This window comes from Ornithodoros turicata, unplaced genomic scaffold, assembly GCF_037126465.1.
Source record: "Ornithodoros turicata isolate Travis unplaced genomic scaffold, ASM3712646v1 Chromosome52, whole genome shotgun sequence".
NCBI lineage: Eukaryota > Metazoa > Arthropoda > Arachnida > Ixodida > Argasidae > Ornithodoros > Ornithodoros turicata.
Genome location: NW_026999380.1, coordinates 54,804 through 343,161, shown reverse-complemented (window position 1 = coordinate 343,161; position 288,358 = coordinate 54,804). Strand labels below are relative to the sequence as shown.

The 288,358-nt window shown below is 46.1% G+C and overlaps 8 protein-coding genes, 3 long non-coding RNA genes and 1 pseudogene across 19 annotated transcripts; 4 read left to right on the top strand and 8 right to left on the bottom strand.

Annotated features, from left to right (window-relative positions):
- Positions 1-10,157: 10,157 nt before the first annotated feature.
- Positions 10,158-11,381, bottom strand: LOC135374264 (uncharacterized). Its single transcript, XM_064607257.1, has one exon. It carries the CDS (start codon positions 11,379-11,381, stop codon positions 10,158-10,160), a length of 1,224 nt encoding a protein of 407 aa, XP_064463327.1.
- Positions 11,382-35,001: 23,620 nt separating this feature from the next.
- LOC135374258 (ceramide synthase 6-like) lies at positions 35,002-66,468 on the bottom strand. The gene is made up of 10 exons (XM_064607250.1): positions 66,240-66,468; positions 59,661-59,781; positions 58,690-58,802; positions 52,321-52,378; positions 49,784-49,834; positions 49,465-49,557; positions 48,096-48,224; positions 44,319-44,425; positions 42,274-42,430; positions 35,002-36,806 (listed from the first exon to the last, which is right to left on the bottom strand). Exons 1-10 carry the CDS (start codon positions 66,422-66,424, stop codon positions 36,696-36,698), a joined length of 1,125 nt encoding a protein of 374 aa, XP_064463320.1. The 5' UTR covers positions 66,425-66,468; the 3' UTR covers positions 35,002-36,695.
- LOC135374290 (tigger transposable element-derived protein 6-like) lies at positions 38,530-40,070 on the top strand (annotated as a pseudogene).
- On the top strand, positions 66,420-71,097 carry LOC135374259 (large ribosomal subunit protein eL27-like). Of its 2 annotated transcripts, none has more exons than XM_064607252.1 (4): positions 66,420-66,528; positions 66,871-66,954; positions 67,061-67,230; positions 70,903-71,097. In XM_064607252.1, the coding sequence occupies exons 2-4, from the start codon at positions 66,874-66,876 to the stop codon at positions 71,060-71,062; spliced, it is 411 nt and encodes a 136-aa protein (XP_064463322.1). In that variant the 5' UTR covers positions 66,420-66,528; positions 66,871-66,873; the 3' UTR covers positions 71,063-71,097. The 2 variants fall into 2 exon arrangements, with proteins under 2 accessions (XP_064463322.1, XP_064463323.1); XM_064607253.1 differs by lacking the exon at positions 66,420-66,528 and adding an exon at positions 66,601-66,683.
- Positions 71,098-76,245: 5,148 nt separating this feature from the next.
- On the bottom strand, positions 76,246-118,457 carry LOC135374283 (dynactin subunit 2-like). Its single transcript, XM_064607269.1, has 13 exons — positions 118,235-118,457; positions 118,081-118,155; positions 113,949-114,039; positions 109,514-109,581; positions 108,300-108,392; positions 103,346-103,509; positions 101,562-101,724; positions 93,528-93,593; positions 89,527-89,565; positions 88,593-88,742; positions 84,840-84,942; positions 79,959-80,050; positions 76,246-76,413 (listed from the first exon to the last, which is right to left on the bottom strand). The coding sequence occupies exons 1-13, from the start codon at positions 118,268-118,270 to the stop codon at positions 76,327-76,329; spliced, it is 1,227 nt and encodes a 408-aa protein (XP_064463339.1). The 5' UTR covers positions 118,271-118,457; the 3' UTR covers positions 76,246-76,326.
- LOC135374282 (uncharacterized) lies at positions 93,681-98,359 on the bottom strand. Its single transcript, XM_064607268.1, has 2 exons — positions 98,261-98,359; positions 93,681-97,919 (listed from the first exon to the last, which is right to left on the bottom strand). Exons 1-2 carry the CDS (start codon positions 98,317-98,319, stop codon positions 95,669-95,671), a joined length of 2,310 nt encoding a protein of 769 aa, XP_064463338.1. The 5' UTR covers positions 98,320-98,359; the 3' UTR covers positions 93,681-95,668.
- A 17,683-nt stretch (positions 118,458-136,140) lies between the features above and the next one.
- LOC135374271 (uncharacterized) lies at positions 136,141-137,990 on the bottom strand. The gene is made up of 3 exons (XR_010416817.1): positions 137,917-137,990; positions 137,481-137,559; positions 136,141-137,388 (listed from the first exon to the last, which is right to left on the bottom strand). It is a non-coding gene; the product is annotated as an uncharacterized LOC135374271 (long non-coding RNA).
- Positions 137,991-146,887: 8,897 nt separating this feature from the next.
- LOC135374272 (uncharacterized) lies at positions 146,888-148,216 on the bottom strand. 2 transcript variants are annotated; one of them, XR_010416819.1, is made up of 4 exons: positions 148,131-148,216; positions 147,891-148,038; positions 147,748-147,829; positions 146,888-147,673 (listed from the first exon to the last, which is right to left on the bottom strand). It is a non-coding gene; the product is annotated as an uncharacterized LOC135374272 (long non-coding RNA). The 2 variants fall into 2 exon arrangements; XR_010416818.1 differs by having other exon boundaries at positions 147,748-147,811.
- A 5,792-nt stretch (positions 148,217-154,008) lies between these two features.
- LOC135374287 (uncharacterized) lies at positions 154,009-164,914 on the top strand. Of its 5 annotated transcripts, none has more exons than XR_010416831.1 (7): positions 154,009-154,240; positions 154,373-154,408; positions 154,466-154,556; positions 154,762-154,852; positions 154,923-154,991; positions 155,068-155,167; positions 164,734-164,914. XR_010416831.1 is itself a non-coding variant. In XM_064607271.1 (7 exons), the coding sequence occupies exons 1-5, from the start codon at positions 154,357-154,359 to the stop codon at positions 154,961-154,963; spliced, it is 339 nt and encodes a 112-aa protein (XP_064463341.1). In that variant the 5' UTR covers positions 154,255-154,356; the 3' UTR covers positions 154,964-154,991; positions 155,068-155,167; positions 164,734-164,914. The 5 variants fall into 5 exon arrangements, 1 of the variants encoding a protein (XP_064463341.1); XR_010416832.1 differs by adding an exon at positions 154,617-154,680 and having other exon boundaries at positions 154,762-154,991; XR_010416829.1 differs by having other exon boundaries at positions 154,617-154,852.
- Positions 164,915-174,037: 9,123 nt separating this feature from the next.
- LOC135374292 (uncharacterized) lies at positions 174,038-257,868 on the bottom strand. 2 transcript variants are annotated; one of them, XM_064607278.1, is made up of 8 exons: positions 257,713-257,868; positions 257,582-257,635; positions 227,635-227,732; positions 212,254-212,449; positions 206,521-206,682; positions 194,372-194,454; positions 185,218-185,434; positions 174,038-174,292 (listed from the first exon to the last, which is right to left on the bottom strand). In XM_064607278.1, the coding sequence occupies exons 1-8, from the start codon at positions 257,803-257,805 to the stop codon at positions 174,269-174,271; spliced, it is 927 nt and encodes a 308-aa protein (XP_064463348.1). In that variant the 5' UTR covers positions 257,806-257,868; the 3' UTR covers positions 174,038-174,268. The 2 variants fall into 2 exon arrangements, with proteins under 2 accessions (XP_064463348.1, XP_064463349.1); XM_064607279.1 differs by lacking the exon at positions 257,582-257,635.
- On the top strand, positions 202,592-235,109 carry LOC135374293 (uncharacterized). The gene is made up of 3 exons (XR_010416836.1): positions 202,592-202,609; positions 204,400-204,525; positions 234,789-235,109. It is a non-coding gene; the product is annotated as an uncharacterized LOC135374293 (long non-coding RNA).
- Positions 257,869-268,595: 10,727 nt separating the features above from the next.
- LOC135374277 (sulfotransferase ssu-1-like) lies at positions 268,596-279,336 on the bottom strand. Of its 2 annotated transcripts, none has more exons than XM_064607265.1 (2): positions 279,234-279,336; positions 268,596-270,134 (listed from the first exon to the last, which is right to left on the bottom strand). In XM_064607265.1, exon 2 carries the CDS (start codon positions 270,124-270,126, stop codon positions 269,221-269,223), a length of 906 nt encoding a protein of 301 aa, XP_064463335.1. In that variant the 5' UTR covers positions 270,127-270,134; positions 279,234-279,336; the 3' UTR covers positions 268,596-269,220. The 2 variants fall into 2 exon arrangements, with proteins under 2 accessions (XP_064463335.1, XP_064463336.1); XM_064607266.1 differs by lacking the exon at positions 279,234-279,336 and adding an exon at positions 278,485-278,575.
- Positions 279,337-288,358: the final 9,022 nt, after the last annotated feature.

Genomic DNA, 288,358 nt, shown 5'->3' with positions numbered 1-288,358 from the left:
GAAAGAGTAAATAAATAAATAAATATCTGTACGCCGCTCATAGCCGCAGTTGCTTCGCGGCGCTAACACAGATTCAAAAAATTGAATAGCATCTCTGCAATGCTCGCAAAAGGTTTCTCTTTTTTTTTCCGCCGAAATATCTTTTGCATAAGCAACGTTCGTAATGTGTAAGTCCAGATAAAAATTGCCGCGATAGAACAGAGGTCGACTGTATTGTACTAGAGAACTGGGTAACTACGTGCTATTTGAAATGTGTAGGAATATATTGTTTTGCTCGACAAACTGTTGGCACTTTAGGAACTGTAGCCATTATAGGCACGTTCCGTATTAGGTTTCATATTGAACCGCGCCACACTCAGACAAAAAGTGAGTCAGGGAAGTGATTTGCGCTTTCGACTTTCTTTTCGCCTCCGTCTCCCTCGTCCTGTCCTCCTCACCTGTGTCCCTCTATCACCTATGTACGTATTTGACACTATTGTCGCCCGTTTGGAGGAGCAACAGCGCACTGGGAGGAACGTGCGCAGAAGGGTTTTTTTTGTTCTTTCTTATTGCAAACTTTGTAGACGATGCACCATAGTGGGTGCCCACCCTTTCCCTTCAGTCGTTAAACCTACACTCTAAATCTTTTCACACCTTTAAAGGTGTAATAACGAGCATGGCGCACGCTTTTTTAGGTGTAATTTTGGTAACATCATAATGGAGCATGGTTTCGCACAAATTTTCTTTACTCGAGTGTTGTTTGGCCTCCAAAAATTCAGTCTTCCAACATCTCAACATTGTTCAACAGTATTGTAGACACTTGCGCGTGCTCGATTATCGATAGCGATGCATATATGCATTAGCTCGTACCTACGATATCCAAGACATAATGAAAGCAAGATTTGCACTGACACTTGCTCTTTAGTAATGCTTTCCGAATTTTGTAAAATATCATCCTGGAGATGCAATGTTACGCAACCAGGCTGAATGTGCATAACGCACACCTTTAAGGGTGTGAAAAAGTTTACAGTGTATAGGGTCACAAAATGGGGAGCAGAATAGCGACAGCGAAATAATGGTACCGTGTTGTTACACGTAAAGTTTGTCTGCGCAGTGTGGCGACATGTTGCACGTGCCACAGCGTAGGACTGCGGATAATTTGGACCACCTGGGGTTCTTTTGACGTGCGAGCGAAAAGAGGCTGACACTGAGCCACGCCGGCGAGGGAGACCGTCATCTTGGGTCCGGCGCAGCTGCGTCGCCTAGCAATGGGACGCCAATCTCGCTCTTCTCCGCCGGAGAACAGCGGACAGTCGAGCCAGCTCGTAACCCAGGAGACCGGTTTTGGATGGAGTGGACTCAACATGGACGGCGCGTTCTATGAAGGAGAAATCATGTGACTCGATCGGCCCAATCGCGGACAGCGAACGGCAGCTCCGGCGCGCATAGACGAATGCGATACTCTGTACCCCTATTTGGTGACTCTAGTTACCACCTAAGATATTTCCCGCTCCTTACTGAGCTCCTTAGCCTACCACTCCTATTGTCTCTCTCTCCCATCCTTTGCCTCCTCGCACGCGTATACGTGTGGGGAACCACCGCAACACCGCATGCGCCGTTGCACGCCGCGCCTGATAGTACTTTTGGTAGCTAGACTTGGGAAATACTGTCAACCCTCGATATATGAACACCCTCGGTTTCCTGAAAAATTGTTCATAAATCGAGGGATTCATAAATCGAGGGATTCATAAATCGAAAATTCCGTTAGGTGAGTACTATCGAGCAGTATTTGAGAGTTGAGATTGCGTTTATAATGCAACATATAGTTCGCACAATAGCTGACATGGACGGGGACCACGTCACTAGTATCCTCTGAAGTGCTTCTGACCTGCGGCCACCTTATTCATAAATTGAGGTCAGGAACACTTGGTCCCCCTAATGCGTCCCTGGAAAACCCGTTTGTTGTCCGGATTTCCAGGGTTTAAAAACCGAGGGTGCAATACCTGGAAAAAGTTTCGTCCGTTCCACCGCCATTCGTAAGATCATGGAATAATCGGTTTCTGTTGACCTTGGAACGATCCGTTCATAAATTGAGAGGAAAAACGCTGGGCAACTCCTATAGTTCGTTCCCAGAAATTCCATTCATTATTCGGATATCGAGGTTCATAAAACGAGGGAAAAACGAATGTAAACAGTTCGGTTCCTCGCGCTCCTGTTCCTAAAACGAGGGAATTCATAAATCGAAGGTTCATAAATCGAGGGTTGACTGTATAGCTCATAGTCGTGTTCAAGCCAAGAACGGCATTGCCGGTGCCCCTTTTCCCTATATTTAACGACCAGAAGGCAACACAGTGTTTGAAACAATGAACGTAGAATTTCTTCGCGTCCTATTTATCTTTGACGAGTGTTATTTTAACATGAACTGTAACAGAAATACGCTACAAAGTTCTATTTCAGCGCTGAATACGCCTTTCTTAGGTTGCGTTGAACACGACAGTAGTAGCAAAGGCAAGTTATTCTTTTCCAAGGAGCAACACTTAAACTCCGGACACTCCGGACAACAACACTCCGGACTCGGAAAACAGCGTTTATTTTATTTAGTCCATGAAAAGAAGGTGCCTCAAGGAGTCTATACATGAAATTTCAATCCTGTTTACGGACGCTGTGCATTTCTGTCAATTTTTGAAGATCTGCTGAGCCTCCACAAGTTTCTATGACGCGGGAAGCGGGTGACGTAATCATAAGCCCACAAATTGCAATGATGTTGTGGCGGCATTGCCAGCGCCATCACATCAAGGCGCGAATAATAAATAGCCTTGCCTCGCTCAGCCCGAGCTCTCGCTCTGACCTGGCAATTCCACCGCCATGTTGTTGTCTGGTCTCGTTAGTCTTCAGTAGCACTACAGTGGTGACCCGGACAATACCTTGGACAATACCTGGCGGACCTGGACATGGCAGTCGTCAATTCCTCCGGCTTCTCGGAACTGCCCGCTCCGCCTGTGTCCCAGGTCAGCTTCGAAAGCTCCGCCCACGCCTTGTCTCAGCAGGTTCGTCACCTTACCCAGCTGGTCGCAAACCTTTTATGCCGACCAAGATCATCAACTTCCTGCCGCGCTGACCATCGCGCAGACTCCCCATCGGTTTCTGCGCGTTCCTGCTCCCGAACCTCCAGCAGACTTTGTCACTACCACCACCGTTTCGGCGCCGATGCACGACGCTGCCTCCTACCTTGCTCGTAGTCGCGACAGCCGAAAACCTTTTCCACGACAAGAGCGCCCGAGTCCACCAGCAGCCGCCTTTTCCACATCATTGACCGTACCACCGGGATGCGCTTCCTCGTTGATACGGGCGCGGAAGTAAGCGTCATACCCGCCGACAAATTTTCACGCCGACCCCGACAGCAGTGCTTCAGCCTAAGAGCCGCCAACGCCTCTACCATACCCGTTTACGGCCAACGGTCTCTAACCCTCAACATCGGGCTCCGAAGAGATTTTAGGTGGCTTTTTCTTGTCGCCGACGTCACCCAAGCAATTCTCGGAGCAGATTTTCTCAACAGTTTCAAGCTGCTCGTTGACGTCAACGGCAGGCGCCTCATTGATCGCTCAACGTCCCTGTCAGTCTGCGGCCTTAACCTCCCTGCACCACCATCCCGCGTACTATCTTGCACTGCGCCGGACGTCCCCTTCGCCTCTATCCTGAAGGATTTCCCTGCGTTGACTCAACCACCCGACTGGACGAAACCCCTACAACACGACGTTGTTCACCACGTTTCCACCCGTGGCCCACCAGTTCACTTCCGCCCGCGGCGCCTCGCACCCGAAAAGTTCCGCGTGGCAAAGGCAGAATTTGACCACATGCTTGAACTTGGTATCATCAGGCCATCATCCAGTACGTGGGCTTCGCCGCTGCACATGGTGCCAAAGAAGACCGGGGACTGGCGCCCGTGCGGCGACTATCGCGCATTGAACAAAGCAACCATCCCCGACCGCTATCCCATCCCGCACATCTTGGACTTCTCAGCTCATCTGGAAGGCGCCACCACGTTCTCGAAAATAGATCTCGTCCGCGCTTACCATCAGATTCCTATGGCAGAGGAGGATATACCAAAAACCGCCATTACGACCCCATTTGGCCTGTTTGAGTTCCTTCGGATGCCCTTTGGCTTGCGGAACGCTGCCCAGACTTTTCAGAGGTTCATCGACAACATCATTCGCGGATTACCATTTGTCTACGCGTACATGGATGACCTCCTCGTCGCAAGCCGCTCCCCAACAGAGCACGAACATCATCTTCGGGCACTCTTTACCCGCTTACAACAGAGCGGCATCATTATCAACGCCGCTAAGAGCGAATTCGGAGTCGGAGAACTCGACTTCCTTGGCCACCATGTCAACAGCCAGGGCATCATGCCTTTACCATCCCGAGTCGCTGCCATTCAAGACTTCCCGCAGCCCGTTTCCGTGACCAAACTACGACAATTCTTGGGGCTGGTGAATTTTTATAGGCGCTTTGTGCCATCATGCGCAGCCAAACTGAGTCCCCTCGAGGCTCTGCTCTGCACCAAGCGCTCGAAACACTCTGTGCTGGTTTGGACCCCTGAAGCGACAGCTGCCTTCCAGGCAATCAAACAGGCAATCGCTTCGTCGTCCCTTCTATTCCATCCTCAACACGACGCCCCAACGTCCATCATGGTCGATGCATCCAGCACAGCTGTCGGCGCCGTCCTCCAACAACGTATCTCTGGCGCTTGGCGCCCTCTAGCATTCTTTTCACGCAAGATGAAGCCCCAGGAGACTCGCTACAGTGCCTTCGGTCGCGAGCTCCTGGCCATATATCCCACCGTCAAGCACTTTCGCCATTTCTTGGAGGGCCGACAATTCACTGTATTCACCGATCATAAGCCCCTCGTCTACGCATTTGCTTCATGCAGCACAAGCTACACCTCTCGTGAGACCCGCCACCTCGCATTCATCTCGGAGTTCACCACAGACGTTCAGCACATCAGTGGTGCAGATAATGTGGTGGCGGACGCTCTCAGTCGCGTCAACTTCATTGGGACAACCTGTCAGTCTTCGCTCCTCGACGCACTGGCTCAGGCCCAATCATCCGATCAAGAACTCGCATCTTTCAGAAGTGACCCTTCGTCTTCCTTAACCATAGACGATGTCGACCTGCCAGGCGCTACACAGCCTGTCGCGTGCGACACGTCACAAGGTCGACCCCGCCCATTTGTTCCGGCGGCACTTCGACGAGAAGTCTTCTCGACCTATCATTCATTGTCCCATCCTGGCATACGCGCAACTCAAGAACTCATTTCTCGGCGCTACGTCTGGCCCTTCATGAACAAGGACATCAAGCGCTGGGAGTTAACTCGGAGAAGTCGAGAGAGGGTGCTGTACATAGGTCGGCGAATTCACTCATGATGTCCATCACCGACATCATTCACCATCACATCACTCAGAATGATGTGATGTTGAGTGATGGGCAATGATGTTATGTGATGTTGAGTTTGATGTTGAATGATGGGCAATGATGTGATGTGATGTTGAGTTTGATGTTGAATGATTCAATGATGTGATGTGATGTTGAGTTTGATGTTGAATGATGGGCAATGATGTGATGTGATGTTGAGTTTGATGTTGAATGATGGGCAATGATGTGATGTGATGTTGAGTTTGATGTTGAATGATGGGTAATGATGTGATGTGAATTTGAATTTTATGTTGAATTATGAGCAATGATGTGATGGTGACAGTAATGTTGAGTGACTGGCAATGATTTGATGCTGAGTTTGATGTTGACTTATGTGCGAAGATGAGATATTGAAGACCCTGCGATGGGTTTTTCAAGTTGAAATCTGCGGTTTAGGGTGTAGGGTTGACATTAGTCGTGGGCGGTTGGATGGGTGCATACAACTGCCCATCGAAGCAAGCATTGCAAGTAAGCATGACTAGACATGAATATGGTACCCCATTTTCAGCGTACCTGTTCTCGTGCCCTGTGATAATCTGAGCTTAACGGAAGTGGCGGGAAGGTTTCAGTTGTATGTGTGACCTTGCTGCTGGTGGGTGGGAGGGAGGGGGAGTTTGCAGTTCACCGTTATGTTCAGGCTTTGGAGTCGGGGTCTCGGTCGTTTGGGCGGAGCTGCACTTGGAAGAATAACAAAGAGCAGGGGAGGTGGGCTGACCTTGGCGCGCTCGCGCTCTTAGTTTTGCGTCGCCTCAGAGCAGGTGTGGTGTTGTGGGGATGGCTCCAGCATTAAGAGCGGCGGGTTGTTATATCTGATGTGTCATATGTGGGAGGGGAAGGGCTTGCCGTTCAGCATTGTATTTAGAATTGGGGACTTTGTGGTGCTGCACTTGGACGTCATCCGTAAGGGACAGAAAATGAGGGTTGACCTTGGCGTTCTCGCGTTGTTTGGTTTGCATCGCTTCAGAGCAGGTGCGTTGTGGAGGTTGGTTCCAGAGCATAAAGAAGCGGCGCGCTCGGGCTTATAAATCGGTTATGAAAACCAGTCTCTCGGCACTCCTTCCTTTTCTTTTTATTACTGCTGGCAATGAAACATTCCTGGTGTCTGGGCGAATGAGCGGGTACATGGAAAAACGGGACGGGTATTGTGCAGTATGAACTCTGGGAAAATCACTGTCACGTGAACAAAATGACAGCATCAATTGTCTGACATTGTTTTGGGCGACCAGAGCATACCACGCTTCCGTCTTCTGATTTCTTTCGCAATTTTTTTGCAAAGGCAGAATGCAAGCATCAATGAAAGATTGTCCAGGGGAATGTGGCATGAAACTGGGTTGCACAATTTTGGCGCGTACTCTGCACACGTACAGCCGACAACCCAGTATATTATGCTAAACAGCTTCGGGACGCAGCCCCAATGTTTCATTGCACACAATTTTGTTTTTCGTTTCGTTTTTGGTTTCGTTATCCGAACTTGTCTTTTGTTTCTGAGTACGATGGTCAAAATAGTTTTCTGTCAGGAACAGCCTAACAGGATTAGTACAGAATAGGAAACAAAGTGACGACTGTGATGGTCCGCAGGTATAGTCGGTGACTGAATTCGACACGTCAATGAAGTCACTGCAAGAGATACGACTGACATAAAAGAAAATACCTGTGGAACGATTCGGCCTCACGTACAGTGTGCTCTCACGCCTGGACATTTATACACTTCGTGGCAATGAAATCGGTATATAGACACTTCGAACTGCCGAAACCGTTGTCCGGCCTGACCTTTCGAGCGCCGTCGAGTTTTTGATACACTCCGGTTCTGGAATAGGATCACAGATCACTACGACGATCCCAAAGGAACTGCGCATGGGTGCGCGCGTTTCTTCCAGGTTTAGCATAGAGCGTGACTCACACGATATTCACGTTGTTCGGCCCACGTCGTATAGACGATATCAAACCAAACCAACCGTGCTTCAAGCCGAGAAAGCCCTTTGGTAGCAGAGCTCAGAGGGAAAGCAGGCCCGCGTACCGCCGAACTAGCGGATGCACGAAACATGCCGCCAAAGAGGGTTCGCGCCGGTTGAAGCCGACTGTGAGCGGTTGAATGCAGAACCCAGTGCAGTGCTGCGTGGATGGGAAGCGGAGTGTCGGCCGTTTCAGCAATCACGACTGCCCATGGGCGTTCCCAGGATTTTTTTCCAGGGGGAGGGGGAAAGTGCCAGGGGAGGCAAGCGTGCTATCGCCTACCACCTCTTTTTCTGGAGACGGACGTTGCGGACTGTGCGGGTGCTCAGAGGTTCTTATTATGATATCTGAAAATAATCATTACGACTTATGTCTAAAGTAGAAAGTAAAAAATGGGCACGTATGTGCAGTGGTGCGACCAGTTGTTCCAGGACGCTTGACGTGTGAAAGCAATGAATGATTTAGAAGGTTATTTCAGCACGTGTGTCCTTGAGGTAGTTCGCCAGTGCACACAGCGCAGCGAAAATCCACAAGACAAGGCCTATTCCATTACCTGTTGCAAAAGGATGCCACCCTGTTCACACATTCATCTGGGAGATTCAGTGATACATGAACAGCGACCCATCAGTAATCAAAAAAGGAGTGCTCATAGATATGCACTGAAAACTCCGCAGAAGTATGCATGCAACTATGCACCTCAAAATATGCATTAAAAATTGTTAATGTAAGTATTGTTTTTCGTCGTTTTTGGTGTGAAGGTATACAACAAAGAAGGCATGCACCACAGACATCGTCTGCTTTTTGCACCGTACCACAGTGCATATTGAATAATAATATAATTGGGAGTAAATTTACGCGCATCGTAGGTTAGCCCATTTGTGTGAAGAGATGCTGCACGTACAGCATGGTAGGGCTACTGATAATTTCGACCACCCGGGTTACTTTAGACGTGCCAAAGCAATCTTTAACACACCGGTGCTGAAGCAATGTTTATCTCTCCCACATTGCTACCATTCTCGGCCAGGATTGAACCCACGATCATGAGCTCAGCAAGTGAACACGTTACCAACAGAGCAACTGAGGCCGGCAGTGCAGATTGAAATGCGAACGCGGTAATTTTCCTAACTGTATACAGAAAGCGAAGAAGCAGAGTACGGCCCACCAGACTCAGACGCCATGCTGCTTACACCAGTGCATCTAGAAATACAGCAAGACATACACACACGCACGCACACACATCCACACACACGCGCGCGCGCGCACACACGGAGGCAATTGGAGCAGATGGCAATATCCCAAAATACGCGCTGTGCGAGTATTTTCCGTATATGCCGTAACGTACGAAACATTCATTTATACGCACTATAGAATCCACTAATCGGCTCCAAACCATGACCAAACGTGCTTCTATCGTAGATATACGACACTATATCGAGAGAGAGAAAGCGAGAAAACAAAGATTCATTTGCCTGAAAATCCGCCGTTTTACTGCTAGATATTTGCAATGCACCCCCAGTTGAAACAGCCCAGTTTAAAAGTCCCAGTTGAAACAGCAGCGCGACGAAACCTCTCGACTGGGGAAAAAAAAAAGGAAATCTCAACGCACGCAGAAAAACAGGGGCGAAGTCACGATACTCCCCTGCACCCTGTATTGGCACACACCTCCTTCCCATCATGAGATCCCGGTCATTCCCCGATGCAGCGTAACCGACTACCGAACACCGACGAGCAGTTTCATCACCCCTCCCGCCTCTCTCCACACAACCGCAACACCTTCCACATACGTAGCAGAAGACGGAAATATGCCAGCTTTATGAACAGCCGTGCAGCGCCAAGAAAAGGCCAAGACCTGCCATGCCTTTTCTAATGTAACAATATCAGCAGTCGATCGGCGCGTTGCGCAACATCCCGCAAACTAGGAGGACAGCGGCATACCAGGTGCCACGCCACTCTCGCCAATCCTCACCCTACGCACCTGGTATTTGCATTCACGCTTTCAGTACAACCCTATCGCCACCCCGTCCCGTCAAGGCTCGCTCCGGGAAATGGGCGGGCGCCCCGCCAAGCCCCGCCCACCATTGCGACACCATAAATAACACGACACCTGTTTAATTTACGAACGTCACTGTAAACGGCCGCCACCCAAAAGATGACATCTGCCCAGGAACCGGGACGCACGGTCACCGAAGCCCTGAAGCCTAGTCGTCGCCGAAGCGCATGCATGCGCAGTATACAAGGCCCTCAGTCTCATAACCGGTCCCTGCAGTTCAGATTCCAGTCCATCATACACAACGAAGTTGAACTCAGAACGAGTTCTGAAGTTGAATTCTGACCTATGATATGATGGGCTATGATGTCAAGTGATAAGTAATGATGTGATGGGCTGTGATGTCGAATGATGGGTAATGATGTGATGGGCTGTGATGTTGAATGATGGGCTATGATGTGATGGGCTGTGATGTTGAATGATGGGTAATGATTTGATGAGTTGTGATGTTGATGTTGAATGATGGGTAATGATGTGATGAGTTGTGATGTTGATGTTGAATGATGGGTAATGATGTGATGAGCAGTGATGTTGATGTTGAATGATGGGTAATGATGTGATGAGCTGTGATGTTGATGTTGAATGATGGGTTATGATGTGATGAGCTGTGATGGTGATGTTGAGTGATGGGTTATGATGTGATGGGCTGTGATGGTGATGTCGGATGATGGGTTATGATGTGATGGGCTGTGATGGTGATGTGATGTTATGGGCTGTGGGCTAGGCCGGACATGATGTGATGTTGAATGAATATTTCGAAAAATGCCGACCTATGGCTGTAAGCTGAGAGGTCCATCCAGTTCTGCGTAGCCGACACTGGATGAACGACCACTTCGGTATTGGGAGCTTCCGGTGCAGCGCTCACCGTCGTGCAGGTGTCGTTGACATTTGGGTCTGGAATTGTAGGAGGGCCGATATCGCCTGCGGACAGCCAGGGAGGACCACTCCACCACAGCGGGCTGTTCCGTAGGCACCTGGCGGAGATGCCGCGGGTCACTAGGTCTGCGGGGTTGTCGCGTCCGTTGCAGTGCCACCATTGTTCCGGTCGTGAAGACGATAAAATTTTTGCCACCATCGACTTGACAAAGGAGGGGCGAGTGTTCGTGTCGCACTGAATCCATTGGAGCGCGATGCTTGAATCCGTCCAGAAGTGAACGGGGGCAGCCTTTAAGGCTTCTACCGTCGAGATATGGCGATAAAGACGCGTGGACAGCAGGCATGCCAGCAGTTCGAGACGCGGCAACGAGAGTTCTTTCAATGGAGCTAGACGGGCTCTCGCTAAAAGCAACCGCGTAGAAGTCGTGCCGTTATTGGGGCGGCTGCGAACGTATACTGTTGTGCCGTAGGCCTTGGGACTAGCGTCGGCGAAGCAATGCACATCAAGCAGGGCCTTGCTCTGCGGAAAGACGCTACGCGACAGGTGCAACGCATCGATGCCTGACAGTTCAGCCTTCCATTTCTCCCAGACCACAAGATCTTCCGTTGCAAACTCAGCGTCCCATGGCAACGACTTGCGCCATAAATTTTGAAACAGGAGCTTGACGGTTACGATGAAGGGTGCGAGATAGCCGAGCGGGTCATAGATGAGGGAGAATGTCTTGAGCACCGTACGTTTCGTAGGAGGATGGGACGCAGACAACGTGAGTGCTCGTTTGACCGAAAAGGTGAGACTATCTGTGTCCCGGTCCCACAACAAGCCCAGCACCTTGATTGTTGCGTTGCCATCGGATGCGTTGTCGTAGGAAACCTCGTCCGACAGAAACCGCTCGCGAAGTGCGGATGAATTTGAAGTCCATTTCCGTATATCCATACCGGCTTCCTGGAGTATGTCAATGGTGTCGCCATACACTTGAAGGGCGTCGGGTTCTGACGTGCATCCCACAACCAAATCGTCGACATAGAACCCTGTACAAAGCCGTGACACAGTCATCGGGTATCGAGAGGCCACGGAAGCGAGATGATGCTGTAACGTTGCCGCCAGCAAGAAAGGGCTGGATGTGGCGTGCAACCGCCCTACACAGGCCCTCACCTCGTGCTGCGCGCCGTTCACCCAACTTTTACACCATTCAGCTGAACGGCCGCGAGGACACTGTTGCCTTAGAACGGCTTAAGCCGGCATACGTCGACGCTGTACCACCGTTGCCGCCCTCCTTCTCCGTGGAGCTACTCTACGACTCACCCTCCACGGCAAGCTGTCCGCTCACTACTCCAACTACTCTTCCCCCACCGTCGCCTCCTCGGCTGTCTACCCGACTCAGACCGCCCCGACAAGTCACTTGGGCTCCCAAGCTCGTTTCTGTTCGCCAGCTTCCAGCGCTTGGCTAGGGGGGAGGCCCTGTGGCGGCATTGCCAGCGCCATCACATCAAGGCGCGAATAATAAATAGCCTTGCCTCGCTCAGCCCGAGCTCTCGCTCTGACCTGGCAATTCCACCGCCATGTTGTTGTCTGGTCTCGTTAGTCTTCAGTAGCACTACAATGTCATGTTCTGGAGAGGGCACGCGTCTCCTAGCAACGACGCCGGCGTCCGGAAGGAACACGTGGTGGAGAAGTCACGTGACGCTGATCGAAAGAGAGGAAAATGGGAGAGATGTCTTCTCCCTCCTTGTGTTTTCTCGAAGGTCGGAGCAGTCCGTTGGGTATATCACGTGAAGTGAGCCCTCCCTGGAAGATGCCAAGGGTAACAACGTTGCCAGATGAAAGCCGGGCGCTCCGTCGGAGCCTAACATGACGTCACAGTTCTCAAAAATAAAAATTTATTTACTCTAGCTTACGTAGAGCCAAGCTATTTTGCAGGAATGTCAAGTGAGACAAGCTGATTTCAGTAACATAACTTTGGAGGGATTCCGAAGACTCGAGATTTAGTCCGTGGTGCCACTTTAACTGAGATAGGTACTTGCTTCAGTTACATGTAACAGGAAGTAACTGGGTTCCCTTCGAACCGCATGTCTTTACTATAAGTATACTACACTCGAAGGAAAAAAAACAGAGTAATAAAAGTAAATGGAGTGTAACTATGACTTTTATACTCTTTTCTGCGCATCTTTACTTTGATCTCCTCGCCTTACTCTTCCAATATTCTCTTTACCCCGGTATGAGGACTATGACGTTGCTGTACCACGCTGAATACACAGGTTCTCGTCCGTGGACTATACTTGCATTCTGAAATCGCTTCTCGTGAGCGATATCGCCAGACTATGCGCCTGTTAGTGAGCCATCCTCTGTCATGACAAGTCTTAACGTCTGTACGCCCGTCCATATAACTCCTCTCACTGTGTATACGCCCCGGGGCGACGTCAGCCACAGAGCTTGAACATTAAAAGGGGCACTCTTCGTCGGTATACAAAAAGCAGTAACAAAGTGACGTCAGTAAAGGACATCGCAGACATATAATTTTACCCTGCATCCACGTAGAGTAATTTTTACTCGCTTGCAGGGTTAAGTTAACACTCATGGGCGACAGTTATACCAGAGTTCGAGGTAACTCGTTACAAGTAACTCGTTACTGTAACTAAGTTCCTTTTTTTTGGTAGCTTGTAACTTAACTCGGTGCTTTTGCGCTGCTTTCAGAGGAACTCGTTCCTTTTTCCGGTAACTTTGCCAAAGTAAGTTAAGTTCTAAGTTACTTTTCATTCGCTTTTCACTCACGTGCGCATATTTTCTTGCTTTCTCTCCGGTTCCTTCATGGCATTTTTTGCTATAAAACGTGATATTCAGTGAATGACAGTATTTTATTCAGGAAGTAAGAACCGCTGCCATTGAAATGAAGTTGAACCATTGTGCGCCCACAGGGAGTAAGATGCAAAGCGTTTGAATAGACCTCTACCAGAGAAACGCTATCATGACGTTGGTAGACACACTGGAACCGGAACAAATCGGAAGGAGAGGGCTGGGTTTCACGAACGGGCACTTGTTCGCTGCCTCCTATTGAAAGAAAAGTAGGACAGAAGGTCATGTCCGTTCCAGGGACCAAGACCGTGCGCGACCTTGTTCACCTCTTGCTTCGAGCGTAGTTCAACCACGGTCTGTGGTTCAACTCTACCAAATTTGTGGCGCTGTCGAGCCCCATGACACAATTTGTTTATAAACAGGGAGAGGTCTATTGTTGGATATAAGCGAAGAAGATCTAGGCGTGTTGCTTCCTCCGCAGGTAACTCAAGGTCTAACTCAACTGCTCACACGCGCTGCACCTGCGTAATGCTATTTTGTGTCCACAGTAACTTGGAGCTAACTCGTTCTTTTTTTAGGTAACTCAGTAACTGCGAGTTACATTTCAGGCTGAAGAACTTCGTTATTAACTTATTTATTAATTAGTTATTATTATTATTATTATTATTATTATAGTTATTATTAATTAGTTACATTTGTCACACGGTAACTTAACTTGTAACGAGTTCTTTCTGATGGGTATCTTCTCAATCTACGAGTTATACCACGCAAACAGTGATTCTAGTGAGAGATTTTACACTGCATAACAGCTGGATATACTCTTGTTTTTCTCAGAGCGTAATATACTCTACTAACCATTACACTACTAACTATACTCTGCTAACTACAGTCAACCCTCGATTTATGAGCCTTCGATTTATGAATTCTCCCGTTTTATGAACAAGAGCACGAGGAACCAAACTTTTTACATGCATTCTTCCCTCGTTTTATGAACCTCGATATCCGAATAATGAATGGAATTTCTGGGAACCAACTAGGAGTTGCCCAGCGTTTTTGCCCGCAATTTATGAACGGATCGTTCCGAGGTCAACAGAAACCTTCAAAGAGATTATTCCGTGGTCTTATGAATGACGCCTGAATGGACAAAACGTTTTCCAGGTATTGCACCCTCGGTTCTTATTTCCTCGAAATCCGAACAAGAAACGGGTTTTCCGTAGTCGCGTTTCCCATCTCATCATCGTATCTCTATTTGTGTGTGTGTGTGTCCGTGGTCGCACAAGGGTCGATCAAGTGTTCCCGACGTCAATTGATGAATAAGGTGGCCGCTGTCACCCGGAGATTAATACGCAAACGGATGTTAAAAATCACAGAAGAAATTCGCGACCAGTCGAGTGCGAATGTGCTGACATCTCTTCTTCACAAGATTGACACAGCGGAAGGTCCAAAGCAAAATTAAACAATTTAGTATTGCATAATAAACATAGTGTGAATGTGCTAACGTCTGTTCTTTGTGAGATTGATACAGCAGAAGGCGTGGTCGTAAGCAAAATTACACGATATATTACATTATAAACACAATCCCAACTCGGAAATACTGTTCCATTTGCTCGATAGTACTCACTTCACGGATTTTTCGATTTATGAATCCCTCGATTTATGAACGATTTTTCAGGGAACCGAGGGTGTTCATAAATCGAGGGTTGACTGTATACTATATATGCTCATATGCTGCTTTAACGTCACCTTTTCTTCTAGCATATACTCCTTATGATTTCTATGGCAAGGGACGAGGTAGCCATTATGACGCGGGCACGAGTCGCCGAGACCCCGCGCATCAGCATTCACCAACTTGCAGCGCAAACAGGAGGAAAATATTCCGCAACGAAAGTTGCTACCCACCAGTCTACACCAAGAGTTGTGTGCTCGAGTTTTTGAGCATGGCTTGTAGTTAGTTTTGTCTTAGGCTTTCAACAGTTTTTAAACATAGAGGGCGAGATTCTGAACTTTTCCTACGAGGTTGTGGTCAGACGAAGCACATTTACGAATGATCCGTCCGTCCACACGAAACCCACCCACTCACCCAAGTCCAACAACACCCATCAAAGTATCGGACAGAAATGCCGAAGACGCCGCGAAAGCGGCGGATCGCGTGAAAATGGCAGCAGTGTGTTTATCAGCCTGGTTCTCCGGTAGCACCCCGATTCGTCCAAATGTTTATTTCGTCCAAGTATTCACAACGTCCAAGTACTCAGCACGTCCGAAAAAAATTGGACATAGTGGGCATTGGACGAACTGAACCAAAGGGGGGAAAACTTGACCAACCCGTCCAAATAACCGTACCGTCCAAACGCTTGTTTCGTCCGAAAAGGGAGGGGGATCTCCGAATGCGAGTGAACAATTGCTTCATTTGCGATTGAAGGTAGGATTTAAACATTCACACCGAAAGATGCCATGCCATACACCAAGTAAAACGAAAAACAAGTGCTCAGCCTGCTCTGTTTATTTATTTTTCTTTCTTTCTTTTTTTTTTTTTCATTCCAACAACTGACTTATTAGTTGAAGGTAAGATTTAAACATTCCCACTGAAAGATGTTATACACCGAGTAAAACGAGAAACAAATGCTCAGCCTGCTCCGTTTAGTTGTTCTTTTTCTTCTTCTTTTTTTCATTTAAACAACTAACTTATTATTTAGCATGGCCCAGCAAGTGGGACATGCGCTGCAGGTATGCCTTGATGACATGAGCAAACTGCTCTGTTACGTCTGTGAAGTTTGCTTCGTTTCCCAGCATCATTTCCCCTGAGCTGTATTTTCCGTACGCCCATGAGAAGGAAGAGCGAGCCTCTTGTATCGTCTCCTGCTTGGCGAAGCCCCGTTCAACAGCAGCCGAATGCGTACCTGCAAATGGCGGTAAGAAGCATGAATACAAAGAGAGCAAGCGAGGAAGTATATATGCTATATTCTATTAATTATCATGATGATGTTCCCTGATTATGCGAATTTGTTTCTTACCTGGTTGTGCTTACATTGTGTATGGTTGACTCAAATTCGACGAGGAACTTCGAAAACGTCATGTGGGGTTGGCTCTTGAATTTCATGCGCAGCGAATTATGCCACCCTTCGACGTGATCGTTTGTGCGGAGATCGTCCTCATCCGCAAACTAATTCCAGAGATGAACGTTGGTAAGCCACTTCCGCTCGAAGTAGTCTACGTAAAGGCAAAGGGACGCAAGTTTCCTTTCAGATCCCTAGATGTCTCCAAGAAAGATCACTGACATTGGGAAACGCGGTACGTAGCGAGAACACAGTTATAGAAAACAATACATCGTTAACTGGACGGTCACTGTAGGTCAGCCGTCCTGTGAACGGGTTTGTGTTTTCTGTGATTCCCCGTTTGATCGATAACCCATTTGCTTTCATGAATACAGTCACCTGCCATTCACCCAATGTCAAAATGGCCTGTGCTTTCATGAATGTAGCCAGGCAGTCGCCTGCCGAAAGGAGCAGATCCTTTGGGAATTCCCCCATTTGAACGAAACGGGCTATTGGACGCGCTGGGCAAGTTTCTCCTCGCCTGTTCATTTCGTCCAAGTGTTCAGGACGTCCGATTTTTTTCGGACGAATTAAATATTTGGACGTTGTGAGCACTTGGACGAAATAAACGTTAGGACGAAATGGGGCGTAACCGGTTCTCCAAGCATACAATCTCAAGAGTCCGCCTGAAAACATTAGTGTCACTGTGGAGAGCACGTCAGTTGTTGAGGTAAGCCGGCTTATCTTGACGTTCTCTGCAGTGCCGCAGATGAACGAGTAACAATTTTGTTGTGCCGCATCTGTTCACGCGATGCAGAACGTGCGGAAGCCATACGCACGTTATTGCTACGTTATTGTGGATATACAAGTAAGTAAATGTGTGGTCCCTGCCTGACCTAGACAGTAAAGTCACAGACCACTTTTATGCGCTTCCTTATATTCCAAGGGCTACCTTTGTCCTTGCACACTGTTTTTCCAAATTCAAGTGCTGCAACCTTGCTTGCTTCGAGATGCTTTAATATATATTTTTTTCTTGCAGGATAGGCATCAACAATGTTGATGGACTCTCCTCTATGGATGTGGAACAAGGGTCGGGCAAAAGGTGCAATACTAATACAGTCAACCCTCGATTTATGAACACCCTCGGTTCCCCGAAAAATCCTTCATAAATCGAGGGATTCATAAATCGAAAATACAGTTAACTGAGTACTATCGAGCAAATGCAACAGTATTTCCGAGTTGGGATTGTGTTTATAATGCCATATATTGTGTAATTTTGCTTTTGACCATGCCTTCTGCTGTATCAATCTCACAAAAACAGACGTTAGCGCATTCACACTCTGTTTATTATGTAATACAAAATTGTTTAATTTTGCTTTGGACCATGCCTTCCGCTGTGTCAATCTTGGAAATAAGAGATGTCACAACATTCGCACTGGACTGGTCTCGGATTTCCTCCGGGATTTTTGACCTCCGTTTATTAATCTCCGGGTGACAGCGACCACCTTATTCATCAACTGAGGTCAGGAACACTTGGTCGCACCTTGTGCGACCCCGGAAACCCGTTTGTTGTTCGGATTTCGAGGGGTTAAGAACCGAGGGTGGCAATACCTGGAAAACGTTTTGTCCGTTCAGGCGTCATTCATAAGACCACGGAATTATCCATTTGAAAGTTTCTGTTGACCTCGGAACGATGCGTTCATAAATTGAGGGCAAAAACGCTGGGCAACTCCTAGTTGGTTCCTAGAAATTCCGTTCATTATTCGAATATCGAGGTTCATAAAACGAAGGAAAAATGAATGGAAAAAGTTTGGTTCCCGGTGCTCGTGTTCACAAAACGAGGGAATTCATACATCGAGGGTTGACTGTATTATTAAACCGGAAAAGGCTCGCGCAATATCAAACAAGCTTCGGCATTTGAACTCGACAACGATCAACTTGAAGAGATACAACATGATTTCGTCATTCTCCGTGCTCCGCTCAATATAGCTTTGCACATGAAAAGATGCTTTAATCCAAACATGCATCAGCTCACCCAAGCCCACCAACGCTCTGGCCACAAAGCTCTCTTCACCTTTCTGGATACCGCAGGACTTAGATCCTTATTGTGAAGGGGTTCATTATTTCATTCCCCGCATCACCTCCAGCAACGGGGTAGAGTATCGCCCCTTGCGATGAAACTCCCCACCCATCATCCCGAAATAAAGTTGTTGTTGTTCCATCGGCTAACCTGAAGCCCACCCACAGGAATAATATGTACTGACGTTGCAAATAGTGAAGCCTTCGTCAAGAACATATTATCTGACTTTGTTTCTAGTGTTGTAAATGAACAGTTTTCTATCAGGTAGCATTTTACGACACTGGTCATTTTAAAATTTATAAATGTTCACTACAGGAGGCAGCAACCTCTGCAATCCCCTCTGCACTAGCTGTGGCGTGGTGGATGATATTTCCCACTGCATCCAACACTGCCGGCAACCCCTTCTGCACCGTGACGCCCTCTGTCGTCGTCTATCCCAACTTGGCTACGGCACTATCAAGGTGTATTTAAACAGGTAGCGCAACTCCCATAGGCCCCTGTGTCTTCAGAATGACGCCATGATAGAGACGGTCAGCGCCATCCATGCGTTGCTCGGACTACTACGATTGTAAATAAATGACGTCAGAGACGACGTCACTAGTATGAATAATAAGTAGCGCATAATTAGCCATGCACGTTTATATTGGCCCACTTCGCTTGCCTTGTATTCCCATTTCCGCGCCCAGTCAACAATACCAAACGAGAACACAGAAAAATAAAGCATTTCAGATTTAATGAATCATATCAATTCCAAATACGTACAGTTACCACAGATTTTGACAACTCCAATAGAAAGGCGTCGTGATGACCACAAAGAAATTACAAAGGCTCACATAAGGCCCATTTCTTACCTAGAGCTATACGTACACCTAGTGATTAGACATTTGCATTTATCCAATGAGTGGCCGTTATAGGTCCATTGCAACAAAACACAACATCGTTGGTGCACAGTTGGTTCCTGCTAACACTCACACCATCATGGCCGCTCGTCCCATGACGAAATGTTTTTTTATTCGCGGGCCCAGCAACAGGGGATGCATTGTATTCATCTGTTCACACCTGTTAGTCTTGGTCTACAGCACGGAGGTGTGAAGGTCACTTCCTGTTTAACCCAAAGAGTGTACGAACTCCGTATTACAATGCACGGACACACGGTACGGATACAGACACACGGATACCCCCCCCCCCCCACACACACACACCACCACCACCACCACGACTGTGTCACATGCGCAAAGGAGCAGGATACGGAAATGTACTGGAGTGGTAGATGATCTCGTATATGTACACGAGCGGGGCAACAGAAAGCATTTTCTACATTGAAATTAAGAATAACCTATTAGTACACACACGAGCCAGACCCAAGTTTTTCTGTTTACAACCGTACTTCTACTGTCAACACCCAGGATCGCTCGCGCCTCTTGCTGGTGGCTTTGCCGATGGGTCTGATTTGGTATTTTCGCTAGTTTTCGATACCACTTTAGATATACCTTGGCACTATGACACTGGCTACCTTACTGGGTCGCGTTCGTCAGTCGACCCAGTGGGCCGTCACCACCTGCGCTCCTCCCCTTTCTCCTTTCTAGGCTTGTGATTGTTTTAGTTTTGTGTTCTTCCTTTTCCTTCCTTCGTTGTCCTCCTTCTCTTTTCCTTTTCCATTTCTTTTCTTTCCTTCTTTTCATTTGCTTTTCTTGCCTCATTCTTTTCTTCTTTTTCTTCTCCGTTTCTTCTTTTCCTGCTTATCTTTTCCTTTTCGTTTCTTCCCCCTTTTTTTTGAATAGCAAGCCGACCTCTGCCTGGCTGGCCTTAACTTTTTTCTTAATAAACATATCCCCTCTCTGTCTATTACTTATGAGAGTAACGTTGTCATCCCCCTGCGACCTCTCCCTGCGTGGACGTCACCTCTTGTTCATTAAACTTATGTACCCCCCCCCCATTCCCCAGAATCTGCAGCAGAAGAGGGGATGAATCAATGAAAGTGTGCGCGCGCCATTAGCATTCGACCTTTCAGGAGAAAGGGGGGTTAACGTAACAGAAGATCACAGGTTGTACTTATCTGTACCATTTAAGGGTAATGGTGCTACCCGCTATGGCAACAAAAGTGAAGCTTACGAAGCTATTGGCTGTTCATAGCTTAATTAACCAAGGTACACGAATTAACTTTTGTAATTAAAAAGAAAAGGTTACTAGTCGCACTTGCGGAAATAAAGCACGCTGTATATGGGAAAGCCGTTTATGGTTCAACCAGAGCGTCCTTTAGAAAAGCCGTCGAGTGCAAGAAAAGCTAATGATTTAAACATTATCCTTTTCGGTGTCGTGTAACCATGATTTTGAATATCCTATGCCTATTTAATTGTCTTTTTTATTGAAGGTTCAGCTTGTTTGTATTTGTAGAGGACGACGGTCTTCCTCTACATGAGTCCTGGCCGGCGATGATAGAATGTCCCAGTGGGCAGGTGATCGTGCCCTCACGCTAGGACGGTGCCGGTAGAACTGACGAGCCAGGGCAGCAGCGCGTGGCAGCAGGGACACATCGGTATTATCATCGGAAGCCACCACATATTAATTAAAAAGTCCATAGTTTTCGTTAGTTGACAGGCGTCTCTATTTTTGGCGCAAAACGTTTTTCTCCTCAACCACACGTCCGTGAGGCGGAGTTGAGCACGTCCTCATCCTCATTTACCCTCTCGAGGATGCCTACCTCTGGTCAAGATTGCATCCCATAGACGTCTCCCTGTTTGTAAACATATGACGTCATAGTGTTCGACAGCGCCACCAATTTCGTAGAGTTGAGCTACGCTGGACGCTAGGGGTCGAACAAGGTCGCGCCAGAAAGCCACAGTCTTGAAGGGATTACGATGCTCCCTGAAAGGGACGCGACGTTTTGTCCTACTTTTCTTTCAATAGGAGGCAGCGAAAAAGTGCCCATTCGTGGAACCCAGCCCTCTCCTTTCGATTTGTTCCGGTTCCAGTGTGTCTACCAACGTCGTGATAGCGCTTCTCTGGTAGAGGTCTATTCAAACGCTTTGCATCTTACTCCCTGTGGGCGCACAATGGTTCAGCTTCATTCCAATGGCAGCGGTTCTTACTGTCCTACTGTCATTAACTGAATATCACGTTTTATAGCAAAAAATGCCATGAAGGAACCGGAGAGAGAGCAAGAAAATATGCGCACGTGAGTGAAAAGCGAAAGAAAAGTAACTTAGAACTTAACTTACTTTGGCAAAGTTACCGGAAAAAGGAACGAGTTCCTCTGAAAGTTACCACGGCGCAAAAGTACCGAGTTAAGTTACAATTTACCAAAAAAAGGAACTTAGTTACAGTAACGAGTTACCTCGAACTCTGGTATAACTGTCGCCCATGAGGGTTAACTTAACCCTGCAAGCGAGTAAAAATTACCCATGCCCATTACCCGTGCCCATTCGTGGAACCCAGCCCTCCCCTTCCGATTTGTTTCGGTTTCAGTCTGTCTACTAACGTCCTGATGACCTTGTAGAGGTTCATTGCGGGCAGCCCTGTCCCGCGACGAGGAATGGCGACTTCCTTGATGCAAATGCGCTTTGTAACTACATGCTGGACTCATCGAATAGGGTACTCAATTTCGTCACTCTACTCAACATGAGGGCATTTTTCTGGTCTACCTAGGAAAACTGGTTCGACGCCTACGGTTTTCCTTTCCCTTTTTCTGAGGGAACTATGCTTCCCCCTGTTCATTCTCCTCGTGGACGACATAAAAAATTGTCTTCATGTGAAGACAAGTACTTGTTGCAATGCAAACAAGCGCTCGTATACTTACATGACTTATGTTAGCTGAGATTCTTTTTTATCTTTCTAAGGTTGGACGCTTCCCGCAAACGTCGAATTCTTACATCCACAATTAAAACCGAGAGATTGAGGGATGCAAATACGACGCAGTCGCAACACGAGGTGTCGTTTATGTCAGTCTGTTAGTTTTAATTATGGATGTCGGTCATCGCCAGCCGCCTACTTCGTTGTCATTTTGCGAATTCTTGACCTTTTTCGTGGAAAAGGAAACCCTACTTCGTGCTGCTGCACGGTGTTCATTTTCATCACCGAAATGCGGTTTTAGAAGCGAATGCATCTCCCACGGCTTCTGTGTGTCTTGGAAGATCCCGTCGGTGCAGGTAGTCCTGACAAAGACGCTTCAGGCGTCCGTGCAAGTGGACGACCTCTCACCTCACCCTCTTCGCTCGTGGATTTATATAGATCTTTTGAAGCAGCGTACGCTGCTTCAAATGCGAACGTTCAAGAAGGTCGTTCCTGCAACAGCTTGGTCGTCCTTACAGGCACTTTAAGAACTCGACGTTTGCGGGAAGCGTTAAACCTTAGAAAGCTAGTAAAAGAAGTTTAGCTAACATAAAAAAAAGTAAAAGTGAAACAGTATGTGAGCGCGATAAACGCGAACTAAAATCGCATAACCTAAAAACACGAAATGGAATCCCGATAAAAGTGTGGTGAAAGAGGCGGTGAGTAACAGACGACTTCAGAAAATCCCAGAGAGCATACAGCCGCTTTGAGCTATGGGAACTTGCTCGAGACAAAGGAGGAGAAGGTCTCCGAGGTGGTGGTGGTGGTGGTGGTGATAGGGCTTGCCGTTGTCGGCCTGACGTATGTGGGCAACGTCACGACTCACGCCCTGGGGGAATGTGCGTCCTGGGCCGACTTCTAAGGGAACTGTGCCGACATATGTCTGAAAGCGTCTGAGGAAAACCCAGGAAAAACCCCAGACAGCACAGCCGGTCTCCGAGCTGTTTCGGTTCCTCCTCTCTCGGCCAATCGTCTACGAGGAGCCAAGGTACACGAAAAGGAAACGTGAAGGACAGTTCACCCTTTGTTATTCCAGTGCTCTCCAAGGATGCAACGCGAGCGCAAGGAGAACTGGGATCTTCAGAAATCGTCTATTGTCTGGCTTCAGCGGTCTTGTGGTCCACTGGACCTTTTTCACAGCGCTTCTGTGCATGGTCTGTGACCCCGACGGCGCCAATGAGAGTTCCCTAGATATTCAAGAGATGGCACCGGCTGCCTTTCGGCGCGCGTCGAACGTGTTTATTTGGACATCCGCTAGGATAGGACGCGAGTGTAAAAAAGGTCTATTGTCCGGCCTCAGCAGTTTTTTGGTGAGCAATAGACCTCTTCCCGACAAACGTCATCATGACGTTGATAAACATACTGAAACCGAAACAAATCGGAAGGGGAGGGCTGGGTTCCACGAATGGGCACTTGTTCGCTGCCTCTTATTGAAAGAAAAATAGGACTGAAGTAGGAATGAGTCCCCCTTTTCAAGGAGCATCGTATTCCCGTCAAGTCCTTGGCGTTCGGGTGTGGCCATGTTCGTTCCTAGCTTCGAGCATAGTTCAGCTCTACCTGGTGGCCCTGTCGAACACTACGACGTCGTTTGTTTACAACCGAGAGAGGTCTATTATTCGCGCCCCTCTAGCCACGACCTACTTTACAGAGGGTGAAGAAACCGATTTTCCGTGGAGTGCGCCAAGGAAGACGAGGGGCTAGTCAATCGCCAACCCGTGCTTTGATGTCCCAGCACATGTCGGCACAGTTCCCTTAGAAGTCGGCCCAGGACGCACTTTCCCGCAGGACGTCAGTGGTGACGTTGCCCACCCCGATGAGCCCGACAACGGCGAGCCCTTTCATCACCACCGATGTCCCCGCCGTTTTCACTGTTATTCGATGGAACACATGACAGCAGTAGACGCTGGATGATGAGAGTACGCCGGAATTCCCTGTCTAGGGGCGCAAGCGTCCACCTCTATAATAAGCTGTGAACGCGCTAGTATCTAACAATCTCAAACGCGTGGTAACTGGCCCAACACAGAAGGTGCTGCTGTCAAGCTTATATGTACGATGTACAGCACATAGCGCGCGAGTTTTACAGAGTTACGTGCCACCTTACGCGCGTTGCTCGAAGTCTCCGGGAAGCTCCTCCGGCGAAGAACCCCCTGCGATCTCTGTCTCTCTCGATTTCCAAGCCCGAGAAGGAAGTTGCATACGAATTTTGCAAGACCATAGCAGCGAGCTCCGAGGCGGCGAAATGTTCAGGCTTTCAGGAACATGTTGTGCAGCTACAGCGCGCTATTAGCCAAGCTCCTCTATCATCGGACCCCGACATGGATGCAGACTTCACGGTTGCAGAACTCAAGGCGGCCCTGGCGTTTTCTCGGAAAAAGTCGGCACCTGGTCCGGACTTGGTCACCTATGCTGCGCTCCGTAACCTGAATGACACCTGCCTTCTGGTCCTCTTAGAGATCTACAATAAATCATGGAGGGATGGACAAGTCCCTGCTCAGTGGAAGGAGGCCCTAGTGGTTCCCATACTGAAACCTGGAAAACATCCCTTGGACCTGGCGTCTTTTCGGCCTGTCAGCCTTACCAGCTGCCTAGGCAAAGTTCTGGAGCGCATGGTGCTGCACAGGCTCGAGTGGTGGCTTGAGAGGAGATGTGTTTTCCCCCAGGAAATGTCAGGCTTCCGTAGGCATCGTAGTTCAATGGATTCGGTGATGGATTTGGTCTCTACTGTTGAGGAAGCGAAAGCCCGGAGGCAAATCGTGATGGCTGTCTTCCTGGACGTCAAGCGGGCGTATGACACCGTAAGTCTCCCCGGTGTTCTGCATGCGTTACTTCGGTCGCAAGTGCCTGGGAAAGCGCTTGCATGGCTTTCCGACTTCCTGAGCCAAAGGCAAATTTTGGTCAGAACAGGCGAGGGTGACACAGAAAAGACTGCTGTTCCGCAGGGTGTCCCGCAAGGAAGTGTCCTAAGCCCGTTACTATTCAATATCGTCATGGTTGATCTCAAGGAATGTCTACCGAGGAGAGTAAATCTCTCCGTATATGCGGACGATGTGTGTATCTGGACTGTTGGAAAGTCCCGGCCGGCAATTCAACATCGGTTGCAAAGGGCACTGGATGCCATCAACAACTTCTTCTTGAACGCGGGGATGGATTTCTCCACCGAAAAAAGCGCTGTCCTTCCGTTTACTCGAAGAGAGATGCGGAGGTTCCAACTGCGGATTGGGGATTGCCCCCTCATACAAGTCAAGTTTCACAGGTTCCTGGGTGTTATCCTGGACCGCAACCCGTCGTGGCGAAGGCACATTGACTTCATCATCTCAAAGGCTCAGCGCTGGGGGAATGTGATTCGCCACTTTGCCGGCGTGCGCTGGGGCTGCACTGAGCGGGATCTTCTTGTGCTCCACAAAACTCTGGTTCGCGGCTCCCTGCTATACAGCTTGCCCGTATTGCACGGTATATCAGCCACGTCTGAGCACAAGCTTCGGTGTACACTGGCACGCAGCCTGCGGACGTGCCTTGGTGTCCCGCGCAGCGCTGAGACACGGATGGTGATCGCCGACGCCAGGAAAATACCCATCGATGTCCTCCGCCGAAGAGAAACCATCCGACACTACCTACGGTAGCTCGCTCACCACCGGCGTCATCCTCTGGTTCAAAAGCTACGTAGGCGGAAAAACAGTAAACTCTCGCTATGTGTTACACCAACATCTGGAAACATCCCTGACTTCACTGTTGCCCCGACCGCCCCTTCAGTGGCACCATGGACACTGCCGAGCCCATCCCTCTCGACACACATCCCTGGCCTCCTGGGGCCGAAGAGCCAGATCCCCGTTTCGGTTCTCAAGCAGTCTACTTTGGAAATTATGGATACAAACTACAGAGGCCGCACGGCTGTGTTCACAGATGGTTCGTCTACGTCGGATGGCTCCTCCGCTGCCTTTGTCATACCAGAGGAGTCACTATCATGTGGGTTCCGCCTGTCACATCGCACTTCGTCGACCTCTGCGGAGCTGTATGCCATCTTGTTATCTCTAAAGTCTGTCTCAAAGTACCCTCCCCGTTCCTGGGTGATATACACCGACTCAAAATCAGCCCTGCAATGTGTAGGAACCATGGGCATCCGCGGCTCGTTGGCCCCGGTGGTTGTTAGTATCCTGACGGCGCTCAGGGTTCTCGGCGAACAGGGACACCGGGTGACCCTACAGTGGGTCCCGGCCACACCGGCATTCAGGGCAACGAAGAGGCAGAGTTGGCGGCTGCTGCGGCCCACCGTATCTCCAGAGCCCTGCCCATTATCCTCTCCAACGGGGATAGGCGCTCCTACTTGTCTGCGTTGGTGTCACCCTTGGCCCGCCAGCAATGGCTGCATGACATCACTCAATGGTCGCTCCTTCATGCAGTGGACCCGTCATTATCATTTAGGATGCCAGGTGGCTTCCCTCGCAGCTTTACGACACTCCTGCGGCGTCTACGACTCAACGTCGCCTTCACCCCTGCGTTCCGTGCTAAGCTGGGTTACAGTAACACGGCGCTGTGCCTAGCTTGCCGCACCCCAGCTACGATCCCCCATATCATCGAGGACTGTGAGCGGTACACGTGTGAACGCCGGGTACTTCGACGCCAACTTGAACTCCTCGACCATAGACTATTCAGCTTGTCCAAAGTACTTGGCCCATGGAGCTCTCCTGAACATCAGTGCCGGGTTCTTCGCTCCCTTTTTGTTTTCATGCAGGCCACTGGACTCCTTGAAGAGCTCTGAACAGAACTCCGACCTGTCGTTGCTTCATTCTCACCATAATTCATCCTCTCATATTAACCACTGTGAAATGGGGTAGTGTCCTGTGGCTACCACGGGGAAACATCCCATGTCATCATCACTTCTTCATTTATCGTTGTTGTTGTTGTACGCTTCAGAGCACAGCCCATTTCTGAGTATTTAGTTCCATAACTCTTAGACCTACATGTACGGAGAACCTGCGACAATACACAAACATGTACGCACGAAGAATTAACCACAAGGACAACTCATATTGCACACAACTGAGCTACGACAGGCGCTATTCAGGGTACTGCAAGTGGCTCCCCTTGCAAGCGCTCAGCAGAGCCGTTTATAGGGAGAGTTTGGACATTTTCTGATCTTTTGCCGCTTCATGGGTGGAGCCTATTTTGACGTCAGAGTCGTCGTTGCATGCCAACCCAAGCAGCACAATGTACTGGAAGTCGAGTGCAATAGGGGTGGACGGTATGTGTCTTATCAATGTTCTTTAGTTTCACCAGTCTGTTCAAGGCCTTCCACCTACCCGTCCACCCCTACTGCACTCGATTTTCAGTACATTGTGCTGGTTGGGAAAAGGCATGAAACCAAGCAGAATCCGCTTATCAACCATCTGGTGCGCGCCATTTTGATGCTGTCCTCCAGTTGGTCGGCAGCTTTGTTGTCGCACTGAATGATATCTACAGGAATAACCGACTTATAACCCACAGTCACCTGTGATAAGGGGGGGGGGGCTTTGTTGTCAAACTGAAAGGGTTCAAGGACGAAGGGCTTTCGAAGGACGATGTACGCACGTGTCTTCCCTTCTTGCATCGTAAACGATCAGCATCAATAATATGGCGTCGGCGACCGGCTGACGACAGGGCAACAACAGAGCACGGCGAGGGAGGTCGCTTAGACGTCACGTCGCATGACGCGCTTCAAGTTAGACTCCTTCTAATGGCCAAACTATCCCTATAAACGGCTCTTGCGCTCCGCGCGTAAATACGTCACTTCCGCTTCTCGAGCCGCGGACGGAAGTCCCATAGCGAACGGGCGAGTGTTATGGTCATGTATTATAGAGGCGGTCGTGACAGCACCACTCATAGCACGACTCTGAGAAAAGGAATGCCGCGGCCATGCAGGCCGTCTCGACGGCACCTTTCTTCTCTCACTCCTCCGTTTAGGGAGTGACGTCACGCCGCTGGATCCTCTGCAACTGTGAAAGCGGCGCTCATCTTTAAAAGTCGTCGATTTAATATCTAAGCACTTTCCGGACGAAAAAATTAGCCAAGGAGATTTTCGGCCGATGCGGAATACGGGATGTTTATTTTTATCCTTCGCATAATTTTTATAAAACGAAACTATGAGACCAGCACAGATGTCGTTTTTGGATTTGAGTTATGCGGCAATGGGAACGGGCCCTCTGGAAGATAGTTTGTAACTACCAAGGTGACCAATTACGTAAAATCCATTAATTAGTTCTCAAGTAGGGAATTTTGAGAAAAAGCGAAATAACAAAACGGAGGACAGTCCTTGTTGAAAACGATTCCGTCTTTTAAAAATCCAGGAAAGAGCGAGTGCCGTGAAATACGCATCGCTGAGTTTTGATGTTGTCCGAATGAGCCGATAAGCAAACGAGCCGGAACCGAAAAAGCACGCATCAAGAGCGCATTATGAGATTATCTACGCAGACGGTGGCTTATCTGGCCAGCAGGTCGGCACCTGCTCCAATCACCTCCATCGCTCCAGATCACGTGACCTTCTGACGTGGATTGAGCGCTGTGCCAACGCCACCTAGAGACAGAAGGCCTCCTCTCTCTCTTCCGCTACGTGGACATATAAAGACAGAATTCGTTTGCTACTGCGATTCGCCGATCCGCAAATTCAAGAACACGCAAATGATTGCACCTAACATAGAACCTGTAGACTTGAATCTGCAGACAAAAACTGCAACACGCTTTCCACAAAGTCATTCCTGAGCAAGACATGGGACCATTTTGCGCTTTATTTTAAAGTTATCCCATTTAGAACGCGGGGATGTTCAAGTATGCACGTGTCTTCCCTTGTTCATCGTAAACCGTAGACAAGGCTCCGCATCAAAATTGGCGTCGGCAGCCTAGCAGACGACGGGGCAACAACAGAACCCGGCAGGGGAGGTCGCTCAGATGTGACGTCCCATGAAGTTGGGCTCCCCCGAATGGCCAAACTCTCTCTATAAACGGCTCTGCTAATCACGACTGCGGTGTCATCTATCTTGTCGCTGCGAACTTCAGCTTTAGCAGTGGAGTGTGGATCGCCCTGAACGCGTGCGCGCAAGCGCGCAAGTGCCAACCCCAACCCTGCCAAGAAGGAACGAGGAGCGGTGAATGGAATGACCGACCGAATGACATGCTTGCGACATCGCTCACTCGTTCAGTGAATGAGATGCACCAAACCACTCGCTCTGAACGGATCGCTCGCTTCGAATAATTCTCTCTCGCTCTCGTTGAGCAGTTAGCGTCGGCTCCGTCAAGGGCTGTGGGCGCCGTTGTCTCCGTGCTGCCTGATCGCTTGTGTGTGAGGTCGAGGAGGAGAACGAACTGAACGGAGTGATCGACTGAATGACCTGCTTATGCTAGATCGTTCATAAACGAGATGCTCAAAAACGTTCGCACTGAGCGGTTGGTTCGCCTATATCATTCATTCGTTCATGGACGAGATGCTTCAAACCGCTCGCTCTGAACGGTTAGTTCGCCTCGAATGGCTGTCTCGCGCAGCAGTACTGAATGCAACGTCGGTTCCGCCAGTTCAGTGGAAGATTCGCTCACCTCGAGAAGCAGTCATGGGGGAAGGCGACGACTCCGTCTAGACTTTCTGGTAGTACTGTACTTCTTGGGTTGGAGGCGTTCTGTGAGCACCTCTCACAAGGCTTTTTGCATTTCAATTGTTGTTTTATTTTTCGACTTTATTATTACAACGAGGCATCACACAGGGGCGGATTTAAGGGTCTGTCATGGGGGGGGGGGGGGCGTGCTTTGCGGCGCAGCATCGTCCAGGAGATAGGGTTTGTACATAGGGAACATGACCGTATGGGTGGGCGGTCGCCCCTTGCCCCCCCCTTAAATCCGCCCCTGGCATCACAGTGTAATGACGGCAATGGCTTAATGACAAGATAAACACGGCGCGTCCACCGTTTTTGTCGTCGTTACATGCTCAACTGTCTGTCAGCTCGAATGATCCGCAGTTGGGTTGTTGGCATTGTTTTGCACATTTATGTCATTTTTCTAGGGAAATGGCGCGTTGATGTACGCTGTATGTTGTCGCCAATGTAATAAACATAGAGGAAGGCGTTCTAGCGCGTGTCTGCATGCGGGCTTGCGTTCAATCGTATTTCTGATATCTGATTTCGTATTTCAATCGTATTTCTCTTTCGTTATTCTGACCCGCCTGGTTGATCTCAAATTTCTTATCGCATCTGTTGCTCTCAATAATTGGTTTAAATATGCGGTGTCAGCTATAGCTTACTTTTGTTTATTAAAACCGTACCTATGTTCCGTGAACCGCAGAAGCTGAACTTGTTACATCATTCCTTCTTCGGCAAAAGCCGCTCAATTCAACTTCTCTCCACGTTTATTTTCCTCTCACCGGACAGATATCACGTGACTTTCGCAGCTCAGCTCAAACCATGCCTCAGACGATGTATCCAAGGGGATGAAACTCGCGAGTTCCTTTGCGGACTAAAGTGAGGCGCTGCGAGCCTTTCGCGTCATCAAACGTCATGAAACGTCAAAATTTTTACGTCGAAGCGCGAGTTCTCTACCGAGAGCATCCCATTGGCTCCTGCGGCCGCTCCCCTGGTATGCGAGCGCTCATTGGTCGGTTTGAAATTATAACCTTTTCGTGGCGCGGGGAAAACGGGCACCGCCGTGTCTGGGGTGCCGGAGCAGTTCGCCGTAAAGTTTCGAAATATGGTGCAGCAAGGACGCACGCAAAGCATCTTTGCCGGTACCGCTGTGGATGGCTTTTAGTGCCCCTGGATACCGACTCTGCAAAACTCGAATCCTCTTGGATACTTCTGCAAGTAAATTCAGGGATAGATAAGTGGAAGGCGCAGGTCTGCTTCGCTTGCTTGGCGCGACAACGATTCAAGAAGGATCAATACTGTGTTTTTCCACTCGATGGCAGGTAAGTCAGTTCCTATTCCATTCTGCCGCTTAGCGTAGCATAGCATAGCACCGCACCTGTGGCATATACTCAGCATTTCGGCCGTTTAGAATTTTTAGTTTTCACGTTTTCTGATCCCTGTTCTGGTCTTTCTTGCTCAGGTATCAACTAGGTACTGCTCAACTCATATCTGCTTCAGAAAAGCATCGGCATGGACGCAATAGAATGGATATGCCACTCTGAGTGGTTGGAACACCATCTTTTGGCTTAGCAGCTGCACAGGTCCCTTTGTGACGGGTCAGCCTTGACATGTGACACTATACAAGCAGCAAAGGGATATGGACATGTTTCCTGTCATGCTGGATTTGTGAATGTGTGTGCCTGTGCAGTGAATTTACTGATCTACTGTGAAGTCTTCGACTTGAGACACCAGCTAACAGTGAATGTGAAGTTGCTTCGGCATATTACTCGAACTTCAGAAACAATGTTCATGTCAGTGTCATGTCGTGTTTGGCGCAGATACAGAAGACTGCATATGTGTGATTTGGAAATACCAATCCCGAAAAATAAAGCACCTTGTGCAACAGAAAGAGCCAACGCTTCCGCGTTTTATTTATTTCACTGGATGCGAACAAAATCCAGAACCGCCAAAGCGGGGAGAGAACAGAGGGGAAAGGGAAAGAGAACCCCTCGGCAGCGTCGCTTTACGTCACCCGTCACTCAGGGAGACAAAATAAAACAAAGCAAAAAACTACTCTACCGAGGCCCAACGATTGGCCCTACGTCTGAGGTCACGTGAGTTTTTCCCGACAATAGAAATATACTACACGTTCATTCCCCTGATGTATCACTCACGTGGTGGTATGACTTCACGAAGAGGTGAATGAATGAACGACTTTTTTGAACGAATGAACGAGTTTACCAGCTCCGGTGGCGCAGCGGTAACGCGTGCGCTTGGAGACTGGGAGGTCCGCGGTTCGAATCCGCGGGCCGGCTGTGCCGTCTGGGGTTTTTCCTGGGTTTCCCTCAGATGTGTAATAGGCGTATGCCGGCACAGTTCCCCTGAAGTCGGCCCATGGACGCAGCTATCCTCCCCCAGAGCGGTCTTCCACTTCACCCTTTCCTCTCCTCCTCTCCACCACCTTTCCCTTCCCGAGAAACATGCCGCCTAATCAGGCAGGCAGACCTCTCGGGTTCCTCCCAACGACACTCCTCCTCCTCCTCCAATGAACGAGTTCATCAAATTGAACTGTTTTTCCCATTACTCGGTCTGGAAAAACGAGAAAACGTCATTCTGTAAGTGGCCAATGACGGCACGGCTTTCAGAAAAAGGAATGCCGCGGCCGCCCAGGCAGTTGGGCTGCGTCTACTAAAGCAGCGCCGCTGCCTGCGCTGTCAGCGGGTGGCAAGTTTCCGTCTACTAGGGCAGCGCGCTCGTTTGGCAGCGCAGCTGCCACTGCTGCCGCTGCTCCCGCTGGCCAGCGCAGGCAGCAGGTCGGGAGCCGCTGAGCGCGCTGCTGCTGGCTGTGTGACGTCACGACAGCAGACGACATCGCCCGCCGCGTAGTTTGAACATGGCGTCCACATCGACTGCTGGGCTCATCGCTGTCACAGTGGCTACCCAACGCTAACATGCAGCCTATACGGGTCGTGGATACATGAACTAACCTCAAACGATGTTGGTGACATTCTAAAATCGGTCTGGAAGTGGTACGGGTTGAACAGAGATACGCTTTCGGCGAGACTAACCTGAAGGCGGCTCTCGTGCATGGCCTCGGATTCTTAGTCTATTTGCCTTTTTGTAGTAAGGACGGAAAGCGCGCCAGTTATACACAGCTCTTCATCTGTCTCGGAGGCTTCGGAAATAAGAACATCCTGTAATCGACTGCGCGGTACCATCGGGGATCTCGTCGTCTGCTCGTTGACCGCCATTTTCAGCAAAACCAGCGAGCTTGTCTACTAAACCAGCGCCTGCTGTCGCTAACGCTGCCCCCTACCGGTGCTGTCGGCGCTTTTTTAGTAGACGCAGCCTTGGTGTCTGGAGGGACGGCGCCTTTCTTCCTCTGCGCGCCCTCCTCTCACTCCTTCGCTTCTGGAGTGACGTCAAGCCGCCAGAGCTTCTGCGGCTGCAGCGCTGAACTTTAAAATTCGTTTATTTAGTATCTAAGCGCTTTTCGGACGAAAAAATTAGCCGGGTAGATCGTCTGCAGATGCCAAACATTATAGTATCTGTTTCATAGATGCGACAGTCCCTTTAACCGCCTCATCAGCATGTGGTTTCCGGAAGGCAAATCGAAAGCCACCTGACTCCTGCGCATCACCTATAGAGGCGGACAGAGAACAACTGAAAGAAGACCTCAAAGGAAAATTTGGAATGTTGTCAACTGCAAATTGCAAGTCCGTACACAGAAGGCAATGAACGAACTTCACATTTTTTTATATACTCTCCATTTTATAGACCGCCCTGCTTTGCGTACCAGATTAGCAGCACTTCTTCTTTTTCGGGTTGTACCTGGGAGTCACAGCCCTTTGGACCGACAGAGACACATTGCAAGTAGTACTGCGTGCTCGCCTGCAGATGGGTTCAGGGAAGCCATACCCCAAGCAAACAATGGCCGATGGCTGGCAAAAAGTCGGATGACAGCTGGCCGACGACTCCTTCGGCCAGCCAACATTGGCGCAATGTTACGTAGTGATAGGCAGAGCAAGGTTTGGCAAGCCGTCGGCCTGTGGGACAGATCCGTACCAAGAAACGAGCTCGTTGGCCACGCACTTGCCAAGCACGGCTATGCTGGCAGGCCAAGCTCTTGCCAAGCTTGGTCCAATCTCGGTATGTCGCCTTGGGGAGAGGGTAACGCGGAATGGTGTAGCCGTGCATAAGATCGACTTTCGATGGACCAAGTGAATGTCTCAAACCAAAAGCAGTAAGAAACAGGGACGTTATCTTCATGGCGAGTTAATACGACAAGCAATTCATCATTTCAGTGCGACCTGTTTCAGCAAACAGGACTCTTTCTGGAAGCTCTCGAGACAACCTATGAATAGTACCTGCTCTTCCTCAGGAAAGGTATGCAATTGCTTTTCTTTGTGAGCTGTTTGGTCCTAGTGGTCTCGGGGCATCTTGCAAGCTTTTATGATACTCCCTCTCAGTTTTTTGCACTTCGAATCGCCCACGGGGTATTCGAACCCACCTCACCTACCACTCTCGGCATGGAAAGCGGTCATCCTAACCACTAACTACGCCGCAGGAGCTGGTTAATAGAACTTGATGAAATCCTTCTTGGTGGGTATAGCCATGTCAGCCAACCATAACAGGGTGTCTACTAAGGCGCAGCCTTCAAATACCCCGACTTTTCGAGGTTTTCACCGACTATTTCAAACGCATTCCCTGACCAAAATGAAAGGGAACTTGGGTGTCTGCTGCTACATTTTGATATATCCAGATCCTTCATAAAACAGATCATTTATTGAGAAATTAGTAAGACTGCCTTATTTTTCTGCCCCTGAGCTTGTCCTCGCGATTCAATGCGCATCGTGACAGCACTTGTCTGGGATTTTCCCTGACTTCAGCTGCTTTTTGGCAAATTCCCCGACTTTTCCAGGTTGGTAGACACACTGCATACGCCAAGGACCAACATGGGATTGTCCCTGCTTTGACTGCTGCACGTGCCTTGCACTATAATCTTGTCTTTTGAGGCTCTCGAGAGTGAACGAGAAGAAAAAAAAAAAAACTGCGGACATTATGAAAGAGATTCATTCAGCGAAACGGGTTGCATCCCAAATCAACTAGCAGTTCAAGTTCAAACGGAATCAAGCAGTTCAAAAAGTCATTCCGAGTGCATTACAAATTACTTGCAAAAGATTACATAATACTGAATGTAATTCTAGAAGTAATCACAGGTCTGGATCTGGAACATAGATTTCATTCTTTCACATTATTTTCTGTTAGGACGTGAAGAGGCAGCCATTCCCTGTGCTTGCTGAAACCTCTACCACAGTGTTTCAGGGTGCAACAAACAAACAAATTTACCTGCATTCAACTGATAGTTGAGCTTTGGAACTAAGATGGTTTCTTTATTCCAAAAGAGGTAGACAAAAGTATGGGGGGCAGCTACTGCTCTGAAAGCAGAGCATTTACAAAATAATCAGAGGTCTCAACCTAACCAATTGCCTCTGGAATGCTTGGACATCAAAAGCAACGTTTTCCCCCTCAAGAGTCAAGGCAGTTTTCCCCCACCTCTGCCTGCAACAGCTGTCCGTACAGGCCACCCCTCACACAAGTTTTTCTTCCGTTGGCACGCAGAAAAAAAAAAAAAAGGTACACTGCCCCTTTAACGTTACATTCTCTCCTCGTCGCCTACCAGCGAATTCCACTCTGACATTACTGGTCTGCGAAGAGCACTAAAGAGGCCTGGAATCCTTACAATTCAAAATATGTAAGAGATGCAACTGCGCATGAAACATCTCGTGTCCCGGGCAGAAAGAGTAGAACCACGTTCCGTAACCCACCCCTCCCCCACATGAGAAGACAGCAATGTGCAATCCAGACACTCCAGTCTTGTGCTCTGTGTACTGGAGGGTTCTTGTTTGTGCTTACGTAAGACTCTTTGGTTGGCAGCTCGTAATGCTTTAGTAGAGCTAGAAATTATGCACATCAAAACTCACTCACTCTCTCTTGCTAAACTCCCGCATCACAACGGTTTGCTCCTCCAATGTCAAGTACCTCCCGTGACATAAGAGCAGTGCCAATAAAATGTGAAGAAAATGACGCTTTGGTCCACAGATATATCAGCACAATGAATGAATGAAAAAAAAAAAAGAAAGAAAGAAAACTTGTTGATGCTAGCTGCAGGGAGTGCACAGCCAATAAGTAGGCTAACACGCAATAAACGGTGCTTGGTGGACAGACTGCCCCCTGAGTACACCTTTAAAAAAAAATCTTGCATTCAACAAAAATGTGCTACATCACGTCTCTGTTGCTTTCACAGCACACTCTCTCGCAGTTTCACGAAGTATTCCACATGTTCTGCGCAGCAGGTTCTTTACAAACAGTTTCAATGACAAGCCCTTGGGCATCAATTGCAAACAGTTTGAAAATGCGGCCGTAGGTACTGTGCAGAACGTAATGTGCTCTCCAAGACGTGTCGCAACCACACATGCCTCACCACCCTGCCTTGACCCTATTATGAACCTTAGGTACTTCTCAGTTTTCATTTAATCTCTCCCACCCGCAGTAAAAAAACACGACCGCTGCAGGTACCCACGAGACCAACATAGCCTAGAAAGTTCACAGAAGCAACATACATCAAACTCAAATCATGCAGTACAAAAATAAATTATACAACACCTGCACAGACTCCATATGCACAGAAAAAAAAAAGAAAAGAAAAGAAAAATTGTGCACAATTTGCAGCTAAGAGTCCAAACAAACACCAAATGACGCGGTGACCAGTAAATTTCTCAGAATTCGCACCAAAAATTGATTTCCTGTGCGGAACCTCAAGCGACACCCAACTCGAGAAAAACGTACTTGGTACATGCATATAAGAGACGCCGTTGCCAGATGAACCTCAGAAATACACGCGATATACACTGTCACAGTTACGTCATTCCTGGACATATCTGCAGAGTTGCTCGTCCTCCTTTTTAAGTGTCCCAGTTGTCCGTATTAGAAAAAGAAAGCTGCAAAAACCATCCTGTTCCACCAGAGTGTTGCTGAACGATTGCGGGGGGAGCGACTTTTAGTCTGCTTTACGGCTTTTGCTTTTCCTGAAATCTCCCGATGCTTGGTTGTTGGCGGACGACACTTCCACTTCGCTACTAGAGTCATCATCACTACGAAGGTCTTTCACCTGCAACAATCAGGAATGCTCAGACTAAGTAAACACCTAATGCCGGCCGAGAAAAAATAACATTCAAGATAAAGGAGGTGAGCCAAGTGAAGTCGCTGCACCTGCTTTACAGGAATAGAATGATGCCGGCATTTGTAAAGATATAACAAATGTTTTTCCTGTATATTTCTGCTTTAAAAATGCCGGTACCTCGTGAAATACATAAATATTATTACTTGGCTGTTGGATATTGCCCCACATATGCATTCGTATACAGGGTGTTTCACCTAAAGGGACAATAAATTCCGATTGGTGACATACTCCCGGGAGGATTGCGGGACTTTCGGCAATTACCTTCTCGAAACTTTTGCCACCATTGAGGAAGGCTTCGGGCAATTTTTAATTGTGAGAAATTAATTTTTGTCAATTGAACTTTGAAAATTGACAAGCGAACCTCACTTTTGTTTTACAGGAATATGAAGTCCTTCACGGATAACCGCAGACCCAACAAAAACTATGCGCAGCATCGCGACAGAAAATGTCGGAAAAAAAATTTGCAAGAATTACACTTTAGCCCTGCCTGCCCGATTTTCGCAAAGAAGCGCGCGCGAAATGCGAGTCTAGAGGAGGAAGTGTCCCCGTCTTCATTTGTTTTGCCTTCTTTGTGACAAGACGGTTGTTTTGTTTCCTTTGTGACAAGACTGTTGTCACCAGCACCAAAATTAAAGTGGGGGGAAAGAAAGGTGAAACAAGAGGCAGCAAAGTTTTCCTCAATTAAAAACTGTCCAAAGCCTCCCTAAATGGGGGCAAAAGTTTTCAGAAGGTAGTAATTGCCGAAAGTTCCACAATCCCCCCGGCTAGTACGTCGGCAGTTAGAATTTTTTATAACTCTAGGTGAAACACCCCGTATACAGGGTGTTCCACCTAAAGTGATACAAAATTATAAAAATTTACCCTTCGGAGATTTTTCATAAAAATACAGAGCTACAGCGATGTCGTTTTTGTAGTTGAGCTATACGGTCGGGTGGACATCCTCTCAAAACGAGTATGCAACTACAAGATGGCTACTTACCTAAAATGCATTAAGTAACTCTTTACAGTCGAGCCCACTTATAAAGGTCACACCTGCAACGAATGCTCGCTTATTACGAACTACGATGACGCGACCGTCAAAATATGCATTAAGCCTACGGTATTTTTTCTCAGATACAGCGTACAATCACGTGCCCGCAGCTCGCTTACAGCGAACTGACACGTGCAATAAACTTTTATGAAAAGCCGCGGAAAGTGCTCCCCGTTGCCCTTTTCCCCTCTTCTCTGCGCCCTTTCCTCCTCCAGAACGCACTTCTTCTCCACCTCTTCCTGAGGCGCGCCTCCAATCCTGCGCGTCAGGCGCCGCACGGGCTTTGGTCACGTGCTGGCCTCTTTTGCCCTTCAGGCCGCCGGGCCAAGGGGATGAAACTCGCGAGTTCACTTGCGGACTTAAAAGTGAGGCGCCGAGAGCTTTTCACGTCATGAAACGTCAGAATTTTTACGTCGAAGCGCGAATTCTCAACCGTCACGAGCCCATTGGCTCCTGGGAGAGGGAAGAGAACAGATGAGAGAGTGAAAGGGGAAAGGCACCGCCGCCATGTCTCCAAGTTTCAGTTTCTTTCAGTTCAGTTCAGTATCCTTCCTCCGAAGCTTCCTCAGTCCCACAACTGTGCAGCACAACGGCGAAAGAGTAGGAGGTTGGAGACACACCATGGCGTCAACGTGCAGGGCTGAACGCAAAGCCGTGGACATTGCAACAAAGGTTGCAATCGTTACTGACCTGGCGAGGGGCGAGAAGAACTCGGATTTGGCTAGGAAGTATGGCTTGCCCAGGTCCACGATCTCGACAATCGCAAAGGACAAAGAGAAGTTTTTGCACGCCACCATCAACGCCAACCCGACGACACGGAAGCGGATTCGCAAGGCGACCTACGCAGATGTCGAAGATGCCCTCTTGAAATGGTTCGTGGACGCCCGGTCTCGGAACATACCGATCAGTGGGCCATTGATGCTATCAAGGGCAGAAGACGTGGCATTCCTTTTGGACTTTCCTTATTTTAGCCCAGGGAATGGATGGCTCCATCGGTTTAAGGTTCGCCATGGGATAGTCTTCAAGGGTGTCGCCGGAGAAGCCGCTTCTGTCAATATGGAGGATGTCAACAAGTGGCTCGACGAAAACATTGCTACGATCGTAAGCTATGTGTGTACGATGTAAGCTATCGCAGGATGTGTACAATGCCGACGAAACTGCATTATTTTATCAAATGCTTCATGCAAAAACGCATGCACAGAAGGAGGACAAGTGTAGTGGTGGCAAGAACAGAAAGCTTCGCATAACTGTGCGCTTGTGTACGAACATGGACGGCAGCGACCGGCGCCTGCCGTTCGTAATCGGGAAGCGCCAGAAGCCGCGATGCTTCGGCCACTACGTGCCAGTGCGCTATCGCCACAACAAAAAAGCTTGGATGACCCGCGACTTGTTTGCAGAGTGGCTTGCAGAGTTCAACCTCAACATGGCACGTCAAAAGAGGAAGGTCCTGCTTGTGCTGGACAACTGTGCTGCGCACCACGTGAAGCCTTCTCTGGCGGCGGTCACAGTGTTGTTTTTGCCGCCGAACGCCACGTCGAAGATTCAGCCGCTGGACTTAGGCATCATCCGTGCATTTAAAGTGTGCTATAGGCAGCGTTTGGTGCAGCGGCTCCTGATTGCCATCGACCGTCCAACTGTTGACATCCCGCTCCGCATCTCCTTGTTTGGTGCCGTGGAAATGATCAAGGCATCTTGGATGGAAATCAGCAGACAGTGCATTCTCCATTGCTTTCGCAAGGCGGGATTCATGGATGCTGTCAACGAAGACGATGCGGTTGTGGGTGCTTGTCAACAAGATGGGCTCCACGAGGAGTTGTGGAAGCGCGTCGTGGATGCGGATCTGGCTGATCCCAGCATTGGTTGGGACGACTTTGTTGGCGCAGACGACGGCACTGACATCGCAGAGCCGTTCACCGATGAAGGCATCGTGAGTGAGGTCAGGGCAGAATGTGACCCACAGGATTCTGACAAGAATGACGACCCCTCCCCCGGCGACAGTAAGTTCGTCGGCAGCGATTGAGTACATTGCTTCCCTGAAGCGGCTTGTGTGCAGCAAAGTTCTGGGCGATGATCATTTGGCCGCGCTGAATAAGCTCGAGAGCGCCGTGATAAGCTCGGCTTTCGGCGCGCAGGCCTGTATCACCGACTTTTTCTCAAAATAAACTCGCATAGTTGTGAATTCTGACGTTTCCTCGCTTCACTGTGGATGGTTCACTTAGTACGAATGCTCGGATATAACGAATAAACACCGCGCGACAGTGAAGCTCGTTATAAGTGGGCTCGACTGTAATTAGGAGTTTTCGGGTAAAAATGAGCTAGCAGAATGGGAGACAGTCCTCGCTGAAAGCCATTCCATTTTTAAAGAATCCTCAAATGTACAACGTGGCGCCGAATTCTGCTATGCAAATGAGCTGAAACCAAAACCGTGGTGAATGGGAATGCAGGGAGCACTAGAGCACTGCACAGGCCTAATTTTCAGGCCCGGGTCCAGCCCGTACCCGACTGTTTCCATGCTCAGGCCTGGTCCCAACCCGCCTACGCTCTACGTGTTCTCGAGGCCCGGAGGCGTGTTTAGATTTACTAAAGAGCACAGCGCAGCGAGGGAAAGGACGCAGGTAATTGGTGGAGAGTGAGGAAGTACACTCGAACGGAGCGGCTGCGTTTCTTTGCCGGCAAGCCGCTCCATGCTTGGTGCTTGCTTACTTGGGAAGGCAGCGAACAGAGGCGCGTGGGCGATATGTATGTACCTTGCGGTTCAAGAGAGACTCATCTCCAGTGTATCGCGCATTCACCGGTGTTAGTTCTCCTTTCTCGAACTCGTACGCGAACGAAATATGTCAGAACACCTAACCTAACTGACCCTCATGCCGGACTCTCAGCGCGGCAATCGCTCCCACCAATCGCTCCCAGATGTGTGCGAGTGCACGTGTGAAATCCAGACCCATTGGAGCAATGGGTCCAGGGTGGAGCTTCGGAGTGGGTGCTGATCTGCTGATCCAGGTCCACCGCTTCGCGACCCAGATATGCCTTTGCCAAAATTCAGCATTGAATATTTCAGATTTTTTTAAAGGCGTTAAATAATGAATTCTGGGTAATTAGACACCTTGTAGTTACATACTCTCTTCGAGGGGATGTATGCCTTGCCGTCGTAACTGCGAAAACAACAACTTTGCTGCTCCCATAGTTTTTTTATAAAAAGATCCATGAAGGATGGGTAGAGCGTGAAGTTTTCGGGAAATCTTTTTTTCTCAATTTGGAGGGTAAAAATCGGGTAAATTAACGTGTAGTCTTCATTCATGCGAATTCGGGTGGGAAAAACTTACAGTATGCTGTATTCTGGGAGGAGTCGGGCTCAGTTACTCAAACTGAAAGTACCGATTTGATACAAATGGTGATGTAACTGCATTTTCTGCCAAACAAGTTAGTGTGCATTCCTACAGAAGTCTCAGTGAGGGCAATTTGCCGGGTAAAAAATCAGGTTTCACCCTAAAGAGGCAACCAACTTCAATTCGGGGTGCAAATTCGGGGGAAAATCCGGTTAAACCCTAAAACTTCGGGCTCTAAGGATGGGCAATAATGGTACAAGTTGTACTGGGGTTGCATTGAACTTATACCACTACCGCCTGTAAGTCTTCAATTCAAGACTGGCTTACTTAAGACCCATTGAACTTCTTCAAAACCGTATAATTCGTACAATATTGAATGCACATCCTAGGCAATCATGTCTACCTTTGTATGAGACACTGCACATTCTGCCATTTAACACATTGTGTTTTGAAAGGACTGTACTGATGATAAGGAAATGTATTATTACTGAAGGGCTAGTTCTAGGTCTTCATTTTTCCTCGGTAACTTGCACCAGCCGCTCCGTGTTAGGGCATCATCTCTTGGTACAACATCAATCGAATGAGAGTGGGACGCGCACTTTACAATACCAAGGCGTAATTAAGTGGAATTCCTTACCACTATCTGTAATTTCATCTAGGAACTTTAAATTGGCATTACATAGGCACTTACTTAACAGTACTGGTCATGAATCAACATACATAACATTGTTTAGGATTTTTGTGACTTGCATATTTTTAGTGTAGTAGTATTGTGGTTCAGTGTATACTGCTGTCATATATTTGACATGTTTCTACGGATCGCACTAGCTTCGGCTATGATCCGGATGGCCTTTCAGCCTTAATGTATCACTTTTATGTTGTTACTGAAAAAAAAAAAAGCCATCATATGCTCATGTTGTATCCCAGCAGTGCAAATACGAATTAGCACATCATCTAAACACTGTCGCTATCTCTATTCCTCGACCCCATCCCCAAGTGGGCCAGGTTATCAGAGGTTACACAGATAAAGCATACTCACCCCATTGGTGGATATTGCTTGCAGTGCTATCCGCGCTATCATCCACGTCCAGACAATGTGCAGCACTTGCAGTGCAGTTAGGAGAGAGTTGAAGATGTAGTAGGCTGCAAACATTTCTATCACCTTCACCGCTTCAAACAATGTGCTGTAGATGACCCTACAAGAAGCAGTTCGCCCATCAGCCATCACAGTAAACCACCTCTCAGAATGCAGAAAAAAAAAAAAGAAAGGAAAAAAGAGGACAAAACCAAATCACAGTGATACATGAAGCAATACCACCAAAAATATAACAGCCAAATTCAAGAAAACCTAGGTATAAGCCACCTGGAACAAACACCGATGATGATTCCGTATTTTATGGCCCATGGGTGATCGAATATCGGACACTAAAGATTGAATCAGCGAAGGTTTGTGTTTTGAATTGGCGAAACCAATTAAAGCAACGGATAAATTCAAATTTACAGCATTCTTATCTACATTTTAAAGGAACTGCAAAAAGATCTTCTGAAACCACTTTATAAGTAGAGCTTGACGTTTTAGGGTTAAACCCGTTTCTTCCCCAAATTTGCACCCCGAATTGTAGGTGGCCTCTTTAGGGTGAAATCCAATTTTTACCCAGCAAATTGCCCTCATCGAAACATCTGTAGGAATGCGCACGAGATTGTTTGGCAGCAAACGCAATTACATCGCTGGTTGTACCAAACCTGTACAGTTCGTTTGAGTAGTAGAGCCAGATTTCTCCACGATTTTAGCATACTGGAAGTTTTCCCACCCGAATTTGCATTAATTTAGAATACATGTTGATTTTTACCCCCCTCCCGAAATGTGAAAGAAAATTTCCCGAAAACTTCAGGCTCTAGTTATGAGACAGGAGGCCTTTGTCTCCGAAATATGCTTATGAAGGCCCAATGCAAAGCCAATGACACTGCGAGAGATTTCTGCGACTGTACTATCTCCTAACAGAAATATTATGCAGGGAAAGGTAACAGAAACAAACAGATGTATCACACTCGGAACGCTTGAAACAGAAACGGAATCGAAAATGAACTAATAATTTGGGTACTGCAGGACCCAACATATTATAATTCTTTATAGTATCATTTAGATAAATTAATGAAATAAACCCGAACGAAGCGAACTAAAGTTAGCTGAGGAACAACCAGCATATAAGTAAATGACATCGACACTGTCTGAGACAAAATCTGATAGTCTGAAAACTTCAGACAATGACACAGACATTCGGGTGCAGGGTTCAACACAATGAACATTTCTGTCTACTTGACTCCACGGACTACTGGCATACTTGCGGGAGAGGCATTTTGGATGGGAACGCCAATCAACTACAGTCGCCGACCGATTTTTCGGACATGCTCGGTTATTCGGACTCGTTCGCGGAACGGCCGCGGGTCCCATAGAGTTGATGTATAAGAGCGTCCAACATTTCGGGCGCCGTGCAGCTCCGTCACTCGATATTTCTGACTCTGTTTGCCCAACCCGCGAATTTCTCTCTTGGGGTGACGGAAAATATTGGTATCGTCCGAAATTCGTATCGAAAGAAATCAACCAACTAAAATATTGAGGCAAAATAATAGGCAGTGATGATTGTTCATTTTGCATTCCTCTGTGTAGAAGAGGTCTGTCGCGGCGTCTTTGCGTCTTCGATTTGGCCACCGGCCCAGCAAGTGCTCTCCACCCGCGAGTCGCGCGACAGCGCTGTAAAGCGGGCTTCACCTAAAGCACGCATGCGTTAGGCGAAGCAGACTTGCGGACTTGATGACGGCGGTGCCTCTGACAGTGTACATTGACGAAATGTCGCTTCGGGAAGTAGAAGCTGACGTTATCAGGCAGAGCTGTAAGCGTGTTAGGAAAGCACAAAATTTTCTAGCCTACTAAGGCTTAGTAAAGTTTATTTTGAAGCGAAATTCGTTTTTTCGGACCGCTCGATTATTCGGACTTTTGCGCGATCCCCGCCGAGTCCGAAAAATCGGACGGCGACTGTAGAACTAAATTGCAGGAAAAGGGAGCGATTCTGAACTCTCACTTACCTATAGGGGTAAAGCCCCAGCCTAGAGATGATCCAGCATATGGTGAAAATTGCAAAAGTAACATCGGCCAAGCGCTGTCTCTTCACATACTTTGCCATCTTGGCTGCCTGGAATATAGAACAGAAATCATTACCTCACACTCGGTAGCGTGGATCTTTCAGGGCTTGCCCTAAAAGTCCCACTTGCAATATTGCGTTTAAAAAGGAAACTTGCACAAAAATTCCTTCCTTCCTCGCACAAATTATGAATGCACTAAAATCAACAAATGAACGCAATATCCTTGCAGCTAGTTTCAGGAAGTAAGCTACGAGGATACCCTTACATATCCTTGCTTTTTGGAATGTGCTGCGCATTCCTCTAGGCAGACACGTCAGCCTTTATTCACTGCTACGGCAGACTAATGTCTGGAACAGCCTCCTCATACCCAGAACGATGAATCAGTGTGTAACAGAGGAACAGCGGGTAAACATAATCACAGAGCTTCAAAGCAGTCAGAAAGACCGCACAGAACAAATATGTGCAGTCACAAAGAAACAACTCAACAAAAAGTTTATGACGTCTCACCTTGTATTCTGGAGTGCTTAATGAATGACAACCTTATTTAACAGTATTTTTCCTTTAAATAGAGCTACTTAGCAGAAATTTTAGCGAACTAAAAATAACAACAACAACAAAAAGGACTCCTAATAGATGCCTCTGAGAAGAGCAATTACACCTTAATTAGACCTTTATTTTTTCTCGTGTTCACCAACAGCATAGGACACAGCAGGTCTATTGTGTGGCAGTGACACTCAGCGGACAAGAATGTGAGCCCGAAAAGATACAGTGGACTCTCGTTAATTCGAACTCGAGGTGGCCGGGGTATTTGTTCGAATAACCCGGAGTTCGAACTAACAGGAGACGCTCTACTGGAAGGGGGCTTGGGCGCAGGGAGCGCATGCAGATGTGTCTCGACGCAGTTAGAGTAGTGTTTTACGTTTGCGGTACCGGTGTCACTTCAAGACGCGTTTATATTGGCATAATTCGAAACGTTACTGCTGCCGAGCTCCGCCGCTACCGTTGTTACATTCCCGATGCCGATCCGATGTTGCAGCGGAGAAAGCTCCCAGAGCGTCGCGGCCGTTACGACTTTGAAGGAAATACAGGACTTATATGTTCACAAGAATTCACTTACAGAAACTATGAAGAAAGTTAGGGTTGAAAGCAGTCAGTATTTTGCTCTTGCAACTAAATTCCTTTAGCGGGAATGTTACCAGCATCGCTTTTGATCCGGACACAAGTTCAAGCGTGGCATCCGCATTTTTCTCTGAAGAAAAATGGACTGTTCTCTAGAGAACTGGCCTAGGATTTTCCCTCTCCCTCACGCGCCCCGCCCACCCGGAGCGCGCCAATGGGAGGACGCGTGGGCGGAGTCGACTTTCATTGCGATCTGGGGGCAGAGGTTCGAACGGAGACGGAGACGTGCTTTTCACGATGCTATGTCCACTGGGTCGTTCCATTCACCGTGGCCCTGAGTTGGCCCGTGTTCCAGAGATGGCGCTGCTCGATCTGTGAACCTAGGGACACGCGTTCCTTGGGACCACGAAAATGGCACTGGTGCACTGTCATATCCAGCGCTGATGCTACATCAGATGCACTTGGTAAAGGCACTGGTTCGCGAGACAGGTTCGCAGCTTGGGTCGTCTGAATCTTTGTCGCTACACTCCGCAACGGTCCTCTGGTCTAGTTTGGCTGGCGCACGCGGCGTTGACGATGTCCGCGTCAGTTAAGAGCCCAGTCTCCACGCTGTCGTCTCTGCTGACATGTTGCAAGTCAGGGAAATAAACGATGGCAGTGAACGGGTTGTAGAACGATATGGACGGTCGCGAAGTCATAAAAATGAGTAACGGCACGCTTACACACCTCCTCCACCCTTGACGGCCTCAAGAGGGAGAGAGAGAAAGAGGAGAGGGACAAAGGAAGAATGCAAGACGTTCGCGTAAACTCCTTGCTGTCGTGAAGAGGAGAGAGCGTCCTTGAACAGCGCAAAATGCAGAAAGAGGACAGGAAGCGTACAAAAGGTCCCAAGTAACCAGGGAGATATGGGGCGCTGTGACCCGTACCTGTCTGATGCGCGAGCGCTGTTGGTTCGAATTATGCGGTGTATACGCTCGTCTGTTTGAATTACTGGGAGTGTCTCCCCATTGAAATACATGTGGTTTGGATGGGACCCGGACGAGAGTTTGAATTATCCGGAGGTTCGGTATTAAGCGATTTCGAATTAAAGAGATTCTACTGTACCAGAAATATTTTTTAGATCTCCATAGATAACTGTACTTGCTCATGAATTTCTCCTGAATTATATACGAGGGTGGTTTCATAAGTTTCTGGCCCGACCAACTTTTAATAGTCATAGAGACGAAACAAGTGTATCACTTTTCGACATAGTCACCCTTAACTTCGATGCACTTTTGACACCTTTCAACCAGCATTCTTATACCCTTGAAAAAATAGTCTGATGTTTTGTCCGCAAGATGCTGGAAAACTGCCTCTTGCACCTCACTATCGTTTTGAAATCTCCGTCCTCTGAGATCCCTCTTCAAGTTTGAGAACAGGAAGTAGTCACTCGGTGCCAAGTCTGGACTGTAGGGTGGGTGGTGGATTTCTTCGAAGCCGCACTCCTTCAGTGCAGCCTTGGCAACAGAAGCCGTGTCGACAGGGGCATTGTCCTGGAGCAACCGCCGCGCCTCTTTTCCTTGATGACGTCTCTCAGTCGGTGCAGGAGTGAAGCATAATAAGTCGCATTCACTGTGCTGTTCCCCTCTTTGAAGTCGATGAGGAGGATCCCGTGACAACCCCAAAATATTGTTGCCATGATCTTCTTTGTGGATTGTGTGACCTTGGCTTTTCTTGGGGGTGCTTCTCCTGGTTTGCGCCATTCCATAGACTCCTTTTTCGAAAGGGGATCACAGTAGAGCCCCATAGTCTCATCCCCTGTGGCAACTGACTTCAATATTTCTTCTTCGTTCTCTTGACAGAGCTCCAAAAACTCTTTGGCACAGACGACGCGCTGTTGCTTCTGAACTGACGAGAGAAGTCGTGGCACCCATCTCGCACTGACCTTTTTCATGTGAAGGCCCTCGCCGATGATGTGAAAAACGGTTGTTTTGGAAAGCCCCAGCCTTTCTGAGATTTTCACCTTCAGACGCCTGTCGCTCAGCATTTCCTCCTCGACAAGAGACAAATTTTCTTGTGTCACCACTTCCACTGGAGGATCATCGCGTGGATCATCTTCAATGGACTCTCGCCCCAGTCGAAACTGCTTAGCCCAGTCTTTTACCGTTGTGTACAACGGAGAGGCTTCCCTGTACACGTTGTCCAGTCGTGCTTTGATTTCTTTAGGCGAAAGTCCCTCTTTTGTCAAGAATTTTATCACAGCACGGTACTCGATTTTTTCCATTTTAACTGAAGAGTGCACCCTGGCTGTTTGAAATGCCGCTCTCCAACCGACAAAAGCATGGAGAGGGTTGAGGGTGCTCCGGCCCTCCAACAGATGGCACCACGCGTCCTTAATCGCACTTTCAAATTCGCGCGCATTTTCTACCTAGGGCCGGAAACTTATGGAACTACCCTCGTATATTTTGTGCTTGACGTGCGCTAAGTTAACCACAATTTCAAAAAAGGCTGCCCTTAAAAAATGGCCACTCCCAGATTCTGGACCATTCTTGTTTTCGTTTAAAGACTGGTCATTCGTAGCAAACACATGTGAGTTATAAGATCAGTGTTTACTGTACTTACCTCCAGGGGTACGTCTGCAAAGTCATGAACGATGAGTACTAAGGAGCCAATACGATGCAAGTTGCACGCCCAAGAGAAGGAAAGGAGTAAAATTGTCAAAATGTGGTGTACAAACATTTGCCAGAAGTCCTGCAAGAGACAAACCATTTACTCACTGCTCACAACGGCACTGCTTTACGCATGAAGCCCCAGCTATCCGTAGAATTGCTATCCACGCTATCCGCGGCCATGTCTCTTGTGGAACATGCATCGCGTGGAAGAGCATGACTGGCGCAATACGGGGGAACGACATCAGTCGACTCGTTCGTATAATCCAGTAATACTTAGGGCCTGACTTTTTCGGGTTTTATTTTTGGCCAAATTCGGGGGGTAAATATCGGGTGATATTTTTCATTTGAAAATTTGGGTGTATTCGGGTTAAATCCCGTTACGGCATATTCTGTCGTCAGGAATTCGGGTGTATTCGGGTGATTTTTTTTTTGTTTAATAAATATTTGTCTTAACATGGAACTAATGTTTACCAATGTTATCAAACTTTATCTTAATGCACGCTTACGAGCGTGCCACGCGACCCGGATGTTTTCGGGTAGATTCGGGTTAAACCCGAATTTTACAGATTTCGTTCGGGGGTAAATATCGGGCGGATACGGGTTTAACCCTAAAAAGTCAGGCCCTAGTAATACTACGTACGTGGAAAGAATAGGCATTCCGGCTGGCACCGTAAAAGAATTTGTACGACTGCAAATTTTGTATCATCCACGATCGTTCCATAGAAATTCTACTGCATTACAGAATTATATAAGGAATTCAATCAATATGCAACTTTTTCGTGGGTTAAACCCAATCAGTCGCGACTGCAATGCACGACGGGACTAATACTGTTGGCACTCGCACGGCTGAATGTCCAGCGTCAAAAGAAAGTTTATTTAAATTACAAATTTCGGTGATTTATTGTGTACATGTTGTTATCTTATCTTTTTTCAAATGTATATTTATTTGCCGGACTGTGTTGTGCGCTTCTCCTTTAAAAAACAAAACAAAAAACTTATCATGAATTAAATCTATCTTGAATCTTATTGCCAGGAACACCTGGAGAGAAATTGTCAGACGGTTCTAATTTTCTTTGCGCACTGAAAAGTTACGAAAGGCCGGGAAAGGACGCGGGATGACTCTGCGAGCGATCTTGGGAGAATGCCTCAGTTTTTTTTTCTTTCTTTGCTCGTTTTGTTTTAACCACAGAATTCCACCGATTTGTAAATCCCACTTTGCGGAGACGTTAAAATTTTTCACCGCAGAGAGCTGAGGCTTTACACACACAATAGGTGCCCCTTAATAAAAAAAAAAAAAGAAAAAAAAAACTTGCATTCACCTTTCGTTTTGTGTCCAGAAACTGTGAGAAGGTCAGCGACCAGTAAAAGCCAAGCTCAATCATGTAATACCACCAAATGTCGTTAGTAACGCTCTGGAACAAGGAGATTCAAAAGTCAAAACCATACTGTACAGCTATGTGCGAACAACATATATAACACACAAGTCAGAAGAATCTGGCAAAGAATACTAAGTATGGTGCTGTTGTCTGCAACCTACAAACAAGCCAATTGGCTTAAGCAGGCATTACTGCCTCGTAAACTTGTGTTGGAAAAATAAAGTATTATTAAAAATACATTATTATTATTATACACACTTACATGGTGGGGGTAGTCGTACCAGCAGTGCATGGTATCCCACAACCAGGGTTTCTGAAAGAAGATGTTTCAAACCGATGCTGCATAAACGGATGACGCAAGCTATACCCAACACAGCAGTCCACACTGCCACAGTTGATACCAGTTTTATAAAGCCATATGAGCCACGATTAAAATTACCTCGCACATCTACATGTTTCCAACGAGTCACGCGGAACAATAACTCGGCGGGAACAACTTCAACAACTTAGGCATTAAGGCTTCAGGCCTTGCACCTAAAGGGGTGTCAAGACTGAATGGAAACCTTCAATTTGGACATGTGGTGATAACCATTTATAGTATTGCTCCTAAATGTGCACCATTAAAGTGGAAGTGTCTCCGTTAAAGGAACTGTAAAGTGAATGGCAAACCTGTAGAAACTGAAGGATAGAGAGGTAGCAAGCAAGCTGGTGGTACAGATAAACAACTTAGCCCCCCCCCCGAGACTGGGGGACAAAAAATGACAACACAGACAAGGTCCTTGTCCGTGTTGTCGTTTTTTGTCTCCCAGTCTCAGGGTTCTTAAGTTATGGATCTGTAGAAACTGTATGCCTTTCTGAAGGCTTGTAACTTGGACGCTTCAGATATGTAGAGCCTGACTTTTTTGGGGTTATACCAGATATTTACCTCCCCGACTGAAATCAGAAGAAGAAAAAAAAAAAAAGAATTTAACGAGATATTTCCCAGAAAACTGCTGGACCAGGGGAATCCAAACTCATGACACCTTGCTCAGAACTTTGGAAACTGTGCTTTAAATGCATGAATATGCTCATACAAACTGTCAAAACAGAGACCCTGCTGCATCTTAGATGCATGGACTAAATATTGATGCTCTGTGTCTACTCGTGTGCCATGTAGTATGCAGAGAACACCAAAGATCAAATCCGATTCAATCAGAATAATTTGGGTGAATTGGTCTCAGTTCAACCTGATTAAACCCTGAATTATTGAAGCAAAATAAAACTCAATATTTACCCCCCCCCCCCCCTCCCCCCCGGAAAATATAACCCGAAGCAAAATATATTTTGCTGGAAAATATAACCCCAAAAAGTCAGGCCTACAGATATGCAATAGCTCTACCGTATATTGAGCATTTTTTTTCAGCAATCGAATTTCGAAGATTGCTGCGCAAAGCAAAGCAACAGAAACCAAAGCAAGGCATGCAGACTCCAGAAGGGTGCCAACCGTGATGCGAGATTGTGAGTTTCTCACAAGAGGCAGTACACATTTCGTTGTCGAAGGTGCAAGGTTTGTGTATCCCGCAACAAAACAACGCAAGCCACACATTAGTGTAAGTCGCCTGGATGCGAGGGTTTGCAAGCAACAGCGATACAGCAAGCAGAAGACACAGAAGCCCGGAGAGAGAGAAAGCACAACAGATGGCTCAGGTCGTAGAGATATTTCTCCACGGGCACGGAACGCACACGTTTCAACCGTTAACAGTATATACCAAACTTTTGAAGAGTTGCTGTTTTTTTAAGGCAAAATTGTAATTAGCAATTTCCCTTGTTTCATTAGTGATTAGTAAGCTGTCACAAGTAAGCTACGTTGTTTTTCAATACCATGCAATGTCTGTCTGCCAATCCGACAGCCAAGTTCTACATGGTGGTCCCCTGAAACATTGCGGTTTTACATATTTCACTTTACAGTTCCTTTAAGCCTAGCGTGACACTAATTTAATTTCTAAAACCAGCAATTACATGAAGCAGCGAAATTTGGTAAGGGATATGCAACGAATGGATAACTTTGACTAAACTCCCCTTCATCTACGAGTCAGACCAATTCAGAAGAACTGATGTACACCACATTAAATATTCACCCAGAAGAAAGAAATACGAAACAGGAACAGCAATCTCCACAGGTATTCTTTTGTTGTAAAAGGCATATTGTTTAAATATCCTGAGAGAGTGATCCATGCACCCCTGCTCAAATCTGTGGACATAGGCTAAATTGCTCCAGTGCCGTAGTTATATACTGGGGATCCTGGTCTAATCTCAATTCGTTATCAAGAATTAGAATCTTAATACAGAAGTACCAAACAACAATGCAAATTTTTCTTGAAACACACAAACTTGTAAAGATTGGATTATAATCTAAGCGCAAAAGTATACCTGGTTGACATTTTTATGACCCAAAAACCTTGCTTTCAAAATGCCAACTGAACATACTTTTGCATTGAGAATATAATTGATTTTTTAACCAGTTTTTTTAACCAAATTTTTACGAGTATGTGTGTTTCAAGAGAATTTTCATTGTTGATCTGTACTTCCGTATTAAGATTTGTGACGTCTGAAGCAAAACTGGCCCCAGGAGTCCCGGAGCAGAAGAATTCTGAGAACACGAAATGAACACTGCGGCCTTGTGACCCCGATACATTAGCATGGCTCATCAAAATGGCGTCTTAGCAGCTCGATTTGACGACAAATCAACGTTTCAGATGATTGTCTTAAGCACGGTGACAAATACAAAGTATGGGAATCAAAGCAGCAAGAAAGACCTACATCCGAGAGGGCGTACAAGCCATAGCAGAAGACACAGAAGTAGAAAGTGAACCTCCACCTGAAAATACAGAGGGCCAGGTTAGACACAGGATCAAATAACCAGAGAAGAAGAATTGAACTTGCAGAAACTTGCAGTTAGTAAAATTAGTAGTCTGTCACACAAAGACAATTTTTGTTTAGGTAGCAGTTTGCATTAGCCAGAGGAAAAACATTTGTGACTCCACACTGGGTGACATTTTGGAGTCGGGCCATTAGGAAGAACCTAAAAAAGAGGCTCGACCTCTCAATCAAACTTTAGCGCATCTCATTGGTTGCCGTTTCTCCATGAAGGCTGTCATGACAAAAAATTCTCCAAAATGGGAGGATGATGCTTGTAAAAGCGAAACGAAGGCTTTGTGACAAAAAAAATTAATAAAAGATTCACAGAGTACTTTAATATCATACTAGGAGTATATATTATCATGTATGCATCTGCAAAATCAGCTTTAACCTTTGCTCCACCATCATTATTTACACAAAAATGAGATGTTTCGTCGCTAACGTTAGGCCTAGTTAAGATCGTGATACCAAGAAAATAGCAAGAAACATGCCCTCATACGCAAGATTTTACAACATATCATCGAATTTCATTTCTACATACATCTTCGCTGATTCTTTATTCCATCTACTTGCGTTACGTGATGTAAAATCTCATGCAGGCAGCAGTCTGCTACGAGGAAGCGGTTGTACCACTCTCCTGGCCAATCACTTCTGCTAGCAACCATTTCTGCAATTCTGAGCCTTCCCAACATGCCTCTCTCCATGGAAACAGTGTTGATAAAGCTGGGTGCGAAATCCGTCGTTCTGGTCTGTCACCAGTGATATCCGTTCCAACCCAGATCCGCCCAGTTTCTCCAAAATTGTGGCACCGAGTAAATAAGGGTGAAGTGTAAGTAGTGGGCAGACGTAATAATAGAGAACTGTATTTCGACCAGTGATTGACAAGAGAGCTCCACAAGTGGGTGGAGCTCCAGGTATAGGCACGTCCCATTAAAGACCAGACAAACTTTTAACACACGGCACTGGCTTCGACTGACAGTCAGCTCCTCACCAGTGGATGCAAATAAATATCCAGGTTCAAAGAGCAGTGGCACACTGCTGAACATAATGAGGTGTTTTGAATCGTTATGAAATTTGCCACTCTTAATTTCGTGTCACCTTCCCTAACTGTAGCGTGCATCAACTCTTGCAAAGAGCCACTTCGGGGTCAAAATGCGCAGCATCACGCAATAACATATTTTTGTAGAAAATGCCCTTGTACTGCAACGGAGAGCTTAAAATGCGACAGCAAATACGAACCAACTAAAGGGGATGGCTCAAAACAAACACTGTAAAAACATTTTTATTCATGATGTAATCCTTTTCTAAAACTTATCGAAAAAATGTTCATCGCGAACACAGCCTCACATTTATCCTGCGAAAGGAAACAGCCCTGGGATCATGAAATTGAATGCTCGCGAATAATTTCTGAAATGACTGAGTGAGAGATTCGCGAAAATTAATACACTGCGAATAACAATATGTTTACAGTATATGCTTTATGTCTATACACAGAAGAAAAAAAAATAATAATAATAATACAAGTTACGGTTAGGCAATTCTAAATTGATCTTTTTAGCTTCAGCTGTGTGTGTGCGTCAATGCCTAATGGTTCTTGTAATATAATGGTCGAAATGATTCATCATCAACATCCGATGTTTAAGGGGCAATGCGGTCAGTGTTGCAACATCAGCGATTTTGTCGCAAAATTTAGCGACTCGTTCCAGCGGATCGTGAGATTTTTAGTGACAGCGAAAATGTGAAGACATCGGTAAAAAATTGGTTCGCAGTATATAGAAGACTCCATGGCATCAGCCTGAGAGAACGTGGAAACAAGCAACGACTGAAATTGAAGGCTTCTGCTTGGTATGCTACTTGAAGCCGCTAAAGCCAGCAAAATTGCTGCACTCCTCCTCCAAGAAGCAAGGTACCCGTGAGGTCTACCAATGAGTACACTATACAACAAGTAACGGCGTGTCTGCCATTGATAGACAGGACAGTGCCATCAGCGCACCCTCTGCCTGTCGCTACACATGGTGGCGACTGTAGAGGCGCGACATAACAGGGCGATTTCATTCAGATTCAGGCAGGGCCCTAACCTTTGGGTCTCCGATTTTTTCCGTTATTTTTTATGGGATAGCCTCACCACCTGTGGCATGAACACTGGCGTTGGTCCCAGGTTCCGAGACGACGTGGTAGGCGAGATATAAAATCAAGAGCGTCAGGGGTGAAAACAACGGCTGTGCTCCGAAGCGATTTCTGCCCACTTTGAAGCGATCTAATCCGGCGTCTGTAACTAACACAGCCTCCAGTCTTCCGCAACCTATTCACCATGTCATTGGCTCAGGGGCTGATTAATAATTATTGTCTCCGACGAGCGAAACCTTTTGTAAAAAATCCTAGAAAAGCCATCCCTACCGAATTTTACGCATTTTTTGTACCCATATGTCTGCGTTCGTGATTTTAGCAAAACAATGAGCTACAAGTTAAACGAAAGCCTAATTTTCGCTCTGTTCAACGATGTGCAGCACAATTCTCTATCCTGTTTCGTTTCGATAAAATTTGCGCCGCAGGTGTCAGACGTACAAAAATTTTGTCAAAGTTCGCGAGGCGCGTGCGTAAAAAGGCCATGATGGATTTGTAAACAAAAAATTCTGGTTCACGACGAATGCCTTAGCTTTCTTTTCACATACAATTCATGATTGCTAAAAGCTTCGTGACTGAGTTACAGCGCTCACAAACTGCCATACTTCGCCACGCCCGACGGACCGGCGTACTTCGCCGTCACTTGCTGTTTTCAAGCATGTGCACTCACCACAAGTTTATAAATGCTGGTGCATGAGCCACAATACATGTACCAGTTCATAACGAATATATATTCGCTTCAGAAGCATTCCACTTTGCAGAAAAATGAAGGAAAACCGGTAAAGAGAGGAACAAGGAATGGCAGTGAGATCAACAGGTGGTTAATTTTCCATATTTTATTCAAAGAGAACAGTGCCTTAAAGATGCATTAAAGCGTGGTCGTCACTTCACGCCTTGCTCTCCCAAGGGAAACATCCTCGTGTGCACTTCTGTCAGCTTTGTACCAAACGTGACACGAACGAAGGCCGGGTACTAGCCGCACCGACGACCATTCGGTCAGTTTCGATTCCCTGAATGCTGCCACTTCATCTGAAGGCAGGTGCAAGATATGCGTTGCGTGCCCTTGTTCTGTCAGCACCGAAATGAAGTCCTGAGCCGACCGAATTACGTCCGTTGCTTGAGACCGCATGTTGTACACACTTGCTGCGTGTTTAAGCGAGCCCCCTACTCCATCACAGGCATTCTTCCCATGTCCACTCGCTGAAAATATCCAGTGTGTCAGCAGAGTGTTACGGTGCATCTCGTGTAACTGATACCTGTTTTTGAAATGCGCTGCTGCACCGTCCGACACATAGACGACGTGTGAGAACACCGGCAGTATATCATCAAGGGTGTCCAATATTGTCTTCAACGCAAAAAGCGCGTGCGCTGTATCATGGCGCAGGTCATCGCTTACCGTTGCCAGGCTAACGGTGTAAGATTTTGCCGTTGCAACGCACGTGAAGAGCAATACTTGGCTTCTCTGCCAATAGTGGCTCTGGACTTCATAAGGCAAATTAATCGTCCAGTTCCCCGCAAAATCGAAGTGAAGGACAGTGTGTCGGAGCCTCGGGAAAGATTTCTCATTCCAAATGGCCTTGCTCTGAATGTTGCGAATGTGGTCGTGCTTTATGGAGAGTGCAACCCCCTTGCGGAGCTCCTTGACGAATGCGCAACCGCCCATCGTTTTTCTTATGAGGTCGCCGGACTCCCACAACGCGAGAACAACTGCACTGATCTTCCGCACTTATTTGTAAAGTCTTCACTGTTAACTTTTTAGCTCCGGCGCATGCTTGGCACTCCTGGGACAGGCATGCTTCACTTGGTGGGTCACATAAACACATTAGTTTAATGCTGTCTTTACACAGATGACGTGCAGAGATTGTGTTCACGGCAATAACGACAAGTTCGAAGTTGGCACAGTACGTGCAAACACACTGAAACTGATGGGGTGTCACTCGACCCGATTTCGGCCGAAGTGTGTAAAACTTTGTCAATCCTAGCTTTATGATGAAAGATGAAAGTCGCTGAAAAGGTTAGCCAGCTGTAGGGATCGAATCCACATCTTCTGGATTACCATTGATTTCTTAGGCATTTGAGGCTTTGTTTGTATCTGTCCCTTCTATGTTGTTCCAGCCTCAGAACATCAGTTTCTCCCTAGCTTTATATCCGGGTGGTTGTATTTGAACATGTGGTACGTTTCTCTTATGGATCTCGTCATGAATCGCTTCACAACTGCTTGCTTTTCCCCGTCCTGCCGTATGTGAATGACATCTTTCTTATTCGGGCTTCCTTAAAGGTTGTGCTGCGTGCATCCCAAGACAAAAAAATAAAAAAAAATATCAGACACTACGAGCCCGCATACGTGCTCGTATTCACCCCATTCGACTTGTTCGTTTCTTTCCCTCCTTTCTTTATTTTTTGTTTGCAAAGTGGAACGCTTCTGAAGTGAATATATATTCGTTATGAACTGGTAGGTGTATTGTGGCTCATGCACCAGCTTTTATAAACTTGTGGTGAATGCACATGCTTGAAAACTGCAAGTGACTGCGAAGTACGCCGGTTCGTCGTACGTGGTGAAGTATGGCAGTTTATGAGCGCTGTAACTCAGTCACCAAGCTTTTAGCAACCATGAATTGTATGTCGAAAGAAAGCTAAGGCATTCGTCGTGAACCAGAATTTTTTTTTTACAAATCCATCATGGCCTTTACACGCACGCGCCTCGCGAACTTTGACAAAATTTTCGTACCTCTGACAGCTGCGGCGGAAATTTTATCGAAACGAAACAGGATAGAGAATTGTGCTGCACATCGTTGAACAGAGCAAAAATTAGGCTTTCATTGAACTTGTAGCTCATTGTTTTGCTAAAATCACGAACGCAGACATATGGGTACAAAAAGTGCGTAAAATTCGGTAGGGATGGCTTTTCTAGGATTTTTTACAAAAGGTTTCGCTCGTCGGAGACAAGAATTATTAATCAGCCCCAGAGCCTATGACATGGTGAATAGGTTGCGGAAGACTGGAGGCTGTGGTCGTTACAGACGCCGGATTAGATCGCTTCAAAGTGGGCAGAAATCGCTTCGGAGCACAGCCGTTGTTTTCACCCCTGACGCTCTTGATTTTATATCTCGCCTACCACGTCGTCTCGGAACCTGGGACCAACGCCAGTGTTCATGCCACAGGTGGGGCTATCCCATAAAAAATGACGGAAAAAATCGGAGACCCAAAGGTTAGGGCTCTGCCTGAATCTGAATGAAATCGCCCAACAACTAATAGTCAGCAAATCAGGATCAGGAGCACGGAACAAATCGCCGTTGAAGCAAATCTTGAGGCTTCAAGGGCATCGCGACTTCCTGTTGACTACGTAGCCAAGAGAGAGGCGGCAACCTGATATTACCTCTACGGTAGGAGCAGTGCTGCCCTCTACGGTTAGCACTACGGCGGCAAATTCAAAAAAGCCACTTTGGATTGGTAATTTGAATCCCAGGCAAGACAGCTCTAAAAAGTTAAAAACCGTGCCACCAGGTGACGCCACAATGGCGGCGAACGCGAGCGGGCACCGACACTTGAGAGTCTGGACGCTACTCGAGTTTCCGTTTGGGCGCGCTGTCACTGTTCACCAGCCTCGACGCTTTGTCACCATCGTACAAAATGTGTATGACAAACATGTGACCCTCGCAGCACCACATGTGACAGGGCACAATTACGGACTTCTTTAGTCCAGTTGAGGAAAAATAAAGCGCGATTTAGTGATCGTCGGACTTTCCGGACTGCCGTATTATTCGGACTATTTTCCCGTCGTCACCAACTCCAGGAAAGCTGAAGCCGGCAGAAACCCACTTATGTCACTTTTCGAAGCGAGTTTCTCGCCATTTTCCTCTCAGTTAGTCGAGGGGAGTCCACTGTCTGACAAAAGATGCCCAACCAACCGGATAAAAAGCTCTTTGTGACCACAGGGGTCCATCTAAAAGCTTTCACCAAAACTTATTGTCGCTTTAAAACGTCGTACCCATCCCCTTGTCATTCTGTCAGTCGATTGCAGTGTTGAAGAAACAAACAAAAGGCACACATGCCAATAACAAACTTGTTTGGAAAACAATGCTCTAGAAGAGGGTCCATGCAGGAATACAATGAAACAAAGACACTGAAGCAACCAAGGTTACCTACGTGCTTTCTGTAAATTTTGTCAGCGTCGAAGGCCGTTCCTGCAGTACCCGCTGCCGGATCCAGCGCTGCACCTTCCGTTCCGTCCACTCCAACTGTTTAGCCAAGCCCTGAACCTAAAGGAGGGATGCAAAGACACGGAAGAGTTAAGAGCACCCCTTTCAGTGTTCCCAAAAACTCAGTCATGGTCAAGGAGGTCACTTTTAACAGAGGCAACAGGATTAAATAGGTCAGAATTATAACAATAAGCATCCTCAGCATGTATAGTCCATTTTCCCTACTTTCCCACTTTTTTCCCCTTTTGGGTACACTAGCCCCGTTTTTTTTACTCTTGTGGATTAAATATGTTCCAGCCTGGTTGGAGAGAAATAATCTCTTGGTTGGGAGGTGCAAATATTTTTCATGGGGAGCTGTCTCTGTTGAAATTATCCACCAACCAAGCTTTGCAATCCACCTGCTGTCAAACCACTCAGCTGGATTTCCCCTACCAATCCAAGGAACCGTCCTCACTGTGAGGACAACAACTTTATTGCGAGATGATAAATGGGGAGTTTCGTCGCCAGGGGGCGATACTCTACCCGATTGCAGGTGGTGATGTGAGTAATGAAATAACGAGCTCCTTCACAATAAGGATCCAAGTCCTACGGTTTCCAGGAAGGACCTTCCACGTATCCTTTGAGGGGACTCGTTATTCCGTCACCACAGCAATCATCATCATCAAATAACGTTGTTGCTGTCCCATTCTAATTAACAGGAACTGAGAAGGAACAATTATTTTCATACTAATGCAGACTAAGAGTGATATTAAACGGTAGGAGCAACTTATTTATTTACGCATGGTAACGAGACTGCACTTCTTCAGGTTACCTGAAAAAGTGTGTGTGGGGGGGGGGGGGATAACCGGGCGGAATAGGGTTTAACCCGAAAAAGTCCCTCCCTATGTATAACCAACAGGGCGAGCTTGGTCGTCGTACCTGTTTGTATCCCATCTTTCCATTGGACAGGAAGGCTTTCTCGAGCACATGGTTGTCGGGGGCCCTCTTTGCGCCACGGACCCTTAAGCCGAGGTATGCACCCAGGGGGCAGAACAACAACCTGAAAGACAAGAACAATCTATAAAGCAGGTGCGGATAGCGCTGTATATAAAGTAGAGATGGGATGAATCCAGGATATCTCGAATCCAAGTAAGGTTCCGAGATTCCACGAATCTTTATAAAACATTATTCGAAAAGAGTTTAAAATGGCAGGGAAAAAAACTTCTACTGAAAAGTGTTTTGGAGAAGAATTTGATATATTTGTTTAATAAAAAACAACAACAACAAATTTCTGGAGAAGACATATCCATCATATTCTTCTTCCTAAGTGTAACTTATGTAATATGTTGTTCATGGCTACAGAAGATACATAAATTCCCTCCATAAAACTTAGAAAGAATCAAAGCAAAACAGTGTTACTTTGAAACTTCTATTATGGGAGTTTTATGTTCTGGTTTTGGCGTGCCCCGGCCAAGCAGGCCTGGAGGCGCAGATTTTTAAAAGAGACGAACAAACGTGGTTGGTAGATTCGATTCACTCTTTTGGGCAATGGGATTCGGATTCACTAATCCCTGCCCAGGATTAGAGGTCTCGTGGATTTGGTTGGCACATCCCTAACATAAAGCAAAGAATAAATGTGAGGTACGTTAGCCTGCATTTTATAATACACCATCAGGCACATACTACCAGATGTGGACAAAGAGACAGTGTGTTGTCAAACAGGCAGACAATTCATTATAACCGGAATGGTCTGTGTAACACTTATACAGAACGACACGATGGGTCGCTTCCGGTTGCTATTCCACAAATGCAGCGTCTCTATTGAAATCTTTTTTTAAATGTCGACACGGTATTCAGGGACCACCCTTTTCCCAACGCTGCTAGATAATGGAGTTCTTCATACCAACACCCTAACAGAGCTTTGAGCAATAAAATGCCAACTGAAAATTATGCAGTAATGCATTGGCGTCCATTAGAAGCGGAACACCAAAGAGGTGGTCTGAATGAGTAACAGGTGGAGGAAAAAGATGATACACCCGCAAAAGCTCCGCCCACGAACGGTCTCCTGAGTAACTGCAAGCTACCACAAGTACAGAAGAAAAGAAAAATGAATTAAAACGTCTGAAAACTTGCGAAGCAAAACAAAAGGGTCACAAACCAGACTTGCAAAGCAAGCAGATCTCAAACACACAAAAAAGAAGAGATAATTCAATTAAGCAGGAATATTTGAAAGCTTGTTAAGGAAACAAGGGCTAGTAATTTGGAATTGAAAAGCAAAGAAGCGACAAACTATTTGAAGATCCAAATATGTACACACACGTTACGCAATATAAGTAGGGATGTGCCAACCAAACCCGCGTACCCTCGAATCCGAGGCAGGGATTCGAGATTCTGGAATCCGAATCCCAGTTTCCAAAATGGCGAATCGAGTCTTTCGAATCCACCAACCACGTTTGTTTGTTTCTTCTTAAAACTGGCGCCTCCAGAGCTCGCTGAAAGCCTCATTGGTTGACGTGTATTTTCTTGTTTGATTGTTGTTTACATTGTTGTTTACATTGTTCTCATATGGGGAGGTTCCCCATTCATCATCATCAACTTATCCGTTGTTGTTCTGCACAGGAAGAGTTCAGACAGGAACTTTTTCGTTAAAATTTTTAAAAGTAACATGGTTTTGCCCCCCCTTTTGATTTGTGAAAACAATTATCGCTCGAGGATTATGAACTTCCAGTAGTTGGTGAACAACATGTTAAATAAATTACACTTAACAAGAAGTATACGGTATATCTTGTCCTAAAAATGAACTATTATTGAATATGATTTTTATTAATCAAATACAGCATATTTTGCTCTTTTTAAGGAAGGATTTGAAAGATTCGTGGATTTGCAGAACCTTCCTTAGATTCGGAAAATTATGGATTCGTCCCATCTCCAAATACAAGCAAACAGCAAAGATACCACGTGGCGTAGAGAGCACGGACATAGCACAGCGTGGCAGAAAACGAAAATCCACGTCCATCTTCAGATAGTCATTGCTTGAAGCACAATGCAAACACGCGCGGTCACTTTTTCCTCGTAACCACTGTTAGATCTAATCTGCATTGGCAAACTGATGAGGAGAGCACTACTTGAAAAAACAATGAAAAAGAAAAAGTAACAAGACAAGAGAGAGTCCATTTAGGTGCTCTCTGCTTCAGTGAGTATCTTTACTCGCTTCGAGTGAGCACTCACGAAAGGCTACATGTGCCTGGGAAGAGATTGGGGGCATTCCAGACTCACACTTCTGGAATGCACTTTTCTGTTGCAGCTGGGATTTTTAATGCGTTAGCATTAGGAATGTCAACGTGGAAAAAGCTGTATGTATGTATGTGTGTGTGCATCGCATCCGTGTGCAAGATGGTGAAGCCTCACAGAGACAGCAGTATAAGTGGACATGCAAAGGGGATATAAGAGGGTAAATGTAAATGGAGGGAAATGATCTGAGATTGAAGTAGTCGAAGGTAGTTAAGAGTAAGAGGTAAGCGTAATTGAAGGAAATTGGAGGTAATTAAAGGCAGTTAAAACGAGAAAGTTGAGTTTAAAGGTAATGAATGTAAGATATATGTAATTAAGAGAAAGATTAAATGAAATTAAAGAATACCGAAGGTAACCGCAGGCAATTAAATGCCATTAAAGGTAACTGATGTCAATTAAAGGGGAATTGACAGTTATTAAGGCAAGTAAACGTAATTAAAGGTAATTAAGGGAATTCGGGATTACCTCATGTAATCAGCGGTTACCTAAGGTAATTAAGGGGCAATTGAAATTAATTGAGAGTAAATACAGGTTAATTAAATGGACTTCCACATCATAGTAACTGAAAGCGTCAAACTGGAAGCAGACAACCAAAAGTTGGGTTTTACCGGAAGTGGATACCAGTAAGTCAAGCATGGACCAGAAAAGGCGGTTAATGGTAACACATGTAATGGTAATGGTTAATGGTAACACATTTCTCTCCCATTTACCACTAAATCGCCAGCGAATCAGTGATTAAGGATCAACAAAACCTGACAACGTACAGCAAGACAATACCCTGGAATATTGATCCTTCTCCCGCGTGACTTTCTTTGGCTTCAAATATGTACGGTCGCTCGGACGACAGCGGGCCATCATTTACTGAGCTTTAAAGAAGCCCTAAAATTTCGTCAAAGGCACACAGAAATGCTCTGTGATGTCAAAGGGTGAGTTCTGAAGCCCCGAGAGAGCCTGTGCCCTACAAGGACACACCACCCCAGCAAAGACTGCCTTTTTTTTCAGGGTGTGGGACACAAAAACTCGGGGGAAAAAAGGAGACAACAACTTTGGAGCAGAACAGATCAGCTGGGAGGTTTCCATGTTACTGCTAACAACCTGAAATGATTTGCGTAAAATACGTGGGCACTTGTTTCTCGGAAAGTCACTCGGCAAACGTTTCCCCAATTTAGTTCCCCCAAATCCCAAATTCCCAGTCAGTTCCCGAAACCCCCTTACAATTGATCGATCAATTGCAACTGCGTCGGGATACGTTACAAAGCGCGAGAGATTAAAATATGGGAGGCTCCTGATCATAGATTTTAGAGATGGGACCAATACAGAATTTGCCGAATCCAAGGAAGACTCTGCGAATCCTTCCTAAAAAAAAAAAACCTTAAAAAGCAAGGGGAAAAACACTACTATTGAAAAGTGTTTCATGGCAGAATTTGATATCTTTTTTTAAACAAAAAACAAATTAAATAATAGTTTACTTTCTTGAGGAAGCACACGCATATAAACTTCTTAAATGTAACTTATATAACATGTTGTCCATCGACTGCAGGAATTAACTGAACTCCCGAGTCTGAATTATTTCCATACCATGTCGGAGCTTTATGCTGAGATTTTGGTGCAGATTTCGGAGGTGCCAATTTTAAAAAACAAACAAACAAACAAACGTGGTTGGTGGATTTGAAAGATTCGATTCCCTGTTTTAGGCACTAGGAATCGACGATTCGGTTGGCCCATCCCTAATAAATTTCAACAGGACCATGGGGGGTCAACTCACAAATCCCCAACATCTAAGCGCAATACTAGGGTACAACGTTGTGTCAGAACGATAAAAAGGACTGCAGGGTACACAAAACACGAGAGTAAAAGCTGGGACTAGTGTACTTAAAAGGGGGAAATAAGTAGAAGGACGACAATAATCATTATGGTCCTCCCACTTATTTCCCCCTTTTTTAGGTACACTAGTCCCGGTTTTTACTCCAGGGTACAACATTTATTGTTTGTATTAATACTTTCAAGCAACAGCTAAGAAAAAAGAAAGAAAGGTACTCCAAAAAATGGACCTCATGGTTTGCACAGTTCCAATAAATATATTGGTATATTTAGTCGTACGCTTTTCCTAGCAAACACAGACTTTCCCCAATACTAGATTGACACGTCTGAAAGAGGACTTAGCCAGTCCATGGTTGCATAGGGAAAACTCTTGGATTACCTACGGCAGGCTAACAGCTGTGAGGCATGTTGCAACTTTCTTCACTGAACTACCTCTAGCATCATAGTAGTAGACGATGCAGTTAAACATGGAAGGAACACAACAAGCAGCGTACATATTCACTGAAATAAAGCGATGCTGTTGACAAGGTTGTACTGGTGTAAGTATGCAGGGCTTTCATAGACAAAGTACAAGGTTCAAACTGTAACAAAAATGAATTACCATTACTTTTGGGGTGCCAGGCGAAGAACGTTTAATGTACACTAACTCATAAAAAGTAGCTCCCGTGCCTCTTGTATGTGCAGGTTGCGTAGTCTCAACAAAGAAAGCTCCGTTGCTGTATTTATTGTGCCCCATGTTAAAAATTTGGAGCACAATGTGCACTTCCGTTGTTTTACTTCTAGTATGCCGGTCCAATACGCCTGGACAAAACCTATCCTATGAAGGTAAAATTTTCAGTTGCTTGCTTCAGTGTCTTTGCTTCCACATCAAACAGTTCGGGGTAAATTGTTTCAGGTTTTGTCATCCAATTTTGGTAACTTCGCACGCAAATTTTCGTAATTTTCCAACAGAAAACTAACAGAACACGTCATTGCTCACTTCACTAGGTTTAAATGCCTTTCACAAATTTGTGGGCATATCACAGTTCGGGGTAATCGCCTCTGGTACTTTTGCGTTTGAACGCTATCAGATAAGAGTTCGCAACGTGTCAGACCACTTATAACTTATACATGCCCACATTGACAACTTCACATCTGGAACTTGTACCGTGTACTGCAACAGTAACTGGTTTTCAATAGAAAAGGCATATTTGTATGATTTTATGTGGGGTTGACCCAATCAGCCATGCCTGAAACAACCACACCCTGGATATAAACCACTTGCAAATGTTGTCCTTCCTCATGAATGTTGTTCACAAAAGATGAGATGATAGCAATTACTGATTATGTGAATGGGTTGCAGGGAAAGCTCATTTACCATCATAAAAATTGCGTAATTAGTGCTCATGACGTGTACCTCTTTGTATGGCGCTTCATTTTGCACAAGTTAGCCCTTCGCACCAGTTGGAGTAGTGCCCGTTATTCCTCTAACACAACCAGCCAGCTTGGAAACTAGCCCCTCAAGGATGCATAACCGACTGGACAAAACCAAAATGAAATAAACTGCTATCAATCTTATTGAACTATTCTTGCCATTTCGGTTTTTCTGAGCTACAAAATCGGCTGGGAATGCCCAGTCACACTAACTTAAAATGAGATTGTCTGTCTCTGGTTGCAGATGGGTTGTGACACACTTGTCTACGCCCACCGGAAAATTGAGCAAAATAAAAAATGAAATAAAATAAAATATGGCCTTCCAAACGGCAATGCTGCGCTCGAATCGGGCAGCTGGAATGTCGCGAAGGAATGGACTTCGTTTGTATTTATCTTTCGATAACGCCCGCGGAATGTTCCGAGAGACAGCACCAACAGCACGATGAAAAGGGTGGTGACCTCACCCACGAGGAGCTGTTGCGGAAGTGAACGCACCATCCGTCGGACGAAGCAGACGCTTTTCACTAATCACTGTTACTATCACAAAAATTAAACATCTCACGCAAACAGGCAAATCGACGGTAGTTTACAGAAGCAGGTGTGTGTGTGTGTTGGGGAAGTGATCATGTCATGATGAGCAATCCTCGCGGGAGGGTCGACGGAGTATCTGGTACAGATTCTTTCTAAAATTTGGGGCTAGTAAATACCCGCTTCGGAGATTACATGCGATGGGCTCACGTGTAATGAAAGCATCAAATGAGATTCGCACAGAAACTTATCCATCACACTCAGCCGGCCGGTACTTCGATACTTTTTCTCTCTGCGACTGGTAACACGCTGTAACACTTTCCCGCCAGGATAAAAACGATTATGAGGAAAGCCAGATTAGGCCAATCGTATGTGAGGAAATGTAAAGCAACCGATCTCACAGAGATGATGCAGGACTAGAAACATGCACATTTGGCGACACGGCTTGTCCCCCTTAGGCCTTACCTTTCAAGTGTATACCGGATGACGAGAAGCACCAATGCCACAACGAAGCCATAATATAGGTCGTCAAATTGAGCATACTTCACTTTATCTGTCTTCTTAATATCGGCCCAAGTTGTGTTTGGAGGTAACCAAACATCTTCGTTCCAGAACCACTTCCCAAAGCTGTGCATTACGCCCCCCGCCATTTTTAAGCAAAGAGGCAACTCACGCGCAGTCTCGTTCGCAGGACGTGATCGGCGCGGTGTCTTTTCGTCCACTGATCTCCGACAGGGGAGGCAGCCAAATATAAGTACGCCGAGTTTTATCTAAAATAATCGTTCGATTTTTTTACGTGCATGTCGAAAATTTCGTTGGAAACGAGGCCGCTTTTGTCATTTGCATTGCGTATCACACATATTTTGTCCAGAGATTCTTGATGCGTATTTATTGACGTCGTCAGAAAGTGTATGTCAGCTATAAGCCTTGTGTTCATACAGTATTTGCACGTTTCTTACACGCAAATGTTTCGTGTATGAGCAGACAACTGTATCGTCGTTTTATTTAACTGACGTCAGGCGTTGCGTGCAAGTGTGAAACGTTAGTATCTTGCTGCTTTTGCGCGTGTAGTAAAAATTTCATTGCCTCGTTACAGAAAATGGGGAAGATTATGAAACCGCAGAAGGTGGTGCTTATCCTAAGCGGAAAGTACGCGGGCAGAAAAGCAGTGATCATCAAGGTGAGGCATGTTTCATATTACTGGGTTGGCAAAAGAACACCTCAGAGTGCAAAGCGCAGCGAATGAAAATCCATGTGCTAACAGATAACGGTGTCTGTGTTGTCAGAATAACGACGATGGCACGCCCGACAAGCAGTACGGACACGCTCTGGTCGCCGGCATCGAGCGCTACCCGAGGAAGGTTACGAGGAGTATGAGTAAGAAGCGGATCGCAAAATACAACAAAATCAAGCCATTCCTCAAAGTTTACAACTACAATCACCTGATGCCCACAAGGTAATCATCTCGGGTAAAACTTCACAGTACACAATACGATACAGGGGCAAGTGGTCAAACCCAACTTGTTCCAAGTTATCTTTGCACATTTTTACTCTAGTGCCATTGCACCTCGCACTGCCGGCGAGGTCCCGACAAAAGTTCACAGCACTTTCTGTGTTTTGTGGACACGCGTACGTCAGGGCCTGGGCTATGGCACTACAAAATACGAAGGAGATCGAAGATGGGGCTTTTGAGAAACGAGAGACCAAAAAACCCAATTTTTGAGAGCATAGCTGTACTCTAAACTGCCCTGCCAAAAGGGGGCAAGGCATAGACATGCAAATTTGACGCATATTTAAAGAGCACGCTTTTACCTACACGGCTGTACCTCATATATCTTGATGGTGTGTATAGGAGGAGCATAGCGCAAAGACAAGTATGGGCAAAATCTGAATTTTGTTGCAACTTTGGCGATTTTTAATTGAACATCGAAATCGCACTGACCTGTGCTGTTTACGCACGTTGAATGCCATTGTACCCGATGTATTGCACAAAAAAATCTAGAGCTCGGGAGCGTCCGCTGGCGAGGAATAACATGTCAAAGTCGCTCAGTCAGAAAGCTCCGCCGCCAAGTCAATTTCATTCAGATTTTTCTTTTTCCTTACAGACAACAACAAACATCGAGCTAAAATATTTATTGCTCTTGTGCGCATAGATGCTGTGGCACAACATATATTTTTTTGAAGGAAATTGGTGGGGGTGTCCGGTACAGCCACTTGTGACATCATGTTTCTTGTTCCTTTCGTCGTTTTGGTGCATCACTGCACACGTAGCTTCATCACTGAGATCGACATATACAAATAAACACGCGTGATCATAACATATTGTTTAATGTATATATTGTTTGAAATTGCGCTGCAATTTTTGCAATATCTTCAGAAACAATAATGCTAAAGAGATCCTCACTGATAAAATTGAGTGTTACCTCAGCTTCTGCTGTGGGCTTGCGGCACGACTGTTGTAAAATGGTCGCTGCATAAACACTAAACTCCTTGGGCAACGTAGAACTTCCCGTTCTCACTGTGAAACTCGTCTGCCAGATTACCGGGAGCAATACGGGCTCTCGTGATGAAACACCCCAATCATTATCTGTCCAAATAAAGTTGCCATTTGCTAGGTACATTGCACAGTGATACGGTATCTCCTGTGGCATTTCAGCGTCACGAAAGAGGCACCTGTAAATCATTGATCGTTTTGCAAGTCCTCGTTCAGTTTCATCGAAACTAGAACAAAGGAAATTAGTCCACCAGTTTGTCGCGCAGTCCCTGTCCCATAAGAACTAGAGGGTTGGCCAAGATAAACTTTGCGGTTTGTAACGAAGAGAAAACATATAGAAACAGTTTTGGGAAACTAAAGTAGATGTTAGAGGACGTATTATGCCCCAAACTTTTATGTCGATATTGCCACTTGGTCCGTTTCTCTGCGGATAAATCGTGAAAATAAAAAATGCTGGTGCCTAACATTTCCAATCGGCTATACCTGTGTTTCAGCTCCTTCCGTCAGATGGCGAAATGGTCGAACGAGGCGTTGCAGACGACGTTGAAACCAAGTGGAACTGAATGCAGGGTTGTACTCTGCAACGCTGCGTTCGACCGTGTCGCCATCTGACGAAGAGGAGCTGAAACATGGGGTATAGTCGATTGGAAATGTTAGGCACAAGCGTTTGTATCTTCATGTTTTACAGTCACCCTCCGATTTTCCGGACTCTGCGGGGATTGCGCAAAAGTCCGAAAAAACGAATTTGACTTTAAAATAAACTTCACTAAGCACTAGTAGGCTGGAAAAATTTGTCGATGCTTTCATTACGCGCTTCCAGCCCTGCCTGATAACATCAAGCGACATTTCGTTACTGTACACCGACAGAGGCACTGCAGGCATCAAGTCCGCAAGTCGGCTTCACCTAACGCATGCGTGCTTTAGATGAAGCTCGCTTTACAGCGCTGGCGGACAGCACGTGCTGTGCCTTTTGAATCTAGCTGTTGTCTAAAAATGGAAGACGCAAAAGCGTTATGACATACCTCTTCTACTCAGAAGAATGGAAAATGACCAATCATTGCCTTTTTTTTTTTTTTTCCTCAATATTTTAGTTGGTTGATTTCTTTTGATACAAATTTACAAATTGAAACAGACCAAGTGGCAATATCGACATAAAATTTTGGGGCATAATACGTCCTCTAACATCTACTTTAGCTTCCCGACACTGTTCCTATTTGTTTTATCTTCGTTACAAACCCTGAAGTTTATGTTTGCGAACACTGTGGTTCCTAAGCACCTCCTTCTGGAAGGCTCTGCTACAGGAAAGGGTTCACTTTTGGATATAGATAGGATTGTTTCGTAAAAAAAAAGCTTTAGTTTAGGTTCAGTGCATGTCTTGTGTCCGTTGTCTTGCTTTACTGCTTCTGCCAGGGTGTACAGGCCTAGTGTTCTTTTAACACGTACCAACCAGCCCATGTTTTCACCTTGTTTGAAATCAGCAGATGATGTAACTAGCTCATCCTGGCAGAGGTATTCAAAGGACCCTTAAAATAGCTCCCCAAAAAGCAGCGCAATGAACGAAATTGCTCAAAAACCCACATGACAGTGTCATTAGTTTGACTGAATGATGTACCTGCAGCACAATGACGATTTTCTCTGACTGGCTTTTTGATGGAGGCTCGTCGAGCATTCGTGCGGTTAGGTTTCTTGGCGGTACAAATATTTCGTTTCAGGAAACAACATTTCAGGTCTGAACGGGAAACCACCAGTAGCATGTTGTTGCAGCTTTCTGTCCGCCAAGTCCTAACAAGTCCAAGTCCTTACAAGAGATACTGTATCAGGAAGCTCTTGATTTCAAACAGGGAATTTAAGCTGAAGAAGCGGCAACGTCGTTACTAAACTGTATCCAAAAGCCATAAAATACGGGTGCCATGTCTCCCGTATGGAAGCCTAACCCCCGGATGAAAATCTTGCACAAGTCCAGGGTTGTAATAATGCACAGATTGATGCACTTGAATCGACCTATGAAGTGACGAGAGCTTAAAACAAAGTAAAAATTTTTAAAAACTTCCTGCAAATTAAGTTTAGGTTCGGTTGTACCCAGAGACGCTGTATAGTGACTTTTTTTCACACGTGGTGGGTCTACTTTAACTAATTTATTTGTGCATGGTCTGCCAATGCTTCAATTATCAGTTCATATTCCTGATACAACAACCTACTTCTGCTATGTATACTGTAATAGACATCCATAATGTGTTTATCTGACGTAAAGTGGTTGTCACTTCCTTTCACTTAAAGTTCTTTGCCGGAGGAGAACACAAGATATCATGTATGTAATGCTGAGCCGCAACAGTGCTGCAAATCTGTAATATTATAAAATATTTTTTGTTCCCACATTATTCAAGAAAATAAAGTGTTTCCCATTTCAAGCAGCCGTGACTGCTTGCCGCGGAAAGTCACGGAATTTACCAGTCTGTGGGTGCGCAGAATTTATGAATTTGCCGCAGCAGAAAACCAGGGGCCTTAACTGTAGTTGACATTGTGTCGTCATCGTGGCTGGCACACCTACTGAAGCAGCATTGCTCTCAGTATTTTAATGCGAGCGGCACAAAGTCTGACGATTATGATGCGTAACTGGGTGCTTTTGTTTTTCAGGTACACCGTGGACATTGTAATTGACAAGCAGGTGGTAAACAAGGAGACCTGGAAGGACCCTGCCAAGCGACGAAAGTCTAGGAGGGAAGTGAAGGCAAAGTTTGAGGAGAGGTACAAGAGTGGAAAGAACAAGTGGTTCTTCACCAAGCTGCGCTTCTAAACAGGGGCTTTAAATAAATATCTGTGTTTCCCTCATATTTGCGTACAGGCATTGGTACCAGCTCATGGCACTAGTCCAACTTAAACATAAAATACTTCACTGGCGATTTAACGGTAAATGCGTTAGCATTAAGGGTCTTTTCAGGTCCATACTTGACTTCTGGGTATTCACATCCGGTCTATACCCAACTTCTGGTTGTCTAATTCTGGTCTATACTCGACTTCTGGTTTGACGCTTTTAGTTACTATATGTAAGTCCAAAATTAATTAACCTTTAATTGGCCTCAGTTGCTTTCAATTACCTGTAATTGCACTTTAATTACCAAAGATAACTTCAGGGTACCTGAGGTAATCCTGAATTTCATTTAATTCCCTTTAATTACATTTGCTTGCTTTAATTACTTCAGTTATTTACTTGCTTCACTTGATGTTAATTACATTTAGTTACTTTGGGTAATCTTTAATCACCTTTGACTACTTCAATTTCAAATCATTTACTGTATAAGTAGTAATTTTCGCGAGGACGTATTTTTCGCGAAATTTGCGAACGCCTTTTTTTTTTTCGTTAAATGTTCGAAGCAATGACAGAAAAATACGAGAAAGAAATAAGGCCCTGGACAGCTGATACATCTAATGTACGCGGTTTATTACTTCCTTATACTGCACTTTCAGTTATGCACCTGACTTCAGGACTGTAGTCCTTGTAGTTGCCATGTTTACGCTTCTGGTTGTGCCGATCAGCGACTTTGTGAGAGACGTGCTCATTGGCAGCAGAAAAAGTTTATCGCCTGCCGCATGGAGGACGGCACTGTCTGGCAGTCCATGCACCTGGTGGCTGGTTGAAGGAGGAGGACGCGGCGACGTTGGCTTCAAGTACCGGAGCAACAACATGGCGGGAATGAGTCGAAAAATAAGAAGCTGTCACAATGTTCACTGTGTCGATGCGGACACAACAATGACTGGAGACACGGAAATTTGGCAATGACCCCACATTGTAGCACTCTTGAGTCAGAAGGGCTTAAAAGGGATGAAATGGGTTGTTGTCCTTTTGTTAGTTCAAGATGGAAAGTCCCAAAGACTCCTCGTGCGGGGGTGACGCATTGCGGTACCCCCGCACGAGGAGTCTTTGGGACCGCGAATAATTGCCTGGTCTGGGCTCCTCACAAATTATTGAGCCCGCGAATTTAACCACTTATACAGTACCTCCATTTACGTTTACCCTCTTATGTCCCCTTTGCATGTCCACTTATACCTCCATCTCTGTGAGGCTTCACCATCTCGCACACAGACACGCACACAGTTTTTTTTGTTTTTTTTTCTATTTTGACACTCCTAATGCTAGCGCATTCATACTGTGCAACAAAGTGGTGCAACACTTCTTTCGGTTGTGCATGGGAATGTGAGGAGAGAAAATCCTAAAGGATTGCTTCTGATACAGCAAAATAACATTACCAGGGGTGTTATAAGACATGGGGACTCTAAGCCACGCCCTTTCATGCAGAGCTAGGGCACGGTGTCTGCCATGCAATCCTACGAAGCACATTTTGAGGTGGTTGTCACAAGTCCTTTATGCTTACCCACTTCTAGTGAGTGATACCCTGACCAGGCTATAGGCTATGGTTACTCAAGTGGTACACCCAGTAATGCATAGATGGATTGTGTCGAAATCTTGGTCTCTCAAAATCTTAGAAATCTCAAAATCTTAACCTCAAATATAGTGAAACCCATGGGGAACACGATTTCCTTCGTGGTAATGGGCCTGACGCGATGTGGCAGCCAATTGTGGTAGAGAACAGCAGTTATTTTGCTGTACCGCAAATTTCGTAGTTTTGTACTTGGTTATATTGAGGTTTCACTGTAATCACAACACACAATGTGATGGGGCGTCACTATTCAAAACCCTCTCGTCTTGGTTTGGGTATCTGTACCGTGCAAACTGTTTTGAAATTTAGAGCTAGAACAACACATGGAGCATATTGATAAACAGATTGGCATGGAAACTCGTCTGGAAGGTGTATGAAGTTGTCTTGAAGGGTGGAGGCATACTCTTGAGGTTGAGCATGCTTGCATACTCTGGAGGATACTCTTGGACATGAACCTTCTGTTATTTTGGCAAATACGTTTCAGTTCCTACTGTTTCATCGGGAGAGTGGGAGATAATATGTGGAAGTGCCACATTTGACTGTTTGGTGTTATCATGGCTATGCAACATAAACATACACAGGTGTGGAGTTGACGAGCATGCATATTAAACATCTGACTGAGATGGGACAAATATTACTGCGGTGCTTGCTGAACCCTGGCTTACAGCGTACAATGATGATTGGAGCCTGAAGTTTTTGGGAAATATTTTTTCTAAATTCGAGTAAATATACGTGCGCCCTAAATTCACGTAAATTTCGGTTAAAAAGCTTTCAGTATGCTAAATTCAGGGCAAAATCGGGCTCAGTTACTCAAACTAACTGTAGTGATTTGGTACAAACGGTGATGTAACTGTACCTGCTGCCAAACAAGTAAGGCAGTTCCAACAGACGTCGAAGTGAGGGCAATTTGCCGGATAAAAATCTGGTTTCACCCTAAAGAGACAACCTTCAGTACGGGGAAGAATCGGCTAAAACCCTGAAACTTTGGGCTCTAATGATGATGCAGGAACCTCTAATTTCTTGTACTCTCGCTTTCTTCTCAGTTGTACCTGTCGCTCAAATGGCAGTTAAGTGTTGCCGACAGACATTCGCCAGATGTATACCTCTTGAACCCCTTTTTCTTTAAACCGTATGTCAACACTACTTTGCTGAAAAACAGGTGGATATCGCACACTACTTCTATGCTCCCCCAAAAAGGTCTCTCAAGTAACATGCACTAAAGAGGCCAGTTACATTTATTTTCATCAATTTCAAGTTTTACTGCCAAGGTAGTAAATGGAAAATCGACACACTGAATAACTACGGGCATGGGAATGGCTGTAGCACTCTCCCCCCTTTAACCATGCAAGAGCTTGCTGGTGTCACGTTCTCCTGAGATGCAGACCAAAAGAAACCATTGAATGTTGATAGCACTCATGTACCATAGTCATTATGCTTAATTGATAAGGCAACGTTTAAAATACTGGTTTACGGGGTTTCTAACACCTTGAAAAACACCCAACTGAGGTGTTTCCAACGGTTTGCATGCTGAAAAAGATGTAAACTGTTGTGTTGTATTTCGCGTCCTTTCTTTCTACATGGTCCCCACTGAACTTTATTACAACAATTCAAGTAACTTGAGATACAAGGCTCACTGTCATTTTACCTGGGACGTAAAACACGGTTTGTGACCACTTCAATATTCCACAATAAGTCGTAGCCACGAAGTAAGCGACACGGGAATAAAAACAAAACACCGAAACCGCTGGTATGTATGTAATACTGGAAATATTCATGGGCTACAGGTACCACACCTCAGAATACAAGGGTATTGTGCAATAGTTATCCATTCCCAACAGTGATTCAGGATTCCTGAAAGAAAGGCTAAGGAGTATGTTAATTTCTTGCACTCCTGGTGGTCACTACTGCTCCCTATTGCGACGAGTGCCAACTGATCTGGTTCTGAAACTACTGTAGTTCTGTCTCTGGATAAGCAAAATTTGCAGCTTCGTGTGGGTAAGAAAGATGCAAAAGGGAGGGTTTTCCAGACCTCCGAAAAGGCCATCCATTTTAAATCTGGCCAGGTTTTAAATTCAAGGGCCAGTGGAGACCAGGATTCCGGGCTGTAAAAGCCACACAAAACTGTCACTTCACTCTAGTGTCTCTCAATGTGCTCTGCAACTTTGCCCCAGTATTTTAAATGTCACATTGCTCCTACTTAATTGGCGCAATGAAAAAATACTGGTGCCCGCCAACATCACAAGTTGACAGTGAGCTGGTGAAGTTGATGTATAATGTAAAACCACCACCCCCGAGACTAGGGAACACGAAGGGACAGACACAACACGCACACTTCATGTTGTGTTTGTCCCTTCGTGTTCCCTAGTCTCGGGGGTTTTGCATTATGCATCATCAGTTAGTTTGGGAAGGCAGTTTTTCACAAGGGGCCTGGACTTTGGCTGAGGGGGATTTACAATGTGGGCCCAGGAAATGGTTACGGGTAAACCTGGTGCAAAAATAGTGAGGATATTGAGGCAGAGGGCTTTCTTCTGATAATCCCACTTTCAGGACGAGGACCCTTGTTGGGATAACACAACCTTCCTTTGGGTTGGTTGTGCTTGTGAGCACTGTCTTGATAGTAGATGCCAGTTTTGTAATGTTTGTCCTGTGCCTGAACAAAAGGTTCATACGATAGGAACAGAGGCATCACCAGGGAGGCTAAGTTCGATCAGTGTAGAGATAACTTGATGCGTCTACTGGACAGCGGGCAGCACCGTGCGCAGCGCTGTCCAATAGGCATGCTGGGACTACTTATCTCGAGCTATCCAAGCTATCTCTACACTGAAGAAACTTAGCCTCCCAAGACAGTGGAATCTAAGCCCAAGGAGGTTGAAGAGGATTCGCTGCAGATGACCTTCCCAAGGCAAAACAATATTTGTCCTCAAGATAAGATAGATAAGAATTTTCCAGACAGGCACATGTTGGACAGAGTGATAATAGCCACATAACAGAGTCATATATAACACCCAAAAGTAATTTGCTGCAGTTGAAACTGGAAATCTATTATTTGCGTGTCTAGCTGGACAAGTCAACCTTTTATCCCAGCACCAAATGAAGGTTGCCAAAAATTAATTCTCTTTCGCTTGTTTTTAAATAATATGCACTATAATATTCCAGAAATAATTTAGGTTGCCTACAGCTAGCAGTTTCAGATCCCTGGAAATACAACATTTGAAAGGAACAACATTTTGCCTCAAAGCATGTAGAAAATCATGAGAATCTTACTTACAATCTTACTTACTTAAAAATATATGTGTATATATACACATTTTCTTGCACTTAACACTGTAGAACAAAGCATGGGATTTCAAGTCTACTTTTGGCAAATAAGCAGAAAAATTGTGAATGCAGCACACTACACTGCTTGAGATCATCACTGCTAGTGTGGTCACTGACCAGGTATTTGCTTAGCATGACTACGATCGACAGCAGAGGCAATCAAATGCGAGAATACTATTCCAACTCAGGAAAAAATTGTAGTAAATGTGTCCGAGACGTCCAGTATGGATGTAAACATTTTAATTCCATAAATAGCTGTGTTGCACATCACAGTAAGAAACACGTCAGTAGCAGCAGAAACATGTCACTTTTTCAGCTGAGATAGTTTGCTCTCAAGCAGACTGATGTTCTTGTTGATGGTCTCAATGTTTTGAACAAAGTTCTTCTGAACCTGCGTCATTAAGAGAAAGAAATGAGTCGTTCAACAATCACAGGACAAATTTCTGCAACTCATAAGCAGGGTTTCTAGTTTTCGGCAATGGTGCTTTGCGAGCCGTCGCGAAACGCGGCAACAATTACGCAACGCCGAACTACCGTAACTTCACACGTATAAGCCGCACCGCAGATAAGCTGCAGGACGCGTTTTTAGGAGTGTTTTGAAAATTTTCTGGCAGGTAAGCCGCGGGCAATACGCGACGACTACTTTGCGCGACAAAGGAGACCATAGAGAAGGCCATAAACCCTGTGGTCCATAGGAGGTCAGCTCTAGGGTTCTGCCGAGATCGGATTGTGCCCTTGTTGGGCATTCTTCGTGGATTCATGGGGCAGTGGTCTTCCAGAAGACGTGAACCACTGTCACCACTTTGGTTAAAGTGGCTTTGGGGAATGCACCAGGAAGATCAATCTACTCGAATGCGGACCCGTCCCTGTTACGCACTGTTTGTGCATCGGCAGGGCCATGCTGTTCCAGAGACACTGTCGGCCCTTTCGTTAGAACCGACGTGTGAGGCAAATACCAGGAAAAAATAGTCATCAGATAAGCTGGATGGATAAGCCCCAGAGCATCCGTGAGGAAAAAAAAATCCGTATAAGCCGCGGCTAATACGCGTGAAATTACGGTACATTCTTACTACGCCGTGTTTGTCTGTTATCGTCCCTACCTAGTCTTGGATCGTCACCATCAGATCGCTTGCTACCCAACTTTCCTTTCGAATAATATAATGACGTCGAAAAAAATATAATGACAGGAAACGAGAAACCCTACTGACAAGCACTTTGTCCACTGTTCCAGTACGAATGGTAGTCTGGACAAAATGCTGCCTCACTAGAGCCTGAAGTTTTCTGTAAATATTTTTTTCTAAATCTGGGGGGTAAATAAACGTGTGATCGAAATTCATGTGAATTCGGGTGGAAAAACTTTCAGTACGCTAAATTTGGGAGGAAATCAAGCTCAGTTATTCAAACTAACTACTGGCTCTACTGGTTTGGTACAAACGGCGATGTAACTACTTTTGCGGCCAAACAAGTTTGTACAGACGTCTCGGCGAGGGCAATTTGCCGTGTAAAAATCGGGGTTTCACCCTAAAGAGGCAACCTTCAATTCGGGGAAGAATCTGGTTTATCCCTAAAACTTCAGGTTCTATGCATTATCAGTGCTACAAGACAGGCAGGTGCAAAAGTCAACTTTGTTAGTTATTGCTTATGAAAAACATGCCAATAAATTTAAAGCAATTCAGATTTATAAAAATAAAAAAAAACACTGCTTTTGCGGGTTCCAGCTACCGCTACTGGGCGAAAAGTGTCACGCCCTCACAACCCCTGCCTTGTACGGTTCATTTCTTTTGACCTCTCGATCACTGTGCAGCAGTCTTTTACGTAAAGAAGCAATGACGTTTAATGTGGCTCAAAAACTGTATTTCATTTGTCACCAGGAGTCCGCTTGCAAAATATTTTTTGCTCTGCTGTACTTTGTCACTACACAATGAAGTTTACAAAAACATTAGGTGAAAGGCGCCTGTGGATAGCCGACAAAATCCTCGTGCAGTGTTCTATTCCTTCTTGGCTCGTGCCCTGCTTGTGCCCGCTTGAGCTGCACCAGACTATCACAGGCTACGTGTCGCGGGAATCTAGGCTACATGAGGGCGTTCCCTCAATCTCCGATACGTTCTTTCCAAGAGTCTCAAGGCTGCGCAGGAAACAGAGGCATCCTGTGCACGTAGTGCAGGTTTCCTGCAACCTTGAAAATCGCGACCGCGCACAACTGTGGCAACGCCCGCAACTACAGGTTTCCCCGGCGATTTTAATCCAAGTTCCAGCTAAATTAATCCATGCCCCATAAAGTTTGCATGGCACGTGGATTAATTTCGATGGCGCTTGGATTAAAATCACCGGGAAAACCTGTAGTCGCCAAGAGTCACTTTGACGTCATCGAGGTGCAACCCGCTAACTGGTTTGCTTGTTTGGAGAAGCGTCGTCTGCTACACACAGAGATAACAGGGAGCAGAAACGAAAAAGAAACAAAGTGCGAAAGGGTGCCGACCCTGATTGGAGCACGGTCTCACTCGTAACCGCGATGACATCACAATCCTCCTCCTCCTCCTGGTTTCGGTTTTCAGAGCGAGTCGAGCGGGAACGTGTGCGTCTATGTTTGGGGGCGTTCTATGTATTACAAGAATACTGCTTACAGAGAATTTTTTGTGTTAGTTGTCACGTCAAGTTACGTCCTTTCGTACTTCACCAGAAACAGACAATCTTTTGGGTGGCTTTCTGGGCTCCTTTAAGGCAGGATCCCATAATATGCGACAAGCAGCACGCTACAGATTCTGTCACTGTAGCTAGCATCGTGGGTGCAGCCACCTGATCTATCTGGGAGGCGGCAGCAACTCCATTTGCGAAAGAAACGTGCATACTTTCTATTTGATTACGTGTAGGGCCTGAATTTTTAGGGATTAACCCGATGCTTCCCCAAATTTGCACCCCGAATTGAAGGTTGCCTCTTTAGGGCGAAACCAGATTTTCACCCGGCAAATTGCCCTCACTGAGACGTGCACACAGATTTATTTGGCAGCAAACTCAGTTACATCACCATTTCTGCTGAACCAGTTCAGTTAGTCTGAGCAACTGAGCACTGTTTTTCCTCCCGAATTCGCACGAATTTAGAGCACACATTTATTTACCCAATTTTTACTCTCCACATTTAGAAAAAAAAAAAATTCCCAAATACTTCAGGCTCTAATTATGTGGGATACACGCCTGAAATATCACAAAATTTCGATTGAACCACCCCAGGTAAATAAATGCAGCGAGAAATGCTATTCGTTGACACACAATGTGCAACACATCTTTATCACACGCAATAATAAGTGATTCAAGCGGCTACTTCCCACCAAAAAGCTAAAAATTTCATTTCAATAAACTTTTTTTTTTCTCATGTTCTACGTAAAATATTTCTACTTGAATGTGTTCTCTTTAGCGTGACTTCATATGTGGCAGCATGAAGGAAAAGAAACTGTCACCCAGAACTCTTTGCTCAAATTGCATGACGGTTTAGCGTCAGTGCTACGATGATTGATCATCAAACAGAGACGATGCTCTCTCTGAAACAGTTCCGTAAGCAAAGCACGTAAGATAAGGTTCTGGGATTTTGGATTTGTATGAAGAAGTCTCAAAAAACATGGGGGCAAGGGAAGGGGTGTCATCATTACAGTTATGTCATAACAGCTCAACGTACAGACGAGTCTATAGCGGAAATAGCAAGGGCCCTGTAAGGGTGCACAGGTAAAAAAGTTTGGGGTGCGTCGCCATACATTTGGGGTGTTGAGGGACATGGCTAAATCACTGTTTGGCATTTGCATTTCTTATACTTGCTTTTGTACACAGAGTTGGGACGAGTTTGCTGTGTTTCTGGGCCTTTTTGGAAATTTTGTCCCCCCTACACACTGGGCACCCTTCCCCTGCTGATGATCATACGGAACAAATGCAGAAAGGCTGTCTTACATCACTGAGACTCTTGTCATTATTCTTCAATCCCAAGGACAAATGTTGCTGCACAAGGTCCAGCTGGTTCAGGGCCTTGCTAAAGTGAAGAGCTGAAAGCACAGTGAAAAGTTGCCGCTTAATGAAAGTTCTAAAAATAGAACAAATGAGTTTTTCAAGTTCCCGAGGAAATACTGGAAGCTTATTAGAAGTATAACTGCTAGATAGTGGAGAACCACAATCATGAAAAACACCACACAAGTTGCGCTGAAATCTCCACATGCAGCACACAGTATGGAACATTCCCTGCGAGGGATGATACATTTCAACCAGGTCCGAACCCACAGCCCTGAGATGTGACACATTACCGGCCTGGTGCACCAAGTCTTGTCATCAAGAGACAACACAACGAAAAACTTTCTAGAGATGCAGCAGCTATACGCGAACACTTTTTTTAAGAACACTTTTCACTTAACAAAGCTACTGTGGCTGACTGTTTTGCATGTCAAAAACTGTTATCAACTAGCGTTGTAATGGGTGAGGCCATTAAACATAGGATAAGCACAATGGAAGCCTCACATTGCACAGTTGCACCATCTCAGTGGTAGCATCTCTTGACTGGCAATCGGAGGGTGAGGGTGAGGGTGAATCCCGTTGGTGGTGCCTTTTCTTCAGCTGCTATCATTCAGTTGTTACCAACCGTTAGAGGTGTGATACATACTTCCCACTGAGTTTAGGGTCCTTCAAGGACCTTTTAAGGGGGTATCACTTCTTCGGAAATCTATGGGCGATTTTCGTTCGCACAAGACACGTGAGCGCTCTAAACTACCATCTTAGGATTGGTACTGGCGTGTTCTCTTAGTTTTTCTCCGGTCAATGAGTTATTTTTTAGGGGACGAGGTTCAGCCGTTGATTTTTAATAAATTAAAGTTTGGTGCGTCTCGAACGCGTGCTGCCATCTCGATAGAGTGTCACGCACACCAAAATATTTGCGAATTTGGGCTCGATACAAATCGACGGATAGTCCTGGAATTCTACGAAATGTGTCGTTGACAAGGGTAAAGCAAGGAGGACACGCCGGTACTTCTGTTTCTACGATATTTTACGCCGTTTCTGAGCGGTGTGCGAAGACACTTTCTCTATTGTCTCGCGCACAAGTGATTCCCCCTTAAGGCTCAGCCGTCATTTTGCCTCGGACATAAAGCACAGTTTATCACCGGTGCTTCGACGTTTCACAAAAATATTTGCAAGCAACAGGTGTCACACGGGAGAATGTGTGGGGACTGCAGATCCATTCTGAAAGATGATTAAGGAATCCTGAGTGTTAAAGATCATAGGATAAAAAGGATGGTTGATGAATAGAGCCAGAAGTTTTCGGGAAATATTTTTTTTTGAAATTCGGGGGGTAAAAATTGGGTAAATAAACGTGCGCACTAAATTCATGCGAATTTGGGTGGAAAAACTTCCTGTATGCTAAATTCAGGGAGAAATCGGGCTCAGTTACTCAAACTAACTGTAGTGGTTTGGTACAAATGGTAATGTAACTGTATCTGCTACGAAACAATTAAGTTAGTGCCTTCCTACAGACGTCCCAGTGAGGGCAGTTTGCTGGGTAAAAATCGGGTTTCACCCTAAAGAGAAAACCTTCAATTCGGGGTGCAAATTAGGGGAAGAATCGGGTAAAACCCTAAAACTTCAGGCTCTATTGATGAATACAACAAAGGGTGCAGTTCACTTCTCATACTTCTGGTTTCCCCTGTGGAGTCCTATTATAATGAGTACTAACTCCAATGGCTAAGGCTCTTCCCTTTTCTTCCATTTCACGATTCTGCTAAAAATCCCCGGAATTGTGGGTCTGCTGCGGAATATGAGGTTTTGCGCAGAACTTTGCAGAAACCGCGCGCTTAACTCAGTTTATGCGCGAGATGAGCGGACTTTGCTCGCACCGGGTTGGCACTTGCGCCAACTGGATAAGGCCACCAGGCCGTGATATGGCCCTATCTGTGTGCTGGAACAACCCTCTAACCCTCAACTCTCTGGGATTCTGGAGTGGTATGCAAACGCTAACCCCTGCTTTGGTGTCCATAGCTGTCAAGTACCTCTGTGTGACAGTAAACTCTGTACATGCACAGAGGTCACTTAGCAAGTACAATTTGATAGTCAGAGACAAACGTCACTCCCTCTCAGAAGAAACTGCAATGTACCTTGTTATGTTAAGTCACAAAAGAATTCGGAGTTGTAACCGTGTTCCTCCACACTACAAGCTAACAGAGAGTATTTTCTGTCTGAACTAGGGCAATTTGCCTTTTACCGCCGAAAAATGTGGAATTCATAGTTCCCTGCTGCGGAATTCAGGATTTGCCGTAGCAGAAAAAGGAAAGGCCTTACCTATGGCTTCAATAGTTCTGACCATAGAAAAGCGCAATTTACGTGGCAGTTCCACAATAATAAGGAAAAGAATCAAGATCAGGGATTTTCAAGCATTATAGAAAATCCCATGGTATTCAAGGGTCTCAAGGACCAGTGAGAACCATGGTGGTGTCAAAAGAGATGTTGCTGCGAAGCACACCAATGCTCCAGTTCCAGATGGACTGTCACTTTAGAGTACCATTTACGCTGCTCAAATTTACTTCCAAAATGAAACTTTCTGACAAAAGGAAAGTTAATTCAGTAAGATCAACTTTGGCCAACACATACCTAAACAACAGCCGCTAACGATTTTAGTGTGTATCTGTAGAGGCTTAGTTTCCTTGGGGATAAAGAGGAAGAGAGCATGCCTTCAAATCACGATTTGTTAATGTTTTACGTCGAATTAATGCCACGCACTAATAGCAACGTAGCTGGCTTGAAAGCATCACTATGAAAAACAATACGTATACAGTGCGATCACATTAAATTCGAGATCTCTAAATTCAAACTGACGCTTGGGTCCTGACAAAGCCATACATGGTATTTCAGTGGTGGAAAACGCCTGGTAAGTTGAACATATGAACGTGCGCAATGGTTTATTCGAACATTGCCTGGCTGCGCCCGACTACGAATCGACTTGGAAGCACGAGCTGCGTGCCAGCTGGCCCGCTGCAGATTGTCGGGGACACTTCAAGTCTATTTCATATAAAAGCAGTGCTTCTGCAAGAGGAAAGAGAAGCAAGTTATCGCGAAAGTGGGGGTGGGGGGTTCCTCTTTTATATATATATTTTTTTCACCTTTTGGGGGATGGGGGGTCTGTTGATGGGAGTAGCCAAATTTGTCGTGTGCCGAATTCAACCTCTCCCTAGTATTTTTCTTCATCAACATCAAGAGGAGCAAGGAATGAATCACCGTTAATGGTATGCGCAAGCGTGACTGGCATGGAACAAGGTCATTAACTTGTCGTCTGCAAAGCGAGCCTCACTGCTTCAAGGGGATCAAGACCTCCCGGCTGACTATGCAGTCAAGAAAAAGGCAGCAATTTGATATATTCTTGGTAGAGCCGCGCGAATATTCGAAATTTTGAATACCAATCTAATGTCTCATGCTATCCGAATGCTATTCGCAACCTATTTTCAGTATTGGAAATTTTCATATATTTTTCCAACAGTACAGGAGCGAAGTATTGCTATTGCCATTCTGCAACGTGGGCTTCGCCTCATCGCAGCCAAGAGTTAGGTGAAGCCCACTTCACGTTACCGCCATTGTTTTTTTTTTTCCTCCATTCTGCAAGTCTGCTTCACATCATTACACTCGAGTGTTATGTGAAGCCAGCTTTACACTGCTTACAATATTCTGTCACTAACGTCTAGAACTTCTGTGACCTCATGGTCAACACTGTACTCTGGGCACTGCATGTTCCAGTAAATGTACTCCCAACTTTCAGAGTTATGTTCAGTAATAGATGGAAATATGCGCAGTTTCTAAAAAAAGTACAGGAAATTCAGGACATAAACGTAGAAGTGAGGAGATGCACACAAAGCAGGCTGTATGGAACATGTTGATTAACTCTCAATGAAGTTCTTCCCACTAGTGCAGTCTACCATACACAACATAGAGGGACCCTTCTCTCATGATATGCTATGCTGCATGAAAAGGCTCACGAGTATGGAGCAGAACATCGTCGAATGAGCACAACACACAAAATATTCCACCACGAGGTATTCAAAATTATTCAAAATGGGCCCCTTCTGATTATTCAAATTTGATTCGGCTTCTGAATAATTTATTCAAATTTGATTCGTCTTCTGAAGAAATTATTTCAATTCACTTCATAATGGAAATTTTGCTATTCGCACAGCTCTAATTCTTGGGCTCAATGTTGCAAATGATGTTTGTAGAGTCAAAGCTGAAGAAACTAACGCAAGTGCATTTTAGATTGTCTTCTGCCCTCTGAGCTGTTTGATGCTTGCCTCTAAGTAAATATTCTGATCACCAACATGCCGCAAGGCCTAGCGGGCCGTGACTCGTCTCAGACGAAGCTAGTACAGCTCCGTTCAGTCTCAACGATAACACTGGAAAAAATTTGGTCCCATTTCCCAGCGCCGGATACCCTTGGGGTACCGTTAAGGAATAAACTCGTTGTGTTAAACTAACAGAATAATTTTGTTCAATTGAGATTTCCTCATGGAGCCAAGGGTTGCCGTAATCGGGTTCGGGAACGAGACCGTATCTTATCCGTTGTTATTATTAAGGTTGACCGGAGCTGTACATGCTGCCGGTACATCGAGCCCTCATTCAGAATGGCTCCCCTCAGTTCAAACTCCACTTTATTTGAACAAATCTTCGGTCCCCTTAGAGTTCGGATTGACGGGACTGCACTGTACAGGTAGAGAGTACAAGTGTGCTGTGAGGCTTGTCTCTATTTTAGATACCTACCACGTATCTCGAAGCATTCACAAATGTAGCCAGAGTGTAGAAAAATACACTTGCCTTGTTCATGGATGTCTTGCAAGCAAACAAGCCGCTCCACGACACGGGGTAGGGAATCGCTCAGAGTGTCTGCTTTGCGGAGGAGCTCATACAGCTCGTTCACCTGACAAAAGGAACACTTTGGACTCAGCTGAACAGCTACACGTGATCAATAACCAATCTGTCATAGTACGTTGTCAATCATCTGTACATAGTGAAAAGGAAAAAAAGAAACGTGAAGTGAAGCTATTGTTGGTGGAAAACGTTTTTCTACTAATGCAAGCCGTAATATTGGGACAGCCTCGGAGAACGTAACGTTATTCTCTTCCGTTGACAGTGCAAACGCCTCAGCTGAATAGGACCTATCAAATAAAGGGACAAGGGACAGGGACCTCGGGGCTACACTGCGGTTCTCCGTCGCCTTTACAGACTGCTGGAGGCTGATATACAGGGCGTCCCAGAAAACGTGTCGTTGAATTCCAATAAAAAAACTACGCCACCTAGAATCAAGTGGTAAGTGGGATTTGTTCTTCAAGGTTTTTGCCACCTCATCATGTGAACGTCATTGTAAGGTAAGTTTAATTTTGTAAATATCTGCGAACTGAACTCTGAAATTTACCAAGTAAAGGTCACGTTTTTACCCCACCAAACGTGAAGCGCGTGCCAAATTTACTCAAATTCTTGATAATTTTTACAGTGCCATTCAGGATCTATCCTATCTGGAAAAATAGCCGAACATCATGCTCTTCGGAGCACTTGAGCGCTGAGACTTCGAGATTTGTAATGCGTGGAGACTTCGAATGAAATTGCTGTCAGGACGACAAAAGGTGGTTAGAAACCCAGCCCACAGAGAGATTGCAGAAAAAGTGACAGTTCCTGAATCTGGGAGAGGGAAGGTACGCTCCCAGCCGAAGCCGGACATGATAAGCCGTGTGTGTGTTATTCTACGATGCCGGTGTGGGCTGGGTTTCTAACCTCCTTTCATAAGAGAACGATTGCGTTGAAAAATTCTGCACACGCTATCATCTGGGAGCTCCGTATGATTTTGGAAGCTCCAGCTTTGGGAGCTGGGAGCTCCAAGCATGATTTTTGTTTTTTTTCTGATACAATAGCTCCTCAATATCCCTGTAAATTATCATTAATTTGAGTACATTGGGGACGCTCTTCACATTGGTGGGGTAAAAAAGTGACTTTTACTTGGCAAATTTCAGACTTCAGCTTGTAAAAATTAAAACAATTAAACTTACATTACATGACATGCACATTAGGAGGTGGCAAAAACTTAGAAGAACAAATGCCGTTGACCGCATGATTCTAGGTGGCGCAGTTTTTCTATTAAAATTCAATGACACATTTTCTGGGACACCCTGTATAAGTAGAACCCGAAGTTTTCGGGAAATATTTTTTTCGGAATTCGGTCAGTAAAAAGCGGGTAAATAAACATGCGCTCTAAATTCATGCAAATTCGTGTGGGCAAACTTCCAGTACGCGAAATCTGGGGAGAAATCGGGCTCAGTTACTCAAACTAACTGCACTGGTTTGCCAAAGTAGTTAGTGTGCATCCCACAGATGTCTGAGTGAGTCCCATTTGCAGGGTAATACTCATGTCTCACCACAAAGAGGCAACCTTCAATTCGGGGAGCAAATTCGGGAAAGAATCGGGTTAAATATACAGGGCGCTTTTTTTAGATCCTTCACAGATTTTTGATAAAAATGATACGGGAGCAGATACGGCAGCATACGGGTTTTGGCTTTTGATACAGGAGCAGCATAGTTGTTGTTTTTGCGCTGAGATATATGGCCAGGAGGACATCCTCTCAAGTTGCGTACGCTGTGTAACTGAAAGATGACCAATACCTAAAATTCATTAAACAGCTCTTTAATTAGGGATTTCAGGCAAAAGCAAGGAACCAGAATGGGAGACACCCCAGGGCACACTTTTTTTTAGACGCTTCACAGATTTTTGATAAAAATGATACGGGAGCAGATACGGCAGCATACGGGTTTCGACTTTTGATACCGGAGCAGCATAGTTGTCGTTTTTGCACTTGAGATATATGGCCAGGAGGACATCCTCTCAAAGTGCATGCGCTGTGTAACTCAAATATGACTAGTCATACCTAAAATTCATTAAATAACTCTTTAATTAGGGTATTTGAAGCAAAAGCAAGGTACCAGAATGGGAGTCAACCCTTTTTGACAGCGCATGTGCATTGAAATATCCATTGCCAAATTTTGTTGCGCAAATGAGATGAAAAACCGAGCCAATTGGGAGTGCAGGAAGGAGGACCGCACTCGTTTCATGTCAGAACGTCACATGCTTTGGAACGATGAATGTGATTGGAGTAGGTGGTCTGCTGGCCAGATCAACCACTTTTGTGGTCCAAATAAGCCTCCATTGGCGAAGGTGATACACTCCTGAAGTGTGCAGTTTTGGTTTCGGTACATTGGGGGGCGTAGTCAAATTCGGTTATCAATATTTCACAGCACGATCTCTTTTCAGAGTCTTGGAAACATCAAATGGATTTCAATGAGGATTGTCTACCATTCTGCGGCCTCACTTTCGCCTGAAATTCCCTTATTAAATACGTAGTTAAAGGGGTTGGGACACTTTCTTAGATGTGGCTCATTATATTATGGACGCATTGTACTGCATGCCGGAATACTGAGACACAAAGAATTATTCTTCTACGTGCCGTACTTAGCGAGATATAAGCCCTCGGACACACTCCTGAGCAAAGCGCGGACGTCACAGAGGTCAGAGTTCCGTCCACTCCCATTGGCGGCCATAAGCATGTGGCATCTCGTGCGAGCCGCATGAGTTTCGGTATTCACGGTGCCCATTTTCTCCGCTTCTATTGCCCTCTTCGTTGTAAAACTTTCAACGCAGGTTCACATGGCTGCGAAGAACAGTCCTTTACACGAGAGAACTGATGTTCTGAGGCTGGAACAAGCAATCCAGAAGATGGGGGTTCGAGTCCTACAGCTGGCTAGCCTTTTCAGTGACTATCATCTTTCATCAGTCCTTTACGTTTACCTGGGATAAAGTGAGATGACCTGTCGCAACCCCTTTAATGAATTCTCAGTAATTAGTCCCGTGGTGGTTAAGTACTGTCCTCAAGATGATATCCGCCTGACCGTATAACTCAGCTTCAAAAACGACATCTATGCTGCTCCTCGTAGCTTTTTTTTTATGAAAACACTCTGTAAAGGACATAAACCCTGTCTTCTGCCCATTGCTCAGGCACCTTCAGTATGGTGTTCGTCAACTAGCTCGCCTACATCTACGCCATTTTGTCCTGTATATTGTGCATGTAATATTCATTAGATCAATTATTTGCTGAAATGTGCAAAGGCACAGACTATTTAGCGAAGAGCACCATCCCTCAACTCTACGATGAAAATTTACACGTGAAAATGACAGAAACAACTTAAATGATGTTGTGTGAGATAGCACTGTTATGCAGGGTTGGTTACTGAAAATAATATTGTTTCCGGTTACATTTCCGGTAACTGAAAAACTCTGCTTTTCGTTTCCATTTTTGGATGATTTCCGGTAGCGGTTTCTGTTTGTTTTCTTTTAAGAATTTGGTTTACGTTAACGTTACCACTCTTGAATTTATTTGTTTCTGGTAATAGAAACTAAAACAATTTTGTTTCTGTTTTCATTTTCGGTTCCTGATGAATTTTGGCAATTACTGTTTCTCGCCTCCATTAGCCAACCCTGCTCTTATGTGTTCTACGGTAACATGCAAACCATGCAAAGCGGGGTACCTTGCTCTGTCTGTCCGCATCTTCTTGCAAAACGCGTTTCTCAGACAGCTGCTGCAGACGCTGCTGAAGAACAAGCAGACGCGCTTCTACTTGCTCAATGTTTGGAGCCTCCAACAGGAACAGCTTGGAAGACAAGTGGTTGGCTACTTCCTGCACACAAGAAACAAAGCAGCTTTGATGTAATCACCACTGGTTACTCTATTGGGGAAATGGTTGCAATCAATCATTTACGACAAATTTATTTCTGAGTTTTCCTTTGTTTACATTTTACAACTGAGTTAATATTAGAGATGGGATGAATCCAGAATTATCCAAATCCGAATACTAATCTTTTTTTTTTTTTTTTTTTAATTCCGTGTTAGCGCCGCGAAGCAACTGTGGCTATGAGCGGCGTATAGACGTGGACAGATGAAGAGAGGACAGCAGGAAGGAGTGGGGGACAGGGGGGTTAGTATGCGTCCTGGGCCGACTTCAAGGGGAACTGTGCCGACATTCGTCTGGAAAGTCTTCGGAAAACCCTGGGAAAACCTCAGACAGCACAGCCGGTGGCAGGATTCGAACCCGTGTCACCTCCCAGTCTCGGCGTGGAAAGCGATCACTCTAACCACTATGCCACGGGAGCTGGTGAATACTAATCTAAGGAAGGTTCTGTGAATCCACGAATCTTATGATTCTCGTATCTTTCGAATCCTTTCTTAGAAAAAGAGTGTGAAAAGCCTACACTTCTATTGAAAAGCATTTTGAAGCAGTATTTGATATTTTGTTTAATGAAAAACAAAGTAAATAATAGTTCACTTTCAGGAGAAAACATACCTATATACTTCTTCAGAAACACTATAAACAATGTCGCTATACCTTGCTCACTCTATAATGCATGTATATTATTAATTCCACGTAATGCTAGAAATAATCAGCGTAAGAAAATGGTACTTACAATGAGTGACTTCCCATTGGTTGGTCCTGTCAACATAGCCTGAGTGAACAAAAAAAGTAAATGACACGGCAGCACAGAAAATGTCTACCATAGTAAATTATGCAATCACTTGTGAAGTGACTTTGTGAACACAAAGTGAAATTTGCATTACAATATTATTACACTCAGGGACTTTTGTAACACAAGGGGACAAGGGCAGCAGGACTCCAACAAGGCTAGGTAGGAAAACTTCTCTTTGCTGGTTTTCTTAACCTGTTTGTGGTGTCTCTATTCCATATCATTCCTTCCTCAAGCTCAAGGATGTTGCATTCCTTGAACTTGCATGAACTAGCCAACCTCCTTCTCGTGTTAACCTAGGGCCATAGGAGTTGATCTCCGAACTCCACGAGACAACCCTTGTAAGGATGCTGCGCTGATTCATGGGCTGTAACTGAATGACACCTTTACTGCTCAGTTGCATTGCTGCTCACGACAAGTGGACCTTCGAGGCTGCCATGACTTTGGTGGCCGGAACTATCAGTCTGGAACATCTCCCTTGCCTTTTCCCACACCATCAACTTGTCATGACTACATTTAGTGTATTTAAGTCTCATTACGACAAAATTATTTGTCCACTGTAGGTCTAGCTCAGTTAGCGTCCGTAACTCCAGAGACGCTGCTACATGGGAGCCACAGGAGGTTGTTTCGCTCCAAGGGTCGCCCCATAAATGACTATCTTGCTTATCTCGTTTGTGGCACAGGCTTTGCATGGAAACATGGCACAATAAAGCAATATATCAATGTGCACAGCAGTACATGCTTTGTTAAAGGATAGTTTGCTCCTGAATCCCTAATTGAAAGAAATGGACGTGTCAAGAGCATGACCCACTAGATTATAAATAGGGCCTGACCTTTTAGGTTTATACCCGATGACGCCGGATGTTTAAACCCCTCCGATTCAAATCAGGAAAAACAGGGTTTAACACGATATTCCCCCAAAACTGCTGGACCAGGGGGATACGAAGTCATCACACCTAACACACAACTTTGGAAACAGCGTTGTAAATGCAGAAATATGCTGATACAAACTGTCAAAACAGAGACCCTGCTGCCTCTTACATGCATGCACTCTGTGTCTATTGGTGTGCCGTGTGTATCATGCCGAGCAAACCGAAGATTTGTGCCTGATTCAACCCGATTCAACCAGAACTGGGTTGAATCGGAGCCAGTTCGACCTGATTACATCTGAATTACTGAAGCCAAATGTCCGTCGCATTTGTCGTTGTCACTTGCTCCTCCTTGTGGTATGAGCCAGATACGCTGGCTGGCGCTGCACGAGGCGGCCATGCTGCTAAAGAGGGAGGGGGTGCGCTTAACAAGCGGGGAATAAAAAATACCAGCGTTTCGGCGCTCAAGTTGGGGTACGTTCAATACGCGAGTAAATATGGGCACATGGGGCAAATGCTCCCAAAACACATGCGGGGATACATTCACAATATGACGTTCTTCCACAGTCAACCATCGTGCTTTTTCTTCTTGATCTGATGACTTTGCCGGCCTTACACTTTCCCCTCATTCATTACAGTTGCTGCACACTTTAAACATGCGTTCGGCAGAATCGCCGGTATCGCGTCCAGAGTTAGCGTGGGCTGTCCCCGAGGTAGTCAACTCTTCGTCGATGAGATACATATATATGTAGCCTCGTACAACAAAGTGCAGTTCGAAATGGAGTGTACAAGCTTCACTGTCTTTGGTAAGCGGTTTGTCCGCTCTGCGAAGATTTTGCTCCCAGGCGCTCCATCACGCAGGATTCGCGGGAGCCCTGAACAGCGACGGCTTTTTAACCTTTAGTTCGACCATACCCAAAACTACACTCACCCAACTCATAGTTGCTTAGTAATTTCTCGTATAAAGCATCATCCAGCTCGATAACGTATGCGCACAAAATAAACTGAGATGCAGACGACACACTTTGCAGAGCATGCCCGCAACGGGGCCACATGCTGTTTGCACTGCAAATCCTCAAGAATAAGAAAAAGATGCAAACTGAGGGACCTTGAGAGCAGCATTTTCGAATTCGGGGCTATTCAATGGTTTCAAGTACAGTCAAACTCCTTTACAACGAAACTCAGGGGACAGCAAAAAAAATTTGCAGTAAAGGTATTTTCGTTAAAAAGGATGTCTATTATTGGACCTATAGGCTCCAGCGGGACCGCAAAAAAAATTTGCTGTATTGGTATTTTTGTTAAAAAGGTGTTCGCTATAAAGGAGTTTGACTGTACAAGTGGGACCCCTGACTACCCTTTCCAACGAAAACATACAATCTGCACAAGCAAACTATGCTTTTAAGTGATACTCATCACTTAGTATCACTTACTATCACAAGTGATACAGTAGACTTAATAGCATTAATACGACTTCCAACAATTTGTTTTTCTGCTTAATTCGATCGAATTCGAAGGTCCTGTAAAATGCCCATATGTTTCTATTGATAAAAAAGTTTGTTATTTTCAACGTGAAATCAGTGCACATCGTATAATTCGATCGATGCGTCCGTGAACCAGGCACCCGCGTCGCCCGCACCGCACATTGCAATGGAAAGTTCGCCCTAAAGCTCAGGTGGCAGATTTGCGGATGGCAACTGAACAGTACCGATTCTTTCTGATAATCGCGAGTTTTTGTGCACCGTACACTATTGTATTTGCGTTCTTAGGCGATAGTGTTTTTGGTTCTGCACACGTGCAAAACAGAGCTTCGCGCACTGTGCAGAACCATCATGCATCCCTTGCATACCTGCCAACTTGGGAACATCCAAATTAGGGAGATTTCAAAAGCGGGGGGGTAGGAGAAAGCCGATGTTGAGTGGCTTTTATTTGCATATGTAACAGGAGCACACTTCACCCCAACAGGCTTGTCGGGCACAAGTTTTGCAGCAACAGACTTTGCCCTGTCCAAGAAACTATCTGAGTGTCAAGATATGACAAGGCTATGACACTTTCTCGAAAGAACGTGAGGACACAAAACTATGTCTCTGTTCTCTTTGCGAGGTATGCAAGGTCGAAACAGCTAGAGAAAGGCACCTTTGTTTCCCGAAAACATGGAGGAAATGCCTGGAAACTAGAAGTGCTAGGACTAGAACCTGAACTCCGTAACACAGAGGCTCCGGGGAGCGGCAGCGATGCCGATGGGCTGGTATTAGATTGACGTTTTTGTCTGTGTGCCGAGAGAAAAAGCAGGCGTTTGAGATATAGAGAGGGAAACTGCATTTTCCGGGAGATTTGCTTCTCGGCCGTACAATCGTACAAAGCGGCCCCAATCCGGGAGTCTCCCGGATGAATCGGGAGAGTTGGCAGGTATGCCCTTGCGTACACAAAGCCGATGGCATACGATGCACTAAAACTCAATCCATTTGGTGGTGCTTCGCGGTTCTGACGAGTGCCGGGGAAGGAGGAAATATCTCCTTTCTCATTTTTTCTCTACATTTTTTGTTTCACGTTTCACCAGGCTTTCATTCGCAAACTGATGGTGTAACAAGAGTCCGGTAGACAACGTGCGCTTGGCGAGTTTCTATGACTTCGTTGAAGTGGACAACATTGCTGTCGGCAAGATGGAGGAAGCGAAACTGAAGACGATTTCGCCTAGAGCATGCAGTGTGTGTGTGTGCACGCACGCACGCACACTGCGAGCTCTCCGAGAAATCGTCTTCAGTTTCGCTTCTGCCATCTTGCACGGGTAGGATACGTCCGACAACAATGTTGTGCAATGTTTCCAGGTGTGCGTTTCAGCAGAGGAATACACAAAGGTGACACTGGCCTCTATAATTTTTCCGCCTATTCTTTAATTCGACCTTCGGATAATTTGATCAAATTTCGAATTTCCAATTAACGGAAATTTACTGTACTCATTCCCAGAGCTTAGCTGAGGGCACAACTACAATTGATAACATCTCCCAAGACTCATCAGCGGAAGAAGCTACTTCAGCATGAACGAGGAAACAATCTGCTATTCCACACAGCACTCACCAGCTTTTGGCTGTCAAAGCCCACTATATTTTCCAACTTTTTAATCCGATCTTCCAGCATAGCGAGCTGAAACAAAGCAGAAACTGATTTTAAAAAATTAACAAAGAGAAAGGTGAACAACCACGCACTGGTGCGACATGTATCTCCAAATTTCCATATCTCAAAGAATGGAATACAAAACCCTACACAATATCGACTTGAACGCGTCCTGAAAAAAATCCTCACAGAGAATCAAAATTAATGGTCCCCTTGCAACACAACACAGCACTTGTGTCCGTTTTCTCAGCATACGCTACACTGCAGTTGACATTACTGTCGCCAGCATTATGAGCAGATTTCACATACACTGTCCACTGGGTACCGTATTTTCACGCGTAATAGCTGCGCCGCAGATAAGCCGCAGGACTCGTTTTTACATACATACATTTTGCGGCTTAGCTGCAAAAACATTTTGAAAATGTTTTTGCAGATAAGCCGCACTCGCAGATAAGCCGCGGGTAATACGACGCGACTGCTTTGTGCGCTAAACCAGTGATGCACATACAAAATCAATAGAGACGCGCTCAACGCTCGTTGACGCCGTACTCCCTGCCTGCTGCTCTGTTCCCATACTGGTCCGCGAAGTCAACGACTTTTAGTTTGAAGCCGCTGTCGTAGCTGTGCCTTCGCGTTGGAGTCATGCCTCACCTCTAACTGCCGTGCCCGTGTCCACGAATGCTGCTGCTCTGGTCAAATGAAAACTGACGCTTAGCTGACCACGTTTTATCCCGATGTCAGGCGTATTGAACCCTTCCTGTGGGTCTGCCGACAGAGGAGACCGTAGGGAAGGCCATAAACCCTGTACACATTCCAGTGTCGGCATGATGTATAACAAAGGAGGTCGGTTCTAGTGTTCTACTAAGATCGGATTGTGCCCTTGTTGCGTGTTTTTCGTGGATTGACGGGTTAGTGGTGTTCCAGGAGACATGAATCACTGTCACCCTTTTGTTAAAGCTACGTGGGGGAATGTATTCGGAAGGTCAGTCCACTCGAATGTGGACCCGCCCCTGTTCGGTATTGTTCATGCACTGGCAGGGCGGTCCTGTTCCGAAAAACATGAGGCACTGTGTCGGCCTTTTCGTTTAATCCAGGGTATGGGGAAAGTACCAGGGAAAAATAGTCACCAGATAAGCCGCTCCCGCGGATAAGCTGCAGAGCGTCCGCGAAAAAAAGAAATCGCGCATAAGCCACGGCTAATACGCGTGAAAATACGGTAATTAACGGCATCATTACAAATTCCAGCAGTCAAAATTGTGAAAACAGGAAAAAACGTGCCGTTTAATGCACAAAAGTATCATCAGGGTCATTCCACGCCAAACGTCCCGGAGGCGTCGCTCGACCCCCTCAAATTTTTATGAAAAAAATTGTGTGAGCTCTTTATTATATATATAACATCGGCCAAAAATTCTAAAGTGCAATTATTAACCCTCTCGAGTTTTATAGCCCTCTCAAGTTCCGCTAAATGCCGCAAACCTTATTTTACGTATGATTTTTTTCTGAAGGTTCCATGACACTCAGACTCGTTCTGTAAACTGTGAACTCCGTGCAAAGAACATGTTTATACAACCTAGGCATACAAATTCAGATTGCTTATAATTACGACAGTTTTTCTGAGACGCGAATATGGCGAAAAAATGTGATAGTACTTTGGACTGCTGAGCGTCTGTTTTTAGCCTGATCGTCACGAAAAAAAATTACATGGTAGCCAATACATGTACCAAGCTAAGTACGAAAAATTAACGTCGCAGCTATAAGGGTTTCAGAGTAAAAAAATAAAGAAAACGTCAATTTCGCCAGAAATGCCTATATTCACCCCAAAAATTCGCGCTGTGGAGGTCGAGGTAGAAAATTTCCGACAGTGCAGACGGTTAGTACAACACTTCTTCTCAAACATATCGAAAAATCTCGAGGGTTATATTTTTTAAACGCAAGAAATTAATTTTTACATTGCACACAGTGCGCGTGCTCACGGCGCCCGCGCTGTGACCCCTGCGTTCGCTGTAGAGAAGGAACACATTAACGCTGCGTTTTCTTCCATTTATATTGCACTCGAGAGCTCAAAACGTGACTAATTACAACTTTACAACAAAACTACAAACTTGCTAAACATGCCGCAACACAGTATATACAAATTTTTCTTCAGAAAAGCCCGTATATCCCACACGGACACATGAACTTGATATTGGTTCAAAGTTGTGGAATCCCCTCGTCCCGGGGATGGTTAAGGCCTTTCCATATCTATCGGACAGCATTTCTCTTTCGACGGCAACATCTGTTTTTGCTACCCATATTGGGTGAATGTCCTTCATGTTTTCGCAAGCCCACGTGTAGAGATCGAAAGGCGTCAGGATCTGCTTTTCCAGAGGCCGCTGAAGACTGGCCTTCGTGGCAAGCCTTTTCACAGTACCGCCGACGCCATCGCAGGGTCCCTTACCATGAGAGGTTGCGAAAAAGTTCCATGTAGCATATTTTCCAAAGTCATCGATATGCGCACACAAGTTTGCGAAGTTTTTTCTATTTTTGTACTGTGAGGCTGCACCGTCAGAGAAATAGTGAAAATGTTCTATGTGTGAGGTGTCCTGTGTGAGGAAAGATTCCAGAAAACGCCTTTGAAAAAGGTGCACTGTCGCATTATCGTGATCTGTAGTGTCAGATATTACAACGAACGATTTATGACAAAGGCCCTGTTCTTGATGGTTTCTCGCTTTGTAGTAGACTACAATTGGATGTATTGTTGCTTGGCTGTCTTCCCAATAAAATGATTGTGGCGCGTCTTGTACGACAAAACTGTAGTTTTCGGAGAAGTCCATTACCACGATACATTCTTCTACTTTCAGATTGGCTTTCAGAGTGCGTAGGTATCGTGATTGTTCCAGGGCTATATAGTGATGGGATTTCAGATTACTTAGCTGGTCAGATAAACGGTCCAGTATTTCTTCCTTTGGTATAGTAATACTGTCCAGCGTGAAGTGTGTGCTGTGAACCCACTGCTGCACTGTGAGATCACTGTCGAGTTCAAGAGAGAAGGGCTCGCGCTGCTCCAGATACTCCTTCAATTTAAGTGAGCCTGGGCATGACGGGCACTTCCCCATCATGCAATCATGCTTGTCAGTGTTGCACACCACTAGCCGCAGGAGTTCCCTGTAATCCTCATCGAGACCACAGGCCCGAATCAGTAACTTGATATTTTGGTGATAAACACACACGCAAACGCTGTGTGTGCCAGGTGCTCCTGCAATAACACACCACTTGGGGCGTAGTGCTGCGAAGGTGGAAAATCCACATTCATGATCGGGGTATCGGTTCTTCCATACCCGATATGCTTCGCGCAAGTTCATCAGAAGGATCCTCTTCTGATGACCCTGCAGTACGTCCTTTTTGCCTGGAAGCGAGTAAGAGATGTCATCAGAATTGTAGAAGTCTATTATTGCCGTTTTGATTTCGTCGGACAGGGGCCTTCCAAGCTTTGGTGAGGGGTCTGGCAGAATTCCTGCTTCTTCCCTGAGCTTCTTTGCACGACGGACCATCCTTTCGGTTACACCAAAGAACCTCATTATTCTTCTTTTCGTCCAGGATTTTGGTGCCAGGGTCAGAAGCGAAACTTTCTTCCCTCGGGACGTTGCTTTTTGGATAGCTGTTTTAATTTCAGATAACAGAACGCGGTATTCCCGTGAAAGAACATCGAGTTCTTGTCGTGGCTTCACATTCAAATTTTTGGATATCATGTGTTTGAATCGGTTTTGAATTTTCTTCAACTTTTTCTCCACGTATGGCTGACGTCTTTTGTAACTACGGTCCTTCCTGACAGGGGTTTCACCGACGGCTCCGAGAGAAGCATTAAGAGAGTCCAGAGTACTTTCCTCTGGCAGGGGATCCGATGCGAGTGGGGGCGATGCTGAGGATGAAGACGACGAGTGGGCACGTTCTGACGCGGAGTCCTTGGCAGGCTCTTGCTCAGCGACTGCTGTCTCAGGGTTGGTCTTAAGAATATGCATGTAACATGAAGGGCAGATGCGATTGCCAGGTACGAGTGACAAATGTGGAAATCTCTCGCACAATGTGATGGTCACCGTCTTCGTACCTCGTCGTGTAGTTGTGTGTAGATGCAAGGGATTGATGCAGCTTTTGGGAGCGACACTTGACATGTATTTTCTCAAATACATGTTGAGGTGGTGAGCACATATATCCGCAATTGTATCGGGTGTGCGCCTTGTACGGAGGCATATCAACTTCCGTTGTTCCTTAGTCAACTCCCCGAAGCACCGTAGTGATATCTCCCTCGATGCTGTCCTCTGGTGACAGCCCAGTGGTCCAAAGGAGCAAGGTGGCAATGCTCCTTTCTCATCAGCAGTACTGTGAACATAAAAACGCACAGTTTGAGGCTGCATTCGAGCGTCATTCAGCGTACAGTCGTTGTGAGCTCTTCTATACGAGTAACAGGCCTAAATGAAAATGCTAATCATTGCACAGATTCAGCGTTACGCACCCTGTCTGACGTCCAGGCGCTACAATGTTATCGGTGCCAAACAAAATATATATGCCTTATGAGTCATGACACATTTCCCTACAAGAGAAAATGCCCTAAAAGCTATAGTGTGTGCGAGGCACTGAGGTCTCAAGGGAGGATTACGGTAATTTTTCTTTTTCTGTTTCAGTTAGACATTGTTCACAACTGCATAATTATACGCACGTACCTTGGTTCTCCTGGCAGAGTTGTTATCCGTCTACTTGGACCAGGCAAGCTGTCATCCATTGTAAGGTGTGAAAGACTCTCGCACGAAACTCCAGACACAGCTGTGCGCGCAGCGCTGGAGATAAGGAGGAAAACTCCGCCAGTTTACAACCGCCAACGATGGTATCACCAGATCGGGCTCATAAAACCCGCTGTCCAGTTCACGATGTACTAATACCCCTCTTGGAATATTTTCCTTCACCCTATTCGCCGTCGTCTTCGACCAGCAGCATGTGTCAGCTTTTGCGAGTGCCTAACGCGCGGGAAGCACAGCGTGTTGCCTCAATCACATGTATATTTTTCGTGTTTTTGGGAAAGCCAGATGTAACATACTGGTGTGCGGCACAAGGTTTTGGATAGGCTCTCTGACACATATGAAAAGGCCATAACTATCCCCGGTGCAAGGGGATTCCACAACTTCGTCAAACTCAAGTGTCTGCTTTGGACATACAGGCTTTTCCTAAGACAAATTTGTATATACTGTGTTGCCGCATGTCTAGCAAGTTTGTAGTAACTTTATAACGTTGTGATTGATCTCCCATGGTGAGCTCTCAAGTGCAATATAAATGGAAGAACACAGTGTGTCTGTGTTCCTTGTCTTGAGCGAACGGAAGGGTCACAGCACGGGCGCCGTGAGCACGCGCACTCTGTGCAATGTAAAAATTAATTTCTTGCGTTTAAAAAATATAACCCTCGAGATTTTTCGATATGTTTGAGAAGAAGTGTTGTACTAACCGTCTGCACTGTCGCAAATTTTCTATCTCGACCTCCACAGCGCGAATTTTTGGGGTGAATATAGGCATTTCTGGCAAAATTGTCGTTTTCTTTATTTTTTTACTCTGAAACCCTTATAGCTGCGATGTTAATTTTTCGTACTTAGCTTGGCACATGTATTGGCTACCATGTAATTTTTTTTCGTGGCGATCAGTCTACAAACAGACGGTCAGCACTCCAAAGTACTATCACATTTTTTCGTCATATTCGCGTCTCAGAAAAACTGTCGTAATTATAAGCAATCTGAATTTGTATGCCTAGGTTGTATGAACATGTTCTTTGCACGGAGTTCACAGTTTACAGAACGCGTCTGAGTGTCGTGGAAGCTTCTGAAAAAAATCCAACGTAAAATAAGGTTTGCGGCATTTAGGGGAACTTGAGAGGACTATAAACTCGAGAGGGTTAATAATTGCACTTTAGAATTTCTGGCCGATGTTATATACATAATAAAGAGCTCACACAATTTTTTTCATGAAAATTTGAGGGGGTCGAGCGACGCCTCCGGGACGTTTGGCGTGGAATGACCCATCATTAATAATAGATAGCTGCTCTTAACCATCTCTTTCACACTTCACATTGTGTTTTGAAGGCAAAAATTCTATGCAGACTTTAGATGGGAGAGGATGATTTCCTCTCATTCCCTCTCCCAAATGCACTACCAAAGGAACGATCTCGGAGGTTGAACCCCAAACAACCCCCTGTCTATACAACTGGTCTAAGTGGCTAAATGAAATACCCTCATGAGGGAACTGATGTTGTTCCAGCCTCACAACATCACTTGTCTCATGTTCAACAGTTGCTGCTTGCGTCGATCCCGTCGTATGAATGTGTGTATGAGTGAGCAAAAATGTAAGAGTGAAAGGAGGATGAGTGAGAGAGAGTGGCTGGTTTGTCCCTTCAGATGACGCACCCTTGGAAGTCGCTGGGGAGGTGTGCCGTTAGCTTAGCTCAAATTGGTAGAGCCCTGGACCGGTAATTTACGAAGATGTGGGTAGGAGTCCTACAGCTGGCTAACCTTTTCAGTGACTTTCATCTTTCATCGAAATACCCTCACTGGTTATTTCAGGACAAACAAGTTACAGTAATGATATTGGATTAACTTTTGATGCGTCAGACTGGCGTGCTGGGCTTTTGGAAAGCAAGTAACTCTGACCTCAGTCGTTAAACGATGAACAGTGATATTTTCAGAAGATATCCGATTAAAGTACATGCGTCCATTTGCAAAACAGCACAAAAGGTTTTGATGTATGCAGTTTTCTTCCCGGCAAAAAAAATGTACACAAACCAGCTGCACACTTTCACTCTCGACCTACACCTCGGGGTGTAACCAGGACGAGAGGTATGACCGATGACAGCATGATGTCTTCGCGGTCAGACAAAGTCACCACCTGTCTCTTCCTTTTTTTGTGTGAGTGATTTGTTTGCAGGCTGTAAACCAGTTTCCTCAGGCGAGATTAGGGATTGAAAGGGAAATGCTTCAAATGTGAGACACTTTATTTTCTTGGCTAATGTGGGGACAAAAATATTTTATAAAATTAGATTGAAAGCACTGTTGTGGCCTAGCTTTACATTCATGACATCTGTCATGAGGTCTGTCACCTGCAATCATTTTATACCTGCTGAAAGATATTTTAGCATCTAAAGGTTTATAGGAACTTTATAGGAAGATTATAGGAAGTAGCTTACGATACATGCCCTGTGGAAGTTACATCTTTAGGACCCCGTTTTTGTTTCTGGGCTGTAGGCATTATTTAAGAGTCTTTAAAGGCAAACTCCCAAACATCGAAATCCCCCACTGCCACCGCTGAACTGCACACAGGAGGGATGCCACCCCTTCCTCATGCAGAGTATGCACAATAAACTTGGGCTAACATTATCTTAAGCTAAACTACAATCAGTCTGTGCTGGTCGTGCGGCATGGGCAGTTTTGTAAAGCAGGCTTCACCTCATGCAGGGAAGCTTCAGGTGAAGCAAACTTTCGGGATGTGTTGTTTGTACTATTCGGCGAATAGCCGTTTATTCAGAAATCTGAATACTGGGTATTCCGTTCGTGAATGAAATATTTCGAGTAACTGATATTTGATTTGAATTCGATAACTCGAATTTCCGCACACCCATAAAACTAACGGATTCCGTGATATTTCCGTGCAAAACGAAGGATTCCGCGATAAATTCCAAATTCTGTGATATTTCGCAGAATCGCGGAAAACCCGGGGAAAAACCATATGTGTCAATCAGGACTGATAATCCACAGCAAAACATGGTATGGTTGCTGCTTTCTGGTGTTTCTGGTGCAACGGAAAGTAGGGGACCACATGAGGAAGTAGAACCTACACGACACAAAACATCATACATGTTTTCTTCCTTCTCTTCACTTTACATGAGAAAAGCAAAGCTCGAGAACCATTACGTGGTTCCCTCTCGACCTTGGAACATGCTCAGAGATAAACAAGACCACAAGAGAGCGTTTGGAGACTGAAGTTAGATACCTTGGCAGTTTCTTGCAGTTTAGAGTATTCAGGTCGATAGTAGAGCTCGTAGGCAAAGCCCCCAGCAGGAACAGTGGGATGACCTCTGGTAGGTGGCACAGCAGGTGAATCTCCCTTGGAGCTGGAGCCAGCCTTTAGCATTTCCAGTTGGGCAAACATTTTCCTGAGAGAGCAACCAAAGTTTTCCATTCTAAGAGCAGGAGCAAAATTATGCTGCCCCATGCTCGAGATCAGCGTATTATGTGTGTCCATTTTGTTGAAACACATTTTTCTGTTATAGATATGAAGCATATTGGAAGAAAAAAACAAGCTGCACAGGGTATTTCTGTGGGTACTGCAAGAGCAGGGCAGATGGTGCACACACACAAAACAAACAAGCAAACAAACAAACACAGGCTAGCAATTTGTTCAGTGACACATGTCAACCCCCCTTTTACATGCAGTTAATGCATGCATTAGATAATAATATAATAACCCCATTAATAATACTACATAATAATAATATAGATAATAATAATAATATAATAACCCCCATTAATAATATAATAACTTATATCTATGTCTGTATGTTGTATCTATATGTATTATCTTGTCTATTAAGTCATTTCCTAATCTCTGTTTTTTGTTTTTCTGCAGGATCGTGACCTTCCAGCGGTAATCCCCGAAGGCATAGACAGTGTTGACACACATGGGTGTATTGCTGGGAACGTAAGTGACCCATCCTTACAGGTGTTACACGTGGCGACCTTTGTTCGTCTTCAGTGGAAACGTCACTCGAGGATCTCATAGTGACTAGAATTCGGGGAGAAATCGGGTTTGGTCGGAGGTCAGTTCGGGGGGGAATAACCGGGCGGAATTAGGTTTAACCCGAAAAAGTCACTCCCTAGTCATAAGTCACCAACGAGCATTGTGAAAACCGCTGGTGCCGACATCTTGCCAGATCTGTCTGAAGCGATGTGTTGTTCCATCGTTAAATTTACCTGACGCGAGCGAGCAATGCAAACGGCAAAGAATGAGCACCTGCACTACAACCTGAGCTGCTGCACCTGACTCCACCTGATCTTAGTGGAAGAAGCATTTTTCAGAAGGAACTGCGAGAAACGTACGCAGCAAACGACGCCCCGACCTCCGTCATGTCGATGACAGGTTCCGGCTGACTTCACCTCGTAATTTTGACGTCTGCCGTCACATACAAAATTACTTTTAAGGTGAAGACTCAGTAAAAGGCCGCTCTAAAAGCGTGATTACATCGAAGTAATTGACAAACAAACAGATTTAATTATTGCTCCCCTAGAACTTCATCGCTGTCTCCCGTTAAAAATTTTGGCAAGAGCAAAGGAGCAGTATGCCCATGCTGGAAAGTTATACGTACAATGTATAGGGCCTGACTTTTTCGGGTTTTATTTTTGGCCAAATTTGGGGGGTAAATATCGGGTGATATTTTTCATTTGAAAATTCGGGTGTATTCGGGTTAAATCCCGTTACAGCATATTCTGTAGTCAGGAATTCGGGTGTATTGGCGTGATTTTTTTTTTGTTTAATAAAAATGTGTCTTAACATGGAACTAATGTTTAGCAATGTTATCAAACTTTATTTTAATGCACGCTCATGAGAGTGCCACGCGACCCGGATGTTTTCGGGTAGATTCGGGTTAAACCCGAATTTTACAGATTTCGTTCGGGGGTAAATATCGGGCAGATACGGGTTTAACCCTAAAAAGTCAGGCCCTAACAATGTAATGTCTCAATGCTATTGCATAGATTGCAGCTCTATCACACACTCACTTCCTGAGGGCAGCCTGAGGATCGGAGAGACAGAAAAGGGCATCTGGTCCAAGTGTATGTTCAAGGTTCAAATCCAAAAGCATCTTCTGCATCTGTGCCACGCTCTGCAGCAGTTGTCCTGGTGCGATACCACTGCCTTGCTTGTCACCTTCTTGAATGGATTCCTGGACAGACACATGCAATCTTTAACAACAAAGGAGCACTAGCATTGCTTTCTAACAGAGAGTGACGACATTACAAAGCAGCGTGCACCAATGACCTGCAGTGCTGGGAAAGATCATACGATGATGCGTTCTAAAACCCACAACTACATCCAGGATTGAGCACGCTGTAGTATAACCAGCAGATCTCTGCATCTACACTTGAACTAGGAATGGTTGAAGTAATGATGGTGACACACCTAATGGCATAAGTGAAAACTGCTACACAATGATGATAGTAGAAGCCAAACCAGGGTTAGGAGAAGCTAAAACATTCTTCAGAATGAAGGCTTCGCAGAGGAGGATGACATACTCACGACTAAACGTAAACGCTTGAAATAAGAGGAACGAACGTCACACAACAAACCAGGTTGGAAGCGGAAGACACAAGTCTGCCAGGGCTAAGCAGGCAGTCAAAACCACCGCCATCACAGTGGAGGGTTTAATCACGCATGCTGCAAGACTCAGAATAATGGCCTCGCCTTGGTGACTACAGAGTTGTTCGTGCACACGCGGATAATTCGAAAGTATTGCGGAGATACTGGTCCGGGTTACCTCCGGTGTTGCAGCTCTGTCGGATGGTGCCCCCCCTGACCTACCCTCTGTCTCCTTTCCTTCACTTCTCCCAAAGATTTTGCACAGAAACTCAGAAGTCTAAGCAAAACAATCGAACACCATGTAGGAAACGTTGTGGATATAGCTCATATCCCTGAAAGAATCATATTCCCGCTACAGGGGGCGTGACAAGGCGAACAGCGTGCTGGAAGGATATAAGTAATCCATGGCAAAGGTTGGAGAAACGCTGCAAAGTGTTACGAAACAGACAGCAGAAGACAAACAGGAACGAGCGCCACTAACAACTCAACATTGTTATGCTTGTTCAAAGACATCTACCTGCAGCCACCTTGCTGCCCATTTCAGCATCTGCAAATGCAAACCGTTGTTCGGTGACACGACCATTTTGGACAGGGCGATACATAGGTTAAAGAGGGAAGTGATAGAAGCTTATCATATCTGGTGGCTTGGAAGCGAGTGGTTGCGCTGAGCGAGATGGAGCTTGATGTGCTGCACGTGTTTTTGTCTCGCTGAGAGATAGTGGTTGTAGGTGTGTCTTCCAGGGTTAGCTGTGGTTGCTCCGTCTTCACTCTGTTTCCTTACTTCATTGTATTAAAGTTGTTAGTGGCACTCGTTCCTGTTTGTCTTCCACTGTCCGTTTCATAACACTTTGCAACCCTTCTTTCACCTTTGCCAGGGAATGCCAACTAGCCCAACGGTCTGCGTTATTTGAAAATTAATCACCTAATAACACCCGAATGTATCAGTAGCAGCTGATTTCACCTCGAATTTGAAACAGCACCCGATTCTCCCTCAACCCCCGAAATCCAGGAAAGGCACGTAGCCTGCATAAGACACACCCTGCATATCCGTCAACAGGCTGAAAACAGACAAGACAAGACAATCCGAAATGCCATTCATCATAAGAGAGAGATTGTTCTGGAAACAACGAAGCATGGTCTGAAACTCGCTGACTAGCGCAAGTGCGCTCAACTGAACTTGACAAACACAAGGTCTCTTCTCATAGGTGCGCCTTTCTAAAGTTACACATTTCAGGCGATTTCCAGCACAACAATGCTGTACACGTGAGCCAGTTCATCTGAGTATGACTGGAAGATAACCGAGTCACTATAACGCCTTGGTCGCCTCATAGCCCTGACATAAACCCAGTGGAAAAACTACCGTGGAATCGTGTGGGATTCACGCGAATGAATGAATGAATGAATGAATGAATGAATGAATGAATGTCAGTAATGGTACCTGCCAGCATTAAGGGATGTGTGGGAGTCCAATGAGTTTGCTACCGTGTACGAAACAGAGTATGGCACCTGAATGTGAATGCGTGGAAAGATACCATGCAAACACGAAGCAAGCATTAGAACAGTGTCAGAAAACTGCTCCTCGCAATGCTCTTGGGTATGCTATAGCAGAAGCTGCGCCATCTATTCATTTCTTCTCTGAAGAGTTCCCTCCCATGGGTCAGACAGGCACACCACACTGCAACAGTTTGCCATAGTAGTACTGGATTTTTATTGTATATTAGATTTGTTCTGGTGTGGCAGAGATTCTGCAAAATTCTGCAAAATTTAGCCCGTAGAAACATGAACTGCCGGATGCCCATGCCATAACAGGTAGGCATATATCTGTGTCAGTCCTGTCTTTCAGGGCTGGGGAAATGTTCCCATCAACGAGCCTGCACTATATTCCTTGCAATTATGTTACTTTACACTACAACTCGAATATATTCTGAGGTATTCGGGAAAATACTGTATAAGTAGTAATTTTTGTGAATCTCGCGAGTGCTGTTTTCCCACGAAATTGAAGTCCCATGAAGTAGGTAAGTTGGAGAAGCATCAACAAATTTTTCCGGCCTACTAGTGCTTAGAAAGTTTATTTTGAAGCCAAATTTGATTCTTTTTTTTCCCAGACTGCTCCATCATTCGGACCTTTGCGCGATCCCCGCCGAGTCCGAAAAATCGGACAGCGACTGTATTACTATACAGCAAGTTTATAAGCACATTTCTTCACATTTCTGCAAAGCTTTCCTTCGTTGCAGTCTTCCTTTTCAGGAAGTTTTTTTCGTTGCAAGAAAAGACAAGGGCAGCCTTCACGAGGTTAACACATAGCAGCAAGGCTGCACGATGATGTGCTCGACAATTTGCTCACGACACTTGAGAATCTTATTATTGGCCAATCTCTTATTGGCCACGCTTTCTTTGTTTGGCGACCAATGACACCTTACAGAGAAAATAATCAGGTGGATTACTTCTGACAAGAACAGGGCACTCTGAAGACCAACTTGAGAGCACTCTGAAGACAATTTAAAAGGTTTTGCCTCGCTAAAAATGTTGTGCACGTGCACTAAACACAGTGGAACTGTCTCAATTACAAAAGTCGGGTATGGTAGAAGCGCAAGAAAAAAACAACAACAAACAACAACTTGTATGTGTGAATATGGTATGGTGGTGCGAGGAAACTAATCAGAAAGTGGTTGTTTAAGAAATGTTGATGAGTACTGGCATGGCACCAATAACACACGTATGTTGCATTTTCCATCTTATATTGAATTATTCTGACTGTGTATTCGCAATAATTGTATCGTTCTTTGCTACACATATTACTTTTTTAAAGGATTCTTTTTTATTCCTTACTTGTTCTGTTTCTTTTTCTTATTTTTTTTCTTTCTTCGAGGCTATTTTAAGTGCATACGTTCTGGTATTAGTGACTGAGTGCGGTGTAGCAAGGACAGCCCACATGCCAAAAGGCATGGGCGATCGTGTTTTCTTTTCAATGTGTAAAACCAGTACAGTAAAGTTATTATTATTATTATTATTATTATTATTATTATTATTATTATTATTATTATTATTATTAACAGTAGAATCTCGTTAATTCAAACTCGCTTAATTCGAACTTCCGGATAATTCGAACTCTCGTCCGAGTCCCGTCCAAAGCACATGCATTTCAATGGGGAGACACTCCCGGTAATTCAAACAGACGAGCGTATACACCGCATAATTCGAACCAACAGCGCTAGCGCGTCAGACAGGAACGGGTCACAGCGCCCCATATCTCCCTGATTATTGACCTTCCGTACGCTTCCCGTCCTCTTTCCGCATTTTGCGCTGTTCAAGGACGCTCTCTCCTTTTCATGACAGCAAAGGAGTTCACGCGAACGCTTGCATTGTCCCTTTGTCCCTCTCCTCTTTCTCTCTCTTGCTCTTGAGGCCGTCAAGGGTGGAGGAGGTGTGTGCGCGTGCCGCCACTTTACAACTTTGCGACTGTCAATATCGTTCTACAACCCCTTCAATGACGTCGTTTATTTCCCTAACTTGCACCATGTCAGCAGAGACGACGGCGTGGAGACTGGGCTCTTAAATGACGCGGACATGATCGATGCCGCGTGCGCCGGCTTAGCGACGGAGGTTCAGGCGACTCAAGCCACGAACCTGTCTCGCGATCCAGTGCCTTTACCAAGTGCATCTGATGTAGCATCGGCGCGGGATATGACAGTGCGCCATTTTTCTTCCGAGAAAAATGCGGATGCCACTCTTGAACTTGTGTCCGAATCAAAAGCGATGCTAACAGTCCCGCTAAAAGAAACAGTTGCAAGAGCGAAATACTGACTGCTTTCAACCTTAAGTCGCTTCATAATTTCTGTAAATGAATTCTTGTGAACATATAAGTCCTGTATTTCCTTCAAAGTCGTAATGCGCGGCCGTGACGCTCTGGGAGTTTTCTCCGCCGTAACTTCGGTTCGGCATCGGGAACGTAACGACGGTAGCGGCAGGCGGAGTTCGGCAGCAGTAGCGATTTGAATTACGCCCATATAAGTGCGTCTTGAAGTGACACCGGTACCGCGAACGTAAAATACGACTCAAAGTTAGTCGCGACACATCTGCATGCGCTCCCTGCGCCCAAGCCTCCTTCCAGGAGAGCGTCTCCCGTTAGTTCAAACTCCGGTTTATTCAAACAAATACCGCGACCCCCTCGAGTTCGAATTAACGAGAGTCCACTGTATTACTATTATTATATTCCACATGTTACTTTACATGCGTACCAGCTATGAGCTTCTATTCTGCAAAGTAACGTTGCCATTACTCAACGCAGCTATATATGAATAACAGTTAATAACGAGCCTGTATTAAGGTGCTGGCTCTAGCTGTGTGATACAGCGCAACATTTCTGCAGCAAATTACCTTGATGGCATCAACGTCAGTGATAAGCTCCTTCACTTCACACTGCAGTCTTCTCCACTTCTGTTCTGGGGATTCTTTCTCCTTATCGCCAGCCTACAAACAAAGAACGTTTAAGTCATTATAAGTCTAACTAAGTAAAGGCATGGTCAGGAAAATGCAAAATGTTAAGTCACGTAGAAATAATGTTTATTGCTTACCTTCTCAAAAACATGCCCGGCACCAGGGCAATGTAGAAACATTCACGTGCACATGGTGTGGTTGCGGTAATTATGCAAGCGCACAGATTATGGGAGTTGATGTTGATATTGATGAAAAAATTAAGGAGATTATGAGGATAAATAAAGTATGTCCATTGCCACTGCCAGAGTGAGAGATCACATTCATGTATATTGTTAAGCTAACAGTATTCGTCCCACCTCTATTTTGCAGTCTGTTTCTAGCTGCTTTACAGTTACTTTACCCATAACATAAAGCTGCTTTCTGGTTTCCTCTGTTGCATATTGCTCCCAGATCTGTTGTGTGTTCCCCCCCTCAAGACTCAGCTAAACGTCTTTGCAGGTGTCCGACATCTGCATCGTAGCATCAATCGAGGTAGTATTCAAGAAGTACAGTAACAGGAAGCAACAACGTGTTCGGCTAGATTGCGGAATTGGTTGCACCTTCCTTATAGTTCTCTACTACCTTTGCTCATTATTGCACGCTACGTTGAGAAGATGACAAAAAAAAAGTACAAATAAAAGCAGAGCTAGCTAATGTGGCTTGATTAACATTGAGTTGTATCAGATGCGTGAGTGTATCCTACAGCTCTCAAAAATGCCCTGCAATACATGCATACTGTATGGCATAGGGCAGCAGAGGATGGCATGCCAGATTAATGCAAGGCGTTCTAAACAGGATTGAAAGTAACTGTCAACAGACAGACACAGCACAAGCCTCAAGGTGCCTAGGAACATGAACTGGCTTTCTTCTTTTTTTTTTGTGAATGTTCGGTCAATTTGGAGCCATTATTTACGTTTTTGTAACAATATTTATTTACTAAACGTCATTGTAGGAAACAGTGATGATGATGATATTAATTATTCGATTTTTTTAGGTGCATCGACAACAAAGTTCGTAACATTGTAGGTAACGAATCGCACTGCATTAGTAAAAAGAGCATCTAGGTTTGTACGCCTGTCTACTGCCCCTTCGAGTGGCAACGCCACGGCTCTTACCATCTCCCACTCTCCCGAGATGACGTCGTAGCCTCTCGCATGGGTCCGCGAAATCCCTTCAGTGAAATCTAGAGGGAAAAAAAAAGACGAGAATGTACAGATCGTATAATTAAAACATATTACATAGTTAAAAACAGAAAAGGTGATGAGGAAGAGGGAAAAAAAATGAAAAGCAGACCTGCAGTAGTACAAGTTTACAAGCGCCATGTGCACCCCTGCAGCACGTCTTGACGCAGCAGTCAATGTTGGATCTCCTAGCTTGCACATGTAACCTACTACACCTGTTATAGGTGCACTGAAACAGGAAGTGTTTGCTGGATATATAATCTTTTAAGGGAATCCTGAGGGAACCTTTACGTATAGGGCCCGACTCGCTAGGGCTATACCCGATTCAAATCAGGGAAAACAGGGTTTGACCCGGTATTTCCCCGAAAACTGCTGGGAATCTGAAGTCATCACAACTAACACGCAACTTCGAAAACTGTGTTGTAACTGCATATAAATATGCTGATACAAACTGTCAAAAGGGGAGACCCTGCTGACCAAATACTGATGCGCAGTGTCCACCGGGGTGTCACGTGTATTGTGCCCGATGCAACCCGATTCAACTGGAATTAGGTTGAATCAGGTTCAGTTCAACCCAATTACACCCAAATTACTGAAGCAAGATATAACCCAATATTTACCCCCGATTTTGCTGGAAAACATAACCCGAAAAAGTCAGGCCCTGATTATGCATTACAACCGTGAAGGGAACCTCCAATCGTTCCAGAATCAAGGACTGAAGTGCTTGTGATGCTTACGAGATGAGAATAATTGGCAAATTTACGATATTTTTTTTCCCATCAGAAATGTTCCTGGCCAAATAATACTCCGCTATTCTTCTGTGCACCTATGTGACAAAAGTGGTCCCAGGAACATGATCTGGACATGCACGCAACAGCAATCAGGAATCCTAGCTTTACACGCTAACAGAGTGGAAATTTACGTCTTTCTCGGACAAACGATGGACAACGACGGTCACACACTGGCAAAGTACAGTCAAACTCCTTTACAGCGAACACCATTTTAACGAAAATACCACTACAGCAAATTTTTTTGCAGTCCCGCTGGAGCCCTATAGGTCCAATAATAGACATCCTTTTTAACGAAAATACCTTTACTGCAAATTTTTTTTGCTGTCCCCTGAGTTTCGTTGTAAAGGACTTTGACTGTAGTCTCGCCCGGACGCAACTCTCACCGTGAAAGGCAACACTGAAACCTGGCATGTCCATTTTTTCCCAGAATAAAATCTGGCCTCATCTGCCAAGATTACGCATCTTCGGGCTTCGTATATCCAGCTGCTTCAGGACTTTGCGATTTTCCATTTCAAAATGCAAGACACACGTTTCTCGCGACAAAAATCAAAAGCCGCATCCTTCCGCGACAAACAGAATCGCAGGATTTCTATCTGCGTTTACATGAATGCAACAGAAGCGCATCGATCAAGTGGAAACTGGAATGAAGGCTGCATTTTACTCTCTCCTATCCAAAAGGAAAATAAATTGAAATTGAAAATTGAATTCCACCGTTTACGTTGATGCGCATCGAGTGCGGCTCAAAACTAGCACCCCACGACGTCGCACTGAAAACTCTCGTTTCCGTCGACGTTTCTCAAAATCATGGTCTCCTTCCTCATGCCTAGACTGTCCTCGAGTGTTTTCACGCAACAGCGGCGGGTTCCGGCAAAAATGGTCCCGTGTCCGGAGTTTTTCTTGCTTGCGACATAAGCAGTGGAAAGAGAGGCTCGCATTGGTCACTCAACCGTCAAAACAACAACCAAAATAGCTAAATGGTACTTAAGTATTTTTGCTTGAACTGATTACTTTAACGGAGGAATCACTTCTGCGTGAGACAATAGAGAAATTTTGTTCGCACACCGCTCAGAAACGGCGTGAAGTATCGTAAAAACAGAAGTACTGTCGTGTTCTCCTTGCTTTACCCTTGTCAATGACACATTTTTGTAGAATTCCAGGACTATCCGATGATTTGTATTGAGCCCGAATTCGCAAATATTTTAGTGCGCAACACTCTATTGAGATGGCAGCACATGTTCGAGACCAAGCTTTAACCACTTTACCAAACTTTAATGTATTAAAAATCAGCAGCTGAACCTTGTTCCCTAAAAAATACGTCACTGACTACAGAAAAGCTGAGAGAACACGCCAGTACCAATCTTAAGATGACAGTTTTAGAGTGGTCATGTGTCTCGTGCGTACGAAAATCGCCCATAGATTTCTGAAGAAGTGATTCCCCTTAAGCACTGTAGGGAGGAAACAGGATGGAGTCCTTTAACTTAGACAACAGTCAGTGCCGCAGGCTACACTGCGAGGGAATCCGGAAAAAATGTCCCCTGGTTGTTGCGGCATTGTGGATAGCCGACGAAACGGATCACGCAAACAATGTGACGAGACCGTGACAAGACCAAATTTGGAACTGTGTGCGACAGAGGGTCCAGAAGCCATTCTTCAAGGTCCTGCTACCTTCTGCATATTTACGGCAGACAGGTTGGAAAAATGCAAGTCTCACGTTAGCCTTGGCGTAGGAAAAAATGGTCCCGGAGGCGGAGGCGGAGCCTCCCTCGCTCGTGGTCAGCAAACTCAGGGACAGTCCATAAAACCCATCCCACAGCCACCTGAGCTACCACTTCGTCCAGCAATAAACACTTTCCCATAATCGTTATTTTGTTTTCAACGTGTATCGTCTGCACGCTTTCAATACACATCTACCATCTCCATCCACGTCTGCCTGCCTGTTTACATGAGCACGTTCAATGCGATAAGTCAAGTGCACTTCGGTCGCATTCATGCAAACACAGCTTCTGGTGATAATGATCTGCACCGACAATGATCTGCAACTTCTTCAGAGATTCTGCTATAGGCAGTTTCCTAGGGCTGTGCAAATGTGGTAATTATTTTAAGTAGGGGTGTGTCAACCGAATCAGGGAATCCATGAATCCTAGGCAGGGTTTCGAGATCCGAATCCGAATCCCTGTGCCCAAAACGGCGAAACAAATCTTTCGAATCCACCAACCACGTCTGCCTGTTTCTTTTTCAAACTGGTGCCTTTGGAGTCCGCCGAAAGCCTCATTGGCCGACAGGTATTTTCTTGTTTGTTTGTTTACATTGCTCTAGACTGAAAGAGTTCTGGCAGGAACTGTTACATTACAAGTTCAAAAGTGACCTGGTTTTGCTTTTGATTGTGGCTTAGTTTTATGGAAATAATTCACACTCGAGAATTTACGCATTTCTTGTAGTCGACGAACAACAGGTTAAATAACTTGCGTTCAAGAAGAACCATATGGATATATTTTTCCCTGAAACTGGAGCATTATTTAATATGCTATTCTTTAAAAAAAAGGTGTAATTTTCCGCTTCAAAACATTTTTCATTAGAAGCGTTTTCGTTCCCTCTCTATCTCTTTAAAGAAAGGACTTGAAAGATTCAAGATTCGTGAATTCGTAGAACCTTCCTTGGATTTGGATTCGAAAAATTTTGGGTCCGTCCCATTTCTAATTTTGGGAGAACAGTAATAGCACCTATTTGGATATCTCAGTTTGCGCCCTTTTTGCCCTCTCATCTGGAGGTTTTTGGAACTATTCGACTGGGCTTCAAGTCCTGTTTTAGACTTCGCTTCGATTAGAAATTCAGATGTACAACTACACATTCACACACACAAATGCTGATAATTTGCACACAATTCTGAAGTGTCCGCAGACGCAGTTGCCATTCTGTGGCCATCTAGCTGAACTCTCGCGATGCTTTTTGTTAATTTTATTTATTGATTTATAAATACTGTTGGCCCTTGACGAGCCATAACAGGAGGGGTACAATTCACACAGCAAATATTAAGTACAGCAACCACAGTGTAAACTCAAGTAAAGTCAAAACTAAACCTGCAGTTCCTGCATGCGCCAAAAAAATACTCACTCACCCATGCAATATGGAAAGGGAGAAACAACGACGGAACAGCAGAAAAAAGAGCGCGAAAAAAAAAAAGAAAAAAAGAAAGAAAAGAAACTAAACGTGAAGCTCGTGGACGGACAGTTACATAAAGCCCTCTAATGCCCCAATAAAAGCTGGTAAATCGTGTAGATGTGCTACTACATGTCCCAGAAGCACATTCAAATCTTCTAGAGTACGAACAAAATATGAGTGCTTAAAAATATTTATTCCACTTTGGAAAGGTTTCGAAGAACAGTGAACAGACGTGATCGCGGTGCCATTCCCTGTTCCTCAGGAACAGGGTGAACGGGTACAGGAACCCAGAAGTGATTTGCCTCAATCCCAAATTGACTGTTGATTATCCTATTTTTGTTTCCAAACTAGTACCTGCCTTTACAGTTGGTGTGGTACTGCACCCCAAAGGTTTGTTTGTTCTGGCAATAAAAACGTACCCGATGCAGAGTTGTCCACAATGCAGCCCTTAAACCGATTGTAGGCGTCCGTTGCGGAAAGTGACAATTTCTCCACGCTGTCCGACTGGTCCTGGAACAGAGGGCAAAGGAATGTATGCGTCACTCAGTCAGGCCCCCATTTTCAGCTGGTCAGGGTGGTCACATGTCCATTCTGAGAAGTGCCTCCAACAGGAAAGTGCATACCATTTCTTACGTCAATAAACCAGGGTTGGCTACCGAAAATACTATTGTTTCCGGTTCAGTTTCCGGCAACTGAAAAACTCGGCTTTTCGTTTCAGTTTCCGTTTCTGGACGATTGTCGGTAGCAGTTCCTGTTTCCTTTTTAAGAATTTCGTTTCAGTTTCCGAGGTAATTTCGGTACCGGTTTTGTCTTTTTCATACCAGATATTCTAGCTATATAATGGATGCAAAAGGACAGTCACACCAAACACAAACACTAGAGACTTTAATGCAAAGTTTGTCACGAATCTTATTCACCACAAGTAGATGCCTCTCTGGGTTGCGGATATACGTGCCTTTAAGATTCAAAAGTCTCCGCTCGTGTGCAAAGATAACACGTCATCCAAAACTTGGACGTCCATCATGCTGCGCAGTGGGCTCAACACGAAAGAAGGAAAGTCCCGAAAATAAACGAATGAATGAATGATGACTGGAAGAATAGTGCAGATATATATAATTTTCATATTAACGCGAAAACACTGAAGGAAATGTCCTGCAAATTTGGTTTCCGATAACGTTACCACTCTTGTATTTCGTATCCGTTTCTGGTAGTGGAAACAAAAATAATTTTGTTTCCGTTTCCATTTTCGTTTCTTGCTGAATTTCGGTAATTACTGTTTCTAGTTTCCGGTAGCCAACCCTGCAACAAACCAACGGAGCCCTTATCGTTCGATATGCACACAACCAGAGGAAGGTGACGGAAACAGTATAGCAGGTGAGGGTAACGTAAGCGGAAACGGATATCGCACACTAAGACTGCCTGAAACAGATACATAAACGAAAATAATCACGATAATAATTCTGGTACTGCAGGACCGGAATCATTACAACCCTTTACCGCATCATGTGGATAAATTTATGAAATAACGCTGAATGAAGCAAACTAAAATGAACTACACATTTGAATAGTTCTTTTAGGCTTATGGAGACTTGCAAGTGTGAGCAACATCCATGAAAACCATGTTCATATAGTATTCTATTATGCTACTCAAAGAAAACCACGTATCATGTTTTTGAATAAACATTGGCTCGAAAAATTTTGGATCAACTGCCTCAGGAAAATAAACAGAGAAAAATTTATACTGCAATTTATTAATTTTATATCTGTGTTTCAGGTGTACTGGTGGATCAGCATGTCAAGGGAGATTGACGATGAAAGACAGTGAAAAGGTTAGCCAGCTGTAGGACTCGAACCCACATCTTCTGGATTGCCGGTCCAGGGCTCTACCAATTGAGCCAAGCTAACACGCCTTCTCAGCGACTTCCAAGCGTGTGTCATCTGAAGGGACAAACCAGCCACTCTCCCTCACACATCCTCCTTTCACTCTTACATTTTTGCTCACTCACACACACGTTCATACGACGGGATTGATCATGTTGAATTATAACACCTAGGTAATATCTTCTTTGAGGTGCCCAGCTTCCCTGAGGGGATTAACTAACCGCATCCCTTTGAGGAGAGAGCTACTGTGACACTGCTCACACAACAACAACAACAACAAAATGGGATGCTTCCTTTCAATTTAGTTTCGATGATGCACAACTACATGGGTACCCCGGAAACGGTTGCAACACGTGCACTTTGCCCAGTGATCGGTCAGGAACGCAGCTTCGGTAAATGATCTGCACGCAGCAACAAGCTCGAAATCCCGTTCTAATGAAACAGACTCAGCCACAGCGCTACTCTGTTCCCATAATCACATCCGTTACATACTGCCGAGGCATGTACAAAACAGTGGCCCTCAAATTCCCAGACTTTTCCAGGTTTCTGCCAACTATTTTGAGTACATTCCCTGACCAAAACAACGCCCTGTGAACAAATTTTCTTTCCTGCTGCAGGGAGAGCTTGCACAGTGCCTCTATGACCCTGAGCCTTTTTTTGTTAAACTTGCGAGGCTGCCCTACTTTTCACACACACTGGGCTTGCTGTATTGATGAACCCTTACTTGCGGGCAACATTTTTGCAGCCGATCGCTCAACCACGCTGATTGGCACTCACAATTTGCTGCAGACTTTCCCAGACTTGACTGCTCTTTTGCCAATGTTGACAATGCAAGCTTTTACAGTTGCGTCAAAGTTCCCTGACTCTACCCATGTTTTCCCAAGTAGGTTGACGTCCTTAGTCTACATTTAGCTCGCCACTGGGGTGCAACTCTGATCCGCTGCATGGACCTTTTACGTGGGGGTATCTTCCTTTTGCACGAATTCGTTCAAACATCAAGGATGTTTGAATGAATGAGGAACCGCAGTTCAAATGATGAGGAACCGAAGTTCAAATGATCAGAAACCGCAGTTCAAATGGTGAGGAACCGCAGTTGAAATGATCAAGAACCGCAGTTCAAATGATGAGGAACTGCAGTTCAAACGATCAGGAACCGCAGTTCAAATGGTGAGGAACCGCAGTTCAAATGATCAAGAACCGAAGTTCAAATGATCAGGAACTGCAGTTCAAATGGTGAGGAACCGCAGTTGAAATGATCAAGAACCAAAGTTCAAATGATCAGGAACCACAGTTCAAATGGTGAGGAACCACAGTTCAAATGATGAGGAACCACATTTCAAATGATGGGGAACCGCAGTTCAAATGATGGGGAACCGCAGTTCAAATGATGAGGAACCGCAGTTCAAATGATGAGGAACCGCAGTGAGAGGTTCCTCATTTCGTAGTCAAGAAAAGGAGCTAACAGCATCAGCAACACGATCACACTCTCCTGCAATTAAACAGGTGCCCTGGCATTGCTACATTTCTAACGTGATTACATTAAGTATATTATGGAAGATAGATGCTGTGAAAATTCCCCCTTCCCAATTTTTAAAATAACGAATTTAATGCGCCCAATAACGGCCGCAGGAGCCTAGATGTTGGTGCACTACCAGATTACAGCAAAGTACAAGTAATATACGGGGTGTTTGTTCTAACGTGTCCAGAAACTATATTTAAAGCGAGCGACAAAAGAAAAGCGAGTGGTACTTTTCTGCTACTTGAGTAAGAAAAACTGCTACTGCTTCACTAGTAGCACCTGTTTCTTAGTCAAAAAGTTGAGAAGTAGTGCTCGTTTCCCTTTTATCGCTCGCCTTAAATAAAATTTCTGGACACGTTAGAGCAAACACCCGGTATGCATATAGTACGCAGCAACATGTTAAAGTGACAAAAAGATTAAAGGCAAGAATGCAATAATCGAACGAGCAATGAAGGTGGGAAAGAATGATCACGCACACACATGGGGGACATAATAGAACGAAACGACAATTGGGGGGGGGGGGGGGGAAGGGGCACCAAAATTGCAATATCACATGGCTGGAGCCTGCACAATGGTGAAATGGTGCACCTAACAAATTGCAACTTGCGCATTAGCTCGAAGATACAGTTGGGGAAACTGAATCCGCTCTCGTGCAGTACCCAAACAGAAACAACGTCGCAGCTTTGCTTACGAGTAATCATTCCTTTTAACGGTGAGGCAAGGAGAGCGTGTAGGACAGACAACCACACAGGCAACGATGTCTGCGTGGTTACCTGTCCTTGTCGTGTTCTTCCATAATGCATTGCCAGAGTCTTGTTTTCTCTTCTTTTTCTTTTTTTTTTTTAACTGTTAGAGTCAATTTCACATGCTGCAGATACGTTTTTGAGGAACTTTGTCACACTTATCCAAACTACTTTCTTGTTCTAACTTGCAAAGTGGCTTCATTTCTGGAACGAGGATGCGCGGACCATCAGTACATGCTTTCCCTAGTATTTTGTTTCTCCGTTGAATTAGGGGCAGACAGTTCTCTGGTTACGTCTCTTTTTCCAATGACAAATCTCCAAACCAATTACATATGACACTACAATCGGTCCGAATGTGGTTGAGAAATGGGGTACGAGGTATACTCATACATACTAAAGGGTACTCACCACATAAACGTCCGAAATAACTTGTTCCGCTTCAGGCAATTCGTCGGTTTCGTATACATCTGGCTGATCATGCGCCTGGTGACAAACACAGCAATCAACACCTGTTCAGATAGTACTGGGAATATACAGTCCGCTTCATGTAAGTAATACTCACAATTCCGGGTAGTCCAGCATATTTTGAGTCCGCCATTCTGGTTCAAGCACAGTTATTTGGTTCACACGTTCTGTATGCCACCAACTACCCAGACGACGGACAACTCTTAATGAGCTGATCAACGCTGCTTCGATTCCGCACGAGCGTAAACTTGTCAACTCAACTTTACGGCTTCGTGCTTGGTTGGTCTTGGTCCGCTGCTTGGCGACTTGGCTGCAAATTGTGCTTAACTTGGCTATGGATGAATGAATTGTAAATGTGTGCGCCGCGCCGCCACGATGCTGCCGCCAGGCAATTTTTGCTCGCCGCCGATGTGCGCTGATGCTAAGCGCATTCTTTTCACTTGCACTGGACTGCACTACCTTGGACTCCAAGCAAGACGGGTTTTCGGGAGCTGCACTTTCCAGCTGAAAGTAACTTTATTAGTAATGCCTTTCTTTCCAACAGGAAAGTGCAGCACGCAAATAACCCAGTTCAGATCTGGTGCAGGAGGTGCAAGCGAAAAGAATGCACATGCTGTTTTTGTCGCCGGCGGCATTGGGTCCATTTTTGGTCGGCGGCGTGATCACAACTCCCGCGCTTTTCGAAAATTTCATTTTCTGCGAGACTAGTTCTTATGTTGACGCCCGAAATATCGCTGGGTCTCATAACGGTGTATGTTTCAGTTTCTTTTATATGTAGGCAGTGGCGTAGCCACAGGGGGGCTAGGGGGGGGGGGCTCGAGCCCCCCCTACCTGCCACAGACCGACCCACACAAACCGTGCAAATCCGAGGAGAACATAATATATGAGGGGGACCAGTGTGACGATCGCAAAAGTTCTTGCAGTTCATGGCGTACTCTTGAATGGTTTTCAAAGTATGAGCTTTTCAAGATGCTTCCAATCCCGTGACACCACCTCATTGGTCATGACAGCCTATACATGTAATCGTATCGTGAACGTCCAAATCAACTATTTTCGTTCCTTTTTTTCTCATCCTCAGTTTGCAGTGTGCACAAGTATGTGTGTGTTGTCGCACACAGGATCAGTGGGGGGGGGGGGGGGGGCGAGTTTTCGTATCGAGCCCCCCCTACCTTGGAGGTCTCGCTACGCCACTGTATGTAGGTGCCAAAATACTTAACAGTGATAGAACACTTAGAAAGGACGTCTAGGAGCGAGAAAGCACAAACAACAAGACATTGTTTGTGCGCGTCGTTCTTATGTTGACGTGTGTTCGCACGTTGGGATACTTCAACGTGAATACCATCGACACTGAACCTCACGTTTGAAAAAGTTTTGCGTCTGCTATCCAAATTACGGCTTTGCTATGCAAGCATGGCAGTTGGCTGCAGCTAATTAACGTTTCACAACAAAGGGATTTCTTAGTAATCATGTCAAAAATAGAGGGACCGCTGCGAAAAATATGCAGGAAAATATTCATCTTGGGAGAACTTTCGCCATAAAGTTCGTTTTATCCATCCCAGGGAACACATGGTAGTCTACTAGACGTCCAGACCTGTTCTAACCCTAGACTTTAGGGATAGAGCCCAAACTAGACGTTGACTAGACGTCTAAAAGTCTTACCATTATTTAGACGTCTAACATTAGTGCTTTACTAGACATATGGTAGACATTTAGTAATTGACGTCTAATTGTAGACGTCTTGTAGCTGGCCTTGTACATACCACATATTAGAAATAATCAAGATTTCGTCTTATTAGGTTTTTAAGATGTGTGAGCACATTCACACATCAAATAGAGTCACTAAATTATAAGAGGTGGTTCTAAGCTTAGCTTTCAGGCTTACAAAACTGAAGTTCAATTGTTACAAAACATATGCAGGAAACTGAATTACTTGATGGCAGAGTTAACATAATTGTGTTGTTCAAGTTGTCCGTGAACCGGCCTTGGTGGCTGAGCCTGTAGTGTGTTCGCCTTCTGATCCCGAGATCGCCAGTTCGAACCCGGCCAAAAACACCAGCAACATACAAGTTGCTTAGACATGCCATCTTCCACAAGGGACACTAGATACGGTGTGTTTTGTGGTGAGCTTTCATTGCACATTTAAAGGGGTTGAGAAACCACACGGATAGGCCTTTGTCTCTGGCAGAGTCTGTTCGCCTTACTCCACGCACCCCGTACTCAAAGTCCCTCCTCCCACCTCCTATTATTTTTTATGCTACAGGGTTTTAAAAATATCCCATTTTTGAGGCCCCCGCCGACCGTGGCGCCAAACGGTGCCGGGCAGATCCATGAAGTCGGCGGGAAGTGACGCCTTGACCAGTTGCTCTATGGCTCTACGTCATAGCCCTTCCGCTCATTTCACTTCGCCGCGTCGCGTCCCAGCACTCGCCGCGGCTTGTTTACAGGCGTCGTCATGAGAACGGGAACTCCGCACTTCCGTGGCGCGCTCAGTACACTGTAAACTTTTTCACACCTTTAAAGGTGTGCGCTATGCACATTCAATCTGGTTGCGTAACATTGCATCTCTAGTATGATATTTTACAAAATTCGGAAAGCATTACTAAAGATCGAGTGTCAGTGCAAATCTTGCTTTCATTATGTCTTGGATATCGTCGGTACGAGCTAATGCATATATGCATCGCTATCGATAATCGAGCACGCGCAAGTGTCTACAATACTGTTGAACAATGTTGAGATGTTGCGAGACTAAATTTTTGGAGGACAGACAACACTCGAATAAAGAAAATTTGTGCAAAACCGTGCTCCATTATGCTGTTACCAAAATTACACCTAAATAGGCGTGTGCCATGCACGCTATTACACCTTTATTGGTGTGAAAAGATTTAGAGTGTACTACGTCATACCGAGATCGGGCGAGGAGGAGGCGAGCCAAGAGTGAAAGGATCTCCTCATATTCAAAGCGTCATAACTCCGTGGCGCGGAAGCGCAGCGTGAAAGGGTTTCGACGGAGATGTTTGGCACCAATAGATCTACATTTCAAACATCATTTTGTGCAATATTTGGATTTGGATTCACACTCAGGTGGGCAATCCACAGACCGACTGCTGTGGCGTCTGTATCTGTCCACAAGAGTCGTCACAAGAAATCTAAAAAATGTAGCCAAATGCAGAAAGAGAACTGGAATTAGGAGGGTCATCCAAAAATAAGTTTCCCGATATTTGTTATTCAAAGGAAACACCACTAGGACAAACCGAATGGTGTAGTAGTTGGGTGTGACATCCCGGCACTGCAGACGTTGGTTAATGGAGTGCCGTTCACCTATGTGTCAGGCATTCAAGCATGGATGTAATATTTCCGAGTACGTCTGACTATCCTAGTAAGTAAGAGCTATCCTACTTTTCGTTAAAGAAAGAAAGAGTGCGTTAGCGAATATCCACTGACAGTTAACACCTGTTTATACAAAACACTTTACAGGCATTGAAATGGTGTGTCCTCTATACAGGGTTGTGAAAACCTGCACAATGAACAGTACAGTGGCTTGAACAGTACAGTGGCACAATGAACAGTACAGCTATAACACCACGAAACAACGTTTCTTTACTGAAATTCCGAGAATTGTTAACGGAGACTGGCGGGTCACTGGTACTGCACTCTGATACTAATGGGAACAAATTTCCTTCAGCTTGGTCAACGAAAGTTATGCGAGATGGGGGTCACATTTGCTCAGTAAGGAGCTTAGTGCTTAGTAAAGAGCAATGAATGAATGCAGCTTGAATTTTCCTTCAATGGTATCAAGACGGTCAAAACGAATTTCTTGGAACCATTATTATTAATGAAACGTGAGTGCATTATGCAAGTGCTGAGACAAAATACCACAGGAAGTCATGGTGGGTGCAAGGCGAAAGCATTCTGAAGGAGGTCAAACTCGCGTTTTCGTCTGGAAAGGCTATGCCGACAATGTTTTACGATTATCGTTGTGTGCAACTTGTAGATTACCTCACACGCACATTCAAAGTAAATGCAGATGTACTGCGAGATCCTGGGAAAGCTTCAAACTACAATGAAACAAAAACGCACAGGACTTGGAAGGGTGTAGCGTACCACGTCAACGCGGTCTGCACTCGTCTTGAAAGACTCGGGATTTGTTCCAGAAATTCACCTGGAAATTTGCCAAAGAGAGAAAAAGTACACAAGCGAGCTGGTACAACGTTGAAGTAGGAAGCATCACCTTGAGCATAAGGAGAATTAAGTATACAGGAGACACACAAACGTGAGTTTCCTTATGGTGAGCTAGAGCTATGTGAGTGAGCTAGAGGTGAGCTTCCAGCTCACCATAGTTTCCTTTTCGTGAGCTTCCTGTATACTTCGTTCTCCTCATGCTCAAGGTGATGATTCCTACTTCAACGAAAATTTGCCCAATTTGCTGTTTCATCTTCCTCTCAAAGCGCCCCTCGGCAGTCACCAATTCGCAAGTGATCATGAAACACAAATTGATCAGGTGAAATGCAAAGTGAATGCCTCACTTTGTAAACAGGACATAGCATGGCACAGACAACGTATTGAATACTTGGTATCACGGTATCAAAAATGTTCCGCTAAATAAGGTGACTATATTAGGGAGTAACGTTGAGCTCTAATCTGTACATAATTTTTTTCAATGTTATGCTATAGATTTATTATTTGTTCACAGCAGAGGAACTTTTGTTGGATGATCCTCATACATGAAGGAAATTCCTTATTCTCTTACTTTCCATCACACGTGTGTGAAGCAGCAAGTACAATCTGTTTGCAAATGATCATACTGATGTTATAAAACTGGACTCTGCAACAACCTTCAGAAACTATGCATGAATGGACCACATCAACTTTGTCCAATTATATTATGACCAAATGGATAGTATGTAGTCTTTCATGCTATGTGAGTTGCGTGCCCGTATATTGTAACAAAAGATCAGTCAGATGAAGGCAGTCTGACTGAGGTACGTAGATAATTTAAATAATGTCTATACATATGATGATCCGAGTTTTTTTTTGTTTTTTTTTTGCTCACTGACATGCATATATATTGCATCCACAACTAGAAGACATTACCAGAATCTAAGTGCTATGAAGTAATATTTTATTTTACTGAATATATATCTTGTTTCTTAACGAAAGCCCGCATTTGTTCGGGGCAATGTTTCTTGAACTAGCGTTCCTGATGGCGTTACCGTTGCTGGTAAATGTAAATTTTGTACGTCAGTAACTCCCCTGCAGAATACTACGCTACACCAACTTAAAGAAATCAGCAACTAAATTATTGAATCACTGAAACGTCAATAAAAAAGTCGACGACGCCGACGAATCGTGCAGCGCAGCACTCACAAACACAGAAGCACTTTGCACGTACTGTGGGCAGCAGATAGCAGATGCTTGTTTACTGCACATAACATTTTCCCACAAGCTACACAGCTGCAGCAGTAAAATGGAATCTGACGTGACTCAGGGATTTCAGGACCCTACAAAAAATCTTGAAACTGCCCATGGTATCTCTTTGAAACCGCTGAACAGGCAATATGCTACATATTAGGCACACCTGTAGCTCAGTAGCAAAGGCACTGATAAAATGTTTGCAAAAAGAACAGCGATTTTCAACACACACAGCGCAAAATACGACACTCGTCGCTGCAACAACGATGATGATGGACTATTCTCTAGAGAGCTGGCCTGAGATTTTCCCTTAGGCACCTTTCGGCACGCAATTTCGTCACGGGACGGCCTCCCGGCATTGTCGTGACGCCATTTTGGAGATGCCGTCAGCTGGAAGGGACGCATTCATGTAGCAGCCTGTAACAGCCCGTGTTACCGGCTCGACATGGGGGGTTGTGCCGGACCAAGCTGTAAAAACACGACAGAGAAAGGTTTTCGTCTGTCCGCTTTCCCTCGGAGCCGCAAAGACGGCGAACATGGATCGAGAATGCACGGCGTGGGGGACCATGTAACATCACAAAGAACAGCTGGCTTTGCGAGGTATGTATATTATCCACATTTAAAAAATAAGATGCGTGTAAAGCATGCGTGAAACACGTACTGCAACGTAAATATTATGAAGGGAAGTTTTGAGACGCGAATGTCATTGTAAGACTGTGAAGACGGACTAAAAAGCCCTGTCCCACACCGCGACCCGGCGTTGCTGGGCAAAGTCTAAATGTGGACAGAAGAAGAAGAAGAAGAAAAAAAAAAACATGCACACACGTTTCCTGACGAGTACAGCTTCCATGCAAAGATCGAGATATAAGTTGTGACCCACGTGTTAGATCCTCTCCTCGAAAGAACTTTAGTGGTGTTGTTTTTCTTCAGTCGTAATCTGGCAGACGCAAAGTCGAGTAACGACAAGAACAAAGACCAGCAATGAGCGGAAACATTTTCTTCTTTACTCTCCTTCCTGGAACCCTAGTAGCCGTGTTTTGCCGCGACGTTGAAGCGACGTTGAAGCAACGTATTGCGAATGTTGTCCGATGTGGAGCAACATTCGTTAACGTTATTATAATATTGCCAAAAGTGGGCAACGTTACTATCCATCTTACGAAGTTCCTAAAATGTGGTAGTGCAATGTTGCTAGGAGACAGCGTCTGATCGTTCCTCAGTCACCTTCAGGCAACGTTACTCATCTATCATATGTTACGCTTTACAATGTTGGAGGAACGTTACATAACTGTTGCCGAAATACGGTGTTGTGTTAAATAAATATGACTGTAACACTGTCATAATTTAGCAGAAATATTACCCAAATGTTACCTCTTGCTTGCATTGAAAAATATTGCTGTAATATAGTATCACAATATTGTGGACACAACAGAAATGACGCCTCAGTATTGTATTTGTGTCAGGGAAACATGGTTCTAGTGCTGTCACAATGTTGCAGAAACGTTTTCCAGCAACGTTGCTGCAACACATTTTCAAGAGGACATTAGCCACGTTTTAGTAACGTTTAAGTAAAACATTACCACAACGTTCCGGCAACAAATTGTGCTACTAGGGAATATAGTGTTTTAAAAGCAGAAGCCATGTCCCAGTATAACCTGACGGCACTGACGTGTTTGCATATACATGAACTCAGCGGCTAGCTAGCAGTGTCAGGATACGTTAGCTATTTCTGTTTGTGCACAGTGTGTCCATACCCCCTTTTTTCTTAGTCACATTTTGGAAAGGACCAGTTTGAGCAAAATCGAGCTGACAAGTGGAATAAGCTCAAGCCAACAGCAATGCCAACCATTTTTGGTCCAACTAGAGCAACGACACAGCGAGGTCCCTTCACAGTAAGGCATTGTTTCTCCCTTCTCATACGTATGCATGTACTTTGGCAAACAGCTTGACGTTTAGTGCTGTGTTCCATGCTTCTTTGTTTTTCTGTCCTTTTGATATGTATATTTATGTCTCACTTTTCTACTGCAGCCACTACAAAAACTCAAAACTGTCAGACTCCTGAGAGCCATGAGCAGGTGTCACCGTACACCGAACAACAATCCCCAAAGCCTGTAAGTGTTAAGTGGCCGAAAATGCCCATTCCTTTCCATAAGTATGCTTCTTGTAGTGACACCTAAACAGCTGAATCGATATTGAAGCAAGGCCGCCATTTGAAAAGCGGTGACTTGAGATCGCACATGCAATTAATTATGCCCATCAGTTTGATTGGATACCTCGATGGTGCTTGGTTTAAAATATACTCTCTTCTAGCCAGCGGAAAGCAGAGACGAGAACAGTCCACCATCAAGCGCATCCATGGCCCACACCTCAGCACAAAACACGGTGGGCACAGTTTTTGTTCATAGTGAAATTTCTGCGGTGCAGGGTCTGCTGTCTCTCTCTTCCTGTCTTTTGCAGAGCAGCAAGCCGCACGTGTGTCCCAGTGGCGACCAGACATGCACAACTGAAGGCAGAACACTGGATGTTGGAACGGTATGTAGGGTGCATGTATAACGCCTCTTGCAGCAGCTTGTATCAAATTAAAGAGTGAAGATCTTCTTATGAGATACAGTGTGTGAGTTTCCTTCAGGGTCTGGAGCCAATGATGACGAGGAAGTAGAGGTTGGAAGTGCTGCAGCAGAGGTGAAACTTTTTGTTGTTGAATTAAACCAGAGTGTATATTGCAGATGTAAAGAGGTACAAAGCATATATTTTTGTGGACATAATTATGTGGTTTTCCTTCAGACACCTGTAACAAAGGCGCCAGAGCACAACCAAGGGCGAGCTAAAAGCTCTGCTGCTTACAGCCTCGTAAGTAGCATTAGCAATAGGCAGAGACCAACCTATGTTTTTGTCCTTCTCACAAGAATGTGAGGAAGAGATATTTCCATACTTTTTATGCTTGAGGAGTGATGACGAATTTATGTGCAGGAACCTGTCCCAAGTGATGTAAACCGTGGCACAGCTGCAGAGGAGTGTGACCCCTCAGTAACTTGCAAGGACACGGTAATGCCCTCCGCATTTCTTTCTTACTTCTTTTGACTTACATGTGCAATGCAGAACTGAAGGTCACTCATCTCACAATGTCATTACACAGGACATGGAACTCCTGGGGACTGCATGCGACGATGACGTTCGTAGCATCCCTTCAGTTGAGGTATTACCAAGGGCCCGAAACTCGCCAGTTCCTTTGCGGGATAAAGTGAGGCGCTTCATGCGTTTCACGTCATCGGACGTCAGAAAACGTCATAAATTGAACGTCATGGAGACATCCGGTGGCTAGTGATTACTGATTGGTTCCCATGAGGATGAATTCGTTTTCTGAGCGACGATTGGCCGTTTTCAAATTTGTTCGCGAGCGCTCGAACAGGCGACAGCGCGGCGGCTCTGCCGGTTGGAACCGGCGTCCACGGAGTCGCTCGCCGGCGTCCGTTTCGGGCGGCTCGTGTTGTGAATCGGTTCTGTTGGACTATGAGTTCTGATTTTTCCTGTTTAAAAACGCAAGCTGTATCATGTGACTGTCCTCGAACAGTCACAGCTGCCATGGAAGATGCCTGCGCAACATTTCTGCTCTGCTTCTTGGTGTAGAAACTATTCGAGCGTCCGAACGCCTCGTACCCGATACCTGGTCAACGACTGCCGAGAGGTAAGTCATTTGTCGTTGCTTGTTGCCTTACAACACCGCATTCACTTCGGGTATTGTGAATAAGTTGCTAGTTACCGGAATACGCGGTGACCGAGACAGACAGCGTAGCTTTGCAGATACGATGGTAGACTATATTTCTTTTCGTGAAACAATATCAGCTAAATGTTATGATTAAATACCCGTTCACGTCGTACTGTATAAAGGTATGACGCTACTGTAAATCTGATTCTTGGTGATTTCGCTCGACAAGTTTCGTCCGACGCGTTGACTTAGTAGCTAGTAGCTGTTCTGTACGTAGCGCCAAAGCCAAGATTGTCAGGCTAATCGGTCTGAATATATCATGGTGAAGTAGCGCAATAAAAGGTATTTTTTGTGCTAAGGTCGCTCATCACACCCCGTGGCTGCGAGGTTCTCACAACCCTACCACCGCTCTTATTTTTCGCGTTCAATAGCACCTTTATTCGTTCTATTTACATTGCAACTTTCACATGCATAACCGTATATCTGATACCAATTTTTTTCATCTTGCAGCCACTGAGCTCCAGTTCCCAGTAGCAGTCCTTGCCAGAGGCAGTCCTACATTATCAGGCTTCTTCAAGCAAATTCTGGAGCAATATTAATGTCATCCTGTGTACGTCTTGCTTGCATAACCGTATGTCGCACAATAAAATACTTCATGTGACAAAACGAACCAAGGCTCCGTCGTATTCCTGTAACTCCCACTGCATTCCGACAAACGCGAACCAAAAAAATAGCGCATGGAAGAAAAAAAGGAACAACAAAAGAAGACGGGAAGCAGAGCAGAGAGGAGGAAAGTAGTGAGAGAGAAACGGATGACACGTCATTTACGTCATTCGTGACATAATGAAAAAATAAAAAAAATAGGGTGGCTAGTCCTCAGTCATTGGTCGAGCTCCGGAGGTCACGTGAGTTTTCAGCTACAATAGATTTCTACTACAGCTTCGCGCCCCTGGTATTACATCATAGCTTTCCAGCACCATCATTATCTCAGCACACCGGCATACTGAGATGCACAAATGTGACCTGATTTCATACCTGAAGTCACAGGTGTTCATTTCAGTGCCTATGTGTGAAGAATAAGTGTGATGCTGCACCAGATGAGGCGACATATGTGAAGGCTGCTGGTAATGTGTGATATTTCTGTAATGCAGGTGCCGTCCCCACTTGACCTCAGTGCATGCAGCACATCACAGAGATGCGACATTTCCGTAAGCTGCAGTGAAACGGTAAGGCTCTCCAGGATTCCTCCCTCCTACACACATGCATAGAAGGGAGCCTCAGTTGAAACGGAAACCATTTCTAGACCCTTTCAGGCGCTGAAAAAGAACAGCTTTTGGAGCGTATAAAGTGGCTGGAACTTGCTCACCGAAGAGACCAAAAAAAAAAAAAAAAGATCAGGGCCTTGGAAGAGCAGAAAGAAATCTTCCACGAGCATCTCTCAGAAATGTTCAATTCAAACCAGCTGTCTGCCATCTCCAGGCACAGCAACCGTGGAAGCAAGTGGTGTGAGAGTACCATTAAGAAGGCATTGCAGCTACACTTTTCCTGCGGAAGCAGTGGGTATGACGACATCCTGGAACAGAAACTCCCATACCCTTCTGCAAGAACGCTGAGACGAAGAGTTGAAGGTTTGTTTTCGTTTCTGTGTGTGCAGTTCCAGAGCTTACTGGAGGAGTGTAGGGTCTCTGCTATGACTTAAAGCTTGCCCTCCCCATGTCTGTCACCCACCTTCAAAATATGAATGGGTAACACCCGTCCCGATTATGTAAGTTTTGTCCACATGGAATGAGTCTTTTAATGATAAATAAATTGCAAGGAAGTACTTAACAGATAAGAAATCTAGTTACTCAGTGAAAGCTGAACACCTTTTCTTTCAGGCATCAAGTTCCAGCCTGGTGTACTGCACGAGGTGTTTGAGCTGCTGCAGGCTAAAGTCCCTGCCCTTGGACCCCAGGAACGATGCTGTCTTTTGATGATAGATGAGATGGCTATTCAGCAGAAGCTCGAGTATGACCCCAGTACCAGCTCCATCCGTGGATACAGCACACTTCCGGTGCCAGGCAAGCAAGAAAAAACACTGGCAACCCACGGACTTGTTTTTATGTTGTGCGGAATATCCACACGATGGAAGCAAGTTGTTGGTTATCACTACACGGGTGAGCTTAGGTGCTGTGCTTGCATATCGTGCCTGTCAACTGTGACTATGGACATGAACAAGAAACTGTTTCTTGTCTGAGTTTCTTGTCCTTGACCGTGTGTTCGTAGTCGCAGTTGTCAGCTACGTACCAACCAACACCACACATTTTGCTTTTGCATATCATGTCTCTGGTGTGACTACTTCGTCGTATTTCATTGTTGTGAAAAATTATTCCAGGAGACTCGTTCAGTGGAGTGGACGCAGGAAACATGACGGTTGACATAATAAAAAAATGCCATGCCATCGAGCTTAATGTTCTGGCCATAACCACAGATATGGGACCAGGGAATAGATCTATGTGGCAGTTGTTCAAGGTAAGTGCCCTTCTTCTTCCATTCAGATTTCCACAAGAACTTTGCTTAATTGATTGTCTGAATTTTAGGTTAGCGCTGGTAAACACAGTCATGTTGCCAATATAATACGACACCCCTCCTTGGCAGACAAAGAAATACGTGTTCTGACGGATGTTCCACAAATAGTGAAAAACATGTGTGGTCACCTTGTCAACAACCAGAGGATAGTGTTGCATCCTGATGACGTGCACGAGAACAACCTGCAGGGCTGCATTATCTCTCTCGACCCCCTAAAGAAACTTGTGGACTTTCAAGACGGCAGTGTCTTTAAACTCGCACCAAATCTCAGAAAGGAGGTTATTGAACCAAATCATTTTGACAAAATGAAAGTTTCTAATGCTATGAAGATATTCAGTCATGCAACAGCAGTGGCTCTCCGCTACATGGTAGACAAGCACGGATGGCCACAGCACATCTTGACAACAGCATGATTAATTGAACAAGTGAACCATTGGTTTGACCTCATGTGTAGTCGCCATCCCGTTATGGCTCTGAGCAACCATAACATCGACAAGCACAGGGAGGCAGTAGCCTTCCTTGAGAAATTCATGAAATTTGTTTCACGTGCAAAGATCGGAAATGGGCACTTCAAACCATGTCAGTGCGGGGTGCTCCTTTCTACCACGTCCATTCTCCAGCTATAAAAGCACCTCCTTGAAGATTTGAAGTTTGATTACTTCCTTACTTCAAGGTTCACGCAGGACAGCCTGGAAAACTTATTCTCAACCATTCGTCTCAGTAACCCCATCCCAACTCCACTTGAATTTAAAACGGCACTGAGGATTATCAGCATATCACAATACCTCAAAGTGTCCACCACCGGATCCTACGAAGTGGATGACGGAGCGTTCTTTCTTGCTGATTTTGACACCATGAAGCAGAATGCACAAATCTTACCTGACATTGACACCGACAACCTGACCTACGGAATGCCTCACATCACCCAATCGGAACAGATTGCCTTCTTCTACCACAGTGGGTACATCGTATCACGTGTCCTCAAGAATAATGTTACATGTGAACAGTGCCGAAGTGTTCTAACTACAACAAATGTGACTTCAGCTGCAAGCGTTTGTACTACAAGCAAGTGTTACACACCTGGAGCTCTAGTGTATCTTTCTGACAGGGTGTACAACATCTTACTGACATGTGAAGACTGTTTTGTGAAGATGATTGTACAGTGCATGGACAAAGAAAACATTGTTATGACCCTTCAAGGCATAATGATGGATGCCACAGCAGAAGTGAACATACCTAGCTGCCATCATGTGAAAGAGAAACTGATCAAGAGGTTCTGCCATGCTCGCTTGCAACTGCATTTGTCAGACCTCAGCAAGAAAAGTAACACAAAATCGAAAGACATGGGAACTAAGAGCATGTGTGCTCCAAGACGTGAAGACTGCTCCAAGACTCCATAAGTGAAGTGAGTACAGTAGCTTCCAAACTGTGTGTGTATAGTGTGTATATTTGCTTTTTAGTCTGTATTGACAGAACTGTCTTCAGTCCGTGTGGCTGCAGAACAAAAATGTGATGCGGTAAGTCTTTATATGTGCTATATTTGTGTGAGAAATGGACTCACTTGTAAATATCCCTTTATAATTATTGCGTACATGTGACAGTGTTTTTCTGAGAAATGGACTCCCTTGTAAATAGCCCTTTATAATTATTGCGTACATGTGACTGTGTTTTTGTGAGAAATGGACTCACTTGTAAGTATACATTTTTCACTATTTATATACCGAACAAGAGTGTGAATTTTGTAGTGTTATATATGTGTCTTCCTTGTGTACCCTCACCTTGAAGTGGTAAGGGAGCTTGTGTGCTTCTGTGAATCTGTGGGCTCAGCCAACTAAGGGCCACCCATGTTGGAAAGGTCACAGCTGAGGAGCCAGACCAAGAAGGGTACAAAATATATGCAGAAAAATAAAAGTTGTAGGCAGTGCAGCAGTGTATACCTGTGTGACCAGCGAATGTTTGAAACGTTTTGCTGGTACTGGCGTTACCATTACGTTGGTGGTCTTCTCTGTTGGGCAAGATTCTTACATAAACTCGTGGAGCTCGCGTGCACGTGGAGTAAACACAATTGAAGCGTGCAGTAGGGTAAAATCGCGCGAGCCTTTGTTTTCCCGCGGGCATTGCGGCCGACGATAATCTGTTATCGGCCCGTCGTTTCAGTGATCGAGTTTTAGTACATCGGAAGGTAGCAAGCCGAAAAATTCGGCGGCTGACCACTCTCATCCCACACGAAGGTATTTACGAAATCGATATGACAAATAAGGTTATCAAATCTAAGCTCTCTTAGGCCCGGTTTCACCAACGCCAATTAACACTTGAACCGATATCAACGGTTCCTCAACTTGAATTTAACGCTTAACTGTGCTTCACAAAAGGGAGTTATTATCACTGAAACATTCCTCACGTCGCCAACTAACGTGTACAAAAATAATTGAGCGTTAACTTTTAACAACGCTTGATCACTGTTCAAAATTAACCAGTGTTGGTGAAACGGTGCCTTACTCGCTCCAAAGAAAGAAGGCAATGCGACTGGCTTATGTTTTCGGAACCGTTGTCATGAACACCTTGCCGATTAATACTTGCCGGTTTATTTGACTTGTGCCTTGCACTTTGCACCGTGCCCTAGCATACAGATAGTAACAGTATGAGCGCTGTACTGTAGTGAGCAAAACAACGAGGCTCGATATGCGGCGAAGCCGACGATGCAGAGCCTCGCCTCACGGCTATGAGCCTGCGCGGGCAGGCATCACTTCGGCGCGCATGCGCACTGGCGACTGATCCAGAATGGCGTCGGCGCCAGTGCTGGGACTTTGCTCCGCCCGCCGAGTGACGTAAAACGACACGCTTCAAAATAGGCTCCTCCCAATGGCCAAACTCTCCCTATAAACGGCTCTGGGTTCACACAGAGCCGCTATTAAAAGGGAGTCTGGCCATTGGGAGGAGTCACAAAAAGAGGCTCGACCTGTCAATCACAGTTTCGTTCCTCTGATTGGTTTGCTTTTTACCAAGGGGGTCGCCATGACACCATACTGCCACCCAAAATGGCGACGAAAACAAACACAGTGAAGCGGGGATTTCGTGACAAAAAATTTTCACAGACTAACCTGATTTTACGCTGTAAATGTACATCCTAATATAAATTTCTCGGAAATCAGTTTCAACTTATGCTCATCCATCGACATCCAACTGAAAATAATACGTTTTGTCGCCGGTGTTAGGCCTAGTGAACACGGCGATCACAACGAAATCATAACAAAAACGGCGCTGTGCTGTACAATCTTATATTTAACAGGTGGATTTCATGGATATAAACATTCTTGCCTCTTATATTCCAACTATTCATGTAGATTTTTTTAAAAATCATACCGACAACAGAACGTGTCCCAGCAGGTGGTTCTGCGGGCAGCGGTACAACGACGGAAGCAGACGACAATTCCCGACGTGCCTTACGCTCCCTAGGTGGCGCTTATCAAATCTGCACCAACAATTCACTACTTTTGCAGATTGCGAGTGGTATCCATTTCAATCCCATCCAATCCACTTGCCACCCAAAATGGCGCTCCCATGTTGGATAGGGGGGAAAATAGTGAGGATAGGCTGATTGATAGCGCCCCATATTTCAAGACTACATTGGTCGGAAAGCTGAAAAAGTGGGTGGAGCTTCAGGTATAGGCATGACCCATTAATGGCCAGACTCCCTTTGGCATACACGGCACTGGGACAAACCAGCCACTCTCTCTCACTCATCCTCCTTTCACTCTTACATTTTTGACAAACCAGCCACTCTCACTTCAGTTCGAACCTGTTCAGTTTCAACCGTTGAAACTTCAAACTTTCCGGACGCGCAACGGGTAGCAGTTGGGTCGGTTGGGTCTTGGCGGCTGCATTCCACTGGTTCCCAGAGGGAACAATGCTCTCCTGTGGATTTCCCGTGGAAAACCTGAGGTGGATATCTGGACGTCCACAGGATATGACCATTTTGGGGAGTTGACATGTAGAGGATGTCCTGTGGAGCTCCGCGTGGCCACAGTTTTGATATCCTGTGGAAGTCCTGCTATGATCCTCAGAGGTCATAGCAGGGACATGTATGGGACTGTTACAGCTCATGCACCCACAGCTGTCTTAGCAGGATTATCAGCCTTAACAGACATGTATTCAAAATGCATAGTGTTTTTATTGGAATTTATTGTAACAGCATGTAACATATAGAAAAACACCGTAGGAACTAAGAATAATATATTTTTAAACGCTACAAATGCAGGTAGCATGTGAGTGCAGTGTTAATTTTCAACGTTCACTAGGCTCACAAATCCTGCACAGCGTACTTGTGCAATTAAAACGCGAAACCCCGCGAACAAAGTAGAAGCACTCGTAATATATGACAGTCAGTACCAGTGCACATTTGTGCATTCAAAAAAAAAAAAAAAACAGCAACAAGAGATTGGGCCACTTAGCCAAAAAGCTTTGGAAATGTATTCACTTCCAAACAGAAAACAGACACTGTACATTGGTGTTTTCGCGAGGTTCTACAAGTACGAGAGCCCTGTTCGCCTGTGGGTCGAAATGAAGGGTGAGATATGCAAGTTTAATTCGATTGCGTGCACAAACAACAGTGATGTGAGAAACTGCTTGGTGTATTAAGTCACCTTGGAGGTAATGTCTCTGTTTCTTACTCATTCGGTTTGAGAAACTGAGTTGGTTTATGGTAAGTCGAATTTGTGCCGTGCTACATCATCCCGCGTTTCTCTCTCTCTTGGAATACATGATCCATGCAGCATCCCATCACGGAGTCGATTTGGACAATCCGTGAAACAACCCCAACGGGACCTCCTGCGGATATACAACTACGGATACACCTCCCAGGGAAGTCCCACGGAGATCCATTTTCGGATATGGACATTGGGATCTATTTCGGACATCAGTGGGAGATGGTGTTCTGTCTGGGTTGTTATACGAAAATCTTTCGAAGTTCTAATCTCCCGAGCTTTTTGTCTTGCAATTTTTGATCATAGCGAGAACGTACGCCGTGCTGTCCAGTGATAAAAACTGTTGAGCGCAGCAGAGCTCCCAGAGTACTGTGGTGGACAGCGTTTCTTTGTTCTGTGGCTTTCAAGTTTAAGGGGTGAGTTCACTCTTCACTAAAGTATGTGCCTGTTTCTGTGCACCAAATCGCATGTAGTAGAGATGCGTGGCATATCGGAATATCTTTTCCTTTATTTATTCGCAGTGGCTAGCGTTACAACAACGGTAACACTAACTGGCTGTTAAAGTTACAACAACAGTAACGGCAACCCCCTGTTGCAGTTAAACAACGGTAACACTAACTGGCTGTTAAGTTTCCAACAACGATAACCGTTTGTTCCGACAACAGTAGCGCCGGCATCCGCAACAACCGACGCAAACGATGCGTCTCGAATAATCGTCAGTGCATCTGTTCTAAAAATAGGCGAGAGGGGCGGATGACATCGATACCATTTCTGTTTCGTGAATGAGAAGTAAATTATCATCGTTGTAAAGTTGCTACAAGAAGCCACGGCGTTCCTCCCCCCCCCCCCCCCCGTGGGCGTTGCCATTCTGGAAGTCGGCTTCACCTAACTCCGGGGTGCATGTGGGTGAAGCCAACTTTACGAAACGTCTATTTCTGTTGCCTGGTTTTTCTTACATTGTCTTTTTAAGTGCAATATATTATAGAAACATTCATGGTTAGGCTGGGTGTTTGTGAGGTTAGATTGGATTAGGTTTGTCGTCTGCCTTTGCTAGTGCGAATATTTCATTTAACCCAACCCAACCTTACCTTAGACGTTCCTTATGTTTAAAAAGAAAAGGAAGAAAAGAAACACGCAAGGACAACAAGTCTCGTAAAGTTGAGCACTACGGTGGTCACCACTGAGCTATGTAAAAAAAGAAAAAAAAAAGCTATTTTTTCACTGTAAACAGGGGCATCATGATTGCAGTCTGCTGACAGTATATCAGCAAGATAAGCCTTGCAAGCCTCCTGTCACGTGTTGCTCACGGTTTGTTGCCCCAAATACTTATACACACCCATGAGCCAAAAAAATAATAATAATAATTTTACTGCATGCATGCAGAATATGTACTACATCAGTTTGAACTGAAATGAATGAACAGCACAACTTTTATGTACAGGACACAAATATGTACATGAGCTATATACAGCGTACAGGACATATGGCATATTGAATATGCATCCATGCAGAATATGCAATGCAGCTATATAGATATATACAAAATGCAGCTATATACATATATACAAAATGCAGCTATATACATATATACACAATGCAGCTATATACATATATACACAATGCAGTTATATACATATATACACAATGCAGCTATATACATATATACACAATGCAGCTATATACATATATACACAATGAAGCTATATACATATATACACAATGCAGCTATATACATATACAGTCAACCTTCAATTTGTGAACCTTTGATTTATGAATTCCCTCGTTTTATGAACACGAGCACTGGGAACCAAACTTTTTACATTCATTTTTCCCTCGTTTTATGAACCTCGATATTCGAATAATGAACGGAATTTCTGGGAACCAACTAGGAGTTGCCCGGCGTTTTTGCCCTCAATTTATGAACGGATCGTTCCGAGGTCAACAGAAACCTTCAAAGGGATAATTCCGTGGTCTTATGAATGACGCCTGAACGGACAAAACGTTTTCCAGGTATTGCACCCTCGGTTCTTAACCCCTCGAAATCCGAACAACAAACGGGTGTTCCTGACCTCAGTTGATGAATAGGGTGGTCACTGTCACCCGAAGATTAATAAACGGAGGTTAAAAATCCCGGAGGAAATCCGAGACCAGTCCAGTGCGAATGTGGTGACATCTCTTATTTCCAAGATTGACAAAGCGGAAGGCATGGTCCAAAGCAAAATTAAACAATTTAGCATTGCATAGTAAACAGAGTGTGTATGCGCTAACGTCTGTTCTTTGTGAGATTGATACAGCAGAAGGCATGGTCAAAAGCAAAATTACACAATATATGGCATTATAAACACAATCCCTATTCGGAAATCCTGTTGCATTTGCTCGATAGTACTCAGTTAACTGAATTTTCGATTTATGAATCCCTCGATTTATGAACGATTTTTCGGGGAACCGAGTGTGTTCATAAATCGAGGGTTGACTGTATACACAATGCAGCTATATACATATATACACAATGCAGCTATATACATATATACAATGGATCAAGCATTCTATATGCTACTGGATATTTTCATTTCCTGTGGCACTTCTGACAAACCCATGGTGCCGAACTTCCTAGACTTCGTTTGGGTATACGCACACAAGCGACGTTGTACCACAGCAAGCAACCATCACACGAGACACACTCCTCATCTAAAACATCCCTACGTACATTACACTTCCATATTATATTTGACCTTTTGGTGTCGACAACATTACAGACTGCATCCCAACCGTCAGCTGTGAAATATTTCGATATATCACTAACGTGAATTCTGTCGTCAAGGACAACTTCCGACACTCTGCTTGGAAACACTTCCACATCCTCCTCCCCTGTAAAAATTAAAGGTGCACATGTCAAAATGTAAATCTCATTTGGCAGCTGAATGCCGGTTAGAAAGAATATACTTCCGACAGGTACTCACCCAATAAGGTTCCTCCAGACAGTGCCCCTTCCGCTTTGCATTTGGACACGAAGCACTCCAAGACTTTAAGCTGTTGTGTCTGTAGTGGAAGATCAAAAAAATCCGACAGGGCTACACTTTTCAACCTTTCTCTGAAGAGCACTCTTGGTTTGGCAATGCTCTGTGACACCGTTGGTACACTTTGATGATCCCTGTGGCACATCATCAGTGGAAACAGCTGCACATGGTGTGCTACCAGTAGCTTTTCTTTTTCTTGGCAAGCCAATGACTGTTTTCGAGGAACCTTTTGGGCGGCCACGGACTTTCATCTGTACAGGCATTCTGATTCTGTCCAGTGTGTCAGCAGGGGTAGCATTGCAAACCATTAAAGGAACGGGTGCACTATGAGATTATTCTCAGATGAGTGGAAAGTGCGTTTGGGCAAACATGTGCGTACCTTGAAGGACCGGCAGCCACGAGCTCGGTCAGAGTGGCATCAGAGGAGGCAGCAACAGGGAGCTCACAGGGCCTATAGAGAATAGATGCACTATGAGACGCTATTCTTAGATGAGTGGAAAGTGCGTTTGGGCAAACATGTGCGTACCTTGAAGGACCGGCAGCCACGAGCTCGGTCAGAGTGGCATGAGAGGAGGCAGCAACAGGGAGCTCACAGGGCTTATAGAGAATAGATGCACTATGAGACGCTATTCTTAGATGAGTGGAAATTGCGTTTGGGCAAACATGTGCGTACCTTGAAGGACCGGCAGCCACGAGCTCGGTCAGAGTGGCATGAGAGGAGGCAGCAACAGGGAGCTCACAGGGCCTATAGAGAATAGATGCACTATGAGACGCTATTCTTAGATGAGTGGAAATTGCGTTTGGGCAAACATGTGCGTACCTTGAAGGACCGGCAGCCACGAGCTCGGTCAGAGTGGCATCAGAGGAGGCAGCAACAGGGAGCTCACAGGGCCTATAGAGAATAGATGCACTATGAGACGCTATTCTTAGATGAGTGGAAAGTGCGTTTGGGCAAACATGTGCGTACCTTGAAGGACCGGCAGCCACGAGCTCGGTCAGAGTGGCATGAGAGGAGGCAGCAACAGGGAGCTCACAGGGCTTATAGAGAATAGATGCACTATGAGACGCTATTCTTAGATGAGTGGAAAGTGCGTTTGGGCAAACATGTGCGTACCTTGAAGGACCGGCAGCCACGAGCTCGGTCAGAGTGGCATCAGAGGAGGCAGCAACAGGGAGCTCACAGGGCCTATAGAGAATAGATGCACTATGAGACGCTATTCTTAGATGAGTGGAAAGTGCGTTTGGGCAAACATGTGCGTACCTTGAAGGACCGGCAGCCACGAGCTCGGTCAGAGTGGCATCAGAGGAGGCAGCAACAGGGAGCTCACAGGGCCTATAGAGAATAGATGCACTATGAGACGCTATTCTTAGATGAGTGGAATGTGCGTTTGGGCAAACATGTGCGTACCTTGAAGGACCGGCAGCCACGAGCTCGGTCAGAGTGGCATCAGAGGAGGCAGCAACAGGGAGCTCACAGGGCCTATAGAGAATAGATGCACTATGAGACGCTATTCTTAGATGAGTGGAAAGTGCGTTTGGGCAAACATGTGCGTACCTTGAAGGACCGGCAGCCACGAGCTCGGTCAGAGTGGCATCAGAGGAGGCAGCAACAGGGAGCTCACAGGGCTTATAGAGAATAGATGCACTATGAGACGCTATTCTTAGATGAGTGGAAAGTGCGTTTGGGCAAACATGTGCGTACCTTGAAGGACCGGCAGCCACGAGCTCGGTCAGAGTGGCATCAGAGGAGGCAGCAACAGGGAGCTCACAGGGCTTATAGAGAATAGATGCACTATGAGACGCTATTCTTAGATGAGTGGAAAGTGCGTTTGGGCAAACATGTGCGTACCTTGAAGGACACGAAACACGCTCTTTCTGTAAATAGGAAACAGAGGCGTCGGTTCGTTACCGAAAACACTATCGAAATGGTAGCCAATTTCCTCCGATCTTTGCCACTACACGGTAACTGTGCAACTGCAGTAAAAGGGCTAACGTGGACGAGAAATAATGAAGCACTTGTGCCAAAGTGGTATTGCAGTCACAATCTCACACTGAGCCTCACTGAGATCACTGGTTCCAGCCTCAGAACATCAGTTGCCAGCAAATGCAAATCAGCAAATGCCACACTGTTAACTAGGTAACAATCACCACGGAACTCTTCAGTAACAACGTAAACAATGGACCGCCATAACTAGACTTGGAGTATAGAATCATGAAGCCACGAAAAGCCGTAGCTGTAATCCACTCAGAAGTACGAAGGCGCGTACACGTCACAGTGCCCGGTCGGGCGCATCTACGTCATAAACATGGCTGCGCCCATGTGTGTTTCGGAATGAATTACCTGTCTTTTTGACGTGATAAGAGACCGAACTGCGATAACGGTGGTGCATTTTCGGGACAGTTCAATGTGGGCTTTCAGAATATAACAACCGTTTCAATAGTTGAAGATATCGGCATAGCTGACCTTTAAACTGGAACCACTTTGAAAGTCAGAGTGGGTTAGACAGGACCCGCTTGGGGTATCACATGAGGAAAGGCAATCTAATCCAATCCGTACCATTTGAACGATTTCAAAGTTGCGTCGGTTGGATAGAGCAATGCAATGGAGCTACTGAAACTGCCCAGCATCGTATTCATGCGCATATAGAAGGTGAAACTGAATGAAACCGCCATGGCCGCTTATATCACCTGCTCGCTTGGATGGAGAACAACGGAGAATGCTGCTTCTGCTAATTTCAGTCTCCATTTTGTTAACTTCGCTTCTTGGAAGGGTGAGCTAGTGGACCAACTTACAGTTCGAACATGACTAATATGTGACTGAACTTTTCCTTGAACATTTCAGATTTGGCTTTCTTCATGCTGCACTTTAATATTGGATCTCGATATGTCCCGAGATTCATATCGTACCTGGTCACCTTAAGAAACACGGTCAGCAGCTAGTCATATTGTCTGTCCATTGTTCGATACCTTGTGATATTGAAACGTGTATACGTGTGGAACACTTCCCGACAGTGCGCACGAGTCAACCTGGATGCCACTTTCAAGGTATGTATTTTCGTAATAAAATAGTGTGTTGCTCAATACCTCATTGTGTGTGCGTTTTATGTATGTCGAGAAAGGGTGAGACTGTTTCAGTTTGGACTTTGCTGGCGGCACGATTCACTTGTCCATGTCAGGTTGGAAGCTTGAAATGAGAAGTGACAATGTTTGACGTTTGTCTGATCTCGTTCGTACGTGGCGAAGGCGCATCGCATCGCATATGTACCGCATGCACAAAACGGTACGTGCGCGCTACTTCATATTTTATCACGTGCGCCGTACCTCTTGAATCATAAATTTTTTAAAATGTACTTGTTGTTCGTGTGGTACAGCTTGGGACAAAAGTTTACGGAACACGTCACTGGCGTATTCCTTCATCCCAGCGGCCCCCTGTTAGCTATAAGGAAGACGTCGAGTAAGAAACGGGTGACCGGCTGTGTTATCCACCTTCCAGTATGTGTGTCCGCTCGTCTTTGCTGCTAGAGCGTCTCTCCAATGGAGAAATGTGACACCCTAGTGTTCCGTAAGCTTTTGTCCCAAGCTGTACGTAACCGTTACTGAGCGTAGAGTGTAAGCTGGAAACTGAAGTGGACTCACTAGCAAGTGGTTCTGCAAGTGGAACCATTTGCAAATAGGTCCCAAAGTGGAAAAGCATAGGTAAGTGGTTTCCGAAGTGGAACCACTGCCAAGTGGTTTCCAAAGTGGAACGGCTTCCAAGTGGACTTTAGAGTGGACAATTTTTAAGTGGTTTCTCAAAGGGGTATTTGCTTCATAAACAACTTGCAGATATTTTCCACCTGAGTTAGAGCTAATTGGGACCTGCCACGTTAATCAGCACACTCCAGAGAGTCATTACACTAATTAGGGAGCATCGAACTCATGTCCAGACCAAGCTGTGAGTTGTGGGCAACGAGTCCATAAAAAATAGATAGAAATAGGTAGAGAGACACAATTTATTCGAAAATCAACGACGCCGTGGTGAAGAAACCCCTCCGGAACTCCCGAGTCACCGCGCCCACCATGTTGCTTGTTGGCACCCGGTAGTTGCAGAGATCGAAGACAGGTGGCCATTTAGTTGCAAGGCATCACACCGGATGGGGCCACCATCATAGCTCTATGCGAGAAAGACAGAACAAGAAGATACTAGCGGCAGGTAAAATTGCAACACTGCTCAACAAGTCTAGGCGTGCCCGAGCGCGGGGAAAAGGCCTAACCGCCACTCCTAAACAGCATAGGGAAAACGCTACATATCATGGAAAAGGCTTAGGGCGACTGGTTAGGCCTAAATCACAGTCTCACCGCACAACCTTTCGTGTGGTACGAAACCGTTACTGGGCGTAGGGTGTAAGCTGGAAACTGAGGTGGACTCACAAGCAAGTGGTTCTGCAAGTGGAACCATTTGCAAATAGGTCCCAAAGTGAAAAAGCATAGGTAAGTGGTTTCCGAAGTGGAACGGCTTCCAAGTAGATTTTAAAGTGGACAATTTTTAAGTGGTTTCTTAAAGGGGTATTTGTTTCATAACCAACTTGTAAGTGGTTCCACTTGCAGATATTTTCCACCTGAGTTAGAGCTAATTGGGACCCCCCACGTTAATCAGCACACTCCAGTGAGTCATTACACTAATTAGGGAGCATCTAACTCACGTCCAGACCAAGCTGTGAGTTGTGGGCAATGAGTCCATAAAAAAATAGATAAAGACAGAGTGGAGAGAAACAATTTATTCGAAAATCAACGACGCCATGGCGAAGAAACCCCTCCGGAACGTCCGAGTGACCGTGCCTGCCATGTTGCTTCTTGGTGTTGGCACCCGGTAGTTGCAGAGATCGAAGACAGGTGGCCATTTAGTTGCAAGGCATCACACCGGATGGGGCCACCATCATAGCTCTATGCGAGAAAGACAGAACAACAAGATACTAGCGGCAGGTAAAATTGCAACACTGCTCAACAAGTCTAGGCATGACCGAGCGTGGGGAAAAGACCTAACCGCCACTCCTAAACAGGACGGGGAAAACGCTACATATCGGGGAAAAAGCTTAGGGCGACTGGTTAGGCCTAATTACGGTCTCACCGCACAACCATTCGTGTGGTACGTAACCGTTAGTGGGCGTAGGGTGCAAGCTGGAAACTGAAGTGGACTCACAAGCAAGTGGTTCTGCAAGTGGAACCATTTGCAAATAGGTCCCAAAGTGGAAAAGCATATGTAAGTGGCTTCTGAAGGTGAACCACTTCCAAGTGGTTTCCAAAGTGGAACGGCTTCCAAGTGGATTTTAAAGTGGACAATTTTTAAGTGGTTTCTCAAAAGGGTATTCAAAAGGGTATATAAAGGGTTCTTTGCGCATGGTTATTTGTATAAAGGCAGCGCGCAGTGCGCTCGCGTCATCAATACGTGAAAATGTTCAGCTACCACGCGTTACAAAATTGTCCCCGTATCCACGCTTTTTGAGATGAAGTGGAGAATGAATGTTTCAACAAGGAGAGTCCCCGTAACGAGCTCGTAATCACTTCTTTTTGCTACGTGATAGACGTGGTAGGCTTTGGCAGTATAGAAGAGGTCTCGCCAGGGCCGCTGCAGGAGATGGCCGCTGCAAGAACGTCTGTATGACGTTTCCTGACGGACCCCTGGGACTGATGAGCAAATTTTGGAGCTCGATCAACACCGAATTCAACGACGTCTCGGCAGATATCGTAGACCTTCTCGCTTGTGCCATTCCTCATATTAAAGGGGTTGTGAATCCAAATACAAATATTACACAAAATCATGTTTGAAATGTAGATTTATGGGTGCCAAATATCTCCGTCGAAACGCTTTCACGCTGCGCTCCCGCGCCACAGAGTCCTCCACGGCGCTTTGAATATGAGAAGATCCTTTCACTCTTGGCTCGTCTCCTCCTCGCCCGATCTCGGTATGACGTAGTAGCGAGCGCGCCACGGAAATGCGGAGTTCGTGCCCTCATGACGCCGCCTGTAAACAGGGACGCGGCGAGCGCTGGGACGCGACGCGGCGAAGTGAAATGAGCGGAACGGCTATGATGTAGCGCCATAGAGCTGCTGGTCAAGGTGTCACTTCCCGCCGACTTCATGGAGCTGCCCGGCACCGTTTGGCGCCACGGTCGGCAGGGGCCTAAAAAATTTGAGATTTTAAAAACTCTGTAGCACAAAAAATAATAGGAGGTTGTACCTTGTGTACGAAGTGCATGGAGTGAGGCGTACAGACTCTGCCAGAGACAAAGTTCTATCCGTGTAGTTTCTCAACCCCTTTAAGTACGCCCTGTGAAAGCAGCAACATTCGCAAGCAGTCTACATCGTGAACTTTGTCACTGATTTATTGCAATACCGTTTGGTTATCGAAATGCAACGCATTAAACAGTCCGAATAACTTTGATGAGACTCTGTGTTTTTTTCACTGAACCATCTTCATTGAATACATACAAAGACGTCTCTTGAGTTGGTCGATAGATGCCTGCACCCTCCCTGACTTGCCTCAACAGAAAAGGCAAGAAAAGGTATAGGGAATCTTCATCGCAGCGTCGTCATTATGCGGGTCACGATACCAGAACGATGACGGAACGGTAATTCTTTTCATATACCCATTCCGCTACCACACTGCCATGATGACCCGTGCTTCTCCAGTCTGCGAGAGAGAGAGAGAGAAAGAGAGAGAAGTATATCTCTACTAGAACTTTTATTCTCGATTATATGCCCGTGCACGAAGGACTTGCTCTTTGTTTCACGGTCACTCGATCCCTGACGACGACGACGCTCTGGGGCTCTCTTCCAGGTTTTCCGATGCTGCACAAAGAGAGAGAGAGAGAGAGTACTATCGTAAACCTATACACGTCAAAGCACCATCATACCGTACCGTATTCGCAGCTTCCATAAGGGAAGGAGTCCACGGCATCCACAAGATAGTGCTTGTCGTCGTAGGGGACCAAGCTCTTCTTGACTCTAGAAATGGTGTACATTGTTTGCTTTATACTCTAGATGGTACACTGCTTCTGAGAGACTGTCCTTTCGTTGAATAGAGAATCTCGGTACACTTCGTGCAATAAATGTTTCCTCACCACGTGTTTCTTGACTCCTTTCGCTCTCGCGACCTGTTTGTGTGTCCCAGCCACGAGAATGCTGTACATTTTGGCTCAGATGGCTACGACTTCTTGAATAACACCACCTCCCGTCTCATCTTTGAAGTACCCCATCTGATTCGCGTGCTCGTCGTTGAAAAGTGGGTGGTCCGCGGGGTAGGATGACAGATCTAAGTCGTCCTCAATTTTCATCGGCTGCTCTTCCAGGCTTTCACACCTGAGAGAAAAAATTATGCTGTCCGTATTGCTATAGATCAATTGCACTGGACACGTCAGGCGAGAAAAGAGCGACTCGTAGATGAAGCTGTACATTCGGACTTTGGATATCTCTAGAATGGCAAAGCCCACATAAAGAGTGTGCATCCATTCGATGCGACGCTGTTTCATTTCGTACAAGATGCACTTGTCACTCAGAATGAGAAAATGGTGACTGTCGACGGAGCTAGCTTTTTGGAGTGCGCTTTCTTTGTCGTAGACTATAGCATACCTTTTCATTCGGCTCACATTTTGTAGCGTCTTACTGAACGTATTGTTCGACGTGGGTTTGTACAGAAGTCGCTCAAATTTTGTGGTCGCGGCATTCCTCAACGCGACGTTTCTCTGCACGAAGGTTCTCAAAAAATTGTCTTGGCGAAACGAGATGATGCTGTGAACATGTTTTATTTTCATGCCCAACCTCACGTACAGAGCGAGCAATGCATAATGAACGACGATGCATTCTTTGTCATTGCACGTCAGCAAGAGTTTCTCTGTGAGAGGGGCGTTCAGCACCAACACGTGTTTTAAGTCTCGCTGGTAGGGGGAGAATTCATTCTCGTCCACGCACCTGTGTTTGGGTACCAGGGGAAAATCCCTGGTGAGCGCGTGCAGTTCTTCGGGATACGACAAGTCTGCCATGTACACGTAACCCACTTCCGAATCGTGAGGAATGTTGACAAAATCGATCCCGCTCCACCTCGAAGGGTCAACGCACTCAAAACCACCTGTTGGGAAATGGAAAGTAATCGCGTACCGGTACAAACTGTTCACGTCGAGGTACTGGATCAAAGTCTTTTCTTGCTGGGGGTCGTAATCGTCGCTCACCTCGTGATTAGCACGACAGTGTCTGTGGAAGCTGTTACAAATGCCTCCCCTGATTCCCTCTCGATCGTTTCCTACAACTCACGATCGCTCATGAGCTCGAGTTTGACTCTGGTGAGCCTTAGAGGGCTGCCCCACGCGTAACTGGCGAGGGACACGGTACGTAGGATATCCATCCCATCCGTCTCTAGCGCAATTTTTCTGAAATACAGCACGACGTCGCAGAGGTGAAGGCGTCGAGCGTGATGCAGAGGTGCGTGTAACCGCCGAAGTTCTTACAGTCGAACAATTCGAAAATGTCGAGGGCGTACTGATAGTCCTTGTCCATGATCTCTTGGTCGTTCATGTCACTTTTGAAAGCTTCCTTTGACAGTAGTCTGGGCAAATTGTACGCTTCTAAACTCTCGACGAAGGTGTACGGTTAAATGCCTTTCCTGAGGAGGCGCCAGAAACGGTCACCATACATTTGACGGGTAGAATGAAACGCGCGCTCGCCACCGCTGGCGAGGAGGGTTTCCACAAGGTTCGACAAGGACAGGTTTAAAAACTGCGTGGTACCGCGGAAATGAAGATCGCCAATTTTCAACCCTGTTATCTTTTCCGTATTCGAAGCTAAGGTCCACGACTCACCCAGATTTAGAACGTGCAAGTGGCAGAGAAGGGAGCTTAAATCGTATTGCAGGTTGTGCACGCACACGACGAGTTCTTAGGTGTTACGACACGTAAGGTTACACGTATCACACTGCGTCGCGACAAAATTCGAAGAACCGGGCTCTACGAAGCGACCCAGTAAAGCATAAATCTCCCTGGGATGACTGCAAGACATCCTTACCAGGATATGTGGACTACCTGTGGACGACCACAATCCTCCCGATGATGTCAGAGTGGACATCCTATGGATGTTAAAACAAGCCTCCATATCATGTCACTGGGATGTCTTTCAGAGACATGATCTGGCACCTTGTTGGGACGTTTTTATGTTATGCTAGGTGTATATACTTTGAGCAATGTCATGATGCAAGTATGTGGTTCAGCTTCAACGTTTATTGGTGTACTGACTGAGTACAGTGAGAGAGCTGTTCATAAAAATACTCTAGACTAGAATGAATTAAAAGTAAGATAGAAAACTACAATAGTACCACAGCAGCTAGGAGCTTATACATATGCTGGGTTTATAAGCATTTTTAGAAAAATGGAGACAAAAATATACAGGTTGTGTAGAGAACGAGGTTATGCCATATTGTACTACATAGCATGTAACCAGAGTAGCAGAGGCGCTGCCGTGGTAACACACGTTTATGGGTGTGTTCCCTATTGACGGGTGATATCAGGTTTGATGTGATTGGGGACACTGTCTTGATGCTCATGTTAACACGTGGAGCTGCTCTGATACTAATGTTAACAGAGATGTTCAGGCTGATGTTAACACTAGAGCCGCTCTGATGCTGATGCTAACATGAGGGCTGCCTTGATGCTGATTGGGCACAATAGTTGCATTAATGGTGGTTATGACAATCTTGAAAATGCTGCTGTATGGCCAGCAACGGCAAGCTATTCACCACCCCTCCCAGTCGCTGTCTACATGCTTTCTGAAATGTTCTGCGAAGTAAGCCGCTCATGTCCCACGCTCATAACCCGCGCGAAACAGTAGATAGCAGCAAGAAATCACTTTATTCACCATTCACGAGTACGTACCTCTGAAAGCATCCCCATTCATCATCAACATGCCTGAGTGCTCGTCTCACGCGGGCACAAAATTCGCAGTGATCGGACGGTGAACAACAATAAAAAAAGCACATAGATTCTCACTTCCGGTCCAACTTGTCTTTCTCAAAGAATTTGCAAATCTTGTAATGACGTGCATGAGTCTCCGCCACATTCAACACAATGCTTGCGTCTTTCTTCCTGGTGCACGTTGCGCCATACACACCTAACCTGCAAGAAATATTTTTTCAGAAAACACGATGACAGCATAACCATGTGCAGTAGGTGTCAAGACATATACACACCGTCTGCACAAAGTCGCTCACGGTTTCATCTTGCGTTCCATCTCCCTATCGTTGTTCAGATTGCCTGCAAACGGAGTGAAATCTGCAATGACAATGCATGGCACAGCCGAACATATTATTTCACAGTTATATTGATTACACACCTGACACGGCAAAAATCCTGATGGCGAAGAGCGACTTTGGCTTCAGGTACAGGTACGCGTCCTCACTTGACATTTCAAACGAGCCTGACTGGTCTGCTGGGGGTTGGCAGAAACATTTCCCCTTACGGGCTCTTTCTCGGACGGGTTGCTAGAACGACAGCATAAACTGGGAACGACAGTACAAACCCTCTAATAGCTGCACACCTAGCAGAACAATAATACGCTCGAGATCATGCGTACCACTCGCGGCGATGAGAAACGTCCGTACAGCCAAAGCGACCGAACAAAACCAACAAAACTGCACATGCGCGACAGACAGCCTACAAACACGCCTACAAAACAAACACGCGCTGGCTGGTGGCATGGTGGACAGGCAAGGACGCGGGAGTTCGTGTTGGCGTGCAGCCAATGCAGCCATCGCGGCCCAAGAAGCAAAAATACCAAACTGTACACAATAATTTTTGTCCATTTAAACTGAAAAATCTTGTATCGGGCACGTGCCTGGTATCATGCATATCTTATTCCACTGTAGTGACACTCACCCCCACCTTAGAACCACATTACGTCCAGAGCAGAATGTCAAAATACAATCCTCAGGATGTTATGCAATTGACAGCCTTTGTGACACTACCTATGGATGTCCTAATGATGTTTAAATTGGACGAGGATGTCTGGACCAGATGAGGACGTCCATGGGCTTCTTATGGTTTATTGGGGAGTGTGATCGTGATGCGACACCTTTTGCGTATGTTGGTTAAATTCGATTCCACAAAATTCGCAGTGCGTCGCGCTCTTCTGCACAGTGCGTTTGCCTGCACTGACGTGTTCATCTAAAGGTTCGTCACCGTCGTCCGTTTCAGGTATTACGAAAGGTGGACTACTAGCTCTGTTGTCGTCGTCATCTGAACGAACGACTGAACTGTTACCGAGATTCTTTATTCTAACTTCGTGCTCTCTTTCTACGGCCACGAGCATGGCATCGATGGGGTCGTACTGACATAGAGACAGCATGGCACTGCGGTCACACAAAATCAGTACGAGATTCCCCCTCACAAAAATAATGCTCGCTTTTCCTTGCGGTTGAGGAATGCTTGAGGCTGATGATGAGAGGGTGGGAGGAGTCCCTGTGTGCGTGTTTAGTGACAGCGGCTTGGCTTCCCGACTACGAAACCAAAGCTGGAGGCTAACTCATGTATAACCTCTCACGATAAATAAAAATAGGTTGTGTGTACTCTCATTCCGTCTCGGTCATGACTCCCGAGCAGAGGTTTGCCAAGGAACACGTTCGTTTCAAATCGGTCGTAGCTGTACTTGAAACGTTTTTCACCCAGTTCTTGCAAGAAGTTGAAGTAGGGAATTTTGACGAGGTCGTTCTTAAAGCCGTACTCGGCTCGCACTTGCTGGCCGTCCCCGGAGAGCATCGAATGAGACAGATCGTAATGGATTGGATGTTGCCGAGAAAGTCAGACGTGGCGAGCAGGGTGACGCACAATTTGGAAGGCACCCTTTCGGGGTAAACGTTTTCAAAGTGAACGTCCAAGCTCCCGGCACTCAAACTCCGCCCTTTGGTTTCGAATCCACGTAACACGTAGATGGCTGGCGTGGTCTGAAGCCACCGCGCGTATTCCAAAAACAGGGAAGGTGCCAGCTCGTTCATCTTTTTCAAGTGTAATGTCATTTCTTTAATGTCCACCTCATAATTGTACGTTTTCTTGTCGTTGGGGGCCGACATGAGTTTAAATTCGTCGTTGTTTAACAGGAACACGACGCGAATTTCGACGGCAGGTACCATCAGGCGCGGCTGTTGGAACTGGTCGGTATTGATCTGTCCGACCAGGTTAAGAGGGAATATGAGTGAGGCGGCATCTCCGATTCACGATTTTTTCGCGTGTAGATGGCGCCACACGAACGTAGGCGTCTCAGCCTGGAGGAAGCTGTAACCATTACCCTTGGTACAAATAACTCACTCCTCCGCAGGGTTGTGTAGTCCCATAAACACGTGTGACCTCCTTGACTATTGAGATGCAGGATCTCACGTCATGTTTGGGTTGCCAAGGTCAACTCAGCTACAGAAAAAGAAGGAAAGAAAGAAGGAGGTCCCAACGAACGCCAATCCTTCCCTCTTGTCCCTTTGTGGACTGCATCTGGTGACTTCTTGGTTTTGTTCTGTCTGTTCAGCTGAGACTGTTCTGTTCAGCTGTGTTGTTCGTAAACGACAAAGGTCTGAAAATAACCAGTGCCCTCCTCTCTTCGGCAGAACAAAACAAACAAATAAATAAAAAAGCAGAGGACACTGATTGCCTGCACCGTATGCGTACGACGCATTCCACGGAGCTTTGAACTCTTTTACAACAAACGGCGTCGATCAAACGACGTTCGATGAAATGGGCAGACACCCAGTTTTAGTTTATTTACTTTGTGCCTATGTGCAAGTGAACCTAAATTTGGTCCTTTCAACGTACATGTCTCCTTCGAAACCTAGACAGGCTATCAGAAGGCCAAAACTTAAAAGGCCGAAAAATTAAAACATCGAACAATCAGAAGGCCGAAAATTCAGAAAACCGAACTATCAGCAAGCCGGAAAGCCAGAAAACCGAATTATCGTAAGGTCGAAAAGTAAGGAAGCCAAGATACGGAAACTGTTATTCCAACTGCGATAAAAAATGAGGTCTACAAATGAATTAGGATAGTCTTCTTGAGAATTAATACAGGGAATAAATCATTTCACCCAACTTCCCTTTAGATAACGTCCCAGTAAACCACCGATGTCCCATGGACGTCCTGAAAAGATCCCGAAGTCCTGATCCGCGAAAAATGTCCCAATGATGTAAATAAGACGTCATTCGAAACGTTCTAGCGTTGTCTAGCCAGGATGTATTTTAATGATATCGCTGGGACTTCGAAATGGCGTCCCGATCGGATGTTGATTTAGAAGTAGAATACAAACATACTTTCGATGCTCATTATATTTTTGTATCCTTATGATAACGTTCAACAGCGTGTAGCAAGAAACTAAAACAGTGACACAAATTTTTATCCGTGTTACCGAAGTGGCAACACACAAATATTATTCATCTGAATTTACAAAGAAACTCCCGACATGGTCCGAGCTTAGCAGATGTACCACAGTATCTAGCTTCTGTTTCCTTTTACTGTAGTGCTAATAAAGGTAGTTGGGAAGGCCGAGAAGACCTCGATATCTCTTGCAATATCTCCATGTAGAACGGAACACACACAATTACATCTCCAGATGTGCTTCCCTGCCGGAACGAGAAGACATAACATCATTGAATTGTCGCAACAATTCCAACGAGACCAAAGACAAATCAGACAGTCAATTCGTTCATTATGTAACCGTCAGGTACAAGTTCCTCACTGACAGAATCAGGGTTTTTGAAGAGAAGCTTTACCTTCGCGACATCATGTTCCAGTATGTTGTGTGGCGAAGACCGTACCCACGGAATAAAGAAGCAATTCAATGAATTGGCTTAATGGATATAAATGCTAAACGCTGATTTCCACTTGATTTAATGTAATCCAACATGTTTTGTACACACTGCACCAGTTCAAAGAATGCGAAACCAATTGAAGGAATTGGCCTAGAGTATCAATAAAACAACAACTTTATTTCTAAGGTTAATAATGAGGAGTTTCGTCGCTAGTGTGGATACCCGAGCCCACTGGCATAAAATGCGATGAAATGTGCCCCTTCACCATAAGGATCGAAGTCCTGACGTGTCTAAAAAGACCAAAAAAGCTCTCATCACAGAGTGTTGATGGGCTGGAATTCACCAGGGGCCAAGCAATTTTCATAGAGATAGAAAGGGTGAAATTCCGGCTCTACGCCGAAATAAATCTTTTAAAATAAAACATTAAAAATCCACGCTCAAAATTCCACCCTTCGAAATCCATTTTCGGAAATAAACCGTTTAAAAATACACGTCCTCAAAATAAACGCTGTTAAAATAAATCATGGTTAGGCTTAGGAAGGTAACGCTCCGTATCAAAGTAGTTATAGCCGTATGGGCGACACGATGTTCATTTCGGCGAAACATGCTATTATGATGTTTCTTACTCATGTTTGTATTGTTATCAATTACATAACAACTTAGGATTTCGAAATATCCAGCTTAAAAGTGATGACGACGATGCGCGTATGAATACAGGACACGCACACTTGATCATACCTGGGTAGTAATAGCATTACTGTAATGAAATTACAGTAATAAATTACTTTTTCTGGTAATTTGTAATGTAATGCATTACTTTTGATATTAGGTAATTTGTAATGTAATTTAATTACATTTGGGCTGTAATTTTAATGACATTACTCATTACTTTTTACAAAAGAATCGAGTGTGTGTTCTGTATTGGCAGTGGCACTTGGCAGAAAGAGAGTTGGGGGACTGGCGAGTGAAAAGAATTCCAACGGCACTATGAACGGTGACGCACTCAATCGGCACGTGGAACGTCAATTCCCTTTGACGAGCCAGTTGCCTTAGGCTTTAGTTGCCGTTTATTCTTCAAAGTTTATTTTTCGGAGTTTATTTCGACGGCGTGGATTTTCTCACGATTTATATTGAAGAGTTTATTTTGCAAATTTGATATTTAAGAGATTTATTTTTGAACGTTTTATTTTACATGATTTATTTCGGCGTCATCCCGAAATTCCAGCTGACTAAGGATCTGAGAGAGCGCGGTTCGGGAAGGTTGGTAGCATGGACAAATAAGAAGAATGTGCCCAGGTCCCCTACGGCACCGTAGTGACATCATCGGTCAGAATAGATCAGATATGCATAGAGATTCCAACTGAGCACTGCACATGCCACTTAAAGTGGCGGTTGATACCGCGGCGTCTTTTAGCCATCCAGTGATGGTTTAACCCCATCAGAGTGACATCGCGGTGTTTCGGGATGGGTTCCCGTGTCTAATATCTTGGCCTGCAGCGGCGATATCGGGTTGCTGTTTCTTGTGACGAATTTCCCTTCCATCCCCCTACGCGTGCACCTTGCGGCTTGTGAGAAATCCTGGCGGTTGTCCAGATATTTGAAAATTCTAGGCAACCGTCGGTGCTTCTGACACCTTCAAAGTCTTGTAAATCCCGCCCGGACTTTTGGACCGAGACCAAAATTCAGGTCCGAACGGGCCTGGATTAGCTGTGTGATCGCGCAAATCACACAGGAACTGATCTGTAGTGGTTTCGAACTCGTAGGCGGAGACGCGTTAGTAAAATTCGTTTTTCCGAACTTCAGTGCCCTTGTTGGAAAGAAGTTCGCCTGGGACAGGGTTTATACTTGGTGAACCCACTGTTCTCGACGCGGAGCACGTGATAAAATTCACCGCGTCTCTCTAAATTTAGCAGTTCTCGAGTTAGAGGATTCCGCGTTCACACTCCTCCCAATACATGGGACCAGCGGCTTCCCCGCCCCCCCCCCCCCCCAAAAAAAGCCTTCCCGTTGCTGCCACATGGTCATGTTTGCCTTCGTCATGAAGGTCTCAATGTGCTCTTTCCAACAGCCTTTGTCCCCGCAGGCGCGCGATGTTCGGTTCTCCCGATATCGGCTTAAGAGCATGACGAGCTGCGAGGCTGGCTAGTGCCACCCTGAAACGCTTCCCACTTTTCGGTGTCGTAAGTCGATTACCCGATGTCCGATTTAGTCGAAATTTTGGGTGCGCGTGCTCTGTTCCCTGCTCTACAACCTTCCAATTGTGACCAGCCGTCGATTTCCAGTGGTTAAGACGTCATTCTCGAAATTCCTGACACCGACCATCGTTCACAGATTTTTGTCCCTGTCTTCAGGCTTGAAGCCCACGGCGGATCAGACTTCCTTTTAATGGGCACACGCACTCGACATGGGAAACGCGTAGAAACTTGCCGCATCTTTCTATCCCTCTCGGTTCTCGAGTTAGAACGCCGTGGCAACGGCGGTTCTCTGATACATGGGCCTGGGGCATTTTCTTCGATATCGGGTTCTTGCTGGCGTAGGAAGGTGATTGAGATGTGTTTTTGAAGAGGAAAACGTCCTCTTTCCGATAGCGTTGGTCCCGTCTTCGCGCGACTTTCCCTTCCCTTGCTACATTCCGAGGAGCGCCTGGGCGCTGGAGCATGGCCTGGCGGGCAGGTGGCCTTCCTGCCGTTTCTGCGCTGCGGGCGGCGTCCATTTCGCTTGCAAGCTTCGTTGCGTTCGCACGCCTTTTTCTGGCTCCCGTTGTCTCGCGTTCCGTCGTTGTTCTGGTGCCCTGGACTGCTGTGAATGTGTTTTTATGCCCTACTAGTGTTGCCTGGGGGTGCTTTTATGTGTGCACCCTGGAAGATAGGTCCAGAAGCCTTGCGATTTCTTAGATTAAAGGTTAGTTCTATGTTTGTACGATTCGTGCAACTTTTGTTTGGTATCATTCCTAGCGTGTGGGTTCTATTACTTTATGCTAGCAGTGTGATTATTACCCTTTTGATTCCTATTACCCTATGCTTTATCTTTCAGCTAAGTGTACTCGTGACCCTACCAGCACTTTTCAAGGTGAAGATGCAACATCGTCAGTGGCCCCGTTACTAATGTCTAATCTATGAATTTCAGATACTTTCGACGTATTCATTGCGGTGAACAACGCGGTTGCGACAGCGCACTCACGACGTGGGAAGGTCACAGAAATGTTGAAAGACATCAGGTAAGTTACGCTAAAGTGCGTTTCAGAGCTCTTCACTGACTTGTGTTTACTGCGAAACAGATTGGGCATACGCTTCACCCGTGCAACTTCGTTATGTGCTCCACAGCTTTACGGCTGTGCCACTGTATGTAAAAAATGCTGAGTGATTTTAATAAAGAATTTGCAGGGAAGTACAATGTGTCGCACCTTGTTGACTCTTTTACAGATGTGTGGAAACGTCGTAGCGGATGAATGTGAATTATGGATCTCCAAGTGGCGTCGCCCGCGTCATTTTCAAGATTTTACCCGTTTTGAAGGTACGTAGTGAATGTGCGAGGCATTCACGTTCCTACTACGTGGTTATCCATGCGTTTCCCGTCTTCGCAGGCAATAGGGCTGTTGATAGGGAGAATGCTAGGCTACTGTAGACTGCAACCATAGGCGCTGTGTCTAAAGGTATGCGTATACGTCGATGCGTACTTCACAGTGACATTTTGCTGTAGCAGTGTTTTTGAAATTACATTTCTTGCAGGTTAAGCTCACATGACGCGGCAGGCAAGGGAGTCCGTGGCGTTTTTCCCCTTGTGGACCGATGCTGTGTGTGTTCATGGACATCATGTTTTCAAAGACATGTAAGTTCTCAATAATAATCCGAAAAAAATGCTAGTCATGTTACGCTGTGATATAATACCTGGTGAGGTAATACGATGCTATGACGCTCAGTTTCATACGAAATAAAGCGTTTGATGTAATGTTGCTTGTTTGTGCCACTGATACGCACTGCTGTGCGGTGTTGATGTAATGTTCAGAGAACGCCAGTAAGCCTGGATAAGGGACGGGAAAAAGGTCCACTAGAGGTTCGTAAAAGGTCGTCATTGACGTACTATGGACTTCCTTGGGACGTGCACGGATGTTATTTTGGCAGTTCTGAGTACGTCCCAAGTATGTCAAAATTATGTTTCAGGATGTCCTCAGGATGTCTTCATCGTCCTGAGGGTAACATCATGTAGACGTCCTTGGGACATCGGTGGTTTACTGGGGTACTTTAGATCACTTAGGCGGAAAACAAAAAGTAAAAGTAGAGATGACTTTGTTATTGCATGTGTTTATTGCACACGACGACAATCACGTTTGGGTTGCCAAATGTATAGAGCGACACCATCTCTTCTAAAATTCATTCAGTGGGTGGTACAAGTCATTCACTGGCAATCACCCACCAGGCACTTTCTTTTTGTAAACATGTCCCTAAGAGTCTATAGGCAGCTAAGACGCTAAGACTTGCAAATGCAGGTTGCAGTACATCAGTGGAACTAGTGTTCCGTGAATTTTGGGAGCAAGCCTTTTTTTTTCAGAACCTGCCATTTTTGGTACACCCAATAAGCACCCTTCTTTTGGGTGTAATATGTGACAACCCTGTTACACCCATCATTGTTACACTCATAAGGGTGTGAGTTATCATACACTCATTTTACACTCATAGGGGTGTAAAGAAATTTACTGTGCAGGTGACTTTTTTTCCAGGGCACGTTTCTTCAGGGAATATATTTTTTTTTTCAGGGCATATTAATCAGAGAACATTTTTACCGGGGACATATCTTGCGGACACATTTTTCGGGGAATATTTTTTTCCTGGACCCATCCGAGCCTGGGACACTTACCAGCACTTATGAGATATTGATCTAAGACATTAATCTAACGACATGTTTGTGTGTGAGACTACAAACTTCACTCTGTAGGCTGAAAACTAAAGAGGCCGAGAACTCGGAAGACCGAACTATCGAAAGCCAGAAGCCACAAAGAAATGAAAAATATATATTCGAAAAGTTACATCTGCTACATAAGGTAGTTCCACAACGCTGTGCTCAGGACAGGTATTGGGAATTAATGTGCTAAATGCTTTTTATGCATTTTGAATAACTTTGTATGACCTTCCAGCGCATGCCACTTTTTGGCACAATCCCTCGTGTACTGGGGTTCATCTTACAGCTGTGGATAGAGAAAGAGCTTCTTTTGAAAAAGTTATTTTAAAAAGTGAATTTCTACGTGGATCCTTTTTCAACGTTTTATTCTTAAATTATTTCTTTCGCAGACATCCTCTTGGAATTCCTTATTTTTCGGCCTTTCATGTTTGATATTACCTCATTAAAAAAAAGAAAGAAAGAAAACTGTCTCTCAATTTCAACAGATCGGGAGAGCGAATGACAACACCACTCGGTCTCACTCTGTCTCACCCTCCAAATCCCTACCGTTCTTTTTACGTACTTGCAATGAGAGACGCATATTGTGTAAGTCCATTGGCAGGCTCTGTAGCAAAGTTTTCCTGGTCTAGGTCGCCTATTCTAGAGCACTGCACGGGCCCGGGCTTACACGAAAGCCCGGGCCGGGCTTTGCGTTTTTTTATGCGGGCCTGGGCCGGGCTCGGGCTTCAGTCACCGGGCCCGGGCCGGGTACGAGCTTGACAACGCCGGCCATGGTCGGGCATGTACGCGAACATATTACGCGAGACTGGACAGCTGAATTTTCATGTCACTTTTTTTCCATTGGGTATGGGATATCATGGCATTCTCATCTGAGAACTATCATTTTTTTATGTGTGATCATGCTTATTTCGTGTAATGGGTCTGGATTTCACACGTGCACTCACACGAATTTGGGGACGATTGGTGTGGCGGGCGCGCTGAGATGTTTGCCGACAAGATAAAAAGGAGTTGGGCGATATGGGCAACAGAAGGAGCGTCCTTCGCTTCACCAAAGCCAGAGAGGAGCAGCCGCGTACTACGTCTGCACACGACACCGCGCTCTCCGTGAAGCAGAGTGAGACGGTGATCAAGGCGGTCACCACCCAAAAAGCAAGCAACAAGTACAGAGGGGCTTGCAGGCAGAGAAACACAGCCGCTCCGTTCCCGTGCACTTCCTCACTCTCTACCGATTAGCTGGATCCTTTTCTTTAGTAAATCTAAATACGCCTCCGTGCCTCGAGAGTACATAGAGCAGAGGTGGGCTGGGACCGGGCCTGAGCATGGAAACAGTCTGGTACGGGCTTGCCCGGACCAGCGGAGTCGGGCCTGGGCCGGGCCCGGGCTGGAAATCTATAGAAGACGTCGGGCCCGGGCCGGGTGCGGCCAGTAGCAGCCGGGCCTGGCCAGATGACGGGCCTGAATATTAGGCCCGTGCAGTGCTCTAGCCTATTCTCCCTATTCTCAAGGCCTTCCCATTATTTTGCAACGACCTACTCAACGTGGATCTCTCCAGACAGGTTTCACGACCTCAATTTGGCGCTTCCACTGCCGCTTCCGCTGCCGGGTGGCGCTTCCGCTGCCACCCCTTCTGGGATAGGGTGCCAGAACAGTGACTTCAATCCGCGGAACGATATGAAGTTCTCTTGTGACTGGCAATGTGGCGCTACTGTATGATGGCAAGACTGGACAGTCCACGGAGTACATTTCTTAAGTTTTTTTTTCAATATTGTGAACAACTGGAGGCATGGACAGACATGACATGGACACATAAATACAAGAAGGAATTCCGCATAAATGCTACTGATTACATTTCACATATGTGCTACAGTAAACGAGCTACGAACTTCCAAAAGCGAGAGACCGAACTTATAAATTTTTTGCAGCTTTTGTAAGGTTTTTAAAAACTTCTGCAAAAAAATTGCAAATGTCTCCAATGCGAATTGTTTGAAATTCGAAAATCTATCGAACTAGGCCATCTTGGTCCAAATTGGTTCAGTATTAGCTGCAACAGATCGCATTGTTTCACCCATAGAGAATACATGGGGCCGCCGGAGGTCGTATCCCCTCTTAAAGTATTTTCCACCCTTCGTTGCTTTGTAACTTTGTTTCGGACCGCGAGACGAGACGTCGTAATCGCTTTTTAAATGTTCGTCGTCCTCGACAAAGAGTCCAGTCGCGTGCACGGTCTCTTGAGCCAGGGGTGTGGAATGAAGTATGACGTCCAAAATACTCCTGTAGGCGTACAACTCGTTGGAACTGACGAGCTTGTTGTTCGCATAAACGGTGACCGTCTTAAACATGCCAATCCAGAGCCATGCCGCTGTAAACTGAGAACCGCGGCCCTGGGCACTCGCCCCCACTGCGAAGAAGCCGGCCGTTTTATTTTCTCTCTCTTTTGTTTTGTTTTTTTGCTCCACCAGGGCGTAGCAAGCCGACATAGGTCTGGCTGACCTCTCCTTGCGTGGACGCCACCTCTTGTTTATTAAACTTATATACCCCCCCCCAATCCAGAGATTGTTTTTTTGGGAAAACAACATCTTTCTCGTTCATTTCTTCCCCGTCCTCGCGAACAATGCGCGCTGTCAAAGACACGAAGCTGCCGTAGAGATCCAAGTGTGTGCTTCGCAAATTTTTAATAGAAAATTCTATCACTGGGTTATTTACCCTCTTGACCGGATAAAAGAGTTGGTACGAAGTATCTTCTACGTCGTATTGAACGGAAGGGGGTTCGAATATCATCACGTCACTCGTCAGACAGAGCGGTGATCGTTGTGACTGTTTTTTGTCTTTCGTTGACGTCATGATGATCGGAGCGTACAGTGGATGTGTGACCTTCATGTCGAACGAAAGATATCTGCAGGTGCGTCGTGTGTCGGAGCCTCTTGTTGTTTTTTGTGACGTTTCTTTCCATTGTTGTTTCCAGAGCCCTCCATGGAATCCAGCACGTCTCTCCCCATCGCTATGGCAGTCTTTTTTACTGCGCGCGACATTCGTTCGCCGTCGCCCAAATTCCACGCCAAGCACTTCAACATTTTTTTGGCGATCGGCTTTATTTGTAGCCAGATGGGAACGATAAACTTGGATATGTTGCTCAACACACCGCCCCCTCGTTGGAAAAGGGGTCCCGTGTACACGGGAATTATTTTGGGAGAATTACGGTACATATTTGAAATGCAACGTTAAATTGGTTCTACCTTTGGACCACAACAGTAAACGTCTTCCCGTTTCGGCCGCGACATCAATCGTGACTGAGGAAATTTTGAATTGAGACAGGTTAAAATACTGGATGTTATCTAACGTGTAGGTGACAATGTGCTTGTGTTTCTCGTAATAAAGGGACAGTATTTTCAATATCGATTGTTTCCCACTCCCCACGTACGTGGGTTCCACGATATCCGTGTAGAAGATTATGTTGTGAAACGGGGGTTCCAGGAGTACCTCGACGGAGCTCGTGGCATCCTTCTCCGTGAACATGGTGCGCGATTTGAAGCCCAAAAGCACGGAAAGTCTTAAGGTGGTGGTGCCCTCGGAAAGCCGAATTTTGCATTTCTCTTCACTTCCGTCGAAGCTGAAGCCCGCCCGTTCGCCTACGCGCAGGTTAAACGCATACAGGAGTGCTTTGGGTGTAGCATAATAGCCGGGAGGCAGATGTACTTGAAAATATCGAGGAATTTTCGTCTTGATCGTGAAAGAAAATTGGAGCGCTACGGGGAGAGAGACGCGTAGAGTTTTTTCCGTGCCCCTCGATGGGTATGAGCTGTAGCAGCTTGACAAAGGGTTCCGATACATGCAACCCTTTCGGCGTTTTCATAGGGAAGACGTTATCCGCGAATTCTAGCGAGGCGTCCAGCTTGTGCGTCTGAAAATACTTGTTGAGTGTGTTACGTAGGGACGTGGTTTCCGAATTCAAAGTGACGTCGCCGAAAGCGACGGGTGCAGCGTGCTCCAACAAGATGGAGGTGGCTTCGCGTTCGCTCAATTTGGGAGGCTTCATCGCACGACCTGCTTCGGGCGATGCTAGCGAGGTGTCGAGCGCCTGTGCGAGTCGAAGGCCGAATTCCACAGCTTCCACGTTTACGCGTAAGACGAAGTCATATCTCGATTTATTGTATGCAAAAGAAACGTTAAATTTAGAAAGGGCTTTTCCCAAATCGCTCTCGAGATTCGAGGTGACGCGAAAAGTTCTCCCGGCTTCGACCGTGTCCTCGAAAGAAACCTCGATTTTCACATCTTGCCTTTCGTATCCGATATTTCAAAAATCGTTGCTTATGCTGAGATCCATCAGACCGAGTTGATAGTGATTCGAGAACTGAAATGGGCTGTCAAAAGCTACCATGAAGGCGTTGAGTTTGTTTGAGAGAAACTTATCCATGCTGGCGTTCGACAGGAGGTGGACGTAGATGTCCGACGTCATTTCCTAATCTTGACCACGTCGCTGCTCGGAACCCAACTGTCGTGTTCTTTGTCGTAACCGAACAAGTGATCCAATGAGAAGCTCTGACCGTTCACTTTCTTCTTTCTCAGCACTTTCGTCTCGGGTTACGACGAGTACCTCCTCGGGGTAGAAAGATCCGTCCACTTCCTTACCCCGGTAATCTTCCTGATGCACGACGAGAGGGGAGGTGTCTCTCAGACATGAGATGGTGAAAATCTGAGGTGACCAACTCCCTTCCGAGCTCTTTTGAAAACCTCTTCTGTGTAGTTAAACCCTCACTTTATCCCCCACTTCGAGCTTTTTTTTCACAGAGGGTACAATGGGCTTCCCATTTATCTTATTGAACAGCTCCGATTCGTTTTCGGGCGTGACTTCGGACAGGCCCAAAGTCCTGTGTTTGGCGGTGCTGCAGTCGCATACGATCTTGGGAAGCACGGAAACGAAGTGGTATTTTCTGGTTACTCTGAAATAACGGAATATTCTGTCGCAAAAGTGCGCATGACCCGTTCTGCTAGTGATGCCTTGATTATGGGAGAGAATGTGAAATACATGTGGACCTTCTTTTGTGCAGGTACTTCTTTACGGTCTTGTTGTAGAATTCCCCTCCTCTGTTGCAAAAGGTGCGTGTAGGTATGCTACCTCCCCGAAAAAGTCTTATCGTGGCCTTTTCATTTCGGCGGGGCGTTTGGTCTTTACCGGGAGGGTTCGCAGAAATCGGGAGAGGGAATCGATTGCCATGAGATTGTAGCAGTAGCCACTGTTGAACCTCTTGAAAAGTTGGCGAGATCCATTTGCCACACGTCGTTGACCTTGAGCGCGATGATGCGTCTCCTATTAAACTTTCTTCTCACCGGATGGTGTAGCGTGTAGGCGTCCCGCTTTATGATAATTGCGAGAGCCTTCTTTTTGCTCATGTGACGCGCTTTTCTATAGCGGTCTACTCCCCCAAACCACCCTCTGGTTTCTCATATCCCTCCATAAGTCGTCCACGCAATGGAGGCTTCCTGCATTTGAGGCTTTCAAGATTTGGGCAGAGAAATCGAGCGCAATAGTTTCGAGAGTTTGGGAAATGAGGAAGGTTTCTTTCCCGTCTTATGTTGCAACAAATAATTGACGAGTTCATAAACATAGGAGTGCCTGATGGGCTTGCCCGACACTGAGACACAACCCTTGCGATCCCAGGAAATAACCTTCTTCAATTCTCGAGACGACCCTTTCCGCTGTCTCTTCATCCGCCCCTGGAGAGAGGAGCGAATAGTCAAAGTAATTTATAGCGTCCGACGCCTTGTTTTTATTGTCGTAGGGTTCTAATCCGTACCGCTTGAGTATGCGACACAGTGCTTGCAGTATGCGTTTCACTTCGTCACTCTCCTTCGAGGAAAGAATGTTTCCGATGGAGCCGGTCACTTCAATTCTCTTGGCCATTGGCGAAACGATTCAACACGGCGGAAAGTATGAGAGAAACCATCGACGAAAGTACGCCCTGTCCTCGCTGCTGAGACAGATAGCGCTTCAAATGTTGCGGATTCTTGTGAACCTTTTTGTAGGTGAGCCGTCATAAGAAGCGTTTGTGCTTCTTCAAACGTGTGAACGTGTCTGGAGCTAGAGCCACCTTTCCGTACATTGAGACAAATTTCGGAGAGGTGTTTCATGTCGGACGAGGAAGAACGTCTCAAGACATTGCGACGGCGCAGAGGGGGTAGAGTGGAGAGTACTTTGAGTAAAGTGAGGTGAGGGTGGAGATTCATTTCGGAGCGTAGATATATTGACGTTCTCCCAGAAAGATATTGCTACGCAACCTGTGATCCTCGTGCGTATAGTTGTGAAGATCCACCAGTAAATAAGTATGGGGCGACGGCATCGCTTGTTTATGTACGTCCAGAAAATACTTCAATCTTTTTCAGCCAAATAGCTGTTGGCCGAAATGTTCCATCCGGTGTACGCTGAGCATCGTGCGCCACAGGAAGACGTAACTGGTGTTGTAGGATATAGTTCTAAAATGGCTAGTGTTGAAACAGATGTTTTAAACGAGTAGGAAGATCAACGCGTTGTCGTGGTGAGAACCCCGAATGAAAAGATCAGTCACCTCCTTCAAGGAACCGGCATGTTCCGGTCATGTGATCGTCGACAATGATGAGTGTAGCGCGTGACGTGTCCCACTCTCGTGGTAGCTCCTTGGTAAATTTTACAGACTCCCTTTTTCTTAATTCGTCCTGCATGCTCGGCGAAGCATATTTCTGCGCGTAGAATATTTGTGACGGAGGTTTGTCCACGTCGTCACTCAGGTTCCTCAGCACGTTCGGAACGAACGTAGATTTGCCACACATGAAGGGGCCGCTTAAGATACAGTGAAAAGGATGACGGAAACAAAAAGGTTCGGGGGAAGACATGTTGCGTGTGTACACGTTGCACGAAGAAAAAGCAGAGACTGAGACTCGTAGAGAAATGCATCGCTTTTATTTACACGTCGTCGTCCTCCTCTAGATCGGAACTGCCTTCCCAATACAGATTATCCAGGCTAAAGTTGGACTTCTTTTTCGTCAGTCTGTCTGCCGCTAAGATGCGATCGAGCGTCTTCATCTTGTCCTGACACATTTGTTGAGGTGCTTGCAACCATTCCAGGCGATGGACTTGGAAGGCTTCCTCCACAATGCCGCGAATAAATTCGCGAATTCTTCGTTTTTCTGTCTTTCCTCGTCGGCGAGAAACGCAGGAGTATAAACCACACAAGGCGTTTTCCATGAATCGGTCAGAATGATGACACGAGCGCAGTGCGAGCTGCCTTTATACAAATAAACATATGCAAAGAAACGAGAGCTACACCGAAACGGAGAAGCAATCCGCTTCCGCTAGGGGCGTGCGTGCATGCAGTGGAAGGAGCAGAGAGCGAAACCGAAATGGGGAGCGCCCGCGAGGAGATGACTGCTAGATACCGGCGGCGCAGAGGGCGCTAGGAGCGCGCGCATGCCAGAGCCGTTTATAGAAAGAGTTTGGCCATGAGGAGGAGCCTAACTTGAACCACGTCATGGGACGTCACGGCTGAACGACCTCCCTTTCCGCGCTCTATTGTTGTCCAGTCGTCAACCTGTCGCCGATGCCATGTTGATGCAAGAGCGTTGGTCACGATGCAAGGGGGAGACACGTGCGAACCGCGTCCTTCGAGACCCCTTCGTTCCTGAATCCTTTTTCGGCTTGGTAACAAAGCCTCCATTCCACAGGCGGCTTTGGGTCATAAGCTGGTGACCCTGGTAGATTACATTGAGCCGGACAATAGTACATGTGGACCAGCCTGTGAACTGCATCACGATGGCGCCTACCTGCTGAATGATAAGCAGATTTCGCTTGGATTCAGACTTTCTAGGCGGTGCTATGATGACTATGACGTCAAAACAGACTCCGCCCGTGAAGCGGCAAAAGATCAAAAGATGGCCAAAACCTCTCTATATACGGCTCTGGCGCGTGCGTAGCTGCCGCGGCGAGGCGCCTCACTCACTTGCGCGCTGGCTCTCATGGAGTGCAGACGTGCGCTTGTTCGGTCCACAGTTCCAGCGCCGGGTCAGTTTGTGCCTGGCTCTCGTCGGGATCGGTTGCACCATTACCGCGGGGGAAAAAGTGAGTGATTTGCCGTGCCTGATGTTTGCGCGTTGTTTTACCGCGCTCATGTTAAGCCTTTTCTCGCATGTTTGCCATAACGGATAGGCCTTATTCCCCATATGCGCATGTTTAGCCTTGTTTAGCAGTGACCCGTAGCATGCCAAGCCTAAAAAAACGCATGCTTAACGTTGAGAGCCTAGCATTTTGTGGTTGACGTCTTGTGTTAGCTGCATAGTGTTGTGCGGTGACGCTGTGGTTAGGCCTAGCAGGTCGCCCCTAAGCCTTTTCCCCGATGTGTACTGTTTTCTTCATGCTGTTTAGCAGTAGCGGTTAGGGGTTTTCCACACGCTCTGACATGCCTAGACTTGTTGAGCAGTGTTGCAATTTTACCTGCTGCTAGCATCCTTTGTTCTCTGTCTTTCTCGTATAGAGCTATGATGGGGGCGCCATCTAGTGTGAGGCCTTGCAACTAGGTGGCCACCTGTCGTCGATCTCTGCAACTACCAGCCGTCAACAAGCAACATGGCGGTCACTGGTCACTCGGGTGTTCCGGAGCGGTTTCTTCACCACGGAACCGTTGATTTTAGAATAAATTGTTTTTCTCCACTCTATTTCTATCTATTTTTTATTTTTTATGGACGCAGGTATCCGCCAACTCACAGCTTGGTCTGGACACGAGTTAGATGCTCCCCAATTAGTGTAATGACTCCCTGGATAGTGCTGATTAATGTGGGGGGTCCGAATTAACTCTAATTGCTGCTAATTGCTATTTAAACCGTGTTTAGACCAAGTTGTGTGTTGGCGGAAGTCTGTGTCCAGTCATTACTTCTTGCGTGTTGGACGACGCACAAGTTTGTCTGTGTTTTAGTGGTGGCTGTTGATCCTGTTATGTTGTTTCCCATTGTTTCCTTACATCTTTGCTATACACTTGATAAGAACATATGCAACGTAGATTCCATGTTGTGCTTAAAATTCATTAGAGCACTTAATAAGAAACATGATAAGAAGCAAAACTGTTAGCGTTGTAATAATGGTGATCACGACTCAGACTTATTATAATAGAACTTGTAATTTGTCGTAATTTGTCGTGTGTAATACTCAGAACTATGAGAACTTATCACAGAGATTAAAACCACACTATTACATTGACAGTGCTGACGTATAGGAATCTTACACTTTTATCTTACGGTCAGGAAGTCTTAGACTTTACGCTTTCCATCGTGTAGCGCAGAGGACACGCCAGGCTCTTACTGGCTTCATACCTAAGGATGCCCCACTGTCAGACGCCTCCGGTCTCTGCCTTTACCCACACGCCTTCATACATCTTCCGGTCCTCCAGGAACGAAGAGATTAGGTTCCCCCTCATGTCCTTTGAGCCCATTTTTATACTCTGGCAGACGCGGAGTTTCCTACCTCTGCCACAGCATACACCGATGGTGTACGTCGCAATGACAAGTCCGGCTCGGCATTCGTCATCCCATTCGAAGGCGTAGTGGAAGGACGTCGCCTGTCGCATCAAATCTCATCGACAGCTGCGGAACTCTACGCTATACTTTTCTTTCTGCAGCACATCTTCGATTTTACGCGGCGGGAATGGGTCATGTTCACTGACTCTGTGCTGTAAGCAACTGGAAATTACGGCATCCCAGCTCATCCGCACCGTTGCTGTTTGGTGTGTGAATGGGGGGGGGGGGGGGGGAAGGCGGTAATAGGCTTATTAAGAAAAAAGAAAGAAAAGAAAGGTCAGCGAGAAGGTGGCTTGCTATTTAAAAAAAGGTAAATGAGGAAGAAAAAGAGGAAAGGAAAAAGAAGGAAAGGAAAAAGAGAGAGGAAAAGGGGAAGACAAAGAAGAAAAGAAAAGACAAACGAGAACGGAAAGGAGAAGGAAAAGAAACGAAAAGGAAAAAGAAAAGGGAAGAAAAAGAAGAATAGAAAAGTAAAAGACAAACAAGAAAAAAAAAGGAAAAGGAAGAACACAAAACTAAAACTGAAAAGTCACACACACGGTCACACAATCACAAGGCGTTGACAAGGTTCAAAGCGTTGAGAAAGCGGAGGAGCGCAGCGGTGACTGCCCACTGGGACGACTGACGAACGGGACCCAGTATGATATCCAGTGTGTGAATGGCTTGTAACCTTGTCTACGAAGCAAGTCACAAGCATGGTTTTCCAATCGGTCCCCGCTCATCGCGGTGCGGAAGGGAACGAACAGTCCCATCGCGCCGCAGAAGCAGCTCCTCCGTCTCGGAGACGCGCTGCTTGCGCTGCTTAGAGGAGATCGCCGGTCCGTACTTCGACGCCTCGTGACTCTTCTGGCTACCCGCCAATGGACCGCTGAAATTCTGCCCCCAGCCATGCTGAGCAGAGTTGTTGAGCGCTTGCTTTCCGCATGCCTCAACATACCTTTCGTCAACATGCCGCATTAGTTCATGGAAGGATCCTGGATGTGGCTTTTAGAGCGCAGTGGCGTTACCACTTGGGGCAAGTTGACTCTCCCCAATGCAGTCATTGGGGTCCTGTAGAATATATAGGGCACATTCTTCTCCATTGCCCAGACCATCAACCTTCCCGGACCGTACTCTCTGGACCCTTTAACGACCTGGACTCTTGCCCCTTCTCTCTCATAAAATTGCTTGGTCACTGGCCACATCCAGCCCACCGGCACTCTGCCCTCAAAGCTCCCTTCACCTTTCTGGACACCATAGGACTTTGATCCATACTGTGAAGGGGCTCGTTATTTCATTCCCCGCATCACCACCAGCAATGAGGTAGAGTATTGCCCCTTGGAGATGAAACTCTCCATTCATCATCTCGAAACAAAGTCGTTTTTGTTGTGAGACTTTTTATAATAAAACTTATAGTTTTGATTATTATCTTCTTTGATTATATGTATATGTGCTATTCCATTTTAATTCTGATTCATCTAAAACTTCTGTGTATGATTGCCATTAATAAAAAAAATATTACGATTGATTCTTTCTGTGTGATACCTCTTCAATGGTGTTGCATCATACCTATAATAAGCATGTATATTCTTTATTACGTGAATTGTATTGTAATGTGTTTCTTCTTTTTCAGATCGCGAACTTTTTTTTTTCTGAATTGTTCCCTTCACAGATTGGCATTGTAATTCCCAGCACCATTGGCATTAATAAATACATTTCCATATGTACATTTATGTATGACTGTCCTTTGCATGTTTTTACATGAATGTAAACCGCGCATTGCACAACTGCTATGGTGGGAAAAAATCGCGACTGAAGTCGACCCAGGCGAAAAAATCGTGAATGAAATCAGCCCAGATGTGATCGTAGCATTGGTTGATGGGGTTGCTAGCGTGCATGTGCCTACTTGCATGAAAACCGCCCACGTACACCAACCGCGCACAGAAAAAAAATTGCGAACGAACTGATGTAGCTGTGATGATGATATTGCATGTAAACCGCCCACGCGCCACCGGAGAAAAAAGTTGCGAACGAAGTCGGCTGAGGCTGAAAAATGCGTGACGATAAGCGTACGCCCAGCCCTCGGCCTACGCGCCGCATACCGGCAAGTGCACGGACAGCCCTCCGCCCACGCACCACACAGCGCGCGCGGAAAGAAAATTCGCAAGTCAAACGAGAGGATAGAGAGGTAGCAAGCGAGCTGGTGGTATAGATCCATAACTTAAAAACCCGACTAGGACACTTGTCTGTATTTGTCTTTTTTTTTTGTCTCCTAGTCTGGGGTTTTTAGGTTATGAATCGCAAGTGAAGTCAGCCCAGACGGAAAAATCGCGAAAACAGTCGGCCGAGACTGCAAAATGCGCGACGATAAGCGCACGCCCAGCCCTCCGCCCGCGCGCCGCCCGCGGTAAGCGTACCGACAGCCCTCCGACCAACGCGCCACCCACCACGAGGAAAAAAAACAAAACAAAAGAAAATCGCGAGTGAAGTCGGTCAATAAAGGCGTCATGAACTCACTATGCTTTCCTCAATAGCCCATTATACTACCCCCTGCAACATTGAAAATTTCAGGCGCACAAGTAGATGGCTGTGGTAGTGATAGAGGTGCTTGCCGTAGTCGGCCATGCCCAGGCGGCCGACGCCATGATTATTCGAGGGGAGATCGTGGATCCTTAGCCGACGTTAGCGTTAGCGTTAGCCATCCTTAGCGTCTGAGGGAAGCCCACGGAGAGGGTGGTGGTGGGTAGTCGTTGTCGACCTTACAGAGGTGGGCAACGTCACGGCTGACGCCCTGGGTGGAATGCGCGTGCTGAGCCGACTTCTAAGGGAACTGTGCTGTCTGAAAGCGTCCGAGGAAGGGAGAATGGAATGGAGGAAAGGAGAACTCAGGAACAGGTGACTGAAAAGATAAAGAATGGTGCTGCTAGTGGTGGTGCTGATGGAACTGCCTGCCGTAGTCAGTCATGCTCAAGGCAGCGGATACAAGGACAGTAAAGCTGTTGCATGTCGGAAAGCCATGCAATAACGCTTGGAGGGCAGTGACTACTTGTTGACTTCAAGTGTGCCATACATGTTCTCTCGTATTATTATCATGAGTAGCTGCCGTAGTTGTAGAGAGTGCAATTTCCACATTAGTAATTACGTAGGTAGAAAAGGCATGCAGCTATAGTAACACCACACACACACTCAAAAAAAGGACTCTAACCAAAAAGAAAATACCTCAAGTCAAAGGTCATATTGTTACGAGGACGACGACAGTGTCGGCAGGGACGGGCGCGTGTCACGCACGGCCATTCTCATTCTGTCCATTAAACCATTGCCATCACCACGCTGTGCTGCCCGTATCATTTGGTGGAGGTGCGGGCTATCCTTCTTCGAAGCGCTGTTGTTCTGGCCATCAACGCCCCAGCCTCGACCCCAGGACCACAAGAGACGACGACGACCGGAGACGACAATGAATAAGCCCTGAAGATGCCCCCAGCCAGTGTCGGCAGGGACGGGCGCGTGTCACGCACGGCCATTCTCATTCTGTCCATTAAACCATTGCCATCACCACGCTGTGCTGCCTGTATCATTTGGCGGAGGTGCGGGCTATCCTTCTTGGAAGCGCTGTTGTTCTGGCCATCAACGCCCCAGCCTCGACCCCAGGACCACAAGAGACGACGACGACCGGAGACGACAATGAATAAGCCCTGAAGATGCCCCCAGCCAGTGTCGGCAGGGACGGGCGCGTGTCACGCACGGCCATTCTCATTCTGTCCATTAAACCATTGCCATCACCACGCTGTGCTGCCCGTATCATTTGGTGGAGGTGCGGGCTATCCTTCTTCGAAGCGCTGTTGTTCTGGCCATCAACGCCCCAGCCTCGACCCCAGGACCACAAGAGACGACGACGACCGGAGACGACAATGAATAAGCCCTGAAGATGCCCCCAGCCAGTGTCGGCAGGGACGGGCGCGTGTCACGCACGGCCATTCTCATTCTGTCCATTAAACCATTGCCATCACCACGCTGTGCTGCCTGTATCATTTGGTGGAGGTGCGGGCTATCCTTCTTGGAAGCGCTGTTGTTCTGGCCATCAACGCCCCAGCCTCGACCCCAGGACCACAAGAGACGACGACGACCGGAGACGACAATGAATAAGCCCTGAAGATGCCCCCAGCCAGTGTCGGCAGGGACGGGCGCGTGTCACGCACGGCCATTCTCATTCTGTCCATTAAACCATTGCCATCACCACGCTGTGCTGCCCGTATCATTTGGTGGAGGTGCGGGCTATCCTTCTTCGAAGCGCTGTTGTTCTGGCCATCAACGCCCCAGCCTCGACCCCAGGACCACAAGAGACGACGACGACCGGAGACGACAATGAATATGCCCTGAAGATGCCCCCAGCCAGTGTCGGCAGGGACGGGCGCGTGTCACGCACGGCCATTCTCATTCTGTCCATTAAACCATTGCCATCACCACGCTGTGCTGCCTGTATCATTTGGTGGAGGTGCGGGCTATCCTTCTTCGAAGCGCTGTTGTTCTGGCCATCAACGCCCCAGCCTCGACCCCAGGACCACAAGAGACGACGACGACCGGAGACGACAATGAATAAGCCCTGAAGATGCCCCCAGCCAGTGTCGGCAGGGACGGGCGCGTGTCACGCACGGCCATTCTCATTCTGTCCATTAAACCATTGCCATCACCACGCTGTGCTGCCCGTATCATTTGGTGGAGGTGCGGGCTATCCTTCTTCGAAGCGCTGTTGTTCTGGCCATCAACGCCCCAGCCTCGACCCCAGGACCACAAGAGACGACGACGACCGGAGACGACAATGAATAAGCCCTGAAGATGCCCCCAGCCAGTGTCGGCAGGGACGGGCGCGTGTCACGCACGGCCATTCTCATTCTGTCCATTAAACCATTGCCATCACCACGCTGTGCTGCCCGTATCATTTGGTGGAGGTGCGGGCTGTCCTTCTTCGAAGCGCTGTTGTTCTGGCCATCAACGCCCCAGCCTCGACCCCAGGACCACAAGAGACGACGACGACCGGAGACGACAATGAATAAGCCCTGAAGATGCCCCCAGCCAGTGTCGGCAGGGACGGGCGCGGGTCACGCACGGCCATTCTCATTCTGTCCATTAAACCATTGCCATCACCACGCTGTGCTGCCCGTATCAATGGACCTTGTATTGCCAACTGTAGGATGGGACAAGCGTAAGCTTGCCCACATCACGCTTCAAAAATAAAGCGCCACCTGTGGCAAGCAAGCACCACCTGTGGCACGCCACCTGTGCCACCTGTGGTGCGCAAGGCATCATGGGACACTTAGAGCGCCTTACAGCATTACGAGACGGCCAGAGGGGGAGCTAGAAGAACAACAACATTCCCGGTGTGCGCAGCAGCAGCGACTGCCGAGGTAAACCATAACCGAAGCAGACGACGAAGCAGTGTCCCTCAAAGTTCCCATGCTGCTTTGCGTCGCGTGGTTGGTGGCGCGCGCATCTCTTTAAAATCGATCGTCTATATGACTCCACCAAGCATCAAACAGCTCCACTGCTCAAAGGGGTATAGCTGTTCCTCCCAGGGAAGAAAGTCAGTTTACTCCACAAGCGAGGTTATGCAGGCGTCGGGATTTTTCTCCCCCAAAGGCAGTCATAGCTACTCTCTTTTTTAAAGGCTGTATCATTCCCGAAAAGAACTGTCAGCTATCATAGCAGGTATTCCGCAGATATCCTACTTAGTCATATCGTGAACTGGCCTGAGGTGGATGCTGACCTGATCTGACAACAACCTGGATATGGATGTTTTCCAGTATTGCATGGAGGTAGTCCGCTATGATGAACAGCGGCTCAGGACAAAGCGGGTGAGGTGCTGACTCGGAGAGGCATTCGCACACTCTGAAAACAGAAATTCACCGCATAGCACGTATGGCGCCAGTGACTGCCGCGAACGATAGGGTTATCGCTTTTGATTCGAGGAAAGGGGGAGGCGTACGCCTCTTTGTGGCAATTACCATATATCCAAACTGCCACAAAAAGGCGTACGCTCCCCTCTCTCCTCGAATCAGAAGCGATAACCCTATCATTCGTGGCGATGGTTGGTACACAGTGTGCTATGCGGTGAAGTTCTGTTTTTGGTGTGTAGAAAGCAACGGATGTGCGTTTGACTGCTTCTCTTTTCTAAGAAGCCTGCAATTGACTGACCTTGGAAGAATGAGGTAGAGGTTGGGGGTAGTAACTCAGTAAGGTACGTTCAGACATGTCACGTTAATGTAGGGCTTCCGTCGTGTTGTCCCCCAGGCAAAAATCTGGACTGGTGCCAGAATGGTTCCAGCTGGATTCGTAAGTGGGGTGGTTGGTTCCACATTGGTGCAATCAATGGTACCACTCTGGCCTCAAATGGTTCCACAACTTGGGAGCCTCACAGGTACCATTTTGTTCCCACAATGGTCAATTGAACCACTTGAGATTCCAATCTGGGGAGCTTCCCCTTCTGAGATCCGTTAAGGGAGGAAGAGTCCACTCCTGCCATATACCCTCCAAGTTTGTTTGAGCCATTATTTTGATGTAGTTTAGCTCACGTGTGATCTATTTTTATTGCTTTCTATCCATCTTCGTCTTCGATAAAATATACTCTGTAACTTCAATTCGTGCTCATATTCTCATCAAAAGGTGAATGTTAGAAAAGGTACCAGCAAAATGCCAAAAGACACATTCATAAGATGACAAACTACGCCAAATAACAAAAGAATAATAGAATAATAGAAGAACTAACAAAGTTGGAACTTGAACGCGTCGTTGCAAGTTCGTTTTTTTTTCGGTTGCCGTGGCTGAGACTAGCATCTCCTGTGCAGTATTTACGTGTTTTCAGTGAATTTTCTAAGACAGCCTGATGACAATGAGTCATGTGAAACATATTGTCAATATCTCGGAGAAGTTTCGACGCTAAGAAGAAACGGCGTCCGCAGAAGAACCGGACAATGAAACGCCAAACGGACTGCACATGTTGCTCGTTCCGATGGTATAAGTGCTTACCGTGATGCTTCGATTACTACTGATTATATGTTTTATTTCAGCAGCTAGAGGAACCTGAGAAACATGGTTAAGAAGAGTATAAAGATTAGGATCGTCTGGTGAAGAGGAAAAGGGTGCATGTCGCGACTTACATGGACGGAGGTGTCATCTTCTCTGAGAAAATACAGGTGTGAGGTGGTCAACTAAACGTCATGCTCCCTGTTGTCCGTGAGTGCATCGCAAAGTCAACACAAGCACATGCCTCGTCTAGACGCAGTGAGTACCCGTGTGCCACTTAGTACGTGAGAGATGTATCGCTTATTTCTTTATACTTAGTGTATGCACACAGCAGAATAAACAATATTTACTTGAACAGTATGTGCTTTCTACGCATTACTTTCGGTCATGCATTCAGTGGTCCCATCTGTTAAGTGGTCGGATCCGAGACCACTTAGCACAGGGGACCACTGGATAAATTCCATTGGTTCCACTTTTAACTGGTCCCAGCCAGTCAATGGTTCCACATTCCAAGTGGTTCCTGTCCAATAATCCGCTTCGAAGTGGTCCCACTCCAGATTTTTGCCTGGGCCGGCTTTGAATGGGAAGGTTCAGAGCCGTTTATAGAGAGAGTTTGGCCATTAGGAGGAGTCTAACTTATACTGTGTCATGCGACGTCACGGCTCAACGACCTCCCTCGATGTGCTCTATTGTTGTCCAGTTGTCAACCAGTCGCCGACGCCATGTTGATGCAAAGCGCAGTTCACGATGCAATGGGGAAGACACGTGCGTACCGCGTCCTTCGAGAACCCTTCGTCCTTGAATCCTTTCAGTTTAGTAACAAAGCCCCCCCCCCCCCTAACACAGGCGCCTGTGGGTCATAAGCTGGCGATTGCGGTAGATTGTATTGAGCGCGACAAAAGCACCTGTGGACTAGCTGGTGGACTGCATCAAAATGGCACCAACCTGCTGGCTGATAAGCGGATTTCGGTTGGATTGAGGCTTTTTCGGCGGTGCAACGGCGACTCTGACGTCATAAACAGGCTCCTCCCGTGAAGCGGCAAAAGATCAAAAGATGGCCAACTCTCTCTATATACGGCTCTGCGAAGGTTGAGGCTAACTGTCGTCCTTTATCTTTCTTTTACGTTTTCTTTAGTGGCTCCTCCGAAGAGATTTCAATAGTAAGCATTTCGTGAATCTATTTCTGTGCAGAAGACGATGTTCTACCTGACAGGCTTACCGGGATCTAACCAAAGGTGCTTCACGGGGATTCTGTGCGAGCTTCTTCTGTGAAACACTCTGTTGTTGCGTGGGAACGAAACGGTTCTATCATTCTTGCAATAATGTTTACTTTTTTCACTGCAGTTTATTTGCAATTCAGACAACAACGAAATAAAAAGAAGGAAACCATACAAAGAATGACACTGGAACACACACACGACACACAGGCGTAGCTGATTCCAAGCAGCTCACCAGCAACTGTGCCGCTCGTTGAGAAAGAGGCACAAAAGACGGCTTCGGATCTCAGCCAGTGAAGACGCCACAGTCCTGGAAAATGCAGTAATAAGCGAGGTGTAGGCACCTGAAGTAAGACAAAGCGCTTCCGTTTTGTAGTAGCAATACCCGGAAGTAATTGCGAAAAAGGTCGTTTCGAGATGCGCCGTCAGTTCTCCGTCAATTTAATGCAGGGCGGCGAAAGGAGGGAACCAATTTACCCCCTTCAATTTCTCTTTCTATGCTTTTCATAACGGCCGCAAGGTTGCACGACACCTGTCTGAAACAACAGAGTAACAGCGATAGTGTGTACTTGCGAGGGATCATAGAGTATAGGGGCTAACGCTGCGCGGTACGAATAGAACTCTCCCAGTTTTCGAACCAATGACATCATAGTGTTCGACAGCGCCACCAATTTGTTAGAGCTGAACTACGCTCGAAGCTACAGGAGGTCGCTCTCGAAATCGCAACAATCGAAACAAGGTCGCTCTCGAAATCCTCGGACTTGAAGGGATTACGATGCTCCTTGAAACTGACGCAAACAGACGACAGGAAGAATGTACGAGTTGAGGCGGAACAGCAAACACACACAAACACAAAAAAAAAACCATAACGAAAGAAAGGCAAGGAAAACAAAGTTATACTGATGAAAACAAGATACAGTCATGTCTCGATTATGCGGACACCTCCGGAATCGTCCCCTTTCGTCCGGATAATGAAGTCCCCCAAAACAGAACTAAGCATACCTCCTGGGACTTCCTGGGAATTTCTGGGCCCTCTTTATAGCTCGAGAAAAGGAAACACGGGAACGAGAGTTACTTTTAAAAAATACCTGCGAGGTGGGTTGGCTAAAAATCGGAGGCGCACGTGTGACAGAATTTTGGTGACGGCCACGGCAACCGCTGCGTCACAGAAGGGTAATGTCTCACGAAGTTCGTCCCGCGCACATGTTTTCTTTTTTTTTGAAAATGTCTGGGTCATAGGTCGAAGGACGGGCGATGCTTTCGGACGGCCTGGACATTGACGTTCACATGTTGATTGGATATAGAGCGCCTCTCCCGCTTATCGTCTACCGTCTCTACGGTGTGCCCGCACGAAACAGACGGGAGTGACCTCTGAAACAAGGGGATAAGCGGATAAGAATGAACTAGGTCCTGGAAGACTGGTCGCGGTACTTGCTGTCAGGGTACGGATAACGAATTGCTTGCAAAATTGTATATATACGCTGACGACACTATTGCAGTTACGACGACACTTTTTGCATTTCTCGAGATGCATTACCTACTATTGCTAATTATACTAACGTTGTTCTTGAGCGTATCAAAACGTGGGCAGATATAAATCGCTCAAGCATTAATGTAAATGAGACTCGTAGCATTTTATAGAGGCAGAAAGACAAACCTGTAAATTATCCTTTAAGGATTAACTTAGATGGTCAGCAAATTGAGATAGTGAATAAAGTGAAAATCTTAGGTGTGATCTTCTCTGAAAAACTAACATGGGATAATCATGTCGCCTACCTAAAAACTAGAATTCCTAAAGGCATTAGAATAATCAGCGTCTATAGGCACATGCTACCAAAATTCGTCAAAACCATAATCTACAGAACGCTAACAGAATCTTACTTCAGCTACTGCCATCTGGTGTGGGGTAGGACTTCCAAAAATAACCTTCAAAGCTCATTGCTTCTACAAAAGTGCGCAATAATACGCCTTATGCAGAAGTGCGCGCCATCTATGTGCGGAGACGGAGACTATGTTTACGCGCCATGTTTGAGTATAGCAGCCGGTGGTTTCGGTTTTCGCCACATCGCCTATCGCCAGCAACGCGGCATCCCGGGAGGTTGACCGGCAACTCCCCATTACTGCTCGTGCCACTGTGCACCCAAAAGGGCAATATTGGCTCGAATACCGATAAGGTAAATCCTCAGTTCGCTATTATTGCCCATAAAATAATTGAAAAGGCACGTGACACGTTCACGGTCAGAACATGCTTAGATTGAGGTTGTTTGGCGTGTCACGGGACGGCAGCTTCTTTCGGAAGTAGGTATATAAACAAAATACGCTTCAAGTAGTATACGCTTCAGTAGTATACGCTAGTACTATAGAAGTGCGCTTCAAGTAGGTCTATGCTAAACGCGAGCTACAGAGGACTTCATTTACGTGCAGGAGTGTTGAATTTCCAGTGGAAGCGTGCTGCCGGACCAGCATTTAGAAGATGATTGGGAAAATGAGCTTTGTGCACTGTCTCTCTTAGTGGTGCATGTCTGTTTGGGGCATTGTTGCTATAATAGCTTTTAAAAAGGAGCTATGTACCAAGCAGATAACCAAGTACGACACATCAGATTTCAGAAGAAAAGCAATGTGCTCCTTCTGATGTGCCGTTGACTTTGCATCACAAAGAAAATGGCATATGATGTGAGGAAATCGTCAAATCATCACAGAAAGTCAAGTTTTCTGTGTCTCCAAGAAAGGGGCTCTTCCTCTTTCTTTGTGTGAACAGTCAGCTCCACATGACTTCAATCTAAAAAAGTATGTACCCGTTCACCTTTTATTGGGTAACTGGTACCAAACAACTACATGTGCGAGTATAAAAGTACATCTGATATTTTACTGAAGGTACACAAAATGTGTCTAGTCACAGGTGCTCAAATGCTTTTTTATTCCGTTACTGAACAGGACCAGCAGCTAAGCAGAGAGTCCTGTAGTAAGATCATCCATCGCCACTCCATGCTGCACAAACGCCTATATAGGGACCCGCTACGTAACTGCGTAACACACCGCATCAGAGCACTCCGCTGTAATGTCCGGGCAAGTAGTTGAGTATTCATATGTACAAAAACGACAGAGTCCCCAAAATTCCTCAGTTCGACGTGAGATTCAGTCACGAAGTTGCAGCTACGCCGAGCGTGCTTATCCGATGCTGTTTGCTCGTTGTAGAAGACAATGACGAAGTTGTCCGAAAGAAACGTTCGTATAACGTTGGCTTCGTGAACACGGCTGTGCATTGTTCCTGCTCGCCTGCCATGCTAAAAAGCTTGAATCGCAAGTTTCCCGACTTTCCAGCTGGTCCCGTTACAGGAAATCGCACATAGCGCGACCGCCCGAATACTCAAACATGGCGCCGCCGCCACCCGCCGGCACGAGATGGCAGCACTTATGAATAAGGCGTATTGCAGGGGCATCACACCTCTCCCACACAACAGGCATTTTCAGAGATTTCCAGATTATAAGGATAGATAGTTTCTATCGTTATATTCTTTCGAGGGCATACATCTCTGCAGTCAGACATAATAACACTACATTATTACAATTATTTGCTCTACAGCCACATCTGAATTTGAAGACACGCGCTGCAGCCTACTGGATTGTTCCTAGGCCAAGAACGCAATACGGCGGCCAATCGCTACCTTTTAACAGTGCTGTAATTTTGAATGAATATTTGGGAAAAGGCATTGATTTAGTGCAGTTGTCCCGGGTCTCACAGAGACCTTTTTGTTATTTGATCTGGCGGTGGTAGTGGTGGTGGTGATGGTGAAAGGGCTTGCCGTTGTCGGCCTCACGTATGTGGGCAACGTCACGACTGACGCCCTGGGGGAATGTGCGTCCTGGGCCGACTTCTAAGGGAACTGTGCCGACATATGTCTGAGAGCGTCTGAGGAAAACCCAGGGAAAACCCCAGACAGCACAGCCGGCACCGGGATTCGAACCCGGGAACCTCCGGTGGTGGTGGTGGTTGATACTTTGTTGCATCCAATAGCTGTATGTAATTTGTGATTTGACAGTGTAGTGTAATTCATTTTTTCTTTGTCTTCTTCTTCTTATGCTGTGCCTCTGCGGCCCTGAGTGTTCACTGGGGCTATGCCCTCGTCAAGCAGCACATGTTGCTGCTTTTTGGCCGCCCCCTGTACCGCTTGCGGTACAACAAATGAATTCCCGATAACAAGCCAGGACAGGAGGTTCACATGTGTGCAAGAAAATAGTCCCTGGCGGCCTAGTTGAAAGCCACGCAGTTTGGAGTAGAGCGTAGATGCAGAGGTTGCATAGTGGGCCACAGAAGGAACAAAACAGGGGAGGAGCCACAGTTTGTAATGGCGATGGCAGGTGATGAACAGTCTGTGGTGAAGCCTGACGAGGACCATGTCACCGGCTTCATCACGGCGCGCATCACGAGCGTGAGCTTCCATACGTGCCGACAGCTGGTTCGTTGGCACTCGCCGAACGTTTTGCCTGCTTCATTGAGCCACAAGCTGACGGTAGGTCTCGAGCCGGATCGACCGAGCACATGCGGGTGAGGGCATCGGCCACGGAGTTACTATGCCGCTAACGTGGCGTATATCCCTTGTGAACTTGGAAATAAAGGATAATTGCCCGATTCCGCGGTGTGTATCAGGGGGTTGGGGGGTGGGGGGTGGGGTGCGCCGGGGGTGTATTCGGTAGCGGACGATGCGAAAGCGTACCTAAGTGGCTTGTGCTCACTGTTATCGGTGAAGGGACGTCCTTCCAAGAAGTGTCGGAAGTGTCGCACAGTCAGGAAAATTCCGAGAAGTTCCCGTGCGAACGTACTGTAACGGGTGTCGGGGGTCTTCAGTTTCCGCGAGACAAAGGTGATGGGCTGCAAGACGGAAGACACGCGCTGCTGGAGCACCGCACCGACGGTAGCAAACGACGCGTCCGCGACGCAAGTTGGGGAGCCGTACCGGAGGAGACTGAGAAGAGTGGCATCGGCGATGACTTGTCTGATCTTGTTAAAAGCAGCAGTGGCGCCAGAAGTCCATAGCAAGTCTGAAGGGTTCCGCTTGCCAGAGGTGAGTAAGGCATCTAGAGGAGAAAGGTTCGCCTCACATGAGGGCAGGAAGCAACGACAAAATTTGATTAAGCCGAGAAAGCGGCGGAGATGCGTGACACAGGTCGGCCGACGGAAATCCCGAATTGCAGCGACGTTTGGATGGTAGGGGAAGTATGCCACGCTGGTTGATGCGGTGGTTCAGGAAATAAATTTCGAAACTGCAAATTCGCTTTTAGCGGCGTTGATTACAATGGCGTGGTCCCGAAGGTGTGTGAAGAGAGAGGGGGGTGCTCAGGAGTGGTGCTGGCGACGAGGATATTGTCTGTGTTAGCGTAGACAAATGGTAGACCTCGGATGACGGAGTCAATGCAGCGCAGGAAAGCCTGGGCGGCATTTCGTAACCCGGATGCCACACGAAGAGCCCGAAAGGCATGACGATGGCAGTGTTCGGGATGTCCTCTTCGGCCGTAGGTATCTGGTGGTAGGCGCGAACGAGTATCGATCTTCGAAAGGTGGTGGCGTTTTTGAGATGGGCAGCGAAATCAAGGATGTGCGGCACAAGATAGCCTCTGGAACTGCGGCACAATTTAGAGAGATTTTAGTCGCCGCAGGGGCGCCAGTCGTCGGTCTTCTTGGGCTCCATATCGAGTGGTGAAGCCCAGTTGCAGATGGATGGGCGGATGATTCCAAGGTCGAGCATGTGTTCGAATTACGCCTTTGCGAGTGTGTACTTTTCGGGGGCGAGAGGCGCGGGCAAAAGTGGACTGGCGGGTGCGAGTAATGACATGGTGGAAGACGTTATGCTTGACAGGGCGTGTCCAGTCCGGCGCTAGGACGATGCCGGAAGAACTGGCTGGCGGACGCAGTGGCGCGCGCCGCCCTCCGACGCGGAGCGGTGTTATGCTAGCGGTTGGGGTTACGCGTCGGTACGTGAAAAGGAGAAAGAAGGGCGAACTGTGGAACAGGGACGGCTGGGCTTGCGGCATGTGCTGAGTGGCAGAAGCAGCGGGATGAATGGTGCGGACAAGGGTTGGCCGGTAGGGTTCCAGAGGCGGGTCCAAGCGGAGAGCAGGCAGGTAGGCCGATGTGATGCAGAGAGAGCGGCGACAGACCCGCGACCGACTCGTGAGCAGTGAGGTAGTGTTGTCACCAAGGAGTGTCCCGGGGAGGACCATCGCGAAGCACGGGGAGACCGGGAGTAGAACTCAGTGGCCTCCGTCCGGGTCCCTGGTGGAATGTTGGCCCGGTGCCTCTTGATCGCAATTAGATGGGCTGCCAGCACCCTGTATTGAAGCCTGGTTTGGAGGCGAGGCAGGCAGGGTTCTTGGGACTGTCATGACGATGCGGATGGAGTAGTGCAGTCGCTAGCGGCGCATGATGCTCGTGAAGGAGCCGCCGGTGGAAGCCCGAAGAGTACCATCTCAAAGCGTGTGGCGACCTGACGCAGCCTGAGAGACAGACCATGGCGACATGAGCTGGGTAGATGAGCGAACCATGGGGCCATGGGGAGCGAACGATCGTCGTCCACGGGGCCGCCACAAAAGGAAATGTTCGAAAATCGCAGAATAGGCCGACTGAGGCGCACAATAATGAAGTGTGTTGCCCCTTGGTAGAGGACTTCGAACGCCGTGAATGTACAAACGTGTAGAAGAATCAAGAAGGCGCTTCCGAGAGACGTCGAAGAACAGTTGAAATTGCGTGAGAAAATCGGCACCGATGATGGACTGAGAAACGTCGGCGACGTCAAACAGACAACGGAAATCCCTGCGGATACCGAGGTTGAGAGTCAAGGACTGCCGGCCGCAAACAGGAATGTTCGAAGCATTCGCAGCCTTCAGCGACAAACAAGGCTCACGGATGGACTTGAGTCGCAGGGAGGACGCCGACATCGGCACCGGTGTCAACCAGGAAGCGTCTGTCAGAAGCACGATATACACTCTTAGAAATGAACTCACAGCATAGCACGCTCCTAGCCAACCATCATCTCGAATGATACCGTCAGCCGCACTGGTCTGTTGAAAACGGGAGGCGTACGCCTTTTTTGTGACAATTATGAACAGCACAAGTGTTACAAAAAAGGCGTACGTCTCCCGTTTGCAGCAAATCAGGGTAGATAACGATATCATTCGATAATATAGTTGGCTAAGCGTGCTATGCGGTGAAGTTCATTTCTAAGAGTGTATGGCGGAGTGTATGCGGTAGAAGAGGCGACTTTCCGTAAAGCCCTGTTCATTCGTCGCCATTAATGACTGGGTGGGGCGTTTCCCATCCACGAGCACCGTTGCAAGCAGCGCTGGGCGTGCTACTGAACAGCTGACGGTATCAACATATGGCAGTGGACTGGGGACTTGGGGAGCGACGGCCCCGAGCAGGGCGAGGACGTCGGCGGTAGCGACATGGGCGGGGACATAGAGAACGGCTGCGCGTGGTGAGCGCTGCAACAAGTTGAGTAAGGTGATTGACTTCTGGTGAGGTGAGGTAAGGTGAGGTAAGGTGAGTCTTATGGCGGACATGCAAGCCGAAGGATCTTGATGAGTTGATGAAGAAGGCGTAGGAGGAGCTGAGGTGGGGGTGAGGGCAAAACGTCCACGTTCATGACGGACGGTGGGGCGACCTCCGCTACACCGTCAGCGAGTGTGGCAAGCGCGTTCGTGGCAAGATTCGACGCTGCGGCGAGGACCATTTCCACGTTGCGCGGAAGCCGTTGCAGGAACAGCTCCCGGAGGAAGCCGTAGCTTGTTGAGGTGGCCCCGTCACCGAGCAATTGCTCCATACGCCGCAACAGCTGAGTAGGGCGTCGGTCCCCGAGCTCTTCAGAGGAAAGGAGCTGTTGCAGGCGGGAGCGGTTGGAAGAGGATGTGCGCTGAAGCAGGGCGGACTTGAGTTTGTCGTACGTAGCATCCAAAGGAGGTGAAGCGATGATGTCATACACCTCTTCAGAGGCAAATGGAGTGAGCGCAGAGATAGCATGATATCATTTCGCGGCCTGCGCTGTGACGCCGGATAGATGGAACTGAGCTTCCTCTTGGACGAACCAAGTGGCCGGATTTCGATCCCAAAAAGCAGGCAGCTCGATGCCGGCGGTGGAGATGTCGGCGGGTAGCCGAACCGGGCTGAGAGAACCAATTGGGGACGGGGGAGGGGGGGGGGGTTGGACGTTCCGTCTCCAGTATAGCTGGGGTAAGCCCAGTGTTCCAATTTCGCGTCACCAGTTGGAGAGAGAGAGACAGGCAACCCGGGAGTCGGCCAGAACAAAACTGGCCGCGAGGTCCCAAGCACGAGGTGCCCGCGCCGAGTGCGCTACCGGTGCCGGTGACGACACTGGCCATACGGCCGCTACAAGCATATACACGATAAAGTTGTAGATACGTTGAGGAAGAAGTCCAAGGGCCGATGTCGATACCCGAGGTTGTGACGAATTTCCCCTATATATTTCACAGGACAGACTGCCTCTCTCGCCCACTACCGCAGTGATTGCTTTCACGAACTGGAGACTCATTCGTGCCGACCTCCGAACATCTGTGTACACCGCTATGTCCGCAGGGGCCCTCTCGCAAATCATTCGTTGCGCCATTCAGGACGCGAGGGGTCGTCTCTAAGAGGGTAACTGGTCGCGTCGGTCATTCTCCACCAATTAAGCACCTTCGGGCATTACTGTCGTCGAGCAGAAAGAACGGCTCGTGGAGCAGAGCAACTTCTTGACATTGTGGCATACCGACGGACGAAAGCTAAAGTAACAAGAAGAACTTAAGAAAGAAGAATGGAAGCGTTGGTGTAAGATTTGTCTACACCTTCCGACAATCGCGATGCTTCTTGGGGTTGCACTCTGGCGGTTGGCCGGTTTTTTCGATGTGGGCTCGGGGCAACTCAGTGCTGCACTGAGCGGGTGCACTTAATCGAGGACGTTCAGTGCGAAACCAGTGCAGTTCAGTGATTTCCCCAGAAATTCATTGCAGGCGGGGGAGGGGGGTGCCGAGCTTTGAAGGGGGGGGGTATGCTTGGTGAAGGTTCCATTTACGGGATTTTTCTTAGACACCGAAAGTATCATGGCACAATTGTGACATATCTGCACAGCTTTCCCGTTTTATTTGTCCCTGTTATTACGTTAGAACACAGTACATTAGAATACAGATTCATTGTCGACGGCATTTCAACATTAAGACGCGTAATCACACGGCCGACAGAGAAAAAGGACTCTGCACCTTGTCTCACGAAGCTCAATGAATACCTAGCAACTGAAAACCTTAGACGAAAAGAGCAGAATACCTTGCTTGAGTGAGTTGGGCGCGAACGGTTCTTGATGATCCACATTGAGTTTGCGTGCCGCACGCATTTTTTTCTCAAGTATGCACGCAATATATGTATTGAACACTCCTTTCAAATGATTTTGGACAAATGCATGGTACGATCATCTGCATGACTGCGGTCCTACAACCCAAGTTTAACAGTACAAGATGCAATTCGCTGCGCCGGACTCACTACCAGAACGTGTTGGTGGCCGAGCTGGGTGGGGGTCACCTGAGAAATTTCAGGGGGGGTTGAAAAAATGCAGGGAGGGTGTACACCCCCCTGGTGGGAGTGTAGGGGAAATCCCTGGTGCACTTTATCGAGGATGGCAAGCCGCACCAGCTCGCACGGGGTCGATTGTGACTGACGCTAATAAATCATTAGGCTTTATCAAGCGTCACCTGCACCTGGCCTCACCTGAAACGAAGTCTCTCGCCTACACAACCTTAGTCCGACCACAGCTGGAATATGCCTCTACAATCTGGAACCCATCCCAACATCTCTTAATCGACAACGTGGAATCTAGAATCTGTACAGAACAGAGCAGCACGGTTAATTGCTCGTGGTTATCATCCTTTTTCCAGCGTCTCAGCCATTGAAGTCTCTCTCCCCCTCCTCCTCTCCACTCTCTTACTTTTTTGATTACCAGACGAAAGGTATCAGGCCTGGCATTCCTTCATAAGTTATATTACGGTCACCCTCTTCCCTTTCCCTCTTACTGTCAACCCCCTCACAAGTTATTTCCGAGATTTGATGATCCGCACAAAGTACTTGCTCCATCTACGCGAACAAAAAAAAAAACTCCTTTACTCCCCACACCAGCTGATGGTGTCAAACAGGAATGACCTTCCTGCCCGCATAGCATCAGAACAAAATACATCGTCATTTATTTCCAAGCGCTATGATCATTTTCAGAATGGATTAGTTTCTTTGTGTGGAATCAACGAATTTTGTGTATTTTTGTGCACATCGTTTTGGTATTTGTCTTTTTTGTTTGGATACAAAACCTCCCCCTTTATATAATTCCCTTCACAAGGGTCCTTAAAGTAAACAAATGAAACGAAATGAAACTTGCCATCCGGAGCTGAACCAGGATTGAAGCCTTATCGTCGAACCTAAACCCGTACCAAATCGATAAACGTTTCCGACTCTTTGCACAAAACACAGACAACAGCATGGGATATTAGTGTCGCAGCCTCCTGCTGAATTCCAGCACACCATCACGCGAAGGTACTGTGGCTAGCAACAGCAGCCAACAGGAGGAGCCGTAGGGTGTGGGTTGAACGTGCTGTTGAACAGGGCTATACAAAACCCGCCATTCAGAGAACTAGTATCCGCGAAAGCGTCGTGTTGGACGTCAATACTCGAAATAGAGAAGGGGCCGCTCCCTGTTCGTAGAAGAAACTAAAGTCACCAAATAGGGTACAGAGTATCGCATTCCTTTTCCGCGCCGGAGTCGCCCTTCGGTGTTTGCGATTCGACCGATCGTGTCACGTGGTTTCTCCTTCGAAGAATGCGCCGTCCATGTTGAGTCCCCTCCCTCCAAAACCGGTTTCCTCGGTTGCGAGCTGGCTTGACTGCGCGCTGTTCCCCGCCGGCGAAGGGAGAAGTCCGCGTCCCGTTGCTAGGCGACGCAGCAGCGCCGGACCCAAGATGGCGTTCTCGCTCACCGGCGTTGCTCAGTGTCGCTACTCTGCTCCCTATTTAGTGAGTCTAGAAGACACCACGTTGCTATTACGTCATGCAGGCCTGATTACGTCACGGGAGGGAATCGCCTCTAAATTCGTACGGCTTTTGAAGACAGCGCACAGTGAAATCAATGCGCTCTTGAAAGGCTATACTTGGTGAGCGGTTCCTGCTTGAGAGAGAGAGAGAGAGAGAGAAAGAAAATGATTCATCCTTACATGTACCAGGTTCAGAATGTCAAGGTTGAGAAAATACATGGATCCGCCATTCATTGTCTCAGTACTCTCGATGACAATGGGTTCATCGTTGAAGCTGGCGTCCAACACCGCAGAGGCGCCCATTATCCTGACGGTGATGTTCAACAGCTCGCTTGATGATGGGTAGCCGAACGACTTCTTCGCCTGGAAGCTGCCGCTCTTGAGTGTGACACCGACCCTGCGAGTGACGTTTCAAAGTGACGCTCACGCGCACAACAGTTTTCTACATCGGCACTCGTGCAAGATAACGTATTCTTACGAACTTGTGTACCTGACGTTTCGTCAGACTAAACTTCAGCGTATATCATTAATTCTTGTCCTCAGGTCATATGATTTATTTATATATCAGTTTACCCCCAGGGCAAGAAGCGTTAGAGACGGGAGTGGATTGCAAGTGGTTACAACAACATTCTAGTAATATAGCAACATGATAGTAATAAGAACATACTGCGTTAGGAAATTTCACACTTGGGTAGCATAATCACAAACAGCGACCGCAAATAAACTAGTGGATGGAATCGATGTGAGACAACCGTGAAGGTGGTTCCAATCCTGGCTTGTACGGGGAACAAAGGAATTTGCGAAACATGCAGTATGCGAAATAGGCATGTGCACTTTTTGGGGATGATTGGCACTCAGGACGAGTGCTGCTGCGTGGACTGCATGTCTACCAATGAAATCCTTGGGAAACACTCTCAAAATGGAGGGCACCAGCAATGCCTTATTCGTAGAAAGAACCACAGTTAAATTACCCCACGAAAACCGAACGGACAAGTTTCTTTGGAGCCCTTACCAACTGTGCTTTTCTGCGAAAATGGTCTCATTCTTCCTTTCTATGCCAACCTTAAACGCCTGAAGCGTACTGTGTTGTATGGGACAACGAAATGAAAAATTTTTAGATTTTTTTCCCCCAGAAACAACGGAAAAATGGAAAATGAAAGTAATTCGGGCGGCAGTGTCGTGTACTTTTTTTCTACCGAATTCCCCTTGAAGCATCGGAAATTGGATATGTTTCTCAGGACTGGTTAGAAGGAAAACAATAGATGGCAAAGACTACCGTCATACTTTACTTAAAAATCGCGCTCTGCTGCCCTCCGCCTCAGACCTGAGCAGTTCCTTTAGTTGATGTTACCTTTTCATGGCAGGAATGCATTCGTCATTTCATGGGCCGTCAAAAGGTTTGTATAATCGGCTAGACAAGTCTGCGCTCTTAAGTCGGGTTTCTGTCGAATAATTTTGTGGAGTTTCACTCTAATTCGTGACTTGCTTTGGTTGAATCTATCACGTTACCGAACTTATATTTGCAATCACCTGTCATTGATGATGTCCTCAAAGCCCCCCCGATGGTGTCTCAATTGAGTCATCTAACTGGCTGAACATTACTTCAACGTTCCCGATACTGCAATGCGTACTCCTGTTCGGAAGGTTGTGCCGCAGTGGGTCCCTGTGTTGAAGACACTATCACTGTGCGTAATAGCAAGGCCCTGCGGGACACTTTGAAGCAAAAAGTCTTTTCGAGTGCGCCTGAGCTGAGTTTCACAACAGAATTGCCCAGCGAAGGAAAGTTACTTTATTTTATTTTTTATTTATTTGACATTACACACTGAACAGGGGCTGTTTTTTGGAAATACGGGAAAGTGAAGCATAGGCCTGTGTAGGAATGAGGGAGGATTCCAATTTGTGGGGACTGAACCTCAGAGGCCGCGAGCCAGAATGTTGAGTACGCGCCGTTAGCCGCTGCTGCCTCGTCGGCTTCTTCGTCTTTTTCTCCCATCTTTTTTTCCCAACTTTTCTCCCATCAAGAATCTGTCACTCTAAGCTAGTAAAAAGAAAAAAAAAGGAAACGAAAGAGGGGGCTGGTGAAATCATTATTAGATAATGCGGTGTAGAAGCCTCGTTGCCCTTTAACGGCTTTAATGACTTCTCTAAGACGATGGGTATGCTGCTCAAAGCCAGGTTGTTAAGAACCGTTAAATCTCCATTCGTTATTGTCACGTTTCGAGCCACGTTCAATGAGCCCAATGGATATGGGAAGAACTATTAGTGTCTCCGTTTTATCACGAAGTTTTTTGCGCAATTTAAGAGCAACTGCTGCTCAATGGGGTAAGACTTGGTTTTAGTAGGACTTTCAGGTTAGATCGTCTTATACCCCAAACACACCGATGCAGGAACCACGTCGCATGCAATGGTGATTAGGCAGCGATTGTGATCGCCTTCAGGTGCGGACAAAGCGAGTCTCGGCGACAGAGATCAACAACGCAGACACTTGTCCCCCGTTCGCGAACATGGGGTGCGTTCGAAAACCTACTCGAGTCAACTCGGGAGTAGCTCTCTACCCGAAGCGCCGTTCCAAAATCGGGTCGAGTAACTCGATGACGTCACTACCCGCGTTCCAAAACAAGGTAGAGTAACCAGAGAGTTAACTCGATTCAACTCTCCTCCGAAGGCTGGTCAGGGAAGGTTCGCTCGAGTAATGACGTCATGCTGTTGTCGTCTGCTCTTTTCCGCAAAAGCGCGTTATCGAAACCAGCTGAACGTTTGGTTGTCGAAAAGCCTCGATCTCCACGACGAGTTATCAGTACACAAGCAGACACGGAAATGGCAACACTCTTCCGATGCGGATTGTGTGACATGGTTTTTGAGGACCAGGCGAACGCCCAAAGGCATGTGAGCCGGATACATTACTGCCGCTTCATCGCGCTCTGATTACGTGTTTTGTTTCAGCGGTTCAGCTCATATTCGACACCGAATCCCGCGGACATTTCCCAAGCATGCAATGGCCGATGGCCGACGGTTGGCAAAAGGTCGGATGACAGTTGACCAACGACTCTTTCGGCCATCCAACGTCGGCGCAACGTTGCTTAGTGATAGGCAGAGCGTGGTTTGGAAAGCCGTCGGCCAGGGTACAGATCCGTATCAAGAAACGAGCTCGTTGGCAAAGCGCTTGCCAAAGCTTAGACCAATCTCGCCTGGGGGAGAGGGTAACGTAGAATGGTGTAGTGCTACATAAGTTCGACTTTCGATGGACCAAAGGAATTTCTCAAAACTAAAGTCATAAGAAACAGAAGCGTTACCTTCATGGCAAATTAATACGACAAGAAATTCACCGTTTCAGTGTAGTTTGTGTACACGCCAACTTAAACTTAGACACCTCACCCTTCATTATGACACACACGCAAACAGGACTCTCGAATTTGCGGAAGCTCGCGAGACAAGCTATGTATAGTATCTGTTTTTCCTCAAGAAACACATGCCGTTGTGAGTTTGGTCGTGTTGTGGTCTCGGGCATCTTACGGGCTTTTTTTTAATAGTTTTAAAAAGCTCTTTATTTTTTGCATTTTGAAACGTCGTGCTCACTTGTCGTTGTGGGAAATACGAGCAAAACAAACAAATAATGATATATCTTTATAAGTCCCAAACGTCAATTATCTTACACCGCGAGACAACTGAGTATGAGAATGAGCGACGCCGCAGGAATGCTTTGGTCTGTATCTTGGCACAAGCTTGGTACAACGCAGGCTGGCCAATGCTTGGCAAATGATTTGCCAGGGTACAGATCAGTATCGAGAAACAAGCTTGTTGGTCGATGATGTACCAAGCAAGGCCAGGTAGGCCAGCCTAACTATTGCCAAGCTTTGCCCAACCTTTGTTTGTTGCTTGGGTTCCGTGACCCTAACCACGCCCGCATTACTACCTCAGTTCCAGGATTCCAACCAGCAGCTTCCACGTTTTGTGTTCTTCATCTTCTGTTGTCATGACGTTAATATTTTCCTTTTTTTATATTTCTTGTGACTACAAAATGCAACTGGATCTATCCACTTCATGCACTTGGGGTAGCTAATGGTACGTGAAGTCTTCCATTCCACAAACAATTAACAAATAAATGGTGACAATGTCAGCTGCTTTTCCCTTTCATTCTACAATAGAGGGGCTTAAGAATAATTCAGCAGTGTCTTGGAAGAAGTAATACCATACAAGCAATCTCTGAATGTAACTGTCCAGTAAGTAACTACATACACAAAGTGCTGAAAAAGCCAAATGCCCACTGGGCCGACAAGACAGAGTTCAACTATGTCCGGCGGGGCATGGCGACTCCTGTAAACAGCTCACAATACAGTCGTCGTTATTCCCAGTCGTCGTTATCGTCGTCTCGGTAAAATAAATCTGGCGCGCGCGAGATGAGAGCGTTTGTGACACCGGCCTCCATCTTAACTCGGTCGGAGTCCCCATGCGTTCCCAAAGCTACTCGACCGGGCGCGTACTCTGTGTCACATGGTACAACTCGGTCATGTGACTTACTCGACTCGAGGGTTTGTTTTGGAACGCACCCATGATTACACACTTCAAGGAGGATTGGCGCAGGCGCAGTGGCTTCCTTAAACCCTCGCCTTCTCTCTACTCGCACTGCCGGTTCCGGGTTGGCAAGGTAGCGGCGATGACAGCGACCCGCACGATGAAAACAACATCGACAAATGCCGAAACAGATGAAATCGCATTTGTATTAATGTGAATTTCTTTCAAGTAGGCATCCTGGACCAGTGTTTTCTCTTAATTTTTAACTTCTGGGGGTATTGTGTAACGCTTCCACCGGACGGCTGAAAATGAAAACCAAGACCACGAACGTGAAGTGCGGACGGTACGACGTGCCCAGCGGGATTACGCCGACCAGGAGTGCGGACCGATCCAGATTGTGTGCGACAATGCGTTTTGGGTATTACACAGTCTCCGAGGTGCAATGTGGATCGTGGAAAGAATCACACGCACAGACACTTTCTTGCGATGCCTGCGAAAATTTTACAGCGACAGCTGTTAAGGGTTCAATTTCGTGAAGATCCAGTCCCGTACGTCGCGTCGCCGAAAACCCGGCAAGATTATGCGAAGAAACGAGATAGCTTTATAGAGAGAAGGCTGCTTTCTCGTTTCTCGTTGACCACTTGCAACCCTTCCCACGTGAAGCATTTTTTGCAGTTACAAGTGGCCTACATGAAGCCATCTCAATTTGAAACCACTTTGAACCACGTTGTACGTAAGTTGTTTAAAGTGGAAATTGTTTCATAAACTATTTGGGGTTGCAGACGTTTTTTTCGCCTGGTTGGTGACTCCGACGGGGGGGTATGGTAGACGGAGCCACCGGTCATCCTAAAGTGACGAGGGTTTACCGGTGGCTCCATTTTTAAGGAGATGCCACGGGCGCATAAACAGATCTGTCGCTGTCCTTCATTTCGTGCCACTATGACTTGCACCATATCTGTCATTTTTTTTGTGTGTGTGTTCAATGTGGAATTGTATATATTGAGTATTTGCAAAAATGAAAGATTACGGCAGCACTAACACTGTCCCGACTCTGACTTAGCAGCTCATTAATTGTGAACCCCCCTGGAAGGAAACTTCCACTGTTTCGAGGCAGCCTATTCGGCGCGAGATCCAACAGTATCGCCAGCATGTGCCTGTCCCCTAAAACGGCTCTTAGTGTGGGTACGCGGCTGGAGCCGTGCTTTCACTGTGACCGTCGTGCCCAAAAATGTGCATGGAACGCAATGTTTCTGGGCATCGAGCTATTCATATCGTTTCAGAATGAGTTCAAATGGCTTTATGGGGGACTGTTTTCACTTGTCAAGTTCCTCCACCAGGCTCCCATAGCAGGATATAGAACGTGCATCTCTCCCAGTACGCAGGTTCCTCACTTCATCGTCTTTCTAATTTAATTGCAAAATTATGACGAATCAAGGCCAGTTCCCACATACAGTGTTTCGCTTTATAACGCTAGAAAATAGCCCCCAAAATCTTGCGCTGTTTTTCCGCCTGCCGTTCTCACATACAAACGAGCGCATAGCGCTATCCTGCTGGGGTCACGGGGATATCTCGTTGCGACGTGATGCACCTTAGTACCGTGATTGCCTACTGTCGGCGTCGGGTATCCGCAGCATCAAAGGGGATGCCACTTTCGATGCCGTGGTCGCCATACCAAACTATGGTAAAAAAACACTAATGCATTGGCAGATGAAACTCGTGGCCATTTTCACGTCGTCGTCGTCGCCTTCCCGTCTTGCTGTTTCGAGTGCTCGGAAGCAGAACAAACCCCAGCTTCCGCGACGTCACGGCTGAAAGACCGAGGTTGACCGAGGCTCTACTTCGACAAGAGCGGTTTTATAGCGGTTCGTAGCAATGAGAGGAGGAAAATAGAGCGCAATTTTCGAGCGCTATGTAGCAATGTGGGAACTGGCCTTCATGCCGGTGCTGCTCTCGTCCTTGAGGTCAAGGCAGCTTCATAGAAGACAAAAAATGGCGGGCATGCACTGAAAAATTACAACAACAACATCCGACATGCGCGGACATGCCACTGCCAGTCGCAAAGAAAGTGGCAACACTGATTTGACGAGGACCGCGGCATGTCCGTTCCATCGAAGAGCCAGCCAGAGAACTTAACCACCATGCTTTTTTCTCCCGTAGAAATCATGCATCTGCTTCCCTAGCGGTTACTGTGTGAACTAATTTAAAGGCAAAATTAATAAGAATCGTGTCGTCGCTACCATGATCCTGAACAAGGGTGTAGCAGCACTATCTTCATCGTCAAGAGAAGAATGGTACTGCTTCAAAAAGAAGCCCCGCTGTCAAAAAAAAAAAAAAAAAATAGAGTGCCCAGCTAGATGCGTCAAGAGAAGAAAGCATGCTTGATAAGACAGAACTGGATGGGGCAACTCTGGGCACCTCTGGACATTGCACAACGAGTACTGCCACGCGAGCCAATATACAGCCTCACATGACTGCTACACTACAAAAAAAAGCAAGCACAGAAAAAAAAAACACCGACAGTAGAGTTCCGCCACTAGTCCGGCCTAAACTAGAATACGCTGCGTCCATATGGGACCCCTCTTCTAATTCTTTGATCATTTCAATCGAGCTCATACATAATAATGCCGCACGTTTCATTACCCACAACTATTGCCGTGCTGCTAGTGTCACCATTATGAAAGAGTCATTATCACTTCCGTCACTAGCCTCTCGGCGTAAACTTGCTCGTCTATCATTATTTCATAAAGTTTACCATCAGATTCCTGCGCTACGCGCTCAGTTGTTACCGCCTCCTTCCTATGTTTCATCTCGCTTAGATCATCAACACAAAGTTGGCATTGCTCCCTGCCATACATCTGCCTGTTCTCATTCTTTTATTCCCCGCACATCGGAAGAGTGGAACCGCCTTCCAGGTAACATCACTCACATATATGGCCATTCAAAGTTCAATGCTGCACTAATTACTTTACTAGAGTGTTCTAATTGATTGTGATATTTATGGTGTACTGCATAGCAATGTTACTTTTTTGTTATTTATGTTGTTCATTGTGACTTATGTGACTTATTTTAGTGTTATTCATCTAATTGCTTTTGTATTTTCTGTACTGTTGTGCTTATTCTGACCTGTATTTATTATCTTTGTATATTGTGTTTGTGTGTAATAAACCACTCCCCTCTGTAAAGCCTTCGGGCCTTGAGGAGTAAATAAATAAATAAATAAATAAAGAAAATACACTTCAACAAAGTGGAGAAGACAATCACCACCATCAAAATATTTCCACGCACACAGCAGTCAGTCAAAAAAGAAAAAAAAAGAGAAACGGTCCTCATCGTAAGTCCACTCGACACAAAATCAACCAGAATGGACGCACACCATCCACAAGTGCGGAGCCACACGTCCTTGCCCTGCGAGAGGCGATCAGAGAACCAGAGTGCAGAGATCTGAACACTGACGCCCTCTTGCTGGTATCACTCATTTGTCCTGACGTGATCTCACTGAGGCTACACTCTTTTTTCCACTAACGGTCAACGCAGGTCCTACGAGCAGAATCAATTTACGCCACATGTGTCCGCTCAGCCAGGCATCCCATTCCAGAATCCTTTATTGATAGCGATCATCATCGTGCTTCTTACACTCGAGCGCTATCGGCTCTGCGCGACACCACAGCCACCCACCAGTGAGCGGCAACACCATAGGATTAACTTAGGAAGACTCAAGAAAACGCACTTGGCGCGCCGACAATAGGATTCTCCTATACCCCCGAGCGTGACAGCCCGGGCGTACCCATCCGTTGCTTGTGGACAGTGTCAGTAGTCGAATTTCGGCCTCCTAGCGACAGTGAAGTCGCTCCCTTTGTTGCCAACCCTGCGTAGTCTCGTGGGATAACAAACGGTGGTGGAGGCAAATAATATCGGTAACGCCAAACCAATTGCCACACTTGAGTAAGACCTGTGTGCGTTGGAAGGCTTACACAAAGAAAAGCAACCTATGGTTCGATTACGGATGAACTCGCCATGAATTGAAAGCGTCATGGGGAAACCGAACTGGAGATGCAAACCAATTGCAATACTTCAGTAAGACCTGTGTGCGTTGGAAGGCTTACAAAACGAAAAGCAACCTATGGTTCGATTACGTATGAACTCGCCATCAATTGAAAGCTTCATGGGGAAACCGAACTAGAGATGCAAACCAGTTGCAATACTTGAGTAAGACCTGTGTGCGTTGGAAGGCTTACGAAACGAAAAGCAACCTATGGTTCGATTACGCATGAACTCGCCATGAATTGAAAGCTTCAAGGGGAAACCGAACTAGAGATGAAAACCAATTGCCACACTTGAGTAAGACCTGTTTGCGTTGGAAGGCTTACAAAAAACGAAAAGCAACCTATGGTTCGATTACGCATGAACTCGCCATGAATTGAAAGCTTCATGGGGAAACCGAACTAGAGATGCAAACCAGTTGCAATACTTGAGTAAGACCTGTGTGCGTTGGAAGGCTTATAAAAAACGAAAAGCAACCTATGGTTCGATTACGTATGAACTCGCCCTGAATTGAAAGCTTCATGGGGAAACTGAACTGGAGATTGGAACTGGAAATTCATTGCGACGAAAAGAATATCACATAATGATATCTCTGTCCAAAGAAACCTGTCCGTGCTTTAAATCCCAGCACTCTCTGGATTTTTCGACGACTGTCATATTGGAATTGTTCATGAAGGCTTGTACGTTACAAAGATAGCTTTCAGTGTTTTAATTTTTGCCATTTTTATCGTGCATTATATGTTCTGCGTGCACAGCAGACTGCCGTTCAAACGTCACTTACGTCTTTCCGACATTATTGACTTTTCCAGTGACAGTCGTAACAGCTCCGACTTGTATATATCCTGGAGTACCAGGATACTTCGTCTGCAAGGAAAAGAGTTGTGGTGACGCTTGCGACTGTGTGAAGCCGTTGCACGCAGTACGGTATCGTGCATCAATATCATCATCATTCCCGTACATGGCTGTCTTAATAACTGCTATGCAACCTGTCGAGCTAGGGATAGCTGTGCTCCAAACACTGAATTTACCTGCAACCTCTTACAAGATGAAACTCTGGAAGTAGAGTAACGCTATAGCGTTACATGGCTACGTACATGCTTAACACATGGTTAACACATGGTTACATGGTTAACGCTATAGCGTTACGTACATGGGCTTGAAAACGCTGCTGGGAGTATTTGAGTGGCAAGTCTATGATAGAAAGAAGATGAGAAAATAAAAGAATATTGTAATCTAAGCCTGAAGACACAATCGCAAATAAGCGAAGGAATGAAGTGTATGTTGTTATACATATTGTTATTTCACCTATAAAGTGATATTGAATTTCTTGCGTGATTATGAAATTCTAACTGGCGACGTACTCGCCGGAGGATTGTCGGAGTTTCGGCAAATACCTTCTGGAAACTTTCACCACCATCGAGGGAGGCTTTGGACAATTTTTAATTGGGGAAATTTATTTTTTCAATTGAATTTTGAAAATCACCAAGCGAAGCTCACTTTTTTTTAAGTCTTCCACGGAACATGAGGCGAACAGAGCAAAAAATGGCGTTTTGTGGGCGGTATAGGCCATAGGAAATGCATGGTGTGAGAATTTGCTTTGCTTCCAACTTTTTTTCTACAATGTGTGAGCATATGAAAAAGATATGGATAAAACTTCAGGCGAGTGACTACAAGTCTGCAAAGGTTGAAGCACCAGAGACATTATCTTGTGTTTTTAAAACCGCGATCAAAATGTGTAACCTTTCCTAAATTCACCCTGTAGACAGAAGTATAATTTTCTTACTCACCTTCCCCAGAGGTCTCAAAATTTCCCCACACATTAAAGAGAAGAAAGAGAACGCGATTCATACTCCGTTGCCTCCTTCGTCATTGATCCCATCACAGGAAGCTCGACAACGCGGAGCGGCCTCCCATTGGTCTCCTCAAATGATATCTCATGGCGATTGGTTCTGCATTGGCAGCCTTCTTGCAAAGGAGAGGGAAGCGCTAATTGGGTTGTTTGTTTGTTTTTTTGGCAACTCGTAAACGACGCAAGTGACGGGACTCTCGCGCCTTCCGTCTGTCGTTGCGCCAGATGTGCACCCCTCGTGTTTAACCCCGTATTCGTGGGCGACACACACATTCGTGCTGGCTTTTTCTTTTTTTTTTCTTCGGAATATGACGCAAACAATCAAGCTACAGCAGACCTCGGCAATAAGACTCATGCGTACGATACATCACGATATGCACAATCACAAACACCGAAGCGAAGAGTCTGACGTGATTGCAATCATTTCGACGAGGGACTTGCGATTATCATAAGCAAGGCTGATGCAACATGAATGAGGAGGGAAGTTTTTACGGTTGCGCTCAGCTGCGCAGGGACATCCAATCCAGGGGCATCCAATGTATTCCTCCGTAGACGAAAGCGTGCTGGGCGAACGCAATGCAGCCTGGACACGTCCCCGTCGCACGTCACAGCAAACGTCAAGGCACACGTGACCTTAAAGATGGCGGCGGCCGTGATCGGCGGCCAAACCGACTGTAAACAATGCGGTTGTTGTTTCTGGACGACTTTTTGAATGTTTTTCGATCACGGTAATTATTTTTATCCGATAATCTCACAGTAAAACGCGCAGTTTTACACACAAAGCCTCGTATTGTTGACAACTTCCAAGGACGCGATGACGACTGCGCGTTAAGACTTACAGAGCCGATGCGATGTACTTAAACTAAGAAGAAATGGGCTACCATGTTGCGGAAGAAGCACCGCATAGTTTACGCTGGCAAAATACGGTAATCTCTTGGTGTTATGACGGCGAAAATATGTCGGTAAGTGGCAAAACGACATGTAAACAAAGTCACATGACCTCAAAATGACGTTTTCTATAGCGTGCGACCAGGACAAGATGGCAGTTTTGCCAAAAGTACCCGCTTGAGGGTAGTTACAACAATGGCGGGTGTGTGTCATGGCGGGTTTGTCCTCAGCTGCCATCTTATCTCGCTGGCCCGAGCAGTGCGAGCGCACTGTGGCGTCCCACGGCGGTGCAAAAAGGCATCTCAATAGAACCGGACTACCAAATGGCGCACTTACATGTATAATGATTTCATGGGCCATCACAAGCTGCGACGCTTTGAAGGCCGGTGTTGTTTGCTAAGCTGAAACAGCTCGCGCTTACTTTTTTTTTTTTGTGTGTAGCATGACCGATTCTTTTGTATCGTATCCCGTATCGATGCCGATGCGCATTTTGTTGTATACTGTTGGGACAATTGAACCTCTGTATGCAATAAGGGGATAAGTCCAAAAATCACAAACCGATAAAGGGGCCTGATCTGATTGTCCGTCCCATTGACAAACATGCATTTCCCGTTTTTCACCATGCTGTAGCAGGCCAGCAAATCACAATAAGGTCCTAAAGTTTCATTCACAGGTGCATACTGGTATGTGGATGTCATCGCAGTAAAAATAGTAAAAAGGGGATAAGTTGACTTATCCCCTTATTGCATACAGAGTTTGCAACCTTAAACGTTATTCTGCGTTGCATTCGTTTTGGTCGTTACCGGCCTCAGCGGCTCATCGGTGTAGCGTGTTCGCCTTATGATCACAAGATCGCGGGTTCGAACCCGCTCGAGCACGCCAGCAACTTGTTGGCAGGGTACAAGTTGCTTAGACACGCCGTCTTCCGCGAGGGACGTTAAATACGGGGTGCCGTATGGTGTTGTTTCATCGCAGGTGACCCTCAAGTGGGCAAAACAAATCTTCAGACCGACCACTGTGGCGCCGCTCATGATCTCAGCTTTATCGCGACGTAAACCCCTATTATTATTAGTAGTAATAATAAACCCACCAGTTACTATTATTGTTGTTGTATGTATCTGTATGTTTCTACTGTATGTATCAATGTGAATATCTTCCAGTTAAGTTATTGTTCGTGAATATATCCCGAATATGTCATGTTTTACTTACTCTCTATGCAGGGTGTTTCAAAAAACGTGTCATTCGGACTTTATAAAAAGACGGGGCGACGGAAAAATACGGGGTAAAGGGCACTTGTGTGGCAACTGAATTTGCCATCTTGCAAAAATATTTTAATTTGATTTTAATTAAGATAAATTGAATTTCTTTAATTGAACTCCAAAATTTCCCAAGTCAACCTAACGTTTTTTTTTTACAGAATTTGAGAGCCCGTAGCGAACTTAGTCAGATCCACCAAGAAATCCGCTCGATATTGCAAATGGAACTGCCCAAAAAAAGTCCCGAAGTTGAGGCTTCAGAGTTTCGGGTATTCAACAGCGCACCAAATCAGTCGCAAAGATGCGCGAAGGGCAGGACATGTTCCTGCCCCCATGGAGCTAGAACAGTTTATCGCCGGACCGGCGTGCAGCACAAGACGCGCCGATAACAAGGCGGGTGACATTCCACCATACGTTGATAAGCGGCAAACAAAAATGATTCCGCCTCTTTTTTCCCGCCCTGCGTTTTTTTTCGACCTTCTATCTTTCATGTGGCCAGGAGCAAGTCCTCCTCTCCACGAATCTTTGCGTCTGATTTCGTGCGCCGTTGAATACCCGAAACTCTGAAGCCTCAACTTCGGGACTTTTTTGGGGCAGTTCCCTTTGCAATATCGAGCGGATTTCTTGGTGGATATGACTAAGTTCGCTACGGGCTCTCTAATTCTGTAAAAAAAACGTTAGGTTGACTTGGGAAATTTCGGAGTTCAATTAAAGAAATTCAATTTATTTTCATTAAAATCAGATGAAAATATTTTTGTAAGATGGCAAATTCAGTTGCCACACAAGTGCCGTTTACCCCGTATTTTTCCGTCGCCCAGTTTTTTTATAAAGTCCGAATGTCACGTTTTTTGAAACACCCTGTATATTTGTATGTACCGTATTGTCTACGTGCGCCAATACCAAGGCTTCGGCTGTTCTTGAGCACGTTAATAAAGCTATTATTATTATTTTATTTTATTTTTTGTCGTTCCTGTGCCTACGACGGGAAGCCCGCACTCCTATAGTCAGAATTTACAACCAACAGACTGTCGCTATTTATGATAACATACCCTCTCGCCCCTGAAAATTAAATATCTGTTTTCTCTCGCAGACCGCTCCTGTATGATATCAGCGATGATACAGCGTCAGCCGCTGGCGCTGTGGGGTGGCGCGTGTGTTGTTATCGCTACCGTCTGAGTGCACTAGTAATGCCCCATGATCACGCTCTATAATATCGCGAACGTGTGATGGCAATCACCAGTGTCACTGTTTTTCCTCGTAGCGTGGTAGCCTGCGATAACCAGCTAGCGATCCTCGGCTGAGTGTGTACAGTATCGGACCGACGCTGCAAATAGTTTTCCTGCGAGTACGAGATGACGGACGCCATATAGCAGACACCGCTGATTACCCGTACGACTGAAATGGGCGCACACAATAGACCTGTTTCTCTGGGCCAGGTGGCGCGAGTGAGCAGCAAGGTCAGCGCCCCAAATTATGCAACACGCGGTAGTTTAGCAGACGACGCGCCACTTTCAAATACACGGTCTCGAGTTGTTCGCTCTTTTCAAGAAGCACCACTTTCACTGTGGACTTCCTACAGGTTTTGTAGGTTTCCTGGCACCATACCGTTTGAGACACCATGCAAAACCCGCTGATGAAACGACCTACTGTTGGGATCCGAGGCCGTTTGGGCCCGAAATAGCGCTGTGCAAACTTCACTGCCACGGCCCTATATCAGATGATTGTGATCGTGAGTTATCTTGAGTCAAAATGCCGAGCTCTGCACTACAGTACAGAGTACATGTCGGCACTAGAGCCCTGTACGGGCCCAGGGCCGACAACACATGCCAACACCGCGGACCGGGCCGGGCCCGCGCCGACAAACATGTTTCCGACTCATGGTGGTCAGGCTCGACGGGGTCGCGAAGCCAATTCCACGCAACGCAGAGCTATTAGTTCATATCATCACGTGATTGCGTCTCTCCTGAGCCTATTATTTGCAAAACCAAGCAAAGGACACTGCATTATGGGTATGATTCGATCCTCTAGAACTTGCTTCTGACCATTGCTCCTGACTCGTCATGTATTTCACAAACTCGTCATCAAACTCAATCAAACAAACTCACATCACTTGCACCAGTTACTTTGGTGGAAAACTCCTTGAATGATGATGCCAATGAAGGTGAGCAGGAAGATGGCGATGATGCTGCTGATGATGATGATTAGTGGTGGGGGTGGGGGTGATTGCGACAGAAAGAAAGTACACAACACTGAGATGTCACAGAACGCGCAAACACGCAACACGCAAACAGACGCCATTAGCTTCGCCCACTTCACGTTGATTGGTCCACGCCAAGCCTACTGATCGTTGATTGGTCAATCATAGCTCCACCCTTTATGCTAATTAGTTGCTTAGCTCCGCCCACCTCACGCTGATTGGCCCATGCTAAGCCTACTGATTGGTTGACTCCGCTCCTTTATGCTAATTACGTGGCTCTTTCACACTGATTGGTGCACGCCGATCGCCGAACTCCGCCCCTAATTAACTGGCTCCACTGATTGATCCTACTGATCACGCTCCCAGACTTTCAAAGCCCTATGATTGGCCGCGCGCATCGGGCCGTTCCTGCGTGATTGTGTAAACAAAATCGCACCACCCTCCAAGTGTGCATTTGAGTTCCATCCGTCGGTCGACTCTGGGTCCAGCGCACGACGAGGAAGGTACGTCTCACTATATTGTCTTCAAGATGAGGAGGTAACAGTTGTTCTCATTTTCAGTTCATTCGGTGTGCGTAGAAACTGAGAAGCCATGTCGTCTGTTTTCGAGAAGCTGGATAAACCCGGTGATGGGGACATTCAGAAAATGAGCATTCTTCCGGAGAATGAAAAGCTGGACGTGCTGGACTTACGCAAGCCAGACGCCATGCACAGGGGGGAGGCCGTGTGCGCGGAACTCCTGATGGAAAACGATAAACGCGTAAAGGTACCCAGTCATTTTAAGCGATTCAGAGTAAGAGTTGCAAGAAATGCGTGAATTACCGGATCTGAAACTGGAGGCTCATGAATGGATCGCCTGAAATCATCTTTACTCACTCGAAGAAAGAGTGACTGAGACCAGCGAAAGTCCACGTGTTCCATATGTAATCATCAGTAAAATAAAAGTATTTCTTGCTTTAAGAGAAAAAAATTGCTGTGTTGTGTGATGGATAAGGAAGCTATATAGATAGAACTATAACACATATATATTTAGTAAGAATACTTCTGACATTAAAAATGCCATAGAAGGAGTGGCATACACAGTAACAAAATAATACACTCAACAACTGAACACTGAGATTACTTAGTTCTATCTGTAATATGAGTAGGAAGGCTATAAAAAGACTAAGATATTGCTTATTCATCGACTAAGCGAGTATAGTTTGTGGAGAGGATACCATGCTTTCTTAAAGCAATTTTATATCATATCCCAAACTTTCTGCGCGATCAAACAAGTCAGAGCATCTGTGAATCGCTTAAAACGACTGGGCACCTTCACGCGTTTATCGTTTTCCATCAGGAGTTCCGCGCACATGGCCTCCCCCCTGTGCACGGCGTCCAGCTTGCGTAAGTCCAACACGTCCAGCTTTTCATTTTACGGAACAATGCTCATTTTCTGAATGTCCCCATCACCGGGTTTATCCAGCTTCTCGAAAACAGACGACACGGCGTCTCAGTTTCTACGCACACCGAATGAACTGAAAATGAGAACAACTGTTACCTTCTCATCTTGAAGACAATATAGTGGGACGTACCTTCCTCATCGTGCGCTGGACCCAGAGTCGACAGACGGACAGAACTGAAATGCGCCCTTGGAGGGTGGTGCGATTTTGTTTACACAATCACGCAGGAACGGCCTGATGCGCGCGCGCCGGTTAGCTGCGAAGGACATTTGGAACTTCTTGGAAACTGCATTATCGGACCCTTTTGTTTACAGAAAGCTTGTTTCGGCAATGAGCAGGTGGTGACGTGCGCTCATAGGGATGTTTTTTTCTTCGCATAGCGTTGTGTGATCACTGTTTACTTTCGGTATACGTTTTAGTACGCACGGCCTCGAGGACTAGGAAAACATGATTTACGAGGTGACCCAGTTTCTCGGAGAAAGCCTATTTATACCACCTTGAAACATACGCAACACTTTTTGCCGCTAGGGCCCGCCGCCAGAGTTCTAGTATAAATTCAGTTTGGCCATGACGGGTGGAAGTGCGTTTTTATATAAAACAGATGGCTTGAACATGTTGTGGCAAGCTCGTCTTCAGGGTGACCCAATTTCTCGGACCTGCAACCGTGGGGAAACAAGCAAGCGTTGATATAAAACAGATGGCCCCAACCGGACCGAGAGGGGTATAATTATGCGCCTGTGTTCCGGCTATCTACTTTTCTGTGCGGCTGGCAAGGTAAGTTTTCGACATGCGCGTGTGAACCTGGAAGGTGCGCGACATTTTGGTGTGCCTATATCGGCGCATGTTGAGCCTGTGCGCGCGGGCAGTCTAAAATCGTGTGAGCTGTCCACGCGCCCGAAATGAGTGACCTGCTGTGCCGCGTCGCGCGACAAGAATCTACGTGCGTCATACCGATGTGATGAGGTGAGCAAATTTTTTTGATGAGATGAACTTCACTCTTAAAAATGAACTTCACCGCATAGCACGCTCCTAGCCAACCATCATCTCGAATGATATCGCTATCTGCCCTGATTTGTTGAAAACGGGAGGCGTACGCCATTTTTGTGACACTTATGCTGTTCATAATTGTCATAGAAAAGGCGTACGCCCCCCGTTTTCAACAAATCAGGGCAGATAACGATATCACTCGAGATGATGGTTGGCTAGGAGCGTGCTATGCGGTGAAGTTCATTTTTAAGAGTGTTGTTCATAATGCGAGGAGCATTGCATCATCCTAATATTTCTAATATTGGTGCTTTCAGTAGAGAAGGAACGCGGAGGTGCGACTGCGCGGGATGTCCTGCGAAGGCAATCTGGAATTGTGTTTCTTCATACTCAGCTTGGGTTGAGTACGTGTGAAGCTTCACTGCATAGCACCAACCAATTTCGGTTTAATAAACGTTGGAGCCTCACCACATAGCATCACTACGCTTTGTCATTCTGCTTGATTTAATTAATTGCTTACGGTGAAATGCACTGTGTAAAACTGCAATATACGCCGACATGGGCACACTAAAGTCGCGTGAGCTCTCCACGTGCCGTCGGAAATTCGTGTTTCAGATATTGCTGCATGGTGTCGCGTGAGTGACATGTTTGTGAATCTATATGCCCGCCTGCGATGCTCTTAAAGGACGACGGAAACGAAAACAGGCTGCAAAGCTGTTTGCCTCATATTGCGATGTGTACCAAAACAATCCGGAATTCGACTTAGATTTGCGTATATTAGTTGAAACGCCGCCACAATCGCGATATAAAATTCGGCCGTGGAGCAATCTGAGCCCCTGGTGAGCGTCGCCGCGCCCCCGTAGCAGACCACGGAAGTGACGCACGTTGGCTCTCCTGTTGGAGTTCCTGACTTTCATTTCGCTTCATTTCATTTGGTGTTTCGGCGTACGTCTAATTCCTGCTACGGGGAAAGAACGGAGACGAAGAAGCATGTACGAACCCATCTCTCATAGGATATATTGTCTTCAGACTTCCACGAGATCTCCGAATCAAACATCTTCAGGCGTTATTCAGAATTCGCAGTGCTTGTGCCGGGCAGCCGCACATGGAGCGCGAGAGATATTTGACGTCACGCGCTCCTCAGATTTTCCCGCAATGCTTCGCGCGCTCCATGGGCGATCGTGTCGGGTGGGCGGCCCAGCGCTCTCGTAATCGTCAGAAATATGGCCATCCGCACAGCGTACTTGCAAAATACTGGTGGCACCATAATTTTACATAATATTTACACCTTGTTCGGTCCCCTTTTTGCAATGGAAAAATTTCGTTTCCGTTGTCCTTTAAGGTGAGCACATTTTTCCGAGTTGAACTTGTTCATAATGCGTCGTTGTGCTCTGTTTCGAACGAACGCGTGTGAGGTGGGTTGTGTGCGCTGGCTTTGTTTGCACACTGGGGGGAGCTGTGAAGGCAATGTGAAATTGTGTTTCGTCCTACTCAGTTTGGGATGGGTCTTCTTTTTTTAAGATTGAGTACGTGCGAAGCTTCACTGCATAGCATTGTTTAATAAGCGTTGGAGCGTCAGTGCGTCTTGAGCTTCACCACATGGCACCACTATGCTTTTGTCATTCTGCTGGATTTAGTTAATTTCATGTGTTGAGGTGCAACGCATGCTGTCTAAAATAAAAACGAGCCCAAGCTCTATAGGGGGGGGGGGGATATGTTTATTAAGAAAAAGAAAGGAAAGGTGCTCTATAGGGTTTATTGATCATTCAAATTGTTTTTCTCTGCTGAGCATCAACTATCAATATTTTCTCAATCATGTGCTTCTTCCTGCTCAGCTTTTTTATTTCGAACGCGTGCTGGCTTCCCTGCTTAGCATCGTTTTGTGCACTCTGTTTAATAATGTATTTTGTTGTTGTTGTTGTTGTTGTGGGTCTGTGACAAAATTCATTCTTAACAATGAACCCACAGCAGTTGGGCCTAGCGATGAGTGGAAGTGACCAATTGCAGTTGGAGCCTGTTAGGGAGCTCTAGACATAAGTGACCAATGAGGGGCTTGTAGTCAGATGGGCCAATGAGCAGACCACTTGCAGTTAGATGAACCGACAGCAGTTGGTGTCTATCGAGGGAGCTGAGCGACCAATGAACGCAAGAGATGACCAGATAGAATTATGGACTAATGATCTCTCTGATGCAGGTGAACCAACCCATGCTCTACGATGCTGCTGGACCAGGAGGCTGTTGTACCAAACAAAGGTTGAAATCAACGTACATTTGGGGACGACTGGGGTGACGGGAGCGCTGAGAGTCTGGCACGATCAGGGTCAGTTCGGTTAGGTGTTCTGATATATTTCGTTCGCGTGAGAGTGGAACAAAGTGGAACAAAGGGGAACTAACACCGGTGTAGCGCAATAGAGCCGAGATCAGTCATTACTAAACTGGGGGCAAGGTATACATACATATCGCTCACGCGCCGCTGCGCGCTGCCTTCCAAAGCAACCAAGCACAGAGCGGCTTGCCGGCAGAGAAACACAACCGCTCCGTTCACGTGTACCCCCTTACTCTGAACCAGTTAGCCGCGTCCTTTTTCTCGCTGCCGCCACGCTCTTTAGTAAATCTAAATACGCCTCCAGGCCTCGAGAACACAAAGAGCAGGTGCGGGCTGGGAGGATGGAAGCCATGGACCTGGGAGCATGGACAGAGTCGGTACGGAGTGGGCCCAGACCCAGTGCGGGCCGTAGCAGCCGGGCCTTGGTCGGGCCTGAAAAATTAGGCCCGTTCAGTGCTGCATCTCATATACTTCTGGCAGGCGTAACCGAGGTTGTTCAAAAGAGAACGCTGTAGTAGTCGCCTGTTATGTGCGCCAGGTTCCGGCGTGTTTGATTAATCATACTTCGAGACGGGGAATTTCACGTTTACAATGCATAAACAGCAAGCAGCGTGTGTCTTGTGCTGCGGGAATGTCAGAGACATGCAAGCCTATGACGTGTCACGTGTAGTCACGTGGTATTACTTCGTCAAGCATCATGAGCGAAAGCCCATTGGCCGAAGGAGGCTGCGCGCTCCGGGATTGGTTGACAAAGTTTCGAAATTGCTGACAGCTCACTCTTTCACGGGCTCATTTGCTCAGGTGCTCGTTTGTGAAATTGCACGCACTCGTGGCTCTTGCTTGCATCCACACTCTTAAAAATGAACTTCACCACATAGCACGCTCCTAGCCAACCATCGTCCCGAATGACAACGTTCTCGCCCCTGATTTGTTGAAAACGGGAGGAGGAGCCTACTTTGTTCCCATTATGCACGGCACAAAATAGGCTCCTCCTCCCGTTTTCAACAAATCATGGGCGAGAACGTTGTCATTCGGGACGATGGTTGGCTAGGAGCGTGCTATGTGGTGAAGTTCATTTCTAAGAGTGCAGAAATAGACTGTGTTTGTGTTTTGCAAGTTCGAACTTGGTTTGGTTGCAGTCTATTCAACGAACGAAACGTCCTGTACGTACGGTGAATATATGAGTCAAACATTTGAGTCTATACGTTGCATCAATAAATGTGTGTTTAGCCTGTCAAAAATGTCTTAGTTATATTGGAATAACGGGCGCCAGGAGGGTGGGGGGATATATTTATTACGAAAAAAAAAAAAAAGGCAGGCAAAAAGGAAAGGTCAGCCAGGCATGAAAACCATTAGAAGTCAATGGTAGCCAAGACGGGCCGAAAAGCGAGCCAAACGGAGAGGCTGCTGATTGGCTGGCTGCTAGGCATCACGACGCATTTTCATTGGTCGTATGCCCAGTGTTGTCTAAATTACCTCAAACTATGGGTTCTATGGGGAGCTGTGGGCGCCTGGCTGCGTATGCCCTATGCGTATGAGTCTCATGTATTCGTTACAGCCCTATGGCTGTATGGTGGAAAGCTGCTATGCACGCAAAAGCTAGTTCCGCGACGAAACATGAAAGTCACTGAAAAGGTTAGCCAGCTGTAGGACTCGAACCCACACCTTCTGGATGGCCGGTCCAGGGCTCTATACCAATTGAGCTAAGCTAACAGACCTCCCCGGCGACTTCTAAGGGCGCGTCATCTGAAGGCACAAACCAGTCACTCGCTCTCACTCATCCTTCTTTAACTCTTACATTTTTGCTCACTTGATCATACACACATTCATACGACGGGAACGACGCAAGCGACAAGTGTTGAACATGAGAGAACTGATGTCCTGAGGCTGGAACAACATGGAAGGACAAATACATAAAGTTCTCTCATGCAAGTTCCGCTTCCGATATAATTTCATAATCACCTACAATATTCGTTGAGACCACCTTACCGATGAGCTGTCTTCGGTAAAGTAATTACTGGGGAGGCCCACCTTATCCTGCGTCACGTGGTATTCTTGCAGTAGACAACTATATGTCCCATATATTTCGACGAAGTCCAGATGTCTGTATTTGTAGTCGTACGCATCGTAGCGGGTAGTATCAAAGTAGAACTGTGGGGAAAACTTAAGTGTGAATGATCACGTTTAAATGTTCCTTTTTCTTTGTACCTATAAGGCTGGACAGCCTCTTCCACACGTTCAAAATGCGTTATGCGCGTTGCAATGTGCCTACACTGCTGGGGCAATATCCCCCCGACACCGTTCGTTCAGTGAACACCAGGGAAGTCACACCCAGGCATCCCGACGAAAAGGCGGGAAGCCGAACAACGTTTACCTCTTAAGAATGAACTTCACCACATTGCACGCTCCTAGCCAACCATCATCTCGAATGATATCGTCATCTGCTCTGATTTGTTGGAAACGGCAGGCGTACGCCTTTTTTGTGGCGCTCATACTCTTCATATTGCCAACTGTAGGATGGGACAAGCGTAAGCTTGCCCACATCTCGCTTCAAAGATAATACTCTTCATAATTGCCACAAAAAGGGCGTACGCCTCCCGTTTTCAACAACGTCCGTCAGATGGCGACACGGTCGTATGCCGAGTGGCAGAGTACGACTCTGCATTCAGCTCCAGTTGTTCACTCGGTTTCGATGTCGTCTGCAACGTCGTGTTGGAATGTTTTGCCATCACGGAGGTGACACTCAGGTATAGCATATTGGAAATGTGAGGCGGCGATTTCTTAATTTTGACAATTTATCCGCAGATAAACGAACATCGAACTCATCGACACGTTTTCTGGGACACCCTCTATATTTTGACTTCTTTTTTTTTTTTTTTTTTTTTGTGTGTGGATGGCTATTCCTTGCATGCATCAGGGACGAATAGTGCATTCTTTAATAAAAAGTATGTCCTCCCTACGTGGAACTGTGGCGAGTCGCGACATGCTCAGCTGGGATATGGTAATGTGAGAAACAAAAAGGCATTGAAATGGACTGAAAGGGTTTACGGAGAGGGAGTTCCGGGATGGCCTCACCATCCGTCGTCTGCTCTTGCCATGCGTTTCACCAAACTGCACTGAAAGAACTCCCGCCAATTCCGGTCGGATTTTCGGCGGCATTGTCGGTGACGAAGGCGGAGTAAAATGGCGAAATAACTTTGGAATCAAACAGGCACGATAGTCCCTTGAAGTCATCCCGCGAGGGCCGCATGTGTCAACAGGACTGTATAGCAGTCAGTCCTGGGACCCCTCTATTTTTTTTTTCTTCTCTATAGAAATGATATGTGAAGCAACATTAAGTGTAATGCATGTTTATTCGCTGATAAACGCGCAATATTTTGCGCGATATATTCCGACAAACAAGGGGGTATCGTAATCTGTCGATCGTTTTTTCCGTTTGCGTACGTGAGTGTGTTTGTGCTTTGCTTATGGCTCATCAGGTCCACCTCATACTGCGTAGGCTTTCCAAAGCAATTTAGAACACATTGACGAGTGTGGTTTCAAATTGCAGATTATGTTGAACGTCGACAGAAATGTATGCGTGCCACGCAGAACAAGGGCTTTGCCAAAGCCTGCCACAAATAACTGCTTGCGAGGGTGCCAAGTAAAGAAGACACGCTATGGTACCCGACAGAATGGCGTGCGGGCAAAGGATCTCCGCGCAGGTGTCGTTGATTTTGATTGCCGTTGAACTTTGGGCGAATAGGATGCTGGGGTCTCCGGGGCTGGCTTACCATCAGGAGGGATGCTCGACGCTCTTCCTGTCGACGACGGGATGTACCGCAGCTAGCAGATAATATAGCAAAGGGTTAGCTGCTTCGGCTGATGGCAGCAGCTTGAGTGAATGCGCTAGTATGCCTCGAAAGGCATATAAAAAGTTGATGACCACCGAGCAGTCAGTGTAAAGGGCGAAACGCATTGGACGTTTTCTCAGTGTCAAAACGTCGCGCGTACGCCATGGCCTTGCACACGCGGCGAAGAAACGCCAGCGAGGCGATCACCCGAAACGCGTGGGACGCGTACGGAGCGAGCGACACACGCCACTGTTGCTATATTCGTCGACCACAAATATCTGTTAGAACGAGCAGGTGCTCTTCTTTCCTGTGAATCCTGCGTTCCTTCATTCCGGATACCATTAAAATCGAAGAACCATGGCACGGGAAGAACGGGGCATGTGTCGTCCCTAAGTGTGGTCTGCCTCGGCCAAACCTCGTTGTCGACCATTAAAATGTTCGCGTAAATTTAGTGTGATGGATAATGTCCCAAAACTTTATGCGAGCTGCTCATACGCCACCTTGTCCGCCATCACGACGGCCATGGTTCTGTCTATTTCTCGGAAAACGCGCCCAGACGCGCGCGAATATCTGTAGTCGACCGATTCCGGCGTACACCCTCCGCGCGCGTTGAAAAACTGTTTTTTTACGAGGTCACACGCACGCCGAGCGCGCGCGCGTCCTGAAAACTTCAGAAAAACGCTCCATGCGTTTAGCCCTTAAATCTCAGTGCGATATCGCGTGCAGGAAATGAAGATGTTGCAGCGTTAGTTGGCATGCAACAACAGTTGGGAGATGTCTCCTTTTCGGAAGACCAGGGACAGATGTGTGCACAGCGTGGGGGGGGGGGGACATAATGTCCAGAGCGGCTCCCTACACTCTTAAAAATGAACTTCACCGTATAGCACGCTCCTGGCCAACCATCATCTCAAATGATATCGTTATCTGCCCTGATTTGTCGAAAACGGGAGGCGTACGCCTTTTTTGTGACACTTATGCTGTTCATAATTGTCACAAAAAGGCGTACGCCTCCCGTTTTCAAAAAATCAGGGCAGATAACGATATCATTTGAGATGATGGTTGGCTAGGAGCGTGCTATGCGGTGAAGTTCATTTTTAAGAGTGTACACTCCAAACACAGAACTTCAGTGCTGTGCACCAACCATGCCATGAATTATAGGGTTATCGCTTCTGAGTCGAAGAGAGAAGGGGGTGTACGCCCCTTTTGTGGCAATTTGTATATATGATAATTCTCACAAAAAGGTGTACGCCCACCTCTCCCATCGAATCAGAAGCGATAACCCTATTGTTCATGGCAATGGGTGGCACACAGCGTGCTACGCGGTGAAGTTCTGTTTTTAGAGTGTATAGGAGACCAAGGTACGCGATGATGGCATTTGGCTTTGGCAGAATCACGGAAATGCTGCGCAACATCAACAATACAAGAAAAAAAAAAGAAAGAAAGATGGAAGTCACTGAAAAGGTGAAGCAGCTGGAGGACTCGAACCCACATCTTCTAGATTACTGATCCAGGACTCTAACAAGTGAGCTAACCTAACCCGCTTTGCCAGCGACTTCCAACTCTCTCAAAACTGAAACTCCATCGCATATAGCACGCTCTGCGCCAATCATAGCAACGAATGATAGGGTTATCGCTTCTGATTCGAGGAGAGAGGGATGCGTATGCCCTTTAGTGTAAATTATCATACATCCAAATTGACACAGAAAGGCGTCCGCCCCCTCCCACTCTCCTCGAATCAGAAGCGATAGCCCTATCATTCGTGCACTCTTAAAAATGAACTTCACCACATAGCACGCTCCTAGCCAACCACCATCCCGAATGACAACGTTCTCGCCCCTGATTTGTTGAAAACGGGAGGAGGAGCCTATTTTGTGCCATTATGCACGGCACAAAATAGGCTCCTCCTCCCGTTTTCAACAAATCAGGGGCGAGAACGTTGTCATTCGGGGTGATGGTTGGCTAGGAGCGTGCTATGCGGTGAAGTTCATTTTTAAGAGTGTGGCAACGGTTGAAGCAGAGCGTGCTACGCGGTGATGTCCAGTTTTTAGAGTGAAGGGCACGCCATCTGTCAAGGGACAAATCACCCCCTCTCTCCCACTCATCCCTCTCTCTTTCGCTCTTACATTTTTCTCACTCATACACACAATCACACGACGGGATGGAAGCCCGCGGCAACTGCTGTACACGAGGGAACCGATGTTCTGCGGCTGCAACAACATAGAGAGAACAAATACGTGCAGAGCCTCTGTAAGTATTTGTCCTTTCTATGTTGTTCCAGCCTCTCAGGTATGTCAGTTCTCTCTCATGATCAACGCGACATTCGATCTACGCAGTACTGACACCCGTACGCCGTAACCACGTCTATCACACTCTTAAAAATGAACTTCACCTCATCCACCGTTATGAGCAGCATAAGTGTCACAGAAAAAGGCGTACGCCTACCGTTTTCAACAAATCACGGCAGATAATGGTATCATTCGAGATTATGGCTGGCTATAGGAGCGTGCGTGCTATGCGGTGAAGTGCATTTTTAAGAGTGCAGTGTGCGCAAGGTACCGTGCATCGCAGCTTCGAATGGCCCAACGTTTATATCGTTCTGAGTTTCACGGACTCTGTATATTTGAACACTCTCGTCAAGCTTAATGCACTTTTATCATCCGGAATGATATAATTCGGTGCGTTGCTTTGTTGAAAATGGGAGGAGGCGCCTATCCGAGACACATTATGCTTTTTTCCCAGATACGCTCCGCCCCCCCCCCCCCGTTTTGAACCAATCCAGTCACAGTATATCATTCGGAGTGATGATGGTTGGCTAGGAGCGTGCTTTTACACTGTGCCTTACAATAACACATACTGTTAAAACAGAGCTTCACCACATACTACACTGTTAAAACAGAACTTCACCGCATAGCACGCTCCTAGCCAACCATCATTCCCAATAATATCATTCTGTGTCATGATTTGTTCAAAACAGGGGGGAGGCGCCTATCTGGGACAAGATAATCTGTCCCAGATAGGCGCCTCCTCCCATTTTCAACAAATCAATACACAGAATGATATCATTCGGAATGATGGTTGGCTATGACCGTGCTATGTGGTGAAGTTCTGTTTTAACAGTGTAGGCTCCTAGCTGACCATCAATCCAAATGATATCATTCTCTGTATTGATTTGTCGAAAATGGGAGGCGCCTATCGGGGACAGATTATCTTGTCAGGGATAGGCGACTCCCCCTGTTTTGAACAAATCAGGACACAGAACGATATTATTCGGAATGATGCTTGGCTAGGAGCGTGCTATGTGTATAGCTTACGCCAAAGCGTCTAAAGGTACACTCTTAAAAATGAACTCCATCGCATAGCACGCTCCTAGACAACTATCATCTCGGATGATATCGTTATCTGCCTTGATTTGTTGAAAACGGGAGGCGTACGCCTCTTTGGTGACACATATGCTATTCATAATTGTGACAAAAAAGGCATACGCCTCTCGTTTTCAGCAAATCAGGGCAGATAAAGATATCATTCGACACGATGATTGGCTAGGAACGTGCTATGCTGTGAAGCTCATTTCTAAGAGAGTAGCAGCCCTGACGGGTATTCGGGGGGGGGGGGGGGGGGTTCAGGATCGACCCCTGACGGTCGCTCTGTCTCAGCCCAAGCTCAGGCTTCATCGTCAATGAATATCTCCACCAGCTCCAATGCATCCATGCCATGTGATCAAATCTTCCTCCCAAGCATATTTTGGACACAACATTTTGTTGTAAATGCTGCTCGTATTCCGGATCGGCAGTGCGGGAATGATACTGGAGTGACGTGGATGGACGAGCTGAGCCAGTGGGTGTTGGAGCGGTGACAACATCTAAACACCGGAGTATACATGTGTACTTACATCGCATGTGTATTCATGCATGTGAAACTGCATCAAAGAGTAGTCCCCGTTCCTCATATCAACAGTGAGACTTGAGTCATGAGTTGCGGTGGTGCTGGAAGCTGCAGATTTTGCTGTCAGGCTCGTCCCATCGGATATAGTCACAAGCACGTAGCAGTGGTTGACATCCTCTTGAAGGAGGAATTTCACCCTCACCCTGCGTTAAAGGGATAATCCTTTGAATAAAGTACCCATTTGGGCTCGTTTGGTCGCGCACCATAAAATCGCTAAAAGTGACCAACGCACTGCCGTCCTGTGCCACCCTGCACTCTTAGAAACGGACTTCACCACATGGCACGCTCATGGCCAGCTATCAGCCGGACAGAAATCGTTCTCTGCCTTGATTCGCGGAAAAAGGGAGGGGTAGTACGCCATTGTGTGACCACTTACGGATAAACTATAATCTTCACAAAAAAGCGTACGTCGCGCGCTTTCCACGAAGCGAGAGCGATGACTCGGTACATAACACGGTACAGTGGGTGGCCTTCAGCGTGCTATGCGGTGAAGTTCTTTTTTTTTTTAAAGCGTGGCTTTAGTGATGATCCTTTACTGCTCTGACAAAAGTTAAAGGAAAGGTTGGTGTATCCCCTGAAAGTCGGGCATCATAACTTTCGCCAGTTTCCTTGGGAATCCTCGAGGTTCAGTAATTCCACAAGAAGGGCTGAGCCACCTCAGTACTCTCGAACGTCAACCACAAAGTTTTAGCAAACCGTTGCGCAGCGAACGGAAGGAATGCGCTATCCTCCACCTGGGCAAGTGCGCATGCGCGGGAACGGAACCGCGGCTTCCGCGTTTCACCTTGGAACGATCGGCTCATTTTTTGTTTTTGATTTTTGTTTTCATTCCGTCGTCTACGTTGTTTTCGTCACGCAAAACCAAGATGACTGCGTGCAACACCTCGTCCATTGTCTCCCAAGTGAAGATTACCACACAGCCGCTTCAGGAGGAGAGACCGCGTCTCCTTGCTGTGAGTAGCCATAGAACTCGTGCTATTTCGAAACGGAAACTTCTGGTCCCTGATGGTGTCCACCGAGTCCGAGTGAGCAGCAGCGTCTGCCATCACGGCGGATGATAGCGATTAACTCACCGGCAAGGGCTGTCCTCCCGTTTGTTGGTGGAACAACAATAACAAGTTTATTTTCAAGCAAAAAAAAAAAGAACGAGAAAAAAAAAACAGAGCAGCGCACAAAACGTAGTTATATTAGACAGTTCGTTCTGAATAAGATGCCTAGACACCATGGGAACGGCAGTTTATGTTACCACCGTTGGATGGCAACACCGCGACCTACTGTATTATAGCGGCCATACCATCATTTGGAGGCTAGCGCTGGCGCTACTGACCGGCCCGGTTATTGCGTCCTCAATTTCTGCAGTACTCCGACGTACTTTAGCTTACCTCAGTAATTCTGTACGAGCTATGAATGTCCCACGAGGGATGCTTCCTTCTAAAGTTGATTATCATCATCATTCTACGCGTTTCAAAGGAACCATTGCTGTCGTCTGCTACGGTAGACGTACGTCCGCTTCCGCGCGTTGAAATTTCCATCGCCCAATCATGATGCAGATCTCGCTGGGCGATGAGTAGCACCCCTAGCGGATCATGCGTGCCGACTCCTCATTGGGTTTGCCGGTTATTGCATGATCGCTACAATCTAGTTGGTAGTGGGCAACACAGTTCTCAGCGTTCGTAGCGTTGACCGACGAACGATCTGCTAAAACTCTATCCGGTTGACGGTAGCGAACTATGCGTTAACTTTCCGTGCGTTACGGAACGGTCTGCTAAAACTCTCTAATTACGCCTGCTTCATTGCTCTCGTTTCAGAATCCGTTTTCATTTGCATGACTTCGACTCTCCGGGTGCTGAGATGAGAGTATGTTTTGTGAGGAGGAAGATTAAGGCATTACTCCGCCTCTGAAAAAAAAAACAAAAAAAAACGGACATTTTCTTAACTGGATTCCATCAAGACCTGTTCTTCATTCTAGGGGAAAAAAAAAAGAAAGATCGTGCAAGTTTCCGGCGATGCCGAATCAGAAATCACAAAGACGATTAAGGGCACCAACTGTTTACTCATAGCCGTAGCGAGGGGGGGCGGGGGGGGGGGGGGCTACGAGAGGGGCAGCCTCCCCAGGCGCCCTTGCTTGAGAGGGCGCCGATTGTGGCAGGCCCTAGCAGGCTGGTTGGACAGGATAAAGCGGGCACGAAGAAAACTTGAATTGGTGATCTCGACGGCGCAGACAGGCATTTCATTTCTTTGTCTATACGGCTTCTGACAGCAGTGGGAAGACGGGGGGGAGGGGGGGCGCTTTAGACTCGAGAGCACGATTCTACTCTGGCGTGTGCCAGCTGCAGTCTGTGAGCTCTTTGGCTGTTGCAGCCATGTCTGTTTCCTGGTTATTCTTGTATGAAAGGGGTTTGTCCAACCCACTCTACGGTTATCTCAACTGGCGAAGGGCGAAGGACTTCACGGGAGACTCCGGGGGAAGAGTCTCTAGTTGTGTCTATCGAACTATGCTCGAACGATGGTGTTCGGTGGTTTCGCAGCCCTGGAACGTTTGATACTGACAAGTAAGATTGGAACCTCTATGGGATCAGACTTCAAGCGGGTATACGTGCGGCAAGAGTCACTGAGGTTGCGGACTTCTAATTTCGTCGCTGGGTCCGGCAGACATCATGCTCAATACTCATCAGCTGGACATCATGCTCTACTGAGCTCCCACAGGATAGCGCACGATGAATGTTTCAACCCAGTCTTTGTCAGTTCGACGAAAGAAGGTTGGAAACCCAGCCCACCCCGGCATCGCAGAAAGAGATAACACAGGCATGGCTTATCGCGTCCGATTTTCGCTGGGATAATGCTTTCGCTCTTCCAATTTTAGGGACTGCTACTTTTTCTACTATCACTCTGGGGTCCGGCTGTGGTAACCTCCTTTCGTCGGAGTGTGAGCGCTCAGAAAGTCATCGCGCGTTATGGTCTGGTACTTCTTAAACCATCATGTTCGGATATTTTTTTCGATGGCATAGCTCGTGAATATCACTGTCAATTGTCATTAATTTTGAGTGAATTTTGCTCGCTCTTCATAGTGGTGGGGTAAAAAAGTGACCTTCACTTGGCAAAGTTCCGAGTTCAGCTCGCAAATATTTACACAATTAAACTTTCGATACGTGACATTCACATCCAGGACGTGGAAAAATCCTAATAAGGGGAAACGCCGTTAACCTCATGATTCTGGGTGGCGTAGTTTTTTTTTTTAATTATAATTCCATGACACGTTTTCTGGGACGCCGTGTATATATGAACCGTCATATCGGAAGTGTTCGTCTTGCTGCCAAAAAAAGCACAGTCAACAGGACACAGTGAACGGCGAGCTCAAAGAAACGGACCTGTCGCAGTCCTTCATGGGTAACATCTCATTTCGGCCGAAGGTGTTCCATAACGGCCAAAAAGAAAAAAGAAAGCATCCACCATATTAGCGATCGCTGTGTTCTATGCTTCCCAAAATGTGTCCGCGGCGGTGTGACCCCACAGCTTCTGTCACACACAACGGTTCATACGCACAATATTGCGACAGTGTCTCATGCATCCCTCGTGAAAAAATATTTTTATTGTCATAGTGTGTCACGCGATATTTGTATGTGTTACGCCATTTTCTCTCACTATTCAAGCAACATCCTACTCTTCGGTTCTGCGAGCACACTGCGTGTGTGTGTTGTGAAAAGTTACTCCACAAGGGAGCACACTGGGAGCTCCAGGAGCCATATGACCTATGACCATGATCTTTTCCCCCACTAGCTAGCTTCTACAGTTTACGTTCACCTGAAATAAAAAGAAGTACATAACGTGATGAACCAAAACGACATATACGCTCTTGTTTGATGATGAGCATAAGACATATGCTGTCAAGCAGACTTCCTTTTTTTTACATACATTCAAAACATATTGTGGCGTGTACCTCAGAAGACAAGGAAGGACACCCAGACTGACTGTCGTTGTCAGAAGGAATGCGAAACCACACTGGCACGCAGTTGAGTCCCCGTGAGCTCACATTTATTGCGCTCGACGTCGATGGGCGATGCTGATAGGCGGCCGCTACAGTATTTAAGAAATTCTGGACAACACTGACAATTACGTCACAATGATGCAGCTGCACAGTCAGAAAAATATTTCAGGAGGTGTTTTACGAGGCTTTACATGGGGTGGAGGAGTCCCCCTCGTCAGTGCTTTATCCAGACCTCCTACATACACCCCCAAATATTCAGTGACACCCCCTAACTTTTTTGTCTGTGTACCCCCTATACAGGAGGTGCCCTTGCGATTTCAGCTTCAGACACGTCTGTAATAATATGTTAACATCTCTAATGATATGTTATGATATAATGACATAACTATAATGATGACCCCCCCCCCCCCCCCCACACACACCTTTTTCCAACACCCCTCCGTGCTGGGGATTCTGGATAAACCACTGCCCCTGTTCATTTTCGGGGGGCACTACATTAGTGATTATGCCACTGCACTGATGTCACAATGTTATAAGCGTGTGCCACTTTGGGCATATCGGAATTACTCTAAGCTACAATATGTAAATTCAGAATCAGTGTATCCGAAGGGCAAGCAGCAGATGTTGTAGCAGGAACGGTATCGCTGCCTGCTCGGCACCCGCTGCACCCGCGTGGGTGATAATAAACGTTCATTCCAACTCCGTCCCTCTTGCCTGCCGGTTGTCTCTTTTTGCCTTCCTCAAGGCATCCACAAACTTGGTGACCCGGACAATGCTACCCAGCGCCCATACTTCGCAGCCCCCCGATGCTGCGACCTCCTCCATTGGCCGTGTCGGGCTCAAGCTGCCCGTCTTCTATCCGGCACGTCCCGACATCTGGTTCCAGATGGCCGACAGCCAGTTCGCCCTTGCTGGAATCACACAGCAGTTAACGAAATTTCGTCATGTCGTCGGTAATCTTCCACCTGAAGTCGCAGTTCAGGTACTCGACATCATTTCTACTCCTCCTGCTAGCAACCCCTTCGCAAGGCCGTTTCTGACAGAATTATGGCTTCAGAGCGCGAGCGTCTCCGGCAGCTCTTGGCAGCTGAGGAGCTTGGTGACCGCCGGCCTTCTCAATTACTTCGGCACATGTACAGCCTACTTGGAACCCGTCGCGCAAACTTCGATCAGCCCTTCCTCAAGGAGCTCTTCTTGAGTCGGTTGCCGACTTCAACTCGTGTGGTACTCGCTGCTCTGCCGGATACGACTCTTGACGCACTTGCCGAAGTCGCCGATAAGGTGATCGAGGTCTTCCGCCCCACAATTGCCAGCGCGTCTGCTTCACACCCCTTGGCTGCACCTTCGCCTTCCCCTTTTCTTTCCACCGGAGCGCCCCCGACACTTCCCCAGCCAGAGGCCTCCGAACCCGACCCAGCCTCCCTTCTTCGCGAAGAAGTTCGGGAGCTTAGCGGTCTTATCCAGAGCCAGCTCACCTGCAATGTTTCAGGTTCTCCCGGTCGCTTTCATCAGCCAAGGCGCTTTCCCCGACCACGCCATAGGCGCTCTCCTTCCCGAGCCTTGCGCGCACCTTCTCCTTCCGGTATACGGCCACTCGATACCCAGGACATACCCCTCCCTTACTGTTGGTACCATTTCAGTTTCGGCGCCCCGTCCCGCAAGTGTACCCCGCCCTGCGAATGGCCGGGAAACGCCACAGGGCGTCGTTAGCGGCGACTCGCGACTCCCGAGGCTGTTTCCCAAGTCGCCTTTTCTACATCATCGACCGGAAATCCAAGACCAAACTGCTGATCGACACCGGCGCCGCGGTGAGCGTCCTCCCAGCAACGGTGGCGCAACGTCGTCAGAACCCAATTTGGCACCTCACTGCGGTTAACAACACCGGTATTCCAGTCTTTGGCCAGAAGTCGTTTACATTGGACCTCGGGCTCCGTCGCCAATTCACATGGCTTTTCACCATCGCATCGGTGAATCAAGCAATTCTTGGGGCCGACTTTCTTGAGCATTTCTCTTTCATGGTGGATGTTGCTCGCCGCAGGCTCGTCGATTCTTCCACCTCACTCGCGATCAATGGAATCAGCGCCAGCTCACGTACACGTCGAGTTCGGGACCAAGCCGCTATCAGCTCCTCAGTCCCCGTACGCGGACATCCTAAAGGAATTTCCTTCCCTCACCCAGCCTTGCGATTGGTCCCGGCCCGTCAAGCACGACGTTGTCCATCGTATAATCACAAATGGTCAACCCGTCTCTACTCGGTACCGCCGCCTTGCCCCAGAGAAGCTGACGATCACGAAGGAAGAATTTCAGCACATGATCGACATGGGAGTAGTTCGTCCATCATCCAGCAATTGGTCGTCCCCAATACATATGGTTCCCAAGAAAACCGGGACTGGCGACCATGCGGGGACTATCGGGCACTAAACTTGATCACCGTCCCCGATCGCTACCCGCTACCGAACATCCAAGACTTCGCCGTCAACTTGGAAGGAGCCACCACCTTTTCAAAAATTGATCTTACCAAAGCGTATCACCAGATCCCCATGCATCCGGATGACATTCACAAAACAGCGGTAACAACGCCTTTCGGCTTGTTTGAGTTTCTACGGATGCTTTTCGGGCTTAAGAACGCTGCCCAGACCTTCCAGCGATTTATTGACACCGTCATCCGTGGCCTTCCTTTTGTATTTGCATACATGGACGATCTGCTCGTCGCCAGCGCATCTCCCGAGCAGCATCGCATCCATCTCCGCCAGCTCTTTTCACGCCTCGAAGATCACGGCATTATCATCAACACCCAGAAATGCGAATTTGGCGTTGACTGTCTCGAATTCCTGGGCCATCATCTTGATCGATCGACACGGCATCACGCTGTTGCCATCGAAAGTCAGGATCGTGCGAGATTTTCCCCAGCCTCAGACGTTCCGTCAGCTACGCAGATATCTTGGGCTGATAAACTTTTATCGGCGATTTATCCCCCACTGTGCATCAGTTTTGGCTCCGCTAGAGGCCCTCCTTTGCACCTCCCGTCAGAGCCGTATATTAAAAGGGAGTCTGGCCATTGGGAGGAGTCACAAAAAGAGGCTCGACCTGTCAATCACAGTTTCGCTCCTCTGATTGGTTTGCTTTTTACCAAGGGGGTCGCCATGACACCATACTGCCACCCAAAATGGCGACGAAAACAAACGCAGTGAAGCGGGGATTTAGTGACAAAAAATTTTCACAGACTAACCTGATTTTACGCTGCAAATGTACATCCTAATATAAATTTCTCAGAAATCAGTTTCAACTTATGCTCATCCATCAATATATAACTGAAAATAATACGTTTTGTCGCCGGTGTTAGGCCTAGTGAACACGGCGATCGCGGCGACCACAACGAAATCATAACAAAAACGGCGCTGTGCTGTACAATCTTATTTTTAACAGCTGGATTTCATGTATATAAACATTCTTGCCTCTTATATTCCAACTATTCATGTAGATTTGTTTAAAAATCATACCGACAACAGAATGTGTCCCAGCAGATGGTTCTGCCGGCAGCGGTACAACGACGGAAGCAGACGACAATTCCCGACGTGCCTTACGCTCCCTAGGTGGCGCTTATCAAATTTGCACCAACAATCCACTAGTTTTGCAGATTGCGAGAGGTATCCATTTCAATCCCATCCAATCCACTTGCCACCCAAAATGGCGCTGCCCATGTTGGATAAGGGGGCAAATAGTGAGGATAGGCTGATTGATAGCGCCCCATATTTCAAGACTTCATTGGTCGGAAAGCTGAAAAAGTGGGTGGAGCTTCAGGTATAGGCATGACCCATTAATGGCCAGACTCCCTTTTAATATACGGCTCTGCCTCCCGTCACCCCAACAGCTCCTCTACTTTTCAATGGACAGAAGACGCAGAGCGAGCTTTCAACGAATCCAATGACGCTCTCGCCAATGCGGGGTTGCTGATTCATCCGCACCACGATGCACCCACCTCTCTCGCTGTGGACGCGTCAAGTACAGCGGTTGGTGCCGTTCTTCAGCAGCTCATCGACCGGGAATGGCAGCCAATCGCATTCTTTTCCACCAAGCTTACCGCAACTTAACAACGTTATAGTGTCTTCGGTCGAGAGCTGCTGGCCGCCTTCTCGGCCGTTAAGCACATTCGCTACTTCCTGGAAGGACGACCTTTACCCGACGACCTTTTACCCTGTATACTGACCAGCTGCCGCTCGTCTATGCCTTTCGTGCCGCCGGTCAGCAGCACTCGCTTCGTGAGATCCGCCATCTGGCGTTTCTGACCGAGTTCCCGGTGACGTTGGAGCACGTCAGCGGCCAGCATAACATCCCCACGGACGTTTTCAGCAGTGTGTTCCCCTTCCCGCCTTCCATGTTCTCCATGGACAGTCTTGCGGAAGCCCAACAATCCGACGATGAGCTGAAGCTTTTCCACCAGTCCAACACGTGATCACTACGTCTCAAGGACATCACCCTTCCTGGCAGTTCGTTGACCATTACCTGTGACGAGTCCACCGGCACTCTGCGACCCTACATTTCCAAGGTCCTTCGCCATCTCGCTTTCCGAGCCCTTCATGAGGTTGCCCACCCTAGAATCCGCGCCAAAAGGAAGTTAATTTCCGCCCGTTACGTGTGGTCCGGCATGTCCAAAGACATTCAGTTATGGGCCTCTCGGTCTATTCCGTGCCAGCGTGCCAAGATCAACCGTCACACACGTTCTCCACCGGCCCGTTCCCCCCCCCCCCCCGATTGTCGCTTCCAGGTCATTCACGTGGACCTGATCGGCCCGCTTCCACCATCGGCTGGATTCAAATACCTTCTAATCGTCATCGACCGGTTCACCAGATGGCCTGAAGCAACGCCCATACCCGACATCCGCGCTGAGACCGTGGCTGCTGCCCTCCTGTCCACATGGTTCTCCCGTTACGGTGTTCCAGACGACATAGTCACTGATGGCGGGGCTCAGTTCGAGTCATCACTTTTCCTCGAGGTCTGTCGTCTGCTCGGCGCCAGAACCACAGGACCACATCCTACCACCCCTGTGCGAATGGGCTCGTGGAAAGGTTCCACCGCCAGCTGAAGACCTGCTTTCGTGCCCTGCCGAATCCCAATAAATGGTCCCAGGCGCTCCCGTTTATCCTCTTACACTTGAGAGCGTCCCTCAAGCCCGATCTTGGGTGCTCTTCGGCAGAGCTCGTTCTCGGCACCACGGTTTGTTTAGCGGCAGACCTGATCGTCCAGCAATCCCCCACTCCTGCACCTTCGCATTACGCCTCCTTGCTCAGCGACGTTTTCAGGTCACTCGCCGCAACGCAGCCTCGTTACCCTCACTCCCGCCCCACGCACGTGCCCTCTGCCTTGGCTACGCCCACCCACGTTTTTCACAAAGCTTCCTGCTCCTCGACGCTGCCTTCAGTCTCCGTACGCAGGTCCGTATCGCGTGGTCACCCACTCCGCTAAGACATTCATTATTGAAGTCGCGGGACAGCACCAGACCGTTTCCATTGACCGCTTGAAGCCGGCTCCCGTGGACCCGCAGCCTGCTGTACCTCAAGCCCTCCTCGTCGACCCTGCCCTCTCTTCGGCGCCCGCGTCGGCCTTCCCGTCCCCAGCCAGGCACGTCACTTGGAGCCCCTCCGTCGCGTCTGCACCGCTCCTGAAGAGGGGGGGGGGCACGTGTTGCAGCATCGGTATCGCTGCCTGCTCGGCACCCGCCGCACCCGCGCGGGTGATAATAAACGTTCACTCCAACTCCGCCCCTCTTGGCTGCCTGTTGTCTCCTTTTGCCTTCCTCAAGGCATCCACAAATGTTACCTGCAGGCTTCATGCTGAAACGTGTGTGGGCAAAACACTTCCGCCGTGGTGGGCGACGTCGTTAATGTAAGCATACACGCAGGACAAATGTGGGCACATGGAGTAGTTGCAGCAACCTGAAAACGTTATATTTTTTCGTTATGTATGAGTAATAAAAAATATACCTTCCCATATGTTTCGTTTCGTCGTTTCTATGAAGCGCTACTAGGGGAACAGCTCTTGGTTGGCCACATGGAAAGCCACAACGCGAGAGGTGCCGATATTCCGATTACGCGATCAAAAATTAAAAGTCTAGAACCATGCACACTTCCCCATGCAACTACTTCTCCAGCATCGTGAGACACGACACCCATGTATCCACGTACAGTGTGTGAAATGATGTGCAGGAATGCAAAAGATGCCAACATACCTGTAATGCAGTGTCTCATAAGTTTGCTTCGATTTTCTGGCAGCTGCCATGAAGTGCAATGCATGATTTACAAGTTTCATTTCGCCATGTTCATTGCACAGTGCTGCACATTTCGCAAGCGTCACGCAATCCCACGTGGCCTCTTTTTGATCAGTGAAAATAACTCGCGTCATGATCAGTGAAAATAACTCGCGTATGTTCATCTCAGCGCTAATCACGTTTTGCGAGTTATAGAAGGAGGGGGAATCAATACTCTTTCTTTCGTGTCCTGATAAATTATTATTTTGCTACTTTCACGCTCTCAGTTCGGATGGTGTCTAGCAACGTTGGTTATCTCGTTTCCTGTGTCAGCGAGAAGCACGTCGTAAACTACAACTCTGCAACTGCTTCTCCGGAACAACAACAACGGACAGATATATCTATCGATTTCTAATGCTGTAACGTGCAAATTAGCGCACTTAAGCGGCTCTTTATTTTCCGTCGTTGTCTTTCGAGTAGCGCGTGTTGTTCCAGTGCAAATTGAGTTGAATGAATCGTCACATGCCCAACGTATATCGCGCAGTGTCCACCAAGGCCGAGAACCAAGAATTCTGGTGAGTTATGTTTTCGCAAACTGGTCTTGTCTAGCACTGTGCTATCCACACATAGTTGCATTCTCATACGAGTAATTTGACTAAATCAAAACAGCCCAAGTGCCTGTAATAGATGTAGCTCAGTATGTGTTTTTAGGTTTGCACCGTTTGTAGTTCGTTGCGCGTTTAGGAACAACCAATTCACTCCAAGTTAAGACACCGATAATGCCGCGCCGTACAGCAGCATCTATCATTGTGAGCCATATTTCATTTGTTAAAATCTGTCGTCACATTTGTTCAAAAATAAAAGCGCAAGTCGGCATACTTCACAGTAAATTCGAAAACACCCTTTGGGGTATAAACCGCTTACACCTTTTTGTCCTATGGCTGGCACCCTTTTTTACACCACATCAACTGTAACACCCTTTCAAAAAGGTGTATTGTGCAAAAAACACCTGTTTAAACACCCTTTTAGGAGGGTGTTTAACACTCTTACACCCTTTCGAAAGGGTGTAAGCTCCCGCGGCAGCATGCTGAGCCATGCAGTCCGACGTTTTTGCTTGTATGGCAACAACCACCCTAGCGACGGCACAGTTCCAGCCGTGGTTCCACAGCAAAACATAAACTGGAGCGCAGTGCGTCACTGGCAGCCCTCATCGTCCTAGCAACACTGTGAGTGAGCAAAAAAAAAAGAACAATTCAAATAAAATGAAAACAAAACAGTTGGACATATGTAAGGGAAGAGGTGAAGATCGCAACATCGTAACGCCGTCCGTGCTCGTGAAATGAGCGGCGTTACGATGCTGCCATCTTCAGGCGATGCCTGTAATAAGCCCGAGCACTCTCGGTAGCCTAAATTGGCGTACCATATTGATCATATACTGAAATGCAGTTCGTTGGAGTATATTCGCTAAGCTTAGTGCGGTAAAACTCGTCTGTAACGGTGACGAACATGTGCCTTTGCAATTAACACGTATGCCTGTAACGAGTCAAGATATCAGCGAACTTCCTGACATCCCTCCCCGTCAAATATTGTGTTTTCAACTCAAGCTATCGTCTATAATGTGATTACCTAGTGAGCGGAGCTGTCAAGCCAATGTAATTTTTCTCTCACCAATGAAAACACTGTTTTTAACACCAGTGTAGAAAGGGTGTATATAACGTAAACACCTTTTTCGACACCAGTGTTACTTGAAGGGTGTAAAGACAGGTGTAAACGCATAAAAACACCCTTCTTGATACAGCACTTGGTGTAATAAAGAGTGTATTTTCTCATACACCTTTTTTAGCACCATTTTTCGGCCTTTGGTTATCTTTGTGGAATTAAACAAGGTGTATTTGCTTAAAAACACCTTATTTAACCCAGAAAGGGTGTTTTTGAATTTACTGTGTTGAATTGATCTCCCCGAATTGCTTGCCGCGAACATCCGCAAATGCTTTTGCACGATACTAAGCGCAAAAGCATATGTGCCTAGAATAAATAATTCAGTCATTTAAGTACATTGTTTTTATAGCTATTTTCCATTCCAGTCATGTTATGTGGCTACGCGAAGGATTCCGAAAAAGAAAAACAACAACAACATGGCTAATACGATGTTGCTGCCCAGGCTGTCTTGGCTGAAAAGGTGAGCTGTTAAGAGTACAAATGTATTATACGGTTCAGTTGTGAAGTGAAAATTGTGTACTAGTGCACTAATGCACGAATTAACATTCGTGCACTACTTTTATAAGAACGAAACGAGAAAAGAAAAGTCATGCATGCATCATTTCATGAATTGTAATGTATCACAGTTGCACATTCACAAGTTTGCATTAAGTGAATGAACTAATGCAACTAAATTCATCTCATGGTCGTGCATTGTAAGTCATATTTTTAAGGCTTGTCATTTTTATTAGTCTAGATAAAGGTTATGTTAGCCTTGTATGAAATAACGGGCACATATCGACATGTATGCAGCTTGTGCACATTAAAAGCAGCTATGTAGAGTCAAATCCCTGTTTTTTTAACATCCTATTCACGGTTGCTCTTTGCTTCTTGCAAGTCTACTCATTCCAGAAGCAAGAATTGTGCCATTGTAAAGCGAATGGAAATAAACTGTCGCCGACTGAGATAGGTGGTCCTTCTTGGCCTGTGACTGTAGGATGACCCCCCCCCCCCCCCCCAAAGAAAAAAACGTCACAACAAAGGCGATGTTCAACTAGCTCCCCACAAGTAGCTAACTGGACATAGTAGCATAGTAGCAACATCAATACCTTTGGGTGTACATTACACAATATGCTGCATTGTGCTGTGGTATGATAACATACTGATTGTCTCACAATATGTGTATATATATGATAAGGGCCCTAAGGGCACACTGCATGGCTTATACCCTCTGTGATGTATATCCATACCTGGCTCCAACATTGCATATCAATGTATGTTACAACACACATTTTGACTTTTCGCCGTTATGAGATATCTTCGGCCGTATTGAGACTTTGGCCGTAACGAGACACTTGGAGATTAAAGGATTATCTGCCGTATTGAGACAACTGCCGTAATGAGATAAAATCGTCCTTCATGTGGCGTCACTGCCACTTGCATTATATAGGTGGCATCTTGTTTTGTTTTTCTGTTTTCTGTTGTTGTTTTTTTGTGGGCGCGTTTTGTAACTTGCACTGTGCACTGTTTCGACCTACGTTGGCACCACAAAAATATTCTGCGTGCCATGTTGTGCTACATGTTGAAACAAGACCGTATTTTCAGATCAAAAGATGGAAGTCACAGAAAATGTTATTCAGCTCTATCGGACCCGAACGTCTGTCCTCTCGAGTGTTTTCAGAGGTTCAAAAGACATCCCACATTTAATTACGGAGGCATAAAATGAATTATTCGTAATAGCAGCAATAACGAAACAGCATTCCACCATTTATCCGAGATGTATTCGTAGTGCTTAATAACGCGACTTGCTTACGCGATACCAGGTCGTTGGACTAAGTTGGATGTTGGACTAAGTCAGACAGGGCGCGCATTTCGAGTGATGCTTTTTTACAGCTGCTTTTTTTACTTTCGGGGACGGATTTGACAATTGAGAAATCTTTCTTTTTCTTTTTCTTGTATTTCTTCTTCTTCTTCTCATTTTTTTTACGGTGTCGGCGCTCGGCACAGCTTGAGAGAACTCATGTTTTGAGGCTGGAACAACATAGAAAGGACAAATGCACACAAATACTCAAATTGCCTAAGAAATTACCGATGAGAGATTAAAGTCACTGAAAAGGTTAGCCAGGCAGTAGGGCTCGAAACCACATTTGTGTATTTGTACATGTATGTATTTGTCTTTGCTATGTTTCTCCTGCCTCAGAACATCTGTTCTCTTCATGTTCAACAGTTGCCGCTTGCGTGGATCCCGTCATATGATTGTGTGTATGACCGAGAAAAAAAAATAAATGTATGAGTGAAAGGGAGATTAGTGGGAGAGAGAGAGTGTGTGTGTGGTTGATTTGTTCCTTCCCCAGAAATCTTACGGGGAGAGGTTAGAAGGAAAGGCGGGGAGGAGGATCGGAGGAGAGCAAAGAACTTGAACAGGGCTCTTCCCTCTCTCTCTATCGCAGTGTACGCGCTCGGAGGCAGCCATATTGAATCAGCTGAGGAAACGTCGCGTATATGTAGCCCCTGAAAGCAGCCACAGTTCCGAAAACTGTTGGCAGCGCTTGCTCGGCTGCTCCTCCGCTTCCGTTGGCTAGGTATAGAGTCACTAAATAAGCTACGCTTCAGAGTATCGACACTGAGGCAAAAAGAGCCGCCATGTTGTTTCGGATGACCTCCAGCCCCACCTCTATTTTGGCAGTAGAAATAGATGAAGATGAAGTTCAGCAGTGGAAGAAGACAACACTTCGAAGAGCGCTAAATAGATGGCGCTGGAGGTCATCCGAAACAACATGGCGGCTCAGTGTCGATACTCTGAAGCGTAGCTTATTTAGTGACTCTAGCTAGGCATACTGTGTCATTGTCCTCCCCTATCCAGGCTTGCAATCAAGGCTGGTTGAGGCAGCAACGGAGAAGGTGTCTTCATGTGGCGTCCGTGTCGTGTCTTTGTTTCTTCGTGTATTTCTTACGGTTCCATGGATTCTGGCCTTATGTTCGCTGCATGCTTGCCGGATTCCATTTTTGCATGCGCCGCGAATTCAGTGTGCTCCCTTCGCCCGTATCTCCTAGAGCACTGGAAAAACAAGCTTGCAACAAGTGGAAAAACAACTCGTTTTTTTTTTCTTTTTTGTGGTGCTCTAGTACGTCCCAGTGTCGGAGGTTTCCTTCTAGCACACTCCTTGAGATTTCTATGGTCCCTCCAGATGACGCCCTTGAAAGTCACTTGGGAGGTGTGCTGTTAGCCCAGCTCAAATTGGTAGAGCCCTGGACCGGAAATCCACATGATGCGCGTTCGAGTCCTACGGCTAACCTTTTCAGTGACTTCCATTTTCTTATCGTCGCAGCTGTTTCGTGAAGCGTTAGCTCTTCGATGCTGTGTTCCGTTAACAGTACGGGGATATAGGAGGAATACTCACGAGGGGGAGTCTTGGGCGTGGTAGAAGAGTAGACTGAGATAAAAATCGGTCGTGTTTTTCGGGAAGCCCGTGTAAAAATTAGCCTTTCCTCTCGGGTTCTGTAAAATCATCGAGGCAAAAGAGGACACATGTTACGTATAGACCACAAAGAATCCAATGCAGGAAACACCCCCCTTCAGCGCTTATTTGCTTATTTAATCTTATCTTGACACCAAAATTTGGAGCGGCACTAAAATGCAAAAAAAAAAAAGAAAAGAAAGATAATAAAAAATTTGCTCTCAAATGAAAGTCCGTGTTGCAATTGGCATGACGCGAGCGAAATTAGTTCGCACTGCGCTACCGTTTACCAGAAAAAAAGTCTAGGGATGTGCCAACCCAATCCACGAATCCTCGAGTCCTATATAGGCAGGGATTCGAGATTTGCGAATAAATTACGTTCAAGAATTAGATATGTGGCTATATTTTCGCCTGAAACTAAAGCATTATTTAATTTGTTTTTCGTCAAATTCGTTTAAACTCTTTTAAAAGAAATGATTGGAAATATTCGAGATTCGGGATTCGTAAGATTCGTGGATTCGTAGAATCTTCCCTGGATTCGGATTCGAAAAATTTCGGATTCGTCCCATCTCCAAGAGAACCAGGAAAATATGACTTATTAGCGTAGTGCACATGTTCTGCCGATTACAGCGCTCAGTAGCATTGCTGACACTGTCACGTGAGGAAGGAAGAACGTGTTTTTCGAGTGTTCACGTTCAAGTCGTCGTTCATTTCCGTATCGTGGCAAAATTTAAGGTACACCATTTGTACGCGTGTGTGTAGAAAAGGGGCATGATGATCTGGCTGTCCACCCCATTGACACACATGCATTTCCCGTTTCTTACCCTCCTACAGCGGGTCAATAAATTGCGATACGGTCCCAAAATCTTCTTTGAGGGGTACATACTGGTGTGTAGATGTCATTGCAACAACAATACTAAAAGGGGGATATTTCGACGTATCCCCTTATTGCGCACAAAGGTTCAATTGCCGCAATGGACAAACGGGAACATATCGATGATGAACTCCCGCAATTGGCACGTGTTACATTCTACAAGCTCTTGGCTCCTACGCCCACGGAAGAAATTGTCGTGGACATGCTTAAAGTCTTCTATTCAAGAAAAAAAAAGCATTGATGCGGCACTGTACGAATATCTTACGAATATTGCCGCGAAATCCGGCACTCGGCAGGTTCTATCTGCTCCCAAATATTCGTAAAACAGGAAATCCTAGGGCGCCCAATTGTTTCGTGCAATGGAACTACAAACGAAAATGCATGTAGCTTTGCAAAAATTATCTACTTAGGGAGGACGTACCCCCACAGCTGCCATCAAGATCGCTCATGAAGAACGCTACAAAGTAGCTTCAAAGTAGCGTCAGATAATTGTAGGCTCGACGTCCTTATGATATAACGAACGAGGAAGAAGGAAGAAGTGCTGAGTCAGTTTTGTATTTGTGAATGTCTAAAACAGTGCTGAGTGCTATAGGGATGGATTGCATACGTCTTGTCACTGTTCTTTGGTTTCAGAAGTATGTTCAAGGCCCTCCTAGAACCCCCCCCCCCCTATTGCACTCGAGTTTCAGTACATTGTGCTGCTTGTGGTGTCAGTCGGTTGTGATGTGTTTCATAAAGCCATGCGCAATCGCGCGCTTCTATTGTTGGACGCGAAGGGATCGTTCTGTTCTTTTTCTTTTCGCCCGCACAACCGGGGAACATTTTGTCCTGCACCTGGCGCCAGCACACGCTCGTATGCATAGAAAACATGTATCAATACGCAGGCGCGCCGAAAAGCTTGTTCGCCGAAATGTGTGTGTTTACCCAAGTGTCCGCACAGCGAACTGTCCGTGCACCAAAGTGTCTTAACCCAGAGATGTCCTGCACCGAAAAGCCGACCATGCAGTACCAAGAAGTATCGCTTTCCCTATATCAAAGGAAACGAGTTCCACAACGAATGCTACCTAATCTGAGCTTAACACGAGAGAACTGATGTTCTGAGACTGGAACAACATAGAAAAGACAAATACATACAAAGGCTCAAATTGCCTAAGAAATTAGCCATCAAAAATGGAATTCACTGAAAAGTTTAGCCAGCTGCAGGAGTCGAACCCACATCGTCTGGGTTACCGGTCCAGGGCTCTACCAATTTGGCTAAGAACGCGCCCTTGCAAGTCGCTGAGGAGGTCTGTTAGCTTAGCCCAATTGGTAGAGCCCTGGACCGGTAACCAAGAAGATGTGGGTTCGACTCCTGCAGCTGGTTAAACTTTTCAGTGACTTACATCTTTCCTCGCTAATCTGAGCTGCCATGCTTCCTCTTTAGCGTTACGTAACCCAAAGGTTTCTTAGACAATGCCCAAGGCAATCGCCCTGCAAACGACAGAAAGAGGAGTTCCCCACGATCCCCAACTTTAGTATGAGTACCCAACACTACAACAACAACAACAACAACTCTATTTCGGTATGATGAGTGGGGAGTTTCATCGCCCGGGGCGGTACTCCACCTCATTGCTGCATGTGAGGCAGGTAATGAGATAATGAGTCCCGTCAATATAAGTACCCAAGTCCTGTGGCGTTCAGAAAGGTGAAGAGAGCCCTGAGGGCAGACTCAACACTACATTCACAATGCACAAGGGCAAAATGACCCCCTCATGTCGCGTCTTTCTTCTCTTGCTGTCCCGGATAATCCGCCAATTACAATACACGAGGTGAACCAACGGTAAACGGTACACCGTGTAAAGCACTATACGAGATAGCGGTGCCAACACATATGTTGCCCATCCTTCGCTGATTACACTCTTAAAAATGAACTTCACCGCATAGCACGCTCTTAGCCAACCGTCATCTCGAATGATATTGTTATCTGCCCTGATTTGTTGAAAACGGGAGGCGTACGCCTCTTCTGTGACACTTATGCTGTTCATAATTGTCACAGAAAAGGCGTACGCCTCCCGTTTTCAACAAATCAGGGCAGATAACGATATCAGTCGAGATGACGGTTGGCTAGGAGCGTGCTATGCGGTGAAGTTCATTTTTAAGAGTGTAGACTCGAGGATTATACGGGCGAGAAAACGTGCACTGTTAAAACAGAACTTCACCACATCGCACGCTCCTAGCAAACCATCATTCCGAATAATATCATTCTGTGCCCTCATTTGTTCAAAATTGGGGGGAGGCGCCTAACTTGGACAAGATAGTCTGTCCCAGATAGGCACCTCCTCCCATTTTCCACAAATGAAAACACAGAATGAACAATCGGAAGAACATTCGGAATGATGGTTGGCTAGGAGCGTGCTATGTGGTGAAGTTCTGATTTAACAGTGTGGAACAGGCAAATCGTGCAGGAAAACAGTGTATGTCTTCCTGTAGCTAAGGTAGCCCTGCATGCTAAAAACTGAACTTCACCACATAGCACGCTGTGCGCCAACCATTGCCACGAATGATAGGGTTATCGCTTTTGATTCCAAGAGAGATGGAGGCGCAGGCCTTTTTGTGTCAATTACCATATATCCAAATTGGCACAAAAAGGCGTACGCCTCCCTCTCTCGTCGAACCAAAAGCGATAACACTATAATTCGTTGCAATGATTGGCGTACAGCATGCTATGCGGTGAAGTCCAGTTTTTAGAGTGTGAAGGGATCCTTTGGTGAAATCCCAACTGAAGCTACTGTATCTGCATCCCACACTCTTAAAAATGAACTTCACCGCATAGCATGCTGCTAGCCAACCATCATCTCGAATGATATCGTTATCTGCCCTGATTTGTTGAAAACGGGAGGCGTACGCCTTTTCTGTGACACTTATGCTGTTCATAATTGTCACAAAAAAGGCGTACGCCCCCCGTTTTCAACAAATCAGGGCAGATAACGATATCATTCGAGATGATGGTTGGCTAGGAGCGTGCTATGTGGTGAAGTTCATTTCTAAGAGTGCAACGTTATCCCTATCTATTTTCGAACAAGTCTGCAACTCTATTAGCAGAACAGGGGAAAGAATGCAGGGCACCACAGGTCAACACGCTCACACGTTCGAAAGCGCGTGAACTGGAGAATAACGCCCTAGTCACACGGCAAACCCGTTAGCGGTCCGGCAGCACAAGTCCGTTAGCGGAACGGCCGTCGGGTTTAAATCGATCACGTGATCTCTCCGGCTATTAGGGGCCATCCAAAGGGTTGACCACAACGCATGCGCATTATTCACATTGTCACGCGACGGTTGAGGGGAGAGAGAAAGTAGCAGACGACAGGACTGCGAAGGAGGGAAGGCTCCTGTTTTTTTATTATTATTATTATTATTGTTATTATGAGGTTGTTACGAAAGAAAAGTTGAGATGGCGCTGCTGCAGGTGGTTGCGGGTCAGGGTATCGGTAATCGATGGTTAGGTCTACCAGGCTCCAACAGCTCCCCATAGAGCCCATAGTTTGAGATAATTCACACAACACTAGGCACACGACCAATGAAATTGCGACGTGGTGGATATTATGCACAACCAGTCGGCCAATCAGGAGCCTCGATGTCTGGCTGGCTTTTCGATCGGTATTGGCTACCATTGACTTCTACTGGATTTCAGGCCTGCCTTCGTTACTCGATATTCAAAATAACAAAAAGCGATTTTGGGGTAAAATAAATATTTATTTGATACAAAGCACTAATTCAAAGATCTGATACATGGGTGCACTGTGCGTACAAAGCCCACTGCGTTGCTGACACACTGGGACAAAGTTCGAACATGAAGCAGAACGAACACACCGTTCAACTCCTAATACCGAGAGCCAGTCTCATCAATGCGTACCATTTCATGATGAGCATGTTCTTTCGCTGCCTGCGGTGCATCCATTATAGTGAAGCGAAAAGCGCTTGTGTGGCACGCAATCCTGTCTTTGTTGACAGTCCTCGAAATCCAACGGCGCCCGAACTTGTTCTTCACGCTCCAACTCATAAAGCATTTCGGTACCGCAGTTGACAAATTGTTCGTGGGGTAATAGTTGTGTCCAGGAACAGCACAACACGCGTAGACTCACAATAACGCACGAATAAATACGCGCACATATTTCTGCAAACTGTTTTGTCGATTGACACCACCGAACACAGGAGGACAACATGCCGGCCATGCCATGCTATTTCGAAACTACAGTGTTAAGACAGAACTTCACCACATAGCACGCTCCTAGCCAACCATCATTCCGAATGATATCATTCTGTATATTGATTTGTTGAAAATGGGCGGAGGCGCCTATCTGGGACAGATTATCTTGCCCCAGATAGGCGCCTCCCCCCTGTTTTGAACAAGTCAGGACACAGAATGATATTATTCGGAATGGTGGTTGGCTAGAAGCGTGCTATGTGGTGAAGTTACCTGGTACCTGGTACCGGGTACCTGAACGCGGGGACTGGATCTACCTCTGTATCTGTTAATCACAAGCTCCGCGATATATGGCTGTTATGGTCACTAAAAAGGTGTACATAGTGAGCGTTTGCCATGTTATTTGAAAAACAGAAGTAGGTATCCTCGCGGAGGTGATCGTTGTGCTATTGTCAGTGTTTGGTCGTCGATTGTGGTTGCGTGTAATAATTTCATCCGCATCGACCATCGCTTATTTATCGTCTGTTGTACGATATGTGTGGTGAACTGCAACGATCAAGATTGCCTCTGGATTGCTGGGGCATTCCAGCAGCGTCCTTTATACGCTTTCGAGCCCGGTGTCATGAGCGCAACGTGTGTGCAAGTGTTTGATCACTGTGGGCTATGTAAACAGTAAAGAAAGTTCATGCAAGGGTGGCCTTATACTGCATGGGACTCCCACACGCACAACTTTTAGAGTGTTATCGTTTTAAGAAATCGACGTGATACTTTGAACGTGTCACAGACCTGCAACGCGTTAGAGTATCTGTTTGCTGGCTGTGTTTCTTTGGAGCGCAACTGATACGGAAAACGTACTCAGGGTGCTGCCTTGTTTACGTCGTCGTCCTGTGTGTGTGTGTGTATTTCGTTTGTTTGTTTAGCGCTGTTTTCGTCATGTTACCCAGGGCGTCCTTGCTTTTGAGCGTGGAAGTGTCGTGACCCCCTGTCAGTGCGTTGCGTTGCTGTGCTCTCTGACCTCTTTTATTACTGCATTTCAGCATATCAGATTATTGTAGAAATCACTAAGCACTAAATTGATTGTTCTGTTCAGCCCACAAAGATTCATCGTTACGTTGTGACTGTCTCTTGCTCTGATGAAATTTCACAAAATAGGAACATACCTAATGTATATATTTGTCATTACACTTACTGAGCATATTTGTCATTTGATATGATGCATTCGACATTGTTAAAATGAATGGCCACACTTTAGTGGCAGCACACTACGTCTGAACCATTCAGGATTTGTAGTTTAATGAGACCATGTACACAAAATACAGATGTTAAAATGAACCAAATATCTCATAAAGAAGGAGGTGTTATACCAGTTTCACGAGTGGTGTTTAAAGGATAGAGCAAACAGGAATGAACCAAAGAAAACACATACAACAGCTACAAATAAGCATGTGCTGTTATTTTGTTCAATAATTGCATTGTGCTTATTTCTTCAACTTCATATATTATTGAGGGAACACTTTTATGCAACTGTTTCGGGACTTACACATTTTCCATGCTCGTTCTTTACAAGGTTCTCTCTGAACTTCATACTGGCATTGTAAATTTCACTAGCATTATCGTCGCACCATTACATGCCACACCATCACCACCACCAATGCATAAAAACTCCCCACAGCTCATGCCATGCCATGCTAAAATACGGCTGCCAACAGCACATCATGCACTAAACAAGTGTAGCAAGGCAGGGTAGGTCGTACGAATTATCGTGTGTAGACAGCCAAAAGACGCGGACAGAAGAACAATGACACGGACGACTGCATCATGCACTACGCTTTGTGAAATCGCTCCTTATTTAAGCTTTTAATTTTGGATTCTTGTTCAGAAAGAATTTGCGTAGTGATGCAGTTAGTTATCACTCCACTCTAACACAGATCACTCAACTTTGACTGTGAAATGACATAAGAGGCCTGTGTGATGCCATGAGAATGTTAACTGCCACTGTATAGTTGTGTAAACTTAGTTTGTTAATTTTTATTTCAGCAGCTCTTCACCGCTTGCTTGGCATTTTTTTTAGTTTTCCAGTCATGGAAGAGTTCTTGGACTATTTTCCCAGTTTTCCATACTTTACTGGATTGCAGACATCCTGAGCTACACACTGTAATTGAAGCAACTGGGCATTCGAGGATTACATGTTTGTATCGCTCATGTTTGTGACCTGCATCTGTTTGACTAATTCTCGTTCTTTACACAGAATATAAAGCTCTGAAAAATTATTGCGCAGGCTGCATTTCTGCATTGTGTGGTTATGCAGTTCGACTGTACAGCTTTGTATTGAGAGATTGTGCTATTTCTTGAGAAACAACACAGTGGAATATCAAAGCAAGGCACACCTAGAGGTGCTCATTCTAGCATGAAATGTCTGTAGTAGCACTGATCATTGTCTGCTTGCTTTCTGTGTTGATCTATAGCAGATAGTGACATGAAGTTCACAATGGACAAATATGCACACTCCAAATAAGCTCACACAAAGAAAGGAATGCAACTTGAACTCTTAGCTACAATGTGCTGTATTACTTTTATTAAAATTTACATGTTTGTATATCTTTCTTCCACAATTTCAGTTATTTTTTTCAGACACTTTGGTAGTTGTCACTTTGTAGAGGCGGGCATATTCATCCAGTCGTGTCAACACAAATCTATGCAACTGGACAGTTTAATGTAGTGAGAATGGTGTACTGCATCATGAAGGACAAAGTTAGGGAGCAGATGTATGGGACATAACACTGAATATGCAGTAAAATAATACAGATGCCTCTGCATGACTAACCACCTCAGTAACGAGTGATGAACATGCAGTCTTCAGGCAACTTTAGGAAATTAATACATGATGTATGGGGAAATGGTTCAGAAGATTTACAAGCACCCAAAGCAACAGTTTCACAAGTGCCGGCCAAATGCATTATGTTGGCGCACAAGATAAGCATGTAATTACTTCCTTCCACTTTACTGAACTTTATGCACCCCTAAGAAAATGAAAATGTGGGAGGAGAGGGGGGTCTTGAAAAGAAACAGAAGTAGTGTGAATTTCCCGTTAAAAAGAAATGAAAAATGCCACACACATAACCACAAGATTTATGAACCTATGGTGAAGCAAGCTCTTACACAGACATGTTTTTCGTGTGTTACATGAAGGTCACTTGTGTTGGGGGTGGCATGGTATGCGATAAGCCTAAGATAATGCCAGCCACATATTTGTATAGCAATAAATTTTCTTCACATGTGGCTTTGAAGAACTGCTTACTTGAAACAAAATAAATAACCAGGTGTGACACATATACAATCTAATGTCACAGGCATTGGTGCCAGTCATTCAGTGAAAGTAGTTTGCATGAGATGCCACATATTCTCCTGGTGACGATGAGGGGGAAGGAAGCTTTCCAGCGATAAATGTATGTCATGGTGTCGTGTATTGCAACAGCATTCATGCACTGTTTCAAGTGACAGATCCATAGATATTAAAATCGTTTGTCATGATGCTGATGACACACTCTTAGTTACATCCGAATTTTGTTACCGTAGTATTCCCATATTGTGTATACCCTCCACTCACTGGTTTAGGGGTGGAGTGCGAGTCAAGGCAGAGGAGAGCCGGTGTGATATGGGAGTACCCATTCTGCGTAGATATTGTACAGGACATGTCATACGGGAAAAATCGTGGACACTTAGCATGCACCTGAGCTGGTGTAAGGGGAACAGGTTGTAACATAACTGAATGTACAGTGAAGTACTACACATATGCATATTAGAAGTGGATATTGGTTTGGTTCATTATTTTTGAACTCAGCTATTCAGAACACGTTGAAGACAGACACAACACCAAATTAGAGGCATTGTGGCATTTGCGATAAATAGAAGTATGATTGCAATGTGCGTGCGGGAGTATATTATAAATCATTTAGCATGATTACATAGGAATGTGTTTTCCCATTCTTAAGATTTACCTGTACAGGATATGAGACTACACAACAAGAGTGCACTCATCACACCAGTGTAAAGCTGCAGTGTCGTCAAGCAATTTTTAACAGGCCTGCTTACAGAAATGATGCAGAACAGCATACATACATTTTAGCTTGAAAGAAAAGCCTTGAGCTTCAGGAGACACAAAAGGGACTCTGTTTTTCTGTTTAGTACTATATTCACACTCAACACCTGAGTACATGGACAAACTCTATCGCCATATGACAGCTATCGACAACATAAAAGAAGGAGAGCTAGTGTAACATGGGTGCATGTTTACCCTGCGTTACTACTCTCATCAATATCCACACTGAACACATGCACACAGAAATTAACTACGCAGCCATATGGCAGCTGTCTATAACGTAAAAGAACGATAGCTACTGTTAACATGGGACCGTGCTCTTTCACGTTCTCCTGTGCTCAGTGTATATACAAACAGCTGCACTGGCAGGACAAATCTGTACCCATGCTAACAGAAGCTAACTTTCTTTTAAGTAGTTGACAACAGTCACGTGGCCATACACTCATGCTACAGTTATGACAGAACCACATTTCCATTTTGATGTTGCGTGCACCAGCTGTTAAATCTATCAGGAAGGTGTTATATGCAGTAATTGCAGTTGATCTAATTTTCAACTTCAAGTGCAATGCAATAATGAGCAAGGGAGCTCAAAGTTCTGTACACATTGCCCTTTGTTCCTATGCAATTCAGCTCTTTTGCAGTACACCTCAGATATATTAGTGGAGTCGGCATGCGGAATGTAGCAAGGATTTTTTTTTCCTTGTGCACCGTTGCTTACTTATGTTTTCATGTGACCTTACCAACTAATTGAGCAGGGTATCGAGAGTGCATGCCTGTATGAAAAAAGTCATCCTTGTGGAACGACGTAATAGCCTTTATTGTCTGAATATAAACAAAAATCTCACGATAACAAGTTGTGACGAATGAGTCCACAACAGATATTTTTTAATATCTCCAGAATATCTGTGCTTATACATGTGCAGAAAAACTGTCAGTGATTGGTTATGGTTATGTACCTGCAATAGTTAACCTAAAAAAAGTAATGATGCTTCCAAAAGGTCTCCAGCCTCCTTTACCACACTGCTGTGTAGTGTCTTTTGCAGAAACAGCCCTACAAAAGCAGATCTACTGTTACCATACGGTAAATCAAAATAGAAGTAAGCAGCTGTCTTTTTGAATGTTTTCCAATGTAGCAATAGTAATACAATACCTGAAGAGCTGTTTTTCATTCGTCTCCTCTGCTGTGGCATGCTGAAATAAGTATAACACACATTTCAGTTTCATCTATGTGAATTACTGATCTATTACATGTGAATCCAGGGAAAATGGGGACCTCGTTCGGTTTTGCTCCGGTATTTTCATAACCTGGGAAAGCAAAATCTGCTCAAATTCCGTGTTCAGTGTAGTGCAACAACATGCATATTTCCATGCCTCGATAGTGTCCACACAACAGCCGCAAGACGCTAATGCACTTTATGATCAATCCTATTGCACGGTTAAATGTCTCTGGAGATACGACATGCTGCAAAGAGATGATAGATACCGCGGTGGTTAATAAACATGCGAGTGGATAACGCCCCTCAATTTCTCCATCGGGGCTCGCAACAACCATCTAGCACGTTATTGCTCTTACTGTACAATGACGGGGTGCTTACAGTGTGTATCACAGGAGATAATATCATAATAAGCTCCAGCACTATGCTTTGTTTTCGATGATGCACATTGACGTTCGGCCATCCGCACACTCTATCGGTCCATTGGATTGGTATCTGGATTTTGATATGGATTTGATCTGATATGGATGTCGATGCCACTCCCTTTGACCACATCTTTGACGGTGCTTTTTACGTTTGTCATGCAAAAGTTCACAATAGCGCCTTCTAAAAACAACAGCCTCATTTCGTGCCCCCGGTCAAGCGTTACGCCGTTTACGTGTCGTAACCGTGCATTTAAAACGATTCTGCTTAATTTTTACCAGTTAGATTTCGAATTAGTGAAACATATCCTACCACAACCACTCTACAATAGCTTTTTCAGCACACGTTCGCAGTTGCAAGGTAATTAGGCCGACGTTAAACTAGCCTCCCCCCTAGTTTAAAATACGTCCTATTCAAATACATGGCTCTTAAACCACCGGTTTAAGTAGCTTGGGTGGATAATCGAAATGGTCTATTTGAAGCGAATATTCCTCCCATTGCGATAAAATCCACCTCCTGGGCGCTTCTAGTAACTATATCTATCAAAACTTACCCAAGATTTGATGAAAAATTCTTCGTGAACCGGGGATTAGGCCTACCGGCCTGGCATCGCTTCTGGCAGACTCTGGCGAAATGCGCATGCGCCGTGCAGGAAGCTCGCCATGTGCGGTGCCATTGGCTTCACAGCAGCAGGTTGTAGAGCATGGGATGGTGATCCAGGATTGGCGAACGAAAGCCTCACGTGATCGATTTCAACCCGACGTCATTAAACCAATGGTTTAAGTAAGTTGGTGAATACCGGTAATGGAGTTTGGTACATGAAATATAGTTTCGTGACTTGGCCGCAACAACAGTGCATTGAACCGACTGCGTCGCAGTCGCTGCTCGGGAAAAAACACGCAGATGTAAGGAAGGTGTAATACCCTATCCACACGGCAAACCTAATGCATTAAACGGAATGACATTTACTTCACCTCCTAGCCAACCACCATCACGAATGACATCGTTGTCCCCTCTGATTTGTTGAAAACAGGGGGCGTACGCCTTTTTTGTGACAATTATGCAGAACGTAATTGCAACACAAAAGGCGTACGCCACCTGTTTTCAACAAATCAGTGGAGAGAACGATGTCAGTGGAGGTGATGGTTGGTTAGGAGGTGAAGTAAATGTCATTCCGTTTAATGCATTAAGTTTGCCGTGTGGACAGGGTATAAGATGTAAGATGTAAGGAGATGTAAGGTAACACCGTTCGGAACCGGCCCTTTCGGAAACACGTCCATGCTTCCGACCTCCGGCTCGTCTGTGCGGTGGATTTGTGCCTCGTTGGTGGAGTTTTTGATTCTTTTTTTTTTTTTTTGCCTTTTGCTGTTTGCTGCTTATTGAAGTACTTCCGGAGTGTGGCTTGGAAGGTCATGAGCCGTTACTTGACCGCGAGGTGGTGCAACAAAACTCTCGGAATTTCACTTTTCCACTTCCGAACCGACAATGACGAGAGGTACGTGTGCTGCTCACACTGTCAAGCGAATTTGTTTGGCGCGGTTTGTGCACTTTTGAAATTGGCTTTGATATGAATTCAAGGCGTTTTCTGGAAAAACGTACGCCAACTTGTCCGAAGCTGGCCAACGCCGGCCAAAGCACCGTTGGCTATGCTGTGTACACTTCACCGAAGACAACAACAACTTTATTTTGACTTTGGAGAGTGGGGAGGTTCATCGCCAGAGGCGATACTCTACCCCTTTGATGACGGGGATGTGGGGAATAAAATAACGAGCCCCTTCACATTAACGATCCAAGTCCGATATGTGTCCAGAAATGTCAAAAGAGCTTTGAGCGCAGATCGTTGCTGGGCTGGATTGGACCAGGGACCAAGCAATTTCGATAGGGAGAAGGGGCGAGGGTCCTCCTTATGAAAATGGATTTTTCCTTTCTGCAGACTTCTTGTGAACTTCTTGTTTCCTGTCTTGACAGTGTGTTGACTTTGACTTCTTGTTGATCAAGTCAACAGGAATTGCTATTGACATCATTTTGACAATCTCTTGAACTACCTTATGTGTACGTTTTGTGGACAAGGTATATAGATGTCGTTGTTGACAGTTTGTGAACTTTCTATGCGCCTATGTAGCAAGTACTTATTTCAACAGTTTTTTTTTTTTTTTTTCTACATAGATGAATTCCGTATTATTAACTACTGCATTATCAGACAGTAATATCCACAGAGGTCGACCTCAAGGGGTACCGAGCATCCCATAGGGGGGGATATGTATGAGGGATGTATATGTAGATATATATGTATATATACTTGTGGCTCTATTCATTGGGAGACAAGCTGTATGGGTAATATCAGCAATTTCTGAGTGTGTTGCAAAAAGCGTGTGGGGTGTACACCACTCCTGGGAGGTGGAGAGGTCCGTGTTTAAACAAAGCGGTATTTCGACCTGAGCTTATAATTAAATATAGTAGCTTGAACGCCACTTTGCCACCTTTTAGCTAAAACACTAAATACATTTTCGATTGCTTTGAGAAGACGGTTCCTCTATTATTTATACTCTAGTTCAGTACACAATACACTTCCAACTTATACGATCACATGAGGATCATGCGCATGCGACAGGTTTGCTGCACATTTTGATTCTGCGCCTCCGTGCCTCGCCCTCGAATCATCACGCAGGAGTCATCGCCATTGGCATCATCGGAATGTCGTTGGAACGGTTTCAAGATGTTTCAACTGTCTCAGGCTCTCAGCGTTCAGAACAAAGTAGGATATGATTTTGCGTCATAAGCTTCACTTATATTCATACGGTGTCTGTTGTGCTGGAGGTTTTTGTTGTTCGTTTCGAGCAGCGGCTGCGGTCTTGCGATCCCGTTAGGTAAGTGTACAAGTATCAGTTCGTGGCCGGTATTGGTTCTGCTAATTTCATTCTCGTTTTTGCAGGCCATGGAAGAACAAAGGAGGATATAATTTTGCGTAGTAAGGGGCAAGCTGTGTGATAGAGGTGTTGTGATCAAGCTTCACTTGTATTCATACCACGACTGTTGTGCTGCAGGGTTTTGTATGTTTCGAGCGGCGGCTGCAGTTTCGCGTCCCGTCATGTAAGTGTACAAGTATCAGTTCGTGGCCGATGTTGATTGTGAACGAAATTTGTTGTTGCTATGACCATTTTATTCGGTTTTACTCACTTGCGTTTGAACATTGCTAATTTGCGATTGAACGCCCTATTCAGACACATTTCTCTCCTGCGTTATCGTGGGTCGCCAGACGAACTCAGGCCACAACCGGTCATTGACTGTCTATTGTGCGACGCGACACTGTGTGGCATAAAGCATGTGTACGTGTGGAATACTTCGCTACTGTGTGCGCGGGATGTTTTGTATAATTGTGTCGACACTGGATACCACTTTCAAGGTATGCATTTTCGGAATAAAATAGATACATATATAGTTTTGCAGTACTTCATTTTGTGTATTTTATGCGTGTTGCGATTGAGTGAACAATACAACGAGGAAATTCAACTTCGCTTAAGTCACAGAAAGTCTACAAAAAGTCTTCACATCATACTGGGAGGGTGTTAATCGGGCTTCAGTAAATCATGTATCTTCCTCGATTAAGAAGAATATACCGAGTGCCTCACGTAACGGTCACCGAGCCTTTTAAAAAAGGACGGAGGTAGTTTCGTGGGTGACGCCGACTCATTGACAGCTGAGTCACAACAAAGTCAACAGAGAAATTGAGATCACATATAACAAGACTTACACATGAAGGTCACATGAAATTTGTGTAAAGTATGTGGAGAGTCTACAGAAGGACCTGTTACCTTCCTGTGTATAGTTGTCAACAAGACTTAAAGTTCCATAAGTCAACATAAAATATGTGAGGTAAACACAAGGCTAATAGAAGGTCTACTGAATGTCTGTGCTCTCTGTTGACTAAGTTCTGTAGAATGGAAACAAAAGGTCAACAGCCATTTTTGTAAGGGGCCAGCTGACGAAGAGACTCGGATAGTGCGGTTCGGGAAGGTTGGTACTGGGGGCAATCAAGAAGAATGTGCTCCAGATCTTCAAGAGCACCACAGTGGCAGCAGGTGGGAGAGTCAACTTGTCTCAAGCGGAACGCCACTGAGCGGTAAAGGCCACATCGAGGCGCATTCGGTGGATCAATGCAGCATCTTGACGAGAGGCGTTTCGTGGCATGCGGAAAGCGAGCGTTGGATCAACTCTGCTCAACATAGATGGGGGGAGAATGTCGGTTGTTCATTGGCGGGAAGCCAGGGGTGTCAGGAGGCGTTGCAGAATGCAACGACGGTCTCCTCTCAGCAGAACAATACTGGTTCGTTTCCGATACGAGAGAGCTGCTTCTGCGGCGCTGTCGGCCTGCTCGTTCCCCACGACACCACAATGGGCTGGAACCCACTGGAGAACTAGCATGCGGCCTGCTGCGTAGACAGTGTGGTAAGCCATTAACACATCTGTGACTAAGGGTGCGGATGGGCCTTGTATGCCGGAATTTTCAATAGCTTTAAGTGCAGATTTGGAGTCTGAAAACTGCCCATTCCCGGGGTGGAAAATCAGCGATGTGTTGTAGAAAGAAAAGGATGGCATAGAGTTCCGCAGCTGTGGAGGAGGTTGTATGTGAAAGGCGTCGTCTTTGCACTACGCCTTCGGATGGTATGACGAATGCTGAGGCGGACTTGTTGTATCGGGATGCGCCATCTGTACGTAGCCTTAATCTGCCGCCTTAAACGTAGAAAACTTCTCGTCTACCAGAGCATGAAAATGGGCTTGGAGGACTTGAGGGGAGACCTGATTTCTTCTTTCCAGAAGGTTTGGAAGGCTTACGAAAGTCGGCGGACCGGCAGAGACCAGGGGGTTTCCGGCGGTACCGAAGACCAGTTCGCCGGAGCAACAGAAAAGCTACGTGGAAACGCTCGGCCATCTGTGCGAGTGACGGACCGTCGGCTCCGTTCTTTGGTAGGGATGCTGGTTCCGCAAGGTAGGGATGCTGGTGCCCACACTCACATATAGCCAGTCGGTGATTTTCGAAACATGTACGGAATCATTTGTGTTGCTCTCGGCAGGATTCTTCGTTTCGTTACAGGAGCTCCGTCGCGTCGACCCTTCTCGGTGTCAATACAATAAAGTTCAACTATATGGCCTTAAGCAACATACCATAACCGAAAGCTGAACACATCCAGAAGTCCCAACACAGGCTGGATGCCTCCTCGACTATAGCATAACGAAAATATAACAACAACGACACACAATGCTATGAGAGAGAGAGATAAAATGGTCATTCGGACACCTGTTTCTGCAAACCACGCCTGGCATCTTATATGGAGCAAAAGTTTTTATCATCTTTGTTCTAGATTGTCCATTCCTCAGTTGTTTATTCATTTTGCGTAGGGGGTACAGTGCTGTAGGTTACGTCACATTACACTTAATATTGCGACGAAATTGTTCCTTAGACATACCTAGTGACGAACAGAAGACATCCATGTCGGCCCCATCTACCTCAGGAATTGTTACCAAAGCCTTGCTTCTAGGTAACATGTTTTGCATAATATTTCATGACATGTGCTATAGCCCCCTGTTTTACTCATCCAGATACTCAATTGACCATTGTGGGAAACCCACTTTGGATGAAGCCACGAACAGTCCATTGAGCTTGAGATATATAGATAGACGCATGTAGGGGGGGGGGGGGAATGTGGAAATGTAGATCTCACTAGTGCGACCGGCTGTCCTTTTTGTTGGTGAGCTTCGATTTACTGTGTTTCGCAGCTTTCGAGTGTAGTACAAGGAGCTGAATGCCACCCTGTGGCAATCAAAAACACATCTTACAAATATGGTGTCCTGGTGATTTGAGGAGACATTACACTGAGAACAAACATGAAATTCTGATTTCCCAGCAGTGTACCGTGCAGCAAGTCCTATGCACTCGAACCGCGCCACTGACCTGCCATCTGCTTTTGTGGCGGCTGTCCAGGGTTGCTTTTTGTTAACCACTGTCCCACATAATTTGCGACGTGCCACAATGTGCATATAGCTGTCTTTACCACACAAATGTTGAGCCTGACATTGCTTACGTGAGTCAGCGCAAGGAGCAGTAATTGTTATGGTTGCCACTTAGGTTCCTCGTGTGCTGTGCACCGGATTCAAGTGCATTTTTTCTTGTAGGTCGCGTACAACCTTCTGAGCCTCAAAAGCTGCTGCCTCATCCTGCGTCGTCGGGTGAGAGCACTCAACGTGAAGAACAGAGTAGGGATATGCTGAGTGGTGTGGATTCAGGCACGGCAAAGTATTTCACAGATGAACACAGCCTCATACAGGACAACACTCGCTACTACATAGTGTTGTGTCCGTTCAGCCAGACATCCCATTCCAGAATCCTTTACTGATAGCGATCATCATGGTGCTTCTTACACTCGCGCGCTATTGGCTCTGCGCTACACCACATTTCCCCCTCGCGACAAAAACAATTACGTTAACACACATAATAAACCCATTCAACAAAAACCCAAACGTGACGTCTTGCGCTACGTCTAAGCTGCACTTCCTGAGGATTGACGTCCACCTTGTCCGTCTTCGTTTGCTGACTCGTTCCGCTCGTGGTGGCAGAGTTTTGAGCACGTTCGTCGTCAGCTTGCCTGGACTGCGCTGTGGCGGCCCCGGATCCACATCCGTTGTCATCCGGCCAACTGGGGTCTGGAGAAGTCTGATGAGGAGTTTCATTCTTAGGTACGTTCCAGTACATAGCCACTGGTGTTCCATCCGATCCGGAAATGGGCCTTCGCAGTAGTTTTGGCAACGCTTCTTTCGGAGCCTTAGAAAGCTTGCTGCTGTTCCAAATTCTGTTATCGTCTAGAAGGAACGAATTGTTGCTCCGTTTTTCGATGATCTTCCTCGGTTCAGAGTACTGGAGTTGACCTTTATAGATGTGTCCAGGAAGCTTGACACGCACAAAGTCGCCTGGTTCGAAGTGTTGTTGCTTTGCGCTTCTTTTTTCATCAACGTAAGGTTTTTCGGAGGCGATTCATTTCCGATGCTGGCTCGGTCAAAAATTTTCGTGTTGGAATACCGATGGTATTTAGTCGTGTTCGTATGTCTCTTCCATGTAACAGAGAAGCTGCAGCTAGTCCCGTTGACGCGTTAGGTGTAGCACGATACACCCCAATATATTCCAGTACGGCCTCTTTGATTGGACGGTTCTCTAACTGTGCCACTTGGACGAAACTTTTTAGTACCTTGTTGAACCTCTCGATCATGCTATTTCCTTGTGGATGGTAGACCGAGGAGCGTACGTGGCGAATTCCTCGTTCTTGGAGAAAAGCACGGAACTCGTGGGAAATGAATTGGCAGCCGTTATCAGTCCCCCCGCTGCCACTGCCTCATTGGGGGACAAAGCTGACACGACGTAATGGAATTTGGTGAGCTGGCTGGCGATTCCACGGGTTGCAAATTGTGACTCAATGTGGGCAAACCACAGAGCAGGGTCAGCGGGCCAGTATGGGGGAAGCTTCATGGAAACTGCGCTGAGACGAGATGCAGAAGAGTCACCTGAACTGGTGTTTTCCATGACGAGGTGGTAGCGGCTGTGCGAGATGTTCGAAATCCGGGTCACCAATTGAGGGAGAATGAATGAGGCCTAGCCGACGTAAGAGGAGAGCGGTTTATTTTGCGATCAGCGCGACCGGCTGGTCTGGGCTGTGCGCTTAACGGAACTGATTACCGAGCGTGGCGCGCGGTAGCGATGTTGATGAGGCTGACTGCGTTGCGTAGGCATCGTCGTCACGACAGTCACAATTTCAACGGCGTGACCTTCCCTGCTGAAGATTTGGCGCAGGAACCCGATAACAGTTGAAGTTGACTGTATTCGAAAAGCACACTTCGGGCCACCGACTATGGTAGTCTATCAAGGTGATCATGTACCGGCAGTTCTGTGGGGCCTTTTCAAAAGGACCAACAACGTCTATGCTGACCGTTTCCCAAGGTCCCTCTGGAAGTTTCACAGGAGTGAGTGGAGCAGGTGCCGTCTTCGCGGACTTGTCCGCTGTTTGGCATATGTCGCAGCCCAGGATAGCAGTTTCAACGTTGCTGTCCATCGCAGGCCACCAGTACAGTTGACGCAAGCGCTGCCTTGTACGCACTATGCCCGGATATGCCTCATGCGCCAGGCCAATTACCCTAACGCAGGTGGCACAACAATCCTATCCCCGCGCAGCAGCAGTCCAACTTCTGACAGCTCCGTGCGAAGCTTGAAGAATGGCACAGCGTTGTCTGGAAGAGCTGCTTTCGAAGGCCACTCTGTTCGTATGTAGTGCAGAACGTCCTGCATTACTGAGTCGGAAGTTGTCTCACGCTGGAGCTGCTCCTTTGAGATGCATTCTGCGACGATGCACACCACGTCGTCTTCGAAGGGCTCCTGTGCATGATATGGAAGTGGTAGTCGCGACAACGCGTCTGCAATTTCGTTATCTTTTCCTTTTTTGTAGACGACAGTGAAATTGTAACTCAGAAGCCGTGAGACCCATCGTGATATTCGTAACGGTCGGTGTCCGGTGCCCTGAGTACTTAACAACGTCTGAAGGGCTTGGTGATCAGTCTCTAATGTGAACGGACAACCCCAAAGGTGTACATGCCAGTGTTCAACTGCCCAAATGCATGCGAGGGCCTCTCTTTCTCCAGCTGAGTATTTCCGTTCCTGGGGAGTTAACGCCCGGGATGCGAAGGGTACCGTGCGGAAAATGCTGCCATCCCGCTGACGCAAAACAGCACCAAGCCCATAAGCGGAGGCGTCTGTAGTGACGGTAACAGGTAATGCTGGCTCGAACACGCTGAGGGCTGAACATGTGGAGATGAGTCTTTTAACCTCCTCAAAACTTGCTTGAGCTCGTGGATTCCAGTGGAAAGCGTCTGCGCCTCGCAGCAGTTCACGCAGAGGTTCCACCACATCTGCATAATTCTTTATGAATTTGGCGTAGTGGCCACTCATTCCCAAAAATGACCTCAGTGTACGTAAATCTGATGGTGCTGGGGCTTCTAAAATAGCTTTGACGTTGGTCTGGAGTGGAAACACTTTTCCTTCCTTTACTGTGTGACCGACAAAAGAGAGCTCGTTGACGCCAAAAATGCACTTGTGATTTAACCGCAACCCTGCATCAGAGATCCGTTGCAAACCTGAACGTAGATTCTGTTCATGCTCTTCTTCATTCTTCCCAAATATGATGATATCGTCCAGATAGTGTAACGCCCCTGTACATCATTTCAGCACGTTAGCCAAAAGCTTCTGAAATGCAGATGGCGCGGAGGTCAGCCCGAAGCACAATCTCTTGTACCGGAATAGCCCTTCGTGTGCTATAAACACAGTGAGATCTCTCCTCTCTTCGGCCAGTAAGAGCTGGTGGTATGCTGCTGTTAAGTCCAACTTGGAAAATACTTTTGCGCCGGATAACCTGTTCAGCAGCTCTTCCATATTCGGCAATGGGTAGCAATCTGGCACGACAACTTTGTTTGGCACCCTCAGATCTACGCATAGCCTGATCCGACCATACTTTTTCTTGGCCACGACAAGTGGCGATACCCACGGCGATGCATCAATAGGCTCAATGACGTCCATATCCAGCAGTTTCTTTAGTTCTTTAGACACATCGTCACGTATCTGTAGGGGTAGTTTTCGAAGCTTAGTAGTTGTAGGCTGCACGTCCGTCCGTACTTTGACTTTGTGCTCGTGGCCCAGCTCCGGTGAAAACAGGTTCGCAAACTCGCACTTTGCTATTCGCTCGCTAGCAGCGGTTGTAACTGCTGTCCCCAGGCACTGTAAAAGTGTGCCGTCAATCCGCAAGTCTAGCGCAGCAACTGCGTCGAGCCCCAATAGTGTCGTTCCATGATGTATGACGTAACAAAGAAGTGTCGCGCTACGTGTCTTGTACTTGACAGGTAGGATGACGCACCCTCACACTGGGATCTCTTTCCTAGAATAATCGTGAAGTTCGATTGACGCAGGCTGCAGGGTGAACTTCTCGGCGTATGTGGACTGATGCACAATGACAAAATTATGGAAACCGACGAACCTGTGTCTATTAAAAACGTGACGTCCTTTCCACCGGCTTCTGCTGTAATGTGGATAGCCTTCGCCGCAGATGATTGCACTTCCAATAGTATTGCAGGTTCTGTCCTGGACGGGTAGTCCTCGTGATGTGCGCCTTCAGTTACGACTTCGCGAGTGGCACCGCGTTGCTGCTTTTTGCACCTCGGCATACGGCTCCGAAATGCCCCATTTTCTTGCACTTAAAACTTTCTTTGTACCTGGCTTTGCATTCCTGCGAGTTGGCCAGATGGTACGGTGAACCACAACGAAAGGAAGTATAGTTGTATTTTTCCCTTGAGCTTGGGGCTTGGGAGTTGCGAGCTTGGCAGCCGATCTCTTGAACGGCTCCTTGAACACTTTTTCAACCGCAGCTGTATTCTCCTGCAAGATCCGCTGGGCTTCCTTGCGGCTCTGCTCAACATGACTCGCGATCTGTGTAGCCCTTTCCAAAGTAAGTGCTGATGCTTCCAGTAGAAGTCGCTCGCGTACTTGGGGCAGGAGGGCTTTGTCTACAAGTTGGTCCCGTAGCGTTTCGTCAAGCATGGTCCCGTAATTGCAGGTAATGGCGAGACCTCGAAGAGCAGTCACGTATTCCCCGATACTTTCGTCCGGCAGCTGAGAACGCTGACGGAATTTCCTGCGCTCCACCATAACGTTATGAATCTCGGCATATCGCTTTTCAAGTGTTGCCAAAGCTTCTTTATACACATTTACTGTAGCTCTAGTGGAGTCTCCGCTGCTTGGTTCCGACGGTACGGCAGCAACTGACAACGTGTAGAAAATTCTTTGTCCTTCTGTCCCAAGAGCATGAAGGAGCATTGCCTTCTGACGATCGGGCCCGTAGGATATTCCGTCGATGGCAAGCACATAATTATTGAACATCCGCCGCCATTGACTCCATGGAACGGGAGGCTTGCCCGGTCGCTTAAGAAACGGCGGCGCAGCAGGAAGTCCGGGGAAGCTCATGACGTTTAGAAAGTAACGTTGGCGAATGAGTCCTCAATCCAAAAACATCTCGCAGAAGGTAGGTTCTTCCCGACGTCGCCAAAATGTTGTGTCCGCTCTGCCAGACATCCCATTCCAGAATCCTTTATTGATAGCGATCATCATGGTGCTTCTTACACTCGCGCGCTATCGGCTCTGCGCGACACCACACATAGCTGGCCGTCTTGTTCACTTTTTCATGAAGGAACCAGCTCCCGTGGCTCAGTGGTTAGCGTGCTGGCCATGTCACGTCGAGACTGGGAGGTACCCGGGTTCGAATCCCGGTGCCGGCTGTGCTGTCTGGGGTTTTTCCTGGGTTTTCCTCAGACGCTTTCAGACATATGTCGGCACAGTTCCCTTAGAAGTCGGCCCAGGACGCATATTCCCCCAGGGCGTCAGTCGTGACGTTGCCCACATACGTGAGGCCGACAACGGCAAGCGCTATCACCACCACCACCACCACTCATGAAGGAATCATCATGCGCAGCTGTTCAGAAGCACCGGTTTCCGACGACCACAGCCTTGTTTCGCACAACCAGTTTCCTGCCTTGTTTGTTGCTGGTTATGTACCTGGGGAACTATATTTACAGGCGTCACGTTACCTTCAGCAAACTGTCTCAAGCGTCTTTCAAGACCAGAGGTACTCTTTCTGCAACCTGCGAAGCAAGTGCTACACGAAAAGGGTGTTCTCAAGCGCTTTGTGCACGTTTGTGTGATCACATCTTCGGCACTCCATTTTGCAGTGAGACAGGTAAAGACCAGTTTGTGCTGATGTCGTCTTCATTTACTGTAGCATATACAGCTTCAAAACTGAGAGCTTGTAAATGTGTCCGCTTGCAAGCGAACAGTTGCTGCGAGAAAGGCTCAGAAACTTTCCACATGTCGCAGTAACACCACATGTGCGCTCCTTGAATACTTGTTGTGCTGCTTAGCACCTTGTTTTGTTTCTCTCTTTTCTACCACAGTCAACATTACGACGTGCTGTTCTCCCATCGTATGATAGGGAGGATGGTAACCAAATGTAAGGGAATAATGCGAAGGTCCAAAGTTTATACGATATCCTCAAACTTTGACATGAGACATCACGATACCGCAAGATAAATTTGGAAGTGTTACGCATCACTTATGGGGCAACCAGTATTTGCTCGTACGCGTTGTTTTTCGCGTACAAATGTGTAGACTTCTGGTTCCTGCGCACTTTATGCTTTCCAGTCTTTCCGCAGTGATACAGAAAATCGTTGCTGCTTGACAATTGTATATTTTCGATTAATTTCGTTGTTCTATTCCCTAGCACACTGTTCTACGATGATAGTTTTTGATTCGCAATTTACGTACGTGATATTCTTTGCTACGTGTTCGTGTATATAAGAAAAGCAAATAATTTCGTCGAAACTATAGTGATTGTGCTTTTGTTGTTGTATCTGACATGTACGTTGGTAGTAAAAAAAAAATGTTTGTCAATCTACAAAATGCATCTCGCATTTCTTACATTTCAGCGCGCAGGGAAGGAAAAAAATTGAAATCGCGGCGCGCGCCACGGCAGGAGCTGGGAGAGGGGAAGGGAAAGGAGTGGATATTGTGTTATATGTATACTCGACATTGGGTCGAGCGCTATCTTGCGCCACCTAGCCTGTGATATCGCATGTTTTTGAGCGCCATCTGTCGAGGGGAGCGGGCGAACCAACTGGCACATTTTCTCCCCACTTTTACAGTCCTCCTTGCCACGGAGCGCGTTACCATTGTGCCTATGGGAGCTGTGGAGGCCTCTCTCGGGGTCCTCATTGCTGTTCTGGGCCTCTTCATGTCTGCCAGAGTTTCCGCCTTTGGTTAAAATCTAGATTCTGGACCTCTCTGTGACTTCAATTTGAGGGAAAGAACGCATCAGGGTAGAATGTCAGCAGTCCGTTGGCGGGTAGCCAGAGGAGTCACCAGGTGTCGAAGCACGGACCGACGATCTCCTCTCAGCAGTGCAATACGCGTCCATCTCCGAGACGAGAGAGCTGCTTCGGCGGCGCTGTCTGCTATAGAGTGACTTTTTTCACTATCACTGCTCACTGCACTGTATGGGATAGTACGAAACGTCTGGCATGACTTATGGCCGGTTATGACTATTACCTTGTTTAGGGCTGTAAATTGACTTTTTAATGCTATTACTGCTCTATGCACTACTATATGATATTATGGGGCTACTTGCATGATTAAAGGGACCGAACAGTGAATATAAACCTATCGAAACTTTATGTTCAGCGAGAAGCTTGAACCTTCAAAAGCTCAAATATCTAAAACTCCGCTGAAATCGCTGTAGTTTTTCTTTAATCGAATTTTCCATGATTGCATGTCCAGGGACCTTGGAGGAAATCGATCAGTCTGTCAACAATTTAATTACCCCGCGCCATCTGTCGAGGACGCGTGCAAAACGCGCGCTTCCCCTCGCTAATCCGACGAAAACGAAAATGGCAGTGGGCATTTCTGCCACTTTCTACGTCGAGAATGTCGAACCTCTTGAACATCAGTGCGCTAGAATTCCGCATCCGAGAACTATCGCTCGCTCAGAACTTCTGTTCGTGCGATAGCGTGCAGGAAAGTGTGTGCTTCGCAGCAGAAGATTCCTCGTCCACAGATTTACCGGAGTCACCTTTGTGCTCACCAGTAGCTGACCGTGCCGTGAACACGGACTGGTGTGTGAAATGTACATGTATCAGGGAGAAGCAGTTGTGTAAGCCAAAAGAAGCGCTGTTTCTTTGCCGTGCGGGTGTTCATGTGAGAAATGCAAACCGATGCATACTACGGGCCAGTGTTCTTTCTTCCGAGAGGTAGAGAATGCGTGTGGAAAGCAGACAGACAATTGCATCACAACTAACGAATCTTTCGAAGTACTGTGCCTTTATACCGAAGTCCCGCAAATGTCTTTTAGGTACACCCTAGAAACCGAAGATCATGCCAACATAGGCGGCAGCGCCGTGTGTGTCTTCAACGGCAAACTGGACGGAAAACTCTTTATTTGTGCAGGAAATTCCGTTATATCACCCTCCGTTATATTCCGTATATGCGTTTTATCTTCACAAGAAGGATATGGGGTGCCCTGAGAAAGCACAAAAGAAAGTATTCTTTCTGCCTGTGCGGTACTTTCCCCATCAGTGTGCAGACTGGTAGAAATGTACACATATTGATGTCAGCAAATTTTCATTTCTTGCTTGCTGCAAGTTATTCTCATTGCTTTGTTCTTTGGGGTTACAGCATATTATAAGTATTAGTTTATTCCTGGAGGGTTAAGTAACCTGGGGCATATCTGTATTTGTAGATTATACTCGTGTCTTGTATATATGAAGAGTAACTAAGATAATTTTCACCAGTGTCGTTCAGCTGAACTGCGTTTAATCATAACCCACAAAGTGTATCTCTTATTGACCAGGTTTCCAAATGCCATTTAATGTTTGAACCGAGATAGGGATTTCACACTTAATTGACTCCGTTTTGATAAAAGGAATACTTGTAACTGACTCATTAACATGTCACCAACTACCATTTGTAAAGAAGGACTGGGACCTGGGAAGGAGGACCTTTGATCTGGGTTCAAAGTTGACTATGCAACATTGGTGTGGGCAATAATACTCCAAAATGGCTGAATAATTTATTTCATAAGTTCTCTGTTACTGTAATTGAGATGTGCTTTTGTAAAGTACTTTTGACAACCCTGGAAATTGAAACTGACTTCAGTGTACACGATAAACGCATCGTAACATTTAATTGAAATATAATATAAGAGCGGAAGCAACATTTCGTCACAACTGGAACTACATTTTTCTTTTTTCTTCAGAGTAGGACTTGACAGAGTAGGAGTCAGAGTAGGACTTTCTGCCCTCTGATGTTTTGACGTACTTGATAGAGTTGTAAAGCCTGCAACAAAATAAACAAGAGTAGTTATATTTTACCATTTGTGCACTTTTGTATTCTCTGTTGATGAAAAGAGTACAGGAACAACAATGATGCAGATAGATTCAACAACGACCTGTCATCTTGATGAAGATGAGAACTTTTCTTCGCGTGTGCTAAGCGAGACAAAAGAAATGTACAATGAAGGTTGTACAAAAACAGCAAATCTCCATCGAATAACACCGTATAGTTTACTCCAAAAGTATAGGACTACCCTACGCTTTTCACGCGTGGAAAGGTGCAGAGGAAAACTCTATGAAGTTATTATCTGCGGCAACAAAAATATTTGGCATGTTGATAAGGCAATGTAAGGTTGTTCGGTTGTTTTTGGCACGTTGATGCGCTGTACCGTTATAGCGCATCAATATAGATGAGGGGCAAACACAGTAGACAGCGTAATGGCTGGAAACTCTCAATTGAAGATTTATTCAGCAGAACTAGAAACTGAAAGCATGAGTAGTAAAAGGCGGTGCCCACGCAACGCATGGAGAACCACATTAATCTCTGAGAAGGTAGGATCGGGAGAGCAATAAGGAGAAATGACCGTCGTGTCCGAGAGTGGGGAATTCCGTAAATTTAGGACCAATGTGATGTGGTAACCTTGCCTGGCTCACTGTAGCTGCGACACACTTTGAGCAATTCCAGTAGTGGGGCTTCTAAGACAATGAACTTTTGCTGTTTCACTGGACATTCAAGTGTAGAGGATGCATCTCTAGAAAATTAATTAGCGTTCCTTAGTCATAGCCATACCTCAACAGGACGTGTTCCTCTGCCCTTCAAAGGAGCTACCCCATCGGATCTTCTCCTACTGTTTACGTCACACTGATGTTCTGCACCTGTCCAAAGCAGTGGCGTATCTAGGGTGCGGCAGGTGTGGACACGTGCCATGGGCGCCAGGTGAACAGGGGCGCCGTTATGTGGTCGGGTGTGAATGTGCCAGGTCGGGCACTCAACCTGGCACATTCATAAATGATCTAAAGCACCCGCCATTAGAGAGGTTGTAGTGTGAAACCTAGTGCGGACCACACGAAAACGCATCCCCAAGGACATCATGTTAACCATGTTGCCATGGGCGCAGGTAGCTCTAGGTACGCCACTGGTCCAAAGACTCCAAAAATGTCACAAAGTCTGCAACAGGTAACACGTCTAGTGCTTCCATCTGTGGACTTTGCATACTTGCTTTCAGCTATTTCTGTCATGTCAACTTGAGTGACTGGATCATGCACACACGAAGCAGTTTGGCGCCACTTCAACACTGGAGGGCCCCTAAACTTAAATTTCTTCATGTTGGCAATGTTCAGTACGGGACAATTAGGATAACATGGAATACGTCATCGCTATATTATAATTTATACATGTGTGACACCTGTACATACCTGAGACGTTGTGTTGAGCTCGTCACCTCGGTGAAGCAAAATCACTGGTTACTGAACGGCACATCTTGCTTCTGCTTCTTGCTTCGGACGTCTTCGCAATTCGCCTTCTACGGCATCTTCTTAGTCATCGGCAGCAAAATGGCTCAGCACGCGACTGCTGTACCTAATAGCTGAGTGCTTAGAACCACATTCGTTTTCGCGCACTCTACTGTGGAATCTCATGGTAGAAAACGCCCATCGTTGGAGATGAACGAAGATGATTTTTGCATCCTCGAACACCCATACTACACCAGGCATATGTAGGTATCTCTCGAATACGTGACACAGCAGCCGCAGACATGTCATTAGCTGCCATTTTCTGCTTCGCGCGACCTACATCGTAGACAATAAACGCGATAACAAAGACGGCCTTGGAGATGGCGCGGCGGATCGTAGCTCGTATAGCGGCAAAGTAGCTGTATGCTTTATTAATGTAGAAACTATGGAAGTGAGCGTCATTTTTAAAATGGCATTTAGCTGTAAGATAACGTGCGTCAAATTTGTCCTCTACAAAATTCACTCTCACGTGGTTAGGGTTGACCAATCCCCGGGAGCCTTGGACGCGGAACCCAAGCTGCTGTTTTTCGCCGTTCGTTGGAAGCACCGTTCATGTTCCGGCAATCTTCAAAATATTTATTTGTAAAAAATGTGCTGAATTGAGAAGTAATGTTTTCCATGTGTTATCAAACAATGACGTGCATGATAGTGGGCAAAAATATGGGGGTTATTTTCCACTTTACAGTCCCTTTAATCACCCCATATGACTATTTCCTTGTTTATGGTTACCCAAGCAGCATACAATATTGGGTTCATATTGGCTGGTCGTTGGCGATACGGACCCAACATGGCGCCCGTTTCGCGAAGATTTCCCCCATATTGGCTGAAACTGGGCAATGTGGGCTCCATATTGCCCAGTTTGAGCAAATATTGGGAAAAAGCCTGGCAATATGGGCCCCATATTGCCCGTGTACACCCCATATTGATTGAAAATACAGAAAATGGTACGTACCCGTGTTGCAAAAATGCCCAATCAGCACAGGAAGATTGGACGTTGAAGCGTGTGAAATGCCCGATTCAGTACGTCATTACATCCAACAACTTCCCGCAGACGATACACATTGTTCGAAACAGTCAACATACGTGGAAATTCCACTGTAATGTTCACTAGGACTGGACAACTCAACTTTTCACGTTCTGGAACAAGACGCCATCTTGCTTCGCAAGGTCAATGCCAATCGGACGAGCCGACTGAGAGCGAGCGGGTCGTTTTGAGCGAAATCACGCGTTCTACAACTAATGCACATGCGCGACAGTAGGATCGGACGTTCCATACGGGCTAAAATGTCGCTGGTTCCTGTAATGATAACGGAATTGCGGCAGGTCAAGTAAAAAACACAATGTTTGATAGTAAGGGATGGCTCTTCTGTAAAGTTAGGTGCTTTCAAGTTGCTGCAAGCAGTGTGAGTTGCTCTGGCGTATGTCCGTCACCGTCACGAAAGTGTTTCGCTCCTTTGTACTCTCGGAGCGGGTTGGAAATTTTCGGTGCATAGAAAATTGCGAGGAATAATTGCGAAGAATTGCGCCAATGAAGGCTTCTGAGGGACCTTTGACATTGGCAGTTCCGTGGGACTGCTTGTGGTCTTCAGCAAAACGGGCGTTGCACCCGTTCTTCGTTTTTGGGGCGACGCAGTGCTTTCTCTCTCTCTCTCTTTTTTTTTTTGTAATTGCATGCAACGTGGATCAATCAGATGTGCAGAAATGAAAAAGCAATAAGAAGGGAGAAGTAATATCAGTGGTGGATATTAAACCAGATAACGCTTTATTATTACACGGACTCCGCGTTGGCGTTATCACAGAAATATTGTAAATATTGGTGCAAAATGCGCTTGCCAATATGGGCAGCCCATATTCGACCAATGTTGGCAATCTTGGCAGCCCATGTGGGTGCAATATTCGACCAATATTGGTGTGCTGCTTGGGTATACATTGACCTTTTTGTGATTATGCGTAGCCTATGCACAACTAAGGGATAGTATGGGACTACCTGCATGATTTATGGCCTGATATGACTATTTCCTTCACCCTCTCACATTGGGAATAAAGGAAATTCGAGTCTTCAAAGATGCGCAATGAACCAAATAGAGAAAAAAAAAAAAAAAAAACAGGTGCTCCCTCACGAATGTTTGTCGGACGATCTATCAAACGGGATTTTGTTCTGAGAACGGCTACGATATCAGGTTACCAAGGGAACAGACCTCCTCTTTGGGACAATTCGTAGCTCCTATATTTAAAAAGTTAATGAACGATTTTTAGTTAATTAATCGTTCGACGGTTGAGCGCGAGATGACCGAGAACGTCCGCCGGCCCAGAGATGACAGAAGTGAACACAGGACGTCTATAGCCCTTAGTTTTTTTTTATGAAAAAATTTTATGAAAAACACCCTGCATGTATGAGTGTGCCACGGAGCTAAAATAAACCCGTCTCACTCGAAGCAACATTGAAAAAACGCTGTAAGAACGTTCCTACTAGGACATTCATATGCCAAGTTCATTTCGAATGAGGTTACGCGTGAAACACAACGGGGTCTCCCCCCCCCCCCCCGCCCCCAAAAACGACGACAACAATTAAATCATCGCAACACAGCTGACTTGTAAGAAAAAGTTAGAGAGGATGAGATACATACTAAGTGTGCAGCGAACATTTTCATCGAGGTACAGCGCAGAGGTACAAAGCAGCCCTGGGGTTGTAAGCGCAGAATGGACATATGATTGAAGCTTTCTTTTGCGCAGCGCTTTGGAAGCATTTCTTACCCACCTGACATATTATATGATAGCCCTCGCCTCCTCGGACCTTCAGCAACTCACGGTACACTTCGATTTTTTGTGGCTTCGCGTAGTTGGGTTCCATCGCGTTGTCTTTTTGGTAAAACTTTAATGGGAAGTTACGTAGTGGAACCTGGTGCTCGACCAATTGATCCGTTCAGAATGAAACAGCTAGCTTGTGAACAATGCCCCGCCGTTGCAGATTCAACCAGACCCTTATTTCATCGCATTGCATTGAACTCGACTGACAGTTGCTACGCAAGCAGGGAGAAAAAAGTCGATGAAATGATCATCGATAAACGCCCACATTGAATCAGAGGCAAGCCAAAACGGTATGAAAGGGTCCCATTGTACTTCAGCAGACGAAAGGCTTAAGGTAGCTTTATGAAATAGAGCCACTGAAAAGCTACTGTGTGTGGCAGTAGGCCTTACAGCAGACGTGACTTGTGTGTATAGCATGAATAGCATAGCGAGCCAAAACATATGCGCACAAAGCACATTGTCTGCAGCTCTTCAATGCAGCAGGGCAGCCGGAGGAGAAGAGTTTTGGGGGTTCAAATTCTCCCGGTATCGTACCTTTAGTAGAGCATTTCAGAAAGGGAAATTTAGGGTGAATCCTCTGCACACATGTAAAGTTCCTGCAGAATCCTCCCGAAATACCTTCCTGGCTACGCTGCCGCTTCGGTGGACACGGGACTGTCATTTCACGCCAAGCCGTCTAACGTTCTTACTGCATATAATGAATCCTCGACCACACGAATAATGCACTCTTAAAAATGAACTTCACCGCATAGCAAGCTCCTAGCCAACCATCGTCGCGAATGATATCGTTATCTGCCCTAATTTGTTGAAAATGGGAGGCGTACGCCTTTTCTGTGACAATTATGAACAGCATAAGTGTCACAAAAAAGGCGTACGCCTCCCGTTTTTTTTTCAGTTTTTTTTTTTCATTTTTGAAGTTTTTTTTTTTTCCTCAACTCCCCTTTCTCCCACCTTCGTTTCCTTTTTTTTTGGCTATAGTCGTGACGATGCCCACTTGAGTGCGGCCAACAACGGCAAGCTACCTCGACACCCCCCCCCCCCCTCATTTTTAAGAGTGTACGGCTAATGCAAACTATGAGAGGCTCTCGTTTTTTTTCCGTGTAGATTGTGATTGGAACCAACTAACACGTGAAGTAGCATGCATTCGATCTTATCCGCTATTTAGAAATAAACTAAAGCATGTGTTATTTCGTAACGCATCTCGTTTGTAACCATCTTCGTTTTTATGCATCATTCATCTCCGTTCCGCTTGCTTTTGTTGACGATGATATAAGTGCATCACCTTAAATTGTTTTGGTGCGTATGACTTCGATTACATTATCATTGTGCTCTGTTAAAATACCTTCATTTAGCTGTTGATGAGGAACTTCAATGAGCAGTACTCCCTCTGGTTCCCCAATGTTTATATTCATCAATGTGTGTTCATTGTTTTGGCGAAATAAATAAATGTCAAATGCCTCTGGGGCCTGCTTCCTTGTGAGAATATTTCAGTTCTAGTTAACGAGTGCAACGGCTGCTCGAGTCCCTCCCGCGGGGTTCGATTACACCCTCCTAAGCTTCCAAGCCGCGCCACCCGCTGAGCATGCCGCGAGACGTCACATTTCGCAATAGGGTTTGTGAACGTGACATCACGGGAGCGTGTCGTCTGCTCCGACGCCATATTGTGGCACTACCGGATCGGACTATATGCGCGTGTTGACGACATTGGCAGACTGACATTTGCATGGCTTCCTTTGACAACGGGTGTACGCCTTCATGTGTGACGAAAGTGTAGGCAAGAAATATATAGACAGCTTGGACGGTGACGATATGTCCCGTCATCGAGCAAAAATGGAGTTTTATGATTTTTATTTTTTATTTATTTTTATTTTTATTTATTTGCCATCAGAACGATGGGGGAGCCGAGACAAAAAGCTGGAAGCTTGAGAAACGTCTCGGCCCCCTTACAATCAGGGCATCTGGACAAGACATGTAACACTTATACAGACTCCAGAGAAAAAAAAAACGATCAAGAGATAATTTACAAATTCACGCTTACCACAATTCAAGGATCCTTACAGTAGTACCGCAGTTAAAAACAATACAATAATTACTGATATCAAAAGAACATGCTAAATGCAACAGATAGGCAATCAGGATTGCAGATGCAACGCGTGCAGTTAGGAGTAAATATGCAATTAGAACAGCCTGATTTCAGTGTCAAAGGTAATGTTTTCAAAACAGCCTTAGAATTAGAACAACCTAATATCAGTTTCAAAAAGTAATGTTTTCAGCTCTCTGAAGGACACGCTACAGATGTCAATACTATGTAGATGAAGGGCATTCAAAAGACGAGGGACTGTTACCTGTAATCTCTGTAGTCCATAACCAGAACGTGAGAACGGCACATAATAGATGTCCGAGTTACGAAAGGCGTAAGATTTCTTATTTTTTGTGACTTGTGATAGGGTGGACAAGTCGTTTTGGTTCCTCATGGAGTGTTTATATGAAAGAGCAAGGCGATACGTATATTGTTGAAAGATCGATAGGATATGGTGTTTGCGAAAAAGGGGCTTTGTTGTAATGTCACATTGGGCTGCTTCGATGATACGGATGGCCCTCTTTTGCAGAATGTGAAGACGTTGAAGAGACCTCTTAGATGCTGATCCCCATACGAGGTTGCAATAACTTAGTCTGGATTGAATAAGAGAGTGATATAGTAGTCCCTTATAGGAGGTGGGGAGGAAGAATTTGTTTTTGTGCAGCGGGCTAAGGGTCTAACTGATTTGGGATGCAATGGAAGAGATGTGATTGTGCCACAGTAACTTGTGGTCGAATATGACTCCACGGATTTTAATGCTTTGAGCGAGCTTAACTTTTGAGTGTCCAATGACAATACCCTTGTTGGGCACAATGTGTGAGCCACGTTGTGTGAAGAGAGTCGACAACGTCTTTTCGGTATTGATTGTGAGTTGGTTTTGTGATGCCCAGCTGGTTACGTTTCTTAGGACTTCGTTGGTTTCCGCAGCTACTTCATCGAACGTTTTCCCGCTGATTAAGAGTGATACATCATCTGCGTACAAAACTATATTTGGGTGTAATGTGGCGATGTCATTTATGTACAGCAGAAACAGCAGCGGACCAAGTATGCTGCCCTGTGGTACTCCTGCTTTGATATGTAGGGAGCGCGATACATTCTGATGGTCTAGTGAAACGAATTGACAGCGATCCGAGAGATACGACTTGAAGAACGATAAGGCCATACCACGAATACCGTAATGACTTAGTTTCGCTAAAAGCACTGCATGGTTTAGTGTATCAAATGCCTTGGAAAAATCTATGTATACACCCAGCACAACATTTTTCGCTTCGAAGTTATTTAAGATAGCCTCTTTCTGTCTAACGAGAGCAAGTTCTGTGGACTTATTTTGCCTAAACCCGTACTGCCTTGACGAAAGAACTTGGTGTTTTTCTAGGTAGCAAAGAAGCCTCTTGTAGACAACTCTTTCCGAGACCTTCGAGAAGTATGGCAGAACAAAAATCGGTCTGTAGTTTGACAGAACATTGCGGTCACCTTTTTTAAAAATTGGTAAAACTCTCGCTATTTTCATGTTTGTCGGGAACACACCATGTGAGATACAGAGATTACAGATATGTGAGAGTACGGGTGAAATAAATCGGGACACATGCTTGAGGCTTCGCACATCTAACCCGAAAGCGTCTAGGGAAGTACTATTTTTCAAAGACATGATAATGGAAGACACTTCCTCAGCATCCGTCGGATGCAGAAAACAGGAAAAACTTGGTGTTTGATCATAGAACACTGGTGTACACTCTTAAAAATGAACTTCACCGCAGAGCACGCTCTTAGCCAACCATCATCTCGATTGATATCGTTATCTGCCCTGATTTGTTGAAAACGGGGGGCGTACGCCATTTTTGTGACACTTATGCTGTTCATAATTGTCACAAAAAAGCCGTACGCCTCCAGTTTTCAACAAATCAGGGCAGATAACGATATCATTCGACATGATGGTTGGCTAAGAGCGTGCTCTGCGGTGAAGTTCATTTTTAAGAGTGTATCTCCTGTACCCACGCCCACGGAACGTATAAAATGTTCATTAAACGCCATAGCGAGATGGCTGCCGCTTACTTCTGTCCAACCGAATGTAAGTGTGGAGAGGGGCGGACTGGGAACATGGCTTTCTAGCAAGGAGTTCAAATTTCTCCATAGCGCCTTGGTATTTCTAGTGTTCAGCTGGGCATGAATGTATGCAAGTTTGCTTGAACGGTTTTGGCGGTGACCTGTGTGTTCTGAAACATGGTGACTGTGCACACGAATTATCATTGTGGCCGCAGGTGGACCTTAGTGATATCCACGAATACTTTGTGGTGAAAAGTAGCTTTATTTCAAGGCAGAGAAGCCACTGGAGGCATATGTTTTTACAAGTGAATGGGTCGAGAAACCCAGATTGACAGAAATCCAAGACGATCACATGCTAGCGCTTTCACAGGTGAGAGCGTTAAACTGGCTCCCTGATATGTCTCATCCTTACAATGAGGTATCACAGATACGAAGATAATATGTTGCAGAAAAAGCCCCCCCAAAAAAAAGAACTCGAATCCTGGTTCATCTAAAGAACTAATAATGTTTTGAACAAGCACCCCGAACCACTACCCGACTGCTACGCCCCCTTGCTACATAAATAGTACCGCGTAACCGCCTCCTGCTTCATTCCGATGAGGGGATCTGCATAGGCATCCGAAAAGTTAATGGCTATTGTTAATTTTAATTCATTGTGTACGTCGTGTGTATTTTTATCGCTTTTATAAACATGAGTGTTCCCGGCGTTTTGTCAGTCTTCAGTCGGACACACTATGTATAGACATGACAAAATGAAGCTCTCGAGCGGGACCATGTGTTGAAGAAGTGCAACGAAATGGGAGACGGTCGTCTCGACACTGCACGAAAGACTGCAGCAGCGTTATACTGTAAAAGCGTAGTTGGGGTTCACTGCCTAAGAAATTTGTACGTGAAAAGAAAAATAGTAAAGAATACTGACACAGGCTACGTGTCTCCACATTTTTTTTTTCCTCCACAGCATATTCCAGAAATTACCCTACATTAAAAGGGCGAGTGTCAGTAGAACGGCGATAACGTCACCCCTAACTTACCCGAACCAATGACAGATACAGCGCGATTCATAACCTTACCTGTTAATGGGGTGCAGTACACGCGGTACACTCTTAAAAATGAGTTTCACCACATAGCACGCTCCTAGCCAACCATCATGCCGAATGACAGCGTTCTCACCCCTGATTTGTTGAAAACGGGAGGCGGAGCCTATTTTGTGACACTTATACAGTTCATAATTGTCACAAAAATGGCGTACGCCTCCCGTTTCCAGCAAATGAACGGAGAGAACGATGTCATTCGAGATGATGGTTAGCTAGGAGCGTTCTATGCGGTGAAGTTCTGTTTTAAGAGTGTAGTCTACCGGTCTTCCGCACTCTTAAAAAGGAATTCACCACATAGCACGCTCCTAGCCAACCATCATCCCGAATGACAACGTTCTCGCCCCTGATTTGTTGAAAACGGGAGGCGGAGCCTATTTTGTGGCCACTATGCACGGCACAGAATAGGCTCCGCCTCTCAACAAATCAGGGGTGAGAACGTTATCATTCGAGATGATGGTTGGCCAGGAGCGTGCTATGTAGTGAAGTTCATTTTTAAGAGTGACCGTTCTACTAGCACTTGCCAATAGAGAAGTTTAGTGCTTGTACGTTATAGCCTCTGCGCGTACGGAAGGGGTAGCGTTAATGGTACTGCGCACGCCCACAACATAGATATGGCTTCGTGCAGTGCGCAGAACAAGCAGCGTTATATCCCCTCCGTACGCAAAGGCGATAGGGTACGATGTACTAAAACTCTGTAATGAAAAGAAGTTATACCCTATGACCTATAAAAACGAATCCGCTGAACGGCACTTCGCACTCGTTACTCTGTTTTCATCGTGTCATGTGACTTCAGTTTGTTCTTGGCGTCATCATAAGTACATCGCGACGCTCTATTCCAAATTGTGCCTGTTATGGTCATTTCACGCCACCGCAAAAAAAACAAAACAAAAAAACACAGAGGCAACAAAGCGACCTCCGCGCGAATTTTCACCAGACGCATGTGATATGATACAAAAGGCGAAAAAAAAAAAAAGTCATAACACCCGTGCTGTTTGGTAGTGCGTGGTAAAGGCGACAAAATACACCACACACTCAAAGAACAGGTGGTGGTGGTGGTGATGTTGAAAGGGCTTGCCGTTGTCGGCCTCACGTATGTGGGCAACGTCACGACTGACGCCCTGGGGAAATGTGCGTCCTGGGCCGACTTCTAGGGGAACTGTGCCGACATATGTCTGAAAGCGTCTGAGGAAAACCCAGGAAAAACCCCAGACAGCACAGCCGGCACCGGGATTCGAACCCGGGTACCGGGTACCAAAGAACAGGACTTCACCGCATAGCATGCTGTGCGCCAACCATTGCCGGGAATGATATAGGGTTATCGCATTTGATTCGAGGAGAGAGTGAGGCGTACGCCTTTTTGTGGCAATTATACACATATCAAAATTGCCACAAAAAGGCGTACGCCCCCCCCCCCCTTCTCTCCTCGAATCAGTGGCGATAACCCTATCATTCGTGGCAATGGTTGGCGCACAGCATGCTATGCGGTGAAGCTCTGTATTTAGAGAGCAGGTTTCGGGGTTTGGTGAAGGTCGGACTTGTTCTGTTGAAAACCTTATCTTCCACCAATACGCTACGACAGTACGTCTCTGCGTATGGAAAGGTGGGTGAAAAGCAGGAAAGAGTTTGTGAAAGCACGTGACAAAGCGTCTGTCCACACTGAGAAAGCAGCACTTAGGTCATATTCCCAGACGGACCACAACACTATATGAAAAGGCGAAGCCATGTGGATCTAAGGTGTAGTTCTTGTTGTACCTTGTTTAAGAGCGATTCTCTATCTTTTTACAATGTAGTTAAGGACAAGACCGTTCTACACTCTTCAAAATGAACTTCACCACATAGCATGCTCCTGGCCAACCATCACCCCGAATGACAACGTTCTCGCCCCTGATTTGTCGAAAACGGGAGGTGGAGCCTATTTTGTGCCGTGCATAATGGCACAAAATAGGCTCCTCCTCCCGTTTTCAACAAATCTGGGGCGAGAACGTTGTCATTCGGGGTGATGGTTGGCTAGGGGCGTGCTATGTGGTGAAGTTCATTTCTAAGAGTGTACGTGCACGACGGGTAAGGGAAAAGCTGGGAGTCTGTGCGAATGGCTGACCTACTTTCTAGCGTTATAAGCATGTTTCTTTGTGAAATAAAATGTCTGTTTGTCAATCAGTGCTTTTCGTGTTCGTTTTTTCTGTGTGTCCCTTGCACTGGGGTATGTTATCGCTTTTAACACAAGAAGGGATAGGGATTAACGGACGTCATATCAAAGGTTCGTTTCACGATGGCCGAGTGTGTTATCCTGGAAAGCGACCCGCCTCATGGGTGTTTCTCCTGAGAATCCGAAGGCCACACACAGTAAATTTTTTTACGCCCTTCCCGGTGTGAAAAGGGTGTACTATGGTGACATTACACTTATACTACACTCCACTAAGCACCCGTGTTGGTGTAAAAGGTATGTAATGTACCAATACCCCCCGATCACACTTACGTTACACACGATGCTAAATTTTGGAAAACTCATATCGGTGCAAAACGGGCGTATGCAGCACAATACTCATAGCTCACGTAGTTTTCTAGTACAGACGGACGCGAAAAAGATAGACAACAAGTAATGAAGAGAATTGGGAAGCCGTCTAAGGATTAAAAACAATTGCTACTTTTATTATATTAAATCACTACGAACCTTCCCGAACCACACTCTCCGAGTCTCTTCGTCAGCTGGACTCTCGCCCTTTCTCCCTATCGAAATTGCTTGGCCCCTGGCCCAATCCAGCCCAGCAACGCTCTGCGCTCAAAGCTCTTCTGACATTTCTAGACACCATCGGACTTCGATCGTTATTGTGAAGGGGCTCGTTATTTTATTCCCCACATTCCATCCAGCAATGGGGTAGAGTATCGCTTGTGGCGATGAAACTCCCGATTTTCCAAGGTCGAAAATAAAGTTGTTGTTGTTGTTAAATTTATTTCTAGTAATTCCCATTTAATTTTTTTACAGTCGCGTTGCCAAATGTAGGGCAACTGTAGCTACAGTTAGGGGTCGACGTTTCGACAGTCAGCGCTGCCTTCAATACGACCAAGCTTGAAAATAGGTGTCAGGGGCTTCACCCCTGCTGAAAGGTTAACTGGTGCGAGTGACCACGAAATTAAAATACATATATGTATGTAAGTAAGGGGCTAACTATTGTGGGTGATTGTGAAATTAATATACGAAAAGAACAATGGAAGTTTATTACAAATTATGGGGGAAGTCGACGTTTCGACAGCAGCAGCCTTCAACAGGGCTTGCAAATGGCGAAGGCGGGCTGCTGTTGCAGTGTCGACTTGTCCCCTTAATCGTTAATAAACCCCCCTTGTATTTTCTGTTTGTAATCTCGGATCCCTTCTGCCTTTTCCTTCGCATTTATATGTATACGTATTAGTACATTTAAGCAGTGTTCATGCGGGAAGAGCGTACATGTGACATAATGAATGCTAACTCAAGCTTCCATAAGAGGTTAAAGCGGAAGCACCTACACTCTTAAAAATGAACTTCACCGCATAGCATACTCCTAGCCAACCATTATCTCGAATGATATCGTTACCTGCCCTGATTTGTAGAAAACGGGGGGCGTACGCCTTTTCTGTGACAATTATGAACAGCATAAGTGTCACAAAAAAGGTGTACGCCTCTCGTTTTCAACAAATCAGGGCAGATAACGATATCATTCGAGATGATGGTTGGCTAGGAGCGTGCTATGCGGTGAAGTTCATTTTTAAGAGTGTAGCTAAGCTCTTCTAAGCTCCCGTGTCATGCTGGTTAAGATACCTTTCCACGCCGGTGACACGGGTTCCTCTCACCGGCTGTGTTGCCTGCTGTTTTCCCTGCGTTTTCCGAGGACCTTCCCGACGAATGTCTACGCAGTTCCCCTGAAGTCGGCCCACGACGCACACTAACCCCTCCCCCACTCCTCCCTGCTGTCCTCTCTCCATCTGTCCACGTCTGTACGCCGTCCATAGCCACAGTTGCTTCGCGTCGCTAACACGGAAATAAAAAAAATTCCATGAGTCTTGATAGCTAAGATGCTCACACTAGCAAATACAGAGCAAGTCTTTTTTTTTCTTCTTCTTTTCAGAACCTGCCATTTTTGGGGTCCCCCCCCCCAATACACCCAATAAACATCCTTCTTTTGGGTGTAATATGTGACGCCCCTGTTACACCCATCATTGGGGTTTACACCCATAAGGGTGTGAGTTATCTAACACTCAATTTACACTCATAGGGGTGTAAATAAATTTACTGTGCACCTATGATCTGCACGCCCTACTGATCTCTATACACTCTTAGAAATGAACTTCACCGCATAGCACCCTCGTAGCCAACCATCATCTCGAATGATATCGTTATCTGGCCGGATTTGTTGAAAACGAGAGGCGTACGCCGTTTTTGTGGCACTTATGCTGTTCATAATTGTCACAAAAAGGGCGTACGCCTCCCGTTTTCAACAAATCCGGCCAGATAACGATATCATTCGAGATGATGGTTGGCTACGAGCGTGCTATGCTGTGAAGTTCATTTTTAAGAGTGTATGTATAAAGGCTGGATCGCGCATAGGAGAGGGGTCTCGTGGGAGAGAGGTGCGGCAACCGGCCGCCATGTTGGAGGGCCCAATGGCGCCGGCTGCTCCTATAGCAAACAATGGGAAGCGATTTGAATTGGAGCATTTGTGGCGCTTTAAACGCTCCTCATTGCTGATTAGCACACATCTTTCTTAGGATTCAGTGTGCTGATGCATTCCAAATGTGCTTCAGCGGTGTTCCCGCAGTTTTTAATAGTAATTGCCTTCTTTTTCTTCTCCACTGCCTGTAACTCCGAATATGACGTCGTAAGTGTCGCGCACGGGGAGCATATGCACGAAGAAATTCGGTGAAAGTGAACCAATAAAATTGACTCTTTTTGCTCAGCAAGGGTTCACACTGTATAGTTAGTTTGTGTGTGTGTGTGTGTGTGTGTGTGTGTGGTGTGTGGTTTTCCTTTGTTGTTCGGTTTGCGTGTGGTATTTGGTTTTCCTGGGGTGTTCCGCGGTTTTCGTTCGTTATTGTGTGGTTTGGTGTTGCATGGTTCTCGTTTGGCTTTTTCGATTGTCGTATTATGTTCTACACTCTTAAAAATGAACTTCACCACATAGCACGCACCTAGCCAATCATCACCCCGAATGACAACGTTCTCGCCCTAGATTTGTTGAAAACGGGAGGAGGAGCCTATTTTGTGCCGTGCATAATGACCACAAAATAGGCTCCTCCTCCCGTTTTCAACAAATCAGGGGCGAGAACGTTGTCATTCGGGATGATGGTTGGCTAGGAGCGTGCTATGTGGTGAAGTTCATTTCTAAGAGTGTACGAGTGTGCGTTCGCGTTCTACAATAAGACCTTGTTCCTTATTGTGAAGGGGCTCATTATTTTATTCACCACATCACCATCCAGCAATGGGGTGGAGTATCGCCCCCTGGAAATGAAACTCCCCATTTGTTGTCACGAGTGTGTTGCAATCGTTCAGCTGTCAGTGCGGTTCATTGCAGAGATTCGAAGCGCTGTGCATGCAGAGCATGCACATGCATGACTTATTACACATGCTGTAGGAGCGACTGTACATACGAGGTTAACACATAAGTTTATTTACTTCCACCCTACCTCACAAATTACAGGAAAAGCGGAAGAAATTGGCATATTCAGCGTCGCACTACTGCAAGTGATACAGAGATAAAATTGGATAAAACGATACAGTAACTTCACTGTACACGTGACACGTAGAAATTTAAAAAAATAATATTGAAACACACGACTTCTATGTCCATGAGTCATCGTCATTGATTGTTGAATACTATGCCTTGTGAGAGCGGCCAACAGTACCAATACCACATACCAATATACAGTGCAAATATCACTTGAAACTCTATTCGACGACAGATACTGAGGGGGTCAGGACATCCGAACCCCCCCCCCATTAGATCTGCCCGTTTGCAACATGCTACACCAACACAGTTAAATGATGGCAACAGACAATGAACGAAGTAATATTAGGCAGTAGTCGGATCAGTAACAGAAACTTATCAACGTTAATAGAAATGAAGGTTTATTTCAATACAACGTTAAGACATCAGCAATCCGCATTTGACGTAACAGTACGTCTTCGTTGTCGAAATGGGGGCACCACGAAATTCCTGGAAGATTCCTGGAAGAACCTGTATAGACGTCCCTTTGTTTTGGGTGCCACAACCTACACAAAAGACAGTTCCCGCTGCAGGTCTTCCAGCGCATTCCACAATTTTCCAGCCCCGGTGCAGCCAAGCTTCTTCACGAATTTTTCGCTCAGTCTCCGGCTTTGTTCAGGAGCAAAATGGTTTTTCCAGTCCCCCACTACACCGCGACGAATAAACCCGGGCACTCCTTTTGGCCGAGCTGAACACCACTTACTCGGATCGTCTGCTTTCATTACGTCAATCCTACTTTTTGCTGCCAGGTCCTCCGCGTCGGGCTGCCACCCTCGAGGAAAAACGGGCCTAAGATGATCAATGATACGCTGGGCACAACCTAGTCTATTCGCACTCATTTCCTCGTACGTCAGGAACAGCACATTGTCCTTGTCGTGGTACTTCCACAGCGACAAAAGGTGATCGAAATAGTCGCCGCATTCAATCTGGCCTTCGAGGAAGTCTTCGAAGAAGTCGTCAAACTTGCCATCCTCATAGTCGTAGCATGTAGGGAATCCACGCATATGGTGAAAGAAGGACACGCAGCAGTCCCAGGGGTTCCTGGCGACGCATATGTATCGCGGAAGAGCACTCCACGGAAACACCTCGAAGGACAAGTGGGTCTTCATTCCGCGAGGTCTCACGTCAGACAGCGTCTTCGTGCCGACATTTTCAATGAACGGGATGAACTCGCCAAGGCGGCGACCGGATGGGATGGGTTGGAGATTGTTAAGCAGGAGGTACGTCATGTACTGTACCCAGGTGGTCCCGCTCTTCGGGTACGTCATCACGATGATGTCGCCCTCGGAAGGCTGGTACTGCATTGCGGCTTCCAGATTAGCGAATGGAAATTGACCTCGAGGCACGATCCACCCAGACGCTGGATGTACCTTAAAGGAGGGACGCTTTCTTGAGGTCTTGGATTCATTCATGCTGGGATCTGCAGGGACAAAGAAAGAATGATTACAGCGTTCTATGCTCGCTAAATATTATCGCTGTCCCTAGGCTACATTATGTATCACATGTTTCACTATGTATTACTGTATGTACTCCGAATACAGATGAACCACAATGCATAGAAACAGCCGAGAACTGAAAATTGTAATCCCAATATGAATCGACAAATAACTGGATTTAAAACGGCGGAGGGAAATTTTTGCAGGTCCGACAATTGACTTTCCCAACATTTTGCCATCGAAAGCGTTTGGTGTCGCATGATTAATCCCAACGCTGATCTTTGCATCCTTCAAAGCGACCTTTATAAAAATAACTTGCCGTTCAGAGTAACGTCCCAGTATTAAGGAATGTGTCATTTTAGTGACGCCATTCGCTATTCCTAGTAATAATAATACGAATAGTTTTACAAAAAAGGTAAGACAGCCTAGAGTGCAGTGTTGTACCCGTTACCGAAATATGGTATCGCGACACCGATACTCGTTAGTTACGTAAAAGAGTATCGAAATACTGATATTGATACTTCTTTTGTAAAGTAACGAAGTACCGCTACCGTTACTAAAAAGACTAATGCGATACTTTGGGCGATACTTTTGTTTGAAATACGGAGATGGCGCAACACGGAAATGTGGCTTACGTGAACAATTCTGCATTAAAAAGACGGCATATTTCATATGTAGCTCGGAAACGTTATGCTTGACTTTTAGCAATAGCTGGTTCTTGAAATCTTCTTCTGCCATCCTTGCAAGCCGTGGTGTCTCCGGCAGCTAACAGAGACCAGTGTGACAATTACGTTAGTGTCAGGCCCACTCACACCATGAAGTCCAATGACCCAGGAATCCTATCTGATATATGTGTATACAGTATATGTGAGCGTGACTCAGTGCGACACGGCAGCGTAGCAGTGGAATCCAGAGCGCACTGTCAAAATCTTGACCTCTGTCCGTTGACCTCAACTCTTTTGTTGAACACAGCGTGGTTAGTTCCTTCAGTTTCAAAGAAAAACGGTGAACACGTGTTTGGTATAATTTCATAATTCCGGTTACGGAGCATGTATGCGTGTCCACAAGCTTCTTGTCGAGGGCTAGGCGGACCATTGACAATGAATAAGAATAAGAAATATAGTCGGTGAAGAAAGGGTGGGGCACTAAAACGTATCGGTATCGGTAACGATGCGTTACCATAAACTTGTAACGGAAATACTTTTCCGATACCGACTTAAGAAAGTATCTAGTATACGCACTCCGATACCGAAAAGGTATCGATTACTGTAACGGCGATACGTACAACACTGCTAGTGTGGCAACATGTTGCAGCTGCCACAGGTTAGGACTGCGGATAATTTGGACCACCTCGGGCTCTTTTGACGTGCGCCGCAAACCTCTGACACACGGTGCTGGAAGCAATGTTTACCTCCCCGAACGATGCGAACTCCCCGATGCGAACTTTCAAAGGCGCTGGATGAGCCGGGGATCACCGAACATGTCATGGCTCGCGCGATCCCCATGTAGTGGCATTCCAAGAAAGATGAGGCATGCCAAGTGCGCACGCTCCACCACCATTAGACCATTCCCATGCCAACCGTCAGCCTGGCAGCCGCACAAAAGTCGGACGACCACCTCTGCGAACTCCGCTCGTCCTCGCGCACGTCCCTCAAGCTCATTGACATTTCTCCTGCCGTTCATCTTGCTTCCATCTCCGTCTGGTGCCGGACCTAACAGTCTGTGACTTTTTGTTTTCTCCGGGGCTACCTGTTCAGTGCCACAAACCTGTTCAGTCTCTTGTCAGCCTCAGAGATAAGAATCGAAAGATGCCGTCCTGACTGTGACGGATGGAATGCGCGAGAGAACATTTCAGGATCATGTAAGGAGGCTCCAACTGTGCATCCGGCGCAAGAGAAATGAAGTTGAAGTGGGCTCAACGCTGTCGTAGTGTTTGCCTAAAATACAACCCGCGCCCTAACGCTCGATACGGCATGAAACGGAGGGGACCTAAGCCTACCGACGGCGGCATAGGCATTGCAAATACATGGGAACGAATATTCCGCAGTTTGTATCTCGTGTTGTGTTGACTGTACAACACTGAGGTTGACCTCAAATAAGGTTTTTTAAAGAACTACAGCGCTGTAGCAATTTGCATTGCGAATGCTATATTGTGTGCAATTTGTAATAAGGTTTTGAAATGTGTCCCGAAATCTTCTCATGCCCTGTGGTAATACCTACTGGGCAGACGCTCTTCAAAACATGCGTTGTCGTCACTACACACACATGCTTCTAGCTGTCTTCTTCACACGCAAGGTATTTAGAAAGAAATCTGAAACATGTATGAAATTGCAGCGCAGCTTGAGCGATTTTGACGGGTAACAGGAACTAACGGAGAAAGAAATGACTCTCGGTTCGGCACATAGTCCGGACCCCCGCACCCCATACATCTAGCACACAAGCAATTGAGGTAAATTATTATCATACATGGCATCATAAGCAGTCACCAAGCTATAAAATTTTCAAACAAAGCAATGCAGTACGATTAGTATAATTAAATGACTCATTATAGACACTGAGACATGTCATAAAAATGAATGTACATACACAGTCAAGCAATTTACGTTTTCCCACAAAGCCACGAAACAATTATCATTACACATTAACGGCTTTAACTCAACAGTGACGAAGTGATTCCACTATAATATTTTATGGGTAAGTTTATAAGTGTAGTTAGTCTGTGTCTGAGTACTTGTATACCATACTTTGTTCGTGAGCGAGGAACGGTATAAATTTCGTTGTGACGGAAAGGATATGTTACGGTGCGACATGTCACATGTCAACTGGGCTAGATCGAGAAAGGCATGCTTACGTTGTTTCAGTGCCACGCTATGGGTAATGAAGAGTGGATAGTTGTATAGATTGGTTATGGTGATCATACTTAAGTACCTCAAAAGAAGCTGCGTAGGGTGCAGAAATGGGACGTTTGCAATATGACGAACCGCCTTCTTCTGACACAGCAGCAATATATTAAGGTTTGAGAGAGTTTTGAGAGAGACTGTCACTTCGTTGCCCAGACGAAGTGACAGTACGTGAAATAAGAGTGAATAAGTGAGTTGTGTGTCATCAGCTTTGCTTTGCATGGTAAAATATTCCTGTACCGACCTAATATGCCAATTACTCGAGACATGTTCGTCTTAATTCGGCCTTGTTCTTTATTCGGTGCTTAAAGGAGTACAGAGGACCATTCAAAAAATTTCAGATTAAGACGTCTGATGGAAATGTGTGTGTGTCATTTTACCGACTAGCGCAAAAGGTTTTGATGTGTTCAATTTGTTTCCCAGAAAAAAAGCTCACATAAGCGTGGCTCCGCGCATCCACCCTTAACTAGCCACTCCGGGTATAACGAGGAGGAGAAGGTATGATGCACGTCACCGATGACGTTAAAGGGAGAACACGTTCTGGTTCGCTGGTCAGTGGGGGTCGGCGTCTTGTTCCTAAACCAGTAACCGCCGTAAACCAGTTTTGCCAGTTTTCTCGTAGAATTGGGGGCAGAAGGAGCGGTCGCATCATGACCGAGCCAGGAGTAATGCTTTTTCAGTACCCCGAACAGGTGGTGGTGGTGGTGTTGAAAGGGCTTGCCGTTGTCGGCCTCACGTATGTGGGCAACGTCACGACTGACGCCCTGGGGAAATGTGCGTCCTGGGCCGACTTCTAGGGGAACTGTGCCGACATATGTCTGAAAGCGTCTGAGGAAAACCCAGGAAAAACCCCAGACAGCACAGCCGGCACCGGGATTCGAACCCGGGTACCTCCCAGTCTCGACGTGACATGGCTAGCACGCTAACCACTGAGCCACGGGAGCTGGCCCCGAACAGCCGAGTAGCAGACGACAGCGGAGTAGCAGACAACATTTCTCTGGACCAATCAACCAGCGTGATCCTCGTAGCGTCAGCGCGAGATTCCAGGCAGATCACAGGCTGGTACTGCTCTCCAGCGCCGTTGCGCACTGTCGCTTTTTGCGGCGTACGTTAAATTCAGTTTCTGCGATAATTATGACTCTGCGATGTGAATTACTTCGCATGGTGCATCTTACTGGCCTACCTAACAGTTTTATAGGAAGAACACAGGGTGTTAAAAATTACTTCTGCGCTACTTTAAAGCTTACAGTTGAATTGGAGTACACTTCAATAGAGATGCAAAAATTTTCGGGAACCTTCGAACTGCTGAAACAATAACAGCAACATCATCAACGAAAAGCCGTCTTTTCGTGTTTGCTTTCCAGAAAATTGGAAAAACTTTTCACTTGAGCACGTCTTACACTCATTGACACACACATATTAGATAACGAATCATTGCGTAATATAAATTATAAATATTAAATATATTATTTGTTTAGCGCACAAGTACGAAATATAAGAAGTTTAGGTCGCTTTTTTCTTCTTCGTCTCCGCTGCCCTTGGCTTTAAGCAGGTGCATTCAATTCAATTCAATTTTATCTTCATTAGCGTTGGAAGAAAGCCAGTAAGGCTTGACAAAGCCTCACTCACCATATACATTGCGCAGCTGTTGTAGGAATAAGAATGTTATTGGTATTCTCATTACTGAATATAGGCGTTATATAGACTAATAAGGCACTGACCAAAGAGGTCTAACCAAATACAGAGTTCAGTGAAACCCTAACTGCATAAATATTGGCACTTTCGACGTAAGTATGTGCCTATAATGGAGAAATTAAGCCTTCATACAATATAAATAGAATAATGCAATGTAGCATTAACCACATACTTAAGAAAACACGACAGAGTTCCCTTTCAGTTATGAGTGATGGGTGAATGTTTCGATCAGTATATCGGTTGAACAGTGACGGTGAAGTATATGCCATTCTCCTCTTCGAAACGCACAGTTAAGGAGACGCTTTTCTAGTTTACACTATCCTGTCATTCTGTTACCAGCTCTCGTGGCATAGTGGTTAGGATGATCGCTTTGCCACGCCGAGACAGGGAGGTGACACGGGTTCGAATCCTGTCACCGGCTGCGCTGTCTCAGGTTTTCCCTGGGTTTTCCGAGGACGTTCCAGACGAATGTCGGCGCAGTTCCCCCTGAAGTCGGCCCAGGACGCACACTAACCCCCACACCTTCCTGCTGTCCTCTCTCCATCTGTCCACATCTGTCGCCGCTCATAGCCACAGTCGCTTCGCGGCGCTAACACTAATAAAAATAAAAATAATGTTCTGGGTAACGAAATGACCCAGGTTGGTGCAGGTCGGCAATACGCGAAAGACGACAACGCCCAGTAAGTACTCTTAATACGCTTTTATACCATATTTATATATATATTGTATAATTGAACCTCTGTATGCAATAAGGGGATAAGTCGACGTATCCCCTTTTTGCTGTTTTTGCCGCAATGACATCTACATACCAATATGTACCTGCCAAAGAAAATTTGGGACCGTATTGGAATTTATTGGCTCGCTACAGGAGGGTAAAAAACCGGAAATGCATGTGCGTCAATGGGACGGACAATCAGATCAGGCCCCTTTTCTCGGTTTGGGATTTTTCGACTTATCCCCTTATTGCGTACAGAGGTTCAATTATAAATCACATATAAATTACTCGCACGTAAATTATATTCCTCGTATAGTGGTCGCTCACCACACTAAGAAGCAATAGTTGTGCCTTGAAAAAAGAAAAGAAAAACGAATTCTCTATATATCTAATCTGACTTTTTCAGACAGAAAATGGCGATTCCTGCTAAGAATTCCATTCACATCAGCCAGTCTTTTTTTTTTTTTTTTTTTTTTGCGGTCATGTGTATCCCAACACATATGTTGAGAAAATATCACGCCTAATGTACCAACTACCGACCTACATATGTGCTAACTACACCAGTGCGTGACGCTAGTGTAGGATTAAGAAACATATAAAATTGTTCCGTGGAGATGCGCAGAACTCCCGGTAATTTTGACTTACTGAAATGAAAGAATGGCTTTCTGAGACTTTCGTTCAAGGAAGATTCGAAGGGCGGGAATATGGTGGTAAATTAACTTTTCATGAAAGATGAAAGTCACTGCAAAGGTTAGCCAGCTGTAGGACTCGAGCCCACATCTTCTGGATTACCGGTTCAGGGCTCTACCAATTGAGCTAAGCTGACACGCCTTCCCAGACACTTCCAGGGTGCGCGTCATCTGAAGAGACAAACCAGTCACTCTCTCTCTCTTATCCTCCTTTCACTCTTACATTTTTGCTCACTCATACACACATTCATACGACAGGGATCGACGCAAGCGGCAAATGTTGAACATGAGAGAACTGATGTTCTGAGGCTGGAACAACATAGAAGGGACAAACGCATACAAAGCCTCAAAATTTGAGACTTTGTATGTATTTGTCCCTTCTATGTTGTTCCAGCCTCAGAACATCAGTTCTCTCATGTAACTTTTCATTTTCGGTGACAAGTATTCATAAGACTAGGATAGTTTACCATGAAATAAAAATTGAATATTCTTTATTCGGCCTGCCTCGAAAAACGCAAAATGTCGCGGGTACAATAGAGAGCGTATGCATCATCGTCCCATTTATGTGCGTCTCTGTACACTAAAAGAATATGCAAGACAAGAATGACTAAGCAGGCAACGTTGGTCTCTTTTACGCATTATATTTTACAAAAACTATATTTTTTACGTTGAGAATTAAAGATTGTCTAAAAACACTCGTTGAGAAACGAAGTGGTTCAATCTTTTTATAGAGATCCATCCTGGACGATACACACACAAGTGGCAGAAGAAAATCATTCATATATAGACCAGTGTCTCCACTATGAATATCGTACAGCAGTTTCAACCGGTTATATTGCCTTCTATTTTTTAAGTTGTCCCACCCTAAGTCAGCGATAAATTCACGAGAGCGAATAAGAGAAGAATAATTGCCCGACACGAACCTCGCTGCCATATTCTTCTCCCTGAATCATTTTCTGTAAATATTCCTGCTGGGGATCTCACACCACCGCAGCATATTCCAATATGGAGAGAACATATGATTTGAAAACAGTTTCCTTTAAAGTACGGCGCCCGCTCAAAATTGCGTCTAAGGAAAAACAAAGTACGATTGCCTTGGACACAACCTGATTAATGTGACCCTCCCAGTGTAAGTTAGACTGGAATAAAACACCCAAGTATTTTTATTCATTTGTCAGAGAAAGAGGAACAGATCCTATCATATACGAATGTGTTCTTATATGACTAGTGCGGTTAAAATGGAGAACTTTACGTTTACTAGTACTGAGGATCATTCCCCATGTAGCACACCAGGCATCAATAGCGTCGAGATCTCTCTGAAGCATGAGAACGTCGTTCGGTCCTGATACCTTACGATACACAATGCAGTCATATGCGAATAATCGTATGTTCGACTGAATATTCGTTATAATGTGGTTAACGTATATTAAAAAGAGCAAGGTCCCTAAAACGGACCCTTGAGGGACACCTGAGGTCACGAAGGATCGACACGAATTAGCACCATTAAACGATAACACGTTGTGTCCTACTCGTCATCAAATCTAATAACCAGCTGATGACAATTGGATCTAGCTTTAGCATTTGCAGCTTGTAACATAGCAAACTATGGGGCCTCGGAATCAAACGCCTTCCGAAAATCAAGAAAAACACAATCAGTTTGGATACCCTCATCCCATGGCAAGGCCATATCATGGTGAAAGGAAATCAGCTGAGTAACACATGAATAGCCTGGCCGAAAACCGTGCTCAAAAGGTGACAGGAAGTTATTAGGTAAATGTTGCTGATGTGATCTGAATGTCCATGATCTAAGTATGACACAGAACAAAAGCAATGACACAAAGAATTGTGAAACGCATACAAGGTAGAAGTTTAGATGATATCAAAATAAATTCAAGGTTACAATGGATTACAGCAGCAAAGGTTTGAGAGCAGTGCACGGGGTGTTACAACGGTAATATTGATGGGGCAAAAATAATAACTATAATATAATAAGAAGAAGATAATAACTGTGAAAGAGCAGTCAGGAACATGTCGATGCCAGTGAAGCAAACGATGGAAGCATGTTCGATTCAACTGTGTGTACAATAAACAAACGAGAACTGGTATGGGGTGTGGATAAATGAAGGTGACGGTTGTGCAGAGTGTTCCCGATTCGGGCAACTGGAAATACCGAAAGAGCTAATGATAATCTAGCTTTGTGTCACCTCTGGGAAGCTGGTAAAGGAATTCGTTACTGTCTTTTTCTGCGAGCAACAAGCGGCTCAAGGCCGACTTTACGGTAAAGAACAGACACTGATAAACATAAACTTGATTTAAAAAAAAAAGTAAACGTCACCTCTCGAAATCTGAAGTCGTCGAGAAAGCCAGACGGCGGTGGGACTATAGAACCTCGTACCTATCTCGATCTGTCGTCGATTATGTTATCAGTGACGGCACGTGCCGTCCGACGAGTTATCAAGGTCCTCACGCGCTCACTCTCTTCGCGTTCTTTCCTATACATTTCTTCTCATGTACACACACGCGCATACAATCCCAGGTGGAAATGGTCCGCAATCCCAAGTGGTTTATGAAACCTTTGAAAAAAAAAAAAAAACTTTTATGAAAGTGGAAAAGGTTTCATAAACCACTTGGGATTGCAGACCACTTCCACCAGGGAACACAATTGCGAAGCAGCGCTATCTGGTGTACACGAAAGGAAGTAACGCTTCTTATGCTGAAACACAGACGAACGCAACACGGGCCTCCAGGTGCCCAAGACCGTGAACAATTGAAATACGCCAGTCGTCGAAAAAGCCAGCCAGTCGTGGCTTTGTTGTTCATGTTCTTAGCACCTCGGGGCTGGTGTGGTATTCGTCTGTTCTGTGTTTCAGCCTCAGAACAGTTAAATCATAACAGTAAAATCCTAATCATCATCATCATCATTACAGGAATAGCCCCGTTCACAACTCAACGCAGGAATGGGTGCGCTATGCGTGTATTCGTACGCGACGTCCTGTGCGCGTTCAAACTAAATATTTCGATTTCCTCAGCCACTATTGGATTGGTTTGGCATCCGTCATCTTAGTTCACTCAATCATGACTCACCTCTGCGAAGCGGTCACTCTCTCCGTATTCCCTACAGCAAAGTGCTCGTTTTCGGCTTGCGATTTCTTCTCCGTGGCTTCCGAGGTCCGATAAGCACGCGATAATGCAAGTAGCGACGTCAAGGCTAACGACCGCCCCAATAAAGAAATGACCTTGTGAGTCGACAGTTTCGCTGGACGTCGTCCTTCTAGCTGCTTTCGTTTAATATAAGTGGAGGGTGTTGGCATTAATGTTATAATGTACTGCCGCCAGTGGGAGTGTGGGCACTTTTTCCTATGCTTACGCGTATTATGGCCCGCCATACGCGTATCAATGTCTTAATGGCTCGAGCACGACGAGCGCACGCACTTAAATGTTTGACGCTCGAGCGCTTCGTTCATCCCGTTGTTCCAGCGCCATTCCATACTATAAGGACCGGATCGCTCCGCGTACACATTTCTAACAGAGGGATCACCGCTTAGCGTAACAAAAAGTCGCTTGCTATTTGGCCAACCGGTTATTCTAATCAAACCGTTCAAAATCATTCTATAAACAAAGTGCTTATCGCGATATTTTAAACTATATTTTTTTCGATATTCGCCCATGACGCTACACGTCCGCACTCTTCGATTTCCGCCTGCCTGATTTTCGCAGAGAAGCGCGAGCGAAATCTGCGTCGGTCAGATCCCCCGCACCATGACATGCGCGGTACATCAGCAGACCCATTTCGAATTGCAACACTAATGGGTAAGGCAAAAGTAATGCTACCATGCGGCCTTAATGGCATCCGCGATCTAAGGGGCGTCTTTTCTCTGCGTTTACATTCCAGCAGTAATGAATAACAATATCAATCTTGGTCATACGTGGGTAGTAATGTCATTATTGTAATGAAATTACAGTAATAAACGACTTTTTCTGGTAATTTGTAATGTAACACATTTTTTATATTATGTAATGGGTTATGTAATTTATAATAATATATAATAATAATAATATATACCAGCCGCGACAAAAATATGTAAACCGAAACCAATTAATTACTGCAACAAATGACCCGCTTCGGTTGCAGATTTTTCTCTAAAAGGTATCTACTGAAGGTCCCAGAAGGGGTAGTACCCATTTTAATGCCGAGGGCGCCCTGCTTTAGAAGTTATATTTTTTCGCGAAACTCATTTGAATTTTTATTTAAATAATGAGCGCCTCCCGCTCATTCACGCGGTGCGCATCTTGTAGGCGGTATTGGACAGATACTTGTAAAAAAGAAAGTTATTCGATTGGTGCACCGGTTCGCGAATTATTTAGCCCGGGGATTTAACTGAAACACCCGGTATATATATACACATACATATACATATATCATTACGATTAAACTCGCCGTAATGACTCTGTAATGTCAGTACTTTTTGTAGTAATTCTAATGTAATTTCATTACATTTCAATTGCAGTAATGGGTAATGTAGTTTAATTACATTTTAGAAGTAATTTACCCAGGTATGATCTTGGTGTTAAATACCGCTTCCTGGTGATAGGATTCGTAGGGGGCGCGTTAAATAAGGTGTGACGTGGGCCGAGGTGGGGCGGTAAACGTAAACAGTTTAACAATAAACACCTTAAAAATCCAACTTCCACAGTAAACGTTTAAAAGGAAATCACGTGGACATACGCACAAGATCAAAATGAACTCGGAAAAGAAAGCTTCGAAACATAAACACTTCGAAATAAACCTTTCAAAGTCTACGCTCTCTGATTGGTGCCGACTGCCGAGCGGAAGCTATCTGCATCGGCGTCGGCACAGTTCCCTTAGAAGTCGGCCCAGGACGCACATTCCCCTAGGGCGTCAGTCGTGACGTTGCCCACATACGTGAGGCCGACAACGGCAAGCCCTATCACCACCACCACCACCATCGGCGTCGGAAAATAGTACACGTTCTTCACTCTCGGAATAAACGTGAACGCCAAGATTTCGTTCTCAGAAAGTCCTTCAGGTTTACAAGAATAGGGCATAAGTTCCCTTTGCGCCAGTAAAATCCTAGTCCTAATCATCATCATCATCATCATCATCATCACCATTACAATAATAGCCTCGTTCAAACCTGAGCGCCGGAATGGGTGCGCTATGCGTGTATTCGTACGCGTTGTCCTCTGTGCGTTCAAACTAAATATTTCGATTTCCGCAGCCACTGTTAGAACGAACACGCTTATTTATGGTACATGTATAAAAAAAAAAAAGAAAGAAAGAAAAAAGCGTTAATACCGTGAGCTTCTTTGAACAGAACATAGTGTCGGCCAGGGATGGACATCAATACGTTTTTTGAGTATTTAAATATTAATACAAAATACTTTGTAGAAAGGAGTATTTAAATGCTCTTCATAAATACCTCTCGATATGAAAATTTAAATACAAAATATAAATACAGTATTTAAATACCGTAACTCCTACCATAAATACTGTGAGGAAGGTGTCATCTGGAATTGCAGAAATAACGATGATCTGTAAAAACAAATCAGCAAGGAACAATAGCATTTATTTGTATGATTATCATGGCGATTTTAATATTAGAAGTTTCTCGAAGACTGCATATTTTGGGCACCTTCTGTTCGGCCGTGCAATCAAATTCGCAAAGGAACAGCATCTCCACAGGTGCCGATGAACAAAGCCTCGCATTAAATTTGACGAAGATGCTTCCTACAACAAGGTAACCGGGAAGTCGCATCCGTTTTCCGCAACAACACTCTTAAAAATGAACTTCACCACATAGCACGCTCCTAGCCTACCATCACCCCGAATGACAACGTTCTCGCCTTAGATTTGTTGAAAACGGGAGGAGGAGCCTATTTTGTGCCGTGCATAATGGCACAAAATAGGCTCCTCCTCCCGTTTTCAGCAAATCAGGGGCGAGAACGTTGTCATTTGGGATGATGGTTGGCTAGGAGCGTGCTATGTGGTGAAGTTCATTTCTAAGAGTGAAGAGCGAAAAACTCGCCATCTAAAATGGTTTGTCGCATGCGCATGCTACTGCAAACATGGCATAACTGCGCCCCAAACTCGCCCTTCTTCCCGAAAGGTCATACGCAGGGCAACTTTAAGATACAACAGGATATTCTATATTTAGGAATATTTATAAAGTATTCAGAATAAAAATACCCAAAAATGTATATTTAATAATAATTGTAAATACGTCTTTCGAGTCTGTATTTAAATACAAAATATAAGTACGTGCATTTATATTTTAAATAGTATTTTAACTACAATGTATTTAAATACTGCCCATCCCTGGTGTCGGCCATAAACTGCAATACGGCAGAAAACCTACCCTATAGACGCCTAACTATGATTTATCTTGACAGTGTGGATTTTGAAGGCGTGGATTTCTTGAATGGTTTATTTCAGCGCATCGATTTTGACGGGTGGAATTTTAAGGGTGGCTTTTTTTTAATGTTTTAATTTGGAGCATTTCTATAAGCACACGCCCGCTGAAGTTTCGGGCCAAGAACCCTCGAGTGGGCAAACGCAATCCACTAGACCGATCACTGTGGCGTCCTCATGATCGTAAATCTCTCGCGACGTAAAACTGCCAATTATTATGGTTAGCAAAGGTGATTCCCATGTTTAATATTCTCATTAACCGTCGAGTTTCACTCACTGTGAAAAAAATAATAAAAACAACTAAATAAATTAAAAAAAAAACTAATTTTACGCGCAAGCGACTGCTAACTCTGTTCCCGGGATATGTGCCGTAAAGTAGTAAAAAAAAAGTTTAGAGTGCACACTGCACAGCTCCCCTGAGCGAAAAAAGAGCCAAGTGATAAAAGTTGATAAAAAATTCTAACTGGCTGTGTACTCGCCGGAGGACTGTCGGACTTTCGGCAATTACCTTCCGGAAACTTTTGCCACCATTGAGGAAGGCTTTGGTTAATTTTTAATTGCGGGAATTTTTTTTTCAATTGAACTTTGAAAGTTGCCAGGCGAACCTCACTTTTTTTTTAACAGAAATATGAAGTCCTCCACGGATAACCACACACCCAACAAAAACTATGCACAGTATCGCAACAGAAATAGTCTATATAAAAAATTGGTAAAAATTCGGCTTTAGCCCCGCCTGCTTGATTGTCGCAAAGAAAAGCGCACGGTATTTGCGTGGAGAGGAGGAAGTGTTCAGCCTCTTGTTTTACCTTTCTTTGCGCCGCGTTGACATTGATGCTGGTGACAACCGACTCATCACAAAGAACACAAAAGAACCGTCTTATGACAAAGAAGCCAAGACAAACGAAGGCGGGGACACTTTCTCGTCTACATTCTTAAAAATGAACTTCACCACATAGCACGCTCCTAGCCAACCATCATCCCGAATGACAACGTTCTCGCCCCTGATTTGTTGAAAACGGGAGGAGGAGCCTATTTTGTGGCCATTATGCACGGCACAAAATAGGCTCCTCCTCCCGTTTTCAACAAATCAGGGGCGAGAACGTTGTCATTCGGGATGATGGTTGGCTAGGAGCGTGCTATGTGGTGAAGTTCATTTCTAAGAGTGTAGACGCAGATTTAGCTCGCGCTTCTCTGCGAAAATCAGGCAGGCAGGGCTAAAGCGTAATTTTTGCTAATTTTTTTCGACTATTTCTGTTGCGATACTGTGCATAGTTTTTGTTGGGTCTGCGGTTATCAGTGGAGGACATCATATTTCCGCAAAAAAAGTGAGGTTCGCTCGCCAATTTCCAAAGTTCAATTGACAAAAAAAAAATTACCGCAATTAAAAATTGTCTAAAGCCTTTCTCAATGATGGCAAAAGATACCAGAAGGCAAATGCCGAAAGTCCGACAATCCTCCGGCGAGTGCGTCGCCAAGTTAGAATTTTTTATCGCCTTATAGGTGAAACACCATGTATATTAAAGCGATATTAAACTGCGAAACCCCAGTGCGGAACTGTGCAGACTGCACACCAAACGAATTTTGTGCAGCACATACGTTACGACACATATGCCGGCAAAAGAGTTAGCAGTCGCTTGTGCAGATATTTTTCTCACAGTGGTGCTAGTTATCACGTCGGAACAGGCATGGCAATACTTGGAAAGGAGCGATTTGTTGTTCTTATCGACGTTCTCTCCGAATGGAGTGTTCGTGCGAGATATCATGGTGTACTGGGAGGGTTGTCTGGATTTTATCCTGCTGATAATGATTGGGAGTTTTGTGGCGCAGCGACAACTAGGGGATTTTGTCCGGCACTTTTTTATATTTTAACCACTCAGTTGAACGTGATCGTTTTGGATTTTTTGCAGAAATGAAACAGATCAATTAAAATCAACATTCATTGAAAGGCCGCTTCTTCTTTTTTTTTTTTTCAAGATGCGAGAATAATAATGTTGGCTCCAAGATTCAGTAACAACATGGGAACGTATATAGACAAGTATACCCGTTTATTGTTCATATACAACTTAGGCGTGAGATCAAAGTACCTTGACACACTCTTAAAAATGAACTTCACCACATAGCACCCTCGTAGCCAACCATCACCCCGAATGACAACGTTCTCGTCCCAGATTTGTTGAAAACGGGAGGAGGAGCCTATTTTGTGCTCATTATGCACGGCACAAAATAGGCTCCTCCTCCCGTTTTCAACAAATCTGGGACGAGAACGTTGTCATTCGGGGTGATGGTTGGCTACGAGGGTGCTATGTGGTGAAGTTCATTTCTAAGAGTGCACTTACCAAAGTGGTCAGCACAAATTTCTGCAAATTGTCATGCGCATCACCAGAAATGCCTTCATCGATCTCTGAGGCTTCAGTATTGCATGGCGGTTTCTTATAGTGCTCCGCGCCATTCTGCATGTGGAAAATATATAGGGTCAATAGACGCTGCGGTTGCCAGGCACAAAAAGAAGTGAGCCCCCGAAAAAGTCGCATAATGTAGGGGTAGACTGTTCTCCTTCAGCATCACCATGATTTCCCACTTTTTTTTTTTCTGGTCAAAACTGCTCTGCAACTTGAGGGAGCATTACTGATGGAGGAAATGTCTGCCTAGCTGCATAATACAAAATCCAGAGACCCTCAGGTCGTCATATTACGGAGCTCGTTTAGCAGCTTGCCTGCGTCTATGCCACACTGTCTGCCTACATGCTAAAAACTGAACTTCACCACATAGCACGCTGTGCGCCAACCATTGCCACGAATGATAGGGTTATCGCTTTTGATTCGAGGACAGAGGGAGGCGTACGCCTTTTTGTGTCAATTATCATACACTCTAAATTTTTTCACACCCCTAAAGGTGTAAAATGAGTGTAAAATCGCGGTACACAGGAGTAATACACCCTTTGTGCACCCCAAAAATCTGTTTGAGAGCTCTTGAGGGTGTAAGGATGGTGTATTACACCATTTTCTGGAATATCTCGGTGAGGGTGTGATACAGGGTGTATTCTAGGGTGTGTTTGAATCTTGAACATACATTTACTTTGTTCACTGAAGGGAGATCGAGTACTGCAAACATGACAAGGGAACATTATGAAGGAGCGCATTACATAACAACAACAACTATTATATTTTGACGATGAAGTGGATTAATTCAGGCACACTAAGCAGAGCTCGACATCAGTTAAGAAATAACATCGGCAATTAGAGAGCGCGTCACATGAATTGACATAAGTAAGGCACACTACAGAAGCGCATGACATGGATTGATAACGCGCCTGCCATCCGGGAGTTTATGCAGGTTCAGCACCGTCAGGTGAAACGCTCTTCCAATTTTCCAAAACAGTGGATTCCTGAGTGGTGGTTACCACATGGACATGCACGTGGTAATCGTATTCAACGGTGGTTAAACAGAGGTCAATGAAAAGAACCTGAGAATTTGCAACATATATTTCTAAGATTTCTGAAAATACCGGCAAGTAATTTTCAGGAATTTCTCTTACAATTACACAACTTGCGGAGACTGCACAGCTATCAGTCGTGACACTTCTGACAGAAGCTTTCTTATGTGAGGTTCTGGTACCTGTTCAAGTGACACGTCTATTGTTCCATCAGGTTTCAGTAGAGAAAACAACAAAAAGAACAATTCAGAGCATATAACAAGCCATGCATACCATTTTTGATATACGTCATTGAAGTGTGTTCTGGTGAATTGGACTATCCTTGAGTTGCCTATCTATAGCCGTATATATTTCCTTAACATAACATTGTTATATACGTAGTTGATCGAATTCGAGTGCACCAGTTACCTATAGACATGCTGCATGAGCAGAGCAACTTTTACTGAATACTTTAGAAGCAGTGAAACTTTTTATAGATATGTTCATTTGGTCATTATCAAAATGATATACAAATACACTTCATCCCTAGATGATGCTGGGCATATACCCAGAAAGTGTTGTCAGCTCGATGCGAAAAAAGTAGTTTTTACGCATCAAGTTGACAACATTTTCTCCGTATTTTCTTATTCGGCGTTGGGAATTACGAGGGTGGTTCCATAAGTTTCCGGCCCGACCACCTTTTAATAGTCATAGAGACGAAACCAGTGTATCACTTTTCGCCATAGTCACCCCTAAAGGGACGGTCTCGTACACATCGAGCGATTCCGAAACTTAGCTGAAATTATATTCAAGGGTGCTACAGAAACACAGTCGCGAAGTTTCAACCAGAACAACGAAGTGGTTTTCGAGAAATTTGAAGAAATAAGCCGTCACAGCAGACGACGGAAGTTGCAGCTGGATTCAACTCCCTCTCATGCAACGTCACATGTGACGTGGTTATGGTATTTATGGTGGCAGGTCGCCCATTGGGCGACCGAAGCACAATGCTCAATCACAGTCGGAGGTGTATGCGCTTTGCGCTTGGAAGTTGTCACGCGCGGCGTCGTAATGTCCGACAGAAAATTTAGGGATAGTGACGGGTCCCTGTCACTAAGCGGTGAAGATGAGCTCATCGGCGCCGATCAATTGACTAACAGGGACGTTGATGAACCTTTAGCTGCTGACCCTTTGCCACTACAACGTGGTTAGCCAGTGGAGTAGTGGATGATCCCCCCAAGAACACACTGTCATCCCAGGACTATCCTAAGGTTGTCAGATGGGGACAGGTATGGCATCCCTAGGATGTCAAAATCTGATCCTCAAAATGTCATAATACTGCCACTTTGGCATATGAGATGACGTCCCCGAGGCTGTCCCTCGCCCATCCTCAGGGACCAATTTAGGACAGTTTAAGTACACATGAAGGACAATGCTTTCCGTCAATTCTCTGCTTCGATTTGTTTTATGTATTTTGTGTTTTCTGGCACGCACATCCGCCAAGTGCTTACACAAGTTGCACCACATTGCAATGACACCAAAGTTATGGGAGCGTTTTTGTTGTTCCTGTTCGAAACAGAATCTTCTGAAGGTCACTAAGTCTGAGAAATCCTCATAAGGGTGGGACAAGCCATAAGCTTGCCCACTCAGAAACCCACTCCGAAAGGTACTAGAATTCTCTTCCGAAGTCGAAACAGATACCATTTATTAATATAACGTGTCCCTCCGTAAATACGGGAGTCCTGCTAGCCTGCTACGCAAAACGAAGGGTGAGCTCTCAATGCTTCTTTCGATTACGCAAAGAAAAAATACTCAAAGCGAGGAATCGATTGAAGTATTAGGTTTGCCTCATTCCAAAGTCTATGTTTCTTACTCACGTTGGTTTGAGACATTCAGGTAGGAACTTTGAAAGTCAAAAGTAGTGCGACAGCATCGCGCGTTTCTGTTCTTTCCACGAGAAATCGTTCATGTATCATAGACAGTCATTCTTTTTGGCGGCAGGGAATTTTACGCTGGGCCATCCTTTATTTAAGAAAAATCTCAGTCAGGTCCCAGGATCGGCCCAAAAACAAAACAAATGTGTTTAGGAGGTCTGAGCACGGAAACGAAACAAAATACTATTTCTCGTCCCCCTAGCTACCCGCAGGGACGGGCACAGGACGTACCTGAATGACTCTTCACGGACAGTCCGCGAGTGTTATCCTCAGGACGTTATGGGCATACACCTCGAAGGACGAGGACACGATGACACTGTGGGGACATCCTGAGGACCATGTGTGTTCTTGGGGCCGGAATCGATTGACGGTAAGACTCATCCATAAAAGCGCACTTTTTTGCGTATATATGTTCCGCCTGATCGTGACACCATTC

What these genes read in the sequence shown, in the direction of transcription:
- LOC135374264 (XM_064607257.1), bottom strand. Translation starts at nt 11,381, where the DNA reads ATGACTGTGTCACGGCTTTGTACAGGGTTCTATGTCGACGATTTGGTT.
- LOC135374277 (XM_064607265.1), bottom strand. Translation starts at nt 270,126, where the DNA reads ATGAATGAATCCAAGACCTCAAGAAAGCGTCCCTCCTTTAAGGTACAT.
- LOC135374287 (XM_064607271.1), top strand. Translation starts at nt 154,357, where the DNA reads ATGCTTTATCTTTCAGCTAAGTGTACTCGTGACCCTACCAGCACTTTT. An exon ending in CCCTACCAGCACTTTTCAAG is followed by an intron (nt 154,409 to 154,465) that starts GTGAAGATGCAA and finishes TATGAATTTCAG; the next exon opens with ATACTTTCGACGTATTCATT. An exon ending in AGCTTTACGGCTGTGCCACT is followed by an intron (nt 154,681 to 154,761) that starts GTATGTAAAAAA and finishes ACTCTTTTACAG; the next exon opens with ATGTGTGGAAACGTCGTAGC.
- LOC135374283 (XM_064607269.1), bottom strand. Translation starts at nt 118,270, where the DNA reads ATGGCGGACTCAAAATATGCTGGACTACCCGGAATT. An exon ending in TGTGGACAACTCTGCATCGG is followed by an intron (nt 109,582 to 113,948) that starts GTACGTTTTTAT and finishes TTTTCCCTCTAG; the next exon opens with ATTTCACTGAAGGGATTTCG. An exon ending in CCTCAGGCTGCCCTCAGGAA is followed by an intron (nt 101,725 to 103,345) that starts GTGAGTGTGTGA and finishes TTGCTCTCTCAG; the next exon opens with GAAAATGTTTGCCCAACTGG.
- LOC135374258 (XM_064607250.1), bottom strand. Translation starts at nt 66,424, where the DNA reads ATGGCGGGGGGCGTAATGCACAGCTTTGGGAAGTGGTTCTGGAACGAA. An exon ending in GGTACGACTACCCCCACCAT is followed by an intron (nt 49,558 to 49,783) that starts GTAAGTGTGTAT and finishes TCCTTGTTCCAG; the next exon opens with AGCGTTACTAACGACATTTG. An exon ending in AAGCAATATCCACCAATGGG is followed by an intron (nt 36,807 to 42,273) that starts GTGAGTATGCTT and finishes TGATTGTTGCAG; the next exon opens with GTGAAAGACCTTCGTAGTGA.
- LOC135374292 (XM_064607278.1), bottom strand. Translation starts at nt 257,805, where the DNA reads ATGGAACCCAACTACGCGAAGCCACAAAAAATCGAAGTGTACCGTGAG. An exon ending in CACGCCCAAGACTCCCCCTC is followed by an intron (nt 212,450 to 227,634) that starts GTGAGTATTCCT and finishes CCTTTAACGCAG; the next exon opens with GGTGAGGGTGAAATTCCTCC. An exon ending in GTCAATAATGTCGGAAAGAC is followed by an intron (nt 185,435 to 194,371) that starts GTAAGTGACGTT and finishes CGTCACTCGCAG; the next exon opens with GGTCGGTGTCACACTCAAGA.
- LOC135374282 (XM_064607268.1), bottom strand. Translation starts at nt 98,319, where the DNA reads ATGGATGACAGCTTGCCTGGTCCAAGTAGACGGATAACAACTCTGCCA. An exon ending in ACTCTGCCAGGAGAACCAAG is followed by an intron (nt 97,920 to 98,260) that starts GTACGTGCGTAT and finishes TTATGTTCACAG; the next exon opens with TACTGCTGATGAGAAAGGAG.
- LOC135374259 (XM_064607252.1), top strand. Translation starts at nt 66,874, where the DNA reads ATGGGGAAGATTATGAAACCGCAGAAGGTGGTGCTTATCCTAAGCGGA. An exon ending in GAAAAGCAGTGATCATCAAG is followed by an intron (nt 66,955 to 67,060) that starts GTGAGGCATGTT and finishes CTGTGTTGTCAG; the next exon opens with AATAACGACGATGGCACGCC. An exon ending in AATCACCTGATGCCCACAAG is followed by an intron (nt 67,231 to 70,902) that starts GTAATCATCTCG and finishes TTTGTTTTTCAG; the next exon opens with GTACACCGTGGACATTGTAA.